Source organism: Bos grunniens, chromosome 11, assembly GCF_055505025.1.
Source record: "Bos grunniens cultivar Pamir isolate PY7600 chromosome 11, Bosgru_T2T1.0, whole genome shotgun sequence".
Taxonomy (NCBI): Eukaryota; Metazoa; Chordata; class Mammalia; order Artiodactyla; family Bovidae; genus Bos; species Bos grunniens.
The window spans coordinates 36,537,788-36,770,091 of record NC_141175.1 but is presented as its reverse complement, the minus strand read 5'-3'; the positions used below and the strand labels follow the sequence as shown (position 1 = coordinate 36,770,091).

At 46.3% G+C, this 232,304-nt stretch overlaps 1 protein-coding gene and 1 long non-coding RNA gene across 5 annotated transcripts; one reads left to right on the top strand and one right to left on the bottom strand.

Annotated features, from left to right (window-relative positions):
- Positions 1-89,493: 89,493 nt before the first annotated feature.
- On the bottom strand, positions 89,494-222,174 carry PLB1 (phospholipase B1). 4 transcript variants are annotated; one of them, XM_086326125.1, is made up of 59 exons: positions 222,007-222,174; positions 214,766-214,951; positions 193,967-194,028; positions 192,631-192,712; positions 191,410-191,459; positions 187,599-187,639; positions 186,971-187,014; positions 183,541-183,631; positions 183,128-183,179; positions 181,170-181,256; positions 172,318-172,380; positions 171,496-171,575; positions 170,502-170,577; positions 169,453-169,557; positions 168,335-168,391; positions 162,982-163,053; positions 162,114-162,188; positions 159,833-159,896; positions 153,296-153,354; positions 151,441-151,514; positions 149,732-149,775; positions 147,576-147,684; positions 146,228-146,279; positions 145,822-145,902; positions 144,598-144,663; positions 144,169-144,269; positions 142,071-142,152; positions 139,077-139,181; positions 138,868-138,963; positions 138,568-138,639; positions 137,462-137,500; positions 136,827-136,887; positions 135,947-136,005; positions 134,935-135,008; positions 129,760-129,803; positions 129,195-129,303; positions 127,617-127,668; positions 127,152-127,232; positions 126,529-126,594; positions 125,480-125,580; positions 124,483-124,564; positions 123,715-123,819; positions 122,603-122,698; positions 121,980-122,051; positions 115,770-115,835; positions 112,115-112,175; positions 111,506-111,564; positions 109,845-109,912; positions 109,558-109,601; positions 109,242-109,341; positions 105,066-105,117; positions 103,802-103,882; positions 102,244-102,309; positions 101,622-101,716; positions 100,352-100,433; positions 99,392-99,490; positions 98,608-98,703; positions 91,420-91,494; positions 89,494-89,884 (listed from the first exon to the last, which is right to left on the bottom strand). In XM_086326125.1, exons 2-59 carry the CDS (start codon positions 214,818-214,820, stop codon positions 89,681-89,683), a joined length of 4,386 nt encoding a protein of 1,461 aa, XP_086182251.1. In that variant the 5' UTR covers positions 214,821-214,951; positions 222,007-222,174; the 3' UTR covers positions 89,494-89,680. The 4 variants fall into 4 exon arrangements, with proteins under 4 accessions (XP_086182251.1, XP_086182252.1, XP_086182253.1 ...); XM_086326126.1 differs by lacking the exons at positions 181,170-181,256; positions 183,128-183,179; positions 183,541-183,631; ... (5 more) ...; positions 214,766-214,951; positions 222,007-222,174 and adding an exon at positions 173,331-173,499; XM_086326127.1 differs by lacking the exons at positions 181,170-181,256; positions 183,128-183,179; positions 183,541-183,631; ... (5 more) ...; positions 214,766-214,951; positions 222,007-222,174 and adding an exon at positions 172,701-172,836.
- LOC147362926 (uncharacterized) lies at positions 92,147-98,898 on the top strand. Its single transcript, XR_015136609.1, has 5 exons — positions 92,147-92,325; positions 92,707-92,798; positions 96,828-96,941; positions 98,111-98,330; positions 98,621-98,898. It is a non-coding gene; the product is annotated as an uncharacterized LOC147362926 (long non-coding RNA).
- Positions 222,175-232,304: the final 10,130 nt, after the last annotated feature.

Genomic DNA, 232,304 nt, shown 5'->3' with positions numbered 1-232,304 from the left:
TGGGTTAGTTGGAGTCTATCCTGAGACAAAGTTCTAGAGCAGAGTGATTGTTGGCCCTGTACTACATAGCAGAGAATAGACCAGAATTTATCCTGCTGTGACAGGCTGGCTCTGTGGAAATAAGGGCTGACCTAAGCTCTGTTCCTTCTCCCAAGTTCAACAGTAATACAGCTCATATGACTTCCTGAGGGGATGTTGAACAAGGGAAAGATGAGAGGCCAGGAGTGATGGTGTTGCTGGATCCCTGCAGAGGAGCCATGGCTGCTTTAGACCATGGGTTGACACATTTCTTTTCTGTGAATGGCCTGATAATAAATAAGATTTTGCTAGCCATAAAGATAGTCAGACACTTGATGTGAAGAGCCGACTCATTGGATCCTGATGCTGGGAAAGATTGAGGACAGGAGAAGAGGGTGTCAGAGGCTAAAATGCTTGGGTAGCATCACAAACTCAATAGACAGAGTTTGAACAACTCCAGGAGATAGTGAAGGATAGGGAAGCCTGGTGTGCTGCAGTACATGGCGTCTCAAAGAGTCGGACATGATTTAGTGACTGAACAGCAACAAAGCCATAAAGATAGGCAGGTCCGAGAGAGGAACAAGGATTTCAGGGGCCAGACAAGAGCTATTGCCTCTTAGAACACTAGGGAGAACAAGGATTTTTAGAACTAAAGTGGAGAGGGAGGCAGGGCAAGGTGAGACTTTTAGAGAAAGCTAAGGAGAAAAATGCCTTTGGCCAGGAATGAGATGAACTCAGGTAACTGGTAGAGAGTACCAAATTCAAAGGCTCTCTGAGACTTTTCATGAGGGTCTCCAAGCTACACCCTCACCCACTGTGGGTCTGTAACTGCCTGGCTCTGCTGGGCCCTGTCAGCATTCTACTATCCCTTGAGTAAAGGGATATATGCCCTTGGAGTTTGGATAACACACCTCAAAATGCATCCCAGGAAATGAATGGCATCATTCTGAAACTGCATCCTCCAGCTACAACTGAATGTCTGCTTCTTTGAGAGGGAAATGAGGCTTACTGAATGAACCCAATTCAATCAACTCTGCCGTTTGTTTTGGGGATTAAGTACAGTAGACAGTCGAAGTACATATATTTTTTCTATGATAGCTTTTTCAATATATATTTCATTCTTTGAGATTTCACTTAAATTTTTTATTTATTTGAATTCAAAATATAGAGATGAACAGATTAGTCTATTGACCAGAAGGCAAACTAGGATCACAGAACATCTGGGGAGCTGGTGACAGAAATGTAAAGGAAACTTGGCCTCCAGGTTCTAATCTGCTATTATCACTTTCTCCAGCAGTCATTCTTCTCAGATGCAGCAGTGGACAGGGATGGGCAGAGGGGTGCTGTGTGGTTTGAAAAAGCTCTTATCCCTCCTTACTCCCATTTGAAATTCACTGATTTACAATTCATCTCATTTTACCTTGGGTCTTCTTGAAAACTCCTCAAGAAAGCAAAACAAAATGTGAGTTTTACAACTCAAGCTGGAAGATGGTTCTACTTGTTTAGAAGTGGCCAGCAGAAGGGCTACAAAGAACAGAATGATTCCTGAATCAGCAAACCCTATGCACTTGCATGATGCAAACCAAGAAACTGAGACTGTGACCAGCCTCAGGCACTGGCAAGAAGCTGCCCAACAAATCACAGGATAGAACCAATTTGAGGCCTCTCTTTTCCGAAATAGAAGACAGGAGTTAAGTCTCAGACTTGTATTCATTTAAAAAGGATCAAAGACAAGTAAAGTCTTTAAAGTTTGAGTCTGTGGAAAGTAACTTGAGTAAGATGACAAAGATTTACTCCACCAAATCAGGCTGAAGGGGTACTGCACTCTCAAAACAGCCCTCTTTGGATAAAAAGTAACTGTGGGGTTTTAGGCAGGTTAATAACATAAGGAAAACATTAAGAGAAGCTTGGAAGAGGCTGTAAGACCAATTTTGATGTCAGCACTGGAGAAGGTCTGTTAAATGCCTCAGCTGAAATAATAAGAAACCTAGAATCATATACATATAAACCAACTAGAATCATATACATTTTATAGTTTGAATGGACCCTAGAGGAGTTATCCAGATGAAGTAAATGATTCCCTCCTCTGGACTCAAAATCTGTAGGTTGGGCTAGACCATACTCACGCCTCTAGCAGAGAATACATATCACACAGTATTCCCATTATCTGAATCCTCTAGATTGGGCTTTTTGACCCCAAAGACTGTAGTCTTTATCTTTGAATTCCTAACATTCAGCACAGTGTCTGACAATAAGGGTCCAGTGATGCTTGTTAAACCAACCGGAATAAGCTAGAACATAAGTCCTAGGGCAACAGAGGGAAAAAATATTGAGAGGAAAACTGTCTCTGATCTCCCAGAACATGGCAGAGCAAAATTTCCCTCAAAACCGGTGAACACTCCAAGTCACAGGTAAGCATTTGCTAGACTGCCCAGAGGTATCACTTCGATCATTGCTATTAACAATATGGCTTGCTTATTTTTGTCTTATTGGAGTATTAGAATGAGTTCACTCACAATTAAGTTCCTTGCTTTAATTACAGTAGAAATAAAAACTAGGCAGACAAGTGGCTTTGATTCAAGTATTTCAGAAATGTTTTCCTTTTGAAGTCTGAAGTATTAAGGGTAGATGAAAACAGCATCTGGTTTGAAGTTAAAAGTACAGGTTATCTCATGGAAAAAGATTAAATGTAATTCTGTGTATCTTATGACTATAATGGTTCATCAGATTTAGTAACTGTTGGGAAACAATCATATCTTTTCTGTATCTTAATTATTTGGTTCTTTTCTCTGAAAAGACTAAAAATATTGTGAACCCTTAATTTCAGTGGCACAAAGAATTGTGCATTGCATATTTATAAGCCAGCCACAGGACAAAAGAAAGCAATAAAGAATTAAACATTACATTCTCTTAAGGGATATTTTTTTCCAGTATTACATAAATATCTTTGTGCTTATCCATTTTCCTCTTGAAACCAAGTAACCCTTTGACATTTCAAAATGAAATAACTATACACACACATTTATATAGAGGCTAGGATGACTTTGTTCTTTAGAACTAAGTGTAATTAACCACACATGGCATACTATTCATTTGTCCTATGACCTGTGTAATTTAATTTCATGTTCTGAAAATATATGCTTCTAAATTTAGCCAAGAAAATGAGGGGATGTCATGGTTGCTTTGCTGGCTATACATTACAGGGGATTGTACCTAGAAGAATTTTCAAATGTGGGTGTTTAAAAAATGTATGTTGTTTGTCTGCTTGGGCATGTAAAGTGAAAGTGAAAGTTGCTCAGTCGTGTCTGACTCTATGCAGTCCATGGAATTCTCCAGGCCAGAATACTGGAGTGGGTAGCCTTTCCCTTCTCTAGGGGATCTTCCCAACCCAGGGATCGAACCCAGGTCTCCCACACTGCAGGCAGATTCTTTACCAGCTGAGTGACAAGGGGAACCCAAGAATACTGGAGTGGGTAGCCTATCCCTTCTCCAGGGGATCTTTTGGACCCAGGAATCGAACCGTGGTCTCCTGCATTGCAGGCAGATTCTTTACCAACTGAGCTATGATGGAACAGTTTAATAAAGGAATTTGGATGAGCTAGTGACATTTTGTAAGAGTGACAAAAGACATAAGTAATCCATAAATCATTCATTTATTTTGCAACATTTTCTTGATTTCAGCAAAATTACTATGTTCTTGTTTTAAAAATAAAAAAATAGAGCCATATTTTATTTGTTTGTTTATTTATTTAGGTCATGTTGCATGGCTTGCGAGATCTTAGTTCCCTTACCAGGGATTAAACCCAGGCCTAGGGCAGTGAAAACTCAGAATCCTAACCTTTAGACCACCAGGGAATTCCCGATTATGTTCTTAAAGATTTTCATGTAATTTGTGTTCAACTGACAGTAATAACAAATTAAAAATAAAGTGCAATCTCATTCAAAATGTTCAAAATTTGAGTACATGTTATCAAAATGTAATTTAAAATGAATGTACATTTTAAATTATAATTACTTAGAATATTTTCAAAAAGTGACTGCTTTAAACTATTTGTATTATCTGTTAAAATTAAAGTCAAAATGTGAAAATAATACATGAATACACCATTTTAAATAAAATTATTTAAATATAGTTGGACTTTTAAATTTAACTGAATATTTTATTAAATCTTAATAAATATATTTATAAATTTAAATGATTGCAATCTTTGTGTTTAATATCCATCTGCTGCTGCTGCTGCTAAGTCGCTTCAGTTGTGTCCGACTCTGTGCGACCCCAGAGATGGCAGCCCACCAGGCTCCCCTATCCCTGGGATTCTCCAGGCAAGAACACTGGAGTGGGTTGCCATTTCCTTCTCCAATGCATGAAAGTGAAAAGTGAAAGTGAAGTCGCTCAGTCATGTCCGACTCTATCGACCCCATGGACTGCAGCCTTCCAGGCTCCTCCGTCCATACCCATCTAGTTATCAATATAAAGAATCAGTATTATGTTTAATGCAGCTACTTCTACATATTTACATTTTTAAAGTAATATGAATGGTTTGCTTCTGTGAAATATTTTAAGTCACCTGTACAATTGTTACAAGTGTCATATAATTCTCAAGTACCTCCAGGACTATGAGACGGAACACAAAGAGGAGAAAGAAAAGGGATTCTCAGCACCCCTGGATAATGATACTTCATTATACAAGAATCTATTGCATTCATATTCTGAAAAGAAGGGTTTGACAACTTAATTCGTCTTTTCTTAGAGCTTCTGACACTCAAATCTTCCCAAAGTAGTTTTTATTTCTAATATGGGCAGCGCAACAACACACAAACTTTTTATTCAGAAGACAGAGAGGAAAAGAGGTACAGAACCGGTCCATGAGTTCAGGATAGTGTTATCTCAAGGAGAAATGTTTAGCATCGTGGGTTGCGCTGAGCCAGCATGAAGTGATGGATCTTGGGGAGTCGGGGACAGAGGCCTTTCCTCATTAGTGTGTGTGTGGGTGTGTGCACGTGCGTGTGTGCTAAACACTGGGTGCAGCTCAGAGTGCTCTGTTGTTTGGGTATCAGGGGAAAACTCAGAATAAATCATCTTAAAAACACCTCTGGTGTCAGAATTCAGAAGTACATATTTATATGATAGAGATCTTGCTTTAATTCAGTTCAGTTCAGTTGCTCAGTCGTGTCCGACTCTTTACGACCCCATGAACCGCAGCACGCCAGGCCTCCCTGTCCATCACCAACTCCCGGAGTCCACCCAAACCCATGTCCATCGAGTTGGTGATGCCATCCAACCATCTCATCCTCTGTCGTCCCCTTCTCCTTCCGTCAATCTTTCCCAGTATCAGGTTCTTTTCAAATGAGTCAGGTTTTCAAATGAGGTGGCCAAAGTATTGGAGTTTCAGCTTCAACATCAGTCCTTCCAGTGAACACCCAGGACTGATCTCCTTTAGAATGGACTGGTTGGATCTCCTTGCAGTCCAAGGGACTCTCAAGAGTCTTCTCCAACACCACAGTTCAAAAGCATCAATTCTTCGGCACTCAGCTTTCTTTATAGTCCAACTCTCACATCCATACATGACCACTGGAAAAACCATAGCCTTGACTAGACAGACCTTTATTGTCAAAGTAATGTCTCTGCTGTTTAATATGCTGTCTAGGTCGGTCATAACTTTCCTTCCAAGGAGTAAGTGTCTTTTAATTTCATGGCTGCAATCACCATCTGTAGTGATTTTGGAGCCCAGAAAAATAAAGTCTGACACTGTTTCCACTGTTTCCCCATCTATTTCCCATGAGGTGATGGGACTGGATGCCATGATCTTAATTTTCTGAATGTTGAGCTTTAAGCCAACTTTTTCACTCTCCACTTTCACTTTCATCAAGAGGCTCTTTATTTCTTCTTCACTTTCTGCCATAAGGGTGGTGTCATCTGCATATCTGAGGTTATTGATATTTCTCCCAGCAATCTTGATTCCAGCTTGTGCTTCTTCCAATCCAGTGTTTCTCATGATGTACTCTGCATATAAGTTAAATAAGCAGGGTGACAATATACAGCCTTGACGAACTCCTTTTCCTATTTGGAACCAGTCTGTTGTTCCATGTCCAGTTCTAACTGTTGCTTCCTGACCTGCATACAGGTTTCTCAAGAGGCAGGTCAGGTGGTCTGGTATTTCCATCTATTTCAGAATTTTCTACAGTTTATTGTGATCCACACAGTCAAAGGCTTTGGCATAATCAATAAAGCAGAAATAGATTTTTTTTCTGGAACTGTCTCGCTTTTTCGATGATCCAGTGGATGTTGGCAATTTGATCTCTGGTTCCTCTGCCTTTTCTAAAACCAGCTTGAACATCTGGAAGTTCACAGTTCACATATTGTTGAAGCCTGGCTTGGAGAATTATGAGCATTATTTTACTAGCGTGTGAGATGAGTACAATTGTGCGGTCGTTTGAGCATTCTTTGGCATTGCCTTTCTTTGGGATTGGAATGAAAACTGACCTTTTCCAGTCCTGTGGCCACTGCTGAGTTTTCCAAATTTGCTGGCATATTGAGTGCAGCACTTTCACAGCATCATCTTTCAGGATTTGAAATAGCTCAACTGGAATTCCATCACCTCCACTAGCTTTGTTTGTAGTGATGCTTCCTAAGGCCCACTTGACTTCACATTCCAGGATGTCTGGCTCTAGGTGAGTGATCACACCATTGTGATTATCTGGTGAAGATCTATTTTGTACAGTTTTTCTGTGTATTCTTACCACTTCCTCTTAATATCTTCTGCTTCTGTTAGGTCCCTATCATTTTTGTTCTTTACTGAGCCCATCTTTGCATGAAATGTTCCCTTGGTATCTCTAATTTTCTTGAAGAGATTTCTAGTCTTTCCCATTCTGCTGTTTCCCTGTATTTCTTTGCTCTGATCTGAGGAAGGCTTTCTTATCTTTCCTTGCTATTCTTTGTAACTGTGCATTCAAATGGGTATATCTTTCCTTTTCTCCTTTACTTTTCGCTTCCCTTCTTTTCACAGCTATTTGTAAGACCTCCTCAGACAGCCATTTTGCTTTTTTGCATTTCTTTTCCTTGGGGACAGTCTTTCATTAAGTTTGTATGTATGTGTGTGTGTGCGCACACGTGCTAAACACTAGGTGCAGCTCAGAGTGCTCTGTTGTTTGGGTCTCAGGGGAAAACTCAGAATGAGTCATCTTAAAAACACCTCTGGTGTCAGAATTCAGAAGTACATATTTACATGATAAAGATCCTGCTTTAATTAGCAAATTACAAATAATATTTATGCTAAAAATCTACTTCCCATTGTGCTGTGAGAATAGTTCTTTTTTCTTTTTCTTTTATACCCTCTTCCCCTTCTTTCTTTCCTTCTCTCTTGATCCTCTCTTTCTATCTCTCCCACTGCCCCCTATGTATTGACAGTGAAATCTAAACTGGTCTGGGATACATCAATCAATTTGCATTTTGAACTTGGTGACAGCATTCTGTTTTGTTTTGTTTTTTTTAGCAGTCTTATTGAGATATTAATATAATCCACATACTATACATTTTTATCATTGTGTACTTGTCAATTTTTAAAAATTTATCAATTTCTTTCTTTAATGTCAGGTGATTTTTTAAATTAAAGTATAAAGCTTGCTCCTTGGAAGAAAAGCTATGATCAACCTGGACAGAGTATTAAAATGCAGAGACATTACTTTGCTGACAAAGATCTATATAGTCAAAGCTATGGTTTTTCCAATAGTCATGTACGGATGTGAGAGTTGGACCATAAAGAAGGCTGAGCACGAACTGATGCTTTTGAACTGTGGCACTGGAGAAGGCTCTTGAGAATCCCTTGGACAGCAAAGAGATCGTACCAGTCAATCCTAAAGGAAATCAACCCTGAGTATTCATTGGAAGGACTGACGCTGAAGCTCCTATACTTTGGCACCTGATGCAAATAGCCAATTCACTGGAAAAGACCCTGATGCTGGGAAAGATTGAAGGCAGTTTAAGGATGACAGAGGAAGAGATGGTTGGATGGCATGACTGACTCAATGGACATGAGTTTGAGCAAATTCTGGGAGATGGTGAAGGACAGGGAAGCCTGGTGAGCTACAGTCCATGTGGTCACAAAGAGTTAGTCATGACTTAGTGACTAAACAACAACAACAACAATAGTTAATTTACAATGTTGTGTTAGCTGTGAGGGTTTTTTTGTTTGTTTATTTGCATAGTTGCTCAACCATCATCACAATCAGCTTTAGAGTATTTTCATTATTCCAAAAGGAAACTGTGTAGCCATTAGCAGTCACTTCCTATTTCCTGCCCAACTCCTCTCTCTCTATTCTTCACCCTTCCTTCTCGTCCCCAGACCTAGACAACCACTAATCAACTTATGTCTTCTGTCTCTATGGATGAGCCTATTCTGGACATTTCACATAGCTGGCATCCTATAATATGTGGTCTTTCATGACTGGCTTCTTTCACTTACAGTGTTTTCAAGGTTCACCGACATTGTAACATGTATCAAGACTTCATTCCCTTTTGCTGCTGGATAACATCCCATTATATGTATATACCACACTTTATTTAGCCATTCATCAGTTGATGGGCATTTCAATTGTTTCCAATGTATATTTGAGTTGTTTTCAGTTATTATGAATAATACTGCTATGAAAACTCATGTACAAGTTTTTGTGTGGACTTATGTTTTCGTTTCTCTTAAGTATATACCTAGGAATGAAATTGCTGAGTCATATGACAACTCTATGTTCAACATTTTGAGGAATTGCCAGACTGTTTTCCAAAGAGGCTATACCATCTTACATTCCCACTGAGGTAGGAGACAGATGGGCCTCTCGGTCGGACAGCTGATGTTTGTCAAGTGGAGTAAAACTGAAGTTTCGTTTTCCCCAGACACTCCAAGGACAAAGTTAATGGCAGGAGCTGAGCTCAGCTGAAGTAAAGAGATGAGATGACCACACCCGAGGTCAAAGAACACTTCCCAGTCTGTACATGTGCAGGAAGGCTCCTTGGGGGTCAAAAAGGTAGGGAGTACCACCCCATAGTAAGTGTGGACATACTGCCACAGGCCTCTGCAGTGGGAGCCATCTTAGCAAAAAGTAGCACATGCATGTTGGGAAGGATTCCAGGACCACTCAGGTGTGAAAAGAGAAGTGAGATAATTGGCGAAAGGTAAACAAATACCCAGAAGAACTGTCTTATATAAATAATTTAACTGCCTCTTTACTGTGTTCCTCCTCATTAGAGAGGACGCCCATGCCCTTTCTCTCGGGGTGTGTTTTTCTGCCTTGCTTCTGTCTTAAATAAACTGTTTTCTCGGTATATGCTCCCATTTCTTGTGCTCTATCTCTAATAAGAAACTTTGTACCTGCTTTTACTCATTGGAAAAGACCCTGATGCTGGGAAAGATTGAGGACAGAAGGAGAATAGGGCAACAGAGGATGAGATTGTTGGATGGCATCACTGATTCAATGGACATGAACTTGGGGCAAACTCCTGGAGATAGTGAGGAACAGGAAGGCCTGGTGTGATGCAGTCGAAGGGGTTGCAGAGAGTCGGACATGACTTAGCAACGGAACAACAACACCTGTTTTAACAGTTTTTCCCTCCTTGAAACATTCTTGCTTTCAAACAGGGGCAAGGACCAGGGCCACTTTGCTTCTAGCTTCTAGCCCCTGGTAGTCTAGCGACTAGGATTCTTGGTTTTCCATACAGGCTACGCAGGTTCAAGTCCTGGGCAGGGAACCAAGATCTCTGTTCAGGACCGCCCACTGCTATTTCTCTGAGATCACCACCAGTAATACATGAAGGTTCTGGTTTCTACACAATCCTCATCAACATTCATTAGGGTCTATCTTTTTTGTTATAACCATCGTAGTGAGTGGTAAGTGGTGTCTCATTGGGATTTTGCTTTGTATTTCCCTAATGGCTAATGAAGCTGATATTTCTTTTTAATCGACTTCCTGAACAGAAAGAAAACAAAAATCTTTGTGAACACCCTCACTCAGTGCTGCACTCATGGTGTGAAGATAGAAACCAAATAATAGAACAAAAGTGTTGGAAGGGACCTTGACCCAGGGCAGGCTCCTGCTTGCAACCCAGCCCACCTGCAGTTCATCTACTGTCAGAAAGTTCTGATCTTTAGCATCTTTAGTGAGATCTTTTTTTTTTTTTTTTCCAGGAAACTTTTTTCCTGAAAATTTTAGTTCCTGGTCCTAGCTTTGCTCTCTGAAGACAGGTAAGCTCTCTCTTTACCCCAGGGTCCTTCTCCTTCCCTGACTCAACCCATCTACGTATTTTTAAAGACAAGCTTTGGCAGTCCACTAAGTTGTTGCCTTTTCCTTTTCTCTTTTGTGTTAATGAACGCAGCCCGAGGCTGGTGTGCAGGTGTGGCCACTCTTTCAGTCTCAACAACTCAGCAGAGATCCTGATGGAAAGCCTCTAAATCAGAAAGGGGCAGACCAAAATCTGGGCAGAGGGGATATACGTAGCTTGAAGAAACATTCTGAAATTACCTTGGTTTGTTTTTGGTTACTATTTCTCCTTTGAAGTTTCAAATAGCTTTGAGAGGTAATGTGTGACATTTGGGCTTCCACTGTGTCTCGGCAGATAAAGAACACTCCTGCCAACGCAGGAGATATAAGACACGTACATTCCATCCTGGGGTCTGGAAGATCCCCTGGGGGAGGACATGGCAACCGACTCCTGTGTTCTTCCCTGGAAAATCCCACGGACAGAGAAGTCTGGTGGCTACGGTTCATGGGGTCCCAAAGAATCGGACATGACTTACCAACTGAGCACACACCCACACTTGTGACTTCCATGTTTTACTGAAGGGGAACACAGGTTAAAAGGCACTGAGGATGCAGTCTGAAAGAATGAACTGGTCCTCCTGCCTTCTGTATAAAAAAAGGTATTGAGATGGCTAAAAAGCTCATTTGAGTTTTTCCATAAGAAGTTATACAAAAACCTGAACAAAATTTTTGGCCAGTCCAATATTTGTGCTCCTTTCCCTCAACCTGGCACACGAGGAAAAGGCACCTGTGATGGCTGCACGAGTGTGTGACTATATGTGTGACTCAGATAAGTATACAGGTAAGTACACCTATCTGTGTGTTGGCTCCAGGCCGTTGGTCCCCCAGGTGTTTAGGTCTCTCTCTTGAGACTGCTTTTAATCCGACTCTGGAACTCTGTGAGCAGAATGTCCTAAGCTAATTTCCCTTGCTTCATATTTCTAACCCCCATTCTTCCTCATTCAAACTGATACATTTTCTCTGGAAGACACTGTGCCCCCCTTCTCCCTTTCTTAGAGAGTCCTCATCTTTCTCTTGTTCTTTGCCACCACCTTGGGAGACCGGACTGCTGCACTGGCCTCCCCTCTCTGCTCCTCAGGCTCTAGTCTTTCTACTCTGCCATCGCCAACAGCTATCACACTGCTTTTCTGGAAGCACAGGATCCCCCACCCCGACCTCCAACTCCATAGCTCGGAATGAAATTAGAAGCCACCCTTTAGAATCTGAACTTCTCACTTTGAGCAGAGGGTGTGTCTTTCTCTCTTGACATGGCTCTAGTCCAGTGACCTAGCAGCTACAAGTGCCCTTCATGGGTGGGTGACTGAATCCCAGGAATAGCTCATGGAATTCCTTCATTTTCCTGGAATGCATGGAACTGATGCTCCTCTCAAAGCGGTTTTTTCTGGGTCTGGTCCCTCTGGCTGGAAACCTCTTCCAAGTGTGCTCCCCTGAGTTCACTCCTTTTCATGATTCAGATGTCAGCTGAGAGAGCACTTCCTCTGCGCTACCTTCCCTGGCGGCCCCCTAAGGGAACTTGGTAACAGAAAGGATTTTTTTCCGCTTTGTTCATTGTGGTATTTCCAGCACCCAGAACAGTGCTGGCAGACAGCAGGTGCTTGATAAACACTTGCTAAATTAATGAAATAAAGCAGCCTCTACATAAAGTACTAGGTTGCAAAAGTTCTCCCATTATGTGTTGGGCAAGAAAGAAACTGAGGAATGAACAAAGAAAGGAGGAATCAATAAGAGAAGAGAGGGACAGAGCTCCTTGAAGGGCAGAGGACAAACCTGGATAGCTGGAGAGAAAATAGAGCACAGAGTTCAAGGCCTGCCCTTCACTTTCTCTGATATGGAGAATGCTTTCTGCTATGATTAAAGGAAAAACAAGATTTACCTTGCAGAAAAGGACATTTTAGAAGAAATCAGGAAAAGAAATAATCCTTTCTCACATCCCTCTTGCCTCCTCCTCTGATTTTCCAGTTTTCATCACCAAAGTTAAAAATGGGTATATATGTATATTTGGAAGTGTTAATCACTCAGTCATGTCTGATTCTTTTGTGAAACCATGGACTGTGGCCCGCCTGGCTTCTCTGTCCGTGGAATTCTCCAGGCAACAGGGTAGCCATTAAAGGGTAGCCAAACTGGAATGGGTACCATTTCTGTCCTTTATCAAGCCCATCTTTGCATGAAATGTTCCCTTGGTATCTCTAATTTTCTTGAAGAGATCTCTAGTCTTTCCCGTTCTGTTGTTTTCCTCTATTTCTTTGCATTGATCGCTGAAGAAGGCTTTCTTATCTCTTCTTGCTATTCTTTGGAACTCTGCATTCAGATGCTTATATCTTTCCTTTTCTCCTTTGCTTTTTGCTTCTCATGCTAGTAAAGTAATGCTCATAATTCTCCAAGCCAGGCTTCAGCAATACATGAATCATGAACTTCCAGATGTTCAAGCTGGTTTTAGAAAAGGCAGAGGAAGCAGAGATCAAATTGCCAACATCTGCTGGATCATGGAAAAAGGAAGAGAGTTCCAAAAAAGCATCTATTTCTGCTTTATTGACTATGCCAAAGCCTTTGACTGTGTGGATCACAATAAACTGTGGAAAATTCTGAAAGAGATGGGAATACCAGACCACATGACCTGCCTCTTGAGAAACCTATATGCAGATCAGGAAGCAACAGTTAGAACTGGACATGGAACAACAGACTGATTCCAAATAGGAAAAGAAGTACATCAAGGCTGTATATTGTCACCCTGCTCATTTAACTTATATGCAGAGTACATCATGAGAAATGCTGGGCTGGAAGACGCACAAGCTGGAATCAAGATTGCTGGGAGAAATACCAATAACCTCAGATATGCAGATGACACCGCCCTTATGGCAGAAAGTGAAGAGGAACTAAAAAGCCTCTTGATGAAAGTGAAAGTGGAGAGTGAAAAAGTTGGCTTAAAGCTCAACATTCAGAAAACGAAGATCATGGTATCTGGTCCCATCACTTCATGGGAAATAGATGGGGAAACAGTGGAAACAGTGTCAGACTATTTTTTGGGGCTCTAAAATCACTACAGATGGTGACTGCAGCCATGAAATTAAAAGATGCTTACTCCTTGGAAGGAAAGTTATGACCAACCTAGATAGCATATTCAGAGAAGGCATGGCACCCCACTCCAGTACTCCTGCCTGGAAAATCCCATGGATGTCCAAAAGACTGTCTATACATCTGTGTCTCTTTTGCTGTCTCACATACAGGGTTGTTGTTACCATCTTTCTAAATTCCATATATGTGTGTTAGTATACTGTATTGGTGCTTTTCTTTCTGGCTTACTTCACTCTGTATAATCAGCTCCAGTTTCATCCACCTCATTAGAACTGATTCAAATATATTTTTTTTAATGGCTGAGTAATACTCCATTGTGTATATGTACCACAGCTTTCTTATCCATTCATCTGCTGATGGACATCTAGGTTGCTTCCATGTCCTGGCTATTATAAACAGTGCTGTGATGAACATTGGGGTACATGTGTCTCTTTCAATTCTGGTTTCCTTGGTGTGTATGCTTGGGGCTGGTGCACTGGGACGACCCAGAGGGATGGTACAGGGAGGGAGGAGGGAGGGGGGTTCGGGATGGGGAACACGTGTATACCTGTGGCGGATTCATGTTCAGTTCAGTTCGGTCACTCAGTCGTATCTGACTCTTTGCGACCCCATGAATCGCAGCACGCCAGGCTTCCCTGTCCATCACCAACTCCCGGAGTTCACTCATGTATGGCAAAACCAATACAATATTGTAGAGTAATTAACTTCCAATTAAAATAAATATATTTATATTAAAAAACCTATATACAAGGAATAAATAGAGCTTAAGAAAAATAAATAGTGATGATAGATAGATGCCATTTTAAGAAATGGCTAACTTCATTTAACTATCTCTTTCTGTAATACCAAATTCTTATTTTGAAAATCCTTTGACAATATTTTTGTTTTAAATGTTTTCCTTAAAAATCTTATGTGTGTATTTCTGTTTACTCAAATTGTTTTCTTTGTCCTTAAAAAAAAAAAAAAATCCCATGGACGGAGGAGCCTGGAAGGCTGCAGTTCATGGGGTTGCTAGGAGTCGGACACGACTGAGCAACTTCACTTTCGCTTTTCACTTTCATGCGCTGGAGAAGGAAATGGCAACCCACTTCGGTGTTCTTGCCTGGAGGATCACAGGGATGGGGGAGCCTGGTGGGCTGCCATCTATGGGGTCACACAGAGTCGGACACGACTGAAGTGACTTAGCAGCAGCAGATAACATATTAAAAAGCAGAGACATTACTTTGCCAACAAAGGTCCGTCTAGTCAAGGCTATGGTTTTTCCAGTGGTTATGTATGGATGTGAGAGTTGGACTGTGAAGAAAGCTGAATGCTGAAGAATTGATGCTTTTGAACTGTGGTGTTGGAGAAAATCTTGAGAGTCCCTTGGACTGCAAGGAGATCCAACCAGTCCATTCTAAAGGTCAGTCCTGGGTGTTCATTGGAAGGACTGATGCTAAAGCTGAAACTCCAGTACATTGGCCACCTCATGTGAAGAGATGACTCATTGGAAAAGACTCTGATGCTGGGAGGGATTGAGGGCAGGAGAAGGGGATGAGGATGAGATGGCTGGGTGGCATCACCAACTCGATGGACATGAGTTTGAGTGAACTCCGTGAGTTGGTGATGGACAGGGAGGCCTGGCGTGCTGCGGTTCATGGGGTCGCAAAGAGTCGGACACGACTGAGAGACTGAACTGAACTGATACTGGAATGCGTAGCCATTCTCTTCTCAAGGGGATCTTCCCGACCCAGGGACTTAGCCCATGTCTCCCGCATTGCAGTCAGATTCTTTACTGAGCCAGATAAGCACCAATTCCTACCACATATTAGATAATTTCTTCCTTTAAAGTATCAGCAAAAAATGGGGTCTGAATTCAAAGGCCACAAATTATCTAAATCATCTGAAATTTTAAAAAGCAATTCCTTGTCAAGTGTGCCTTACTTAGTGAAACTTTTGGGCTGCTCTTTGAGGTGTTTTCCTTGCGATTGACTGACAATATATAAAGAAACTGACAATAAATAAAAGATGATCCTAGCTCAGAACCCCGTTGTGCAACTATCCTGGATCTTTTTTGTCAGACTGGATCTTCTGCTTCCTTTGGCAACTGAGATCAGAGGGATGCATTAGGTCATGACATTAATATGAAATTGTTTCCACACTTGTTTTTCTTTCTCCTTTCTTACCCTCTTTTTTACATGTAGCAAGTCAGGTTGTAATTTTGAAAGCGAGGAACCAAGGAGGCCTGCTGGCACTCTGAGGCTGAGCAATGCTGCTGGTTTTGTTTGGACCTTTCCATGACAGCCAGAGGGTATCAGCCACACGATGGTTTAAGATGTGTCATCATCTGGGATGAAAATGACATCACCAGAGCGAATTACTCTGGGATTTTGCAAATCTGCAGTGCAGGACTTGCCAGAGAAAATGAAACCATAACTCTTTCAGTCCTCTCGCCCCTGTGTAAGTAAATATTCTTTTTCTAGTGGCTTTGGTTTTATGCTGAAGAGGAACTTGGTCTAGTTCTTCCTGGTACATAAAAGTGTAAAAGAAACAAAGATATCATCAGTGTAATTATCCAGTGCGTTAGACCTCCATACGATGCTACATTTTCTTACCTCTCTGGATTTTGGTGCCTTACCTTTCCTCTCTCTGGCATGTTCTTCTCCCTGCCCTCTCCCCTTGTCTCTCTGGTGAACTCCTACTTATCCTTTAAGAACATTTCCAATGATTCCTCCTAGGTCAACTTTAAGTACATATGCATTTAGAGTTGTTACACCTACCTGATGAATTAACATCACAATGTAGTGACTCACTTTATCCCTAATAATACTTTTTTGTTTTAAACTCATTTGTCTGGTATAATAACCACATTACCTTTTTTTTCTTTTTTTGGTGAGTATTTGACAGCTCTATATTCTTTCATGCTTTTTTCTGTCCTTTTGGATCCTTACAGTTTAATAAGTCTCTTCTAAAATATATTTGGATTTATAATATTTTTCAATCTAATACTTTCTCTAGTATAGGTCAGTTTAGTCCATTCACATTTAGTGGTTACTGACATGTTTGGATTTATTTCTATCATCTCATTCTGTGCTTCCTATGTGTACTGCTTTTTCTCTCCCACTTTTTCTAATGTTAAACGTTGTGATTCTTCCTTTTTCATAAACATGTTTCCTGGGCTACTTATATATGATTGAACCAGCAGGTTTCTGTTTTGTTACTTTGAGTTTCTTCTAGGTAGGCAAATGAGAGAATTCTAGAGGATATTTGTAATTACTCATCAGAAAATAAAAATAGCTAAGAGGAGATATGGTAAAGAACTTTATTTCTTAAAAATTCGCACTGGGTACTAAAGCAGTTTAGCAGCCAATTAGCTAGTTTTCAAAATGATGAGTCAACATGGTGTGCAATGCTGGCTAGAGAAAGGTGGAGTCTATGTAAGGTAAATGCTTCCAATCTGAGGATGGTACCTAAGGGGCAAGTCCTTGTGAATTTGGCATCCCTATATTACCATGTGCTGTGTGACCACATAAGGAGGCAAGCCTCTTATGATCTGTCTCTGTTCGATCAACTGTAAAACTGTCATTCATTCAGTGTGTCATAATCATATTTGGCCTCTCTTGACTAGAAATCAGTCATAACCAATGAAGAGCTCCTGTCCTGAATCCTTACTCCAAGGGCTAGGGGATCCTGAAAGGCTGATAAAGAACTGAGATTGTATTTTCTTATACCAACATGATTCTTTGTAACCGATATGTACCATTGAACTCAGTACTATTAACGATGGGTGAAATAAGGCCTTTAGAACCTATCTGAGATCCTAAACTCTTTAAACGATATGTTTCCTTGACATATATATATATATATATATATTTTTTTTTTTTTTTTTTTACTACATACATCTTGTGGTATCTTAGTTCCCTAAACAGAGTCTGAACCTGGCCCCCTTGCCATGGAAGTGCAGAGTCCTAACCTGTGGACTGCCAGGGAAGTCCCCTACTAAAGTTTATATTTTTAGTGTAGGGAAAGGAAAAAAAACTCTGCACACCACCCAAAGCATAGAAACTGTCGAGCGCTTAACTTTTTCTAAACTGGATATCAGCTGGGATAGCCCATCAGCAGTTGCTTGCAAAGATCAATACTGGCTCCTTACTGACCACCAATGGATGGGGACTGTGAATTAGGTTTGGTTCAGTAGCCACCCCATGCCCTAGCTGTAGATCTGGATGCCTCGTTATTCCTTGGAGAGTCTTCCTCAGAGGAGAGAAAGCCATCTTCCTTCTCAGAGCTTTCTGGAAATTTCTGAGTATTGCCTACAAGGGGTCTCTGTGCCTACATTACCATACCCTAAATTGGCCTGGCTTTAAGCAGTTCTCCAGACTCTCTGCAGGATCCCTGTCTATCCTCCTGTCACTCTTGTCTCTGGCATTTCACTACCCTGGGCAAGGGTCTCCCATCAGTCAGCTACCAGGAATGTACCATGAGTCTACTATTTACTGCTCAGAATTCCTCTAGGTTCTGTGACGGTTCAGGGAAAAAAAAAAAAAAAAGAATCTCTTCTCTTAAGTCATATACAAACCAGTTTCGGAAGCAATATATCTGAGATGATAAAACACAGGAGTCAAGTCAAACAGGCCTGATCTGCATCCCAGGTCTACCGTTTCTTAGGTGTGTATCTTGGGCCTCAGTTTTTTCATTTGTAAAATGATGATGATAAAAGTAGCTATTTCATATGGTTGTCATGAGTTGTGTGGCAAAAAGAAATCACCTGGCAATGCCTGCACATATTAAGTACTCAATAAATGTTAGCTATCATTATTATTAATCGTTATTCAGAAAGTCCAAGATGGAGTATAGGCTAGTCTGGGCTGTGTAGGAACCTCATAGCGCTTTCTGCAATGCCCTCCTTAGTCTTCTCAGACCTGGGTGAGGAAGTAGTGCGTTGTGAGTCACGGAAATGGATGGGGATAAACTGGCAGGAGAAGGGCTTGGGGGGCAGATTGAAGAGCTGCAGTTGGCATTCTGGCCCAGGCAGTCTGCCTATCTCGGCTCAGTTCACCACTGGGCTCTTTGCTGGGCTTGGAAACCAAAGAATTGGAACTTCCTTTGCCTTTGAAGAATTTTCTAGCTCAGTGGGGATTCAAGACATAACACAAGATGCAGCTTTAATGTAATGAAGCAGAATCTGAATTAACAAGAACAAAATGATATGGTAAAAATTCCTCAAAGAAATGCTTATTAATAAGTCTAAATGCTAGACTCTGGATAAAATGTTCTGACTGTGTTAATACCACGCACAGCTCTATGGCATCACAGCAGAGAGGCTCTTTTCTTACCCCCAGCATCAGGACCCTGCCTCTCTCTCCCCTCCGTTGATTTTTCTGCCCAGACAAACTGTGATCCGGACCAGCCAGTGAAACGTAATTCTGAGTTCTACCCACAGCCTCCGTGATTTTGGATGAAAGGCCAGGGTGATTTCCTAGGGGAGCCCCATGCTTGTTTTCATGTTTTAAAGCAGGGCCTGGTAGAGTGATGAATGGTGAAAGCTCTCTTTTTAAAAGAGCGAGGTTGACTCTAGGTGACTCTGACCGGGCTTTTGCAGAGGATGGTGTTTACTTTGCAGGCTAATGACAGGGCTGACTTTCTGGGAGTGTTGCAATGAAAGAAATTCAGAGGCCTCCATGGACTTCCTCCTAGCAGAGGCTGCCCCGGCCGGCATCTCAAGGCAGTTTTATTGAACTTGGGATTTGGATGCGAGACACAGCTTTTGTCAGAAAATTTTTAATCAAATGTCTGTGTGGCTTTGCCCTCTGGATAAATGTGTGTGTTCAGCAGCAAGCACATCTCAGTCTTTGACTTGATTATGCAACTGTGAGGAGAAAAGCAAAAGCAGAGCAAAACAAAAAAACATGGTTGTGATTCTATAACTTTAAAATATCATTATGGAATTTGAAAGCACCATAGAAATCAACTGCAGACGTGAGAAACTGAAGCCCAGGGAAGGCAAGTGCTTTGTCTACGCTCACATAGAAAATGAGTGTCAAAGCTAAGACTGAAACTAGGTTTTCTGCTTTGGTCCTGTTCTCTTTTCATTATCCTACTTCTGTGGACAATAATGGGCAAGTTTTTTCACCCTTCCAATCATCTCTTCTCTTTACCCAAAAATCCCATAAAGAACCAAAATAATGCAGGAAGTCCTAATTCACTTCCAAAAGCAGTTTGTTGTCTGTTGGCCATCTTGTGTGGCTTGCTGGTTCAATTAAGTTGTTCAGCATTTCATAGGAGGGCGTGCAAATTACCACTGATTCTAAATAAATCAATTCAGATATTCAGGATTTATGAATATGAAGAATCTTGCTTTCTATCTCATTGTATTTCTTCCCTGGCTTTCTTTTCTCTACCTGCCTTCATTAAGATTTTTTTTTTTTTAATGACTTGGGATAAAAAATCTGCTGAAATCTTTAATATTTTCTTTCCTATTTTTTGTATGATCATTGTTGTAATGATCAATGCTGCAACAATTTATATTTTGCAGGTTTTGGGGTATATTAATTACACCCTATAATTTTCTCAATTTTTCTAATGAGAAGGGGGAGGAGGGTGGATTGGACTAGGTAGAGAGACTTTTGAAAATGTGGGCAGGGTGTTTGTGAATGTCTGGGCAGTGGAATACTTCTCAGCACGGTGGGTGTTTTGAACTCTCTGGAAACTAATAAGCAAGCTCCACACATACACTTGATGGAAGTCCTCCAGACTTGGGACAACAGAGAAACCTTTCAGAAGTCTGAACTGCATCCAAGTCAAATTATAGCCTGTGTGCTAGTGTGAGCAGGAGGCAAAATGGATCAGAGGAAGTAACACTGGTCCAGGACCCCCCGAAAACCCAGGGCTTGGGGTTGGCTCTACCACTGGTGGTAGCTTTCTTGTCTGTGGAAGGGGTTACTAGTGGCTCCTACCTCCTGCAGTTGCTTTGATGACGAAAATAAATTGATGTATGGAAAGTGCTGAACACAATGCCTGGCCCATAATAAGCTCTTGTTATTTTTTAAAATTTCTGTTTATTTGTTTATTCGTCTGGGCTGGATCTTAGTTGCCACATATAGGCTTAGTTGCAGCATGAGGGATCTAGTTCCCTGACCAGGGATGGAACCTGGGCCCCCTGCATTGGTAATACGGAATCTTAACCACAACAACAACTTCTGGGAGCCTCAGACCTGAGAGCCTGCGCCCCATCTCCCTAGACTGGGCCCAGGTGGGCCACAATGAATAGGACCCAGTCCCTGGCGAGTTTACATCTTACTGGCAGAGGCAGACATATTCAAAGTGCTCTATTCATACAGCTCATATCTATATGGGTCTAAGAATAGTTGTTCTACCTGGAGCCAGAGGGTGGTGGATCTAGAAACTTTCCAAGGGACAATTTGAAGTGAGTCTTCAAGTTTAAGGAGTTTTCTAGGCAAAGGTGGGCAAAGTCTGGGTGAGTGATAAGGAGACATGTGAGGTTAGGGACACTAGCTGTGTCTTTGCAGGTTTCCTAATTCCACCTTCCTGTGAGGCATGCGGCTTCTTCTTCACATCTGAACAAGCGGCTGAGCATCGCCAGGGTTTACCTTAGAGTGACAATGCAAGACTGAACTCCGAATCTGGAGTTAGAACATGTGAGCACGAGTCACGGCTTTGCCTTGCCCAGCTGTTTGCCCACCTTTCACTTTGCCTTGTCCGCAAGCGACCTTGTCCTCTGTGACCTTAGGCAAACCATGAAGGCCCTCTGAGCCTGAGGGCCCCGTATGTAACTTGAGGGTGTTAACATCTTCCTCAGAGGATGATTTTTAGGATTAAGTAAAATAATGTTGGGAAAATGGTCTAAAAATCTACATGCTCAAATAAATGCTATTTTCCTCCTTCCTGAGAGGTAAGGCAGCTTAGTCTGATAGACCATCACTGGGGTAAAGTTTCTTCCTGCTCGGGGTGGCACAACAAAGCTACCTATTACCTTTACAGGTATTAAAGGCATCCCATCTCACTAGAAATTAGACTTGTTTTCTCAAATCTATTTTCTTCCTCATTCTTCCCTCCCCATATACTCATAAGTAAACATGCAGAAGGATTCAGTTTGATCCTTTCACACACACATTTGTGCCTCTCAACTTGGCCCATTTGAGGTTCCATGCCACTAAAAATAAGGGATCTCTCAGTCATGGTGGTCCTAATAAATGCACATTCCAGACCCCAAGGGTCTACCATCACTCTCCTTCATCCTGACTTCCTGGAAACAGAGCCAGCACCCTCCACCATGGCTCCCGTGACCACTCCCATCATGCTTCTGACAGTCCATTTTCCAGAGCAACACCATTCTAAGGTCTGTAGGAGCTTCCTGTTGAGAATTGTTAACATTATGGATCTGGGGCAAGAGAGAGCCTAGGTTCAGGTCCGGGCTCTGCCTTTTATCCTCGAAGTTGCAGAGTCTTCTTCTACATGTGCAATACTGATAGTTTCGATCTCATAGAGATGTTCTGAGCAGGAAAGAAGATACTTGTAAATTACTTAGCACCGTGCAGAATTACTATTTACTGGTTTGAAAGGGAAGGGTTAGGAATAAAAAGAAGTAAACCTTATTTAACAAGCTAGCAGAGGAAATGGTGGAATCAGCATTTCCAAACTCTCCCAAGATTTTCAGTGATTGGGATACTGGGGCAAATCCACAGTAAACAGTGATTTGATAAGAAGGCTGCTGATAAAAGAGCCACTCCCCAGACCTGTCTTTGTCAGAGAGCTTGAAGTTCCTAGAGAGCCTTTGTCTCTTGACAGACATTAAGTTTCTAGGATTTCTCTGATGAAATAGAGAGGTAATGCGTTAAATTATTAACAATTTTTGCTCAAAATATTTAACACCACATTGGGACTTAAGGAATGAACCACAGGACAGGTAAATTTTGACAGGGAAAGTGGAGTTGAATGTAGTTATGTGCTTAGTCGCTCAGTTGTGTCCAACTCTTTGTGACTCCATGGACTGTACCCCACTAGGCTCCTCTGTCCATGGAATTTCCCAGGCAAGAATACTGGAGTCGGTAGCCATTCCCTTCTCCAAAGGATCTCCCTGACCCAGCGATCGAACCCAGGTCTCCCACATTGCAGGTGGATTCTTTACTGTCTGAGCCACCAGGGAAGCTCTTAAAAGACATGTCCACATCCTAGAAACTGTGAGTGTGACTTTATTTGGAAAAAGCATCCCTGCAAATGTAATCAAGTTAAGGATTTAGAGATGAGATCATCAGGATTATCTTGGTGAGCCTCAATTCAAGGCCAAGCATCCCTATAAGAGACACAGAGGAAGACAGCCCTGTGAAGATGGAGCTGTGCCTGCCTCCACCAGTAGGATGTGAACTCACCAGGGACTGGGTCCTGTTCATTGAACTCACCAGCTGGGCCCAGTTTAGGGAGGTTGGACACAGGCTCTCAGGCCTGAGGCTCCCAGTACCATCCACCAATACGCTGAACCTAAGCAGTGCAATCAGCTAGGCCTTGGTCTCTTCCTTCCCCAGGCCAGGTGTTCAATACGTTTTCCATTAACACACTCCTGCCCAGACGCTGGTGCTGAGCTCTACTCTGGCCTCACTGAGGTCACCCTGCCTGTTGCCATGTGGTCTGCACCAGCCTCCCCCACGTCCCTGCTCTGCCCTGCTTTGACTTGTCTCTGCCCTGGTGACAGCTCTGCTGCTGGCCCTGCCACCTACTCCAGGGATGGACTGTAGTCTGCCAGGTTCCTCTATCCACGGGATTCTCCAGGCAAGAATACTGGAGTAGGTTGCTATTCCCTTCTGTAGGGGATCTTCCCAACCCAGGGATCAAACCCAGGTCTCCTGCATTGCAGGCAGATTCTTTACCATCTGAGCCACCCAGGGAAGTCACTCCAGGGAGGGGCAACCTGGAATCTTGTCCAAATCACTGATGCCCTAGGCCCTGTGTGGGCAAAATAGAAGCCCCTCAAAGCTTTGGATCCTAATCCCTAGAACCTGCAAGTGTTACCTTGTAAGAGAAAAAGGGTGGGGGTGGTCTTGGCAGATGTGATTTAATGAAGGATCTTGAGTTGACAAGATTATCCTGGCTTATCCAAGTGGAACCTAATGGTATTGTAAGTGCCCCTATAAGAGAGCAGCAGAGAGAAATTTTATACACACACAGACACACACAGACACAGACATACAGACACAGAAAGTCATGTAAAACCAAAGGCAAAGCTTAGAGCAATGCAGCCATAAAACAAGTAATGTCGACAGCCCCCAGACGCTGGAAGAGCCAGGAACAGATTTTCCCCTAGAGTTTCTGGAAGGAGTGTGGTCCTGCTGACTCTTTGATTTTGGCCAATTGATACCAGTTTTGGACTTTTGGCCTCCAGAACCATGTGATAATAACTTTCTGCTGTTTTAAGCCACCAACTTGGTCAGAATTCTTTATGGTAATCACAGGGAACTAAGGAAGCCGAAGTGGAAGGTCTGAGGTGTGTCCCATTGAAGATGCTGTCTACCAGTGCTCTAAGGCAGGTAGAGAAAGGCCCATTTCAGGTGCGGTGCCTTCCATCTGGTCGACCTCCCAGTCTTTCTCATCTTGCTCACTCATTGGCTTCTGCTGATTTGGTCAATGGCCAGGATTTATGTAGTTCTTATTGTGGGTTTGCTGAACTCTGCTCCAGGCTCTGAGCACAGGGCAGTGTCCAAGGTAGGGGAGGGTCCCTCCCCTCAGAGTGTTCCAGTCCTGCTCTGGTGGAAATGCACCAGCCCTCAGCCTGGGTCTTCGCCTCTGTTCTTGCTGTCACTCACTCTTGGATTTAGCAGTGGGATCACAGAGTTCTGACCTTAACCTGTTCTCCTACTTGTTTGCACCTTTGGCTATTTCCTGGTCTCTGCTCTCTACTCCTTTCATGTTTCAGGGTTGGCATTTGGCTCCTGCTGTGTGCCTGGCACTTTTGGGTCATCTGATGCTGACTGTTCCATTTATTCAGCACCCATGGTGGATCCATCCACAATTTGTGATTCTATTTTCTGACCTGGTCTCTTAACTTCCAGCTTTGTCTCCTGAGCATAACTTCACATTTGTTCTTAAATCTAACCACTGCCTTTGATCTCCTGGCTCTGATCCCAAATTAGAAAGATGTTGGTGATTTGCAGTTATCCACCTGCCCCACCTACCTGGATCTAGGACAGTGGAGGCACCCAGAGCAGGTTAAAGAAGGCCGTAGCGAATTGGACAAGATTTTGTTATTGCAACCTTCAGATGAATACCAGCCATACCAGCTGACAGTTTAATTGTCATGGGGCTTCCAAAGGAGGAAACAGTTGGCTGGCTTCTTTCTAATACATTGGAGCGTGGGCCAGGTTGGTAATTCTACTTTGCAGACTGTAAATAATCTCTTTGTTCAAAGCAATCTGTTTATTTTGGTGTGTCTTAATGATCAGCATGCACAGCTTTCCACAATTTTCTCTTCAGTTCACTTTCTACTCTTTCTTCTCTTTTCTAGGAAAGGAGAGAAAAAGTAAAAAAGGAGTGTTTGAAAAGTCTTAAAAAATTTTTTTGGGGGGGACTTCCCTGGTTGCCAGTGGTTAAGAATCTGCCTTCCAATGCAGGGGACAGGGGTTTGAGCCCTGGCTGGGGCAACTAAGATCCCTCATGCCAAGGGGCAACTAAGCTCGCTTGTCGCAACTATTGAGCCCTCATGCTCTGGAGCCTGTGCTCCACAACAAGGGAGCTGCATGCTGCAATGAAGACTTAGCACAACCAGAAAATGAAAAAAAGAACAAAACACCTCATTTTTTAAAAAATTGAAATATAGTTGATATTCAATGTTTTAGTTTCAAGTGTGTAGCAAAGTGATTCAGTTTTATATATACATACATACACACACATATATTTATTCCTTTTCAGAGTCTTTTCAATTATAGGTTATTTATTACAAGATATGAGTATAGTTCCCTGTGGTATACCATAGGTCCTTGTTGGTTATCTGTTTTATATATAGTGGCCAACTCTTTGCAATCCCATGGACTGTAGCCCACCAGGTTCCTCTGTCCATGGAATTTTCCAGGCAAGAATATTGCAGTGGGTTGCCATTTCCTTCTCCAATATATAATAGGGTGTATATTTTAATCTCAAACTTCTAACAAATTCCTCCTTGAAAAGCCTTTAAACAAAGAGGATGTGTATCGGAGGTTTTTAATCACCAAATGTACATCCACATGGTGTGGATGAACCTGAGTGGATCTCTCTGTTTACTTCTCTACAGCGTTGTGGAGCAAATGAGTGGGGATGTGGGGGAAGAAGAGAGAAAGGAACCGACTTCTACTGAGTGCCTCTAAGAACTAGGAACTGGGTGGGTACTTTGCAGATATTATCTCATTTAAGGCTCACAACAATCCCCAGAATTAGGCACTATAATATTATCTCACTTTATAGATGAGGAAATTGAGACAGAAAGCTCAAAGGACTTGCCTAAGGTCATGAAGTTGGGGTTCAGAGCTAGAACTTGAACCTGCATACTGAGGTCGGTACCTGATACAAATGGAATAATAATAATGAAATACGTTTTTAGAAATCGGCTAGGAATGGAACTAAAATATGTCCAAAACACTCGAGGCATGTTACCTCTTTGCTAGCACAAGGGCTGACATGAGCTTTAGAAACCTTGAATTTTGTTCTTAATGGAGACTTTAGTCTAAAAGTGTAAGTATAAAAGGATAAAAGTATAAAAGGAACTGCAGTTGTAGCTGGAGGTTGCCGCCTGCAAGTCTGCTTTTTCAGAAGATCTTGCATTAATTAACATTCCCAGAGCTCTTTAAGATACAAAGATAAGAGCTGTCATAGGTGTGACATACTGATCCCAAAGCAAGGAAACATTCCAGAAACACTGCAAGGGCCTGAATGATGCATAGGTGAGTCCCAACCACCTGCATGGTATAGGGAAGGCCCTACACTTTGGAGACGCACCAAACTGAAATTCTGCAGGGAGATTTCAGTGTTTGGCAGAAGGTTCTCATTGTCATTAAAATATAAATGCTGGGAACTTCCTGGTGGTTTCCAGTTGTTAAAATTCTGTGCTTCTAATCCTGGGGGCCTCGGTTCAATCCCTAACTGGGGAACTAAGATCCCACATGCCTTGCAGAGTGGCAAAAAATAATAATAATAAAATAAAAAAATATAAATGCTCTTGCGGACTTCCCTGGTGGCACAGTGCATAAGAATCCACCTGCCACCTGCCAATGCAGGGACATGGGTTTGATCCCTGGTCTGGCAGGATTCCACATGCCTTGGAGCAACTAAAACCTGGGTGCCACGACTACTGAGCCCACATGCCTAGAGCCCGTGCTCTGAAACAAGAGAAGCCAGCCAGTGAGAAGCCCATGCACTGCAACAAAGAGTAGCCCCTGCTGCTTGAAACTAGAGGAAGCCCACACAGCAACAAGGACCCAGCACAGCCAAATATATATGTGTGTGTGTGTGAGTTGCTCAGTTGTGTCTGACTCTTTGCGACCCCATGGACTGTAGCCTGCCCGGCTTCTCTGTTCATGGGATTTTCTAGGCAGGAGTACTGGAGTGGGTTGCCATTGCTTTTATATATATATATGTATACATATATATATATGCACACACATATATATGTGTGTGCGTATATATATACATATTCTTTAGAGTATTAATGATTGTCTATCGCTTTTACATGAATGGGAAGGAATTTCAGATTCTTTCCAGAGATCAGTTTTGGTTAGAGGAAGAGAAAACCTAGGGAACCTAGGGACACTTGGTACCAGGGGCTGGAAAGAGAGGGTGCATACAAAGTCAGAGAAATCAAAGACCAGCTTTACCCAATCCCATATTTGGCTTGGAATGGGTCCTTGGAATGAAACAGTATTTCAGTTCTCCAGCTAAAAGCCTAGGTGCTGGCACTAACTGCAAACAGGGACTAGAAACTTAGAAGTAGGTAGAAACTAAAGGGAAAGAAAATAGCAAAGAGTGAGCAAAGGTATCTCAAAAATTGAGGTAAAAATGACTTCCCAGGGTGGACAGGAAACCAGGAAACAGCAGTGAGTGATCCACAGGCAATGGGAAGAAGCAGCAGAATTTCATGCTTTTTGATTTTTGATGACAGTCTTGTCATCAGAAGTAAATGCTCTGTGTTGTCCTCTTCACCTTGATGGCCTCACTGTCCTTACAACACCCCTGGCATGGTGGTTTTATTATTTGATGTGGGGACATCTGGAAATTAGAGAAGGAGGGAGGTAGGATGTGATTGACCTTTAAGAGTACTTTGTCTCCGAGTGACTATTATAAACACAAAGATGGGGGGCTTCCCTGGTGGCTCAGTGGTAGAGAATCTGCCTACCAATGCAGGAGACGTGGGTTCAATCCCCGATCTAGGAAGACCCTGCATACTTAAGAGCAACTAAGCCTGTGTGCCAAAACCGCTGAGGCTGTGCTCTTGAGCCTGGGAACTCCAACTGCAGAGCCCATGTGCCGCAACTACTGAAGCCTATGCGCCCTAGAGTCCGTTCACTGCAACAGGAGAAGCCACCGAAATGAGAAGCCCGCACATCGCCACTAGAGAGTAGCCTGCATAGCAACAAAGACCCAACACAGCCAAAAATAAGTACATAAATAATAATAAAACACCCCTGATAAACACAAAGCTGATGTGTGCTGGGCCTGGATGGGGAAACAAAGTCTCAGGAATGTGCAGGCCACACACAGTATGACCAGACCCCATGAGGAGCCCCTACAAGACCCCAGGCCTTGTTGCTTCACGTTTGAATTCCAGGGGAAAATACATCAATTTAAGACATTGGAAAGTAAACTGAGCCTCCACTCTCTCCGCCCCCATCCTCTGAATTTTAAGAAGCTACAGGTGATAGTAGTTAAATCATTGGATGATTAAACTGACTTTTTCTTTTTTGAAAGCCTCTTTGATTGCACAGGGCAAACCTGCAAGAGGAGAGATGCAGAAACACCCATACCTCCATGGCCTAAAAACAGGTTAGAAGACAGACGGAAGCTTGTGACCCTACATAACGAAATAGCGCTGTGCTCACTGGCCCCGAGCCCTGCACGCCGCAGCCATGCTGAGTAGCTGATGAGATGAGCACCCAGCTTGAACGTCAGACGCCCCAAGGCCCTGCAGCCTCGTCTGCCTGCTGTGCTGCTGCCATTTGCACCCTGTGGGTCCTTCCTGGAGGTGGAGCGACCCCTTCCCCTCCTCTGGGCCTGGAGGAGGGAGCAACCTGACTGATGACACCCCCCTCCCCCAAAGCTCCTTTTAGAGTGGGCTGTAGCTTAGCAACCTGCACCCCTGACAACTGATTTACTGGAGAAAAGCTTGACTTTCTCCAAGCAGGTTTTCTTTTTCTTTCTTTCTCTTTTCTTTTCCTTCTTTTCAAACAATCAGACCTTGACTATGACGAGGTCCTTGTGGATTTCTCCGGGAGATGCTGGTTTTACCGTGCCTGGCTTGCTTGGACTCCTGCATGGACACCAGCTTTCTCCCCAGTCTTCTAGCTTCAGGTCTGACCCCAGTCCCTCCTCCATGTTGTAGCCAGATTAGTCTTTCTAGAGTTCAGTTCTCATAGGCTTCCTCTCTTGTTTAAAATCCTTTGATAGCTCCCAAGAGAAGTATGCCTACAAGGCCACTCAGCAATGAGCCCTGCCTAGTAAATGTTACCCATCCTTTGTCACGCCATCACATCCTCTGGACTGGATTTTAATTTTTTCTTGCTTCCAGATCCTTGAATCTGCTGTTTCCTCTGCTTGGAAAGCCTTGCTTCTTCTTACTTACTTGTGAAATGTTCTTCGAGAATCAGCTTAAACATTAGCATCTCTGTGAACCTTCCCTGACCAGTTCCCAGGCAGAACTGACCACCCCTGTCTTTGCTTCAGAGGGTTATGGATGGAATTGCCCCTTGACTGTGAACTCCTGGAGGGCAGGGAGTAGTTCTCATCCCCCAACATGTGGCCAGTGCCCAGCACAGTGCCTGACACATAGGTGGTGAGCCACATGTCACCAAATGTGTGAGTGAGGGATACTGGAAAGAAGGAAGAGAGATGGAGGCAGAATAGGAGGAAGGCAGGGAGGGAAGGAGAAAGGAAGGAAGATGTGATGGAAACAAGTGAGTTCGAACATCCAGAAGGCAAGACCCAAGGGTGTGGGGAAATGGAGCCCAGATGATGTCTGGCCTCCAGACATCAGAGACCTTTGGGACCCAAACTTATGGATCAAAGGCAAAGCCAAGTGGGCCTCCGGAGGCCTGGCACAGGCACACGGCAGGGGAACATGCAAAGGCAAACCAGTCGAGCCCGTTAACGTCCAGATCTCTTGCTTGCTCTGAATCACAGGGAGGCTGACGCCAGAGGGTTCGTGTCAGTAGTTTCTGACCAGGTTGTTGGTGGGAAGCTGGGCCGTTGTTGGCAGTGACTCTTTTGGGGTCTTGGGTACCTGCCAGATGGCCTGCTACTATTCTGGTTTCTGGCAGGTCCCTGGGCTCAGGTAATGCTACCTCTCTCTTTCCTCGTCCCGCTGGTCCTTGGGGGTGATAGTTGCTTCCAACTGCTCAGGGTTGCCTCATCATCCCCTGATAGACTTACCAGCTCCTCTGTCACTCCTGCAACTAATTTCGTGCTTAAATAGATCCCTATTGTGGTAAGTATTTAGTGCTTTCTGTTTTTTGGTTGGACCCTGACTAGTTGAGTTTTGTGACCCCACTGCAGGGAGTGAGGTCACTGATGTGCACCTTGGCGGAGGTAGTGTACTCCTGTCTTTTTCTGGTTTATGATGGGGTAAGGTGCATGGTGTATATGTTTAGTCCGGATGGGTGGGAGGTTGGGTCCATTTTTTGGTCTCCAGACCACAATGATGCTCACTTTGAGCTCCGAGGGCCCCCTGTGCACAGTCTCCCTCCAGGAAATCCATGCAGCCCCCTGACTGCCAGCCCCCTGTCCCTGGTGCCCCTAGGCTCTCACTCCTGAATTCCAACTGGAAAAGTAGCATGAAAGAGGATGTCAGGCAAGCAAGGAAAGAGAGATTGTGAGGCATGAAGAAGGGAGGAAAAGAAAGGGAAAAGATGGGGAAGAGAGAGAATGGAACAGGTGTATCCATGTTTATCGTGTGCCTGCACATAGTAGGGCTCAAGTGATACTTGTCGAATGAATGAAAGATGAGAGGAAGGAGAAGGAGAAGGTGGGGAGCATGGGTAGCACTAGCAAAGAACAAGGCAGGACTTCCCCATTCCCACTGCATCCCCTGCTTCAGGGCTGCTGAACAGCTCCCCCGGTACGGCAGCTTCCTGGCTGGTTTCCTCCAATCTACCTGACCACTGCTTCAGGGACTTTCCCAAAATCTCACGCTTGAGCCAATGCTATAGCGGCTCCTGGAAGTGTAGAGATTAAATTCTGTTGTGTGCTTCTGAGTATCAGCTTCTACCTCTTGCTTTCAACCTGGACTCTTCACGTTGTTCTCAATCCTGGAACACCGTGGAGATCATTTACTTAAAAACGATCGGCTTCTTCCCTATCTATCTTTGTCCTTTTAAGGCCTGGGATTCTAAGCTGATTTGAGACAGGCCTGGGGAACATAAAGTTAGGTAGCTGAACTCAGATCTGGCCCTTAACCCCCATCTCCTGTTCTCTCTCCCTCCTATAAATCCCCTCTGTCTCTTGGAGAGTCTGGGATGGTGATCCCACTTTAGCAGCTGGGAGGACGCCACGATGGTTCTTCTTCTCTGGGCTCCTGAGAGAGAATGGGCAGGGGGAGGGGCCAGGCTCTTGGTGCACCAACCAGCCCAGCTTCCCCCCACCCCCCAAGGCAGGGTGTGTTCATGCTCAGAGAGGTCCCACTGTGCCTGTGGCTGAGTTGTGCATGCCAGAGCAGATGGAGGGACTGGCCCTGGGTGAGTGAGAAGGAGACAAAAGAACAAGTCAGATGGTGTTCACCCCACAGTGCAGCGGCCTGAGGCTGCCTGGGAAGCCAGGCTGGGACTTGAAGATTCTTTGGCTAACTTTGCCAGGAAAACAAGATGACACCTAGTTCAACCGCACCACTCAGATGCAATGCAGTTAACATTTGGCATGGCACCGGTGGGTTTGATTTGCACACACCTGGGTGTGATTCTCTGTTGCTTGCCAGCTCTGCAGGCAAAGTCCTTCATCTCTCATTTTCCTCATCTGTAAAGTGAAATAATATATACCTTTTTTTTTTTTGTAGTCGCTCAGTTGTGTCCAACTCTTGGTGACCCCATGGGCTGTAGCCCACCAAGCTCCTCCTGGAATTCTCCAGGCAGGAATATTGGGGTGGGTTGCCATTCCCTTCTACAGGGGATCTTCCCAACCCAGGGATCAAACCCAGGTCTCCTGCACTAAAGGCAGATTCTATACCATTTGAGTCACCAGGGCAACTCCCATACTTTTCTTACAAAGTTCCAAGTATTTTGCATCTGATAAGTCTTCAGTAAAAGGATGCTATTATTATTACTGCTATTTATTCATTTAAAAATTATTTGAGACCTCCTGGGGCTAAATTCTGTGCTTGGCATTGAGGCTAAACATTGAGGCAGAGAGAAGAGGAAAAGCTTGTCAGTACTTTAGGAAGCTGGCAGTCTAGAGCAGGGTGAGCAAACTATGGCCCTTGGGTCAATTCTGGCCTTGTGCCTGTTTTGTAAATAAAGCTTACTTACTTCCAAGTCCATTCAGTTACATATTATCTGTGATGACTTTCTGGCTACAGTCATGGAATCAGGTCATTGCAACCACACAACCCACAAAGTCCAAGGTAATAATCATCAAGACTTTTACAGAAAAAGTCTGCTGACCCTTGGTCTAGAGAGGAAGGTGGATGTATAATCAGGATGAAGCCATTTGCAGGAGAATGTAAATCATCTAAACTGACCTAGCAAAAAGAATCCTGACTTGAGTGGTCATTAGGATTTTAAGCCAGTCCTTGAAGGCTGAGAAGGAAATTGAGCCCTAGAGCCTGGGAGTGGGGAGGGGTGGGAAAAGGCAGGTCAAGAGGACGATGGGGGCTTCAAAGGAGAGAGTGTATATGAGGACGGAAGAGACTAGAAACAAAACGGCTAGTCCAAATTAAATGGCTAGGCCACTTCGGAATCAGAGCTTAAACCTGGTTCAGTGCCTTGTATGATTTACATTATTTTACATTTAGATAGCGTTTCGTTGTTTCAACATGCATTAACACATACAGTCTTATTTAATCCTCACAACTATGTTATGAAGTAGGTATTCCTAGTCTGATTTTATAGATAAGGGACACTAAAAAGAGCAAGAATCACTCAGCCAAGAAGTAGCATTGCTGGGTCTTGAGTGCAGAGAAGGGGCCTATGATTGTAGCACGGTCAGAACTCCATCACAGGAATATGTCCTGGTTACCTGGTGCATGATGTAAGTAACAGGCAAGATAACCTTAGGCTTGCACACATGGAGGTTATTCAAAATTCAGGATGTCTTTAGTGAATATCTGTAGTGTATATGCACAGAATTAGGTGCTAAGGGAAGAGCCTAGGGAAGTTTAAGATGAGACTATGCTGACCTCTGGGGCCATGGGTTCGGTTGAGGACATAACCCTCCAAGTTCCCTAATGGTTTGAGGCCGTTCACGTTAAGTGACCAATGTGGGGTGCTGACAAGAAGGGCACATGAATTAGAGGCTATATCAGAAAGGCTCCATAGAGGGTGTGGGGCTGGAGCTGGGGACTGGCTGCTTTTACGTTGTTGTTTAGTTGCTAAGTCGTGTCTGACTCTTTTGCGACCCCATGGACTATAGCCTGCCAGGCGCCTCTGTCCATGGGATTTCCCAGGCAAGAATACTGGAGTGGATTGCCATTTCCTTCTCTAGGGAATCTTGCCAACCCAAGGATTGAACTCACGTCTCTTGCGTTACAGGTGGATTCTTTACCACTGAGCCAATTGGAAAGCCCCTATTCTATGCCAAGGATTAATTCAGGTGGCCATCTCTTCACATTACAAAATCCTCATATTTATAAAACCACAGAACCTCAGAGCTGGAAGGGACTCGAACTCTCCCTAACAATTTACAAATGGGAAAACTGAGTCCCTAAGAAAGGACCAAGCTGCCTTTTAAGTACTGATATGGACTTCAAATGAATGTTTTCTCATGAAATTTGAGGATCTCTTTCTAGAGCACTGTTTTGTCCCCTTCCTCTGAATTAATCCCTCAGACTTCAGGATTTCCTTTTCAGATCAACTCTAAAGGGTGCTCGTGGAATGATTACTTCCCAAGCCCCAGTGGATGTGTGACACTCTTCTCCCTCTCCTCTCCCTGCCCACCCCACCCCCACCCCCCCATTTAAAATATCTTCTTGCTTCCTTCAGGATAAAGACCAAGCCTTAGGCTGCTGAGGATAATGGATAGGAGGGTGAGACACGGCATCAAACCTTCTCTACCACTTGACACTGTAATATCACCATCCTATGATGGACAAATTATGTAATCATACTGTGCCTTCGTTTCCTCATCTGTAAAATGGCCATAGTCGTAGTAATTACTTCAGAAGTTTGTAAAGAGTAAGCAAGATATTTCATGAACAAACATAGATTAGTGTCTGCTATCCAGTGGGTGCTCAAAAAGAGTTAGCTAAGTAAGTTATTGACATTGTACAGGAGACAGGGATCAAGACCTTCCCCATGGAAAAGAAATGCAAAAAAGCAAAATGGCTGTCTGGGGAGGCCTTACAAATAGCTGTGAAAAGAAGAGAAGCGAAAAGCAAAGGAGAAAAGGAAAGATATAAGCATCTGAATGCAGAGTTCCAAAGAATAGCAAGAAGAGATAAGAAAGCCTTCTTCAGCAATCAATGCAAAGAAATAGAGGAAAACAACAGAATGGGAAAGACTAGAGATCTCTTCAAGAAAATCAGAGATACCAAGGGAACATTTCATGCAAAGATGGGCTCGATAAAGGACAGAAATGGTATGGACCTAACAGAAGCAGAAGATATTAAGAAGAGGTGGCAAGAATACACAGAAGAACTGTACAAAAAAGACCTTCACGACCCAGATAATCATGATGGTGTGATCACTGACCTAGAGCCAGACATCCTGGAATGTGAAGCCAAGTGGGCCTTAGGAAGCATCACTAAGAGCAAAGCTAGTGGAGGTGATGGATCCTGAAAGATGATGCTGTGAAAGTGCTGCACTCAATATGCCAGCAAATTTGGAAAACTCAGCAGTGACCACAGGACTGGAAAAGGCCAGTTTTCATTCCAATCCCAAAGAAAGGCAATGCCAAAGAATGCTTAAACTACCGCACAATTGCATTCATCTCACACGCTAGTAAAGTAATGCTCAAAATTCTCCAAGCCAGGCTTCAGCAATACGTGAACCGTGAACTTCCTGATGTTCAAGCTGGTTTTAGAAAAGGCAGAGGAACCAGACATCAAATTGCCAACATCCACTGGATCATGGAAAAAGCAAGAGAGTTCCAGAAAAACATCTATTTCTGCTTTACTGACTATGCCAAAGCCTTTGACTGTGTGGATCACAATAAACTGTGGAAAATTCTGAAAGAGATGGGAATACCAGACCACCTCATCTGCCTCTTGAGGAATTTGTATGCAGGTTGGGAAGCAACAGTTAGAACTGAACATGGAACAACAGACTGGTTCCAAATAGGAAAAGGAGTACATCAAGGCTGTATATTGTCACCCTGCTTATTTAACTTATATGCAGAGTACATCATGAGAAACGCTGGACTGGAAGAAACACAAGCTGGAATCAAGATTGCCGGGAGAAATATCAATAACCTCAGATATGCAGATGACACCACCCTTATGGCAGAAAGTGAAGAGGAACTAAAAAGCCTCTTGATGAAAGTGAAAGTGGAGAGTGAAAAAGTTGGCTTAAAGCTCAACATTCAGAAAACAAAATCAGGGCATCCGGTCCTATCACTTCATGGGAAATAGATGGGGAAACAGTGGAAACAGTGTCAGACTTTATTTTTGGGGGCTCCAAAATCACTGCAGATGGTGACAGCAGCCATGAAATTAAAAGACGCTTACTCCTTGGAAGAAAAGTTATGACCAGCCTAGATAGCATATTCAAAAGCAGAGACATTACTTTGCCAACAAAGGTCCATCTAGTCAAGGCTATGGTTTTTCCTGTGGTCATGTATGGATGTGAGAGTTGGACTGTGAAGAAGGCTGATCACCGAAGAATTGATGCTTTTGAACTGTGGTGTTGGAGAAGACTCTTGAGAGTCCCTTGGACTACAAGGAGATCTAACCAGTCCATTCTGAAGGAGATCAGCCCTGGGATTTCTTTGGAAGGAATGATGCTAAAGCTGAAACTCCAGTACTTTGGCCAGCTCATGCGAAGAGTTGACTCATTGGAAAAGACTCTAATGTTGGGAGGGATTGTGGGCAGGAGGAGAAGGGGACGATAGAGGATGAGATGGCTGGATGGCATCACTGACTCGATGGACAGGAGTCTGAGTGAACTCCGGGAGTTGGTGATGGACATGGAGGCCTGGTGTGCTGCAATTCATGGGGTCTCAAAGAGTCGGACACAACTGAGCGACTGAACTGAACTGAAGTTATTGCTATTAGCATGGTATTTTTCTGCCCCTGCAGTTGAACTCCAGCCCACTTTTCCAACCTGTCCTCCCCAAACAAGTCTCCTTACTGTCTCTTATAAGCCAAGTGGGCTTCCCTGGTGGCTCACATAAGCCAAGTGCCATTTTGGCTCTCGAATCCTCTTTCCTGTTCCCCATTCTCTTCCCTGCATTAACCTCACATTCTTCTAGTTATCTAAGTCTGCCTGTTTTACTAGATGCCTTTGAAGCTCCAGCCTCTGGTCACTTCTCCTTTCTCAGGAGTCCAGCAGCACTCAGTCTGGACCTCTCCCTTGCTGTCCTGCTGCTGTTATCCCTCTGTATGTCCATATCCAACCATTCCCAGGGGGCAAGTTCAGGGTCCACCTAGGACTTCACATCAGATTTTGCACGTGGAAGGCAGATAGGCACTCATTCAATTCTTCGTTTATGGAACGCCTATTCCCTGGTGGCTCAGATAGTAAAGAATCTTCCTGCAGTGCAGGAGACCTGGGTTAAATCTCTGGGTTGAGAAGATCCCCTGGAGGAGGGCATGGCAACCCACTCCAGTATTCTTGACTGGAGAATTCCCATGGACAGAGAGGAGCCTGGTGACTCCTCTGAGTGACTAAGCAGAATATGATATAAAGAGACCTTTGCTCAACATTAGGGGTTCAGGATTGATGAGCCCCATCTCCAGCCTCACCATGTAGTGGGAGGCAGACTCACAGCCAAGTGCTGAACTCTAGAATGGGAGTGGGGCAACACCTCACAGGAGCCTGTTAGGAGAGGGAGCGTGGTTAGTATGTTTGAGTGGGATGACAAACAAGGATGAAGGAGCTAAAGAGGGTGAGTCCCAAATCATTACAGCAGAAGAGTGAGTGCCTGTAGGCACTGAGGGACAAGAGGCGTTACACCCGATCCTGGACTTTGCAACTTGAACAAGAGATGGCATTTGTCTGAAAGTTCCCGAGGCTGGTGGGGGCTTCTATGAACAGGGAACAGTGTGTGGACTCAGGACCAGGCTGAAGGAGGGTCTGTTACTCCGTCTTGGTGAAGGAGGGAACCCAAGCCTGAGGCTGGGACATAGCAAGAAGACTGATAACCAGGGAAGGTCCATCGGTGCCTGGTGCTAGAGGATTGGCCTGAAAAAAGGAAGGGTGACCACAGCAAGGTGGGGGTGGGAGGGGGAAAGAGACGTGGGTGAGGGAAAGGGAAGATTAGGGGTAAATTCTGAGAGTTCCCATCTCTGTGAGTGACTGAGCATTTTGGGGCCAGAGTAGGGTTTTGAAGGCCCTACCTGCATTTGGAGGTAGTGTTGGCAGAAGTCCAGGAGGAGGGTAGAGTTTGCACTTGGGGATTTAAATTTGCAAAGATTTTAAGTGCATGTACAAGCACCAATGCTCAGAGGGCTATGGGACATAGGAACTTGAGGTCTGGAGTTTTCAGGTCAACAACTTCGAAGAGATCATAGGAGCTGTAGCACTGGGCCCATCCTCTGAGGGAGACACCATCAAGGAGGGAAGAGGGCTGGAGACCACAGGGACTGAGGAGCTGCAGGAAGAGAAGTCAGAATAATCAGAGAGGCAGGATGAGAACCAGAGGTGGTGCCTCACATGAAAGCTGGGAGAGATGAAGCTTCCTTGATTCTGGGGTAGGCTTCTTTCCTGTGGAAAATTCTGAGTGAAAAGTCAGTTTTGAAAGAATGCACAGAAAGGCTTTCTAGTCAGTTCTCTTTTGGTGCGTATATACAATGGAATATTACTCAGCCATAAAAAGAATGAAGTAATGTCATCTGCAGCTACATGGATGCAACTAGAAATTATCATACTAAGTGAAGTAAGTCTGATAGAGAAAGACAAGTATCATATGATATTGCTTATATACGGAATCTAAAAAAATGATATAAATGAACTTATTTACAAAACAAAAATAGCGTCACAGATGTAGAAAAACAAACTTATGGTTACCAGAGCAGAAAGAAGTAATAAATTGGGAGATTGGGGTTGACATATACATACTACTATACAGAAAATAGGTAACTAATAGATAACACAAGGATCTCCACCGAATACTCTGTAATGACCTATATGGCAAAAGAATCTAAAAAAGAGTGGAGATATATATATATGTATAACTGATTCACTTTGTTGTACAGCAGAAACTAATACAACTTTGTAAATCAATTCTATTCCAACAAAAATTAAAGCAAAAAAATTCCAAATGCTACACCAAGATTTTCAAGGAGAGGAGGAGTGGGAAGGGCCCATTAGGACCTCATAGCAATTTGGTTGTATGTGAATGAATGCCAAAGCCGAACAACAAAGGATCTCCCCAGCGGGCTTCCAGTGGCCCTGACCATCGCCTTGTAAGGGCGGGGCAGGCATGGCTCATGCAGGGGAGCAGGGGCAGCAGACATCATGGAGAGGCTAGGAGCACAGAGAGCTCCTTTGCCGCAAGGGCTCTGGGGAAGGGAGAAGGAGGGGATAGGAGCTGCCAAGTTAATGAAGTAAGAGAGGCCCGTCCTGGCTGGACTGAGACACGTGACACCAGGCAGGTATGACATGCAGGGGCGTTTCAGGAGTGGGGTTAGGGCAGGCAGGAAGTGGGGGTTGGGGGAACAGAGAAGCCTCTGTGAGGGAAAGGGCATTTGAGGTCACCCTGAGGGAGGGGGCAGGATTTCAACAGGTGGAGGCAGGGGAAGCTGTTCTAGGTGGCCTGAGCAGCCTGAGTACTGGGGAGAGGCTGGAAGGGTCCCTGCTGTCGATGCCGGGGGTGGGGTTTGGGATGCTGGGCTGAGTTGCTGACACAGGAGCTTGGCAGTAAGAACGTAACCTCCCGGAGGTTTAGGGCAGGGGACAGACAATATGGACATGGGTTACTGGCTTCAGAGAGTTCAGAATGGAAATCACACCTGCCATAGGTTGATGTAGGGAGTGCCTGGTGTCCAGAGGACCTTCTAGAAGGCTCTTCTGCAGTCTAGTGGAAGCCTGAGTTTTTTCATTTTCCTCTTGGGGACCTGGAGCCACCTCACCACCCTCCTTGCTGTGCTGACCCTCACTAGCCTTGCGAGACAGGGCTTCTGATAAGGTGGCCAGGTTACATAGGCCAGTTCAGCGGGTGCGTCACAGATAAGTGGAGATCCTCTCTCACAGACTGACCTTATCCAGTCCCTTTGGGTGCGGGGAGGGAGGATCAAATAGCTGCCCTGGCTTTTCCCTTTCCTGTCAGACCCCTGTGTTAAAACTCGGGGTTTTGAGCTCTGGATAGTCTAGGAGGGTCATGCTTTTTCCAGATTAGTAGTAGCAAGTAGTGTTAGTCCCTCAGTCGTGTCCAACTCTTTGTGACCCAGGGACTGTAGCCCTCCAGGCTCCTCTGTCCATAGGATTGTCCAGGCAAGAATACTAGAGTGGGTTGCCATTTCCTCCTTCAGGGAATCTTTCTGACTGAACTCGAGTCTCCTGTGTCTTCTGCATTGCAGGCAGATTCTCTACCATCTGAGCCACCAGGGAAACCCAGATTACTTGTTCCTTTTTTTCACCACTATATATTTACTCTCTTGTATCAAGAGTTACATCTTTTCTAACTTTGTATATCTCACACCATGCTTTGCACACAGTAGGCATGCAACATTCTTGCCCAACTCAAAACCAACTAAACAAATTCTTCCCACTCCCCCAGGAATGACTCAGTCCTGCCCCTGAGGTGCTTAGAGAGATCCCCGCCCTGATTACCTGGCACTGCAAGATCTCATAAAGAGGAGACTGGAGAATCACCAAATATAAACATTCCCTTGGCATCAGCGTTTTCAGTGGATAGAGGAAGAATTGTTCTCCCATGCGGAGTTTTGCAAAGGGATGTAAAGGGTTAATTAAATCCCTGCCCACGGGACTTGGCCATATAAAGGCATTCCACCCAGAAGGAATGTGGGATTTGTGCTGGGAAGCAGGTTTCTCTCTAGGCTCAGGGGCCTGGAGTGCTTGTGCCAGAGCCAGCATCTGGGGCTGCATTGCCAACACTGGAGACATCAGTCCCCGGGGCCACCAAGCCTGATGTAGAGCATGTGGCTTCCTTGGCCTGGCCCCATGGCCACAGTGGAGATGCCCACAGGAGTCCAAACAGCAATGGCTCCTGCCTGGGGAAGACTCATAATGACCATCAGTAGCTGCATTTACTGGGCGCTCACTGTGATCAGGTTCTCTGCCAAGACCCCTCTGTCTCTGACCTCGTGTCCACCCCTCAGCCTGGGAGCTGATGTCTCTTCAGGATGCATGGCCGTGGCATCCACCTGGAATGCTAGACTTTGTGGCCTCTTACTGGCACTGGACCGTTTTGTGTGTTAGTTTTGCCCTTGGGTGAATCCCCAGTACCAGGTGCTGGTATTAGGTACTAGTACCAGGCACATAGCAGGCGCTCAAGAATGAATGAAGTTAATTGTCTCGCCTTTACTGTAATTCGAGTGTGAAGGAAACAACTCACCACCTTCTCCCCTCAATTCCTCTGGCGCTGCAAAGGGTGGTGTTATTATCCCTGGGTTGACTGGGTGGAAATATGAATACTTGCCTTTTCTCTCTTCTTGATTGATCAGTGTTTACCTGCTGTAAGATCACGCTCAAATACATGTTAGACTGTGAAGCCTTACTATATCTACTCTTGGATCTTCCTCCATATATATGTGTATGTATGTAGATAATTACCTGTGCTGTGCACTGTGCTTGGTTGCTCAGCCATGCTCAACTCTTTGCAACCCCATGGACTTTAGCCCACCAGGCTCCTCTGTCCATAGGAATTCTCTAGGCAAGAATACTGGAGTGGTTTGTCATGCCCTCCTCCAAGGGATCATCCTCATCCAGGGATCAAACCCATGTCTTATGTTTCCTGCTTTGGCAGGTGGGTTCTTTACCACTAGCGCCACCTAGGAAGCCCCTTCCCATCTTTGAAAGTGAAAGTGAAAGTTGCTCAGTCACATCCGACTCTTTATGACCCCATGGACTATATGGTCCTTGAAATTCTCCAGGCCAGAATACTGGAGTGGGTAGACATTCCCTTCTCCAGGGGACCTTCCCAACCCAGGGCTCGAATCCAGGTCTCTTGTATTGCAGGCGGACTCTTTACCAGCTGAGCCACCAGGGAAGCCCAAGAATACGAGTGCATAGCCTATCCCTTCTTCAGCAGATCATCCTGACTCAGGAATTGAACCACGGTCTCCTGCATTGCAAGCGGATTCTTTACCAGCTGAGCTACCAGGGAAGGATTTTTTCCCCCTCATCTTTGGGGCCCATAAATTTACCTTTAGGAGGCCAGATGGGGCTACAGGTGTAGACAGAAATGTTGGGGGAAACACAAGATAAGGAAATTGGGGGGCAAGAGAAGGGGAGGATGAGAGACTGTCAGCGCCCTGCAGGGGAGCCCTGGGGAGGTCACCAGACCACAGAGGGGATGGCCACGTGGTGAGCTTTGGTCTACTACGCCTTGGCCTGCCTCACAGAACTTCCTAGGGCCAGCGTGGCAGAGAACAGGGGAGTGAGTTCCCTGCCCTGAGCACGGCACCCCTCTGGAGTTGGGGACAGTGGACAGTGAGGGCTACCCACACGGGGCATGATGACTGAGGCCCTGAAGGGTCAGCCAACCCCAGACCACCTCAGCATGAGATGCCCCTTTGGCACTTGGCAAACCCCAACCCCACCCTGCCCCCACCCTACCCCCGCCACTAGAACTTGCACACACTTCAGAGAAAAGGGAAGAAAAATCACAAAATGACAGAACGTAGTTTCTGCTTCCCCAGTGGAAGGGAACTTGGTGTAGAAATTAAATTGTTACAGAGGAAGATACGATGGTTAAGTACCAGACCCTGCAGCTAGGTTGCGTAGGTTCAAATCCTGGCTAGCTGTGTGATCAGAGTCAAGCCATTCCACTTTACTTCTCTGTTTTGCCCCAGTCTTTTTTAAAACAACTATCTGTTTAATTTCTAAAATCGATGGCCCCTACAATATGTGCTATGCTGTGCTTATTCGCTCAGTAGTGTCGGACTCTTTGCGACCCCATCAACTGCTGCCCACCAGGCTCCTCTGTCCATGGAGATTCTCCAGGCAAGAATACTAGAGTGGGTTCCTCCTTCAGGGGATCTTTCCAACCCAGGGATCGAACCTAGTTCTCCTGCATTGCAGGCAGATTCTTCACCATCTGAGGCACCAGGAGAGCCCTCTACAATGATGGTTTATATTAAATATCATTTATAAGACAGACTTGGGGGACTTCCCTGGTGGTCCAGTGATTAAGACTCCACGCTTCCACTGCAGGGGACCTGGGTTCCATCCCTAGTTAGGGAACCAAAATCCCACATGTCACACGGCACAGCAAAGAAAAAAAAGGAAAGGAAGAAAAAAAAAAGACCAAGGTTCCAGTCCTGGCGCAGCACTACCTCTGGGACAGTCATTGAACACTTTTGACTCGGTTTTTTCATAAAAATCCCCATGACTTCAACAGGATGCCATGAAGATCCCAGGAGACGTGTAATCTTCCTTTAGTGGTGCCCTAATATGGAATCAATTTCTAAATTCTCATGCATTTTATAAATACCATTGATTATCAGCACAATCCCTATGACTTGTAAGTCAATTATAAATAACTTGAGGCAAATACTGATTGAAGTTCTGCTGAGAAATGGATATGCCACACCTTTGTCCCATCCTGCCCCAACCTATGCAGGGCCCCATCACAGGGGACACCTCAGTAGATATCTACTATCAATGAGGATTTTAAAAGAATAGATGGAATTTTATTTACAAAGAATCTGAAAACAAGGTTCAGTTCAGAAGGTCAGGAGACATGAGATGGTCAGGGATTGCTTGACAGGGAACCATAGAACTTAGTTTTTTTTTTCTTTTAATTGAAATATAGTTGCTGCAGTTCAGTCGCTCAGTCGTGTCTGACTCTTTGCAGCCCTGTGGACTGCAGCACCCCAGGATTCCCTGTCCATCACCAACTCCCGGAGTTCACTCAAACTCATGTCCATTGAATTGGTGATGCCATCCAACCATCTCATCCTCTGTTGTCTCCTTCTCCTCCCACCTTCAATCTTTCCCAGAATCAGGGTCCTTTCCAATGAGTCAGTTCTTCGCATCAGGTAGCCAAAGTATTGGAGTTTCAGCTTCAACATCAGTCCTTCCAATTAATATTTAGGACTGATTTCCTTTAGGATGGACTGGTTGAATCTCCTTACAGTCCAAGGGACTCTCAAGAGTCTTCTCCAACACCACAGTTCAAAAGCATCAATTCTTCAGCACTCAGCTTTCTTTATAGTCCAACTCTCACATCCATACATGACTACTGGAAAAACCATAGCTTTGACTAGATGGACCTTTTTTGGCAAAGTAATGTCTCTGCTTTTGAATATGCTATCTAGGTTGGTCTAAACTTTTCTACCAAGGAGCAAGTGTCTTTTAATTTCATGGCTGTAGTCACCATCTGCAATGATTTTGGAACCCCCCAAAATAGTCTGTCACTGTTTCCACTGTTTCCCCACCTATTTGCCATGAAGTGATGGGACCAGATGCCATGATCTTAGTTTTTTTAATGTTGAGTTTTAAGCCAACTTTTTCACTCTCCTCTTTCACTTTCATCAAGAGGCTTTTTAGTTCCTCTTCACTTTCTGCCATAAAGGTGGTGTCATCTGCATGAAAGTGAAGTTGCTCAGTCATGTCCGACTCTTTGTGACGCTATGGACTGTAGCCTACAAGGCTCCTCTGTCCATGGGATTTTCCAGGCAATAGTACTGGAGTGGATTTCCATTTCCTTCTCCAGGTGATCTTCCCAACCCAGGGATCCATCTTCCCAACCCTGGGTCTCCTGCATTGTATACAGACACTTTACTGTCTGAGCCACCAGGGTGTCATCTGCATATCTGAGGTTATTGATATTTCTCCTGGCAATCTTGATTCCAGCTTGTGCTTCATCCAGCCCAGCGTGTCTCATGATGTGCTCTGCATATAAGTTAAATAAGCAGGGTGACAATATACAGCCTTGACATACTCCTTTTCCTATTTGGAACCATTCTGTTGTTCCATGTCCAGTTCCAACTGTTGCTTCCTGACCTGCATAGATTTCTCAGGAGGCAGGTCAGGTGGTCTGGTATTTCCATCTCTTGAAGAACTTTCCACAGTTTATTGTGATCCACACAGTCAAAGGCTTTGGCACAGTCAATAAAGCAGAAGTAAATGTTTATTGCTGCACAATATTATATAAGTTATACGTGTATAATATAGTGATTCACAATTTTTAAAAGTTATAGTTATCATAAGATATTGGCTATATTCCCCTGTTGTATAATATATCCTTGTAGTTTATTTTATTTATTTTTGGCCACACTGCATGGGATGCAGGATCTCACCTCCCCAACCAAGGAACAAACTCTTGCTCCCTGCAGTGGAAGCCCGGATTCTTAACCACTGGCTCACTAGGGAAGTCCCTGTAGTTTATTTTATGCCTAATAGTTTGTACCTCTTACTCTTCTACTCCTACGGTGTGCCTACCCGCTTCCTTCTCCCTCCTGGTAAACACTAGTTGGTAGAACTTGGAGTTCTTGATGTTGTTGTTTTGTCTTATTGTTTTGTTTCGGGCACGCTTCACAGCATGTGGGCTCTTAGTTCCCTGCCCAGAGATCAAACCCGAGTGCCCTGCACTGGAAGCACAGAGAGAACTTACTTGACTTGGCTTTACTCTGTGATCAGCCTTCGAGGAAGGTTGCACAGCCAGGCATGCTTGAGCTGGAGCAGTGGTCCCAGGAATAGATCCACCTGGATCCTGGGGGCTTCCTGACTCTGGCCTCACTTCCTGAGTACTCTCAGCAGAAGCACACTCTTAGACAGAAGTCTACATGTCAGCTCCACCCTGGATAAATGTCATGATCTTGCTTGAGCTACCCAGTGAGTCTTCTTGCATCACACTGCCTTCAACTACAAACCATGTTAGAGGGGGTCTGTTGGGTTAAATTGGACCATGTATGCACTGCCCTCTGTACGGTGCTTGGCACAGAAGACATGCTTCCAACATTAGTTTTCATCTCCATCCCTTCCTTTCTTGGGGAGCTGCCCTAGTAGGAAAAACCTAAAAGTAGGCAGTGGGAGCTTCCCTCCTGCCATGGAAAAGATAACACACTCTGAGATATTTGCACCTGACGAGGGCAAGTTTCCCTAGATGTACAGCTGCTTAAGAGGTATGGAAAGCTGTCACCCTCCTCTGGGGTCAGAGAAGGTCGGGCTCACGTTCAAGAAGAGGTGTATTGTGTTCAGAAGACATTATACACTCCATCAATAATTGATAAGGCCCGGGTGTGCGGTGTGCTTGGCTGACCGACTCTGCTGTGTGACTACCAGCTGTCCTGCACCTGATGTGACAGGCCAGAGAGCGATGTCCTCGGGGAATAAGGGGCCCACTGTCCTTCAGGGAAGACAGCAGGGCTGACCGGCTCAAAACTGGCTTCTGTCTTTTTCTTGCTCTCCCATTTGAAAGGATAATAATACTAGTATCTGACAATTGCTGACTGCTTATCCTCTATGCCAGGCACGTAACAGGTGCTATCTCTTAGTCCTCTGAAGGCTCATTTTACAGTTGAGAACACTGAGGCCTGGAGAATGAAGATACTCGCTCAAGGTCAAATAGTCGTGACCTGAGGAGGGCCAGCTAACCAAGGAGAATAAGTACATGAGTCAACTTGACCACAAGAACTGGGGTATTCAGGCAGAGGTGTTTCACAAGCTAGAGAATCTTAGGGAAAGAGAAGAACGATGGGAAACCTTGTTGCCAAACATCTGCAGACCTGCCTCAAGTCTTAGCACAAGAATCCTGGAACTGACTTTAATGTCTCTTCTGATTTTAGCTTCCCTCCTTCCACTGCTGTTCTCTTTGCCTGCCCCAGACACCTCCCTTTAAGAGCAAATAGAGGAACTTCCCCAGTGGTCCAGTGGTTAAGAATGTGCTTCCAGTGTAGGGGGTATGGGTGTGATCCCTGGTCAGGGAAATAAGATCCCATTATGCCTTGTGGCACCATTAAAAAGTAAAAAAAAAAAAAAGACAAATAGAATGACCCAGGAACTTTCAATTGCTTTTGTGAGTATGAAATTGTGTCTGCACTACAGTCCTAAACAGCTCGCTGTCCACCTGTAGACTAGGCAGGAGGCACCCATTCCCCCCAGGTCTGTTTCATAGTATCCTCTCTGCTAGCCCCTCATGGTTGCTGCTGTAGGTGTACTGTGGGTTTGTTTGAATCTTAGGTTCCCTCCTGGATGCTCTTAGAATTGCATCATTTTTAGTTCCGTCTCTGAAAGTCGTTGGGATGTTTGACCTGGACTGCTGCTGCTGCTGCTGCTGCTAAGTCACTTCAGTCGTGTCCCACTCTGTGCGACCCCATAGATGGCAGCCCTGGGATCCTCCAGGCAAGAATACTGGAGCGGGTTGCCATTTCCTTCTCCAATGCATGAAAGGGAAAAGGGAAAGTGAAATCGCTCAGTCATGTGCGACTCTTAGCGACCTCATGGACTGCAGCCTACCAGACTCCTCTGTTCATAGGATTTTCCAGGCAAGAGTACTGGAGTGGGTTGACCTGGGCACAGCTCCATAAATTTGTCTGGTTGTGAAGTGGGTGTGCAGTGAGGGAATAATGGATTAAATAAGACCATGTACACAAAAGCACTCACCTGGCCCATGATAGGTATTCTACATGTGTTACTGGAATTTACTCTGGAGAGGATGCATAGGATTTGACGTCTGCAAAGGCACTGAAAAATTCTTGGTTCAAACCATAAATGAAGAAATTGGGTCCAGAGAGTTGAAGGGGATTGCCCAAAGTCATGGGGAGTGATCTGGGTGAGCACTGAGTTCCTGGATTCAGAGTTTACATAATAATAATGCCCTTAGATACCCTCTCTTACCCTGGACCCTGGACTTTACAGGACCCCCACTATGACCCTCTTTCAGCTGTGCCTCTCTCTATGGGTAAGGAGTACCCATAGATGAGTACCCATAGATGGGTAAGGAGTCTGTAGGACCAAGGAAATGTGACTGTCTTGAGCCCATTTACCTCTTCTATAACCTTCTCTGGCTACCTAAAGATTCTCTATGGTACCTAGAATTTGCTGCCTAAATGATCCCGAGCCTGTTTCCAGCCCTCTTCATGTCTCTTTCCCAGGTTTTTTCCTACCAAAGGCAGAGGTCACAGCCAATATGGCCAGTCTATACAAAAGGTGGCATATGGGAGGCTGATAGTGGGGTGTGTAGAGGGAGCTTGTGTATACGGGCTAGGATATGGGCAGGTGATGGGGGATGGGAAGAAAGGTCCGTGAGCCCAGGTCTGAGCATTTGGGGGTAAATTCTACATTGGTAGCTGAATTCTGAGGAGGAAAAGAGTTCTAAATGTGAAACTGGCTTTCTGAGTCAATGTGGACATGTATTCATTAGGATAGGATGGTGTGCGTGTATGCTAAGTGGCTTTAGTAGTGTCAGACTCTATGCGACCCTGTGAACTGCAGCCTTCGAGGCTCCTCTGTCCATGGGATTCTCCAGGCAGAAAACTAGAGTGTGTTTCTGTGCCCTCCTCCAGGGGATCTTCCCAACCCAGGGATTAAACCTGAGTCTCTTATGTCTATCTGAATTGGCAGGCAGGTTCTTTACCACTAGCGCTATCTGGGAAGCCCTGGTTAGGATGGTATAACATTTATTTATTTGTTAGGTTGATCTGTAACCTTTAAATATTGGACCTACATAAATGGAGATCTACATAAATGGGGCTCTATTTGTATTCTTGTGCTGGGCCCCACAAATTTTAGGGGTGGGCTTCTTCATAGTGATCTATTATGAGAGCCCCAAGGGGAAGCCTGATAAAAAAGAAAATTCATTGCTCTCTGAGATAACTGGGGGAACATAGCTGAGTGCTTCTCCTAACGCTCTGTGGATGTTCAAACATATCAAAAAGCACAGACAACAGTATGAGAAATGTGAATGGGATGTAAACAAGGGCTAGAAGAATCAACTGCATTATTGTATTAATATAATATCCATTTGTGAAAAGAGGTGATTCTTTGGCCTTTGGATCAATTTTGCATCAATATTGAAGGAATCTTCCCTGGTGGTATAGTAGATAAGAATCCACCTGCCATTTCAGGGGACACAGGTTCGATCCCAGGTCCAGGAAGAGTCTACATGCCGCAAAGCACAAAACCCATGTGTCACAACTACTGAGCCGGTGCTCTGGAGCCCGGGAGCCACAACTACTGAAGCCTGCATGGTCTAGGGCCCGAGAGCCACAACTACTGAGCCCGCGGGCCGCAACTACTGAAGCCTGTGCGCCTAGAAGCTGTGCCCCACGACAAGAAAAGCCACTGCAATGGGAGTAGCCCCAGGCTTGACGCAACTAGAGAAAGCAATGCAGAGCCAGCATAGCCAAAAATAAATTAATAAATAAATGTCTTGAAGTGTTTATGTCTAGGCCTTCTCCCATACCAGCAGGGTCTTTGATAATAAGTAGCCTTTACTTCCCATTCCTCAAAACTGGAGCTTTGGGGGCAGGTGTGCAATTTGCCCTGGATAGTCCTTTTTCTTTTCCTTTTCTCCATGGATAAGTTTCTCGACTCCAAAGTGAGGAAAGATGGACTCCATGGGGAGGGGTTGGAATGAAGACCAAAGCAAAAACCCTTTGCTGTGGCCCTTCTGCTTGCCTAGAAAGCTGCTGGACATGCCTATGAGGTGAGTGTGCCCTTGGCTGCGAGGCTGCACTGCCAAGGTTCATAGGGAGCTACACCCTGTGCTTTTATGCTGCCCTCCCTGAAGGAAAACGTTCTTCCCTTCCCACAATGGCACAATCCACCGTCTCTCTTTATTGTCTTGCCCAGAGTCCAGTTCCCAGAACTCCCTGGAGGACTGGCACGCCCCAGACAATAAGGTGTCTCATCTGGAGAGAAAGGAGGGGCAGGGAGTCACCAGAATCCTTGTGGATGCAGTGACCTTGGAGTGGTCTTGACTGTTTCTTCCTGTTGGATTGAGGCTACCTAGCTGTGCTCAAGGTCTACCATGTTGCCAAAATGAGGAGAGGGGGTGAAGACGCTCTAGCACGCACTTTGGCCGAAGGCTAAGGGCTCGCCTGAGAGGTCAGAGGGTGGAGTCCTGGGACCCCTCATGTAATATCACGCACTGTGGTTATTCCCCCACGGCCCAACCTGGAAGCACTGATCTTCAGCAAGAGTCTGAGGTCAGCCAAGTTTCTGATGGTCAAGCTACCCCCCATATCCTAGGGTGCCATGTTGCCCTGCTCACTCCTCCCACGGTGGCCCACGTCTACCAGCTCTCAGGGCCAACACTAGGTTTCCTGGGTGGGTCTCATTATACAACCCTCTCCTACCATACCCTCCAGGACTAAGGTTTACACACACACACACACACAGAATTCACCAGTTGGCATTTTATTTCTCCAGAGTTCTGTTTACTAAAGGGAGGCAGTGGAAGAGTGACTCACATTTCAGGGGAATGTTTGTTCATTTAAACCCTGATCACTTGTTTCCTAACCTCCAGCGGAGGGATGAGCTGGTGCATATGGCAGGCTGTCCATGAGAATTAGAGAAAAACGTCCCTCCCTCTGGGCAGGCTCAGGCCCTGCCAGGTGGAATTGAGGTTGGATTCTAGTCCCTACTTGCCCTTTGCCTGGACACCCTTGGGCTCTGAGCTCTCTCTCAACTGAATATGCTTCGTGGGAGTGAATCTGATGGGAAAGGCTCTAGGCTAGGGAGGAGGGGAAAGTTTTGGACGCAGATTGAGTCTCATACTTGCCCACAAACTGTCTTGTGTAGTGTCTGTCTCGTCCATCTACTCTCATGCTGGAGCCGATGCCGTAGCCTGGATCCGCCTTGCTGGGTGCTCAGCCAGGTTAATTACTAAGAGTTCCTGCTAACTGCCTGACTCTCCCGGGAGTACCAACGCCCAGCATGTGATGGCCTTTCTAGTGAACTACACTTTTAGAAACAACGATTTTATTTGATCAAGGGATGACTTTGGGAAATAGGCAGGGCCAAAGATTATACCCATTTTATAGATGAGAAAACTGAGACTCAAAAAAGGTGACTATTGCAGCCACCCAGCTCATAAATGGCAACGTTGGAATCAAGATCCACCAGTTTTACAGGTTCGACAGCTATGCCACGTTGCCTTTCACCAGACAGACTCACAAAGTCCAGCCTTCATCTTAATTTCCAGAATGTACAAATCTTTAAGGAGTCCTCTGTGCCTCCAAACTGTGGACTCTTTGCCTCACACATTCTTCATTCTTTCCCACCAGCCATTTGACAGGATTCTCCTAACAATACACCTGTTTTAGCACTTAATGTTTTGGTGAGGACTTTCTCCACAGTCTCGTGAGGCTGTCAGAGTGGGCATTCTGTCCATTAGAGACGAGCAAATGGAGACCCAAAGAGTGTGAATGAATTGCTGACTTGCACGCCCGGTTCAGGACCAGGATCCAGGTCTTCTCATATTTAAGGCTACAGGCTTTCAGCTTTGTCATGCAGCCTCTTTCCCAGAGGGCTTAGGGAGCATAAGCAACTGCCTACAGGAAATATGCTTCACCTTCTTCACAGACACGGCGTTCCAGAACCAAACTCCATGGAAACGGAACACAGAGGGTGTGTACGGGTGTCTCCTCTAGACCCACTCCAGTTCTCATTAGTAGCTGATGAGCCACCCTGAATTTTCATGGTGGGTCAATCCTGGCCCGTGTCCTCTTCAAAACCAGAAAAATTGAATCACAGAATATCAGAAAATAAACCAGAGTCTTCTTCTAGTTGAATACCTTAATTTTACAGATGAGGAAAAAATTTTCTTTCATTTTTCAGATTTATTGAGGTATAAGTTACAAAATGGTAAGATATGTAATGTTACAATGTGATGATTTGAAACACGTGTACATTGTGAAAGGCTTCCTCCGCTCTGCCCTGTCTAGTTAACACACCCTTGTCTTAGCAAGTTTGAATTACACAAATACAGTGTTATCAACTACCATACAGTGTTATCAGCTACCATCACCATGTTTCATAGAGTACAGCCTCAGACTGTACTCATCTTGTAACTAAAAGTTTATACAATTTTACCAACTTCTCCCTATTTCTACCCCCCTCCCCCCAGCCCCTGACAACCATTTTTCTACTCCCTGTTTCTATGACTTTGATCTTTTTTAAAAATGTTTTTTATTTTTAAGATTCTACATGTAAGTGATACCATGCAGTATTTGTCTTTCTCCGTCTGGCTTATTTCACATAGCATAATTTCCTCCAGTTTTATCCAACATTGTTGTAAGTGATAGAATTTCCTTCTCTTTTAAGGCTGAATAATATTCCATTGTATTTTTATATCACATTTTCTTGATGCATTCATACATCAATGGACATTATGTTGTTTAAATTCCTTGATTATTGTGAATATTACTGCCATGAACATGAAAATACAGATATCTCTTAGAGATAATAGTTTCATTTCCTTTGTATATATACCCAGAAGTGGGATTGCTGGATCATATGGTAGTTCTATTTTTAATTTCTTGAGGAACAGCCATACTATTTTCTGTTGTGGCTGTACCAGTTTACATTTCCACTAACAGTGTTCAGGTGTTTTCTCTACATCCTAGCCAGTATTATTGTCTTTTTGATAACAGCCATCCTAACAGGTGTGGCATGATTGTGTTTTTTTTTTTTTTTTTTCTGATTTGCATTTTCCTGATGACTAGTGATGTTGAGTGTGTTTTCATGTACCTGTTGGCCATTTATATGTCTTCTTTGGGGAAACAATGTCTAATCAGATCATTTTTATTTGTTATTATTATTATTTTTTTTTGCTGAGTTATATGAGTTACTTATATATTTTGGATATTAATCCCTTATCAGATATGTGGCTGTGAATATTTTCTCCTATTCCATAGGTTGCCTTTTTATTTTGTGATGGCTTCCTGTAGATATTCTGTGCTCATGGACTGAAAGGATCAGTAGTGGTAAAATATCCATACTATCCAAAGCAATCTACAGATTCAATGCAGCCTCTATAGAAATTCCACTGGGGGGAGGGATGGGAGGGAGGCTCAAGAGGGAGGATATATATGTATACTTATGGCATTCACCTTGCTGTACAGCAGAAACCAGCACAACATTGTACAGCAATTATCCTCCAAGTAAAAATAAACAATAAAAAGAAATTCCAATGCACTTTTCCTATAAGTAGAAAAAAATAATTTTAAAATCTATGCAAACACAAAACCCCCAAATAGTCAAAGCAGTCTTGAGAAAAGGGGAGCAAAGTTGGAGGCATCACACTTCCTGATTTCAAGCTATATTACAAAACTATAGTAATCAAAACAGTGTGGTTCAGTTCAGTTCAGTTCAGTCGCTCAGTCGTGTCCAACTCTTTGCGACCCCATGAATCGCAGCACGCCAGGCCTCCCTGTCCATCACCAACTCCCAGAGTTCACTCACACTCACGTCCATCGAGTCAGTGATGCCATCCAGCCATCTCATCCTCTGTCATCCCCTTCTCCTCCTGCCCCCAATCCCTCCCAGCATCAGGGTCTTTTCCAATGAGTCAACTCTTCGCATGAGGTGGCCAAAGTACTGGGGTTTCAGCTTTAGCTGAAAGAAATCCTTCCAAAGAAATCCTAGGGCTGATCCCCTTCAGAATGGACTGGTTGGATCTCCTTGCAGTCCAAGGGACTCTCAAGAGTCTTCTCCAACACCACAGTTCAAAAGCATCAATTCTTCGGCGCTCAGCTTTCTTCACAGTCCAGCTCTCACATCCATACATGACCACTGGTAAAACCATAGCCTTGACTAGATGGACCTTTGTTGGCAAAGTAATGTCTCTGCTTTTCAATATGGTATCTAGGTTGGTCATCACTTTTCTTCCAAGGAGTAAGCGTCTTTTAATTTCATGGCTGCAGTCACCATCTGCAATGTGGTACTAGAATAAAAATAGGTACATAGACCAGTATAGACAGCCTAGAAGGATAACCATGTATATATGATCAATTAATTTTCAACAAAGGGGCCAAGAATACACAATGCAAAAAGGATAGTCTCTGAAATAAATGGGGAAACATGGACTACCATATGCAAAAGAATGAAATTGGACCATTATCTTCCACCATATACAAAAATCAACTCAAAATGAATGAAAGACTTGAACACAAGAACTGAAACTGTAAAACTCTAGGAAGAAAATTCAGAGAAATCAAGCTCCTTGGCATTATCCTTGGCAATGATTTTTAAAGTTTGACACCAAAAGCAAAGGCAACAAAAGCAAAAATAGACAAGCAGGACTACATCAAATTTAAAAGCTTCTGCTCAGTACAGATAAGGAAAGAGTTTAAAGCTATGATACAGGCTAAATGACTTGCTCAAGGCCACCAACCTAGTTTTGGGTATAGGGAATATTTCACAGTCTCATGTTGAGTTAGCCTGGTTTCTGCCTATGGAGGTCCATTATCTGGAGACTGGGCTCTGGGAAAGGTGAATGGCTGTTGTCATTTAAACCCTCTGCTCTATTCTGGACAGCCAGGAGGGTGACAGGGACATTAAATAGAAGATTGGCACCTTATTCCTTGCTCTTAATCTGAAATCTGGGCTCCTTTGGCTTCACCTCATTGCCTATAACCTGGAAGTAAAACCTTTCTACCTCTGCACTGACTGTGAGGACTCTCTGGGTCCTGGGCTTGTGCTCCAACCCTTGCAAATCCCTCTTTTCTCTGGGATCAGTTGCTCCCTCCACACATACTTACTGAGCATGTATTTCATGCCAGGCTCTGTGCCAGCCTGGTGATACCCAATAAGTAAGACAGACGTAGCTTCAGTCCTCGGTCCAGCAGAATCCTGTTTAAAATAATTAATTCTATAATTAATCCTGAGAATTTCCTGGAATCAGCATTCATACTTTGATTGGGCTCTTAGGTGGCCCCACCCACCTATTTTGGATCCTGAGCTGCCTTTCCTAGCTGCTGGGTCTGGACAATTTTCCCTGCTTGTTTCCTGATGCCCATCTTAGACCCCAAACCTTGACTTATAGGTATCTACAGAGATGACTGGGCTTCCCTAGTGGCTCAGAAGGTAAAGAATCTGTCTGCAATGCAGGAGACCTGGGTTCGAGCTCCGGCTCAGGAAGATTCCCTGGAGAAGGAAATGGCAACACACTTCACTATTCTTGCCTGGAGAATTCCATGGACAGAGGAGCCTGGTGAACTACAGTATCTGGGGTTGAAAAGAGCCAGACATGACTGGGCAACTAAGCACACACACACAGATGACCACACCTCCGTATTCTCCTGCCTGGCTTGAACACCTAAATGGATCACTGTGCCAGATATGGATAGGATGCTGAACATGGCAGAAGGGAGCCTGTTTCCAGGAAAGGATGCTGGCTCCTGTTCTCTGCTCTCTGACCAGGGCTATACATGTTTTCTCTGTTCACCTGGAAGTGCTGAGCATTAGCCTTGGCTCTCTTACCCAGATTCTGTCTTATGTGTGTCTGGCCTTTGATCTCCTGTCAGTCTCTGCCCTTGACTTTGATGTTTGGGTTCCTGGTTACCACACACATCTCCTTCCTCAATGAACTGACCCCTGAACTGTAACTGCTGACATGACAAATTCTTGCCACCATGCCCACCAGCTTGACCCACCTTCTAGTGCCTGACCCACTTCATCCGAGACAGCCAATGGCCTGGAGCTGACCCATCACGTTTAACAGGTCTTCAATAAATAATTGTGAATTGAATCAACTCCAGAGTGGTTCAGAAATTCCAGGTACTTCTAAAAAGGAATCCAGGAGAGCTGGCTGTCATCTAATGGTATGTTCCAAGTTAAGACTTTTCTTTCATCCCTGTGCTTCTCTGTGTCCAGAAGTTTAAAAGAAAGCATAGAGAGTCCCACAAAGGTGTGAGTCAGGATGAGACAAGAGGCTGCTCTCCATATAGGACTTTTATTCTCCAGCATAGTTGGCAGCCTCAAGCCCAGCCTTCTAGGTGGCCTGGACAGGGCCCCTGATAGTGGAGGTGAGGGAAACAATTGTTGCCTGTTACTGGCAGATCTAATGAGCCTTTTCTTCCCTCTATGCTTCTGCATAACAGGTCTGCCCACACAGAAAACAGAATCAAAGCTGGCCTGTGAGGTGCTTTATTTTTCTTGAATGCCTCTGTAGATGTTTGCATGGGCTGTTTCTCCTGATTAGAAACCTTTGTTGGCATTCACGAACTTTCTTCACATTCATGTGAGGTAGATGCAGAGAAAACTTTGCTTGGGCACCAAAGCTTAAATCCCTGTAAAGCTAGTGACCAGGTCCCTTCCAAGGGACAGCCCAGTGGCAAAGATTTCTGCCATCAGGCTCAACTCAGGGTCCATGTCACTAACTTGCAGCACAAGCTGGTTTCCACTGAGAGTGAGCTTAGAACTTTTCCGTTTGTCTCTTAATGATCTCACCCCCAGGATGAGAGAGAGATTTTGCTTTCTCTCTGAAATAGTGGTTGAGCCTTGATATCCCGACAGGCCTCCCCTAAGATGTCTCCAGTGGTCTCCATCTCCCAGTATTCACACTCTAGGTTACTCTCCTCTCTTTGAATGAGGGCTGGACTTACTGACCTGTTTTAAGAACAGAATAGAGCAAAAGGATGGGATGTCACTTCTGAGATTAGGTTATGAAAAGACTATGGTTTCTGTATTAGAAATGTAGCCACACTTTCCTCCCATCTTCGTCTCCCCTCTCCTCCCCTCCTCTCCTCATCCCTTCTGTCCATCCTTCTCTCTTGCATCACTCACACTGGAGAAAGCAAACAGCCATGTTGTGGGCAACGCTATGGAAATGGCCACGTGGTGCGATGAGGAACTGAGACTCTCAGGCCAACAACTGGAAGAGCAGAAGCTTGCCAACGTCCCCACGAGAAAGCTCTTAAGTGGATCCTTCAGCTCCAGCCAACAGCTTCACTGCAGGTTTACGGGAGACCCTGAGCCAGAACCACTCAGCTGAGCCTTTCCTGGCTTCCTGACTCACATAACTGTGAGATGATAAATATCTGTTGTTTTAAGCTGCTGAATTTTGGAGTAGTTGATTATGCAGTTATAGATAAATAATATATATCCCCACGTAGGAGTTCTGAATACACGGCTTTCCTTTCTTCACTAGTGATCATTTATAACCTTTGTGCCATCTACCTTCTGTCCCCACCAAGGCTTCTGCTGGCCCATTAGGCACCTGTGCCATTTAAGAAAAGGGACCCTGAAATTCCCTGGCTGTCCAGTGGTTAGGACTTGGTGCTTTCACTGCCATGGGCCCCGGTTTGATTCCTGGCTGGGGAGCAAAGATCCTGCAAGCCTTGCTTGTGGCACGGTCAACTAAACAGCGGGGAGTGGGACCCATTCCTTGAGATACTTTTCTCCCTTTGGGTGGAGAATTGTCATGAATATCTACTCTGTGAGGACTAGGAGGGGAGGGTGCCTTGCAGATGGGCTGCCTTGGTGCAGTCCACAATCCATACCATGGCAGGTACCTTCTGCTGAAAATTTCCTTTCCAGTGTCATCAAAACTGATGACCTTTCCTTAGTTCTCTTTTTCTTTGCTCTCTCGGTTTCATGTGACATTGTAAACCACCCCCTCCTCTTTGCAACTTGTTATGCTGAATTGGTAGCCAAGGACGGGGAAGCCTGGAGTGCTGCAATCCACGGGGTCGCCAAGAGTCCCACACGAGTGAGTGAACAACAATGTTGAACTGAAGGAGACAGGATGGAGCCGGAATAAGGATACAAGTGGTATATTACTACAAAATTGATTGGCTATTCCAATAGCCCCAAGTTCCAGCACAGCTGTTCACAAAGGCAGACCTTCACAGTAATCTACCCCAGACGTTGCCTGGAGGCCTCCTGCTCTCATTCTCAAGGTGACCTCTGGTTCCAGCTTCCTGTCTGCAAAGAGTTCTTGTTCTCTGCTCTGGCCGTAGGCCTTTCCCTTTATTGCTACCCTGGTGTTTGTACCAACAGGGAATTCATCCTTTGTTCCTTACTTTTTACCGAAACTTTCCTACTTGAATAAAGTTTGAGGAGACAGAAGGAGTGTGTTTTCATTACTGAGTTGCACACAATAGATTATGAGGAGCCTCTATTTTCAGAAGTCCTTTGGTGACTCCGTATTCCTGCGGGTCCCCACTCTGTACTCCCATCCCCTCACCGATGCAGCCCTGTTTAACTTTCTCCCTCTTAAGTTTGTCTCCTGCTAGCCTGTGCCTCTGGTCACACCTGCCGCCTGAAAGCAAAGGTACTATCTTGTGGGAGGACAGTTTCTGCCCTAAGCGGAATTCTGTTACCAGCCCTTAAGGGTTTTTCAGTTTTTCTCCCATTGGTCTCAGTTAATTCTTACAGCGATCACAGATAGATCAAGTGTTAAAGGTCACCTCTCCTGACTGACTCAAATTGGAGGGACAGTAAAGACACTTTTCTAGAATCCTCTTCTCTCTGAGACCATTTTTCTCCCTCTTCCTAGGCATTTCCCCCAGCATGCTGCTGGCGCATTTTACCCTGCTTTTCTGGGCTTCTCAGCACGTGTGCGTGCATGTTCAGTCGCTTCAGTTGTGTCCGACTTTTTGTGACCACACGGATTGTAGTAGACCTCCAGGTGCTTCTGTCCATGGGATTCTCCAGGCAATAATACTGGAGTGGGTTGCCATGCCCTCCTCCAGGGGATCTTCCTGACCCAAGGATCGAACCCACATCTCCTGCGTCTCCTGCATTGCAGGTGGACTCTCTACCCAGTGAGCCACCTAGGAAGCCCAGGTTTCTCTAACATGGCTCAGAAACTGACTTTTGATAGGATGGATTCTCCATTGTACTTCATGCAGGCAGCCCTTTGACTTTGGAAATAATTACAATGGAATGGGTGCCTGGGTTGCCCTTCATGCAAGCCCAGTCTTGCTGTACATGACATTTTCTTTGATCAGCTTTGAAATATCCAGTTTAGATTGGCACCACCAGCAGTTTCAGTCTTGCCTGCAATGCTTACTCAGACTCTTTTGTTACCAAACAATTTGGTTAGACTTTTCTGAACAGCCTCTCTCTCTCTTCCCCTGGCATTGCCACTTTCCAAAATTTCTGAATCATGTCACAAATTCTCTACCTCTTTGACTTTTGTGATGCAAAGCCTTTCCTCCATCTCCTTCCATCTCTCAGACCAACTATCTCTCTTTAGATCAGCTTCCTTCTTCTGTTCCTCAACGGTGAGCACTTTTATCTCACTTTTCTAGGAAACTTCATCTACTCTTGGGGTTGGACTATTACTTTTAAAAGTCAATAGATATTTCCTTTATTTATTTATATATATCTTTATATTTACAATCCTGACCATTTTAGGTGAGCAGTTCAGTGATATTACATATGTGCTCAGTTGCTCAGTCGTGTCTGACTCTTCACAACCCCATGGACTGTAGCCCACCAGGCTCCTCTGTCCATGGAATTTTTCAGGCAAGAATACTGAAGCGGTTTGCCATTTCCTTCTCCAGGGGATCTTCCTGATCCAGGGATTGAACCCAAGTCTCCTGCATTAGCAGTCAGATTCTTTACTACTGAGCCACCAGGGTAGCTCAGTTCAGCAGTGTTACGTATATTCATATTGTACAGCCATCACCACCATCTGTCTTCAGAAGTCTTTCCACCTTGTAAAACTGAAACTCTGTCCCCTTTAAATATGGACTCCCAATTCTCACCTTCCCTGCTTCTGCTACTGCTGCTAAGTCGATTCAGTCGTGTCCGACTCTGTGCGACCCCATAGACGGCAGCCCACCAGGCCCCTCCGTCCATGGGATTTTCCAGGCAAGAACGCTGGAGCGGGTTGCCATTTCCTTCTCCAATGCATGAAAGTGAAAAGTGAAAGTGAAGTCGCTCAGTCATGTCCGACTCCTAGCGACCCCATGACTGCAGCCCACCAGGCCCCTCCGTCCATGGGATTTTCCAGGCAAGAGTACTGGAGTGGGGTGCCATTGCCTTCTCTGCTCACCTTCCCAACCCCTGGCAACCACCATGCTACTTTGTGTCTCTATGAATTTGATTACTTTTGGTGCTTTATACAAGTGGAATCATATGGTATTTGTCCTTTTGTGACAGGCTTATCTCACTTAGCACAATGTTTTTAAAGTTCATCTGTGGTGCAGTATGTCAGCTCTTTTATACAAGGAATTCTTAAAGCTCAGTCCTTAGTTCTCTTTGAAGATTTGCATCTACAACCCCAGCTGCCTTTTGGACTCTTTAACATGGAATCATTAGTCACCTCAAAGACCACAAGTCTAAAACCATGCTCGCCTACTGTCCATTCAAATTAGAATTCCTCATTTCTATCAACAGAAATAAATTTCCATAGTCTCTTTATATCTTGGGTCATTTCTTTATCTTCTCCCTTTATCTCTCCCTTTATCTTTCCACCTCAAGTTGCTCCACAGCTTATAAACTATCTGTAGCTTATTATTGCCTATAGAATGAAGTCAAAAGTTCTCAGGCCACTAATTCAACCCAGCTTTGAATTAGTTGGGATTAAGCTCAGCTGCATGTATCAGAAAGCCCCAAATGATAGTGGCTTTAAAATGAGATAGTTTATTTACTCTGTCTCATGTGAATGAATTTTGGAGATAGGCAGCCCAGGACTGGTACACAAAACTGTTAGGGAACCAGACCCCTTCTAGTTCAGTGCTCTATCATCTCAAAGACATCTCTGTCCTCATGGTTTTAAGTTGCAGCTGGAGTTCCAACCATCATATCTGCATTCTAGGCAACAGGATGAAGGAAGGGGTATGGGAAAAGGGCACATGCTAATTGTCTGTTTCCTAGAAGTATCCTCATACCATTTGTAATTATATCTCATTGGCTGGAACTTAGTTACATTATCAAATCTAGTTGCTGGGAGAATGAAAATTATAATCTTTATTTGGGTGACTGCATAGCGTACTAAAAACTGGAAGTGTTGTTACCAAGGAAGAAGGAAGCCTAAATATTAGGTAGGAATATTGGGCCTCACCTCTGTTTCGGAGTGCCCTCTGCATTCCCTGGTATCAGCATGTCTCACTGGAATGGATTATTTGACACTTGCTATCACTCCCGCTAGGCTGAGAGCTCTTTAAGGCTGAGAATCTTGTCTGCTTCATTTTTGGGCTCTGGTATTTGGTGCAGTGCTTGCTAAGGAGGAGGGGCTCAACAAGTGCTTGACGAATAAACAGATACCACCGGCAAAAATATATAAGAGGGAGGGGCCGGGAAAGTGTCCCAAAACAGGGAAGAAACTGCTTTGGGATAAATAATCCTCTCTTAAGAAAAAATAACAACAATACTAATGAAAATAAATAATGTCCTACAGCAGCATTATGCATTTGCCATGACCTTATGAATTAGATCCTAAGAAAAATAACAATAATAATGAAAATAAATAATGTCCTACAACATCATTATGCATTTGCCATGACCTTATGAGTTAGACAAGACATTTTTTCCCCTGGACAGAAGAAATAAGTTGTTCAGTGATGTAGAGATGCTGCTTGAGGTCACACATCAGTTAGTGCTTCAGTTAGGACTCAGCAGGTCTGAGCCTGCATTCCTTCACCCCTAGCCCAGCCGTCTCTTCCCTAGAAGGGGGAGGCCAGAAAGACTGCTGAATCATCTACCTCTCTGCACCAGCTCCACATTCCTTTGCTTTGTAAATAAATGAAATCCTGGAGACCAGCTTCAGAAGGCAGCAGCACCTCCAGGCGAGCCCAAAGAGGAACCTCAAAGCCTGCCTTTTGAAGGCAGGGCCACCCCACCAGGCCTGTCTGGCCTCTGTCCATTGCCAGCCTTGTAAATTCATGGGAGGCCTGGACCTGTAATCTGCAGCTGCCTGGACTTCAGTAAAAGTTTATCTCGGGGCCCATCCCACACACTGTGCTATTAAAGTGCCATAAAGGTCTCATTTAATTGTTGACTGCCCCCAAACAGGAACCCAAGGACAACATTAGAGCCAGGCCTCGCTCAGGGAGAAGGAAGTCTTATACTCAACAGGAAAGTAGGGCTGTTGACGTGTTTTTCTGTCTAGTTCCATCATGGGCTCAGGACAAGTTTTGCAAGATAGTGAAGCCCCTAGTTGGGGCTTCCCTGGTGGCACAGTGGTAAAGAATCCACCTGCGAATGGAGGAGACGTGGGTTCGATCCCTGGGTCAGGAAGATCCCCTGGAGGAGGGAATGTCAACCCGATCCAGTATTCTTGCTTGGAGAATCCCATGGACAGAGGAGCCTGGTGGGCTACTGTCCACGGGTTTGCAAGAGTCAGAAACAACTGAAGTGACTGAGCACATACTCGCATGGACGAAGCCTTTGCTGGGCCTTCGACTGGTTCAGAGGACACTCAGGCTTCCTCTAACTCGGTGGTTGGCTCTCCAAAGGTGGTCCTGGGACCAGCAGCATCAGGATCACCTGGGAGTTGTTAGAAAGGCAAATTCTCGGACTCCCTCAGGCTAACTGAATTAGCAGCAATCTGAATTTTAGATGATTCCGAGAAACACTGCTCTCGTAGGCGCTCAGGTGAGAGGTGATAAGGGTTGGATGCAAGAGGTGACAGGCTCTCTGGGCTACAGTGAGAGTGGTGGGCAGGCTAGTGAGGTGTGTCCTGGCCTGTTTGGGGTGTTGGCTTTGAAGAGCCACTAAGGTGTCTGTTGAGTACATGCTGCTTCCTGGGAAGAGGAGGTCCATCCTGAAGGAACCTTGGCAGCCAGAGATAACAGGTAAGGGAACCGGCGGGACTCCGTTGCGAAGGAGGATGGGCAGCCACTGGGACAGGCAGGCCCGGTTAGGGACGCCAGGCCCTAATGTGCGGGCCAGGCCAGAGCAATGCTGGCTTCGGCCACTTTCACTTGTGCTCTTGGGTACCGGCCAAAGATTCTAGGCTGCCTGGTTGTTAGTGAGTTATTGATTTCTGCCCTATTACTTGGCAGTAACCTTCATAGCTGCCTTGCATGAGCAAACACTGTCAGTGAGCAATTTGCATTCTCCACATTTCACAGTGTGCCTGGCACTTCCCACACTTCTCGTCACCCATCCTCCTCCAGCTCCTTGCCCTGGTGAAGTGTGGGGCATCACTTCCCTTGGAAGGGGTGCAGTTGGCTGTTGCACCACGAGCACTGTCTCTGGGCTTTCGGGTTTCTGTTTCACATCTCTACCTGCCGGTGCTCTGTCATTCCAGGGACGGGAAGATGAATGGGATATCAATATTACATGCGGTCAGGGACTGGCATGCCCGAGTTAGATGTGTCATGTTAAAATCAATAAATCATCTTATGAAACGTTGTTGGTAAAAATCAATTGTCCCAGAGCTGTAATTAAATCCCACAACTCCATGTTTGCTGGCAGGCAGTGAGCGTTCCAGCCTCCATGTTTTGCCCATTGATGCTAAATAATGCACCAGTCCTCGCAGGCACATCACCATTACTGTTTGCACCTGTGAAGGTCGTGGCTCAGGTGGGCAGGGCTGGAAGGAATTCGGAGATCTTAGCGGTAGGGGTGGAGAGGAAGTTGGCACTCATTTGTGGAGCTGGATTCTGAGAGAGGTGGCCAAAACCTTACTGTGTCCACATCAGTAACTAGTTTTGACATACAATGGGGCTTGCTAGAGCCCAAGTGTGGGACACAGAAAGGGGAGTCTCTTGGTCATGGGGAGAAGGAAGCAAGAGTTGGGGGGTAGCCACCTAAAAACCCATCAGGTTTGGAGCTGGGTGAGGCGGGGCAAGGTCTCATAGCAGGGACCAGCTGAGGAGGCGGGTGCTCCAGGCCTAAAAGCAGAGCTACCCAAGAACTCAGTGGTGACTGGATGGTTAGAGAAGAGAAGGTAAGTGGACATGTGGGTGTCTGTTGCAACAGATGTGCGCCTGGAAAGGTGATGTCAGTGTCCTGGCTGGGGGCTGAGAGGGCTGGATGCCTGCCGGGATTGGCTTCAGATCAGGAAAGGTGTGGGGGCAGGGGGAGGCGGGGCTGTCAATGCCTGAGCCCAGATTCCATTGCTGGGAAACGACGTGGGGTATTATCAGTTAGATAGTTTCCAAGGAGGTCATGGATTTTCCGAGCTTTAATGACAAGTCTGCCTTCACTCATGCGCCCCCCACCTCCCCACACTGTCCTCCCTGGGGGAGGCTTCTGGGGGGAACCAAGAGGGTTGCAGAGGAAAGCACTTTGGAATCGGGCCAAACAGCTCTGAACTCTGGTTTTAATCTGGGAATTTCAAGGAAATTTCTCTTCATCCTGCTGAGGTTCAGTTTTTTCATCTCTAAAATGGGTTTCTCATGCCTACCTCACAAATGGTGCAGTCGTGAGGGTGAAGGAGGTCACGAGGGTGAAGTACCCTGCTCCCCCGTCCCAGCCTGCATCCCATACAGGGGACTTGAACCCCTTGTGTTTTGCAAATCCGAGTGAGTACCTTGCATAAACACAGTTTAACTCGTCTGCATCAGTTTTGCTGTAAACAGGAGGTTGGGGAGACAGAGTCTATTTCCTTCCCTTGGAAAGCCAGAGGCAACATTCTTTCTTTCCTAAGATGGAATCTATGCTGGATATTCTATCCTAGAGATCGTGTTCGGTCCTCTGGGCATGGAGTCACACAATATCCATCACAATTACAGGGAAGGCTGGGGTCTGGGCCTCACCCACAATGTGGATTGTGGACACAGAGTCTATCTAGCTCTGGTTGCATGTTGGTGAGAGAGCCAGGGTGGAGTGTGGCCTCGGGCACTTGGACAGTCCATCTGCTCTGTGCCACCACTTTGGAACAACCCGATACTTCATTCTCTGCAGGAATGAATTTCTCTTCAAACAGCCCTGCTTATTCTGTGTTCCACCTGTGCCTCCTGTTTCCCCTTGAGTTTGAGCTGTATTTGCTGCTATTAGTCAAAACAGAGTGGTTCCTTGGCCCTTTAAAATGTCATTGAGAGGCGAGGCCTCCTGGCATATCTGAGCCTTACAGCTGCATCTAATCTTCCTGGAGTGGGTGGCTGAGGCACCCCAGCATCCTGGCGCCTGTGGGCGGGTGATTGGCTTGCCCCAACCATGCATTTGAGCTGAAGAGCCTTCAAAAGGAAGAGTCACATTACAAAATATAAATGTTCCTAAGTGCTGTGCGTCAGGGGTTCGTGACGTGTGTGTGTGTCATCCTGGCTTAAAACAAACTCTGGAGAGCCATTGGGTCCCCAGCTGTTTTTGCTACACAGATTGGTAAAGTGCAATATGGAGATTTTTGGAAGATGTAGGGAGGAAAATCACATGAAAGGAAACCTTTAGGGGGACAATTATGGAGGAGGAGAAAGAAGAGAAGAGGAGGGGACAAAGCAAAGGGGAGGAGAGAGAAGGCTGGGGGAGGAGAGGCGATCAGCTGGAATTGAGCAATTCGGTTCTGTGTGTGTATAGTATGCCCCTACTGTATGCCAGGTACTGAGGCCAGCACCTGCACTCGTAAACACGCCCTGTGCTCTGCTGTCCACAGCAAGGTGAATTGTCCACATGGGAATACGTTCCAGTGAGTGTCCAGAGCTCTGGATGTCTCCCAGAATGAAGCCAGGGAAGCCTCTGCCCTGGAGGACTGGCTTTGACCATGGCCTTGGTTTCCATTCCTTTAGAAGACGTCACTACGACCTCTTCAGTACTATGCTGGTGCTGTTTCCCACCCTATCTCCAGAGTCTGGTAAACGCTTGGTACCAGGTAGATGCATACGGGGTATCTCTTGCATTAACAGGAATGAATATTTAATTGAATACTGTGAAAAAGGACACCAGAGACTGAGGAAGGACTTAAGTCCAGACATAGCTCACTAAATGAGCACTTCTGAAATTTTTTTTGAGTCTTGTATTGCTGTCTTTGAAGATGCAGCAAGGAGTCTGGAGCCAAGGAATACAGGTAGCCTCTATAAGCTGCAAAATGCAAAGAAGTAGATTCTCCATGCATCACCCCGCCCCTAGCCTCCAGCTGACACCCCCTAAAAAAATCACTCAGTCCAGAATCTAGTTTAAATGTTGATTCAGTAGGTCCAGGTGGTGCCTGAGACTCTGCACTTCTAACACTCCTAAATGACGCTGATCCTCTTGGTCCTTGGGCCACACTTGGAGCAGAGGTATTCATCCTTCCTAAAAGCTGGCCAGTCACCTACTGATTTGATCTAACATCCCCACCTGGGCTTCACTGAGAGGTGGTTAGAAAGGCTGAAGTCTTCTTCACCAGAAAGCAGAAGACGGTAGGTTGGAATTCGAAAAGAATGTAGTTCCCAGCCTTGTCTGCCACTTCCTGAGCCCTGTGGTCTAGCGCCAGGACCAGGCAGAAAGAGAAGGCAAGCATTTCCCCTCTTCACACTGCTGGCCCCCAGGAACATCCCTACAGTGGAGAGGTTTGTGTCCTCAGCCTCATCAAGCACCCCTTGTGACCAAAGCCTTCCTGGATTCCAGGGATGTAGTCACTAGGATCCCATGGTCATATTAGGGGTCTTGGCTGAGTTCTAGGATCTTTGAGGCTCTCTTTCTAGACTGGACATTGTGAAAGTGAAGTCGCTCAGTTGTGTCTGACTCTTTGTGACCCCAAGGACTGTAGCCTACCAGGCTCCTCTGTACATGGAATTTTCCAGGCAAGAGTAGTGGAGTGGGTTGCCATTTCCTTCACCAGGGGATCTTCCAGACTCGGGGATTGAACCTGGGTCTCCCACAGGTGGCAGATGCTTTACCATCTGAGCCACTACTTCTGGAGATTTTGCACATACCCAGTTCTCCTCTGGAATCCAATCCAGCTGTGCACAACAGCCATCACTTCTGTTCCCACCAACACTTCACTTCTACCACTGCCACTTCTGCTTCTGCCTCTCCAACACCAACTCCATCATCTCCTCCTCCTCTGCCTCTAGCTTGTACTCATGTAGAGCTCTGGTAGTTTCATGGTGTTGTCATTCAACCTATGTGGTAGGCACTATTACCTGTATTAAAAAAAAAGGATAAGGGTGAAAGAAACTATACTCTATGTCTGAGGTCTCAGAGCTGGTAAGTGTCAGGTGCTTAGTCGTTCAGTCTTGTCTGACTCTCTGCGACCCCATGGACTGTAGCCCACCAGGCTCTTCTGTCCATGGGATTTTCCAGGCCAAGATTACTGGAGTGGGTTGTCATTTCCTTCTCCAAGTGGCAGGGTTGGAATGCAAATCCATGTCCCCTGATTCCAGACCAAGTGTCATCACTCCCTGTTTCATTGTCTCCTCTAAGGGGTCACAGGTGCCTCTTCTCCTGGAGTCTCATCAGTGAGCCTGTGGTTTTATCCTCGCAGGGAGGGCCTGCTCCATGGAGAGGGGCACATTTATTCTCCTCTGGGGCATGGTGCTTATCCAGCCAGAGCAGGAACTCAAATCTCCCCGAGTCCAGTGACCAATCCCATTTGTTTATGGCCATGCTTCTGTGTCAAAGCAGCAGGCTGAACGGTCACTTCACTGAAGCTTTGAATTCAATGAGGTGGACATGGGGAAATGGTCAGCAAGTCACTATCACTTCACAACTGCTTATAAAGCCAACCTTTGAGGGGAAAAAAAAGGCAATAGCCCCCTTCGCCTTGCTCCCATCCTGAGCCTATGATGTGGGCAGAAAGATGCTAAATTGTAAAACACTGGTAATAACACCTTCCATTGTTATGGCAATGGTCACTTCCAATTAGCCCATGAGACTTTTATTCATCTTATTCCTCCTGACGCCTTCTTTTAAAGTAGACAGGACAGGTGTTATTATTTTCATCTTATAGATGGGACAACTGAGGCTCAAAGAGGTTAATAGACTTGCTCAAGGTCTCAGCTCTAGGTCTAAAATTCAAATTGTCTGTCCCCAGTTCTGGTGCTTTTTGGGTCACTTGCTGTGGATACACAGTGTCGCCAGCCAACAGAGTATCTTTGGGGGGGGCAGTCCACCCAAGTCCTGGCAGATTTACTACCAGTAACTGTCATTCCTTATTTTATTACCCCCAAATACAACTCTTTAGAAAAACACCTGAGAATTACCCAAAGTGCTCTGGGAGCTGAGTTGGCATCTGAATAACAGGACCTGAAACACCCAGAGGAGGGGCAGGAATGCTTCTGGAGGGAAGGGCACAGGTACAGAACTGAGCAGGTCCAAGGTCATGCCAGGAGATAGCTGATGTGGAGAGCAGCAGGCAGGGTGCACCACCCAGCAAGCCAGGCTCTGATCTGAAAGAGCTGGGGCAGGAGGCAGGTCAAGCCGAGAGTCTAGGTTTTCAGAACCCAGGCCCAGAATTCTGAAGAAGAATTGTCAGTGATTCATGTCTGGCAACAAACAGTCTGGAAAAAAGAAAGTGTCTACGCAAGAGACCAAGAATACCAAGACAGACACTATCTAGGGTTGCATTAGGCAGAGGCTGTTTTTAGACTTCCTGTCCAAGACAGAGCTGGGTGTAAGTGCTTAGGTTGGTCTGAATCCACTGTGGAAGGCAAGCTGGCCAGTGGACTGCGGTGAGAGAAGCAGGAGATGGAGTGGAAGAATGTCTGCCAGTTTTTGGTAGAGCTGTTTCCCAAGCTGACGGTCTGCAGAACACCGTTCCCTAGGATGCTTCTGAGTGTGTCAAGACAGCAGGGTCTGTGCTCAGTAAAGATGGGAAATACTGGATCAAAGGAAGCTACACAGGTTCCTGTGTTACAGGAGTCCTCAGAACCTTTAATATGCAAATATGCAATGTGAATTTTTAGGTGAGAGCTATAGAAAGCAGAGTTTTCCAAACTTTTTTTTTTTTAATAGTCTTTTTTGTTTTTCCCTTGGCACATGTGTTAACATCTCCTGGAACACTGGGGAACTCAGTCCAACCCATGCTCAGCTGGGCCAGTGGCACACCCCTGCAATGCTTTCTGCTTCCATATTGGGGCTCCGGCCTTCTGCCTCCTCCTGAGTGTGCTGTAGGAAGGGTGGTTAGGGTTAGAAACCTGAACAAAACAGAATTGTGATTTTAAGATTAGCCTACCCTTTCATCTCGAATTCAGCATGTTTCCTTCCAGTCCTTTTTTTTTTTTCCCAGTGCCTTTTTAAAGCTTGGTTATCACAGTCTAACACGTTTAAAGCTAGTGTTTGGGGTCTCATGCACTGGCGTTGGCAGCCTGTCTCAATCAATGTGCCAAACTATACTGAAATTCAGAAGAAAAGATCTGCAAAGCCTAGGGACTCTAGCCTTTCTCTACTTACCAGGACAGAAGCTGCCCACCTTCTTTACCCAAGTGAGCAGGACCCAGAGGGACAGAGTGGAGTAGGGTGCAGTCAGTCCTTGTTTCTTTGGATCAGGCCGAGTTCTATGTGTAACCATAGCCATTTGGGCTGAAACCAGCAATGCTTCCTGACTTTTCTTCATGGGATCTATTCCCCTGCTGCTCCTCCTGCTCTGGCCTCAGCCCCTCTGTATTGGAAAGTCCCAGTGAGCTTCCCTGGTAACAGTAGGCAAAGAATCTGCCTGCAGTACAGGAGACTCCAGTTTGATTCCTGGGTCGGGAAGATCCCCTGGAGAAGGGATAGGCTACCCACTCCAGTATTCTTGGGCTTCCCTGATGGCTCAGCTGGTAAAGAATCCGCCTGCAATGTGGGAGACCTGGGTTCAATCCCTGGGTTGGGAAGATCCCCTGGAGAAGGGAACGGCTACCTCTCCAGTATTCTGGCCTGGAGAATTCCATGGACTGTGTAGTCCATGGGGTCACAAAGAGTCAGGCACGACTGAGCAACTTTCACTTTACTTCAATAGTCACTGATCTTCTACAGTGGTTCTCAGACTTGGATGTTCATCAGAATTATCTGGAAGGCTTTTGAAAACACAGATTGCTGCCCCCACCCCCCACTCCGAGAATTTTTGATGGGATAGAACCTGAGAGTTTGCATTTCTTGTATGTTCCCATGTGGTACTGATGCTATTTTTCAGAGGACCACCTTTTGAGAACTGTTATCTGCAGTTTCCAGACCTGTGTATCAGAGTCAACTGGGTAGCTTGTTTACATGGCGATTCCTGGAGCTCACCAGCCCTACTGAGTTGAGATTGCCAAGGGTCAATATCTCCTTTGCCCCTCTCTGGTCTGGCCTCCGGTGGCCAGTTTCCCTCTCTCTGGTGCCAATAGGAAATACCAGGTTACTGGCCCCTCTGCAGTTATCTTCCTCAATTGCCCGTTGGCACAGAAATCCACCATCTCCAGTGTGGCTAGAAGAGTTGATGAGGATTTGTATTGCCATTTGATTAAAGAAGGTGCCTATCTGGATATGATTTTTTTTTCTCTCTCTAGTGGAAGTAAAACTATCATTTGCATAGCACTTACAATTTGTCGAATATTGATCTTCAACAATAATACGATGTTGTAAAGAATCATAAGCTCCATTTTAAGCCCTTCTGAGTCTGTGCCTCAGAAGGTTTAAGAAATTGGCTAATGACTCCAAGTCCCATTATTTTCCTATTATCCAGTGCTGGAGAGAAAGATCTAGAATGGTGTCTTTACACCTGATTTTGAGGATAGTCTCCTCCCCTTTCTACCTGGGGGCAGTTGTGGAGGCAAACCCAATACCTCTGTCTGACCACTGTGGTGAGCTCATGGCATAAGGCTGCACTTTATTTCAGGTAATTTTTATACAAAAACATCTTGATAGAGCTCTGAAATTAGAACCTCAGACAAACCAGTCTTCAGAATTGATACTGAGTAAATGCAGTGTGAATGTAATTAGAGGTGCTAAACGTCTGAACACATAGTTTTCATTTTCACTTGCCACATAAAATTTCATTGTATGAAATTAGAATAAATATTATTCTAATATTATATTATATATTATTATAATATAATTCTAATATTATATTATCTAATATTCTAATATTTCATAATATAAATATTATGAAATTAGAATAAAATATTATTCTCATTTTAAAAATGAGACCCAATGAGACCAATGATTTATTCAAGGTTATAGGGGTAGCAAGTGGCAGAACTAGAATCTAAAGTTTGTCTGACTTTAAAACTGTGTTCTTGAAATTAAAATGATGAATAATAACTACCGTTGGTGAGGATGTGGAAAAAATGGAACCCTTATATGCTACTGATGGGCATGAAAAATAGTGCTACCACTTTGAAAAGAAGTTTGACAGTTTCTTCTAAAGTTAAACCCACCCTTATCATGTGACCCAGCAGTCATCTAGCATGATAGATATTTACCCGATAGAAATGAAACATACACAAAGACTTGTAGTTTTGTTCACAGTAATCTACCAAACCAGAAACTACCAAAATATCCAATAACAGGTGAATGGGATAAATAGTGGTATATCCACACAGAAAAATACTACTTAGAAATAAAAAATAATAACAGCATGGATGACCTGAGGAAAAACATAAGCCAGATATCAAAGAATGTATTCTCTATGATTACATTTACATGACATTTCTGGAAAAGGTAAAGTAAATCTATGTGGTACAAATGCTTGGGGGCTTCCCAGGGGGCACTAGTGGTAAAGAACCCAACTACCAACATAGGAGACATAAAGAGATGCGGGTTCAATGCCTGGGTAGGAAGATCCCCTGGAGGAGGGTATGCCTATCCATTGCAGTATTGTTGCCTGGAGAATCCCTTGGACAGAGGAGCTTGGCGGGCTTCAGTCCATAGGGTCACAAAGTCAGACATGACTGAAACAACTTAAAACGCACAAGTGCCTGAGTTAGGGTTTAAAACCCTGTTTTTTAATCTTCATTTTACAACTGAGAAAATGAGGCTCAGCAAGGTAAAATGGCTTGTCCAGGACACAGTGCCAGCAGGCTATCCTTCTTGATGTTAGCCTGCCCTACTTGACCTCACTCTTTGCTGGCTCCCTCCTCTGTTTGGAAGAGTGTCAGCTTACTTTGCTCAGAATTGAAGCCTGGGTTTATTGCTTCCCTCTGCACATCACTTGCACTTTTCTGCCCCTGTTCTACATCTTAAATCTCATTTCTTTTCTTTTCTTTTCCTGCCTCTACTGTTCTCTCTTCAGTTTCTTAATGGTCCTCTGTTTCAAATGCTCTCTCTGTTTTCAGTGTCTACACTCGTATCTCACTGTTGGGGTGGGAGCTTTCTGCCAAGGTGTGATTCTCAAACAAACATTTTCTTTGGTGAGAAATTAATTATCTACCCCTCCTAAGGTTGACAGATTTAAGATGGCAGGATGCCCAGTTAAATTTGAATTTCAGATAATGAATTTTTTTCAGTGTTAGTATGTCCCAAATATTGTTTAGGACACCCTTATACTAAAACACTATTGCTTATCTGAAATTCAAATTTAACCGAGTGTCTTTTATGTTACCTGGTAATTCTAGCCCCTGTTGATATGCCATCATTTTGTTAAGAAGGGACAGGTTTTTGACAGGTCTTCCAAGAACACAGTCTCTCTGGGGAACAAAATAAGACTGGCCCTTCAGGATTCCTCCATCCATGTATCTACCACCCAGGCTCATTTTGTTTAAGCCCTGATCCCAAAGTGTCTATGCAGTTCTCCCTTCCTTCCCTTCCTTTCTGTTCAGTCCTCCCCCTCTTTAGCTTTGGATGCCTTGCTTGTCTCTGACTTACCCACTCATGTTGTCCTTGCCTTGTTGTGGATCCACGTTCTCTAGCCATCCCCTCCTTTGTCTCTTTTCAGTACCAACTTGCATTTGCTCCTGTTCAATCTAGCCAGGCTTGGGGCACTGTACGCCATGGTAAAGCCACAGTATATTCAAGACATCAGTGCATTGCAGACCTCAACTGGGGTCATAGTAAAAACACTAGGAGAACTTCCATCCATTTCTGTCCATTACATGTGAGTTATACAAGTAAACTCATTTATTGCCAGGGTTGAAACTGGGCTGGCCTCTGATTCACTAGGCTGTTTCAAGTGGTTGCCGGATAGAAGGGCTTAGAAATATAACCTCAGCTGACAAAGGGCAAAAATGACCTATATTTAGTTTATGTCAATAAAATTCAGATGATTGTTTCGGGAAAGAAACAAGGAAATCTTATATGAAGCTACCTGGTGAGACATTTTATGGAGACGTTGTAGGCGCAAAACACATATACACCATTTGGTCTGTGGGAAATTAAATGAGAAGCTATCTGTGGGAGCAGTTGGTTGGTTTATGGTTACAGTCTTTAAATTTTTTGCAGATTTATTGAGGTATAATCGACAAAAACTGCAAAGTATTTTAAGAGATATATTTTAAGTATTTTATTTGATATACATGTGCATTTTGAAAGGATTCCCCCGTGGTGTTAACACTGTCACCTCACATAGTTACCACTTTGTGTGTGTGTGTGAGAATATTTAAGTTCTACTTGCTTAGCAAATTTCAAGTATGCAATACAGTCTTATGACCTGTAGTCACTATCCTACATATTAGCTCATCAGCCCTTTTCCATTTTATAGCTGAAAGTGTTATAACCTTTTGCCAACTTCTCCTGATTTTGGCAATCACTTTTCAACTCTCTGTTGCTATAGTTTGACGTTATTTAAAAAAACTTTTTTTTCCAAGAGTCTCTATATAAGTGATGCCATGCAGTATTTGCCTTTGTCTGACTTATTTTACTGATCCTTAGCATAATATCTCCCCAATTTCATCTGTGTTGTTGCAAATGACAGGATATTCTTTTAAGGCTGAATAATATTCGCTATGTGTGTATATATACATATATATACATATATATAAATATCATATTTTCTTGATCCATTCACCCATCAATCAGCACTTAAGCTGTTTCCATACTGTGGCTACTATGAGTAATGTTTCAGTAAATACAGGAGTACAGATATCTCTTTGAGATTGTGGTTTCATTTCCTTTGGATATGTATTCACCTTGGGAATGTTGGATAATATGGTAGTTCTATTTCTAATTTATTAAAGAACCTCCAAAATGTTTTCCACAGTGGTTGTACCAGTTTATATTTCCACCAACCATGTACAAGGGTTCCCTTTTCTCCATTTTCTAGCCAGCACTTATTATCTGTTGTCTTTTTGATAATATCCATCCTAACATGTAAAAAGTTATGACCAACCTAGACAGCTTATTAAAAAGCAGAGACAGTACTCTGCCAAAAAAGGTCCATCTAGTCAAAGCTATGGTTTTTCCAGTAGTCATGTATGGATGTGAGAGTTGGACTATAAAGAAAGCTGAATGTCGAAGAATCTATGCTTTTGAACTGCAGTGTTGGAGAAGACTCTTGAGAGTCCCTTCGACAGCAAGGAGATCCAACCAGTCCATCCTAAAGGAAATCAGTCGTGAACATTCCTCAGAAGGACTAATGCTAAAGCTGAAGCTCCAGTACTTTGGCCACCTGATGCGAAGTACTGACTCATTGGAAAAGACGCTGATGCTGGGAAAGATTCAAAGTGGGAGGAGAGGGGGACAACAGAGGATGAGATGGTTGGATGGCATCACCGACTCAATCGACATGAGTTTGAGTAAACTCCAGAAATTGGTGATGGACAGGGAGGCCGGGCGTGCTACAGTCCATGGGGTCGCAAAGAGTCGGACATGACTGAGCAACTGAACTGAACTGGACAAATGTAAAGTGACATCTTGTAGTTTTTAAATATTTATTAAAAAAATTCTATTGGAGTATAGTTGATTTATAATATTGTGTTAGTTTCAGATGTACAGCAAAGTATTTGAGTTATACATATTCATAAATTCATTCTGTTTCAGATTGTTTGCCCACATAGGTTATTTAGAATATTGAGTAGAGTTCCCTATGCTACACAGTAGGTCCTTGTTGGTTATCTGTTTTACATATAGTAGTGTGTGTATGTTAATCCCACACTCCTAATTTATCTCCTATACCATGTTTCCCCTTTGGTAACCATAGGTTTGTTTTTGATATCTGTGAATCTGCTTCTGTTTTGTAAATAACTTCATTTGTATCATTTTTTAAAATTAGGTTCCACACATGAATGATATCGTATGGTATTTGTCTTCCTCTGACTTGTTTCACTTAGTATGATAATCTGTAGTTCCATCCATGTTGCTGCAATTGGCATTATTTCATTCTGTGGCTGGGTGATATTCCTTTTTATATATGTATCTGCCTTTATCTGTTCCTCTGTCAACGGACATTTAGGTTGCTTCTATAGCTTGGCTATTGTAAATAGTGCTGCAACGAACACTGGGGGAACATGTACCTTTTAAAAAATGATTTGTCTGTTTTTGGCTGTGCCGGGCCTTTGTTGCTGCGCAGGCTTTCCTCTAGTTGCAGACGGTGGGGTTGCTCTCCAGTTGTGGTGCCTGGGCTCTCATGCAGTGGCTCCCCGGTTGCAGAGCATGGGCTCCCGGGTGCGCTGGCTTCAGTAGTGGTGGCGCGTGTGCTTAGCTGCTCTGCAGCATGTGCGATCTTCCCGGATCAGGAATTAAACCTGCGTCTCCTGCACTGGCAGGGGATTCTTCACCACTGAACCACAAAGAAGTCCCACATATATCTTTTTGGATTACAGTTTTCTCCAGATATATGCTCAGGAATGGGTTCCTGGATCATACGGTAGTTCTATTTTTAGTTTTTTAAGGAACGTTTATATAGTTCTCCATAGTTGTTGCACCCATTTACGTTCCCCCCAGCAGTGTAGGAGAATTCCCTTTTCTACATACTCTCTCCAGTATTTATTGCTTGTAGACTTTTGATGATGGCCATTCCGACCAGTGTGAGGTAATACTTCATTGTAGTTTTGATTTGCATTATCTCTGATAATTAGTGATCTTGAGCATCTTTTCATGTGCTTTCTGGCCATCTATATGTCTTCTTTGGAGAAATGTCTGTTTAGATCTTCTGCCTTTTTTTATTGGATTGTTTGTTTTTATGATAAAGAGCTGCACAAGATATTTGTATATTTTGGAGATTAACCCCTTTTCAGTTGCTTCACTTGCAAATATTTTCTCCTATTTTGTGAGTTGTCTTTTCATTGTATTTATGATTTCCTTTGTTTTGCAAAAGCTTTTAAGTTTAATTATGTGCCATTTATTTTTGCTTTTAGTTTCATTACTCTAGGAGGTAGATTAAAAAAGGTATTGCTACAATTTCTGTCAAAGAGTGTTCTGCCCATGTTTTCCTTTAAGAATTTTATCAGATCTTTTCTTCTCTTTAGGTCTTTGATCCATTTGAGTTTATTTTTGTGTTTGGTGTTAGAGAATATTCTAATTTCATTCTTTTGTGTGTAGCTGTCCAGTTTTCCCAGCACTACTTATTGAAGAGTCTGTCTTTTCTCCAATGTATATTCTTGCCTCCTTTGCCATAGACAAACTTATCATAGGTGCATGGGTCTATTTCTGGGCTTTCTATTCTGTTCCATTGATCTATATTTCTGTTTTTGTGTCAGTATCATACTATTTTGATTACTGTAGCTTTGCAGTATTGTCTGAAGTCAGGAAACCTGATTTCTCCAGCTCTGTTTTTCTTTCTCAAGATTGCTTTGGGTTTATACGCAGTATAATTAAGCTGTTCATATGCAGGCAAGGTAATAAGTGAACTCAGAGCTTAGACAGGGAGTAGTAGTGCTGGCAGTTAGAAGTTGGAAAAAGTGTCAAGGAGAAGGTGCGGCATGAAGTTGCATCTGGGTGACTGAAAAATGTTGAGTTCCAGGGATTGGAGGAGATGCACTCCTTCTTCTTCCAGAGCCCCTCCTCAGTGTGGGAGGCACTTAGAAGGGGGCCAGGGTAGGCAATGGAGAAGGCAATGGCACCCCACTCCAGTCCTCTTGCCTGGAAAATCCCATGGACGGAGGAGCCTGGTGGGCTGCAGTCCGTGGGGTCGCTAAGAGTCAGACACGACTGAGCAACTTCACTTTCACTTTTATGTATTGGAGAAGGAAATGGCACCCCACTCCAGTGTTCTTGCCTGGAGAATCCCAGGGATGGGGGAGCCTGGTGGGCTGCCGTCTATGGGGTCGCACAGAGTAGGACACGACTGAAGCGACTTAGCAGCAGTAGCAGCAGCAAAGAAATGAACTTGGACATGATATGCACCAAAATCTCATTCAGTCACCAGGGGCAGCTGTGCAGCCTCCCAGGCCTCCATCATAGATGCCACAGCACATTACATCATTCACTTGGCTGGTGCGCAGAGTGTGTGATTTACGGTAGAGTCAGAGAAAGAGGCAATGTGCTTCAGTGGAAAGAGCATAAGTTGTTGTTTTTTTTAAAAAATCTATTGAAGTGTGACGTAAATGATACAATGCACCCATTTTCAGTGTATCTAATAAGTTTTGACAAATGTATCTCCACCACAATCAAGATATAAAGCAGTCCCATTACCCAAAATTACCTCCCTCATGCCCTCTTGCACTCACTGCCCCAGCCCAGGGAGTCCACGTATCTGCTTTCTATCATTATAGATCTATTTTACCTTTTCTAGAATTTCGTATAAACAGAATTTCACACAGAGTATATGCAAGTGTTAGTTGCTCATTTGTGTCCAACTCTTTGTGACCCCGTGGGCTGTAGCCCACCAGGGTCCGCAGTCCAGGGGATTCTCCAGGCGAGAATACTGGAGTGGGTTGCCATTTCCTTCTCCAGGGGATCTTCCTGACCCAGGGACTGAACTCCAGTCTCTTGCACTGCAGGCAGATTCTTTACCATCTGAGCCACCAGGGAAGTCCCACAGAGTGCTTCCTACATATCTGGCTTCTTTTTGAGATCCACCCATGTTGTGAGGCTTGGTGGTTTTCACTGCTGAGTAGTATTCAGTTGTATGGGTATACTGCAATTTGTTCATTCCATTTTCCTGTCATTAGTTTGAGCTTCCAGTGCTGGACTTTTATGAACAAAACTGCTGTCAACATTTTTGTTCAACTTTTTGTATAGATGTATATTTCTTTTCTTTGGGGCAAACACAGGAATATGTTACTGAGTCATATGGTAAGGGTACATTTTAACCTTAGGAGAAACTTCCAAACTGTTTTCCAAGGTGATCGTATGATTTTGCATGCCCATCAGCAGTGTATGGGGATTCCAATTCTTCCACAGCCTCACCAACACTTGTTAGTGTTTAAAATTTCAACAACACAGGTTTTGTAGCTAGACAGATTTCAAATTCTAGTTCTGTTACTTGCTAACCTCTTTTTTAAAAAAATATTTATTTTTGTTGTGCCGGGTGTTCATTGCTGTGCGGGCTTTCTCCTGTTGCAGCAAGCAGGGAGACGTTTCTCTAGTTTTGGTGCACGAGCTTCTCATTGCGGTGGCTTCTCTTGTTGCAGAGCACAGGCTCTAGGGCAGAAGGGCTTCATTAGTTGTGGCACACGGGCGCAGTTGTTTTTGGTTCTGGGCTCTAGAGCACAGCCTCAGTAGTTGTGGTACATGGGCTTAGTCATTCCGAGGCATGTGGGATCTTCTCAGACCAGGAATTGGACCCGTGTCTCCTGCACTGGCAGGTGGATTCTTTACCACTGAGCCGCCAGGGAAACCTACTTGCTAACCTCTTAACTGTGGATGAGTTATTGGTTCTTATCAAGGTCCAGCTTCCAGTCTCATTTTAAAAATGAGAATCATACCTTCCTCATGAAGTTGTTGTAAGGATACAGTGTTAAAGGTAAAGCACCTGGCTTGGACCACGTGATTTATGTAAAACTTGGGAGCCAGGAAAAGAAGAGGGATACAAGTTTGAGAGAGGGGAAGAGTTAGACTTTTTAATAACAATATAGGCTTAACATTGAAAAAATAATGAGCACTGTAATTTCAAGTTTGAATCTAAGCATAATTTAGGTAAATATCAGGAATGCTAAGATAGAAACATAATCATAATCACTTGCTGATACATTCTATCTTAGAAACCAACCACACAGTTATTTTCTAAAGTAAATAATGTATTCTCAATTTTTTTCCTTAAATTTTTTTCTATTAGTTTTTGTTCTCAATTTTTAATATGCACCCGAACAATTCAGGGTGGAGGTAAAGCAGTGGGGTGATAGAGTAATGCAAAACAAATTTAGTTGGAGAGTTTGTTGAAATACAAATTGCTCTCTGTATACATCCTGGAAACTCTGATTCTGAAGATCTGGGATGGAGCCCAGTAGTCTGCATTTTTTAAATTTTTCCAGGTGATTCTGATATCAGTGAAAGAAGCTGACCTTCCTAGTGTCTTATCTGTGGGTTGACCCTGGCGTTCTCATGCAAGTGTCACAAGTATGAGTGGTTTCCCAGGGGTGGCAATGTGAACCCAACACAGAGGGATTGAAAGTGGTCCTTTGCTCGATCGTCTACTTCCAGTGTGGTGTGATGACTGTCCTCCCAGGTCATGGAGTTAGAAAGTAATAGAACCAGAGCTGAAAGCTGTCTGACAGCAAGCTGTCAGACCAATTAAAGCCACAAGAAAAATGGCGGAGCTGACAGCCCTGAGAGTAAGGGCTTTTCAAAGCCACATTGTGAAAGAAAAACAATGATCTAAGCAGACCTGACGAGGAGATAAAAAAACCCTCCAAAAACAATACAAAAAATGACAACCACATGCCCCGAAATATTGACATTGAAATTATCAAGAAGTCAAGAAGTCTATATAGACTATGAATTTATAAGCACCTCTTCCTAGTAATAATAACCCCCTCCCTAAGTGCATTATGGTGCATTCAGATTTAAGCTAATGAAATGAAGTCATATGGATTCACAAGACATTTAAAAACTAAGCATTTGATAACATGTCAGCAAACCACTACACTTTTTAAAAGTGATGTTTGAAATCATAGGGTTCTGAATTCAACACCTTATAAAATTCACTAAACTTACCAGTAAATGTTTAGAGGGTTTTTTTTTTCTTTTTTTAGTTTTCTTACTAGCAAACAGCCGCATGCCATAATGACTAAAATAAAACAAGAGAAACCACACAATGCAAAAAGAATAGGTACATGCTTGTCTGAGCTCACTGTTGAAAGATGCACAAAAAATATTGCCAAGTGTTTGAACAAGTTATGAAGCATTGGGCACCTGGATAAAATATAGATTAAAAACCCAATATGTCTTAGCCTATGGTATTTGTTGAATCACTTCAGTTATGAAATATACACACAGTTGCTCTTTCTCTTTCTATGTGTACCATTAAAAAAAATAAAAATGTACCAGTGAAGATATATACTCAACAGAAAATTACTTTTTAATAAAACCAATACTTTGGAAAAATTGTGGAAATGTCTTCACTAATAGAGTAACTGCATTAACTAGAATAAAAGACTCCTGGTTAAGAGTACAAATACAGCACCATCAATGAAATGCTTTCACTGTATCATTTGCTGGCAAACTGTCGCAGCAAAGCCAAAAGCGTACAGGAAGAGATAGGATATTATCAATGTGGTTATTGTTTCTAGAGCCAGATTTTTAAGTGTCATAGAATCCTTATAACATTTTGTAAGGAGATGGGGAGTCACCATGTAAATATTTTGGCAATGTGCTTATAAAAGCCACCAAGACTAAACATGAATTATGCATTTTTAAAGTCAATAGACGACTGTTTCAAACTTGCTGACCTTTTCTATGATGACAACTGGCTGTTGATAATATGTCACCTAGCATATATTAAAAAAAAAAAAAAAACAACCTCACTTCATGGAAATGGAGAGGAAGTAATTGCTTCCAGAAAGTAAGTTGTAGAGTGTGATATGCAAAGGTACTCTTTAAAACAAAATTAGGGAGACTTCCCTGGTGACCTAGTGGTTAAGAATCTACCTGCCAATGCAGGGGACACAGGTTCCATCCCTGATCTGGGAACTAAGATCCCACATACTTTGGGCAACGAAGCCTGTGTGTCACAACTACTGAGCCTGAGCCCTAGAGCCCGTAAGCTGCAAGTACTAAGGCCGTGGGCCACAACTACTGAAGCCCACATGCCCTAGAGCCTGTGTCTGCCACAAGAGAAGCTGCCTCAGAGAAAAGCACTGTGCAACTAGAGAGTAGCCCTCACTTGTCGTAACTAGAGAAAGCCCACACACAGCAACGAAGACCCAGAGCAGCCAAAAGCAAAATAATAACAACAAAAAAGGCACAGGGAGGGTTTGGGAAGGAGAGGATTGGGAGTTCGGGATTAACAGATGCAAACTATTGTATAGATAATGAATAAACAACAAGGTCCTGCTGTGTAGCACAGGGAACTGCATTCAACAGCCTGTGATAAGCCATAATGGAAAGGAATATGAAAAAGAATCACTTTGCTATACACAGAAATTAACACATTGGGCTTCCCTCATCGCTCAGTCAGTAAAGCATCTGCCTGCAATGCAGGAGACCTGGGTTTGATTCCTGGGTTGGGAAGATCCCCTGGAGAAGGGAACGGCTACCCACTCCAGAATTTTTGCCTGGAGAATCCCCTGGACAGAGGACCTGGTGGGCTATAGTCCTTGGGGTCACAAGAGTAGGACACTTAGTGACTAAAACCACCAAATCAACTATAATTCAATAAACTAAACTTTTAAAAGTCAATAAAATGACAACAAAGGCGGTGTTGGGAGTTGACTTTGAAAGTAGATGTTTGGAAGCATTGCTACTATCATGCGATTGTGCTTCTGGCAATCATGTACTTCCTCCGTAAATTCTTATGTCTGTGTACATTAAAGAAATCTAGGAAGCAAACTTCAAACTTCAAAACTTGAAAATGACTCCAACTGTGGAGTATAAGCCCATTTATGAAAAATGGGACACTTTTCAATTAGTTTGCTAAAAAATAAAAAGATTAACTTTAGGAAAAAGAGTATTTCATGAGTGACATTTAACAAAAATCTTTACACGATTGAATGAGAATCATGACTTAGCACAACCAACCAGGTACATCTTCTGTTTGGAACTATCCATCTTGGTGAGGAATCTTTTTTCAGCCATGACCACGTTTTTGCTTTTGAAAAATCCTGCCTGGATATATTTGTCTTTATGCCAAAACACTTGTAAAATATATAATTTTTTTTTATGGAAGAAGGTACCCATGAAAACAAAGTGTCTAAGGATCATGGAAGTCACAGTGCAGTCCTGCACACAGTCCTGGGCCCTGGAAGGTGGTGACCATTGTACCCCCAGCCCTGCCCAGAGCATAACCAGTATTAGTGGGGACTGAGGCAAGAAATGTTTAACATCTTCTGTGCACCAAGCTCTGGGAAGCAAATGAAAGCAACAGGGTGTCCTGTTCTGCCTGGGAAGAGGCGACGTGCACACAGGAAACCAAGAGCGGGACTAGCAGTCCTACTGTGGGCAGTTCTTCCTTCTGTCTCTGCTTATTTTTGAGCCATGACTACCTTTGAAGACAAGTTTAGAAAGAAAATTAACCTAAAACCAGACCTTTGCATAGTCAAATCACAAAGCTCTCAATCAAGATTTTATTTTATTTTTTGGCTGCATCGTGCAGCTTGTGGAATCTTAGTTCCCTGACCAGGGATTGAGCCCATGCCATAGGCAGCGAAAGTATGGAGTCCTAACCCCTGGACTACTAGGGAATTTCCCTAAGATTTTGAAAGTAGTGACATATATTCAATCAAAATGCTCTCTTCCTCCCAAATCTTAACTACCTTGTTCTTTACAAATGTCTATTTTTATGTGTTTTGTAACTGATATATTAATATATATATCTGTCTCCTGGTATATATGTAGGAGACAGAAGAAATTTGGGTTCGATCCCAGGGTCGGGAAGATCCCCTATTGGAGGGCATGGTAACCCACTCCAGCATTCTTGCTGTGGACAGAGGAGCTTAGTGGGCTAATACAACTTACAAATAAACATCTCTCCATTGTGGTTCATGTGCTAATATTTTTTGCAGGTACATAATTGAAAGAGTGTGGCAATGCCTTCAGCAGACTGTAAATACCTTGGAGGTGACCTATCTTCCTTGCTGAGGTTTACTGATGGCCCACACAGGACACACGATTATGAGCTTCAGTTCCATAGGCTGGCTGGCTGGCTGAATGAAAACTATCAGTAAAAGTGTTTCTATCATGGGAACAACATAAATATCAACTCAGGGGGGAAAGGACTGAATACATAAATAAGCATTTGGCAGAGGGACAAAAACAATCAAATATGAAGCCTGAGGTGCATCCTATGAAAAACACTTACTAGTAGCTAAATTCATGTAGTGCTTACTCCATGCCAGGAGTGTTCTGGGCTTAACACTCAGACCCTCTTGAATTTTCACAACGGCCTTGTGATATGCGCCAGCACAGGGCTTGCTGTCACAGGCCCCTGTGCCACCTTCTAGAAGGTGAACTATTCTGGGGACCAATTCTGAGAACTATTTCCTTGTCTGCTCAGGGTATTTCAGACCCAAAGAGATCCCGATCATGTGCCTTCCTGTGTAAAACGAGTTACAGAGACAGAGCTGCAAGAGAAAGGTTGAAATGGAGCCTCCATGTATAATGACGTTATCATTGATTTCCTGGGCACAGGAGATATGCTCTGAGTGATTTTTCCAGCAAGTGGAAAAAACCAACCTGCCCTGCAGGCCTCCTTGTGGACAGGGCATCCTCAATTCTACTCCAGGGCCCGGCACTTCCTCTCTAGGGGGTTGATGCCCTTTGGCCGCCTCTGTTCCTCTGCCCACAAATGGGGAACAGGGGTTCAGGGAGTTCCTGTCTGGCTTTTGAGAAATCAGAGCACTAAGTGGTCTAAGGCAGGGCTAGCTTTTTCACTTCTAAACCTAGGCAGGTATAGAAATGGACTAAAAGCAGACTTTCTTCCACGACAGAGTCCCCTGATGGAGTGGGCAGAGGAAACAGCTGCCTCCCAGGTGATGTGGGGACCAGGAGGTGTGAGCGTGCCCTCCTTTGCATCCTAGACCCTGAGATATTCCCCAAGTCAGAGGAACTGAGATGATAACGCTTGGAAGGAGGCTGTCCTGTCAACCTCTTTCATATCCTTTTCGGATATCAGCAAAGACAGACAATTCAAATTAAATTAACTGATGCTCAGAAAGGAACCGTCAGAGGCACTTGCAGCCACCCTGTTCACCTCTGAGTGGGAGACCCTGGCTGCTGCCTTGGTTGTTCTATCCAGAGGAGAGGCCTCTTCCACTCTTCCCCTTCCAGGGGAGGCTGAGTTTTTGCTGGGAGACCAATCATTTTATTCTTAGGTTGAGAACCCAAGTGGACAATGCAGAGTGGCTGAGGGTAGGGAGAGCAGAGCTCGTGGACACGCTATCAGCCCAGTTTGTACACAGGAGATGAGAAAAATGACAGCTGCCATTGATCAAACTCCTCCTCTGCCAGCCCCTTTTCATACATTTGCTTCATTTAATCTGCTAATAGCCTTTTAAGGTAGACGTTATCCATGCTTTATTGCAGTTGAAGAAAGAAGGTCAGTCCTAATAATTCAGGATGGGAATCATTTTGTACTCCTGTCTGCTCCCCAGCTCCCCTCCACCCAGAGCCCGCAGGTGCTCGAGACTTTATTTGATCATGAAGAATGGAATTCAAGCGACTGAAACACCACCCAGGTGAATGTATTCAGGAGAAGCCTCTGCTTTCTCCTGCTCCTCTCACTGTCCTCACTTCCTGCTCACCCAGCACGGGGTGACAGTGTTCTGATGGCAGCAGGCTTGTTGCTAGATGGGACAGCCATGGCCCAGTAGGGGTGGGCCCTGGGCCTCCAGGAAGGCACACGTTCCCTTGGCCCTTGGTGTGTCACAGTGCCAGCTGCCAAACAGAGGCACAAGCTTCTAGTGACACGTCTTATGGATTTCGCATAGAGCACAGCGGGTACACATTTGAGTGGCCTCCTGTTGCTGAAGCCTGGTGAGTCCTGGCTGCCATCCAGCAATGCCATGCGGCTCAGGTGTGCTTTGTCGCTCAGTCGTGGTCTGACTCTTGCAACCCCATGGACTGTAGCCCACCAGGCTCCTCTGTCCATGGGATTTCCCAGGCAAGAGTACTGGAGTGGGTTGCCGTTTCCTACTCCAGGTGATCTTCCTGACCCAGGGATCGAACCTGCGTCTCTTGCTTCTCTGCATTGGCAAACAGATTCTTTACCTCTGCGCCACCGGGGAAGCCCATGCTTGCTCAGGAGCCAGCCTCAAACTGATCTGCTGCAGGGAGGCAGATTCCCTGCCAGCTGGATGTGGGATCTCTTTTTCTTTGCCCAGGTCAACTTTGACTTGTATTTATTTCACCCAGGTGACTTTGGAATGAGCACTCGCAACTTCTGTAGGTGGCACTCAGGAAAAAACCCCCTCCAACTGGTCATTGAACAAATAAGCAGTTTAATTTAGCTTGGTTCTTTTATAAAAACATCTTCCTCCTTCCTTCTTTTAACTTAAAAAATATGAAGTACACATACAGAAAAAGTCTGAAGTGTATATACATTCAATTATAAGAACAGTAATCAAGCAAGATCTTGTGAAACTACCACCCACGTTTAGAAATTGCCATTCCAGTATCTTAGAAGCCTTCTGTAGATCCTTCCTCAATTGCCAGCCCCTCCTTCTCTCAAAAGTAACATTACTGATTTTTCTGATAGTTGTTACACTGATTTCCTTGACGACTACTACTACCTAACAGAGGTCCCTTGTGGCTCAGATGGTAAAGCATCTGCCTACAATGCAGGAGACTCGGGTTCCATCCCTGGGTCCGGAAGTTCCCCTGGAGAAGGAAATGGCAGCCCACTCCAGTATTCTTGCCTGGAAAATCCCATGGACGGAGGAGCCTGGTAGGTTACAGTCCATGGGGTCGCAAAGAGTCGGACACGACTGAGCGACTTCACTGTCACTACCTAATCCCATGTTTAAATGGAGCCGTATTTCACGTGTTCTTTGCCATACTTTCTTTTTGCTCAGTTATATGTGAGTCACCCAAGCTGATGAATGTAACTGTAGTTATTTCCACTGATGCATAAATACTTAGATTAATATACCATAGGTTATTTTCCCAGTCCATTATTGATGGATATTCATCTCATTTCTGGCTTTATTGTTTTTATGAACAACACTGCCACAAATATTCTTGTGCACATCTCCCCAAAGAGACACATTTGCAAATGATCATTTGAGAACCATCACCTACGGATGGAATTAATGGATCATTGCTTTCCACTTGTTTAACCCTACTAGGTTTTCATAATATATCCTATTGTTTTATATATTTTCTCATAATTAAAAAAGTTTTCCCCTTATGAATTTTAAAAAGTATTTTCAAAAAGTTAAAAAAAATTCTCAATATAGGATGAACATATGTCTAGACTTTCGGTTCAGTTCAGTCAGTCATGTCTGACTCTTTGTGACCCCAAGGACTGCATGGACTGCAGCACACCAGGCTTCCCTGTCCATCACCAACTCCCGGAGCTTGCTCAACCTCATGTCCGCCGAGTCAGTGATGCCATCCCACCGTCTAGACTTTAACTCAGTTATTAACGAGGGAATCATTATGATGGTCAAGTTTGGTTTAAATGAGAATTTGAGGAAGGAGATTTACATTGTTAGTTGGCCAAAGAAATGCTGAAATATGTTTCTAATAGAAAACTGGTTAATGTTCTACAGGGTGATAAAATCATAACCTTGATTTTATCTTTTTTATCAGTCAGAAATATGTTAACATTAACATAATTTCAGAGTATCTGGGCTCTAATCAAATAGAAAGGTCAAACACAAGTGTATTTTAGATAACAATATTTCTTGAGCGAGCTTGTTCAGCAGTGACATTAAAGGACATGTGGTCACTCTTGCCTGCCTTCTAAGTTTGGGATATTTTTTTCTTAACAATACAGCAATTTGCTTCCAAGTTTGTGGTGAGGATCAAATGAAAGCATATAAAAACACTTTGTAAACTGTAAGGTACCAAATATATCTTCCTTATTATGGTTGTTTCACCAAATCCCCATTGAATAATCTATTGGCTTTGATATGGATATGAGAAGGGAGTACATTATTGAATATCTACTTTTTAAACTATTGCTTTCATCTAATTTAATTCTAACAAAAAGACTGAAAAAACAGTGAATCTGCTTCAGTTTCTCTGTCTATAAGATTGGGATAACTGTAGTACCTTTCTCATTGGGCTGTTGTGAGAATTAATGAGTAATATAGACTATTAAAAACAGTACTTGATACGCAGTAAATACACCAGACGTTGGTTTATTGAATTTCTAATCTGTTATTTGAACAAATCTAATGAAGATTATTTTAATAACAATATATTTTATTTTTAGAATTTCCATTTGGTTCTTAGTTTTTTAATAAATCTGCCCTTATTAAAAAATACTACCTTTTTCTTGTCTCATGTTTTAAGTGCCTTTTGTCTTTAATCTTCTGAAATCTACTTGTCTGTAGTCTGTCTTCAGTACTGTTACATAAAATGGGGCTCTAATCCTATCATATGTTTCCTGTCATATATTGGGTCTACTAATTCTCACTGGGATTGTCTCTTCATTTTTTTCCCCTAATTAAAAGACTTGCTAGCTGCTACAACCCCATTGTAGTTAATTTTTCTTTCCTTTTTTTGGCTGCTCTGTGTCTGCGTGTGTTGCCACGTGCAGGCTGTCTCCAGTTGAGGTGAGTGGGGGCTGCTCTTGTGATGCGCGAGCTCCGCATTGCAGTGGCTTCTTTTGTAGAGCATGGGCTTTAAGCATGTGGGCTTCAGTAGCTGTGGTGTAGTTGTCCTGCGGCGTGTGGAATATTCCCAGACCAGGGATTGAACCCGTCCCCTACATTGACAGGCAGCTTCTTATCCACTGTACCACCAGATGAGTCCTATAGTAAAATTTTAAAAGCTTACTAGCTAGAGATGGCTGAATTCTTCAGACCCATTGGAAGCACAAAAACTTACGGTGCCATCATAGCCTTGTGATGCTAATATGTATCCCTGTTTTTCTAGATCACATTTGATCTTATATCACATTTATTTGCAGTTCAGGCCAATTTTCAGCTAGAATCATCTATTTTGTATTTTGGGGTTATTCTTCTACTCTGGAAACCAGTATTTATTTTGATGAATGTTCCATTATGGAATGAAACCATAACTCTGGGTCAATTAACACTTTCTGAGTCTTGAGTTTCTCTTCTGTTTAAAAAAAAAGGGGAGGGGGAAGCGGGGGGATGATCAAAGGCATATGGAAGCTTAATTGTGCACCATTTGTCTGTTGTAGTGTAAACATTGTATGTCAACTTTTATTGGCATTATTTTTCTTGTACCAATCTTTTCCCAGTAGCATTCAGTCCCAAATCAAATACTGCCTGATACTATAACTATTATAACAATATAATCATATTAATTCCTTGTCCTTGCCATAGTGTCCCCTCTAATCTCATGCTGGCTCAAACATCCTCATTTTCTGGAAAACATCTTTCTTGTTGTCCTATATACACACCATACTCATTCATCTCTCTACTTAAATGGAGTTTTCCAGTCTCCATGACCCCATTCTTTTCAGCCTCTAACCAAAGCATCTCTTCATCCTTCAGAACTCAAATTTCCATGTTCTTTATGAAGGCTTTTGACCACGTGTAATCCACATTAATCTTTTCTGATGCTGGGTTCAATTCCTGGGTTGGGAAGATCCCCTGGAGAAGGAAATGGCAACCCACTCCAGTGTTCTTGCCTGGGAAATTCCATGGACCGAGGAGCCTGGCAGGCTTCAGTCCACGAGGTTGTAAAGAGTCAGACATGACTGAGGGACTAACGCTTTTCTTTCAACCTTTTTTGAATGAAAAAGCCTCCATGGAAAGTATCATGGAGTGTTGCTTTCTTAGGATTTGGTGACTTTGCTCCTGGTGTGGCCATGGTTGTCTTCCTAACTAGACTGAACATTTTCCTGGGGGAAAAGGGAATGTTCCAGTGTATATATACTACCACCAGGTTCAAGTAAGTGCTCTCATGTATTTTTAAATTTCGGCTTTTTAGCATAGATTTGGTGGGAATGTGGGTGGGTTTGTAGTTGAGTCCCTCCAGAGGGGGTTTCCTTTTATTTCTCCAAACTGTTCCTTGGTTCCCCATGTGGGACCACATCTTTCATAAATTTTTCAGACTGGGGGCTCCTGGATTACTCAGGTAGTATAAATTTCAATCCCAATCCAAGTGAGGGTAGACTTGTGAGTTTCATGGTTCTTTGAAGTAGGAACTACTGAAATGGAAACTTAGGAAATCAAAAACAAATTGAATTATTCAACCTCATGGGTTGTCTTGGTGGTTATGCTGTGTTAAGCCAAGAACACAAGCTGGGATGTGGTCGTTCTTTAGGGTGTGTGATTATTTAGTCATTGTTTTTTGTCCACAGGAAGAAGTGGGGGCAGGTATGCCATTTCCTCTTGTTCAGAAGCAGAAATTGAAACTAGAAAACTGGGACTGGGAGGTCCTCTGGAGAGACTATTCATTTTTGCCAAAGAGAAATAAGATGATGAACCTCTGTGAGTGAAAGGCAAGTAGTCTTCATCCACACATTACTCCCAAGTCCCCAAACCCATCTCTGAACCTAAGTCCCCAGTAATCTAGACCCAAGCTCAACTCTTCATAGAAGAGCAAATGACCCACCTTCATGTGTGCAGTGTTTTAGAGGAACAGAAAACTTTTATACAGCTTCTGTTTTTTTAAGCAAGACTGGGAGATAGGCAAAATAAATACTCTTATTTCCATTTTTCCATTGTATAGATGAAATGTCTGAGAAACTGGAACTCAGGTTGGTAATGGGGTTTGATGAAAGCCACACATTCAGATGATATATCATATTCTTTGAAATCTCAGGCTTTGGGATCAGAAAGATATGTTGATCCTGATTTAATGGACTTTTGCTTGTTTTTTATGGACGTGAAGTTCCCATGACATATCATTAGCCATTTTAAAATGAGCAATTCAGTGGCATTCAGTGGATTGACAATGTTGTGAAATCACTAGCTCTGTCTTCAGAGTTTTTTATTATCCCCTCCCTAGGTTTTTGTGCCGAATAAAAGAGCTTATCTGTGTAAGAATTCAGCTGAGGGGCTTGTCCCTGGTAGGGGCTGAATGAAGGGAGGCTGTGTTAACAGACTCTGTCTAGCTCTCTCATAAACTTGGTACTGTAGAAAGAGGGATTCTTTCCTAAATGTAGCACCTCAAGAAAGTTTGAGGATATATGAAGTGTTCGTATCCCAATCCTTTTGTAAAATGACATTTCAAAGTTGCTGTCTTCTGGGAAACCTTTCCCAAGGAACTCCTATTCTCAAGAGCAGACACATTAACCCACAGCTGCCCCAGGACTGAGTCACACAGTCACAGAGCATCTTATCTTCTGAAAAGAGTGCATCTCTGGGCCAGGACATGCGCAACCTTGGAGGCACTGCAGTGTTCTACCTTGCCCTGAGCACAGAAATGTGCATAATAGATATGTGTTGGATTGTACCCAGTGGTGGCCGGCAATGGTGACTGGCATTTCCCCCACATTTGAAATAGGGTTTTGGTGATGGAAGACAGGCTTGTAGGGTGACAGTCTGGGCTTGGCTGGCCATCCCTTGGGCAGTTCTGGTTGAGATGAAAGTTTCTAGTTCCCACACCTGCAGCATGCAAGAGGTGAAAGGTGAGTGCTTCAAGCAGGCAAACTCAAGAATAGAACAGCTTTGGCCTTTATTTAAATGCACCAATTCCAGGAGGGTAGGTCCCAGGCCCCAGGAAGCCACGACTATCCATTTGGCCTCCTGTGCCCCAGCTTTGGAGCGGCCTCTGTAGTGGGCAAACGGGGGCCGATGTGGAGGGCTGGGAAGTTCAGGATGAGAGCCCGTACAAGGCTGGCAGGCCTAGAAGCTCATGGTGTTCAGACTTAGGGGAGAGTTTTCCTTCTGGTGGCCTCTTAGGGCTCTCCAGGTCATCACCGCACCGACACCAACCACCAGGCCACCTCCTGCCGCCACTGGCATGGCCCAGGAGAGCACTGAGGGTTCTGTGTCAGCCTGGTCTTGGAGCAGCTGACTGTTCCTCAGGGTGCGGAGATAGGGGTTCTCCTGTGGAGGAGGAGAGAGTTCTGGGTCAGGGGCTGGAAAATCATCCATCTGAGGCTTCTGTGGTCTCTATCCCAGTGATGGAGCAATGGCCTTGTTTCCACAGCCCATCTCTTATTTGTAAAGCTTCTTCATCCACACTCAGCCCAAGCCCCTTGGATGAGGAGGGGTATCCAAAGTGGATACACTTTTGGTTTGGTTTTTGGTTTCTCACCAGCACCTCCTTTCTTGTCAACTCAGTTTTGAATGATCAGGAACTGATAGGTGACCCATGGAAGGGAGACCTGGGGTGCTGGCAGAGTCCCCACCTCTGTTTCCTCTAGGCTGCCACTGGACAGCTACTCCCCTCCTCCCTTCCCAGGGGTGCCTGTGAATGGGAAGGTTGGGGTGCACGGACAGCTGGTTCTGCAGTGGACTAAGCACCCCAAATGCAAAGGGCCTGCCTCCCTGGATCCATTCTGTTCCCCCAGTGAAGGCTGATGGCATGCTGGCATGTGCTGGGAGCTCGGAGAGTGCCTGAGGGTTGAGATGTGATGTCGTTCGTGGTCCAGTTGGGAGATGAGAGGTGTTTAGAAATAATCACATCACCACGGGGCCTGGGTCAGGGCTTGTGAGAGGTATGCAGAGAAAAGACACCAACACTGGGATGCATCTGGGGTGGGAGTGTAGAGGAGATAGGGTGAACAACAGCAGAGAAGGGGCAACACCTGGGCCTTGTAGGATATGAACATTTTCCACAGCGGAAATGGGGGATGACCCTCCAAGGGGAGCAGATGGCCGAAGTGGAAGCACAGACAGGGGCCATTGTGGGTCTTGTTTGGGAAGTGGCTCCATTTTCCAGGAGCGGAGTCGTGTATCTAAGGTGATACAGGGAGGTGGGCCTCCGGTCTAGACTTTCTTCGGTGGGACATGGGGACCAGGGAAAGGTTTCAAGCAGTCTTGACAAGATTGGAATTCCTTCCAAGTATGCCACTCTGTGTCTGGCAATGATTACAGAATGGGCAGAGAAGGCAGACAAGAGCCAGGGAGGCAAGGTGGGGGGCTTTGTCAGTGGTCTGGGGGAGGGTGTCTGGGCCTGGACACTGGGAGTGCTAGAAAGCCAGAAAGAGATGCAGGTACCCAGCACAGACATGATGTCTTATTTCTCTGCCTTGCAGCCCCCAGTATCAGGAGCATGCCTGGCGTGGGAGGGCTCCTTGGTACACGTTTAAGGCAGAGGATGCCTCAGACCCTCTGGGATTGTGGTGGGTAATGAGGGTCTGGCCAGTGTTTGTTCATCTGCCTCCCCTGGGCCTCTTCCTGCTTCGGTGAGCCTGTGCTTTCTCCCTTGCCTCACTCCCGGCTCCCTCCTCATTTCTCAGGAGGACCTGAGGAATGTCAGGGGCAGCCAGGGGAGGTGAGATTTGAGAAGGGTGGCCATGAATGACCGTGTCCAATGGTAGAGCCTCCCAGGGGACTTTGGTGCCTCTGGGTGGCCAGGGCCCCCCTCCCCCAGGTCAGACTCCTGTTGCATACCAGAGAGGAGGGACCTTACTCACAGCAGAGGGGCACTTGAGCTTGGTTCGGCTGTAGGTGAAGTTGTTGGAGGTGGTCTTATGGCCCAAGGGTTCTAGCTGAAGAGAGAAAAGGAAACCTTGATTTCCTCCAAGGCTGAGCCCCAACCGCTGTTGGAGGGAAGAGTATCTCACACCAGGTTCGTCCCTTTTTCTGAAACCAGCAAAGGCGCAAGACCCACGGCCGACACTTGCCACCCTGAGGCCAGAGCTGGACCTGACTTATGACTCAGAGATTGGCAAATCAGAGTCCATCAGAGCAGAGGGACCCTGAGACTATATCTGGGATTTACTGTGAAGGACACTGAGACCTAGGGGAGTCTGATTCATTCAGAGGCCTCAGCAAATGATGAGTCAGGGTTTGGGGGGCACAGGGCTCAGGACCTCCATCTCCTGTATCCCTGGGAGTGGCTGTGAATGCAGATACTTTGCATTTTCAACTTTACAAAATGGTGATGAGCATATTTCCCAACTTCTCGAAGTGTCTGGGGATAATCAATTTCAAGAACACTTTGAAAATGCACTGGTTACCATGACATCATTACTATGCTTGACTTGTTGATCCTTAAGAAATTGGAGCTTTCTTGCTTGAGCTACTTTTGTGTTTTTTGTATAGATGAAAAGGTTTACTTGAAACCTCCTGGGGAGCAATTATGGCTCATGTTTAGCTTAATGCATTTGATCCTGGGACCTCTGAGAATGAGCTGGAGGCTGCTGTAACCTCCTCCCCAGCTTCTTTAGCCAGTACCCTGCCCTGTGACACGTGGCCTGCACCAAGGAGATGGATCCCTGGCACTCACCTGTCCAGACTCCATCCTGAACGTCTGGCCTCCACCCATCCCGTGATCTGCTCCCTGCCTGTCCCTGACCTCATCAGCTCCTGACACCCAGGTACTGCCCAGGAGGGAAGTGAAAGTCCACTGTGCCAGCTAATGACCACACCTGGCCCAGGACCTTGCTTTTTGGTGTCTTAAAGCCTTTTTGTACCTGTTTGTTAGTAACAATTAGAGGAGAACGAGGTGCTCTGATCCTGGGAGAGATGCTGCTGTGAATGGACAGAGCACAGTGGGCTCATGGGCTGGGGTCCTGGCTCTGCTAATACTGCTGTGTGGGGCTAGGCGGGCTCCAGAACTACCCCAGGGTTAGGGGTGGGGCATTAAACTGTGACTGGACAACTCCACATCTGGTGTTGTGAGCATCAAATGAGAAGATGAAACACGTGTGAGCGGGAGGTGGCTTACATAGGTAACAGCATTATTTCTATTGTAACAGAACCACCTAGAGACAGAACAGATGCCACAGATCAGGTTGGCTGACTCCCAGTGATATTCCAGGAACCCAGGAACTAACTGGTGTAGAGGAAGGTAATAATCATATGGTTTTGATGATTGTATCTGTTTCTACTGATTCCTTCAGCTTGGTACACAATCTACTCTATCCTCTATCTCCCAGGTTGAAGTCCCTCCCACCTCTCCACCAGCTGCCTTCACCTTTTTTTTTTTTTTGGACTGCCTTCACTCTTATTCCCCATAGTTCTAGAAGAGTTGTTTTTAGCCCCTGTTGCACTTTCCAACAAAGGAACATCTAGTCAAAGCTTTGGTTTTTCTAGTAGTCTTGTATGGATGTGAGAGTTGGACTATAAAGAAAGCTGAGCACCGAAGAATTGATGCTTTTGAACTGTGGTTTTGGAGCAGACTCTTGAGAGTCCCCTGGACTGCAAGGAGATCCAACCAGTCCATCCTAAAGGAAATCAATCCTGAATATTCATTGGAAGGACTGATGCTGAAGCTTAAACTCCAATACTTTGGCCATCTGATGTGAAGAACTGACTCATTGGAAAAGACCCTGATGCTGGGAATGATTGAAGGTGGGAGAAGGGGATGACAGAGGATGAGATGGTTGGATAACATCACGGACTCAATGGATATGAGTTTGAGTAAGCTCCAGGAGTTGGTGATAGACAGGGAAGCCTAGTGTGCTGCAGTCCATGGGGTCGCAAAGAGTCAGACATGACTGAGCGACTGAACTGAACTGCACTTCCTACTCTCCCATTCTCTCTGTCTCTATCACTTGACTCAAGCTCTGGTCAAGGTCACCAGTGATCTGGATTCAGCACTCACTTTCTTTTTTGTCTTGCTTGACTTTTCAGCAGAATTTGTCAAAGTTGATGCTTCCTTTTCAAAACAATTGTCTTGGATCCCAAGACACAGCACTGTTATTTCCCTGCCCCCTCCTCCTCCTGTCCTTCTCATCTGTTGCTAGACCAAAAGTTGGAAGAAAGCGCCAGGGTTTGGTGGTTGGCCCTATGCTTTTTTTCACCTAATCTTTCTCTAGTTGCTCTCAGTCAATCCTGTGGCCTTGAATGGCACTTCTAGGCTAATCATCCCCACATTCTCTCCGCACCCACCCCGCCAAATCTCCATTGCTGACTCCCTGGACTCCAGAATCATACATTTAACACCTTACCTGATTCCTTCAGGTGGACTTCTGGAAGGCAGCTCACACTGACCATATCTAAAATAAGAACTTTTGATTTTCCCCTACCAACTGTATTTCTCTCTATGCACCTCAACTGTCCACCCAGATTCCTTGACCCCAAACTGAAGAGTCATCCCTTATTCCTCTTCTACCTCATCCACCAGCCAGTACAAACCACATCCCAGATCCAGCGACTTCCCCTCTCCACTGCCATCCCCTGGTCTCTGCCACCTTCACCTTCCACCTGGACTTTCAGCAGCTTGCTAATGGTCGAGTTCCTCTCTTGCTTCCCTCCTAGCTGTCTCTATGCAGTAGCCAGAGGGCAAACCAGGTCACATGGCTCCCCTGTCGAAAGCCATCCAAGGACCCAGCCCTTGCTCTTGTCCACCTCTCTGACCTTGCTCCCTTCCCTCCAGCCACACTGGCCTTTACACGCCTCACACACTTCAAGCTCATTCCTGACTCCTGGCCCACACAGGTCCAGTTTCCTCTGCCTGGAACACCCCGGCCTGAGACTTCAGTTTGCCTGGCAGCCTCTTGACATTCAGTTCTCAGTTCACATGTCACTCTCCAGTGAGGCCTCCCTCTCCCCATCATTTCTCTCTGTCCCAGCACTCTGCTTTAATTTTTTAAAAGCCCTGAATGTGGTCACAAACTACCTTGTTGATTATTTTTTTAAATCTCTTTTCCCCACTAGACTGGAAGCTCTCCAAGAGCAGGGCATCTCTTTTCCCCAGCACCTGGGGCAGCCCCTATGGCATCGTGGTGCTCAGGAAATAGTGGCCTAGTGGGTGGATGGATGAACTGGAGTCACAGAGACCTGGAGCCCACAGGAAGGGGAGTTGTATTTGCTAGAACCCACCTTTCCTAAGGACAGACACTGTGGATACAACAGTGTGGATACAGACACTGTGGATACAACACTGTAGATACAGACACTGTAGCAAAAGACAGGACTGAGACAGTGTGTGTACCAGGGGGCCAGGGTGATGGTGGGGGCTCTAGCCTGCTCTGGGGACTTGGAGAAGGCTTCTTGTTGAAGCTGGCACCTGAGTGCCAGTGCCAGTGTTGAGGTGGGTCAGAGCTAGTCAGGGGAAGGAGGTAGAAAGGGCAGCCAGAGAGAAGGGGATGAGCAAAGGCAAACACACAGAGGCAGGAGCCAGCATGGGTGGTGCAGGAAACTTCACTCTTTGCTGGATTGCCAAGTGCAGATCACTTGGTAGGAGTGGCTGCTGGAGAGGTTAACTGGGGCCAAGACCCGGAAGGCCTGGCATGCCGGGCTAAGGAGCCTGGCTTTTCTTCCCCAGGGAGGGGCCAGCCTTGGACATTTGAGAGCAGGGGTGTGATTTGGTCATATTTCATTTATGGAGAGCATATGGTTGCCCTGTGGAGAGGAGATCTAAAGCAGTAATTCACAAACCCTATGCAATGATCACCTCGGGAGCATCTAAAAAGTATTGAATCTAGGTGCTACCCCAGACAAAGTCAGAATTCCTAGGGATCAGGCCCAGGCACTGTTTTCTTTCTAATTGAAGCTAACATACATATAGAAACAAATATAAAAAATGAATCACTGATAAATTATAACAAAATGAACATACCCGCATAGTCAGCATCCAGGTAGGAAACAGAATATGATCAACACTCAAAAGCTCCCTCCAGCTCTCTCCATGTCCCAATAAGACCATGTATATATTTGCTTGTTTTTGAAGTTTATATGTATAGTTGTATGTTGTTAAAGTTTTAGTCTCATTGCTGTGAGGTTATTTTATTGCATGAATGTGCTGTTTGTTTACCCATCCTGGTAGACATTTGGGGGGTTTCCTGTTTGGTGGTCATGAATAGTGGTGCTATGAAAATTCTTGTCCATCTTTTGGACAAGAAATGTGTGTATACCTTTCTGTTGGGGATATACGTAGGAGTAGAATTGTTGGGTTATAGGGAATACGTGTGTTCAGCTTTAGTAGACATACAAAGTGGTTGTAGGTATTCATTATTTTTAAGAGCCCCCAAATAACTGTAATACACAGCCAGAGCTGTTTTAATGGCTGTAAGCCTTGGAGATAGGGACGTCAATTAGGAGGCTAGCATTGTTTTCTGTTTAGTGGTAGGGGAGATGCCCAGGGAGATGTCAGTGTTAGAAGAGAGTAAGATTTCCACAGAAGAGGGAGCAGGCAGCAGTGGAGGAATAGTTATCAGAAAAGAGGCGACGAGACTGTTCGTAAGAAGACAAAAGAAAATGGAAGAGAAAAACATGCCCTAGTGCTGTTGGAGTTTCTGGCTTTGCAAAAGTCTCTGAAAAAGGAGGCAAAAACTGTTCCTAGAGGAGGGGCATGAGATGGAACAGTTTCAAGAGTGTCTTTTGCCACAGTGGGGCACCCGGGGTATCAGCCAAGGCCTGCAGACACTATGTCATAGGCCTCTAATTATGAGACATGAATTCACCGGTTACACATGTGCTTATCAGGCTGGTGCTGTAGCCAGGATGCCTGGTGATTAGACCTGAGTTCTAATCCTTGTTCTGCCACTTGCTGTTTGACCCCTCGCAAATTGTTCCATGTCTCTGTATTTTAGTTACAGGACATTCTGGCTCGATGACCTACCTCTAAGATCCTCTCCAGCCCTATTGGTTTGTCACTTATTTTATGTCACTTTAGGGGTGAAATTCCAGGAAGAAGATGACCTGAGAAGTTGGCATGATGCTATAGGTTTATATCTGAGATACTTTTGGAGGAAAACACTGGACTATGTAATTATTCCCACAAATCATATAGCACAGGATAACATATAGTTTTAGGTTTGTTTTGCTTTGTGTTTGCTGCTGTTTTTCAAATTTGGGGTATGGCTGGGGAGCTATGAACAGTCTTGTAGTAGCAATAATATGGCTCCATGCAGCATTTACCTTTCATTTTCAGATCTAAATCCCTTCCACTTGCTTTTATGAAACAGAAGCATTTAATGGGAAGACCTACTGAGCTGCTTTGGAAGAGAAAGGCCAGAACTACATTAAATCATGCAGAATGAAACAGGTGGGTCCTGTAATGCTCAAGTCATCACTATGGCCATCGGTCCCAGGAGACTCAGAGGGTCCTGGCACTGAGAAGTCTCCAAATACCCCCAGGTAGGAAAACCATACCCTGACGGGGACACTGGGAGGGCAAGGCTAAGGGCTTAGCATTCCCGCCCCTCCTTGGAATCCATGGATTCCCCCAGGGTTGCAGGGGGAGAAAGGAAACCATGCAGAGATATCCAGCCTTTACTGGGGTGGGGGCGGGGGCGGGGGGTGGTTAAAAGCATGAATTTGAATGACTCAGTCACTGAAAGACAACTGGACTGCAAAGCAAAAAATCATCAAGAGAAACATAACTGCTCCCAGGGATTATATTGTTTTAACTTTGATTTTAAAAAACCACTGCGGAAGTAGGGTTGGGAGCAAACTCAAAGTGTTGTAATTGCAATTCCCGGTCCTGGACGGACAGAGATGACGGAAGTTCCAGGAGTGGGCAGACTGTGATGTCAACAGGAGGAAAACACCAGGAAAACACAAGCAGAGGGAGGTTGAGCCTGCAATTAAGTAGGCCAAGGAGAAAACCTCCTTACATGCTGTTCTGAGAGGAGGAGGTGGTGTAGCTAAGGAGAAAGTCAATATTGTGAGTCAGCCGAGGAAGATACTGGCCACGCTGGTGGAGCTGACAGGTGTGGGAATACTTGCACAGCGGTGCCTGGCAGAGTCACAGTGGGCCTGAAGCTGCAGTGAAAGGAGCAGGCGTGTGGATGGTTTAGTCACCATGGGAGAAAGGAGAGAACATGCAGGTTGGGGTGGGGATTGGGTTACCGCTGAGCCTAGATCAAAAGAAGCCAGTGGACTGGAAAGGCATTTCATTTGCTCTGCACAAGAGGATACAGCGCTCAGGGTTACTTGTCAAGCTCTGTGCAAACATAGCTGACTGTCCAGTCATGAGTGGCCAGCTGTAAAGGGTAGAGCAAGGCACAGGGCTGTGGCCCCTGGGCTGTACCTTCATTTCGTAAGGTCTCCTTTTCTCCCCACCAGAAAGGACTAGGTGGCAGCCTGGGAAAACTGGTTGAGTGGCTCTTTTTAGTGTTTAAACAAATAGTAGTAGGGAGTGTGGGGATTATTGTGCTGGGTGCGGCACACACATTATCTCTAAGACCTGTGTCACTGCTGCTGTTTTTGTAGATACTGATATGGATGGCCAGTGTGTACATAGTTGCTCAGTCATGTCCGACGCTTTGTGACCTCATGGACTGTAGCCTGCCAAGCTCCTCTGTCCATGGAATTTTCTGAGCAAGAATACTAGACTGGGTTGCCATTTCCTACTTCAGGGGATCTTCCTGACCCAGGGATCGAACCCGTGTCTCGTGTTGGCATGCGGATTCTTTACCACCCACACTACCTGGTAAGCCCACAAATGGCCAGAGTGGGCTCAACGGCCCAAGATCACACAGTAAAGGGTCGATGCTGGTATTTTCATCTAGTCTATCTGATGACAAAGTTATACCCCAACAGCGCTGGGAAATTACAGAAAGAATAGAATCTGTCAGGACAAATACGTGAGCTGCCATATTGAACTCTGGGGAGAAAGGAGACATATCAACCAATAAGTTTTTCTTTGTGGGAAAGAGCGTCCTCGGGGGTACCCTTGACCCGAGCCCACTCAACCCTTAGGTACTGACCATGTTATTCCAGAGAGCGATGGCCATCTCTGCGTGCCCACGTTCTGAGAAGTGGAAACAGTCCTCGGAGAAGAAGGTGAGGTCAGCGCCCCCTCTCTGTGACCAAAGGAAGGGGATTATCTTCCTGAGATGAGAGCACTGCTACCTGCCCAACCCCTCTGCCCCAGGCAGTGGCACCCTGGGCATTCTACCTTCCATCCTTTCATTTCTGCTGCCAATTGGATCAGATATTGATGGAGAAACTACCTAGTTTTGGAATTTTTATTTTTTAAAAAATTTGTAGCAACCAAATTGTTTGTTGTGGCTAAGTTGTGTCTGACTCGTCTGGGACCCCATGGGTTGTAGCCCACTAGGGCCCTCTGCGCATGGGATTTCCCAGGCAAGAATACTGGAGTGGGCTGCCATTTCCTCCTTCAGGGGTTCTTTCTAACCCAGGGACTGAACCCAGGTCTCCCGGATTCATAGCCACCTACAATCCATCCCTTTTCCTTCAGCATCCCTGCCCTAATAGTTGAAAAGAATGTTTTGGGGAAGCTTTCATTTTATTCCAACCTGGCAAATATCAGGGCCATACCTGGGGAGCTCGGTCACTGTTAATTTTCACATTTTCTTTCCAACTACATCTAAGTTCAAGTAATACTCAAAAGGGGGGAAGGAGCAAAAGCAGAAACAGCAGCTCCTTGGGAGCACTCCTGGAGAAAGATCGTCCAAAAAAGCCCATGTGGAAAAGGAAATACATTCCCCAAGATAACGGCCACTATACATGTGCCTCCCAGCTGCTCACCTTGTTCAGGGGGACAAGAGTGTTTTGGAAGAAAGGCTGTACGACCACGGCGAAGTCCTCACGCTGCAGGTACTGGTAGGAGAGTGTTGACAGGGCACTCTAGGGATGGGGAGGGAGGCTGCTCAGTCCCACAGCGAGGCTGGACAGATGGACTGTCCTTGAGGCCTCCGGTGGGTCATGTCAGGGCCAGGAGACCCAGAGGAGCTGCTCTACTGCCCAAGCATCCACCTAGACTGCACCAGGCACAGACACCAACCTGCTCTCACTGCATGAAGAAGTGGATTAGAGCGTGGGACTCCAGTCCAAATGGGGAACTTTTCAACACCAGCTCCTCAAAATGCCTTAGACCTCAGCATGAGTATCCACAGTCTTGGCATTGCTTAAGTGCCCAAAGGTGGACTGTAAAAGATAGACTACCTGTGCTCACCCTCAAGGAGCTAGTTATCCATCTGTGAGATGTAAAAGTCAAAATCATGTATGGCTTTAGGGTCAGTGAAGTGCTGACTGAAGTTGCCAGCAGGGAGCTTAGTCAAGGGAAGCTTCTCAGAAAGGTAAGAAGACAAAGTTCTGAGCGTGACAGGGATGTGCTGCAGAAAGGCCCAGGCGGGCAGGTCCAGGGAGGGGACAGCAAGAGCAGAGACAGACGTGAGAAAGTAAAGAGGGAGGGAGCCCAAGAGCAGTAAACACAGCCCCTCTCCCCTCTGAGTGGGGTTGGGGTGGGGGGGGTGAAGGGGTGATGCCTCCTCTGAGAGTTGAGAGGAGGGGTTTCTTCCAGCTTCCCTTCTGAGTTCTCACTGCCCTCCCCTGATGTTGGTTTACCTGGACACACATTTCAGGGGCTGTGATCTGCCTTTAGGAAGTGGCCTTGCTCGAAGCAGAACCCTGCCAAACACCCGATTTCCCAATCCTTGCTTCGGAAGTAAAGAGGAGGGTGGGGAGGGAAAAGGGGCACAGGGTCACCTGGAAGTTCCAGTTCACCGTCTTCAATTCTTGCATCTCCGGCAAGTTCTCCTGGGAGCCTTGTAGGCAGGTGCAGTTGCTCCTGTGTGGTGAGGAGTCCTGAGGCTCAGGGCCCCTCAGAGGCTACTCCAACCCCCTTCCATACACACAGGTGCCCCCACAACACAGACTTGCTGCCTCTTGGGCCCGGGTCAGAGAAGCATGACTCAGAGACATGCGATCCAGCAGGTGCTTATTAGGAGAGAAGGCAGAAGGGCTGGCAACAGTGCCTGGGGCTCCTGCGGACAGGCTGTCCATTTCCTTGGCCACCTATTTCCTTCCCTAGCCTGTGGCTCCTGGAGTTTCTCCAGAGGGGCTGGAGTTTTGGGAAGACTCCCAAGTGGCCCAGCCTTTCTTCCTCATGTTCCTGAGGCCTCCCTTCCCTACCTTCAGCTGCTGAGGACTCTCCTGCAGGAAGACGCTCTTGGGCGGCACTGGCTGCTCCAGGCAGGGACCAGGTTCCAGGCAAGATTGGAACCAGCTGGTCACCTTCCCAGCAAATCCATTTGACTCCAGATAAGGCTTCTTAGCCACCCTGTAGAATCTCCTCCCCCATAAAAACCGTCACAGGAACTCTGGGCAACCTTCTGGCCTTAAAGAGGGCAACTTCCTGCAGGGTCAGGGATGAGCTTTAACAAATTCCAGGCCAACAGAGATTCTTACAGGACATCACTTAGCTCTAAGCCTGGCTTTCAAGGCCAGTCCTAAGAAGCACATTATAGCTACTATTTCCTGAGCGCCTGCCCAAGGGGGACCATGCACTTTACATGTGTTTCCCCTAGATGTCACCTCTACTTCCCTGGGAGATTTTTACATGTGAGTAACAGGCCCAGAGAGGTGGTGTGGTTTGTACAAGGTTCCACAGCTTCTAAACGGCAGCGCCAGGACGTGAGGCCCAGTAGAGCTGTTTCGAAAGCTTGTTGCCTCGTGCCACCTCTCAAACAGGGAACAACTCGCTGAAGTTGGGGTTTGGCACCACAGAAATTCTGGAGCCCTCACAGATCATTTCCAGAAAGGCAAAGTGAGGTCCAGAGAACTGAAGCAACTTGCATACAGTAGGCATTCAATAAGGTAGCAACACTTTAGAATGGTTTTCCAAGCCCCTGGCTAATTGTTGATGTTTGCCCCTTGGACAGGATTGTCCAGCTCTGCCAGTCTCGGTCTCACCCGCTGGTATCTGAGCCCTATTTCCCTAGATGCCCTTGCCTCAGGACCATGTCCGTCTACTTACTGGGCTGGCAGTGGCATGACACATTTTCCATCTTGACCCTGGTGCAGGTCAGCCAGCTCCATGACCTCTACCACGTTGATGAAAGCCCGTGGAAGCTGTGGAGAGCAGAGGGGGTGGGCTTCAGTAGTCCGCAAGCACTTGGGGAGCAGAGCTTACTGCTGGAAAGAGCTTGGGGGATTGTCTACAGTCTACTCCCCCCTCCCCAATTTTACCAATAAACTGAGGCCGAGAGAGGGAACGTGCCTTATATTATCTTGTGGAATGGTCTTTATTGGCCCTACTTTATAGATTAGGAAACTGAGACACAACTTGCCCAAAGTCACATGGCTAGGAAGCCACAGTGCCTGGCTATAAGTCAGGCCAGCTGGCTCCAGAAGCAGGCTCTTTGGCACCCAACCAAGGCAGTCAGATCCAGTTAGACTCCACCTCACAGAGAAGCTTGGCAGCTGCCTCCCTCCTATCCCATCCATCCGGGTACCTGCTCCTGGGGGACTCTGCAGTGTGTATCTCACTGAACACAAGTCTTCTAGCTGCGCTCAGGGAGCGACCCCTGGTGAGCCAGCAGACAGCCTGGTTGCTGGCAGGAAATAGGACCCGAGAACATGCCGCTGTGCCTCCCTACCTGCTCGTAGAGGATGTCCAGGGCCTGCCGGATGTACTTAACATACTCCTCAGCAGAGCGGGCCTCCTGTGAAGAAGGAAGGGGCTCTGCTCAGCTCCTGGGAGGAGGGGGAGAAGTTGGCCTGATGCCCAGCACAGGAAGGTCCTGTACCAGATGGGAAGCCCAACCCTTGTTGCTGATGGATACAGTCTCTGGTAAGAAGTCACTCCTTGGGGACTTCTCTGGTAGTCAGTGGATGCCAATGCAGGGAATGTGGATTTGATTTCTGGTTGGGGAACTAAGCCCACATGCTGCAACTAGAAAGAAACCCGTGCCCGGCAACTATAGAGCCGGCATGCTGCAACCAGAGAAGCTTGCAATGAAGAGCCTACATACCATGACAAGGACCCAGCAAGGCCGAAAAAAAGAAAAAGAAAAGTCATCCCTTGATGCCTACTAGGTACCATTAATGGCTCCCACACCCCACCTCCATGGTATCTCTAACCCAGATCCTAACAGTGCTGGCCCCCCTGCCACTGCCTCCCCATCATGTTTACCCTTATAACTCAGCTTGCGGGCCTCCTCTCCTGGCCCCTCTCCCAACTGGAGGCTGATTTAGCCCCTTCCAAAAACATGGCCTGAATCCTGGTGGTGGCCCCAAGACATTTGCACAAAACGCTGCTCTTAGGAAAGTAAACCTGACTTTGCATGAAGACAGGTCTTCTGGGGTCACTTCTGGCTCCCTGGACCCCACAGAGTGCAGGGCACAATGACATTTAAAATCCCACGGGGTTGGATCACTTCTGCCTCTAGTCTGGGCAGTGAGGAAGAGAGGTCCCTGTGTGGGGGAGGCTGGTTCTCATCTAGAATTTGGGGACTGTCTCTCTCAGCCACAAGGAATGATAAATGCCTTCTCCCTGCTGCCTGTGACTGTCAAACATTCTAGCACAACCTCTGAGTTATGGCAGCTGCTTTTTTTTTTTTTCCTGGCCAAATAAAATATAGCACATCCTCAACTTAGAACAAGATGAATTCCAAAAGTTATTACCTCCCAAAGTTTGTACGTCTGGATGTATTTCCCCATAGAAACAAGGTTGGGAGTGGGTTGGGTTCACAGGCTGGCTGAAGGTGATGAACACATTTTTGTCCCTGAAGGGCAGTGAGCCATGGATCAGGATTGGTTCAGCTGTATCAACCATATTTATGACATTGTTTCAGCCTCCCCCTGCAACCTCCCCACCCTGAAGAAACACCGAAAAAATGGGCAGAGACTCCAGACAGGTGAGGGGGCTCCCTGGTTATCCACTGGCTACCAGAGAACAGTATTTAAGGGTGCAAGAGAGACCACCTCAGTAGTGCCTGAGAGTGGGGACGTCCAGACACATCTGGAATCAAGGAACCAATGCAGCAGCCACTCAGTAGTGGGGATGGCTGGCGTGTGTGAGCCGGGCTGTCTGGGCAGACTCAGGTGCCTGGGAGGGCTGGCCTGGGTGCCTCCCATGGGGGACATCCCAGCCTGGGTACAGACAGTGGCCTTGGCCATCAGATCCATCTCCCAGGGGGCCAGTCAGGGGCCTACCTCATTGTCACAGTAATGGCACAAGTCGTTACTCCCAATGAAGAGCGTGATCAGCTTCCAGTCTTTCTGTAGGTTGATTTCCTGAGGGGACAGAAGAGCCCACTTAGGCCTTGGTGGGGGGCGGGGGGCACATGCATGTGCTAGACACCCCTTCCCCCCAGTGCCTTTCATCCTCTGCATCACAGTGGAGAGAAGAAGTCAAGTGGAGTTCCCTCGCCCTCACTTTGGTGCTGGGCAAGGGGTGTGTGTGTGTGTGTATGTGTGCGTGTGTGTGTGCGCGCGCGCGCGTGTGCGTGTGTGTGTGTGCGCGCGCGTGTGCGCGTGTGTGTGTGCGTGTATGTGTGTGTGTGTGCGTGTGCGTGTGCTCAGTACAGAGAACTTTTTTCCCTTTGAGATCTTAAGAAAGCTGAAGTCCAGGAGGAGGTGGCTTGTATTAACATACTACTAAAGAGCCGACTCATTGGAAAAGACCTTGATGCTGGGAAAGATTGAGAGCATGAGGAAAAGCAGGCAACAGAGGAGGAGATGGTTGGATGGCATCACTGACTCAATGGACATGAGTTTGAGCAAACTCAGGGAGACAGTGAAGGATAGGGAAGCCTCGTCATGCTGCGGTCCATGGGGTTGCAAAGAGTCGGACACGACTTAGCAACCAAACAACAATAAAATGTGATCCAAAGGCCTTCAAAGGAGCCCAGAGCAAAAGACACATCTAGAAGCAAGAGCCCAGAGCTGCCTGGGTCTAGGGAAGGGGACCAGTTGGACAGAGAGGTGAGGAGGGGGCTTGGAGAGGTTCTAGGGAGCCTGCTTTCCACTCAGCAGCCCCATAGTAGGAGTGCTGCCAGGCAGTGAATTCCAAGGCATAAACCCAGAGCATTGAAAAAAGTGCTGGTGAGGAGGTTTAGAGGGGCCGGGGAAGAGGGAAGGAGGAAGGACTGGAATGGAAGACTATTTTTAGAAGCCAAAGTTTACATAATAGGGTTTGGGAAGCCAGCTCTTGGGTGCAATGGAAAGCTGCCAAAGGCTGAGGCCTGCCACCTCCACCAGCCCTCTGCTCATCTCTCCTCCTGCAGCCGGCCTGGAGAGGAGGGTGCCTGGGGAAGGGGTGCAGCAGAGACGGCGTCTTGGTGGCAAGACCTACTCATCTGGTCCCTCGTAAAGACGAGCCAAGAGATTGAAGTGCAGAGGTGCAAAGGGGGCTCATTTAGGGCCACTCGCACCCACCCTAGTTAAAGACAGAGGGTGGCCAGGGGCCTGTACTCACAGGGCTGGTTTTCATTCGCTCCACGAGGTCCCGGGCCTGGGCTGGCATGTCCCTGGGCAGGGGAAAAGAGGGGAACATTAGAGCTGGTTCACGAGCGAGGGCTCAAGCTGCAGGATTTGGGCCTGGCGAGGAGATGTTTCAGGAAAAAAAAAATTTATATAAAGACCTATTCCTTCAGAAGGTATTGAAAGGCTTTCAATTCTCAAGAAATTTCAACCTATGAACAATCAAAGATTTGCTGTGGGTGTTGGAGCCCCAGTGGATCCTGACCCTGCCAGGGGGCTGACATGCATCTCACCACCCCCTTCTACAGGCCTGGTCCTCTGAGGCCACTTCGGCCGCAGGGATAGTGGTGGTGGTGGGGAGGGGTGGGTTGGCGGGCAGGCAGTGGGGATCTGTTCAACCTTCCCGTCAGGGCCGTTCCCTTATATTTCATCCAGCTCTTTTCATTGCAGGCTGAGCCTGTTCAGTTCTTATTTGGCTGCCTGTCTTAAAAATAACCTTTTGTATATTTGAAAAAAGCCATCACCCCAAATGATCCCTCAGCTTCCTCTTTTCCAAGCTTCATGACTCCTTCAACCTTTACCTCTAAGTCCCAGTTTCTCTTCTTTTAATCCTTCTGTTTTTCTTCTCTATCATTCCTTTGGATTTCCAAACCATTCCCCATCTCCTCACTTTCCCCGCTGGTAACAAAACAGGATGAGGGAGACAAATACCGACAGGGCTAGGCTAGAACTCACTTCACCCCCTAGATGTGTGCCACGAATGCTTCTGGGTTAGAGAGAGGCGTGCCAACGGAACCCTACTCAGCAATCAAGGAGAACGAACTAGTGATACACATAACAACAGGGATGTATGTCAAAATAATTTTGCTGGGTGAAAGATGTTAGACAAGAAGAGAGTACACCGACTTCCCTGGTGGTCCAGCGGCTAAGATTCTGTGCTCCCAATGCAGGGGACCCGGGTTCGATCCCTGGTCAGGAAACTAGATCCTGCATGCCAGAACTAAGAGTTTGTACGCTGCAACTAATGATCCTGCCTGCTGCAATAAAGATCAAAGATCCCACGAGTCACAACCAAGACCTGGTGCAGCCAAATAAGTAAACACATATTTTTTTAAAAAGGGAAAAGAGTACATCATCCATGGCTCTGTTTCTATAAAAGTTTAGAAAATTAAACCGAATCTATAGTGACAAGAAAGCAGGTCAGTGGTTACCTGGGTCCCAGGGAGTGAGTGGGGTAGAGACCGTAAGGGGCAGGAGGGAGGGACTGATTACAAAGCAGCACAGGGAAACTTTTGGAGGTGATGGATACATTCATTATTGATTGAGGTAATGGTTTCATAGGTACATGCATATAACAAACTGATCAGATTGCACCCTTTTAATATGTGCAGTGTGAAAGTCACTCAATTGTGCCCTACTCTCTGTGACCCTATGGACTGTAGCCCATTAGGCTCCTCAATCCATGGGATTTTCCAGGCAAGAATACTGGAGTGGGTTGCCATTTCTTTCTCCAGGGGATCTTCCCGACCCGGGATTGAACCCACGCCTCCTGCATTGCAGGCAGACTCTACTGTCTGAGCCACCAGGGAACTGGTTCAGTGTACTTAACGTCAATTACACCTCAATAAAGCAGTTATTTAAAACAGATATGTATAACAGAAGGGATACAGCAAATGGATGCTTCTATGGAAGAAGTCATAAAAGAAGGAACTGGTGCAGAATGGGTATTTTAAATCTTTGCATGTCCACATGCTGGGCATGTGGCCAAGCATACATGGTACCATTTCTGCCATGTTTCTCATTTATTCACTCAGGACCATATCTCATATGCTATTGCTATCATGGATATGTCAGAAAGTCATAAAGAAAGCCTGGCTTGGTTAGAGGTGACCACAGAAGTCTCTGTAATCTTTTTACAGGTTCGAGATATGAACAGGGGTATCTGTGGGTGATAAGCCCTCCAGAACACTAGCGGACGTCAGGAATGCCCTCTTTTCCCCTCTCCCTAGCCAAGTTCTTCCCACGCTTCAGGCTCAGAGCAAGCCCTACCTACCTCCCCGAGGAGCCTTCTCTCTGGGTTTGTTTACCCACATCTCCTCCATTTCCTTTTTCAGTCTTGGTGTGCAGAGCTATGCTTTGGGAGCTATGGGACCAGGGATCCCCTTCCAGCTCTGCCACCAATTTGCTGTGGAGCTCACCCAAGTTACAGAACCCTGCTAACCTTGAATTTTTTCATCTTTATACAAAGAGGCAGGACTGGATGTTTTCTGGGGTCCCTTCTGGGTCTGTACCTGTCTGTAACTAGACTGCCCAGTTCACATTTTACACTTTTCTGTTTTCTGAGTACAAAATCATTTCAAATCATTCCAAAGTACAAAATCATTTCAGTCTGCAACATTGCCATAAACAACACTCCCCCCTCCCCCCACCGCCCCCCTACTCCCGCCAAATTATTTCCTATTGGTTTAGGCTCCTTAACTAGACAGCAAGCTCTTTGTGGACAGACAGTTCACTTTTTGATTTTTCTGTATCTTTTAGTAACCACCATGGGGCTCAGTCCTTCCCAGGTGCTCAGTGAATTCTTGCTTATTGATTGATAGAAAGTTTGATCTTAAATAAAACTTTGAAACAAAATACCCTAATGATAACCATTTTTTTTTGCATACATATTATAAACTAGGTGGGTTATCGGTCTCATTGAATCTTTGTGACAGCCAAGAGAAGTAGGTACTATTATTACCTCCATTTATAGATGAGGAAACTCAGGTTCAGAGATACCAAGTGACTTGCCCAAGGTCACAGAGCCAGCAATGGCTGGACATAGATAATCTAACTGGAGGTCTCATTATCCTGGTTGCTCTGCTGTGGCATTCATCTCTCTCTTTAGGTGAACTCATCCTTTTCCACACCATGCCGCATGACACAGTGCAGATAAGGAAGGCTCACAGAACGGTGCTCCATTCTTGCTTACTTAAGCTGACTAATGGCTTGCTGTCCTTTCCCCTAACACGGGACCTCTGAGATCCTAACAAGAAGCTGCACGTGTCGGCCACTTCCCCCGCCACTCTTTGTTCTCATGGAGGCACCAAGTAGCAGTGAAATAGAAAAGGCAGTTTAAGAGAAGTGAAGCAAGAAAGGGGAAGGGGGCGCAAATGTCAACAGACTAAAGAACCAATTCCTGGTTAATGAAGCCTGAGCCCTATAATGATATTCCTAAAATCATAATGATCATAATAATAATAATGGCAAACCAGAAACTAGATGTTGATATTACAGCCCCGGGCAGCCCAATTTTTCACAGAAAAATAAGTTCTTCCTGCTTATGACGCTGAGGAACTGACATTGCTTCCTGTGGCTCAGAGACTCAAACCTAGCGAGCGTGGGGCCCTCCTTACCGTGTCTGAAAGGAATGCTGCCTGTAAACAGAGTGAGTCAAGCCGGTTCTGTCTCCCTGGTGATGTGACTGCAGCAACCCTTCTACAAAGCAAAGACCCAGCACACTCTGTGCAGAAAATCAATGAACTCCGTCAGGCATTTCAACTTTAATTATCTGGATTGTTGTCAACCTCAGAAATCCAAGTGAAAACAAACAACTGCCTCGGTGTTTTAGGGGCTCTACCACCTAACTCCCTAGTGTCAAATACAGCCTTTTCAGAGTCCAGGACTAGAGGAGAGAAAGGAAGGGTGGCCCTCTGTGGGGTGTTCCTCTGCTCTGTGTTCCAGGGGTGCCGAGAGTCCCCCACGCATTCGACTCTGGCCTCCCCTGGGTAGGGAGGTCAGCTGAGGTCAGCAGGATGCATCCTGGGCCCCGGCCACCTGCCTGTCGTCCAGACACCCTCAAGTGCTTCCTCCCACTGCCCTGAGAGGTGTTAACAGTGCCGCAGGCAGAGCGAAGGCTCTGATTCAGCCTGGTTCATCCAGGTTTCTCTGGGCATTTGCTCTGATGACCCCGGGCTGTTCAGGAAGCGGTTTAAGCCTCTGGGTCCTCATGCTAATGCCCATCTCAAAGTGGGTGAGGATTTCAGGAGTTAATCCAGGTGTGGAGCAGCTCGGGGCTGGGTAGCAGAAGGATTCTGTCCACAGCCACTAGTGCTGCTCAGACACCACCCTTCTCTCCTCCCCGATCTCTCAGCCTTGCCCTCCTCTGCCTCCAGTACCCCCGTCTACTCACCGAGCCCTGGCCCCTTCTGTGGCTACATTCAGCCCTGCTGTCTCCTCTCGGGTGCCGGTGGAGAAGCCGAGGATGTTGGGGTTGAACTTCTTCAGAATGTCTTTGAAGGGGGAGATGGAAGAGTGCACAGGTGAGAGGGAGATGGATATACAATGTTGGGGCACAGGTGTGGACCGGATGCTCCTGGTCTTTTCAGGGTGGGCTGACTCCCCCTCCTTATAGATAACCTTCTCTTCCCTTGCTCAGGGGAGGGCCCTGGCCACCGCGAGGGGTTGTTATGGCCACAGTGATGGTGCTTCTCTGTGTTGCTACTTACTGGGAAGTGTGGTGTGGGTCCCTAAGTCGCCATCCCCTCCAATGCTGGGGAAGAGAAAGCACATTTGTTAAAATCATCGGTCATCATGTTTCTGAGTCAGAACCAGAGAGGCTGCCCCAGGGCAGGATTCCCATCCCCCTTAGGACTAGCATGAGCATCAGGGCATCCCCTTGCATCCCAGCGTTGGGCCATGGGTACCTGGCCTCATCTCTGACGAGTGATGGAGAAACATACCACCCATGCCTGTATGGGGAGCATCATCAGCAGAGATGAGAGAACACCCTCACCTCCAGGAGAGTCCTCTCCAGGATGTGGGGAGGTCACTGGAGTTGCTGGGTCGGGCTCCTACTGCTGTCTGAAAAAGGCAAAGAGAAGGCTGTAGAGCTGGGCTGGGTCCGGGGCAGGCTGGGGGCACTGGGGAGAGCCCCTCTGGCCCTGGTGTAGCAGCTGGGACCTGGATTTACCTTTTCTGAAAATGGTACCAGTTTTTCTCCAGGCTGCTTAATCTCTGAGTTGTCCTGACTCCCCAACCTTCCACACACCACCAGTAACCAAGTCATGGAAGAAGTAAGATTCTTCCTCCCCAACTTCTCTGGCTTCCAACCCTTTGTGTTCCCTCTGCCATACTCCCTGGTGAGACTCTCATCTCCTCGCCATGGACAGCTCTGGATCCATTTGGCCCCAGCCCCCAGCGTCTCTTCCCTTCTCACTCAGTTTCCCACCTGCTCCTCCAAGCACACCTGCTTCTTTACGCTTCCCCTGACTCTGACCCTTCACCAACATTCTGAGCTCACCACGACCTGGTTCCCTCTTTCCTTTCTTGTTCACCCCCCTTTCCTGTCCACACACACCTTCAAGTCTAAACAAGTTGATCTGAAGCATGAGAGCTTTGGGGCAGCCTATTAACAGCCACTCCATCCCTTTCCAGAATACTAAACTTCCTCCTTTCTAGCCCTTACGTCTCCAGTTCATTCCCTAAGACCTTGGTCAGCTTCTACCTCCTCCATCAAGCTTTACCTAAAGGCCCTATTATTAAAAAAGAGAAATTCCTCTTTGAAACTTACTAAAGTAAGTGAACCAGGGAAATAATACAAGGATTTTTTAGTTAATAATTTACCCCTACTTTAATAACCTTGCCTCCTGCGGCAGGTTCCACATCCCTCCTCACCCCTTACCCACATATACACACCACCAGAGCCGATGAATGGTTAAGAGCCTGATGTGTATCCTTCCACAGCTTTCCCCATGTTTGTATGAAAATTAAGACGCACTCACACACATACAGGGAAGTTGTTTTTCTATAGACATGAATACCTGATTTCAAGAGTCCTATTTGTCACCTATCTGGATAGGTATCTCCTTCAGTGTAAGTTTTTTATTTCCCCAGCTGGACAAGTTTTAAGAGGGTTAAGACCACATCTCATACTTCTTTTCCCTCTGAAAAGCTAGCAGACTGTCTCACACATAGCAATAGCGAAATCTTGGGTTGGCCAATATAATTCCTTTAGTGAAACTATACTATGTGCAGGAATTGGGTCCCTTCTGCCCCCAAGAACACACTTTTGAATGGGGTGGAGGGGAGCTGGGTGGTTTGTGGGTAGACCCACCACCCGAGGAGAGAGTGAGGGAGATGAGTTCCCTAGTGATGCCAGGCAGACTTAGATAAGTACCTTAGCACATACAGATGGAATGCCTGGGAACAGTGGGGAAGAAGGGATGGGATGGCTTCAATCTGGGGCTGGAGGGAAGCCTCATGGGAGGAGGTGGTGTTTGAGCAGGGGTGTGGAAGGGTGGAGGGCAGGGCTTCTAGATTGCCTGCTAATGTCTCGTGGCTGCCTGGCTGTGCTTCAGTGCCGGACACAGGTAGGTTCTCGACAGTGTCAGCTAGATGCTGAACGCAGAGCCAGTGTGGAAGAAGAGTTGATTCCTGGCTCAACTCCGTACTCACCGTCAGCGAGTCACCCAGGGCAGCCACCACTTTGATATCTGCTGGTTGGAGCTCATGGACTAAGGAGACAGGCAAAGAGATGGATGGTTGGTGGAGGTCTTCCTTTTAAACAGTTAACCTGACTAGAAGCCTGAGATTCCATTTTCATCCCATCCATCCCCATTACACTTATTTCCAGCCTAAGGCTTTAGAAAATTTGTCTCTTCCATGCATCCAGAGCCACCAAGGCACTGAAGGTAATGGGCTTGATGGCTCTTAGCCATCCGGAGAGGAGCCCAATTCATTCTTGAGGGGTCCAAGAAAGTTCCAGCTGTGGGGATCATGAGCACAGGCAGAGAGGACCCCCATCCCTGACTCTACCTACCTCACTAGGCAGGGAGGCCTGAGGAGTTGCCATTAGGAATAAGTTGAGATGAGAAGTGTGGTTTGAGGAGTACCTGGGAGCCCAGCAGTGCTGCAGGCCAGCTTGTCATGGGCTGCCCAGGATCAAGGTCTATAGTGCACAGAAATCAGCAAGGCCTGCCCAAGGCTCTAAGATGTGCTTGTAGGTTCTCCCAGCAACCTGACACTTAGCCCTTGACTGAAGGGGGTGATGACGTTTATACTCACCTGACGTGGGGACACTGTTGGAAGGATTCTGCTCCATACACAAGAAGTCACTCCCCCAGTTCTAAATCAACAAAAGCAAACACACAACAGCAGACACTCATGGTGTAGGAAGGTTAGCCCAAGAAGGGTTAGCTACAGAATTCTTCCCCCGCACACAGTTGTTCCCTGAACGTGGTGCCTTGATGAAAACCGGCATAGGCAGCTGAGGGACACTGGCATCCAGGATATAGGTCATTGATTCTTTCATGTTAAATCCAGGGAAGATCCCCTGGAGAAGCAAATGACAACCCCCTCCAGTATTCTTGCCTGAAGAATCCTACGAACAGAGGAGCCTGGTGAGCTACAGTCCATGGGGTCACAAAGAGTCGAACGCTACTGAGCAACTAACACATTCACTTTCACTAATCTAGAATCTATCCTAAGATTCTCTATAGACACCAACATAAACAGAAATGCCTCCTCAACCTTCGTCCAGTGTCCACCAAGAATTCCTTAGCTAAAACTATGTCACTGTAGAGGATCATGTGAGGCAAAGAGCTGTGGCTTGTGGATGGAGTGAAAGGGGAATCGAAGAGGAAAAGGGTGTCTGCCACCTCCCCATGCACAAAACAGTGCTTGGGTCTCGTCCCCAGAAATTCTGACTTTGTCTGGGGCGGCACCTGGATTCGATGCCTTTTAGTTGCTCTCCAGGTGATCATTGCATAGAGACTGCAAACTACTGTCTTAGGTCTCCTTGCCATAGGGCAACCACAGGGCTCCACATGGGTTTAGGTGGTGTTGCTTAACGTGAAACTAATGGACACTAATTACCATGCTAGGACCAAAACAATAATTACAATATTTTTAGGAAGGCAATGTGAAATTTTTACAAATGCAAAGTTTCTAGTTTCTGTATATCATTTCCGAATGTGTGTATGTCTTTTTTGTGTATTTAATAGCCAACCAGTTCCTTGCATGTGTATAAACTAAAGTCTATAACTTGGATTTTTTGTTTTTTTTAGTCGCTGAGTCATGTCCAATTCTTTTGCAATCCCATGGACTGTAGCCCACCAGGCTCTTCTGTCCATAGGATCTCCAAGGCAAAAATACTGGAGTGAGTTGCCATTTCTTTCTCCCGGGGTTCTTCCCTACCCAGGGATCAAACCCATATCTTCTGTATTGGCAGGCAGATTCTTTACCACTAAGCCACCAAGGAAACCCATAACCTGTATACTTTTAGTCACAGTTTCTTGACTCTGAAATACAGAGCACACTTTCCAAGGGCTGGAGGAGGGGATGAGGTAGGAAGCAGAGGGCATAGCATCTGGGAGAGAAACAGACATCCTTTCCTAGTGTCCCAGACACCTGCACATCCCCAGAGGGGCTTGAGGCACAAGCCCGGTGCTGAGTGCATAGTAGGGCTCCACACACATAGGTGTTTTCTGGTTGGCTGATTGTCTAGGTGTGTGGTTGCCAAACCTTTGGAACTTTGTCTCTTTCATCTGATCAGAGGCTGATATGGACACACCTTGTTAAAACACTCCTTTCACAAGGGAGCAACAGGGCAACTTCCTTTACGTATTATTTGCTTAATCTGATGTAAATGAGTATTCCAAGGAACTGCTCAATTAGTCATTTTGATGGAGTCCTCATTCTGTGTGGAGGTTCTATTGAAATCAAGAACATGTTTGTGTGTAGATGACAAATATCCAGAGAAGATGCAATTTAAAATAATTCTACAGCCGTGAGTGCTTTAGAAACATCTCAGAGAAATGATGAGCCAGAGACAAGCCCATCCCCTGCAGGTGAACAGACGCAGGTCGGAACTGGAGCATGTTCGTCTGTCCCAAGGGAAGAACTGCTTAGGGTGCAGAGGCTGCACCCTATGCCAGAGCACCCAGATCACCTGCAGGTCTTGGGAAATGCAGGTCCTGAGTCAGCAGGACTGGGGTGCCACCCAGGACTCTGTATTTCTAACAAGTTCTCAAGTAATGTTGATGTGGCCCGTCTGTGGCTAATTTAAATAGCAAAGTGTTTTAAAAAAATCACTTTCTATGCCTGAGTTTTTCACTCTTCCAGCAACAGAAGCAAAGGCATGTGAGACTAAGATCAAAGACAATGGGCCAGAACCACTTTGTTCATCAGTGTATATCTGGCACTTAGCACAGCACCTGCACCATTTAGGCATCCAATAAATACACACATGTTAGATAAATAAATAAAAGCCTAACTGACAAGATGCAGCTGACATTTCAGTTCTAATGGATTTTGGTCCACGATTGGCCTGAAATAAGCCTCTGTTGGGCTAATGTGAGCCTGAGAGAATTCGGCGACGCTGAACCATGGCATTACCCCAGCCATGAAGCTGATGCGGCCTGTATCTCAGAGCTGAGCATCCGACAGTTCTTCAATATTTTCATGTAAGTTAGTCTCAGTGCTTCAGCTGGCTTATAAAAGGTCTTTCCTCAATCACTTCTGCTACTCCCCCATCCATTTTCCACACTAGTCAGGGAGCTCTTTTAAAAAGGTGAACCAGATGATACCGCTTTCTCCTAGAACCTCCAAGAGCTTCCCACAGCTCTCCACCAAAGTTCAACCTTCTTTCTCAGGGGTTCAGATTCTGTACGATTATGCCCTTGACGACCCCGCTTATCTCATGACCCCAACTCTCCACTTCATTCGCACGCCCATAGCCATGCTGACTTCTTTCTCCCCTCAAATACACCCAACTCAGCCCCAGTTCTGAGCCTCTGCAATCGCTGGTCTTGGTCACAGCTCACCAGAATGTGCTTTCCTTGTCCCATCGCACTTTCTCAAGACTGTCCTTACTCTCTGACATGACTATGCTTCGCTGTCTATCGGGTGCCTCCTTCAGTAGGCTGTAGAGTCCGTAAAAGGGATGGGCTCCATCTGTCTGTTCTACGGCTCTATCTTCCTGAAACAGTGCCCGACACACAGGAGGTGCCCAGTCTGGAATCTCTTAACTCCCGAGGACAGAACAATGTCTGACACTCCTCTGAATCCCTGCTGGCCCCCAGCACAAGACTGGGCAAACCACAGGTGCTCAGCTGACACTGGCGATTGATTCCCTGTCCAGGTGGCCGACAGATGTGGCCTGGACCAAGCCTGTCCCACAAGGCCTGGTGTGGTTCAGGATCTTCCAGGCCATCTTTGCAGCAACTGTCCCTAAAGCCATGGGCCTTAAATCCTCAGAACTAGAATGATTGACCTGAACCAGACAAGCCCTGGAGACCCACCTGCATATACATCAGCTTCCTGGGGGCCCAGCCCCTGGAACTGAGGCTCTTCCTACTCAGCTCCCACCTTACAGGAAATCGATGTGCATTATACTCGCTGCCTCCCCTTCATCCCTTCTTGAAAGGCTGAGCTGCCTGATCAGAAATGATGTCTGTGCAAAGGTCAAAGAAGACTGATCCACAGACACTTCCTCTATCAGTTGCTGACGTCAGGAAAACACTTGAGAACAAGTTAGGACAATCCTGGGACTCTGTGGTTCAGGAGCCTTTGTTTCACATTCCAATATCCAGTAGGTAAGAAGGGTACGTTTCTGCTTAAGCTACTTCTCTGAAATCCGCACCACTCCCCGAGTCGCTGGGGGCGGGGGGTGGAAACGGTTTGTCTCTGAGACAGGCAGATATGTGTCAGGAGTTATTACCTCAATGGCGGGCGTGGTCGGGTATGTGTAGTTACTGTTCCGGGGGGTTCGCAAGAAGGGCTCAATCTAAGAGAGGAAAAGAAACCACAGGGAGAAGTTACCTGACAGCCTGGAAGACTGCTTAGGAAATATTAATACCAACAGTCCTGTCCTCTAGGTTCATTTAACATGATTCTTCTGCATTTGAATAGAAAGAATCATACAGACAGAATTTCATTCATTCCCTAGAGGGTTTTACATAACAGCTTTGACAAGGGGTGCACAATAAAAGGACTAAAAAGGGTTCCATCCACGTTCTTTTCAGGGTTCTGTGCTTTTCTTTTCACCCTGACAATGGAACATCTCCCTAATCATCAGAATGACCTTCTCTCCTTTGTCATTGCTCTGGCAAAAGATTGATATTATAGGGATCTTTTCTTCTCCAAAATATGTTATGATCATCAGTGTATTTTTAACATCTGTTGCTACGATTTTGCCTCCTTTGAGTTATGTCCCTTACCCATTTCCGGTTGGCTTCACAAACGCTGGTTGCATTTTTTTCTCATGAAACAGCCTCTTCATTCCCTGCCCACCTATCTATTTCACCACTGGTTTCATACATGCCCAGTCAAGAATCCAAGTGTATTCCATTGTGGGTGATAAGTTAGTCAAAGAAGGAAGAATGAAGTAGACAGAGGGGTAGCAGGGGAAAGCAGGTAATGAAAAATGTGGAAATGATAGTGAAGCAAGAAAAAGTTTGTAAGACAGAGATCAGCCCAGACAGCCCAGGGCTGTCAACACCTTCACAAGTCGTGTTCAGTGGAGTAGAAGGGCCACAGTCTGAAAATCTGGGAATAATATGGGCGTAAGTAGGAAGAACCAGAATGTTGGAGGAGATGTCATTGGATATCTGTTCCAGGGGTTGAAAGCCTATTGCCCATCTGCTTTATTTTGGCCTGAAAGGTGTTTAAAAAGGAGAAGGAGAGAAGACGACAACCCTGAATGCTGCCACAAGAAGCGTGTACCCTTCAGTTCTGCCCTGCCACTGTCTCTTGTCCATCCCACCCACACAGTCATGTTCTAGCCTGGCACTGCATCTGAGTTTTCAACCCTGAGTGATCCCGCTTTACAGGTGAGGGGCAACTGAGGTGCAGAGGGGAGCAGGGGCCTGCCCCAAGTGCACTGAGGGCAGAGCTGGGCCTGATCCATCAGGCCTCCTGACCAGCAATGCCCTCATTCCACGGCTCACACCGGGGTCAGGCCTGCAAAAGACCTGCTGGCCAGACAGAGGGATGAGGAGGTGGTCTTAGCGGTTAGCTTGGAGGAAGAAATCTACCTCAGCACAGACCTTGCCCCCTGGGGCATGCCACGCCTCTCCTTTGGTCTGAGTCCAGGCCCCTGAAACACGGGCCAGAGGAGCACTCAGGGTCAAGGGCAGGAAGTGTGCCCTGGACCATCTGTGACAGTGCAAGGTGAGAGAGACCTTACAGAGGCATGTCACCACGGTTAACCAGACTTGTCTCCGGCCAAGGCTACTCAGTGTCCCCTGTCCCCTGAGATTCCCTAGCAGCTGAGGGCACGTAGCATCCTATAAACAGCTGACTCACCTTTGTAAAACCCCATGTGTTCAGAGCTCTGTTCTAGGTGCTGGATGAAGGGAGGATCCAGAGGCATACAATTCAGTGAGGCAGAAAACATGACAAGTATTGGGTAGCGAAGCATCAAAGAACAGTGTGTCTAGCAAGTGCAGTAATTGCCGAGGAAGGACTGCAGGATCTGGGGACGTGTGGTCCTTAAAGATGAGACTCGGTGGGAGGTAGGTCACTCCTCATTATTCTCCCCCCACTTCCCAAGACCCTGATTGGGCACAGGGCCTGGGAGCCGGAGCTTTTCTCAGATTAGCTAGCATAAGAGGAACCGGAGGGCAGACTCCACCTGCCCTTCTGCATGTGCTGAAAGTCAAGCCGGGGAGTTTATTTCATCACAGGACCCAAGGGTAGAGGGAAGGGCCAGAGGGGAGAGACTGAACTAAGAGGTCAGAGGTCAGGGAGACACTGGAATGTGGAGGGAAGTGAGGCTGGAGAAGGAACAATGAGAACAGGTCCAGGACAGGGCCAGGCAAGTGGCCGAGTGCCTGGGGCCTGTTTTATTGATCGTCAGCTGCGTTGTGCATGCGTGAGTCAGACTGGGTGAAAGGCCTGGAGCTCAGCAGAGGGAAAGGGAGTCCACTTAGTCTGCTGGCTCTCCTAGGCTAGGCTGGTAATGCCAGTAAGCAGAAAGCGAAGCCCGCTGAATGCCAGCACAAGGAACTGTTCTCCTTGGTTCAGCTGGGAAAAGATGGTGCAGCCTGCCTGGGGGCAGAGCCTGGTCAGCCACTGATGTGAGTCAGCGACATGAGTCAGTGGCTACTGGAAAAGGGCATGTGCATCCTGGCAGTGTTTACAGGTGTAAACTTCCACAGTGAAGGAAAGCTGGTGTTCTTCTGTTCTGTGCTGCTCGGACCAAACCAGATGTGTATAGTCAGGGCCAGGCACCAACTTAAGTGGGGTCACATTCCAAGGACTCATACCTACTATATGAGGCAGGGTTTGGGATACTTGTCTGCCATAAATGGTTGAGGAAATTGAGAAGATCCAGGGAAGGGTGGTAGTGGTAAAGAGGAGGAGGACATAGGAGTACCCACTGACATTTCTATCCCATCCCATCATCCCATCCCAAACATGACCTACTAGGCTGATTCCACAACCTGTTAATGGATAGCCACTTGGCTGTTAGTAATGCACTGCCTTGAGAGAGTGGAGGTTTAAGCAGGGCCCATAAGCCTCTGCTTGCTTTGGGAGGATGTGGTACATGCATGCTAAGTCACTTCAGTTGTGTCCAACTGTGTGACCCTATGGACTGTAGCCCTCCAGGCTCCTCTGTCCATGGGATTCTCCTGGCAAGAATACTGGAGTGGGTTGCCATGCCCTCCTCCAGGGGATCTGCCCAACCCAGGGATTGAATCCACATCTCTTATGTCTCCTGCATTGGCAGGGGGTTCTTTACCACTAGTGCCACATGGGAAGCCTGGGAGGATGTGGTAGAATAACTCAAGTATACGAGAGATCGCATCAGCAGGGCTCCAAAGCCCTCCCCACTGAGATTCTAAAGTTATAAAATTCTCTGTTGCTTTATGACGGAAAGAAGTAGGTAAGAATTTTAACACCCACAGTGACAAGGGCCTGAACTGGGCTGGTGGAAGTGGGAAGAGGAAGGCCTAGGAAGGATTCTATCAGGTGAGGGGCCTGACGTTTCACACCTGCAGAACTGTGACCACCACGACAATATGGACAGACAGAGGAAGTCTTCAGGATTAGGGAGTTTGGGAAGACATTGATTTTGGTCCTATTTTGACATTCTTACTCAAAAATTATTTTCTAAATGAATGTTGAGTTTGAGATGATGGGTTCAGGGCAGATTTGGGAGATCTGGAAGTCCAAAGCATTCAAAAGAGAATAGCCCTGCATATGTAATGCTAAAATAGAAATATCACTAAACAATAAAGTATAAGAGAATCCAACAAAGTTCAGTTTTTCTCATGAGGAAAGACTGAATGATGAAATATCACTTGAAATTATTTCTGTTTGTCTCACTATGTCTTTCTATTTTGTTGGTACCCTGACCAAATATTTAATCTGTCTTCTGGGTAAACTTTATAACCAAGGGAGAAAGACCTCTGAAGGGTTAGAAATATAGCTCAAGTTTGGAGAAAAAAATAAGAAATGAAGATGTAGGTTGGGAGATCCTAGGCAAGGAAATTTAACAGGAAACCCTGGAAATGGACAAATCTCAGAGTGAGGATTGTGTAGAGAAAGAGAAAAGAGGGCTGAGTTGGAGAATGTCCACATTTTTGAGGCTGGAAGAAGGGAAGAGGGGGTCATTAAAGGAGATGGGACAGGGCAGAAAGTAGAAAAGCAGAGCAGTCAAGGTGGTTTTCCATCCACGAATGCAGGGAGGAATAAATTCATGGAGGAGGTGGTTAACTCTGACAAATGCTTTTCAAGGGCAAGAAAAATAAGAGCTGAAAAAGGACTCTGCCCGTCTTTGAGCCCATTTCTTCAAAGCCTGAGGAGGGGCCACAGGCAGCTGCCCTGGGTTAGGGAAGGAGTGGGCAGAGAGGTGATGAGGGGCAGCAAGGGGACCACAGTCACGGTTCACAGAGCAAGTAAGCTAAAGTTGCCCGTAAAATCACATGTCCAACCTGAAAGTCTAACAGAAATCCACAGAGCGCAGTTAAGCGCCGGACCTGGCTGGGCAGAATGCACTTGCCCTAGACTGGAGCTGGGGGAGGAGCAGGCAGGAAGTTGAGAAAGAAGCTCCCCGGTGCTTGCATCTGTCTCAGCCCCTCCTCCCCGCTGGGTCCTGCCTGTTGCCTCTATGTTTAGACTCAGCTAGGATTAAAATATGTGCTGCCTGGCCCCTGTCAGCTCACACTGAGATGCTGGTGGACTTTTATATAGCTCCATGGCACACTGCAGGGAGCAGATGGGACCTGAGGAGTGCAGGATTCCACAGTGCCTGGTGCCTTGAAGTTGGGCCGGCCAACAGATGGATCTTTTGGAATGGGCTCCGGGGTTGCCTGGCAACCGCTTCTCCCAGGCGGGGCTTCTACGGTTCCAGGAGGCTGGATTTGCTCTCCTCTGCTCACCGACAGCTCAGTCAGGCTGGTCCAGGAGGAGGAGCGGAGCCCACCTCAGGAGTGGCCTGAGATTCTGGCTGAGGCAGTAGCCTTTTGGGGCTCCTTGCCTCGTCTGCGGCCTTGAGGCCAGTGGTGACAGAGCTCTACCCGACCCAGAGCCTAGGCTTCAACCTGGTATATAGTAGATATTTGTGAGAAAGAAAGAGAGCAAAGGATGGCTCCCTGGACTAGGTTGTTATTACTTTCACTATTAAATAGAAGGAGAATTGGCAGATTGGAGAGGGTTTCCCATGGCTGATGTTCAGTACGGCCATATGGTTGTTAAAATATTGAAACATCACCCCCCCATATGGTTTATAGCCACCACTCTGAGTCCCCAAATGCCTCTACTACCCAGGTTGCCTGGCCCTACCCCTAGAATGCTCTGGACAAGCTCAGGATCTAGCAATTTAAGCGTTTACACGTGATACAGAAGGGCCCTTAGGCCTCTGCCCCACCCCTTCAGCCTGCATCTGACCATCTGGACCAGAGGCATCTACGCTACACTGATTGTTACATCATTTCACGGTCATCTTTGCCCTGAGCCCTGGACCCAGCATCTGAGCCCTCTACTATCACCGCCTCTACTTCTGCATCCCTTCAACCCTCCCGCCTGGTGAGGCTAATGGTACCCAAGGCTGAGCCTGGGTCCGAGACTGGTGTGGGGAAGGCAGCAGACAGGCAAGGGTGCCCACTGCCTCTAGACCCCTGGCAGACACAAGGGGGAGATGTAGGTCCTCTCTCTGTTCAGTCGGGAGGCTGGGAGAAGGTGACGTAGTCAGACCCAGGTGGGAAACCCGGCCTCCCAGACTGGGTCAGGCTGTCTTTCTTTCATTGCTGTTGAGGGCTCTCTGGCCTCAACCTTATTTGGTTAAAAAGCCTTAAGACAGAGGCTTGAAGAGGGAGCTGAAGGCAAATGGCATGTGTACCTGCCCCATTCCTAGGCCTGAAATCAGGTCTAACAACCACTTACATCTTCCTCCTTAAAATGAGCCCAGGCCAGCCTCACTCCAACTATCTCAAAGCCGGTCCTGCCTGTCCCTTCCCCAGGTGGCTCTAGGGCTTTCCTCTTTGACCAATTTCCTGCCAGATACTCCCGATCCAGATTCCACGAGACTAACTGCAACTTCTGAGCTCAGCTGGCTTCATACTAGGCCACCAACCTGCAGGTGGACCTTCCCACTGGCCCCACGTGTCTCTGCTGAAATGCTCGGTCTGGCTACCTCTGGCTTAATTCCCCTCCTGAAGAATCCACATTGTTACCCTGCTCCTCTCCCTCTGCTGGGCTCAGGCCTCCTCTCCCACCTGCTTCTCCCAAAGACAGAGGTGCTTCTGCACCCTCTTCTCCCCTCTCCATTCTCCTCTACTCCCCTCCATCCTCTGAATCCATCTGCTCCCAGGCAAGGGGCAAGATGGGTGACAGAGAAGTGCTGGTGTCGGGGGTCAGGGGTTGGGGGCGGTGTAAAGGGAGATGGGCAGGGCCTGAGCTCTGGGTTTCTGGAGAGCAGCATTACCTGAGCAGGGCAGGAGAGGGGTATGTATGCTGTCAGATCCAGGGTATCTGTTTTCCTTCCCAGTGGTTCAAGCTGATGGGGGAGAAAAAGAGAGCTGTGAGTGTATTAATTTGTCTCCGCTGAAGTGAACATTCCCTGGCAGGGCATCCTGCAGTGGGGGAACGCTCAGAACTTGATTTCAGGGAGGCTGGCTTCTCCTCCTGGCTCTGCCGTCACCAGCTGTGGGATACTGGGCAAGTCTCTCAGCTTCTGTAGGATTCAGCTTCCTTGTAAACTTATAAGTCTTGCAGGGCTGTTGAGAAGCTTAAATGAGATAAACATGGCTTAAACTGCCTAGCAGAGTTGTTGGCACATAGAAAATACTGAATAAACATGAGGGTTCTGCCTTGTATTCATGTAAAGAGTCCTGCATCAGTTCAAAGCCTGTCAGAGAGGATGTGGTTGATCCAGGAATCTTAAGGACTCTGTATTTTTCATTCTACATCGATTTCTACAGAGGCGCCAGTCGCTCTCCTCCACACTTGGCTTGCAAAGGGAGGCCAAGAACAAGCTCCATTCTGGAGGGGCTGGTGCTTTGCTCTAGACTAGAACCCCAGAGAATCAGGAAACCCCACTCATCTTACCATGTTGACCCAAAGGGCCCTGGAGAGCTGGGAGTGGAATTTCTGACTTGGGTTGAGGCAGTCTGGGGCGAAGAAAGACACATCTGGGCGCCCATCCTGAAGGAGAGAAATAGACATCCTTAAGATCCTGTTGGTGCCGAGGGTGGAGAGTGGGGCTCACTGGCAGGCCTGCCCTCTGGAGTGGACTTCTCAACAACCCACATCCCTGGGGGGCGCTCCCAGCCTGCGGCTTCCTAAGGGCCTGCTCACCTCGAGAGAGGGCTCAGAGTAGTCCCACAGATCAACAACTTTGAGTGACCCCAAGCCCCCAACCTGCTTTCTGGATCTCACAATTCCCATTATTTAATTTAAAAAGTGCTATATATATTTTTAGGCGCATTTATGCAACCCATGCCATGGATGAGGGAATAAGATCCTAGTCCCTGAGGAAGTCTTAGCCAGCCAGCTGGGAACAGCTATTTCCCAACTCTTGACCAGTTGGTCCCAGTGAGCTTGATGGGGAGAATAGGGCTTCAGGCCTGGGCAAAGTCTCGGTGCTTAAAGCTTCTTCTGGTAGGCCAGGCCCTTGGGATGGAGGCCCAGGTGGACAGACCCAAGTGTCCACCCTGGCCCATTCACAGAGCCCTTCTGCTCAGAATGGAAGAGTCAGGTGGAGAGCAGAGCCAGGGAGAGAAACAACAGCCACAGTGCTGGGGATGGGGCCGAAAGTGAACAGTCTGGAGTCGGACGTGTTCAAAATTCACCTCTGTCCCTTATTTCTTGCATGCTTTTAGGAAGGATTCTTCATGTCTCTGAGCCTCTCTTACACGGGGATGATAAAGCTCACCTCAGAAGGTAATTGTGAAGATTTTACCTATGGTATGCACAGTGCCTGGCATGTAGTAGGTACTTAGTAAAATGGAGGCTGCAAAGAGCAGTCATGAGAACATCAAACATTGGGCTGCCTCTTGAATACAGTTCTGATGTTCAAGGAGGCTGCAGCCACCAGAGCAGCAGCTAGAGAGCTGCCTGGGTCCGCCCCATTTGTTCCCAGTCTGTGGAAGCACTTGGCGTTTCCACTTTAAATTTCCTCCTCCTTGTGGGAGCCCTGTCAGGGAGGGCAGGGAGCCTACCGCCAGGACAGGGAGCCGGATGTTGTAGAAGAAGGGCTGCAGAACCACAGAGAAGTCCTCCCGCGTCTCGTACCGACCGGACTCCACCAGCTCACGCATGCTGCTCTGGGGACACACCCGTGGGCATCTTCAGCACAGGCCTGGGAGCTCCAGGTACCCGTTAGCGCAAGGCTGGGGGTGATGGGCAGTGACTTTGTGCCCATCTCCCTCAACAGGTGTGCTAACTCAGTTCTTCTCTTGAGAACACAAACATACTTGATGACAAATCTCTTCCCAGAGAACTGGAAATGGGTTGTGCCTCCTTTTGGTCCTGGTTATAAGTGGACTGCAAGTTCTGAAGGGCCAGCAGGAAGTCCCAAAAGGAACAGCAATCTAGGAGAGGTCTCCAGAGGGCCGCTAGGCTTGGGACCTGCAACACCCTCATTGGCTCGTGGCCTGCCTGTTGGAGTGGTGGGGGGTTGCGGGGGCAGCTGGGCATCTGGGGGACAGGGGAGGGAAAGGCAGTCCCATGGGACAACCAGGGCTATTCCCCTTGTCAGGCCAAGGGTTGGGGCTGAGCCAGCAAGACAGCTCAGCCATGAGGACTTTGTCACCTAGGTTCCTTTGTGAATCTGCCTTGGGTGCCTGAGCTACCTAAGCCAGGAAGTTGCCTGGATGGTGATGTTGCCTCTCAAACTCTGAATAGCTCTTCCGTTCCCATGAGCCTCCCCAGGGGGACTCTGGGCTGGTGTGCTGATTGAGGCGGAGGAGAGACCTTCTTGGTCTTACCTGGTAGGCTCGGGTGATGGACTCCAACTTGGCCAGCTCTTGGGAGCTCTCCCGCGGGGTCAGAACACAATTGCACAAAATGCTGCAAAAAGAGGGGAGACAGAAGGACCCAGAGCCAAAGCTGCGGTCAGGGTGGAGGTGGGGGAGTGGCTCGCAGGAGGCTCTGCTACACATGCTCAGGGGCAGGTTTCAAGCCTGACCCAGGGAGGCACAAGGGGAGGATATATGGATGGGCACCCTCTCACGTTAACAAAGTACTAAGTGTTGGACCACGGGCCCTGGGCCTTCAACAAATTACACTGAACAAATGCATTGAGGCAATGAGAAGCCCATGTTTAGTGTTTAAAAATAAGTACAAACGCATGCTTTGGCGAGCCTCTGTTGCTCAGGTCCCCAGACACCTCTGGAATTCACACTAGTGTCCTGCTGTGTTCCTTTTTGTTTTATGATGAATTATTTCACACTCATAAAATCTACCGGATGTTAAAAAAGATCTCTCTACTCAAAACAGAACCTGGTGCAGAGTAAGACTTTAAAAAGCATTTGTTAGGTGAATAAATGGATGTGTAATACAGGAGGAACAAAAAACACACACCTGTGTCCTTCTCACTCCACTTAAGAAACAAAACACTCCCAACTGGAAGCTCTGCGTGTCGCTCCCCAGGTCACTTCTTCCCCGCGAAGGTAAGTGAGCTCTGCTTTTGTTATGGTTTCACCGTGTGTGGACACATCTGTATGTCACTCCTTCTCACAGGCTGGGCTGCACTGTCTCTCAAACACTAGCGTGTGGCCCAGCCCTGACCTCTGCCCAGCAACTTCCCCTATCATAGAGGTTCAGTGGTACCCTGAGGTCAGGGAAGTGGGAGCCCTGACTTCGAACTCCCAGAAGGAGGTGGTCCTGGCACAGACCCCTTTATAGATGCACACGGACAGATCAAGTCCCAGAGACCCGGAGGAGTTCCCACCATGTGAACCAGATCAGCAAGCACCCGCCTACCTGGCCTGATGCACAGGACACTTGTCGGGGTTCCCCAGGAACACCTGCCTCATGATACTGGGACTCATGAAGTCCACAAGGTTGACCAGCGCCCGGGGTACCTATGTGCGAGGCTCTGGATGAGAGAGGGCCTGGGAAGCTTCTTTCACCAGCTGCCTTAGGACCCTGAGAAGTGGGACCAGGCTCCGGGGTCCCTGAGTGGGGTTCTGGGAGGTGTCAGCACAAGGTGAGCACCTAGAGCCCTGCAGTATGTGCCACCCACATGGGCAGCAGTGTGAATGGGCCTCCTAGAGTGGGCCAACATGGCAGTCTTGGGTCTAAATGCTGAGGGTTCAGCTCATAATGAATCTGCCTTCAATGTAGGAGACCTGGGTTTGATTCCTGGGTTGGGAAGATCCCCTGGAGAAGGAAATAGCAACCCTCTCTAGCATTCTTGCCTGGGAAATCCCATGGACAGAGGAGCCTGGCGGGCTATAGTCCACGGGTTGCAAAAGAGTCAAATATGACTTAGCTCTGTTCAGCTATCAGTTAGCTTTCAATTTGGTGAGGTAGCCCCGTTTGCCAGGACATAAGCCCTTAATGGGCTCCCTCTAGCCTGGCCTGGACTAACTCTGCTGAGCAGGCTCAGGGTTGTGGCAAACCCAGAGAAGCATCTGGCTCTCTGAGCGCCTCTCCCAGGCAGCCAGAAAGTCTTGTCCATGCCAGGGGATAGGGAGAGAACATGTTGAGTGCAGGACCAGAAAGGGGCCTGCTGTAGACACTCCTGCCACTCAGGGTGCAGTGCCCAGCCTGTGAACCACCCAGCTGCCACCACCAGAGAACGTTCCCAGTACTGGTGAGGGGATGCTTAGTGCACACACTGCTTTGCCCTTCAAGCCTGAGACCCTTGGAACTGGTCCCAAATAGCATGAGGCTTCCTTGGGGGTACCCCCAAACTATAGAAAGGGCAGGAGCCCATGTCCTTGTCTAGCTCCTTGGGAAGGGGGTGTTTTACTCTCTTCTCCCCACCATGCTTGAGCAGTGTCAAGTTTGTGGGAGCCCGCACCCACCTCTCTATGTAGGATGTCCAAGGCATTGCGGAGATGGTCAAAAAAGTTGTCTGCAGAATAAAGATTCTGGAAGAGACAGGAGAGAGAAGAGAAGCTGGTTAGGGAGACAGGGCAGCAGGCAAAACTGGGTTCTCCCCCAGGCCCCCAGCTCCAGCCCCAAGGATTCGTTCTCCCTTGGCCTCCAACTGTGACCAGCTCATGATGTCAGAATCTGAGATGAACAGCTGGGTACTCGCTGGGACAGACAGAAGACTGCAACCTTCAGCTGAAGCTTTACTTCAGGAGTAGGACGTGTCAAGTCCCACTTCTAACTGCTTGGGGTTTACTGTTTCTTCTCTTTCTTTCAGGAATTGTAAGAGAGGGGACCAGAAGCCCTGTATATGTGCCACTTGCTGACTCACACTATATGGGACAGGGAGGTGGGGCCAGAAATTTGAGGGGCCAGGGAAAGAAGTGTGTGTGTGTACATGTGCATGTGTGTGAATTGTGTGTGCATGCACACACACACACAGGTATCCTTGGACAATCCTGAGGTTAATTCTAGGGACTGTTCTCAAAGAGGATCTCTAGGGCCCACAGGTCAAAGTCAAGAGCAATGAGTAGGCCTGACCCGCCCCCATTACCGAGTCCGTGCAGTAGTCACATAAATCACTGCCTCCAATCAGCACCGTGATGACCTTCCAGTCCTCATGGAAATTTACTCTCTGTACAGAGGCAGGAAAACGCTTGATGATTTCCAACAAACCAAAAAACAACACAGCTCTAGGAAATCCATTCAAACCTCTAAAACTTCCTTGCCCTTTTGAAATAACAGGATCAGAACCTCAGAGCTGACAGCACTTCAAAGATTTATTTATAGACCACAGATTCTTAGCATCAGGAAGGACTTTCAGGGTCACTGTGATCAGCGACAAACCTCTCTCTGGTTGACGTAATCTCCTCCAGGCAGCCTTCGACAGAGGCTGCCCTCTGCCACTTGAATGCCTCTAGGGACCAAGGGCTCACTGTTTTCATGGCCAACAATTCCATTTGGGGATTTTACTGGGCTAGCAAGCTAGTATTTAAAGATAATCATAAATCTGACTTACATGGTCGGATTTCATCTTCTGTATCAGAGTCTGGACTTGGCTTACAAGTTCCCTGAGGAGGAGAGGAAATCAGTCCCATTGAGGAAGAGCCCCTAAATCTTTCATCCTAAAAGGCCTGAATTGGAGGCTTCCATGGCATTCACCCCACCCCTGACCCCCCACCGTCAACATGAACTGGCAGAGACCCTGAGGCTCAGGGACAAGAAGCTACTTGCCTCTTCTGGAGAAGTTATTACAACAAATAACCCTTCACAAAACTATAGCTGTGTGTTTGTCCCAGGCCTCTACAGTCAAGGGTACTGCCAATTATATTTGTTACGCATGGTTTCCTTTCTAGGACTCCACGTGCAAAGTGTCTTTAATGATTCCATGCAGGAAACTGTTCATCTCCTTTAAAGGACTGGTATAGACTCTGAAATTAGATCTAGGAAAGTTGTTCCATGCTTCCTCTTTTACCTTGGCTGCCAGGAAGCTGAGCATTTGATGCTCAAGCACAATAGTTAAAAGTCTCATATTGACACAGCTGCTTCTTCCCCTCCTCCCCCCACCAGTGGCTGTGATTTTTCTTAGGTATGTGTTAGTTGTGTCATTTTTGGTAATGGCACAACTTAGTTAAATGCTTCTCTTAGAAAGAGGTCATAGCAACCCACTCCAGTATTCTTGCCTGAAGAACCCCATGGACAGGGAGCCTGGCAGGCTACAGTCCATAGGGTTGCAAAGAGTCAGAGGACATGACTGAAGTGACTGAGTGCACACGCATAGAAAGAGGTGGGGTAGTAAACTTACACCCTACACATACCTGGGTTTGTAATTCACGGAAAGACTAGCTCTCAGGCACCCTCAGCTCCTCACTAGTTTTGGCCCCTGTTTTAGTGTGAGATGGAGCCACAGACCAGAGGTCTCCGGGCACCTGGCGGTGGGTCCATGTGTACCACCATTTTGGCTGTTTCTATCACCAAGAAGGGTCTTCCCAGGCTGGGCCAGGAGTGAGGAGACCTAGGTGGCTGAAGCCTCTAGGAATGGGGTGTGGGAGGAGGGGTCTCCTTGGAGGTCAGCCTGGGGGGCTGAGTGGTTGGCGCCAGATGCCTCTAGCTTCTCAACTGCATTTCCTGCAGCCCCACAATGGGCCTAAGGACAGGACATGACTTGCCACTCCTCTAAGCAGCTCCTCTAAGCAGCCTCTAACATGGAGACTCTGTATTGCCTATCCATTTGGTTGACACTCCCTGATCCATGAGGGGAACTGCCACTTATGAGGCACTGGAAAGAATACCATTATGCCATGGTAAGTTTTAAAAATTGGATATGGTGGGTCAGGTAGCTGGAAGATTAGAACATGCTTCCCAGGAAAGCAAGACCAAGTTCAGGCTCTAGGATCATGGTCTCTGTCCAAGATCCAGCCATCCAGCCTCCCTGCAGTCCCAGAGGCAGCCAGCGAAGAGAATGGCCAAGAGACTCTCCAATCATTGCTGTAAATAAAGGCCCCCTGTGTATACACAGGTCAGAATTACAGCCTTGAAGGGAATGATGTGCCTCCCACTCCCTACCCAGCAGCTCCCTCACCCCAAAAATGCCTACTCAGCCTTAGCTCCAGGAACAGCTTGATTGAGGAATGCATTTGTCTCATTGGCATCTCCTGTGCCCACCGCATAGCCTGTGAGATTCCCATTAAACTTCCGAAGGATATCTGGAAGAGAAGAGGGTACACGGGACACAGAGAGCTTTTAGGATGGGAAGTGGAGTATGCCCCAGAAAGAAGTTGAGGCCTCAGATGACTTGATGACAGGCTGAGCCAGGGCAGCAAGAGCCTCTCAGCTTTTCTTTTCTTTCTTTATATTTTGCAGTGCAGCCATACTCTCTGGCTCATCTATCTTCATATCCTTTGGGCTGGGTGAAGAGATCTGAGGCTCAGGGTGTTTGGTAACTTGGCCCAGGTCACCTGGCCAGCATATAGAAGGGCCAGGGTTTTAACCTAGTTTTTTCCAGCCCCTTCAATGGCCTGTCCACAGGTCTCTCCTCTCATTTCAATGGCAGTCCATAAGGAAGATGTCATTTCTCTCTTTCTTAGCTGAGAGGCACTTTCAGGAAGCCTGGGCATCAGAGGGACCCAGTGGACAGACTCAAGACACTGGTTGTTACTTACTTGGTAAGGTGGTCACATTCTCCAGGGAGCTGTCCCCTCCTGAACTGTAGAAAGTGAGCAAGTCAGTGAGAGAGACTGAATCAATGTACAGGCTTTCTAGAAAAGTGCCCCCATCTTTTAAAGACACCCACACCATCAGCATCTGTCATGTCCCAGAGCCACCTCTTTGTGTTTGAGGGATTCTGAAAAAAAAGTGAATTCCCCAAGAGGCTGGCTCCTCCAAATCCAGGATTTGAAGGTGAAATCTGAGGGCTTTTTTTTTTTCTTCTGCAAATCAGGAGGGCGCATACTTAGCTGATTCTATACTATGCACGCAGCCATGCTCTACATTAGTTATCTCATATCTCCAAACAAGCTTGGGATGTAGATGAATTATCTCCATTTTACAGAGTAGGAAGCTGAGGCACACAGGGGTTAATCAACTTTCTATGGAAACTTAAAACCATAAAGGTAACTAAAAACCAGCTTGAACTGGAAACCTTTAGAAAATGGATAGGCTCTTCTCTGCCCAGTGGACAGGTAAATTCCACTGGAAAGTTCAGGGGATGGCCTCTCACTGCCTTTCAACACCTGATCTAATTTCATATAATCTAGTTTTATGGCCCTCAAATCTAACTTCAAGACACACTCAAAGTTTCAGTTTCTTTCATGCATTTAAACTGAACACATGTGGGAGGCAAGGGGAGAAGTATTTCTGTTTTAATGAAGTCCACTGTTCAGATGTACTATATTTACTGTTATTTTTCTTCTGTGACTCCCTCCTCCATCCCAGTATATTATTCCAGGCTAAGAGGTTTCAGAGAATACAGTGTTAGCATTCAGCCCACCAGTGTAGACTTTCGAAGGACGGGCCATGAATCAAAGTTATGGCTGTTCTTCATTCAAGAGAAGGCTTGGAGTGAAATTGACTATTTTATACTAGGGTGGGGTTAAGGGCTTAAATCAAAGGGTCAAGATCCTCAAAAGGTGGAGAGAAAAAGCAGCCAGGTAAACTCTACCCTTCTATTCTCACTCAGGTATCTCTCCCCCCACTCCCATCCAGTGTGAACTGAACTTGGCCTTTGGTTGGGCACTGCTTTTAAAGCTTCTGATCCTTTCCCAACTCTGCATGAAGCTACTACTTTAGCTGCTTCCTGAGCCTTCCTTCTTTGGACCAAAAGCACTTCATCACAACATTTTTCACTTGGCAGGAAATGACAAAGATTTATACCTCCTCCCATCACTGTCTTCTAACCCTGCCTCCCTTCCTCCTTCTAGAAACATATAAAAGCTAAAAAATTATAAACACAGAAACATATATAAATGCATACACATCAAGTACATTCTATTGCAATTTCTTATGTAAAACTATCTTTGTTCTACAAAGTGTGGTAGCTGATTAAGACAATAGGCTACAGAAATCTCTCAGAACCCATTTCCAGGAGAAAAGAGAGAATTATACAAATAAATAAGGAGAAACAAAAATATGAAAACCCTCGTTTTGATCAGAACTATGGGAAACATGAAAGAAAACAGACCCACATGAAACAGCTAGTTTAGACAAGACCCTTCAGATGAATGGAGTTCATATTACACCATGAGCTCAAAGGATGGGCTTTGTTCCAGAGTCACTCACAGTATGCAGAGAAATGCAAAACTGATGCTTGATAACATTTATCAAAGGAGTTTCAATAATGTGAGGCTGAACTCCTAATTAATAAGAAAAGGAAATGCTTTTTGTGATAAATAAATTTTATTTGGGTCCTTTGAATGAGCAATCAAGCCAACATTTCAACTGAAGGAAAGGCAATTCTCTAAAGACCTCCAGATTTGGCACACTAGTAAGCTAGCCAGAGCTGGGGCCTTTCACTGCTGTGTGATTCTTACAGGCCAAGGGGCCTTGGAAATGTTCACAGCCCAACCTCTTCCTGAAAGGCCTGCTCATAGCTACCCACCTACCAAGAACTCTTCTCTCTAGTCTGACTCCATGAGGTCCACTCCCTCCACTTTGTTTCCTTGGAGAAGAGGCTCAAATCGCATTCTTAGTTTACCTGGAATCATTAATTTCCTATTTCCTATCCAGAAGCTTTAATGGCTTCAGAAAATTGCTTTTTCTCAGCTTGGTCTACTACATGGACATTTCCCAGGAGATGCTACCAGGTACTCTGAACAAACAAAGTGTTCTGGGATTAAGGGAAATATTGGATTAAACAGACACAATTTAAATAGATTTCTTCATTGTCGGGCTTCTCAGAGCCTTTAATGTGCTTATATGCATGTGAATTTCCCAGAGGAAGGATATAGTAGGAAAAATTTCCCCCAAAACACAAAGATCAGGGCTAGTGTTCTATGGAACACACTTTGGGAAACATTACATGTTTTATGAAGAGTCAAAGTATCTCTTAGACTCTGACCAAGAAACTCTACTTTTAACACATGTGGGTTTGGGGGCAGGTCTCTGAAACACTTAGAATAAAGGGTTTAAAGGGACAGGAGCCATTGAATATATGAGGCCTTGAAAACAGAACCAGAAGATTAAAACATCAGGCCTTACTAGACCTCACTCATAGGAAGAAACATCGATGGCTGGATTTTTTCACTGCTGTAGAGAGAAACGTTCAGCGGAAGATGGCCTGTCTGTATCTGAATCCTGGGAATCTGCGCAGTAACTGTGAAGTTAGGTAGGTCACCTCGCTCCCCTGACCACACCAGGGGTAGCTCACCTGTCAACTGCTGGCTGGCTTGTTTATCTTATTATCTGTTTTCCCACACGAGGATGCAACAACACTGCCTCCTCCTTTAGCTCAGACCAAGTAAAGCTGCCCCTACCTCGTGTTTTTTCGACTATAATACCCTCCACTCTCCTGCTCCTCCCCCTCTGGTTTGTCTTTCTCCTGCAGCCCCAGTAACACTTGGGACCCAGTGGGTAAGACGCAACCTTGATGAGGTACCATTTCACACCAGTCAGAATGGCTGCGATCCAAAAGTCTACAAATAATAAATGCTGGAGAGAATGTGGAGAAAAGGGAACCCTCTTACACTGTTGGTGGGAATGCAAACTAGTACAGCCACTATGGAGAACAGTGTGGAGATTCCTTAAAAAACTGGAAATAGAACTGCCTTATGATCCAGCAATCCCACTGCTGGGCATACACACTGAGGAAACCAGAAGGGAAAGAGACACGTGTACCCCAGTGTTCATCGCAGCACTGTTTATAATAGCCAGGACATGGAAGCAACCTAGATGTCCATCAGCAGATGAATGGATAAGAAAGCTGTGGTACCTATACACAATGGAGTATTACTCAGCCATTAAAAAGAATTCATTTGAATCAGTTCTAATGAGGTGGATGAAACTGGAGCCTATTATACAGAGTGAAGTAAGCCAGAAGGAAAAACACCAATACAGTATACTAACACATATATATGGAATTTAGAAAGATAATAACAATAACCCTGTGTACGAGACAGCAAAAGAGACACTGATGTATAGAACAGTCTTATGGACTCTGTGGGAGAGGGTGAGGGTGGGAAGATTTGGGAGAATGGCATTGAAACATGTAAAATATCATGTATGAAACGAGATGCCAGTCCAGGTTCGATGCACGATACTGGATGCTTGGGGCTAGTGCACTGGGACGACCCAGAGGGATGGTATGGGGAGGGAGGAGGGAGGAGGGTTCAGGATGGGGAACACATGTATACCTGTGATGGATTCATTTTGATATTTGGCAGAACTAATACAATTATGTAAAGTTTAAAAATAAAATAAAATTAAAAAAAAAAAACAAATGAGGGAATTGAGATTAGAAAAAGAACTAGGGAATATCAGTTATACCTATTATGTGAAAGTTGGGTGATGTATATACAGGTGTTTATCATGTTGTTTTGTATTTTTTTCTGAAGGGTTGAAATATTTTACAATAAAATCAATGAGACTAAAAAAAAAAAAAAACAAAAAAGGAGGCAACCTTGACTTTGTTCCTCAGAGACCCCCCGCCAGAAGGGGGCTGAAGGTGTATGGGACCTCACGCACTGGGAGGCCTGTAGCTCAGCTCTCGCTAGGTGATGTCCCCACACTACCCACACCTGCGTCCTCTCTGTGGGTGGCTCCTGGCTGAGTGAGGATGCCCCTCACCCAGGAAAAACCTCCTCTCAGGACGGTCCTCAGGGCCGGCAGAGGGCTGCCACAGCCTGCATGAGCGCACACTGCTCCCTCTCGCTTCCTTGAAAGAAACATTTCATCTGATTCTCTCTGCAGGAAAGGGAGGGCCGGCCCTGGGCTACCCCACTTTTCATCAGCGCTCTGCCCTCTAGTGGCAGAGTCCTGAGCTCGTCACCAATGACTTCGAAGGGCTCAGAAACATGAACTTTATTAGGAAAGAAAGAAACAAGAATACTCATGTGCAGCCACTTTCCTGACATGCCTTAAGCTTTCCTACTTCCTGTCTGGAATACTCTTCTCGCCTACCAAACTGCTAACATGGCAAGGTCTAACGGGGTACCACCTTCTCTGGGAAGCCCTCCTCTCCCACCTGGCAGGGTTGAGTATCCCCTTTTATATTCCTGTAGCATCAGGCACTTGCCAACTGAGCATAACGCTTAGCCTGCGCTTCCCATACCACCCTCCCTCACTACCCCATTATGCAGGCACAAGGAAGGGGCCCTGGAATGCCTATTGGTTGGGGTTTTTGACTCGGCTGATTCCATCTGAAGTGGGTACCTCATTTCAGAACTTTCTGTACAGATGTATGCATATACATAAAGGCAGAGGTGTGGCTACACAATGTGAATAAACAACACGAATAAACACAGACAGACAGTAAACAAGAAACATAGGAACAACCACATGGGCACATATACATGCAAACAGGCAGGTGAAGACTCAGAGATCTGGCGCTTTCCTGGTGCATTTCATGTCGAATTTGTTGACCCAGAAGTCTGATAAGAACCTCAGTTTGCTTCTTCTGCACAATTAAAAGAAAAGAGTTATCAAAGAAAAATACCCTCTCCACTCATCAAATTGTTCCATTTTTCCAGAAATAAGATAGGTTTTCCTTCTGAAAGCCCCCTCCAGACCTGGTCCTTGCTCTTCGGTATTTACACATGTTACAGGAGACACATCCCGACTCGATCTCTGGGGGTGGGGGGAAGCGGTAAGCATTGGGGTGGGAGGGGGTCACAGGTTAACATTACCTATACGAAAGCCCCCGGTACTGAGTGGTGACATCAGAAAGGTCATTCGGTTTGGAGCCAATTCCATTGCCGGCCTTTGAAAACATATCCAAATATCAAAATCCACGGGAAAATCAGAAAGTCAGAGAAAAGGGAGGCTGCGGATGTGCAGGGCTTCCCAAGGTGTTCCCTGTGTGTGCGCTGTGGCATGAGCAGAGGATCACCCCAGGGGATCAGAATTCCTGGGCTGGCTGTTTTTCCTTCCCCAGATCTTAGCTGCCTCCTTACAGACCTGAGCCCATGCCCCGCTTATCTCACAGGATAGTTTTTATGACCAAATTGGATCATAATTGCAAAATCAGTTTTGAAGCCTTTAAAGTGCTTTACGAACGTGAGATTCAATACCATTAGCAGCATTCTGCTCCTAAGTTCTTGATGTGCATGAAGAAAGAACCTACGGATCTGCAGTGGACAGATTTCTCATGCATTTCACAGTTCTCTTTCCCTTGGAGACATTCTGTAAGGCAATCTCATGGCTTCAGAAGTGCTGCCAGAAAGTGGTGCTCTGGAATGATACCATGGCCCTATTTCTTGGAACTTAAGAGCGTAACTTTTACCACAGCTACAGAGTCTTTCCTGCTTTGCGGCGGATGCAAAGAGGAAACAGATGTGAGGGTTGGAGCTTCTTGTAAAGTATAATCCAAGGGAAAAGCGCCCTCACAGGAGGTTTAGAAGATTTTTTGAGTCAAAATGACATTATTTTTTGGAGTAGTTCAAAATGTGATGTCAAGTGTTCATAACCTCTGCTGCCTGAGACAGTTCAGCTCACTCCTGAAGAATTCCCACTTACACACCTGACTGAGAACACGACTGCAAAATCAAACCCTCGTCCTGCTCTCAGCCTGATGGAGTCAGGACAGAGGGGCGGGAGAGCGCAGAGGCCAGGAGTGCAGGCCTTGGAGGTAGAAGAACGGGGACCTGGAGCTGACACAGTCACCCTCACCCTGCAAGGATGGGGCCCAAGAGTCCTTACGGTCAGAGAATCCCCCAGAGCGGCCACAACTTGGATGTCTGCAGGTCTCAGGGTGTGCACTGGAGAGATAGACAGACAAACACTTGAGTCTGTGGGGAGGAAGCTACCGTCAGAGTCCAGTGCTACTTGCTTTCAGACCAGGCGCATGACCCACGTGCGAGTTTGGGCTGTGCAAGACTGAGCATCTGTGGTGCCGTGGAGGCAGAGGGCAGGGGAAACAGCTTCCCCATCAGAGACACAACCAATCAACTTGGACCTATGGGAAGGGAGAGGTGTTGAGAGGGTGGGAGGAAGAAGGGGAGGGCAGGATGCTTGGGCACCATGGGATCCCAGCACTTTGGTGCCAGCAGTCACATGGGATACTAGTTGTGACCGGAGTGCATGACCAGATGGGCACTGGCCCATGGAGAGGCGGTCACAGTCTGATGCATGGCCCCTTTAGAGCTGGGTTCTGGATTTCCAAGAGTCTGAGGAATAATCATGTTGGGTCTTTTCCTGCCCCCAGTTCTCTTTTGAAGACTCCTGAGAACTTGCCAGGCGGCAGCAGTGCCTGCAGAGCCTGGGGCCACAGGGTGACCCACAGAGCTGACTCTCTGTGGTGACTCCCTGGTGGGCACCGTACACCCCGGTTCTGGGCCTTGGTGAGGTCACACCCCAGGCTGGGCCACTGAGGGCGGTTTTCCTGTGCTCCCCCAACATGTGCTCCCATTAGTGGGAGGAACAGGGGGGACCCTGGCTGCTCTGGGTCCTGCTGGGTCAGACTCTGCTATAGAAGAGGGGGACTTCTCCTAGGTGGCCACCCAGACAGGAAGCAAGCACTGGCCATTAACTGAGTTCTTATAGAGGGGCCCAGGGTCCTGGTGTGCCACCAGGGGCTCACCTGAGGTGGGTGGTGAGGCAGAAGGGGCTCTGTCACTGCACAGCAGCTGGCTCCCGTGATCCTAGGGATGCAGAATAGATCCTAGGGTTGCCAGGGGCCAGAGAAGCTGGCTGGGCATCGGACTCACTCAAGAGCTTTAATGAATGCAGATTCCTGGGCCCCACCCTGGGGAGGGCCTAGCGGGACATTTGAAGAAGGTGCCCCAGGTGATTCTGAGCGTCAGGCCAGGCTCCACCTGTGAACGTAGCTCTGATCCTCCCACACCACCCCTACCATCCAATGCCAAAATCAACATCAACAAGATGATCCCAGCCCACTGCAAACATATCCTCCCCATCCCCTCCCCCCCCACTTCTGCAGCAGATTTATAAGGGAATGGTTCTCTTCACTTATGTCTAAAGAGGCTGAGAGTTGACTGGCTGGCCCCCCTGTCTGAACTGTTATCAATAGTGCATACTTTGCCCACCCCACTGTCTGAAGGTGTAGGTAAATGGACTTTATAGAAGAGTGTGAATACCCTCCGACTGTCCATCAGGAATGCTCACCCACATTCCCATTGCCTTGCAGGACTGGTGCCTGCTAGGGGCTGCCCACTGCACTGGCGGCTGAGCTGAAAGGAAGCAACAAGTACATACCTGCACGAGGTTCTTGTAGGTGCTCAGAAACGGCTGGGCCTGTGAGAAGAGGGGGCGAACCACCAGAGCAAGTCAACTTGCCTCCTGCTCTGCTCCCACGTGCAGAAATACCTTCCAGGTTCCCAAGTCCCTGCCCTCCAGGGTGACTGCTGGGTCCCCTCCCAGGATGCACCCAGCCTTCTTTGCAACCCCCTTAAATGACCGCAATAAACCCTGCAGGGCTCCCAGGAACAAGTACCTCTGCACTTTGCCTCTTACCCAGCTGGCCGGGGTGGCTAGGTCACCTCTCTTTCTCCACCTTGCCCCTTTCTAACAGAGTCCCACTGTCTACTAATACAAGCCCAGGTCCCGAACTCCTAGCCCCCTTTCCCACCTCTCCCACTCCTGTCCTGCAGTAGCCTAGGTGCCTCACACCCAGACAAGAAAAGCCAAGTGCTTTGAGGTTCCACCCTCTGAAGCCCCCTACCCAGCAGGTTTCTGTCCCAGACCTGGGACCCCTCTGGGAATCCAGAGGAAGGAACTGATAGGCGTGAGGGAGCAGCTGCAAAGGTCTGAGAAGCTTTCTGACAATTTGCAAGTGAACAGGGAGATCTACTTTGTGTTCCTGCTGAATGTCTGCTTTCTTATCTCTGGCTTCCAGTGGACCTCCCCACTCTCACCCTCGTCTCCATCCTAGAAGATATTATTCCAGGTCTCAGGCCCTCACTCTTTCATCCTGCCATGGGGACTACATGGAGAGGTTCCATCTTGCCCTTAATGTCCTCCCAGCCTCAGCTTCAACATAAGGGCTGGATGGTACTACCACTCTCCTCCTCCCAGCTGGAAAGAGGCCTGGGTGCAGACTTGTGCCAGGGCTTATGGGGACAGGGAGAGACAGAGGTGAAATCTAGGGCCTCCTGGGCACTGGCTGTCACCCCTCACAGTCCAATCAGATGGGGCATTGTGGATGGTTAACTGCAGTATGGATTGGATGGGTAGGGGAAGAGAGCTGGGGGTGTGGATGTGAAACTGGGATGAAAGGAACGGAGAAACCTAAATGAAAGGTTCAAAAGGCTGCAAAAGAGTCTTCAGGTAGACCCCTGGCAAGGCTATGCTCTTCACTCTACCTGGTCTGGACATGTGATATTGATCTTGTCTTCAAAATTATGCTGTCTTGTCTTCTGGCCGACAGGTTGCAACTAAACCAAGAAGCAGGAAGATGGGGAGTGATAAACAGGTGGTAAGACTGGAAAAGTCGGGAGGCAGGGCTGGGGAAGGGAGGGTGGGACAGAGGGGTTTGGGTTTATCATCAGTGCTGTGTGGGGAATCTCACAGCCTGAGTGATGGGTCTCTGAAGTCCTCTGAACACTTTCCGGAATCTTTTATTATCAGAGGAATCATAATTTTCCCTGTCTTGGTCATCTTACCATGTTGTTCCACAGGGCACTGGCTGCATGGGCATGAGCCTTGCTACTGAAGTGGAAACAGTCAGGAGCAAAGTAAGAGTTGTCAGGCAACCCCTCCTGGTCATAGGATAGAATAGAGTGGCCGTATCATAGGAATGTCAGATAACACCAGTGATGTTCAGAAAGAGCTGGGCACTACCTGTAGCTCCCACTTATCCATGAGGCTTTACCGGGGTCATGGGCATGTCCACTTTTTCGAGGAACGGCTGCACGACCACTGTAAAATCTTCCCTGGTGTCGTAACGCCCACTCTCAACCAGTTGGTGAGTCCCCTCCTGCAGGAGGAAGGGAGTCAGTAGTCAGGGGGCTCTCTGCACCTGTCTGGTCTTTGTGTGGAATCTTTCTCCACCAGAGAATTCAACACAATCTGACCTTTGCATGAAATCAATCTGCAGTAAAATCCCTACTGATCAGGAGCCAGCTAGTTATGTTTCAGATCAGCCTTTATCTCAGGCCCTGCCCCCAACCTCTGCTGCCATTCCATCTATTTGACCCAGGCTGGGAAAAACGAAAAACCCAAGTTCATCAGTTTGAGCCTCTTTTAAAGATTCTGATTAAAGATTAGGGTGGAGATCGAGTGAGTACAAATTTGATTTAATGACTTTGGGTGATTATCCTTACATTTATTTATGTTATACACTGGTTCAGGAAATCAAAGGTGAATTAACAACCACATTTAATGCCCATCTGTATCATTCATGCAAGCAGTGTCTGTGAGCACGAGTGTTCCTTTCCATGCACCCTTGAAGTGCTCAGATCTATCTAGGAGGTAGCAGAGCTGTTACTCTCATAGCTTACACCTAGACTCAGTTCCAGAAGGACCAGTTACCCTAGCTCTGGCTCCCACTTCTGCCACACTCTGCCATTTCAGTGCTTGCTCGGTTTCCATCATTTGGAGCCAGGACCCGGTCTGGAGGGGGAAGTCAGGCTTCCACACCCAGAACATTAGTGCAGTTACTTCAGAAGACACCAGGACACCTTCTGTTTTCCACGGTCTGCCAGAGAGCCCCCAGGCTGGGAATACATCAGTTCTGACCTCCTGGGGGAGACTCTTTCTGTTACAGACAGAGCCTTGAGGCAGGCAGAAGGTACGATACCACTAACTAGCTGTGTGACTTTCAGCAAGCTGCTTTCCCTCTCTGGACCTCTATTTCCTCACCTGTAAGTGGAGGATGTTCACTGAGGCCTGGACCATCCCTTAAATTCTTTTAAATGCTGCTAGGGCCTCTGTGAATCAGCCACAATGGCTCACAGTGGAGACCCCCGCCCCCACCACCGCAACTTTTCAGAAATGGTGTAAGTAGTGTGGAGAAGGCCTGGCACATGGTGGTAATAATTAACAGCAATGCTCATCTTCAAGGAGAGGGGAACAGGAAGTAGAAAGTCAGAGGATTGAGAGAGAGGACATGATGGCCTCATGGGGCTGAGCTGTGAGCTCGTCTGGGATGCTACAGCAGGGTCTCAGTGGTCACCAAGAGCAGACCTGGGAATAGTTGGCTAATCTAGAGAGGTTGCGAAGGCCATTTTAGGGAACAGTTCCCCTTTGGTTCTCTGAACCTACTCTACCATGTGAAGAAGAGCCCACCTTGCAATGTAGGTGAGAAGCCCAGATGCTGTTTCTCCCAACGTCCCTCACACACGCCCATGGGTCCCCCAGTAGATGTGTGGGGGCTCCTGCCTCAGGCTTCGGTTTGGAAACTAGAGATTGAAAGATGGAGGAACAGCACAGAATCCATTTTGCTGAGGGTGCATCTAGTTTCTAGAAACAGCAGCAATAGTGGCGTCTATGGTGACTCCATCAAACCAGTTGTTTGGCCTGATTTTATTCTTATGGCATGGCCCCAGAATTCCATGACTCTTCAATTTCTGGTGCCTTGGCCTCTGACCTTAGCTCTTCCATATAGTCTGCTTAAAAAATACATCTGGGGCTTCCCTGGTGACTCAGTGGTAAAGAATCCACCTGCTCATGCAGGAGGCACAGGTTTCATTCCAGGAAGATCCCACATGATGAGGGATAACTAAGCCCATAGGCCACAATTATTGAGCGGGTGCTCTAGAGCCTGGGAACCACGCAATTGAGCCCATATGCCGCATCTACTGAAGCCCGAGTGCCTAGAGCCCAAGCTCCATAACAAAAGAAGCCACGGCAAGAAGAAGCCAGAGCATCTCAACTAGAGAGTAGCCCCCACCCTCCGCAACTAGAGGAAATCCTGTGCAGCAACAAAGACCCTGCACAGCCAACAATAAATCAAGTTATAGAAAATAATACATCTGATATAATAATAAACAATAAACCAACCAGAATTGCATAAGCACTTATGCTCTGCACTCAAACCCTGCCTGCAAAAGGACTGCTTTCAGAGCCATAAGCCTGGCTGCCTTCCCTCACCTCGTGAGGGCCATGACTTCCTCAGCAGAGACAAAGGAACGGGCCCCTAGTCACCCAAGGGGCCTGGCAATGGCCTCGAAGAATGATACACAGGTCACTGCCCTGAGCCCAGACACCACTCGTGGACAAGACTGCTCTGAAAGAGGTTGCCAGGAGGGGTTCTGCTCCAAGGAGTCCATGGGCTTGAAGGATTGATCCACCCTGGAAGCTCTCTGCCTCCCACCCAGCCTGGAAGAGCTGGAAGGTGACCATTGTTCTCAAGTGACTGGGTGATTATTTGGGACAAAACTCAAGAGAGTCCATTGTTCTGCTCGAAGATTTGATGGAGAAAAGCCTCAAAGGGACAGCCCGCAGGATGCTGGGAGAGCATCAGCTTTCTTTCTCCCTGTGCACCCCAGTAACACCTAATAACACCTGCTCCCCCCAGGAAGGGAGGGCAGATGGAGTACGTGTTGTTGCACTGAATCCTCCAGATTCTCTTGGGTGGCAAGGGTTCCTGCCCCAGGAGTCAGAACTCATACCCATTCTCCATAGACAATTGGAAATATTTATTTTGGTGTAAGGCCAGGAACTGAGATTTGGTCATGTGTGTTGAGTGACTTGGCTCTGTAACTTGATTCAAATAAATGGAATCTGCTGCCTTGGAGGGAGGGGGCAGTCTTTATATCTGCAAACTGGTCAGTGGTAATGTCACATGCAGTTGAAGTTGAAATAATCTAAGTGTCTGTTCCTTTTCTAACCAGAACCATGAACCACACAGCAGTTCCCAGCTTACCTGATACTTCTTATTCACTTCGACGAGGGAGGCAAGTTCTGTTGCATTATCATCATACTTCAAGACACAGGGACACAGATTCCTGAAGACCAAACCACAGAGGTGCTCACCCACCAGAACCACCGTCTGAGAGCACGACACAGGAACACTGGCTTGAGATTCAGAATATATTTAACTCAGAGGTACCAGATGCCTGTGCATCTGGAGGAGGAGGAGGGCGGGGGGTGGGCGGCTCTGGCTGGCTAACCTGTCAACTGCATCAGCTGAAACCTAAGAAAATTTCCCAGATCTGGATTTGCTCATGAAAATGAAATAGTTATATCTTCTGACGTCTGTAAGGAGTGACATCTTTATGGAGCCAAGTTACCCGATGAATGTCTGAGAATAGTGTAGTAGAGATAAGGCATGCCTCCTTCTAAATAATAGTAACAACAATAATAACACATACTGAAAGTTCACTGTGCTGAGAGTTTTATGAGTATTAACTTGCTGAATCCTCTTAGCTATTCTAGAAGCTGTCTTTTCATTGCCCCCATTTTATAGATGAGCAAACTAAGGTTCCGCATGGATTAGCAGTTTCTCAAGTTCATGTGGATGCTAAGTGTGGGAGCCAGGACTTGAACTCAAGTTTCTCTGGTTTAAACCTGAGCTCTCAACCCCTGTTCAAGCTGCTTCTGCCCTGACTAACCATCTCACAAATTCGGGCTTGTGGTCCATAGGCAGGAGGCAATAATAGTGAGGATGGCTCAGTGCAGACTCAGCACCGCCAAGGAAAGCACAGCCACTGAGACAGGACAGCGCACAGGTGGCAGAATGCAGTGACCCTGAGCCTTCCTAATCCCGCTGTCAGCAACTTGGCCATTCCAGGTCAGACAAATAACAACTCTGAACCTTCAGCTTTAATCGTCTGGAAACCTTGTAGTGATGGGCAGCCAGAGACTTTTAGGTGAGGTGCTCTGAAATGGAATGAAAATGCTGAACTCTCCCTGTCCCCTCCCCCGCCCCATGTGGCCCAGTGACTGGAGAAAGTGGGAGCCAGGGATGAGTCAGCAGCCAAAAATAGCCCGCCTGACACCAGCTGCGCTAATAGGCATGTGTCACCCGGCAGCCGTCCTCCCACTGTTCACAGCATCCCCGGGCCTTCCCCAGGGGACCCATGCAGTCTAGGCCCCCTGGGGGCGCTTTGGCATGCATCCTCAGGGAACAGCCAAGATACCCCTTCATTTCCAAGAGCAGATCCGGACCTTGTGAATTATTCATTCAGTCATTTAGCAAACAGCCACGGAGCCCTGACTCTGCGCTGGCAGTGACTCAGACAGAGTTCAGGGCTGAGCGGGCAGAGGCACCTCGGGGTCATTACCATGTGATGTGCTTAGGCCTACGGTGGAGGCCTGTATAGAGCTTGGGGAGGGAAGAAGGGGGGTGGGGGGCACAGCCACCGTGATCTGGGCTAACAGCCCAGAGGAGACCTTGCAGGCAGGAACGGCTCACGCTTGGGGCAGAAGGACGTCTTACTCCCTAGGGTCACATGTAACATTAGCAGGGGAGCCATCTTCGGCTTTGGAGGCTGGGGATGAAGGCGGCCTCTCAGGGCGAGGGTTCTTTGTCCTCTACCATGCTGATTCTGACCTGACCACCCTCTCTCCTAGAAGGTGACCACAGCCCTGCCTTTGTGAATGTGCAGCCTGGAGCACCCATGCTGAACAGAGGCTCATCTGTCCGGGAGCTGGGCCTCTGGGAGGGAGCAGGGAGGTTCTGGACACTGAGAAAGATGTGGCCCTAGTGAGCCCACAGAGGCTCGCCCGTCCCTCATGCTTTACTCTTCCCTGGAGGACTGAACAGTGTCCTGAGCTGTCGTGGCAAAAGAAGTACATTGGGTGGCAAATACATGTCCTCTGAGGGTATAGGAGCCTGGACTGGGTTGGGGGGGGGCAGGCACAATGCCCTGGGGATCTCCTCCAAGAGGCCTTGTCAGGTTTGACCAGGGGGTCTCAGCACTCCTCACACTCCTGCCGTTGGCTTTTCTCACCAGCCAGAGTCACTCTCTGCTAAGGGTCCCATAGGCCCTTTGGGAACAGGTGGAGAACATCCAACTCACCGGAGGATCAGCCTCGGGCAGCTGACGTTCTTATCCTGGTACAGCTTCCTCAGGTTGATGATCTCCAGCACCTTGACAAGGTTCACAAAGGCCCGAGGCACCTGAGCAAAGGCAAGATCGTCCCCAAGAGGATCAGGGCTGGGCAGCGCCAGCCTCTCCCCCAGGTCTGGGGCCCGTGCCTCCTGCTGGGTGTCAGGTCTGTGGCCTTTCACCTGGGCCCACCCACATCCATCATCCCTGGCTCCGCCTTTCTGCTGCTCGCTGTTAACACACGTGTGCTCAGGCTGCTGGGCCCAGGAGTGACAGCATGGCCGGCGCTGGTCTCCAGGGGAAGGGAGCCACGTAGGAGGGTCTCAGCAGGAAGCCAGACGCCCAGGGAGGAGGCCCGGGGCTGAGCGGCTCAGAGGACACGTGCGCCACCCTTCGTACCTCAGCGTGGAGGATGTCCAGAGCCTGCCCAATGTTGTCCACGAAGTTCTGCGGAGAGAAGCGGACCTGCAGGGAGAGGCGACGTCTCTAAGCCCAGTCACCACCCAGTCTCTCTGTAACCAGGACTGAGTCCTCTCCTGGGTTCCCTCTTCCCTGCCTTTCAGTCTGAATGGGCAACATTGAAGCACAGGCTGTCTTTTGGGACCCCAACCTCCACCCTAACCTCACAGTCCTCAAGGTTGTTAAGGCTGTGACCCTCAGGGAAACACCCTTTCTTCTGCTATGGAAAGCTCTGGACCCACTTCGTGTCAACTAGAGGTAGGGCCTTAGCTAAAGCACATCACACCTCTGAACTGGGATGCTGGAGCAGGGGGCCTCTAAGATCTCCTGCAGCTTGAACATCCTAGTGGCTGATCATTTCTGGAGTTGCCCGTGCCTGGGAACCCACAGCTCAACCATATTACTTGAGGAGATAAGGAGAGGGGAAGAGGCTCCTGCCTCCCCTTCCCCAAGGGTAAAACATTTTAAGGCTGATTTCCCCTCATCTTGTGCTTATCAAACTTTTTTAAAGAAAAGCAGTGGAACCCTTTCTCTGAATGAAATTTAGCCAAGAGCCCTGCTCTACCAAATGATCAAAGCTTCAGGGGAAGTGAGGGAGGAACCAATGGCCCCACCTCCTCATCTGTTCCACCCCACAGCCAGCGGCCCTCAGGCCCCACTGTGGGCCCTCTGCAACACAGCTTGGAAATCCCAGACTCTGGTGACTTTGATGCCAGGAAAGCAAGCCTTGCGGAGTCTCGGGGGCCAGGGTCACCCTGGGGGCAGGTGCTCTCAAGCCACAGCCAGACCCACCACTTTGCTCTGCTGGTCCCCTTTCTGCCTGACAAAGCTTCTCGTGTTCACAACCCTGACTCTCCTGCTCTCTGTAAAACTCTGATGCCACCCCTACCCCCATGCCAAATCCCATGGCAGTCCTAACCCCAGACTTCTCTTCTGGGTACAGTTCTATCACACCTGATGGTGAGCTGTCTGTGTCCCCCTGCCCTGGAGGTGTGAGCTCCTATGGACAGAGCAGTGTTTCAGGGTCTGCTTGGTCCCCAGCACATTGCCCAGGCTGGATCCATGCCTGACCACTAGCCAAGTCCCAACCCAGCTGCACTGTTCCAGTGACCCAGGGTGGAAATTCTTCCTGGGGGAATCTTGGGTTAGGGCCTGGAGACCTACCGGGTCATCACAGACATCACAGAGGTCATTGCCACCTATAAACAGGGTTATTATCTTCCAGTCTTCCTGAAAATTTATATTCTGAAATGAATAGGAAACAAACAAGTAAATGTCTTGCCCCAGAGCCAAGTCTAGGAAAATACAAAGTACTGAACGCTGCAGGGATGGGTCTGGACACACTGGAGGTCTAGTGGGGACATTATAATTCCTTTCCTTTGGTTTGGGGGTACTGAGGTCACAGGTGCTAAATCATTTTTTTTTTTTTTTAAGGTGGCCTCTCTGGATTCCCGTGTGTCCCCATCCTCCCCCAGAGCCAAAACTCTCCGTCTCCATAATTCCTCCCGCCTCTCCCTGCTCTGGGTATCCTACCTCAAGTAGGCCCAGATGCCACTTTCCCCAGATTTACCACATCATTCTTCATCAGGTCCACCAGCCTCCTGGCCTGAACAGGTAAATCCCTGAGGGCAGACATAAGAAAAAAGTCACGTGACCAGCAGAGCAGGCTAGGTATCAGATTACCTGGATGGACCCTTTGCTCTTCGAGCCTCAGTTTCCTCATCGATTGCTCTGACGCTAGCAGGGTTGCTGCTCTTTCTATGGACTAGAGTGTTGGGATGATTACTTGGCCTCTCTGAGCCTCAGCAGCATCACCAAGGAAACATGGGCATCTGACCCTCTGCTCAATCTCACAGTTACTACACCGGATATATGAGAGATAACAAAGGTACTTTCTAAACTGCACACTGTTGTCTAGCGGGACAGGTTGTTATCGGAACTTGAGATAAAGCCTGTGAGGCACAAAGATGAGAGACCGTGTGGTTGAGAGAATACATTTGTTCAGGCCATTTCATCTCTTGGTGCTACAGTGTCTTCATCTATAATAACAATAATCTGGGATAATAATCCCTAACTCTCCCCTACAACACAGGACATGCTTGGATACATATATTTCTCGCATGGAAGAGCCCTGGGGTCTGGGGGAAAGCAGGGGAGAAATCCAGGGCCATATGAATCACTCTCTTCTTTGGTTACTTCCACACTTTCAACTCAGGCTTCATTCTTAGATGGCCTCCTGATCTAATCATTCTGAGAACTGCCTCTCTTCTATTACCAGTTGACATATACTTGGAAAAAAGCAAGATTAAGGTAATATTAATGTAAGCCTCAAATTTTAAGCCATAAAGTGGTAGTCTTCACTCCTCCCCCACCAAAAGGAAAAGGAAGTCACAGAATTCATGATAAAGCCTGTTAGGTTTTGTATGATCTCTGCTCTGGATAATCTGTCACCTTTCCGGTCCTGAATAAATAATAGTTACGCAGGTGGGGATAGGGGCTCAAGCTCAGGGTGGGGGTGGGGATGGGGGCTCAAGCTCAGGGTGGTGATGAGAGCTGAGAGAATGGTATCAGGAGATCTAGGAACCAAAACATAGGAATCCCTAGGAACTACATGGTAAAGTAAGGTTTGTGATCATTCTAGAAGAAATATGGATGAGGTAAAGTAATTTGCTCAAAGCATGTACCTGGCATCCGAACCAATTGTGACTAGTTCCTGTGGCTGTGGTTAGGGGTGGGTTAGTGGGTTTTTGTGCCCCAGAGCAAGAGACACCCCCCAAGAGAGCCCACTCAGCCATCTTTGACCTTCAGATCCTTCCCCCGGACAAAACTCCCCAGCCTTCAGCCATACACCCTGGTCTAGGCCAAGAGCCCAACCAGGTCCCCAGGGGACCCTTGGGGTTCACCCCCAAGATTCTCACTCAGCTTGGGCTCCCGGCACGGCCTGGTTTAGGTAGGCCCCAGAACTGCTTTCGCTTCCCTTGCCAACAGAGAAGCCCTTCAGGGAAGGGTTGAATTCCCGGAGCATGTCTATAAATACAAGGAAGAGATGTCAGTACCCCAAAGCCATCTTCGAATTCCTTAGATAAGTGCCAAGGGGTGTTGGTGACAAAGCAGAGCCCACCCCCCCTACAAATCTCACCCTTACAGTTCACTCGGCCCCCAAAGAAAACGTCCAGAAGGGCGATGCTGAGCCATGTGGACAGCACACACAGGGGCTTAATAAACTGGTGCTGAATAAGTGCCAGTCTGGCTCAGGTCTAGGGCACTTTGCTTTTTTCCCAAATATATAATCACTTTGCTGAGATAGAATTCGTATAACATAAAATTCACCAAAGTACAACTCAATAGCTTTTAGTACACTCATACAGTTGTGCAACCATACCCCTATAAAGTTTAGAACATTTTCATCACCCCAAAAAGAAACTTGGCATTCACTAGCAGTCATTCCCCATTTCTGCCAGCCCTATCAGTTCATTTCAGTCAGTCAGTCATGTCCGACTCTTTGCAGCACGCCAGGCTTCCCTGTCCTTCACCAACTCCCGGAGCTCACTCAAACTCATTTCCATTGAGTCAGTGATGCCATCCAACCATCTCATCCTCTGTCATCCCCTTTTCCTCCTGCCTTCAGTCTTTCCCAGCATCAGGGTCTTTTCTAATGAGTCTGTTCTTGGCATCAGGTGGCCAAAGTATTGGAGATTCAGCTTCAGCATCAGTCCTTCCCATGAATATTCAGGACTGATTTCCTTTAGGATTGACTGGTTTGATCTCCTTGCAGTCCAAGGGACTCTCAAGAATCTTTTCCAACACTACGGTTCAAAAGCATCAATTCTTCAGCACTCAGCTTTCCAGCCCCATGGCAAACTCTAATCTCCTTTCTGTCTCTAAAGGTTTGTCTACTCTGGACACTCATTTTTCCACAAATCATTTTAGTGGACGACCTTGAATCAGATAGTTTCCAGTCATGTTATTGACCACAACTGCATGGCAATCAGAGAGCCCAGCAAAGCGTTGTGTACGCTAGCCCAGCTCACAGCCCAGTCAATTACATTCACAAACGCAACACCAACCATCTCCTAGCGATAGTGGAGTTTATTCATAGCTCTTTCATGTGGACCTAAAAATAAAGAAGACAAGGGGTACTTGTGCCACAGAACTGTACCTACTTACACTCAACAGGATTTGCAAATAGCAAGAACAGATAGCACATGAAGTCCAACCAGTTCTGCCTATGTAGCAATCAAGCCGTCTTTATCATCAAAGTCTGGGTGACTTAGAGCTGAAACAATTTCTTAACTTCTAAAGATATATTACCAAGGGATAATTACAAGAAAAGCAAACGAGAATGGGATCAATTAAATTCCTCTCGGGGAAAACTGTTAGCCAGAAGATTTTAAGGGAAAATAACACGTATTTTATGTGTGCTTTAAGAACAAGTACTGTGTATGCACTAAGGAGAATGAAAAGATGAATAAGATAAGACCATTGAAAGAATGCAGTCAGGCTTAAACAAATCATTCCAAACAGGTTGTTGATGAAGCAATTTAAGGAAAATGTTGCGCCCCAAATATGGCTGTGTTGCATGGCCTAAACAAGGTAATTTCATCTCTGCTGCTGCCATAGCAGCTTTTCCTAAACCGGACACACAGGAATTCAACGTCTTTGTATGCAGTGGTGCCTAACGCAGTCCAAGCCTAAGTCAACGCCTCCCAAAAAGGTGCTCTGGTCAGAATGACAGGCAAAGCAGAGAGGGGTTTCCTTTCCTTCCTTCTTCAATCACTTCTTAATAATAACTTGCACTAAGAGCTGGATGGAGCATTCTTTCTCTCTTACTCTCTTTCTTCCTCAGACAAATACAATTTCTCTCTTTTTTTTTAAAGACAAAATACGCAAGGCTTTAATTACTCTCAAGAAGCAGAGCGAGGAAACCCTCTTGGGGAAGCAGCGCCCCCTGCCGAACACGGCTGTCTTCTGCAGCCCGGTTCCCTGCTAAGCCCGCGGTCACCGCCAGGAGGAGCTGCCGAAACGCGCAGGGCTGTGGCGGGCCGCCCTGAACCCCGGGGGAGCGCGTACTCACTGGGCAGGGTGATGACGCTGCTGAGGTTCTGGTCGCCGCCCACACTACGTCGTCGTCGTGGGGACAAAAAAGAAAATGAAGGTTAAAACTGCCAGCGACGCTGAAACACCCCAGACACCACCAAGACACACCTTCCTCCTTCTGAGAAACACTCTGGGGGCTTGGGGCTTTCCCTTTCCTCTAGTTCTGTAGAAAAACTGAAAAAATCCAGAACACAGCAACTTTTCTCTACTTGCCCCACAAACCAGAATGTCCAAATAAAAAAACTCGTTTAAGCCGGCGGGGCTGACTTATGTGTTTTTTAAGTTTGATCTTTAACCCCAAGCAAGGGAATTAAGTGGGCCCCTTCATTAAAGAAAAAAAAAAGTTTGCCCTCATGGTTTTCTTCCTGTTTGGCTTGGGGAAAACCCGTCTTTAAAGGGTGTCTTCTAGAGAGCCTTCTCCATCTTCCAAACCACTTCTAAAATTCCAAGGAAATCAAAATTGGATGGGTTTCTAGGCATGAAAATACACAGCATTCCAGAGTTGATTGGATTCCCTGCTTTTCCATATCTCCTCCTTCTCTGCCAAGTACATCTGGGAACATTTCAAAGGTTCTCAAAACGGTTTGGGGTTTAACTCTGCAGAGCATCATCAGGGAGGAGGCCAGGGACTCAGCACTCAGGTCCAAGCTGGTGCCAGAGATGATGGATTGCAGGCTGAGGAAACACCAAACCTGCCCTCTCAGGTTGGCATGAGCCAGACTTTCAAAGGTGAAGCTGGAGTGCTACTCACCACAGTCTGCGGTGCCTGGATTTGATTACAGATGGAGCAGAACCAGCATGCACGAGATATATATACGTGATTAGGAGAGGTGCTGGATTAGGGGTCAGGAGCCATCTACCCTACTTTTTGCTCCTTCATCATCTGACTGTGTGATCTTGGACAGGTTACTTGTCCTCTCTGAGCCATGCTTCCTCGTCTGTTAAATGAAGGCCCTTCAGTAGTGATCCCAGCTACCATTTACACCTTCCTTCTGTCAGGCACTGTGCTAGGCATTTAAATCCTCTCTAAGCCTAGTGACCTGGGCACTTGTGGTAAAGAACCCGCCTGCCAATGCAGGAGACTTAAGAGATGTGGTTTTGGTCCCTGGGTTGGGAGATCCCCTGGAGAAGGGCCTGGCAATTCACTCCAGTATTCTTGTCTGGAGAATCCATGGACAGAGGAGCCTGGTGGGCTACAGTCCATGGGGTCGCACAAAGTCATACATGACTGAGGCGACTTAGCATGCAAGCCTCATGACAATGCTAAGCCAGAATTACTGTCTCTGAATCAAAGATGAGACCAGTTCAGAGAGGCTGAATAACTTGCCCAAGATCACACAGAGCAGGCAGCTGGGACTCAGACACAACTGTGGTTCTGAAGGCTGCTGTGTCCTTCTGAGACTACTGCGTAGAGGGAGAAATGGAAGCTCAATCTTTTCCAACCCAAATGTTTGAGTAGGTTCTCCCCTAAACTCCTCCTGTTCAGGTCCAGACTTGTTTGGAAGAAAATAGTGGTTTGGGAAAGCTGATAAATACCTTCCTTAAATTAAACCTAGAAATTTCTCATGGAAAAGCACCAGGTGACTCATCTCTCTGCTAGAGAACTTGTTTTCTACATGCTCAGGGGGATCCTCCCCTGTCCTGTGACGACAAGGCGTCTCTGGGCCTTGCCACAGCTGTACTCACCTCCAGGACAGACCTCGATACTGAGTCAAGACGTCCAGGACGTTTCCAGGCTTGGACCCGGCCCCGTTACCTGCCTGAAAAGAGAACAACACGGGGGTGATTTTCCTGCCTGCTCACCAGAGGGTCTGTGTTCTTGTCCTGGCCAGGCCAGAATGCCAAGCCCTTTAGAACCCAGGGTCTTGACAGCACGTCTTGATGTGAATCCTGCCTTGTTAGAAATGAGTGCAAGCTCCCGCTGGGAATCCTGGAACCCACCCTGGGAAACCCTGCCCAGACACCAGGCTGGCAAAAGTGCTCTGGAAATTAGACTGCAGTGTGGTTTTCTAAAGGACTCATTTCAGGGCCCCATGTTTCTAAAAGCTGTGAACTATATCATAAAAGGAAGTATATTGTAATCCTTTGATATGAATAGATCTTGCATATGTACAATGTGAAAAATTAAAACGAAATGCCATATACCTACTCCTCAGCTAAAGAAAGAGCAGAGTCTTTTAAAACCACCACGTGACGCACTGCAGGTTCATGTCCCTTGCCCGAAGCCTGTTATTTCTGAGACGAGCTGTTTCAAGGAAGCGGGGGAAGGATGGCCTCCAGGAGAGGTGTCCCTGCCTTTGGGGTAAAGAGTCCTGAGGGGTCATGGAGAAGAGGGCTACGGGACAGAGACAGGATTCTGGCCTCAGAGTCCTGAGAGTTCTGTCCTTATCCAGCACTTACAGGCTCTGTGGCTGTGGTACTCACTTTGCCTCATCCACCTTCACCTTCTTTGTTGGTTTAAGTTTGAGGAGAGAGATACGTCACAGGATTTTGTTGAGGAAACTGAGTGAGATCATATCAATGGGAACAGGCCACAGGCATGAAAGGTCTCAGCTGGTAGTTGGGGGGAAATTCAGCTGGACCCCCTTGACCTTACTGACCCAGAGAACAGAAGCTGGACTCCTCTGTAATGAGCTGCTGTGGGCCAGAAGCAGGGACCCTCACTTCCCACCCCGGCTCTCTAAGGACTTGATTCTGCTTTTTCTGGATCACTCTTTGTGGGGACTGGGAAGTCACCACGGGGCAGTTGCAGACACAGGCTGGATCATCTTTAGTATTTCTGTCTCTTCCACTGACCCTGGTTTTTCATCCCCTCCATTAGTACTAGTTCCTGTTGCATTATCGCGTGGCCCTTGGCATGATCCCTTAGCTTTCCTACAGACAGAACAAAGCATCTGGTCTTTGAAGGGGCCCTACACCGTGAGCAGGAGACCTCAAACTGTTCCACCCCACCACCGACAGGCTGTGTGGTCTGGGCCGGGTCACTTCTATCTCAGGGGGCCCCTCTGGACCCCCCACTTCCTGCTCTCTCTTTCAATCCAACGTTAGGAGAAGAAAGATGAGGTTAGAATGGCAGTGGAAAACTCAACGCCAGTAGGGAATGCTGGATTCCAGGGTGGATAGGGAGGTGGATGGAGAAGGCAATGGCACCCCACTCCAGTACTCTTGCTGGAAAATCCCATGGACGGAGGAGCCTGGTAGGCTGCAGTCCATGGGGTCGCTGAGGGTCGGACACGACTGAGCGACTTCACTTTCACTTTTCACTTTCATGCATTGGAGAAGGAAATGGCAACCCACTCCAGTGTTCTTGCCTGGAGAATCCCAGGGACAGGGGAGCCTGGTGGGCTGCCGTCTATGGGGTCGCACAGAGTCGGACATGACTGAAGCGACTTAGCAGCAGCAGCAACAGCAGCAGCAGCAGGGGGGTGGAGAGGGACTGAGGTTGCATGGATGATGGCAGCTCTAAGGGCTCAAAGTGAGATTCTCCTATTAACCAAGATCTCCTCTTCTCCTGCCCTTCCTTCCACCATCCATAACTCACCGTGAGTGAGTCGCCCAGGGCTCCGATGACCTTGATGTCAGCCAGCTTCAGCCTGTGAACTGAATGCAAAGATGAACAGAAGATGGGCTTCCTGTCTCCTCTGAATCAGGGAAGAATGTTCTAGGAAGACTAACACAAAGTAGGGAAATTCCGTTTGGACAAAGATGCTAAACGCCCATCCTTGTCTTAAAGCCCAGCAGTAGCAGCTGCGGAGCCTGACTGCCAGTCTCCTCCTTGGGGTGCCTGGGCACAGGGTTGGGGAGCTGGAAGGTGGCCCCACTTTCAGAGGGGCAGCTGTTGGTATTGGGTGAACCTGATGCCACAGGTGGACAGTTATCCTCAGGGTGTAAACAGTCCTTGATGACCTGATCTGGGAGTAAGGAAGGGGTTGCAGTGGAGGTGAAACCTATACTTCATCTATGCTAGGATCTGTTGATATTTGGGATAAAATATTTTATTTTATTTTATTTTTATTAGAAAAAATTCAGCTCAGTTTTTCTGAAATGAAAAGGGAAATGCCTTTATACTATTGACTATTTTAAAAAACAGAGGCGAAATCACATGACATAAAATTAACCACTTTAAAGTCAACAATTCCATGGCCTTTAGTACATTTCCAGAGTTGTGCAACCATGACCTCTATCTAGTTCCAAAACATTGTCATCACCCCCAAGGGAGACCTGTACCTACTAAGCCAGTCACTCTTCCCTCCCTCCAGCCTGTGACAGCCACTGTCTGCTTTCTGCCTATGGATTTACCTATTCTGGATATTTCATATAAATAGAATCATACAAAATGCGACCTGTGTGTCTGGCTTCCTCCACTCTGCATGATGTTTTCAAGGCTCCCCATGTTGTAGCAGCTGCGAGCACCTCGTTCTTTTTTATGGCTAATATCCTATTGTGTGGGTATACCACCTTTGGTCTATTCCTTCGTCAAATCACAAGCTCACCTCCTACTCCCCCTTATATCTCCCACTTCCCTGGAGTGCCTCCTCCCATAGTCACCCCGACTTTGACACAGCTCCGTCTTTCCTCAGATGTGCCTTCCATGGTCTCTAGCTGTGTGATGCTGCACTAACTGGTCAATTACCTTTCAGCCTTGGAAGAAGTCTAATGTAGCATTTATAACCAGGGAGTAGCCCACTACTCCAACAGGGAAAGAAACCTTTCATTTCAGTGAGCCACTGCTTAAGATAAATAAACTAAAATCTATCTTCTAGAAGGTTCTCTCAACAGCCCTTCTTTACCAAGTCACTCTATGATGAGGGCGGTGAAACGCAGAAGATGCTTTCAACACCACCTGACAACCTAGAGTCTACTCCACTCATCAGCATGTTGTATGATCACATCTGCATGGGAAGCTGTGCTCACATTCAGCGGAAACAACATTCAAAGGGGTCTCCAGGTCTTGCTCCCTCCATGGAGACATCTTGTCTACCCGACTTCTATGCTGTCCGCCTATGGGAACTGTTGCTCCCACTGAGAATTTGCTCTCATTGGAAAAGTAAAAGTCCCTGCTTCTTTCCTATGACAGCATGCAAACTGAACCATGCATAGCTGTGAATGTGTGTACGCAAAATATAGAGATTAGTGGTCTTCAAATTTGAGCATGCATCAGAATCATCTGGAGAGCTTGTTAAAACACAGATGGCTGGTCCCCACCCTCAGAGTTGCTGATTTTGTAGGTCTCGGGTGGGCCCAAGGCTCTGTGGTTAGAAGAACAATATCAAATCACAAAGCCAGCTGCAGACATTAGCACACATCCACGGGGCTGAGCCTGAGAACTCTGAAATGACCTCTTCTCAAAGAAATCAGGCTCTGGGTAAAAAAGGCAACAAAATGAAAAATAAGACCTCCTCTCCTCAACTCTAGAGGGTTTATTTTAGCTTCTGATGATGATGGCCAATCACCGTATTCTTGTTGCCATAATGTGTAATACAGTGAATTCTGGGAACACTAACTAGTGTGCAAAGGTTAGGGGAAATCTTTGGGGCTGGTAAAATGTGGAGGAGATGAGAGATTTGCTTTGAAAGCACATTACAGTATTCTAAAGGGGTGGCTGAAGCTGTCCATTTCTGCCTCCTAAATTTGTAGCAGGCAGAAAGGAAACACACATACATGTGTGCTCATGTATGTCCACATCTGTGTGTGTACATACATGTATATAGCTTGATATGTATATTGGAAGGAGTGGCTTCCTGTTGGTCATTCTGTAAGAAATGACCTATAAGAGATAATAAACCAAAAGAACCAAATAGAGATGGAAGAAGTTTGACTCATCTGGGATCTTATTAAAATAGAACCCTGCACACACATTTCATTGGTTTGTTATTCTGGAAACCTCGATTTGAATTTTGTTAATATCATCATATATGATAAAGACACAGCCTGGAACCACAGCAAAGCACTTTAGCAATTGCTCTCCTTGGGGAGAGAATTCTTCAGAGATAAGATTAAATTTGTGTGGGCTGATTAGCCTAAACATTATCTGGTACAGATAGTCCATCACCTCGAAAGAAGTTGATAAACATATTGTTAACTCATCAAAATTTTTACAGAAGGGGCCTCTTATCAGAAGGCCATCTAAACTATGATGAAAGATCACGAATTACCAGAAAATGGTTGACTAGAGAACAGAATGGGGAAAGTGCCCACTGAACACAAAAGGAACGGCAGGGAGAAGCTTTGACGCTTGGGAGTTCTTAAACTACCTGGGGCTATAATCTGAAAAACCAACTTTCTCTCAATTGTCAGCTAGAGCTGCCCAACCCTTTGCTCTCAGATTTTAGGGACTTATATCAGGACTTTTGCAGTGGTGGTAAACTGCTGGCCCAGGTTAATCTATGTTTCTGTCTTTGAAGTGCTTTGGCATGAGTTTATATGAAAAAATATGTGACTGGCACATAGGAGCTCAAGAAATGTGTCCAGCTGAATTAAAGGCTAAGAGGCTCTGTATCAGAGACTTTATAGCTCTTGAAGCTCTAAATGATGGAAACTGCAGGGAAGGGAAATACATTCATCCAAGTGTCTTGGGGAGAGTTTGAATTTGTTCAGTAGGTGGGTCCCGCCAAGGGAACAAAGTGAAGTCACTCAGTCGTGTCCGACTCTTTGCTACCCTGTGGACTGTAGCTCACCAGGCTCCTCTGTCCATGGGATTTTCCAGGCAAGAATACTGGCATGGGTTGCCATTTCCTTCTCCAGGGGATCTTCCCAACCCAGTGATCGAACCCAGGTCTCCCACATTGCAGACAGATGCTTTAACCTCTGCACCGCCAGGAGACAGGCAGGCTGTTATTCCCTGTGGGGCATCATGACTTCCTAGTCACAGGCTAGTTAGGTCCCAAGACTCATGAACATGTGGTGACTCTAGAAACAGCTTCAGGATGCACACAGGACAGCTCACCACTGACTCACAGTGAAGCGAAGCCCCTGGTAGTCACAGGGCTGCAGCCTTGGCCTTTTCAATATCAGCGCTGGAATTGCTCGTTTTCAATAAATGACGTCAGGGACTTAGAAATGACTTGTTCTAATTTATACTATTGGTGACAGTGGCATAGAATTAACTTTGTTCTACTTTCAAATGCTATGAATTTTCCCCCTTTGCATGGAATTAGCAGCTTGACTTCAAGATAGCCAACTTCAATAGACAGCCTGTGCCCTCTCTGGCTCCTTATTGCCACTCTTTTGTTTACAAAATGCTACCCCTTTTCTCACTGGGAAAACCTTAAGTCATCCTCAAGGCCCATTGTATTTTTTTTTTTTTAACTTATCCCAATGATCTTATGGACAGGGCCATGAAGTAATACAAAATGATGTAAGTTCTTATGAAGTTATAAAGCCCACAGGAGGTAGCATTCAATAAATTTTATGTACACACTGAAAACCATAGGGGCATGAAGAGTCAGAAATGACTGAGCATGAACACAAGCCACAGCCCACTGACCAGAAGGAGAAAACTAGAAGTGTGCATGCATGCATTCACTTATTCATGCTACCAAATAGCAACGGGCAATAAAAATTACTTACATCAGCTCTACATATCTCATCCCAAACCCCACAGATCAGCAGAAGAGGTTCATCACCTACGGGCTCCAGATGGAGTGATGTGAGGCACCTGGGCGGCCAGGGGCTGTGGCCTGTTGATGAAGGCAGTATCTTATTTTGAAATTATCATTTGTTCATTAGCTGGGTGTACTGGTGGATTGGCTTGAGAGAGACATTAGAAAAGGGGACTACAAAGAAGGTTTTTGAAAATAACTCTGAAGGTAAAACAGTTATTTGGTAAGATAGTTTCAGGGGAAAATTGTCTTAATGGAAGGCAGTTTGGTGCAATGGGTTTTTAGGATCTTTTTCAACCCTGGGAATTTTTGATTTGCTGAAGCAGAAATTCTCTGCAATAAAGATAAGTTCAACAAGCGTTTATCAGGCTCCCACCATGTGCTGAGTCACTGGCGATTTAAAGATAGATGATCTGCTCTTAGAAGTACATATCAGATGCCTTCATCTCAATTAGAAATTGTAAACATGGTCTCCAGAAGGGTGAATGACCTCATCAGAAATGTGACAATTATCGAGGGTGATAATAGCGTGACCCGGTGTAAGTCTTTCTCCTGTCCCAATAGCCACACATGTGATTAAAATGTTCAATCAGATATCAAGTGCAGTAATGAAATGTGTTTTTCATTTTTGTCCAGTTAGCTGTGGCCCTTTTTCGAAATGACGCATTTTAGGTGGGTACTCAGAGGGGCCAACCCAGTATTAGCCCTTGAGTACCACCACCCAGTAGGCCAGTGCCACGTTTTGTTCCCAGGCCTACTTGGTTAGATCAAGGATGCCTGTATCTGTCCATCTGCTTATCCAAACACAGAGCATCTCATATCTCATGGTCTCGAGATTTCTTGTGCTTACATCTTCAAGTGCCAATAAACAGGACCATCTCCAGGGTCAGGGGATAAAGGAGAGGTTCATGTTTCATTTGGCTTTCAGATGTTCAGATATGCTCTAATGGATTGCTTGCTTATCACTGTTGTGATAGGAACATAATCTGGACAGATTGCAAAATCTTTACAGACCATCCTTTTAGAATGATAAGGTTAAAAGAGGACAGATATCATTTCACTGTAGAGAGTATGGCTATTAAAACAAACACCACCCTCCCTCTCCTTATACAAACATACATATGATACACACACATATATGTACAGACACATGTGTATACATACATACGTATGTATATTACATACACATTACATGTATATTACATACATCTTACATATGCGTATATATATTACACACATATGTAATATACATATACACATACATCTTTGAGCTTTTGCTATTGGGGAGCCTGCATATGAAGCTAATAATTTGTTTCTAATAATTTGTTACTAAAATTCTGCTAGCAAACTAACCAACAGGAAGAGGCTGTCACTAATATGGGGAAAAAGCATAAAGATGCTGTGTGTGTTTAAGACTTTTATCACCTATTCCATTCTTCTGCAACTTAGTCAAGAGCCAGTTACACACTGAAGTGTTCCATGAGAAGATTTTTAACTTACTTGCCAGTCACTTGGCTTGATTAGAGTGTATAGAGCTAAGACAGGCCTGAAGGGCAAGCTGACACTTACTTTCTACTAACACTCAGCAAAAGGAGACAACCTGCCCACAAAGATTTGCATACCGTGACATCTCCAAACTTTGCTTTCTATTCTGGAAGGCACGTAGGAGGCATTCAACAATCATCTAATAGATGAGTAAACAAGGGAACAAATCAATGAACACCCAGTCACTCCCCGGGACGCACGAGAACCCACTGCACAGTTGCAGAGATGCTCCTAGGCTGAGGTTGTAAGTCATGTGGGCTACCACATCCTCCGACCCGGGACCTTCCAGGGTCCTGTGCACACAGCTATCACCCCCAGGCTGACTCATGTGGAGGAAAAGGTTCAGCCCTTCGGCAGCCCCTCTTTGGGAAGGTCTCTGCCTAGAATGTTCCGTGAGTCTCACTTTCATGACCCAGCAATAGTCATTTTGAAAATACCAAGAAGTAGTGAAAACGGCACGTGTGTGAGACTCTGTGGTTCCCTGTGCTGTGCGGTGTTTGAGTACACCCCGACACGGCTCTACTTAGAGTGGGGACTTTTTGCTTCCTGCTTAAGGTAGTTCTGCTTTTCACAGAACAAATCTGCCTCATCGAGGAAGGTAGTTCTGCTTTTCACAGAACAAATCTGCCTCATCGAGGCTTCCCAGCGGGAACAATGACATCAGCTCACTCACCCGACACCGGGCCCTTCGCAGAGCATGGCCTAGTACACAGCTAATGCTTGATAAATGCTTTCTGATAATGTTATCACATTTTTGTTAAAGAATAATCAAATACAGGCATGAACTTACAAGTACACACACAGAACTGGATGGCCTTGAAAACCTCTCAGGTGTATCTCAGATTGTGGGGATTGACATCCTAAGGCTACTCTTACTGTGATGGGTTTAGACCTCACATGAGTTTACAAATGACTGGACTTGAGCAGTGTACCTGAGGTGGGAACCGTGTCAGAGGGATCCTTGTCAGAGCACCTGATTTCCACTCCATCTCTCACCTGAAAGGAGACACAAGGAGAAATAATAAGAAATGGTTCTTCCATGTAAGAAACTGGGTGAAAAGTGTGCCTCTACTGGGGAGATACCACTTAATACAGAAACCCGGGCATCTTTTAGGAGTTGTCCCTCTCCTTCAACACTCACACCGAGTGTCCACAAAACCCCTTCCAGCTGCTCCCAGGCCTGCCCCTCTTCTCTAGTCCCACAGCCTAATTTCAGGCTTCATCACTTCTTTCTAAAATATGGCTGTATTCTTCAGCATCGTTGCTGCTGGCCTGTAGGCTTCCTCCTTAGCCTTCTGAATCCATTCAGAGGACTCTTTTTCTCTCAACATAAAAATCACTCCCTTGCCCAAATTCTCAGTGAAATCAGGAATTTTTGTCTGTTTGATTCTTGTGTTTCCAGAGCCTATAACACTGCACAGTAGAAGCTCAGTAAATGCTTGTTGGTTAAATAAGCATGTTTCTACTCTGTACTAACAGCAGTATAGTCCATCCTCCTTGGCATGGCCTAGGAGGCCCTCGACGTTCCAAACCGCCCACCTAGCTCTCTGTCCCCTCCGTGTCTCTGCCCCATGCCCACCTCTGCCCTTTCTTTCCTCTTCCCTCTCCCTGTTTCCCTTCTCCCACCCACCTACCTGGCTGTGCCTTATCACCCCCAAGGCTGAGGTCGTGGGAGCCCTGGGGAAGCCTTCTCGGCTCCCTCCTGTCATGTGCTGTCCAGCTGTGTTCTCAGAATACCCATGGAAACCTCACAGCGCTTGGTACATTGTGCTGCCACTGCTGGCTGACCCCGCTAGACTATTTGTATCTTTATCTCCTATACCTGGTCTTCATCCACCCACTCATTCAGCTGACAGTGACGAGATACCCGCCCTGAGCCCCTGCCCTCACGGAGCCTGCATGCTAGTGGTACATGGCTGGTATTCAGTAAGTGTATCCTGAAGGGCTGTATTGCTCCCTCTTATATAAAACTCATGGCCCGGTAGATACTGTTAAATGTGCATTATACTTTATAACTTATTACCATTTAACACTTCTATGAAGTAGGATGATGACTCTCATCATTTACCAGATTTGAAAAACCAAGGCACAGAGCGGTTGAGTACTTTGCCTGCTGACACAGAGCCAGTAATAGGAAGAGTCTGGATTTGAAGCCAGAGCCCACTCGCTCAACTCACTGAGCCATACTGACTCTTAGATGTATCCTTGTTGCTGCGATGTTAGTGAGAAAGTGTGGGATGAGTTGATAAATCAAGTCTTGCACACTGTTATCTCTGGGGCTTTGCGATGCAGGCCCTGGCCATCAGCTTTGCCTTCACCACTCAGAGCAAACTGCACCCTCTTTTATCCATAGGGAGACAGGGGCGGAGCTAGGACTGAATTCATCTCAACCCACATTGGTCCCCGGTCCTCTGAGAAGGAGGATGACAGCCTTCAAGTGTTTCTTGTGTCCACAGAGGACTGTGGAGTGCCCTATCTAATCTCAACAGGAAGTATTAGAAAAAGACTCATGAGATAAGTCATAAGGAAGACGTGAGTGAGTGTGAGGCGGCCCCTAAGGGGTGGCTGACGGCTGCGGACTTCCATGTTGACTGCTTTCAGATCTCACCCCATTTCCCTGTCTTTTCTTGACTTTCTCTTCAGATTAAGGGCTCGGATGAGTCTAAAAGGACTTGTCAGAGATTTGAGGAGAGTGAAGATTTTTAGGGCTTCCCAGGTGGCGCTAGTGGTAAAGGACCTGCCTGCCAATGCGTGAGACATAAGAGACATGGGTTCGATCCCTGGACTGGGAAGATCCCCTGGAGGAGGAAATGGCAACCCACTTCTGTATTCTTGCCTAGGAAATCCCATGGACAGAGGAGACTGGTGGCCTATGGTCCATAGGGTCACAAAGATTCGGACATGACTGAGCACAATCATATACAAAGATTCTTGCCTCACATCAAAATAGACAGGAAGCTGGCAGCACTGAGCCCCCAGCATACCCAGTGAAGCCACGGGACGCTGGTTGCCAAGATCATTTTAAAGATGGAGTTGGAGGGCAGCCCTGCTTCAAGCACCTAGGGGACACCCACACACGTGTTCCTTCACCCTCTCCAGCCTGCCCCCGGGGGTCCAGGACATAAAGAACCCCTCGGAAGCTTCTAAAGACTCATCAGGCGGCTGCCCCTGGTTCATTTGCATGTTTGTCAATCATAGAACACCTCTCCGTACCTCAGTCTTCACCTGGGGCTTTAGCATCCTGGGCAGATAGTTGCTGTTCCTGTAGGTGAACAGATAGGGATTCTCCTGCAGAGAAAGATAATGTATTGTAACCATGATCCAAGAATCCATATCCTTGAACCATCAGGTCTTATCATCCAGCAATGCCTTTGGCCAGTTTGAAGCATTCATACCATCCTTTAAATGATGAGAAAACCATCCTCTGGCTTTTCTTCTCTGTACTGCCCACTAGTTCCCTGCAGGAGTTCATTAACACTTTGAAATTTCCCATTTGCTACAGTCAGCATCTCTTGCTCTCTATCTGAGGTTCATGCCACCAGACGCAGTAGGTATATTTCCATGAAAAGAGAACTTAAAGTTTCCTGAGAGCCAAGGCCAAGAGAAAAATGTGATGAATTGCATAGTTCTTACAGTCCAGTAACAAAAAACTTACCAATTCATCAAGAAAGCCAAAAATTTGACCAGCATTACGTGATAAGAGGAATTCTACTCATTTACGTTGTCATTTTAAAAATTAATTTATTAATCAACATTAATTCTACACCTACTATACACTGAGCACATATTTAAGACACCCATCTTGGCATCTGGGGCCAGGTGAGCTGTGGCTTTGTTCCTATGCCCTGCATAGGTATGCAAGGGGCCTGAGTTCTATTAAAACAGTTCTCCTGGCCCACAGGTATAAACCTTAGGTATGCCCAGGCCCAGAAGAACAGATCCATGACTCTAATGGGGCTAATGTCTCATCCAGGTGAGACCCACTTTCACAGCAAAGCCCACTTCTTTATGACCCCGCCATTCTTCCCAACTCAGTAGGAGATCCGCCCCCCCACCTCCGCCCCCTCCAGTCCTTGCCTACCTGGGAGGGACATGTCAGAGGCCTTCTCTCTTTTGCACTGAACGGTTCATCTTTCTGTCCTGCTGGTTGCATCTGGAATAGAAGGTAATATTTAGAACAGCAAAGTCTTACACAGGTGGCAGCATCCTAGGGTACCACTGAGAGAAGCTCATTCGCCCTGTGTTTCTCAGAGTGTGACCCTGGGCGGGCAGCATCAGCTGGGAACACATTAGAAATGCCACTTCCCAGCCCCCAGCCCTGGGGTGGGGCCCAGCTCCCTGTGTTTTATCAAGTCCTCCAGGGATTCTGATGTCCGCTCAAGCTGAATTCCACTGCGGGAGAGGAAACACCAATGCCCAGCCCACTGCTCCTATTTCAGGGAGACTGAACACCAGAGAGAACTGAACACCATCTAGTCAAAGCTATGGTTTTTCCAATAGTCAGTTATGGATGTGAGAGTTGAGCCATAAAGAAGGCAGAGCACCAAAGAATCGATGATTTCAAACTGTGATGCTAGAGAAGACTCTTGAGAGTCCCTTCAGCAGCAAGGAGATCAAACCAGTAAATCCTAAAGGAAATCAACCCTGAAGACTCATAGGAAGCACTGATGCTGAAGCTCCAATACTTTGGCCACCTGGTGTGAGGAGCCGACTTATCAGAAAAGACCCTGATGCTGGGAAAGAGTGAGGGAAAGAGGAGAAGGGGGTGACGGAGGATGAGATGATTGGATGGCATCATCAACTCAATGGACATGAGTCTGAGCAAACTCAGGGAGACAGTGAAGGACAGGGAAGCCTGGCATGTTGCAGTCCATGGGGTCGCAGAGTCGGACATGACTGAACGACTGAACAACAACTTGAGTTCCATTGCAGGAGAGGAACCACGGATTCCCAGCCCACTGTTATGACAGGGAAACTGAACACCAGAGAGACTGAACTGACATGAGGACCTGGGTGTCCAGATCAAGTCGAATCACTCTCATGCAGGCTTCCTGACCTTCCAGCAGCTGGTTATTTGTTCTGCTTGACTTCCTGTACCCCGTCCTTGCTGCCCTGCTGCTGCCTGGCTCCCTGATTACATTTCTCTCTGAGAGGAGAATAGGAATGGGAAGGAAAGGCAAATACACGGTGTAAAACAGCAGGGAATGAATGAAACCCTTGGTCACCTGGCAAGCCCCGTGTTCCTACCTGGGACACAGAGGTGCAGGGGCATGGGGCACAGCACGGCCCCACGCTAACAACTAGAGAAAGTGTCTGCATTTCAGGAACAGTGATAGTGGTATCAGCACTGATAGAGACAGCTACTTAAATGATGACTGAAGCCTATCTGACATAGCAAAAAGCGACGTAGCGAAAAGTGTGTGGTGTATCCACAGGGAGAGCAGCGGAGGATCCACTCGGGGAAATTCACTGGAGGGAAGATGAGAAAATGAAGGCAGTTGGAGAATTCAATGGAGGAGGAATTTTAAGCTCCTTCTGTTATTTTAAAATGTTCACGGTACTTTTGTAAGGGACTTCCCAGGTGGCACGAGTGGTAAAGATCTTGACTGCTAATGAAGGTAGATGTAAAAGACATGGGTTTGATCCCTGGGTCGGGAAGATTTTCTGGAAGAGGGTACGGTAACCCACTCCAGTATTCTTTCCTGGAGAATCCCATGGACAGAGAACCTGGCAGGCTACAGTTCAAAGGGTCGCAAAGAGTCAGAGATGACTGAAGCAACTTAGAATGCACACACACACACATATATACCTTTGTAAACACTTAAGAGAAAAATGCAGTGGCTTTGAGAGATCGTAGATTTTCTCTTGCCCGCACTTCTACTACTTGGAAACCTCGTGTTTGCTGCCATCACTGCTGCCCCAAGGGGCTGGGCTCCTAGGGCACCCCAGCCTGCTACTCCCTCCCCAGGGACCCCGATAAGGGACACGAGAGACAGTAGACTGTGGGACGGATTCCCCTGTCTGGCTCAGTCATGGGCTCTGCCATCTTGCAAGAGGCCTTTTAGACTCCTCAGCAGTATCTTATCCTAGCATCTGTGCCCAGTGAACAGGAAAGAACTTTACCCTTCTTGGGATTGGCTTGTCACCCAAACGGACCAGGTCAGATAAAAGGGTGTAATTAACCTTTTGGCAAAGGAGTGGCAACCTTTCACTCAGGGGCTGGAGGAAGAACAGGGCTCCTCAGCTCCTTTCAGTTTTATTCTAATGGTGGACACTTCTAAGTGTGGGAGTCCCAACCATAAGGTTCAGGACTGCTCCGAAAGGAAGTGTTCAGTGGGCCTGGCTTGGTGGCCTGAAGTCAAACTGGCCTGATTTCTCCAATCTTTCAAGAATTTAATCAATGATAGAATCTGGAGAGAAACACTGAGAAAACCACATCATGATTATTTTAGTCAAATGGATATCACAGAGCCTAATTTTTTTAAGGACTCCAAAGGAAGATTCATAGGTTTTCTCAATAAACCCATCTGCATGAATAATCTTGTCCTAAATGTCTCTTTGGAAGGAATGATACTAAAGCTGAAACTCCAGTACTTTGGCCACCTCATGCGAAGAGTTGACTCATTGGAAAAGACCCTGATGCTGGGAGGGATTGGGGGCAGGAGGAGAAGGGGACGACAGAGGATGAGATGGCTGGATGGCATCACTGACTCAATGGATGTGAGTCTGAGTGAACTCCGGGAGTTGGTGATGGACAGGGAGGCCTGGTGTGCTGTGATTCATGGGGTCACAAAGAGTCGGACACGACTGAGTGACTGAACTGAACTGAACTGAACTGAAATGTCTCTTTATCCATCACCTACATCCTTCCTGCTGCCATTAATTCCTTTTACACCTGCTCTGGCCCTCCATCCTCAGGATGGAAAATGACTTGCTCCATCAAAAGGACACTCATGTGTCCCTCCACCCACCACCCCACACTGCACACACATGCACGCACTCCAGGGACACTGATGCTGGTCTCTGCTCTTGGTCGCCCTTCAGTACTTTCATCGCTTGCGTCTCCTGTGCGTTGGCTTCCCTGCCCCCACGATGAACTGGAGTGTGGGAGGTGCAGGGGGATGACCTCAGACATGCTCTTGAGACTCCCACTCCACTGGGAGCCATTCCCCAGCCTTCTTGCTCTGCCCTGAGATTCTAACACTAGCACAGGGCTTGGCATAAGGTGGGGGTCCGTGGCCACTGGATCTGGCAACTGAGCCCCCACAGGTGGGTCTCGTCAACACTACTGTTGTATAAGAATTATCAGAATTTACCGGGGAGGCAGGAAGGGCCTGGGAATGAATTACATCCCAAACACAAATCCTCCTCTGCTTTGTGTCAGGAGCTTAACTTCCATCTGAGTGGTTCATTCAGCTGGGATGGTGCTAGGTGTGTGGGGTTTTCCTTTACCAACTCTCAGAGCTCACACCCATCCTGAGCTCAGCCAGGGGAGCAGACAACGCGTGGTTGGCTCAGCCAGCCCCACTGTTGTGTCCTGGGGCGAGGCCAAGGAGAGAAGCGATAGAATCCGGGCCTCTGTGGTCATAGCAATTCTGCTGGCTCCTCTCTGCTCCCCAAGCAAGAGGGTGGCCCTCTCTCGGGCCTCTGTGGGTCTGCAAATCTGGCCATGATGGACAAAACTGGCTTTGACAACTCTGTGGTCTCGGTGGGGTCCAACACAGCAGAGAGGCACAGAGGTAGAGGAAGGGAGGCTCGTGGTCTCCCCATGTCCCTGAGAGGACACAGGGGAGAACCTAAGGGAGAATGCTCCTGTATTTTCCAAGGCCTTCTGAGGCTGGCCAGGAGAGAAAATGGGGCCCAGAAAGACCACGTGATGCACCTCAAGAAACAACCAAAAGCACAGCTGGACCCGAACCTAGGTTTTCTGGCTTGTTAGCCGGTGCCCTTTCCTGAAACCTGTTACTGCCCTGATTTCTCATAAATAACCCCAGGCCTGCAGGCACTGTCGGTGTGTTCTGGCAGCTGTGCTTGCTCTGGGAGTGAGATGGTGTGATAGCCTGTCATTTCACCCCAGAGGAAGAAGGGCACAGACCTTCCTGGGGATACACTTCTCTCCTAGTGACAGCTCCAGGAAGCGTGAGGCCTCTCGCTGGGAAATGGTTACTGTTTGGGCTGGGCAGGTAACTGCCCACCTAGGAAAGCCATCTCCACCTCAAAGCCCCGGGACACCAACTAGGTCCCAGTCCCTGGTCTTGAATGCGAGACCTTCTGTTCCCCTCTGGGCTCCTGGGGAGGAGAGAGGTTTGGCTGAGCTTAAAGCATCAGCTCTCCTCCCCCAGAGAGAGGACAGGGGAGGGCAGCCTGTGCAGGACCAGTCACTTTCCTTGGCCCTTCACAGGAGATCAGCAGCAAAGTGGTTTTCCGGGGAATATCTCGCCCAGGGGTCAGGCCCACTAAAAAGGGTCCTCATCCAAAGAAATCAAATGCTTCCTCTGAAGGCTGGTGTGACTCCATGGACCCGGGCTGCCTGGGCCGGCCCTGCCCCTCCCTGTCTCATCGGCTACCACACATCCAACTGCAGCTGCTCATGGACTCAGCACAGCACCCCAGTCGTGGAGATGGAGAGAAAAATTTTTCTAATTCAAGGAAGAAGAAAACCACGTTTCTGTCTTGGGAATTCTAAAAATAAGACAGCTTGGATGGGGAAAGAAGTAAATGGCAAAATCAGGTCTCTGTCTGGTGTCCTGGAGAGGCTCAGAGTCTTGACAGAACATTCCATCCATCGACGAATCCCAGACAGCCCTGGGGGAAACTTCAGAGTCTGGAGAAAGCCTGTCCCAGTCAGAGGAGGAAGGGTCACTGTAGGGAGGGAGCCACACGCTCACCATGTGTCGGCTCAGCGGTTTTGCAGAAAGGGAGCTGAGACCCTAGGTTTGCACGCCCGTGAGAGCTTTGAGCCCAGGTCTTCATCACTCTCGAGTCTGCGCTCACCCCAGGCACCACCCTGGGCCCTGGGCACCACATGACAGTCCTTAAGTGTGAAGTGAGGGAAACCCAGACCCACTGGCTACGTGAGCCTGATCCCTAGTGCCTGACTCCCAGTGAAGTCTCCCAGACAGACTCCAGGGAGGTGTCCCTGCCTCCAGGAAGAGCGGAACTGAGGCTTTCCAGGGAGCCCTGCTCACTGTCAGGGCTACAGCCCAGCTTCTGGGAAGAGGAGGGGAAGCTCCCAGGGGTCCCAGCTGGGCCATCACTAGGTGTGGGAGGGACCCCTGGTGGCCCAGAATCACCATCATCCTGGAGTCCTCGTGGTTCCTGCAGCCCCTCCAGCAGCGAGTGGGCAGGCCGGGCGCAGCGGCAGAGTCCTGCCCCTCCTTCCACAGAACAAACCCCAGGTTATCAGTGCAGCTCCGGGACCCCCAGCCACTCACCATGCTGTTCCAGAGAGTCAAGCCGAGAGCGGTGGGATCCTGGAATGGCTGCTCCCCCTGAAAGAGAACCAGAGGAAGAGCCCTGTGTGCCCCGAGGGATGGGATAGCCCTGCCACACACTCTTGAAGCTCTCCCGGCAGAGATGGGGGGCCCCTGATGCACCTCGATCCTTCATGCTTCCCCATTAAGAATGTTGGGAACTTAGAGGACTGCTGTCTGGGGTCAGGGCTGGGAGGTGAGGGCCTGGAGAGGCGGGTTACACGCCTGGCTGCTACTTGTCATCGTGGGGTTGTACACACTGAACTAACGAGCAGAAGGAGCAGGTGGCACAGAAGTGATTCAGGTGTGGTCTGAGTAGGAGGGGGATGGGAACTAATATTCCTCCTCCTCCTCTTTCTAAACCACTATTTAAACATGACAGAAGTCCCGGAGGGACACAGTGACTCCAGGAAACAGAAACCTAGAGCCTGGCGGGAGAACGGCCCCAGATGCATGGTGCTAAAGCCCCAGAGGCATCAGAGACCTTGTGGAGCTGAGCGCGCCTGGACCCACCACAGCGCTTGTGGTCGCGGGCCTCCTGGGGTGAGAGGCATGGGTCCAGTGACCTGGGTGAGGAAGCAACTAGAATCATCCTCCCTTGTAAGGATGGGTGTGGAGGAGCCTGCAGAGAGAGGAGTGTGGCGTGGTGCCTGGAAATTCCACCTTGAATAGTCACCGTGGCTGAGAGATACGGAAGGCTTCCACACCAGGCGCTGTTCGAAGTTCCTCACACCTATTTACTCACCCCTGACAACCACCCTAAAGGAGGGACTACTAACAATGGCCCTAACATCCCAAGTGAGGAACCAAAGCAAAGAAAGTTCAGACAACTTGCCCACGGTCACAGAGGAAGCCCATTCCAGAGCTGGAAGCTGTCTGTGTGAAGTCCATGCTCTTTATCTCCAGGCTGCTCTGACTCTCGGAACCCACCTCACAGGGTCAGCCAGCCCCACGGGGAAATGGGCCCCAGAGTATAAGAGAAAACCGCAGCATTTCCCCTGAGACTGCACGTCCTGGGCTGGGTCTCCTGTGGAGGAGAGGGCGGGGGCAGGAGAGGGTGTGGGCCGGGCCTCACTCACTGAGGTTGGCGGCAGGGCTCTCTCGTAGAAGAAAGGCTGGAAGACGACTGCGAAGGACTCCTGCTCGTTGTACTTGCTGGAGGCCAGGAGACGTTCCCAAGTTTCCTGAAGAAAGGAGTACCGTCAAGGCTCAGCCTGCCCCAACCTCCCATCGTCCCAGCAAGGAGCTCCCAGCAAGTCCCTCACCCCTGCCCCGGTCACAATGACCCACCCATGCTGGTCTGATTTGTATGCTGTTTGGAAGCTCCTCTCATCTCATATTTTGGGGCCCTATGATTGACTAAATTGGGTTTTCATTCTTCTCTGAAGTGCTAGAATCAGGTTATAGCAGAGTTAGACCTGAAATATATTCTCTGAGAGCTCAAGAAGTGTACAGCTGCCAGCACATAGCTAGGGCCCCCATGCTCTCTTCAAGGGCTGAGTTCTGTAGAGGGATATGCTATGACCCCCGTCAGAAACTGTCCCTTCCTGAGTGAGTTAAGTGCCACACAGCTTCACAGATATAATTTTCTTCTTAGATTAAAAATCATCGTGGTAACGTGTATCAGTGGGAGCTGTGCTTTGTGCTGTTTGCTGGTGGGGATGAAGGCTTCTGCTGAGCCACCCACACTGTCATGGGGTCTCTGCTGTAAGCTAGATACACATCTTCAGGGGCTATTGTCCCTGACTATAGTCTGGGGCACAAGCCTAATCTGGGCAAACTAGCTCAGCAGCCACAGTATAAGCGGTAATGATGACCAAACAATCTCGGAGTGATCTCCAAAGTTCTTCAGCGTCTTTAACTGTAGGTACCACCACCACCCTCGCACTTCCATCTACTCTCCCCCCAGAAACCAGTACTGTAGTCCGCACTTTACATCCAGGAAAATCATGTCACCACCCGGAAGTGACCCAAGAGGAGTTGCTGCCTTCGGTTCCTGACTCTCAGTCCTGACTTCAGCAGGTGGGGTCCCACCTCAGCAAGCTGGCACCCTCATTGTTCCTACACCTCTGTTTTTATGACCACCCTCCCCTGTGAGCCAGCAGCCAGTGTCTCAGAGTGGGCTCACCTGGTAAGTCCACTGGGTCACAACATTGCTCAGCCGCGAGGTCTCCCCTGAGCACCTGCAGGGCTGGGCCGTGGGGCTGCAGGTTAAAACAAGCCAGAAGTGAGTGTGGATGCAGTGCTGGGACCATCCAGGCAGCCCCTTGGGGAAAGATGGGGATGCGGGGACTGGGAGCTGCTTAGGGAGCAGGGAAGGGATGAGGTGGGGGTCTCAGAGGGTCCAGGAAAAAGAAGGAAGTAAGGAAAGAAGAAAGGGAGGATGGGAGGGACACACTGGGGAGAAAAAGAGTACATTATGGAGACATCTCCTGATGCCTCCCTCCCTCCCCTAGAGGCCCACCTCCTCTCCTTCCTTCCCCTACTCTAAAACCCTCTCCCTTCTTCCTCTTCAAATGCCCCTTTCCTCTCCTTTCCATCACCACCACCTCCAGCCATCCCTGTCCTGACTTTATCTACGTGAACTTCTTTTCTGGGTTCAGTTCAGTTGCTCAGTCATGTCCGACTCTTTGCAACTCCATGGACTGTAGTACTATCCATCACCAAGGACATCACGAAGGATGTCTTTTCTGGGTACAAGGCCAGAAATCTCAAAATTTAGGTTCAGAAAGTTTAAATTCTCTGAAACATCTCAGAAATATATGGGGATCAAGTTGTATGAAAATAAAATCCACTTAGGCTAAATTGTCTCTCCAATGTCCTGAAGTAACATGTCTTGGCTTCTGGATGTTTTGCCCAAGCTGTTTTGTAAACTCTCAAGTCATTCTGGTGGGAGGAGGGCACCTGGCGCCACGTCAACTAGAGTGACTATTTCATTCCTTAACTCAGGCCCCTCCTGCAGCCCAACTCTGCCCCCACCGGCTGTGTGATCACACACATGTCCCCTAGCCTCTCTCCAACTCCATCCCTTGGATCAGTTAATGCACGTGAAGTGCCTCACACAGTGCCTGGCACATGGCACCAAGCCGCAAATGCTGGTCCCCTTCCACTTCCCTTTTTACCTAAGCAGAGTCTTCTGATGCCAGTGTGAGCCCCTCAGAGCCTCAGAGAGATCGACTAGGTTCACAAATGCTTTGGGGACCTAGGGAGATACAAGGGAAAAGATGAACATTTGCAGAGTCAGGGTCATGGCTCCATGGCCTTTCTGGAACCCTTGGTTTGAGCTTAGTTTGGGGTCCAGTTGAGCACGTTAGGCCTCTCTTTGTTAAATAGGTAGGCCCTTTGGGAGATGGTTGGTTGGGTTTGGTTCAAAGCTTTTAGCCCTGCCGCTGTGCCATCATCCCCCATGGTGGGCAGGGCGCCTCCGCACCACAGTATGGACAGGGCAGCAAGACCTGGTGATAATAGGACTGTAGCCTCTCTTCTTCTCCCAGAGCTCCCCTGGGGTTTCCAAGATATGCAGTGCTCTCACTGGTCACTTAGTGGAGCTCTGAGGGTTCTCAAGGTCCCTCCAGGCCATCATCCCCCTAGACGCAGTCAGAGCCAGTCCTCAGGAAATAGCAGGTCACCAAGAACCCAGGGGAGAACTGGCCTATATCCTTCCTCCTCTCCAGAGGTCCCTCAGGAATATCCTTTGCAAGAGTAAACAGTTCTATATCTGATCCGTTTATCATCAAAAGGGCAAGAAGCCTGGCTCTTCCAATGCCTTCCCTTTCTCTGGGGTCTTGGACTTCTTCTTGGGAGTCTGTTTCCCCTCCCATTGGAGGCCATTTAAAGAAAACCTGAACCCCACCAACCCGCAGAAGGGCAGCTTCTCTTGGCTGCTACAGGCACCTGTGACGGAGTTCTGGGTGCCTGGGCCCACAGAGCTGGGGGAGCCTCACCTCCTGGTGCAAGTAGTCCAGCGTCCTGGTCAGCTGGTCCATGCTGCTCATCACGTGACTTTGCTATGGAAGGAGAAATGTGCTAAATGTGGGTGGGACGAGATGCCCAGGCTCATACTGGCCTGTCTCTTGCTTTCCCCAACCACCTCCACCCACCTCGATGGGCCTGATAGTGACAAAGGCCCTGTCTAGATCCCAGTCTCCCACAGACAGGTGTAGAGTTCCCAGAGCTTCCTAGGTTGTTTTTTTTTTTTTTTTTTTGGTCCATTCTCTGACTTCCCAGACACATCACTCACCACCAGGAAAAGTGTCATGTCAGGGAAGAGCAAGCCCAAATCAAGGCAATTAGAAAGCTGACATTTGGGACAGGAGACCAGACTTACTCCCAAAGGCTGATGGAATCACTTTGACCTGAAAAAAATCAGGTCCAGAGCAGGGACATAATTATGCTTGGATTTAAGGACACGGAAGGTCCTCCAAACTTCTCCATGGCACTCTAAGCAGACCTCCCCCTACCACATCCACCCCAAGAAAAGGACTCCTGCCACTGACTATTTAAAGACACCTCCTGCCCACCCAATTCCTCTTGTGTAATGAAAATAAGCAAATAAGAGCACTTCAAAAAAAAAACAGCCATGGTTTATGTTTTTGGTGTAAAAACAAAACAAAAGTAAACTTTTCAACAAGACAATCTTCTCAGCTGCCTGCAAACCTGACGTCCCCTGAGGCAAAGTGGCTCAGAGGAAGACAAAGCATGCCTTGCAGGCACTGACTCTGGAGACAGCTGTCAATCACTCAGGCTGGGACTGCGTGGAGGGCAGTCTCCCCCATCCTGTGCCTTTGCTTCAGTGCAAGGAGATCCCCTGCTAGCCAGTCCCACCCATGCTGCTGCCATCAGTTCAGTTCAGTTCAGTTCAGTTGCTCAGTCGTGTCTAACTCTTTGCGACCCCATGAATCGCAGCACGCCAGGCCTCCCTGGCCATCACCAACTCCTGGAGTTCTCCCAGACTCACGTCCATTGAGTCAGTGATGCCATCTAGCCATTTCATCCTCTGTCGTCCCCTTCTCCTCCTGCCCACAATCCCTCCCAGCATCAGAGTCTTTTCCAATGAGTCAACTCTTCACATGAGGTGGCCAAAGTACTGGAGTTTCAGCTTTAGCATCATTCCTTCCAAAGAAATCCCAGGGCTGATCTCCTTCAGAATGGACTGGTTGGATCTCCTTGCAGTCCAAGGGACTCTCAAGAGTCTTCTCCAACACCACAGTTCAAAAGCATCAATTCTTTGGCGCTCAGCCTTCTTCACAGTCCAACTCTCACATCCATACATGACCACAGGAAAAACCATAGCCTTGACTAGACGAACCTTTGTTGGCAAAGTAATGTCTTTGCTTTTGAATATGCTATCTAGGTTGGTCATAACTTTCCTTCCAAGGAGTAAGCGTCTTTTAATTTCATGGCTGCAGTCACCATCTGCAGTGATTTTGGAGCCCAGAAAAATAAAGTCTGACACTGTTTCCACTGTTTCCCCATCTATTTCCCATGAAGTGATGGGACTGGATGCCATGATCTTCGTTTTCTGAATGTTGAGCTTTAAGCCAACTTTTTCACTCTCCACTTTCACTTTCATCAAGAAGCTTTTTAGTTCCTCTTCACTTTCTGCCATAAGGGTAGTGTCATCTGCATATCTGAGGTTATTGATATTTTTCCCAGCAATCTTGATTCCAGCTTGTGTTTCTTCCAGTCCAGCGTTTCTCATGATGTACTCTGTATATAAGTTAAATAAACAGGGTGACAATATACAGCCTTGACGTACTCCTTTTCCTATTTGGAACCAGTCTGTTGTTCCATGTCCAGTTCTAGGTGTTGCTTCCTGACCTGCATACAGGTTTCTCAAGAGGCAGATCAGGTGGTCTGGTATTCCCATCTCTTTCAGAATTTTCCACAGTTTATTGTGATCCACACAGTCAAAGGCTTTGGCATAGTCAATAAAGCAGAAGTAGATGTTTTTCTGGAACTCTCTTGCTTTTTCCATGATCCAGCGGATGTTGGCAATTTGATCTCTGGTTCCTCTGCCTTTTCTAAAACCAGCTTGAACATCAGGAAGTTCACGGTTCACATATTGCTGAAGCCTGGCTTGGAGAAGTTTGAGCATTACTTTACTAGCATGTGAGATGAGTGCAATTGTGCGGTAGTTTGAGCATTCTTCGGCATTGCCTTTCTTTGGGATTGGAATGAAAACTGACCTTTTTCAGTCCTGTGGCCACTGCTGAGTTTTCCAAATTTGCTGGCATATTGAGTGCAGCACTTTCACAGCATCATCTTCCAGGATTTGAAATAGCTCAACTGGAATTCCATCACCTCCACTAGCTTTGTTCGTAGTGATGCTTTCTAAGGCCCACTTGACTTCACATTCCAGGATGTCTGGCTCTAGGTCAGTGATCACAGCATCGTGATTATCTGGGTCGTGACGATCTTTTTTGTACAGTTCTTCTGTGTATTCTTGCCATCTCTTCTCAATATCTTCTGCTTCTGCTAGGTCCATACCATTTCTGTCCTTTATCGAGTGCATCTTTGCATGAAATGTTCCCTTGGTATCTCTAATTTTCTTGAAGAGATCTCTAGTCTTTCCCATTCTGTTGTTTTCCTCTGTTTCTTTGCATTTATCGCTGAAGAAGGCTTTCTTATCTCTTCTTGCTGTTCTTTGGAACTCTGCATTCAGATGCTTATATCTTTCCTTTTCTCCTTTGCTTTTCGCTTCTCTTCTTTTCACAGATATTTGTAAGGCCTCCCCAGACAGCCATTTTGCTTTTTCGCATTTCTTTTCCATGAGGATTGTCTTGATTCCTGTCTCCTATACAATGTCACGAACCTCATTCCATAGTTCATCAGGCACTCTATCAGATCTAGGCCCTTAAATCTATTTCTCATTTCCACTGTATAATCATAAGGGATATGATTTAGGTCATACCTGAATGGTCTAGTGGTTTTCCCTACTTTCTTCAATTTAAGTCTGAATTTGGCAATAAGGAGTTCATGATCTGAGCCATAGTCAGCTGCTGCCATAGCCAGCAATAAAGCCTTCTGTCTCATTTTTTTTCTCTCCCTGAGCATGACATTCAGCATCACACTTTCCCTTCTAAAGAGGCATGGGAAGTCTTTCGAGAAACGGCCTCACTTCCCCTCTGGACCATACTCAGGGCATCCCTCTTCCCTTGGGGAGTCCCTGCATGGTTCTCCTTGGACTGCAAACTCTGCTTTAGAAAATTCTTGGTCAAGGTGCCTATTCACTGCTGCAGAGTGAGCTGGGGCCCACCTAGGCTTTCCAAGTGCTGAACGGTTGCCCCTGGGGCACCAACTGTCCCTGTTCTTTAGTGGAAGACAGGATACTCCTATAAAATGTCCCTTGCCTATGATATCACATATGATAAACTTCTCCATAAGTTGAAATCAGGAAAAAGTTTATTTCTTCAAATGCATGTGTGCTAAGTCATTTCAGTTGTGTCCAACTCCTTGCAATCCTAGGGACTGTAGCCCATTAGGCTCCTCTGTCTATGGGATTCTCCAGCAAGAATACTGGAGTGGATTGCCATGAAGATCTCCAGGGGATCTTCCTGACCCAGGGATCGAACCCCACATCTCTTATGTCTCCTGCATTGGCAGGAGGGTTCTTTACCACTAGCGCCACTTGGGAAGCCCTGTTTCTTCAAATGAACTTGCATATTTCCACTGATATCTTTTGCCCCTAGAATCAGAAGAACGCTCTATTATCAAATATGTGCCTGCAACCAGACAACTTTTTCTAACAAATTATTTCCCTGGGATTCATTCCGAGAAGTAAGATTATTTAGCCAAAAGGCACAAACACTTTTAGATTTCCTGAGTCATACTGCCAGTGTGTGCCCTCCAAAATGTTGACATCCATTTCCAAAGAATAAGTGAGTGTATTTTTGAAACCAAGGGTTGTTATCCATTAGATACGTTAAACTGTAACTTGCTTAATAAATAATGAACTTTAATCTGCTTTCACTGATCAAGCTCGCTTTAATTGTTTTTACAATAACTTGTATGTCTTCCAAGCATGATGTAGCTTAAACAATGAGATGTTTGCCCAAGTTGTTTTTCAGGAATTTGGAGTCAGCTGTTCACTGGCTCGAGCTCCAACTGAATAATGGTTGAGACCTCCAAATGGGCATGTGTTGAGTGTTCCATTGGTGACCTTTTGATATCAGAAGACCCTGAACTCCACCTTGAGAACAGGCCGACACAGCCTTTTTCTGAACACGCGTCCCATGAATAAGCAGGTATTAACAGCTTGGTTGCACCTGTGCAGAACTACAATTCCCTCACCTTTTTCTTCTCTCCGGTCACCTTTCTCCCACACTCCCCATGCCTCAGATCACCCTGTCTCTATCCCATAAATGTCCCGAGGTAGATGTGAGAATTGTTCTCCCACCTCCTCGCTTGGCTGCCTGGTGAATAAATCCTATCTCTCTGCAAACCTTGGTGTCCCAGGGCTGCTGTGCATGGGGCAAACAAACTGGATTCAGGAGCAAATTCTTGCAGTGTAAGTCTTCATCTTTTTCCCTTCTCCTCTCTCTTATTCTGATTTTTTTCTTACTCCCTACATTTAGACTTTAACTGGAGAGCAGTAAGTAAGAGTCCAGACCCTAAAATCATCCCTGTGTCACTGCTCTGAGCCAGGTCACCAGCTGCCTCTGAAGCACCTACCTCTGAATAGCTGGACGCACCACAGCAGGCCTGAGGCAGCACTGTCACCATCTAATGAGTGACTCCTCATCATCTTCCTCTTACAACTCTGGTCTTAAGAGCCCCCTAAAAAGCAAATGTGGACCCAGGCCCTTGTCTATTCCCCATGAAAGGAGCCCCAAGGCCTCTTATAGGAGGAAAATTCCAGGCCCTAAGTAGGATCTGAACATATGTTTACAATTTCTCCTTAACAGTAAAATACCTTTATTTCATATGAACTATTTCAGGGAACCTGATGTATGTATGTTGCCAGTAAAGGTAGAACTGCTTTGACGTCAGGTGGAAGCCAGAGCCCACAGTCTCAGAGTACCTCCTGCAACTCCTGAGACTGCAGAACAACCCCTCATGGAGAGGCCACTGGGGATGCAAACTGCTGGGTAAGAGCTTCTCAGATGGTGGTTCTGGGTCAGCTGTGGCCAGAGGCACCACCAGGAAGACTAGGATGTGAGGGGTGGGTCTGTGCTGCAGAAGCAAGACTGGAGGAATGAAGGGAGGAAGCAGCCAACCCAGGCGAAGGAGGCTGAGAGCCAGGCCTATGAGCCACGAGGTCCTTTGGGGGGCAATGGCAGTGGAGGTGGGATTTATTCTAGGCTCAAAAGCCTTGGTGGTCTTGGTGCAAAACACAAATCAAGATAGAAGAAAAAATGCAACGAAGTGGGAATTTAAGTGAATGCTAGTAAACATTGCTGCAGTGAGCTCACTTTACAGAGATTAAGTCACTGGTGTGTAGCCATTTAGAAACCAGAGGTGAGGCACGATTACTTTTGTCGTACGTTTACAGCCAATTAAAAGTGTGAGGTTCTAAGTGTGAACAAACTTAATCCATATGTATCAACACGACTAGATCTTGAGGGAATTTCACACATTGACAAAAAAGAGTCATTAGGTTGGTAACAGTGTTGGGAAGGTTGTAGAGAATGGGTGCGCTCAGACATTGGTGAGAATACGTGATATCGTGATTTATAATACAGAGTATATATTTGGTCTTTGTCCCTTTTTATGGCACAGAGTTTATTAAACCATTGGAATTTCCTAAGTGATGAGAGCATAAAAGTGTGTTTTGCTATGCTAATGAGGTGACTTTTGGACTACACCTAAGGACAGGAGCTGGTTGCCAGGAGAATCGACCCTGTGGCTAGAGAGTTGGAACTTAAGTTTCCTCCCCCACCCAACCCCCTACGTGGGGCTGAAAGTTGAATCAACTGCCATTGGTCAATGACTTAGTCAATCATCATATTATATAATGAAGCCTCCATAAAAGCCCAAAAGGATAAGTTCAGAGAGCTTCCCGGTTGGTGACCACCTGGATGTGCTGGGAGAATGGCCCAGCTGGAGAGGGCATGGAGGGTCCTGGCTCTTTCCCCATACCTTTGCCCAGTGTATCTCTTCCATCTGGCTGATCCTGAGTTATGTCCTTTTATAATAAACCAATAACCCAATAAGTAAAATGTTTCCCTGGATTCTGAGAGCCACTCAAGAAAACTAACTGAACTCAAGGAGGGGCTTGCCAACTTGGACTTGAGACTGGCATCTGAAATGTGGGGTGGGGGGCAGTCTTGGAGGACTGGGCCCTTAGCCTGTGGGATCTGATGCTATCTCTAGGTAGATCGTGTCAGAATTGAGTTGAATTGTAGGACATCCCGCTGGTATCTGAGAACTGCTTATTGGTATGGAAAACCCCCTTACATGCTGGCATTGGTCCCAAGATATTAGACTATAAATGGGTTTGGCTCCTTTGGAGGGCAATTAGGTAGTCCTTAAAGATTTCAAGCGTATGTATCTGATGACCAGCAATTCTCTGTTTAAGAATCTACTCAAGGCACTTCTCTTAAAACTGCCTTGATCATGACCCATGGTGTGAGGTATATTTCACATCACAACCCAGTACATACATATCTATATATAAATGAAACAAAAATAATCACAAGCCAATAAACTCTACATGCAATAAACTCTAGTATTTTATAGTTGATTCTATTCTATTTTTTATAATTTTTGGTTATAATCTTTTAAACTGATTTTTGACCTATTAATATACTTCAATCTACAATTCAAAATACAATTACACTATAATTGAATACAATGAAATATAATCACTGTATTTAGAAAAACATTATGTTCAAGTAAATGAACAAGATTGTTTACAATAGTGAAAAACTAGAAACACCTAAATGGTCACCAATATAGAAATAGCAAAATAAAATCTGGTAAACATACACTAGGGATATTGTTTAGCAATTAAAGGAATAAATTTAATCTATAAGTATCATAATGACTAGGTCTCAAAAATATTTAGTGAAAAAAATTATTCAATAGTAGATACAATATAACACTATTTATATTAAACCTCTCTCATATACACACACATAAAGGAATACTAGGGATTACAGATGTGCAAAATACTTGGGAGAAAAAAGTGAGAGGATCAGAGGTGCTGGCTAAAGAATATTTTAGCTTTAACTGTAATGCTTCATTTTTAAAAGGAGAAAGCATCTGTGCACTACTTGTGTAGTTAGAAATTTAAAAAGTAAATAATACATAAATGGACACAGGAATATATTGTGTACATATTTAAGAATCAATGTAATGTATTGAAGGAATAAATACATGAAATAATGCAAGAATCCATGCAGCAATGCTTGAACCCGAGATAAAATGTATGGAAGAAATCATGAATGAGTGTAAGTGTTAATGAATACATTCAAATATTTAAAAAGTCAAATGCTAGCATGAACAACTCATCATAAATACCATAATATGTGCCTGCATGTAAGAAGAAAGAGTGAAGTTATGCATGAATAGATAACTGATGGATGGATGAATGGATGCATGAGTGGATATACAGAGGAATACAGCAATGCCTAATTGCTTGTTTGAGCATTCAATGCATGAATGTGTAAATTCATGAGTACATGCTGGTTTGCGTGATGGCCTAAGTGGAGGGTGCCAAGAATAAACAGATAATGTAAATTTCACTTGCCTTGGGAGAAGACAGAAGCGAAGTAGAACAAGATTCAAGATCTGCATGCCCAACATCACTAAAGGAAGTGGAGTTTTGATGGTAGGCTGGGATTCGTGGAGCATTTGGAAGAAGGCACGAGTATGTGTTTGGGAGAGGGGCACAGAAAATAAGAGGACAGCACCCAAGAAACTTCACCCTTGCTTGTGCCAGGGCCTGGTGGAGGCCCTGGAAGGTGGCTGAAAGGACAGCGGGTAGGCACTTGAACTGTCGTGAGTGGTGGGGCCATCCTGGAGGCAAGCAGGCTCCTGAAGAATCATCTGTGTGCCGTTAATGTCACCATAGCTAACCCTTTCACCTTCAACTGATCCTAACCTAGACACTCTTCAATAAAGATGTAAGTCACAGTCAGTCACCTACATAAAATATTTTAAAAGTCACATATTTCATGTCCCATTCCTGGGAATGCCAAAGAGCCTTGACAATATAGTCAACCTATATGAACAACTCGACAACTTTCCTTTAAAACTGGAGGTCACAGTAAACTAGTTAAGAGGCAATGCCCAAAGTACAGATCCCGCTTTAACTCCTGATGTCAGCATTTAAATAAAACTGGAGCTACAAGAGGCAAAATGCTCTTGTATCAGAAAGTGAATTTTCCTCAGTTGTAGAATGATCAACTCAGTTTATCTATATTATGGTTTCCTTTTCCTGATAGGATGGTAAGTTAAAAATTCCCCCATAGCTCAGTGGTAAAGAATCCTCTTGCAATGCAGGAGTTGTGGTTTTGATCCCTGGATTGGAAAGATTCCCTGGAGGAGTACATGGCAACCACTCCAGTATTCTTACCTGGAGAATCCCCACGGACAGAGGAGCTTGGTGGCCACAGTCCATGGGGTTGCAAAGAGTCGGACACAACTGAGTGACTAAGCATGCATATATGCATGTCCTTCAATATGGTTCCTTGACCCTTAGATATCTGTCCGTCTGTCTACCTGCCTGCCCTAACTTGGAAATATGTGCCATCAGGCCCAGCCTGCCAGGTGCAGGTCAGTCAGGTTTAGTTCATTCACTCGGCACCCACCCCAGCATCTGCAATCCCTCTGCCTCCCGCCTGCGGTTTACCTGTTGGGTGGAGGAACACAGGTGACACTGGCTAACATTACTGAAGAACACGTTGATGAGCTTCCAATCATTTTGAAAGTCAAGTTGCTGTAAAAAAGAAATAAAGGACGATAGCATGAAAAAGAGATGGCAGGGAATCCTGGTGCCAAAAGAGCTTCTTTCTTTGCATGTCTTTTGATTTCATACAACCCCTCCCAAAACCATATGTATGGGTTTTTTCAAAAGGAGACATATAGAGTAGGCATTTAAAGCTGTAGAACTTTAGAATCCACTAGATCAGAATCCCCAAGATCCGTGGCTCAGACGGTAAAGAATCTGCCTGCAATGCGGGAGACCCGGGTTCAATCCCTGCTCTAGAAGGCAATATGGAAAAATTCATCAAAACTTTTTTAAGAGGCTTACCATTAGATCCAACAATCCATTTCCAAAAATGAGTCTTAAGGAAATGGATGTGTGAAAGACTTAGCTACAATGATGAAGCCTTGTCATAAGAGTCAAAAGTTGGAAACAATATAAATGTCTAAAACAGAGGATTGCTGTGTAAACTATGGAATGCTCATGACATGAAATACCATGCGACTGTTCAAACAGTGCTGGAAAGCATATTGCCATCAGCAGAAATATGATATCAAGAAAAGCGACTGTAAAAAGTATATACATCAAGTAACGGCTATTTTATAAAATGTATAAAAACGTATGTGCTTGGAAAAATTATGGAAGGGAATGTACACCGTCAACAGTAATTATCTCTAGACATCATGTTTAAGGATGCTTTGGGATGGTTTCAGTATTCTTTTGTTTATCTGTGTTTTCTGATCTTCTCTAATGAACATGTGTTACTTGTGGAACAAAAAAACAAACTTCTGTTTTGTAAGAGGCAGCATGGTGCTCTGGAGGAGCATTAGATGTGAATCAGGCACTTTTGATTTTAGCTCTAACTAACTGGCTGTGAACTCAAACAGGTCATAAGACTTTCTGGGGCTTCAGTTTCCTCATCTGTAAAATGACAGGATTTGATTCAAGACCTCTAGCCATTCTCCAGAATGTTATGATCATTCCAGAAATTTGAGAAGTCTGTAGTTTGGAAGAAGCCACTCTTTATAGCATTGCTGCTATATTTGCCCCTCTCCTTGTATATATTGGGATGACCTGGCTTGAACACCCTGACTCTTTAATGAACGCATGGCTGGCTGAGACAGTGGCTTCCCTTGGTTCCAGTGGTTCAGGCTAAGTCCCTCATTAAAAGCTAGCTTGGTAGCAGATCTTGCCTGGATTTGATACTTGTCCATAAGGAGAGCACAAAAGATTAGAGGCAGCTTATTACAAACTCATATATGAGCTTCTGAGTAAAGGGTGTCTACACTGCTAGGAGTGTGGGGACTAGGGCCCCAGGATGCATGTGACAGAAGCCTCCACCCAAGAACTAGAATGCGTGTGATGATTAATAATGACAGGAACAGTCTCTTTAAAGACAATGACAGCTGTGGGCTGGCACTGGGCACTGCCTCTGTGCTAGGCGCACCCAGCACCTCACTGAATCCACCCCAAGCCCTGCGCTGCAGGCCCTCGTATTATTCTCATTTCATAAATGGGAAAACTGAGGCTTAGAGAGGTTAAGTGCCTTACCCAGCATCACACAGCTAATAGGTGGAAATTCAGGATTCATCCTCCAACAGGTGTCCCTCTAGAACCCTAGATTTCAACCACCTCACTGAGCAAGAAGTTATTTAGTTCATCTGCCGACTTCGACGGGACCAAACTGGGGATATGAGAAGAGGTCCTGTGTTCTACTGGCCTCCAGAGGATACCAGGGGCAGGGGTGTTCTTGGAGGGCCCAGGCCACACTGGTTGCCAAGCTCAGGGCATGATGGCTGCAGGGCCTTGGTTGCCTGGTGTCTTTGGTCTGATGGCCTCCCAGCAGATAGAACAGCCCCCAGCAGAGTCAGATGGATTCTTACCTGGTTCTCTTTCATGTTCCTCACCAGGTCTTTGGCCTGAATCCACAAATCTCTGCACAGAGGGAAGGGAGCCAAGAGAAAAGTCAGTTAAACACAACTTTGTCAGGGGCTGAAAGCTTGCCGCCTGCCCCAGCCTACGCACAAGGCTCTGAGCAGGAGGCTGCATTGCACCCCTCCTGAGTCCTGGAAAGCAGACACTGACCTGATTTTTTTATTAGGCCCATCAACAGACTAAAGTTAGCACAGGAGACACATTTCGGCTTTGACTTAACACAGATCTCTCTTTTAAAGACTCTTTGACTCTTCCAGCACCACCACCCTCCCCCCAACCCCACTTGCCATCAAATCCTCCCATCTAGATGCCAAGGACGACAGGTTGCCCAGCCCTGCAGAGAGCCAGAAAAAGAACTTACTCAGCAGCATCATGGTGTACCACTTCCGTCCCAAGAGTGCATATGGGCTTCAGAACAGATGGGCTGAAGTATCTGATGACATCTGAAAGGACTAAAGAGAGAGCTGGTTTGAGGCTGTGTTCCCGGCAGCCGGTGGTCACCTGTAAAGACTGACCCACTCTGGTGAGGTGCCAAGGTCACTGCCCCTGCCCCAAAGCATGACCTGCCTTGGGCTGTGAGGTCCACCTTGTAGCAGGCCCTTAGAAGTGAACAGAGTTGAGAAAAAGGAGCATCAATCGGGTGCCAGGCCAGCCAAGTGCTAAGCCCTGAGGTGTGTGTGTGTGAAGGGAAACCGAGGCTGGGGGAGGCTACACCAGCTACCCGAGGTGGCTGGGATCTGAGCCTGAGCACTCAGATCCCACAGTTCTTCACTGTCCTGCACTGTGTACTTGTTAGGGAAAGTGTGCTGGGATCGGGGACTCGGCAGGCTGCCTCCCTGCCCTCCCTCCTCCTGAGAGTGACAGCAGAGCGGGAAAGCTCCAGGGAGCACACAGAAGATGCGTCCCAGAGCTGACAGCCAGAGGACCGCTAAAAATAGTGCTGTCAGGAGCAGTTAGGCTGTGTCTGCTCCAGAGAGAGGAGAGGGCAGACGGGAGAGTGTCACGGCAGCGAAGTGGTGTCCCCCTCCCTGGCCCCTCTTTCTACCGCCCCCATCCACAAGTGCCTGGGGCTTTTTGGAGCAGAATCCAAAAGACAGATTTAGAGGGGCTGCTTTTGAAGGAAGCTGACACTGTGCAGGTAGCAGAGAGAGAAGGGGCAGGAGAGCGGGAGTTGTCCACTGGGCTTTGTCTGCTTGGGCAGCCCTCTCAGTCACCTGGGGCCACAACTTCTTCATCCTCAACCCAAACTTATGAGCCTCCTTTATGGTGCCCTGACCGGCCTGCGGACAGAGCCCACCCCCAACGCGTGGTGGGAACCCAGAGCTGAAGGTGACAGGGTCAGTGTGGGTGTGTCTGTGTGAGAGTGTGCATGTGTGAGTGGATGGGGGATGGGGCACTTTCTCTTCCGCACATCAGGAGGGTCTTTGAGGATGAATGACAAAACAGCCTGCTGTGACATATTTGAAAGTGAACGGCTCTCCAGGTTAGTGAGTGAGTGAAACTGTCTGACTCTCTGTGACCCCATAGACTACACAGTCCATGGAATTCTCCAGGCCAGAATACTGGAGTGGGTAGCCATTCCCTTCTCCAGGGTATCTTCCCAACCCAGGGATGGAACCCAGGTCTCCCGCATTGCAGGTGGATTCTTTACCAGCTGAGCCACCAGGGAAGACCAAATTAAGGGTGTTTGTAAAACACTGCTTCTTTGTGATCAAACATGGCCTTGGGTCTTTTCACCCAATCTGCCCGTTATTTTATTCTAGGGCTGCTGGCACCTGCTCTGTCCTAGTTATCCCTCTCTGGAGTCAGAACAAAGGACGCAGGCTGTGGGGCTGGGCCACCTGGGTTCCTAGGGACTCTGCCACATACTGACCATGTAACTTTGGGAAGGTCTGTTTACCTCCCTGAGACTCAGTTTTCCCCTCTGCACAATGGCACAATGGCTGTGGTGTGTGAGAGGACACAGCTAGACTGGAAGGGCTCTAAGGTTCTGGGGTTGAAGGACAGATGGGCTGAGCTCGGGCCTCCATGCCCCTGTAGCACTTTCTTCTGGAAGACCAGTTGCTCCTCTGTGGGCTTGACTACCCAATATGGCCTCCTCCCTGGCCCATCCCTCTTAGTTAGACTGGCTTCACTGCCAGCTCCAGGTGAGTCCTGTCCCTAAGGGCACGCAGGTGCACCTGCCCTCACCGCCCTGCCTTCTGCTGCTCCTCTGGCCAGTGGGGCTCCTGGCCATGCTGTACTTAATGGGGGGCTAGCAGGATTTGTTACCAGGTGGGGCAGGGACCCCCAAAATGGAGACAGACTGAGAAATCAGGTAAAGCCATAGCTGTGCTTACGGTTTCAGGATCTAAACTACATCCCATCTTCCTAGACTCCCCCAAATACACCACTTCGTTTCTATTTTCCTACCAGTTAAGGGTAAATAGGGCCAAACCTAGCCTGAGCTGAGACAGTCACCAAGTCACAGGGGCCCACTCCTTCTGAACCCTTGACCCTTTGCAAGAGGACCCCTCCACTGCTTTGGCCACCAATGTCCCCTCACCTGTCAATCAGATCCTGGAGGGCTGGACACCAGGCCTCTGCCTCCCCTGATGGATGGCAAGGGCAGATGGCAGGACCAGTGTCTTATTTATCCCTCACTCTGCAGGGAGCCTCATAATTCCCAGGTCCTTGGTGACATTTATGGGCTGAACTGACAGGGCACCAGTTACCTCACTTGTTATTATGCTCGCTTGAGTGTCAGCTCAGGAGAGCATTTGCATTGCCACCCGAGTCTTTTCACTCTAATTATGGAGTGAAAAGTGGTATTCTTGCTCTTGGCTTCTGAACACCAGCCACAGATGACTATCCGCCAGGCTAATTCAGCTGGCATTAAGGCACTCAGGGGTTTCAGGATGACTTAATCGAGTTGCAAGGAACCTCTGATATTAAGTAAAAAAAAAAAAAAAGAAAGAAACATGCTACATATAACATATTCCTAAGAACATTCATATATAAAAGGCCAAAATGTTAATGGACTTCCCTGGTGGCTCAGACAGTAAAGCATCTGTCTACGATGTGGAAGATCTGGGTTACTGATTATCTGACTCCTTGCGACTCCATGGACTGTAGATGCCAGGCTCCTCTGTCCATGGAATTCTCCAGGTAAGAATATTGGAGTAGGTTGCCATTTCCTCCTCCAGGGGATCTTCCTGACCCAGGGATCAAACCCAGATCTCCTGTATTGCAGGCAGATTCTTTACCATCTGAGCCACCAGGGAACCCCAATGATTATCTCTAGATGGAGGGATTATGGTTAGTTTTCATTCTTCTCATTTCACTTTGCTGAAGCCAATTGATATATCTATTTTGTAAGTAAGGGGAGTTACTACAAAATGAAATGAACTGATAATTGGAGCTGGGTCTTCTCCTGGGTGTGGTGGTGGGGGCAGTGAATGGTGGACAGTTTCCAGACAAAGTGCCGTAAGTCCTGCCTTGGGGTCCTGAGGGAGAAGCCGCCTCGGGATTTGGGCCCAGGCACCCCGACCCCTCTCCTACATCCCTTAACCTTAACCCCGTGTCTCTTAGAGTCTTCTCACTCAGGGACCCTCGGACACATCTCTCATGCCTTCAAGGGACGTGACTCATCACACTCTGGCTCCCTCTCTGTCCTCTCAGAATGCCTCCCCTTTCCTCAGGCCCTGCCACAATGTGGCCAGTAGGGCACATCCTCTTCTTTGACCAAAGGGCTGCTGTGTTGGGAGGGACAGGGACAATCTGGATTCCGGCCATGAAAACACCGAACTCACCAGTCACCACTCCCATGCACGCTTGCGGCTCCTGCTTTTCAGTCCTGCAAGTAGAACAAACATACAAATGTCAGCCTGAGTTTGTCGCCTAGCAATGCTTGCCCTCAACTGCCGTGGTCTCTTTCACAACAGGCTTCGGCTCAGCATTGCTCTGAGTCTGGATTTATCCTTCCTGGAGACAGAGGCACACCTCAGAGGCCAATGGAGCTGCCAAAATGGGGTGAGCAGCTCTGGACCCTCCTCCCCGCCCCTCTAGTCTTGTCCCAAGTTTGAAGGGGACACAGACCGCCACATAGAACGAGCCTGACCCTGGTCCAACTCTGCTTGCATCCCCCAGAGCAGAGCACAGAGGCTGGAGGAAGAGCAAGAACCCCTTACTCAGCCCTTCCCGCTGTCCCTCCCTTATTCACCCCAGGGAGCCAGGGGGATTCCCGCACAGAACGCTGGATGAAGAGGCAGGAGTTTGTGTTCTGGTCTCCACTCTTCTGCCTGCCCCTAAGGAAGCCTGGAGCCGGCGTCTCCTCCCTGGCCCTCAGGTCTCCCCACCAATGAAGCAGGGAGACAACAAGAGCTGATCAACCTGGAGGCTCAGCTCAGCTCTGTTGCTCTGGGGTTCCCGAACAATTACCATTCTTGTTCCTCCAGGTCGTCCGTCCCTGAGTCTGGAGGCTGGAAAAGATATGGGGTATAAGCAGCCCAGCCAGGGAAGGTGGCAGAGCCTGTCCTGGGGAGACCCCAGCTGCCTGCCGTACACCCCCTCCCACCAACAAAAGGGAATCCCTGGATCCAGAAAATGGCCAGACCTGCCTGCATTCGTTTTTCAGGGAGAGAAGAAAGGATGTTAAATTTTCTCCAAAGCTTGCTGGTCCAAACTCAGGGAATAACAGGTGTAAACGTTTTCTTTAGATTAGAAAACTGGGTGGGGGAGCTTAGACTTAAATGTGTCTCTGTAGAATGTTAACGTCCTTCATAGAAACACAATAAGTTGTTTCATTGTGACTTTCCATACTCTAAAATAATTAGATAATCTAATACACAATCTAAAATGTGTCTGGTCTGTCTCCCTTGCCTAGAATGAAAACTCCAGGAGGGCAGGAATTTGCCTCTGTTTTGTTCTTGATTATATTCTTCAGACCTAGAACAGCATCTGATGTGTCATAAGTACTCAGTAAATACTCACTTGATACTATTTTTTGAATGAACAATGTAAGTGTTTGATTGTCCTCTTGGTAAAAGCTGAACCACACAGGACTCAGTTGGAGACTTTCCCTGGTCATAGGGCTGAGGTGAGACCATGAGAATCTTGTCTTTTGTGAGGTCCCAGGGATGCCTGGGGCTTCCCAGATGGTGTTAGTGGTAAAGAACCTGCCTGCCAATGCAGAGGACATAAGAGATGCAGGTTTGATCCTTGGGTTGGGAAGATCCCCTGAAGGAGGAAATGGCAACCCATTCCAGTATTCTTGCCTGGAATATCCCATGGACAGAGGATCCTAGCAGGCACAGTCCATGAGTTCACACAGAGTTGGACATGACTGAGAGACTAAGCACAGAGATGCTTGGAATTGTGCCCAGAACACTGAAAATGTTCAGCACGTATTAGCTGTTGTCAATAGTAGTATTTTCACAGGTTCTGACACAAATTCTCTCTCTCAAAACTCCAGGTGTGGTGATCACAGGTGACGATGTACCCTCACTACCTTACACCCAGCCTGCTGCTGCTTCCCTTTAAAGGGCCTGCCTGTCCTTAAGGACCCGGCTTCAAAGACAGCCAGTCAGTCTGTAAAAATGGGCCACATCTCTGGCTCCCTCTGGGGAGGGCAGGCTGACTCTCCTCTGACTGGGATGGAGTCCTCTCTTCTTTTCAGTGAGAGGGAGCGTGAAAAAGTTTTCTGAGGGAAAGTAACACATTAAACAGAAAACCACATGCAAATACAAGTCAGGTGAAATCCTGAGGGAGGCCTGGCTCTGGGGCTGAGGCAAAGGGGTCAGCCTGTGCCTGGCCAAAGTGGACATGACTGACAGTAGAGGTTTTCCTCAGAAAAGCTGGATGGGGGTGGTGAGGGGAAGGAAGGGAGAGAACGAGAGGAACAAGGTAGAGAGAGTATGGGAGAGCTCAGGGAGAGGTCACAGAGGGGAAGGCTGGAACAAACCCAGCAAACTCCTCTGCCACCATTTTGACAACTGCTGGCCATTTTCCCCCCATGCTCTTCACTGGCTGCATGTTCTGTGGCCCTAGAGACACATAACTGAGACACAAGCCCTGGCTTCAAGGAATTTGATAGAGTGGATTATAACCTCCCCGGCATGGCAAATGTCTGTGACTCTTAGTTAAGAGGGATAAAAGGTCACAGATAGCATACTGCTGCTGCTGCTGCTGCTAAGTCACTTCAGTCATGTCCGACTCTGTGTGACCCCATAGACGGCAGCCCACCAGGCTCCCCCGTCCCTGGGATTCTCCAGGCAAGAACACTGGAGTGGGTTGCCATTTCCTTCTCCAATACATGAAAGTGAAAAGTGAAAGTGTAGTTGCTCGGTCGTGTCCGACTCTTCGCGACCCCATGGACTGCAGCCTACCAGGCTCCTCCATCCATGGGATTTTCCAGGCAAGAGTACTGGAGTGGGGTGCCATTGCCTTCTCCGTAGCATACTGCAGCGTAACCCTATTTAGGTCATACACACTTTCTCTCTCACACACACACCCTATATATTGAAGTGTGTGTGTTTGTATATGGCTGTTAAGACAAGAGAATAGGAGATATGAACGAGATCTTCCATGTTTTAATACTATCTCCATGTGCTTTCATTTTTTCCCTATAATGAATGTCTGTCACAAGTGTTAGTTTGAAAACAATTTTGATGACTCTGATCTTTAACACTCTGTGAGGAAAAGGAAGTCCAGAGCAATTAAACAAACAGGTGCTAGCATCGGTCACAAGGAAGTGCTAGGCCTTGGAGCAAAAGCACCGGCTTTCCACCTTCCTTCTTTCTCATTTCACTATCTTCCATTGTCTTTCCCTATCCTGATGTCTTTCATAAACCAGGCTGAGTTCATGAGAGCTGACTCTCAGGGCAGACAGAGGCAGGCAGCCTCCTACGAACTGTGCTCTTGGGGCTTATCCTGAAGGTTGAGGATAATGATCGGGGGCTGGGAGACCATCATGGACTGAAAGCATCTCCCAGCACCCTGGGGTCCCAGGAGGAGAGAGGGTGAGCTGAGTGACAGCAGGAACTGCGAGGCTGAATAATTCATGAGTCAAAGAACTCTCAGAGCCAGGACCAAAGAGTGGAAACCGCTGATTGGTTTAACTTTAGAAACCTGGCTTGGAGTGGAGAGTTCCCTGCAGGGAATTTCCCTGCCTCAGGAAGGAGAATGCGCGAGTCCTCCAGCCAGTGTCACGCTCTCGGCTCTGGGGACACACAAGCTCGGCAGCGGCAATGTGCTCCTCGGGGCAGAAAATCTCTCTTCTCATTATTCCCACCTCTCCTTTACATCCCTCCCGCTGGGACACCTCCGCCTTCACCCTCATCCATGTGCACGCATGTACACACACCGTCACACTTGCAGGCTTAACCCCACCATCACAAGTAGCAAAGAACAAGGGTGGGAGCCCTGGCTGAAGATTTCACTGGGCCCTGGTCAGTTTTTCTAATGTGAAGTCTTCACCTATGGCCAGTGCTGTGTGCAGGGAAGTAGGACATAGCAAGGAGGCAGCCTGGGCCAGGGGCAGGGGCTGAGGCTGCAGGGGTGCAGAGGGCAGCGGTGACACAGAGGACAGGGGGAAGGAAACAAGGTGGGCAGAGATGGGAGGAAGACATGGAAGGGGAGAGGCGAGGGTGTACTGGTTCAGGTGTGAGGGGTACAGGGCAGAGCTGAGAACACCTGACTAGTGGTCCATGCAGCTGGGACTGCTGGGACTTGAGGGGCAGCAGTGCTAAGACCAGAGCAGTGGGGCTGCGGGAAGCCAGGACTGAAGCCTCCGCTCTTCCTGCTTATCCCTCTCTCCTCTCTCCATCCTTCCCTTATTGCTCCCTTTCTCAGTTCCTGACCACATAAAACAATACCACTTCAAAGTTATTAGCAAAGATGGGTATATTTTTAAAAATTTGCCAAGCAGGTAAGGACATTTTTCTTTTCTATCTCATAAGTAGATAGTTTAAGAGATTGCTTTTAAATTTCTGTGTGATTTTTGGCTTATTTATCAATAGGTTTGATTTACTCATGAGAAAGTTCAAAAGTTTCTTCATCCTAATGTAAAGAGAGTCAGTCACTCAATTTAAAACAACAACATCAATTCAGAACCCTAGATTTTAGGATTTTTCCAGTTCAGAGAATGTTCTCTCTCCCCAGGTGAAACATTCTTCCTGGTTACTAGGAGCTCATTCAAAGAATCCTCAGTCCCAAACCCCACCTCCCACCTCCATCTCCTTGCTATACTCACGTTGCCAATGGCTGCCACAAATTTAATATCAGAAGGTCTCAGAGAGTGAACTGCAAAGACAAGAACCCATGTAAGAAGATCAGATCTACATTTTGCACAGTGTGGGCCCAGGATGCTAAATGGGAGCAGACCCAAGGCCCTCACCCCAAGAATGCCCCAAGGTTGGCCATGGGAGGGGGAATCTGAAGACCAAGAAGTCACTGGAAGCCCTAAACCTGCTCCAAAGAGGCTCAGTCCTCAGTGGAGGCCACACTGCTGACTGGTCTCAGGATCTCCAAGTAGGTGTCCCATGGAAGGTTATTCACGGACCTCCTTTCCTTCTCACCTGGCGCTCTTTCTGCCCCTCACTTCCCTCTATCCCTTGACTCTGCATTTCTCGGCCACCATTAATAAGACAGCAACACAGAAAAATGAAAACCATTTGGGTTCAAAAGGGATCATGTCGGCTTGGAGGCTTGCCAGAGAACAGGGCTGTGAACAGCCCTCATAAATATCAGACACAAGCTGCAGGAAGCCTCCACCACCTACTTGGGTCACTAGCATCCTTAAAATTAAGTTTCCTTAGAAACCACTGATATATTCCTTGGTCATGTTATGGGGGCATTAAGGGTAAGCCTCCTAAAGAAGCCACTTCCTAAGAAGTACGTCGATTTCTTTTTCTAACCACACTTGTTACGTGACAGAATAGTAAGAATACCATGCTTAACTGGAAATCCTGGTAAGCCAGTACAATGCAAACAAAGCCATTAAACACAGTCCACAATGCAGCCATGTAAGACGATAAAGCTGGAGAAGAGGACCAGCTCAACAGCAACATTCATAGCATCCAGGTATTAGATGAACCTAACCCATTATAGGAAAAAATATGTCTAGAGCAGCCACTGCGGCTACATTACAGGATTGGGAAGGTACGTGCATAGCCAAGATCCAACCCACAGCTCCTGTGACGTGGTCCACCCACCTGGAGGTGAGCTCCCAGGGGTCTCCTTCACCCAGGTAAAGCCACCATGGGGCCATGTTGGATTTATCTCTTGAGTGGTGTGTTGGGCTGTGTCCCTCCACAGAAATGACTGAGGATATCAAAAGAGGAGGGACTGAGAACAGGGAGAAGAGGGAAGATGTGAACAGCCAAAGGTGCAAGTAGAGTGGGGCTCAAGCCTCTGCCGGCCACACCAGAGAGAAGACGCTGGCCTTCCTGGCTTATGGCTCAGGGTCACGTACCTGAGTTAGAAGGCACGCTGGATCCTGGAGAAGGCACATTCTCTGGGTTGCAAAAGAATGAAAAACTCTTCAGGCTCTGCCCCTGAAACCAAATGTCAGAAATATCAACTGCCTTGTAAGGGAATGTTACAGGTCCTGAAAACTTGATGTAGAGATGACCATGTGCTTATTCTATGAGGCTCAAAATCCAGAAGCAACAATTGTCCATAGTCATGCTCTTTTAACCCTATATCCAGTTCACTTAGTAAAAGGAGACATATGCCTGTTGAGAACGATTTTAGAGGTGGCAAGTAAGGATGCCTCAGAACAGTAGGGTAGAGAGGGAGGGAGGCAGGATAAAGAATAAAAACCAACTGGTGATAATGAGAAAGTTCTGGAGATAGAAAGTGCTGACAGGTACACAGCAATGTGAATGTACTCAATGTCACTGAACTGTACACTCAAAAATGATCGATTTTATATTATGCATATTTTATCACAATAAAAAGGAAACCATGAAGAGACCCAATATATCTAGACTAAAATTTTTTTAAATCTCTTCTATAGTGTTATATTTTTTGAATTATCTACTTTCCTTCTTTAAATTTGATTGCTTATACAAAAGCGGGTATATGGGGCATTAAGTTATTTAAAGCTGGGAATTGGATAAAGTGGAAATTGGGAGACTCTTGTGTCCCTACTGGAACAGAATGTGTCCTAAGCCCAGAGGGGCTGCTGAAAGCAAGTGTGTGTAGTGGGGGGAGGGCTGGTCCTCAAGACCACTTGGCTGCCTCAGATGCCCATGTACATCCAAAGCAGCCTCCACTTCTGGGAATCAGGTGGAAGACTTTGGGAAAGGAGGTCATATGTATTCTCCCCAGAACCGAGAGTAAAAGGGGAAATATTCCAATGGGGGAAAATGTGCAGTAAATTGGTTGCACATCTGTGACCAGGAGACACAAGTTAATTTCTCATGAATTACTGATTTCAGTAAGAGATAAAGCATTTACTCTCAACTCTTATCTTGTAGATGTTCTGGGAAAACCTCACCCAAATGACTTCGGATAACTCACAGCATCTGCTTCAAGGTTCACAGAGATAACCAGGCTGTTTATAAGTCTTTCTGGGCACTTCTGGGAACTACCTGCTCAGTCTGAAGAGATTTTGAGCCCCAAATTCCAGGAGCTACAGTTATGCTGCCTCCACTCTGCCAGGTAACCTGCCTGTCCCAGGGGAAGCAGCTCACTTAGTCTATACCCCCAAGGCCTCAGGGAAGGGCCTGTCAACTTGTATCAAGACTAGGACTCACCCTTCAGAAGGGAAGTCACTACCTCTCCCATGAAGACAAAGCCCTTACCTCTGGCCACAGCTGCTCTTCCAATGTGTTCTCTCCAGGGGAAGTATGGGCCTGGGTCGTTCCTAAAAGAAAGCAAGAACTGTCCTGGTTATTTATCTGGAATTAACTCCCTGCTCTAGATTCACAGCTTTCGTGCTTTTCCTCTCCACCCTACCTATTTGCCCTGCTCATTAATGTGCCTTGTGTTAGGAAAGTCCAGGTTCCATTCCTCCAACTATCACCTCCATTGTTTGGGACCCTGTACATCCATTAATGCAGCCTCTTAAGGCAGAATCCCTAGGTTGAGAAGCAAAAGTGTCATCTGGGAGGGGTTAGCAATAACCCTATATCTTGCACAGACACATTACTGCAGATTGCTTTGTGGGTTCCTTAGTGAAGGGCAGAACTCTAGGGGAGAGTGATGTTGGACAAATAACCGCTGTTGTTTGGGGATCCGGGATGAATCAGGGAAAGCGGAGGACATTCTGGAACAGTCTGAAGGGTGATGTGAGCTTAAGACAAGAGCTAATAGTGGCATTCCCAATAGCCATGACTGTACATAATAGCTGGACAAGGGCTGTCTTCAGACATCTTACTGAACATGAAATGAAGAGGAAGAAAAGGCAGGTGGAGAGACTGCTAAGACACTGTTCTCGTCCCAGCTTACTTCGTGCCAGTCTTTTAAAACTTGGTTTTTAAAAAATTTTATGTACAATGAGAGATTCACTTTATAAGCCAATGAGTTTCCCCATCAAACCTTTAGCTTTCTAAATACACAAATAAGGGTATAGCACAGTAACAGCACTCTAAATAAAGGAACGAAAACCATCACCCACGGTGACAGCACCCCTATAGCCAAGAGTGGTTTCATGTGCTCACACTCATGTCCACCATCAGGCTCCTGATCAGTCTCACTTTTCATTCAGTTGTAATCAGTGGGGATGCAATCTTGTATCCTACAAGCTCCTTTAATGCTGTAACTTGAACTTTCTTTTTCACACTGATACATAATCTTGATGCTTACTTCAACAGCGTCAAGAAACATTTATGATACTGATATGTAATCAGAGGTCTGGCTCCCTTGCTCCCTCTGGCTTCTCTCCACCCAGCTCTCTGTCCAGGGTGCACATTCCTTGAATGGGCATGCCATGCGAGAACCCCCAGACAGCATCAGACAAGGCCAAAGGGAAGCCTGACTTGGGGAGAGGGGACTTGATTTCTTTTCCACTCCAGCCTTCTTCTGCAGTTTTGCTTCCTGAACCTGAAAAGAATTTATCTGGAGTTTCATGAGGGACAAGAGTGTATTTCCATTTCATGCCTACAGTGCAATCTGGCATTGATTTCCACGTAGGAAGTCATAACAGAAATGTGGGTTGTGTCCTGCCCCCAGATCTCAGTGACCCTTTGGAAATGCCCAGAAGAAATATTTCTGAGCAGAAAGAAACACAGGATGGGAAGGTGCTGAGATGTGGACAAACACAGAGTGCTTGAAAGGGCTGGAGCACAGGGATTATAACCAGAGGGCAAGGTAGATGAGGCTGCACAGACAGATGGCAGCCAGGCTGTGGAGCTGTGAACACCAGGCTACTCCGTAGGCAACAGGAAGCTGTGACAGGTCTTTGAAGAGATGAGCATTAGGGTGTGTTTTAAGATGATCATCATTCTGGGAAGTAGTGGGGTAGATGAATTAGCAGGGGAGAGATTTGAGACCATTTTGGTAATATTCTTTTTAAGCCAGGATAAAAACAAGCATGGAAGTCAATATTTATACGCAGTTTCTAGGTACCCAGCCCTATTCTAAGCACTTACATGAAATAATTCATTTAATCTTCACAATGACTCTGAGATAAATGCTATCCTCCCTACCTTACAGTTAAGAAACAGGCCCAGAAAGGGTAAGTGACATTTTAAAGGTGACACAGTGAACAAATGGTGATGGAAAGATTTGAAAATGGGGAGTCTGGCCCCATGGGCCATGCTCAGAACCAAACTAAGTGTAAGTAACAGCCTAGGATCTAGACCAGGACTCAATCAACTTCTGGTAACGGGCCAGATAGTCAGTCTTTTAGATTTTCCTGACTATACCGTCTCTGTCACAAATACTCAGCTCTGTTTGTACTATGAAAGCTACAATAGATAATATGTAAACAAATTAACTTTATAGAGACAAATTTGAATTTCATATAATTTTCATGTACCATGAAATATCTTTTTATTTTTCTTAACCATTAAAAAAAATGTAAAAACCTTTCTGGATATCAACAAACTGATTTTAAAGTTTATATGGAGAGGCAAAATACCCAGAATAGCCAACAGAATATTGAAGGAGAAGAATAAAGTCAGAGGACTGACGCTGCCCATCTTCGAAAGTTACCGTAAAGCTATAGGGTGATATTGGCAGAACAGACAAAGAGATCCATGGAACAAGAGAGAGTTCCCAGACATAGACCCACAGGGAGTCAACTGCTCTCTGATAAGAGTGCAAAGACAACACAAGGGAGGAAAGACAGCTTTTCAACAAATGCTGGGATAACCAGAAGTTCACATGGAAAAAAAAAATCAATCTAAAAATGTAAATATCATTCTTAGCTCACAGATCATACAAAAAGAGGTAAAGGCTGAATTCGGCCCATGGGCTATTGTTTGAGAACCAGTGTCTGACTTAGACACTACTAAAAAGAGGTCAAAGTGAAATGGGAAGATGACATCTCTAGTGATCAGCAATAGCTCTGAGCCCCAGGCATCCCAGGTGGGAGCCTGGATCTACCTCTAGATTACCAGGCTGGTTGCTGCTGCCTCAGCTCCTCCCTGGGCTTTGCCAGCATCTTCACAAGTAGAGGAATACAGGTCCTGGAGCAACTCTTCCCTGATCCTTGAGAAATGCCCCACTCAGCACGTCTCCTGGTCTTTCAGGCTTCATGCCTGAGGGGGTAGGGAGTAAACTGCTCTTCAAAGAATGTTTTTGGTCTTTGCTGTAAATAGAAGTTCTAATTTAAAAAAGAAAAAAAGATTTTTGTGACCAAGGATATACTTGTACTCTACAGTTCATATATTTTTAAGATTTTTAAAAATTGAGTAATATAAGCAAAAGATCTAGCCCAGTGTCTACTTCACTTCACCAATGAAGTAAAGTTTTACGGAGAGAAGAAGCAGAGTGTAGGGCATGAGGAACTGTTCTAAAAAGGAAAAGATGAAGGACAATATACAAAGTGTGTATTGAGATACATTCAATTTGCTGAAAGCTATTGTTTCATTATCAATCCAGAGACATAACCATACAAAATCTACGGGATAGAGCAAAAACAGTTCTTAGAGAGAAGTTCATAGCTATAGAGACCTTCCTCAAAAACAAGAAAAATCTCAAACAACCTAACCTACCACTTAAAAGAATTCGAAAAAGAATAACAGACAAAACCTAAAGTCAGCAAAAGGAAGGATATAATAAAGACCAGAGAGGAAATAAATAAAATAGAGATTTAAAAAATAGAAAAAAAAAAAAAATCAATAAAACTGAGCTGATCCTTTGAAAGGGTAAACAAGATTGACAAACATCTGTCCAGACTCACCAAGAAGAAAAGAGAACCCAGATAAACAAAATAAGATATGAAAAAGGGGACATAATAACCAATACTGCAGAGATATCAAAAACATAAGGAAACGTTATAATCATATGCCATCAAATTTGACAACCTAGAAGAAATGGACAAGTTTCTAGAAACACACTGCCCACCAAAATTGAATCAATAGATAATTTGAAAAAAAAATTAAAGAAATAGGTAAGTTGAAAGATCACTAGAGGTGAAATAAAATCTATAACTAAAAAAGCTCCCTGCAAACAAAAGTCTAGGACCAGACGGCTTCACAGAAAATTCTACCAAACATACAATGAAGAACTGATACCAATCTTTCTCAAACTCTTCCAAAAAATTGAAGAGGAGGGAGTATTCTCAAAGACATTCTATGAAACCACCATTACCCTGGTACCAAAACCAGACAAAGACACCACCAAGAAAGAAATCTACAGGCCAGTATCTTTGTTGAATATAGATGCAAAAATTCTAAACAAAATATTAGCAAATTGAATTCAGTTCAGTTCAGCCACTCAGTCGTGTCTGACTCTTCGCGACCCCATGAATTGTAGCACGCCAGGCCTCCCTGTCCATCACCAACTCCCGGAGTTTACCCAAACTCATGTCCATCGAGTCAGTGATGCCATCCAGCCATCTCATCCTCTGTCGTCTTCTTCTCCTCCTGCCCCCAATCCCTCCCAGCATCAGGGTCTTTTCAAATGAGTCAATTCTTCGCATGAGGTGGCCAAAGTATTGGAGTTTCAGCTTTAGCATCATTCCTTCCAAAGAAATCTCAGGGCTGATCTCCTTCAGAATGGATTGGTTGGATCTCCTTGCAGTCCAAGGGACTCTCAAGAGTCTTCTCCAACACCACAGTTCAAAAGCATCAATTCTTCGGCGCTCAGCCTTCTTCACAGTCCAACTCTCACATCCATACATGACCACAGGAAAAACCATAGCCTTGACTAGAGGAACCTTTGTTGGCAAAGTAATGTCTTTGCTTTTGAATATGCTGTCTAGGTTGGTCATAACTTTCCTTCCAAGGAGTAAGCGTCTTTTAATTTCATGGCTGCAATCACCATCTGCAGTGATTTTGGAGCCCCCAAAAATAAAGTCTGACACTGTTTCCACTGTTTCCCCATCTATTTGCCATGAAGTGATGGGACCAGATGCCATGATCTTTGTTTCCTGAATGTTGAGCTTTAAGCCAACTTTTTCACTCTCCACTTTCACTTTCATCAACAGGCTTTTTAGTTCCTCTTCACTTTCGGCCATAAGGGTGGTGTCATCTGCATCTCTGAGGTTATTGATATATCTCCCGGCAATCTTGATTCCAGCTGCTTCTTCCAGACCAGTGTTTCTCATGATGTACTCTGCATATAAGTTAAATAAGCAGGGTGACAATATATAGCCTTGACGTACTCCTTTTTCCTATTTGGAACCAGTCTGTTGTTCCATGTCCAGTTCTAGCTGTTGCTTCCTGACCTGCATACAGGTTTCTCAAGAGGCAGGTCAGGTCGTCTGGTATTCCCATCTCTTTCAGAATTTTCTACAGTTTATTGTGATCCACACAGTCAAAGGCTTTGGCATAGTCAATAAAGCAAAAATAGACGTTTTTCTGGAACCTTCTTGCTTTTTCGATGATCCAGCGGATGTTGGCAATTTGATGTCTGGTTCCTTTGCCTTTTCTAAAACCAGCTTGAACATCTGGAAGTTCATGGTTCACGTATTGTTGAAGCCTGGCTTGGAGAATTTTGAGCATTACTTTACTAGCATGTGAGATGAGTGCAACTGTGCAGCAGTTTGAGCATTCTTTGGCATTGCCTTTCTTTGGGATTGGAATGAAAACTGACCTGTTCCAGTTCTGTGGCCACTGCTGTGTTTTCCATATTTGTTGGCATATTGAGTGCAGCACTTTCACAGCATCATCTTTCAGGATTTGAAATAGCTCAACTGGAATTCCATCACCTCCACTAGCTTTGTTTGTAGTGATGCTTTCTAAGGCCCACTTGACTTCACATTCCAGGATGTCTGGCTCTAGGTGAGTGATCGCACCATCGTGATTATCTCGGTCATGAAGATCTTTTTTGTACAGTTCTTCTGTGTATTCTTGCCACCTATTCTTAATATCTTCTGCTTCTGTTAGGTCCATACCATTTCTGTCCTTTATTGAGCCCATCTTTGCATGAAATGTTCCTTTTGTATCTCTAATTTTCTTGAAGAGATCTCTAGTCTTTCCCATTCTGTTGTTTTCCTCTGTTTCTTTGCATTGATCACTGAAGAAGGCTTTCTTATCTCTCCTTGCTATTCTTTGGAACTCTGCATTCAGATGCTTATATCTTTCCTTTTCTCCTTTGCTTTTTGCTTCTCTTCTTTTCACAGCTATTTGTAAGGCCTCTTCAGACAGCCATTTTGCTTTTTTGCATTTCTTTTTCTTGGGGATGCTCTTGATCCCTGTCTCCTGTACAATGTCACGAACTTCCATCCATAGTTCATCAGGCACTCTATCTATCAGATCTAGTCCCTTAAATCTATTTCTCACTTCCACTGGATAATCTTTTTTAGGTAATACTTGAATGGTCTAGTGGTTTTCCCTACTTCAACAACACATTAAAAAGATCACACACCACAACCAAATGGGATTCATCCCAAGTTCACTAGGATGTTTTAATATAGGCAAATCAATCAATGGGATATACCACATAAAAGACAAAAACCTCATGATCATCTCAATAGATGCAGAAGAAGCATTGACAAAATTCAATATCCATTCATGATAAAAACTCTTACCACAAGTGGGTATAAAGGAAACATATCTCAACATAATAAAAGCTATTTACGACAAACCCACAGTCAGTATAATATTCAACAGTGAAAAGCTGAAAGCCTTCCTGCTAAAATCTGGAACAAGACAAGGATGCCCACTCCCACGTCTTCTATTCAACATAGTGGTTGAAGTCCTAGCCATAAAGATCAGACAAGAAAAAGAAATAAAACGTATTCAAATTGTAAGGGAAGAGGTAAAATTGTCATTATATGCAGGTGACATGATTTTATATGTAGAAAACCCTAAAGACTCCACACAAAAACTACTAGACTGATAAATTCTCAAGGCAGCAGGATACAAGATTAACATATGAAAATCAGCTGCACTTCTTTGTACTAACAATGAAATATCGGAGAGACAATGTTAAATAATAAAAAAAACTTTTGTATTGCATTAAAAAATACTTAGGGATAAACTTGACCAAGGAGGTGAAGAAGGAAATGGCAACCCACTCCAGTATTCTTGCCCAGAGAGTTCCATGGGTGGAGGAGCCTGGCAGGCTACAGTCCGTGGGGTCACAAAGAGTTGGACACGACTAACACTGACCAAGGAGGTGAAAGACTTATATGCTGAGAACTATAAAACATTAATAAAGGAAACTGAAAATTATTCAAGTAAATAGAAAGCTGTCCCATGCCCTTGGATTGGGAGAAATAGTATTGTTAAAATGACAATACTACCCAAAACAATCTACAGACTTAATGTGATCCCTATCAAATTACCCATGACATTTTTCACAAATAATCCTAAAATTGACATGGAACTGTAAAAGATCCAGAATTGCCACAATAATCCTGAAGTAAAAGTATAAAGCAGGAGGCATAACCCTCCTTCAGACAATACTATAAAGCTACAATACTCAAAATAATGTGGTATCAGCACAAAAACAGACATATAAATCAATGGAACAGAATAGAGAGCCTAAAAATATACCGAGACACATATAGTCAATTAATCCTTGACAAAGGAGGCAAGAATATATGATGGAAAAATGTCTCTTCGGCAAGTGGTGTTGGAAAAGTCAGACTACTGTATGTAAATTGATGAAGTCAGAGAACACCCTTCTCACCATACACAAAAATAAACTCAAAATGGCTTAAAGATGTAAAGACACGACATAAAGATGTCATAAGACATGACACCACAAAAATCCCAGAAGAGAGCATAGGAAAAACATTCTCTGACATGAATCGTATCAATGTTTTCTTAGGTCAGTTTCCCAAGGCAGTATAGATAAAAATGAACGAAATGGGACCTGAATCAAATTTACAAGCTTTTGCACAGCAAGTTCAGTTCAGTCACTCAATCGTGTCCAACTCTTTGTGACCCCATAGACTGCAGCACACCAGGACTCCCTGTCCATCACCAACTCACGGAGCTTACTCAAACTCATGTCCATTGAGTCAGTGATGCCATCCAACCATCTCATCCTCTGTCGTCCCCCTCTCCTCCCACCTTCAATCTTTCCCAGCATCAGGGTCTTTTCCAATGAGTCAGTTCTTAGAATCAGATGGCCAAAGTATTGGAGTTTCAGCTTCAGCATCAGTCCTTCCAACGAATATTCAGGACTGATTTCCTTTAGGATGGACTGATTGGATCTCTTTGCTGTCCAAGCTGCACAGCAAAGGAAACTATAAAACAAAAAACCAAAAAAGGCAACCTACAGAATGGGACAAAATATTTGCAAATGGTGTGACTGGCAAGGGCTTAATTTCCAAAATATACAAACAACTTGTACAACTCACATAAAATTTAAGTGAAAACAAACTTAAGAATTGGCTGCAAATTTGTGTTCTTTCCCCACCCTACACATAGACCAATAAACAGAGCCTTAGAAACTCAAGGTCTTTGGCCACCACTATCTTTTTCAAAATCATTAATCATGAAAACCTAGGGTGATTCATGGAATGCCAGGTTAAAAAAAGAAAAGAAAGAACTGAGCAAAGACATCAGTGTCTGCCTTCTGTGAAGGAAGCAGTTTAAGTTGAGGCAAGAAACTGAAAAATGAACCAACAATCCTCAGAAAAATAAAGCAGAATGCTAAATTTTATCAGACATGTCTAGTTTTCCATGAAAACTAGCCAATGAAAAACTAGTTCAGAAACCAATGAAAACTGGCTCTGAGTGGGCCCAGATGTTGAGTTTTGCAGGCAAGAGTTTCAAAGTAGCTATTATATATATATTCAAAGAATTAAAGAAAAAATTATTTTTTAAATAAAAAAAAAGATTAGAGACTCAACAAATAGAAGCTATATAAAAAAAGTCCAGAAATGATAATTAAAATAACTGAAAAATTTACTAGATGGTCTCATTAACAGACTTGAGATGGCAGAAGAAAAGAATCTTTAAACTTAAAGATAGATCAATAGAAAGTACCTTTCTGAAAAATACAGAGGAAAAGAGATTGAAGAAAAATGAATAGAGCATCTGAAGTGTGGGGGTATTGTCAAGCATACAAAATAACCAGATAATGAGTCCCAGAAGAGGCAGAGAGAGGGAGGCTGAAAATTAAGAGATTTAGAGATAATGGCTAAAAATTTCTCACATTTGATGAAGAACATTGAGCCACAGATCAAAGAAGCAGGGAAAAAACAAAAGCAAACAAACAAAAAAACCACTTCAGGTAAGAAAAACACAATTTTCCCTGGACACATCAACTGTAATAACTGATGTGTCTAGATGTAGATTAAAGCCAAGGTAAACAAAACTCAACAGAGGAAAAACAACTTTTAATGTATAGGAGACCAACATTATGGTAAACAGCTGACTTATGGGAAATGGTGGAGGCCAGAAGGCAGTGGAATGATGTATTTAAAATGCTAAAAGGAAGAGGAACCCACGTGGAAGCAGGGTAATATAAAAAGAAACAAAGTACACAGAGAGTAAATGTGGAGGTAAATCCAAGATAAAATTGCCTGTATAAAACAGAAGTCAACAAATTATGACCCGTAGATCAAATCTGCCCACAGCTTATTTTTATATGGTTCACTAGACAAGAATGATATTTACATTTTAAAGGGTTATAAAACAAATAAGAACTTGTGGTAGAGACCAGACATAATCCACAAAACCAAATATTTACCATCTGACCCTTTACAGACAAAAAGTTTACCAAACTTGATATAAAAAAAAATTAAAAAGGGGACTTCCCTGGTGGTCCAGTGGCTAAGACTGTGCTCTCAGTGCAGGGGGCCCAGGTTTGATCCCTGGTCAGGGAACTGGATCTCACATGCTTCAACTAAGACCTGGTACAGTCAAATAAATAAACAATTTTAAAAAAAAGAATACAGTGTAGAGTTTAAAATATATGTAACCTGAGCAGATTTGAACGGAGCAAATGGAGCTACACTTGTGTGAGCTTTTCCCTTTATCTGGGAAATGGTTAAATGTTAGTCGTTTAGTCGTGTCGAACTCTTTACAACCCCAAGTACTGATATAGCCCACCAGGCTCCTCTGTTCATGGAATTCTCCAGGCAAGAATACTGGAGGGGTTAGCCATTACCTTCTCCCACATTGCAGGGAGATTTTTTACCGTATGAACCACCAGGGAAGCCCATTCATTTATTTAAATTGGACTTTAATAGGACAGGGATGCATGCTATAATCAAATGCCAAAATAACAAAACTGTATAGTCAGCAAGCTAACACCGAGCAGGATAGCATGGGGCAACTGAAACAATAGAAATATTTAATCTGAAGAAGACAAGAAAGAAGAAAAGAAGATCAAAGAACAGGTAGGACACATTGAAGAATAGTCAGGTATCATTTAAAAACACGCTTGGGAAGACCAGAAATGGGAAGCGTAGGGGCGATATATGAGAACTTCCTTCAGTATCTGAAAGGACTGGAAAGCCAAGGGGGATGGTGTTGCTCCACATGACCCCCAAACCAGGACAGGACCGGTGGAGACAAATTGTCCCTTGGCAGAATAGCCTGGGCTACCTGAATAAGAACGAGCCACTCAGGGCACCTGGTCCAGGCAGAGGCTGAGGACCAAGGTGAGCGTGTGGCACACACATCAGACAGGTGTTAGGAGCTTGGACACCCTTGGTCTGGTCGATCTCTCCAGACCTCCATCTCCTCACTTTTAAGATAAGGTTGATAACAGTTGCCTCATTGAGTTGCTATCAGGATTAAACCCATGGAAACACAAAGTGCAGCATCTGACACATGGTAGAGATTCAGTAACTGTAGCTGTGATTATTCAAATTTCAATATCAGAGAGATGACCAAGCATAGACCATTTTTCAGATCCTTCCGGTCTCAATGTTTTGGGATTTCCTCATATAACTAGAGAATTCACGTTTACCTTGGTGATTTAACTCATGCCTGAAAACTGCTCTGAGGCATCACAAAGAGGCTATTCCTGGAATCAAAGTGTCTAGACTTGAAGACCCAGATGGAAACTCAGGACCCCTCGGACCTGTCCCCATTGACTCTCCGGCCTTCACTCCAGTTCTCTGTTTCCTACCAGGTAAATGGGAAGAAAAATTCTTGCCTTTCTCACATCACCCTTAGGCCTTTTGGGAGAAATCATCAAAGCATTTGTGAATTGCTTGGATGCTAATCATGGAATCCCAAGGGAATTTTCCCATTTGGAAAGCTGCTTTATTCTCAAGCTCATGGATCTATGAAGGGCTTGGAGTTCCCTGGAAAACCACCTGCTTGTGTGAAGAAGGGACCATTGCCTGAGGACCACTGCTTCTCCCTGAGACGCAGGGGTGTAAGAGGAAATGGCTGCCTAAGCCAGGAGGAAAGCAGGGCTTGCCAGAGCCCAGCACACACCATGCGGGGCCTCTTTCTAGGAGCCAGGCCCACTGACTCACCAGCCTGTCGCCTCTTTCAGCTTGTGACCTTCTATGTCTGAAGCCAGCAGGCTCATCCTGCCCAGAGGACCACTTCCATTAGGCCACTCCCCTGCTGAAAAACACTGAATAGTTCCCTCGTCCCAATACAGCAAATCCGAACCCTAGGCTTGTTACATGACCTTGAGCCAGTCACTTAGAGTCACTCTCTAAGGCTTAGTTTTTTGAGCTTTTAAATTTTAATTGAACTATAGTCGATTTACAATGTTATGTTAGCTTCTGGTGTACAGCTAAGTGATTCAGTTATACACACATACACACTTTTTCCTATTCTTTCACAACATGGTTTATTACATGATTTTAATATAGTTTCCCAAGCTTCCCTGGCAGCTCAGATGATAAAGAATCTGCCTGCAATTCAGGAAACCTGGGTTCGATCCCCAGGTTGGGAAGATCCCCTGGAGGAGGAAATGGCAACCGACTCCAGTATTCTTGCCTAGAGAATTCCATGGACAGAGGAGCCTCACAGGCTACAGTCCATGGGGTTGCAAAGAGTCAGACACTAATGAGCAACTAACATTTTTACTTAATGCTATACCGTAGGACCTTGTTATTTATCTATTTTACATATAGGGTTTAGTTTTTTAAAATGTAAAATAACAGATTTGGATTAAATCATTTTAGAAGTCTCTAAGTCTTAAGACACTCTGATACGCTATTGTTCTCATCTAAGGATTTCAAATTTGAAATTTCATTCGAAAAGACCCTGATGCTGGGAAGGATTGGGGGCAGGAGGAGAAGGAGACGACAGAGGATGAGATGGCTGGATGGCATCACTGACTCGATGGACATGAGTTTGAGTAAACTCCGGGGGTTGGTGATGAACAGGGAGTCCTGGTGTGCTACAGTCCATGGGGTCGCAAAGAGTTGGACACGACTGAGACGACTGAACTGAACTGAAGGATTTCAAAAATCGCACTTTACCTAACTTGTCGCCTCCCCCGACACCAACCCTGCACTGCAGTCCGGCAGGCCTGCTCCCTGCTCCTCAAACCCATCACATTGAGCCCTGACTTTGCCTTTGGGTATGCTGTTTCCCCCACTTGGATGCCCTCCCTGTTCCTCTGTCTTTACGTTAATCCCACTCATCCTCAGCACTTAATTGAGTTTCAACTCCCACATGAAACTTCTCCAGCCCACATTCATCTCTCAGTTCTCTGAATCCTGTTGCTTTTATTACATCTACTTGCACCTATTTTGGTGCTTAATTCTTCTCCAGTGATTTTATGCAGATCAGTTCTCTCTCCCCAGAGGCTTCCTTACCTTTGGTTTTTTATTTCCCAACCAGGCTCAGCCCTACTTGGGTTCTTGGAAGGGTGCTCAGACAGTTAACTGACAGTAGCAAAAATGCGACTAGATGAAAATGATGAGTGATGATAAAGTCTTCAATATCTACACGGTGCAGATGACATTCCAGAAAAGTAGGACTCCTGAGCCCCCAGAGAAAATCCCATACCTGTGCCTACTACTCAGGGCAGGAATTTGGAGGCAAGTGTGTGAGTTGAAGCGGGGGTGGGACTAGGTATTCAGGCATCTGCTGTAGAGGAGAGAGTCTGACACCAAAGCTCCAGGGATGGCTCTGCACCAACGAGACAGGCGACTTGAGAAAGTCCCCCTGCCCCTTTCCCATCAATAACTGAAAGGATCTGGTCCAACCAGAACTCCTCCAAGGTTGCTTTCTGTTAATTGGAAAGAGACTATTTCTAGAAGACTGTACTGGTAACCGCCAGGAAGGACTGCAGGCCCTTGTAGAACAAATATTGACTAACTTTACTTGTTCTAATAATAAAAGAGGCATTCCTTTCCTCACAGAATGACTTCACCCAGTTCCCATCTTTGGCTTTGCAGCGACAGGCCTGGCCTGGGTGTGCTACCAAGCCAAGAGCCTTCATTTATTAGTATGACAGTCTCCTGGAGAACTTCTGACCCCTGCCAGGAAAGTGAAATTCTAGAGAAAATTGTATTTTATTAGGCATAGGGCTTCCTTGCCAACTTGCTTTAGCAAATTGCAGTTTTGAGATAGGGATGTCTCCATTTTCTAAATCAAAACTTTTCTAAATTGAAACTTTCAGAACAGGAATCTGTTTTCATATGGGTTTTGTTGAGTCCATTTTAAAGCTTGAACAAAACCTCTGGTTTGGTTCTTTCCTCCGTTGGGCTCTATCGTGATGCAGGAAGATGGTGAAAGGCCTTTTCTGTGGACTCAGAACTGAATTCTGGCTTTGGTGCTTATTAGCTGGATGAACTTGGGCAAGTTATTTAAATTCTGAGTCTCAGTTTTCTCATTTATAAAATGAGGATAATAGTACACCCAGCTTAAAGGGAAGTTGTTACATGTGCAGTGCTTAGCATGGGGCTTGGCTGTTCTACTGAACCTCACACCAAGAATTTATTTTGAAGGGTATACTGGTAGTGCCCCGGGTGCCTGACAGGTAATGTTCATAGTCTCTGAAGACAGGCATCTTCATCCTGGGCCTCAACGAACCTTAGTTTTTCAAGGAGTTAAAGCATCACACACTAAAAAGCAACCAAGCACATAAACAAACAACATATCCAGGAGCAAGTATTAGCAGAAAAAAACAAAGCAGAAAATAGATCAAAAACTTTGAAGACTGAAATTATAGACAAAAATTATAGAACTGCTGTGTTCTTTTAAATAAAAGACAAATTTGAGGACATTTATAGGAACACAACATTTTTAAAAGTGACATTGCAAATTTGATAGAGAACTAAATGTAAATTACATTTGAAAAATGAAACCAATTTTCAAAAATCTGAAAGGAAAAAGATGTTTCCATAGAAGCTGAAAAGACCTTTAACAGCTTTAACATTCATTTCTGATAAATATAAACACACTCAAGAAAACAGAAATTTGTGGATACTTCCTAAATGTGAACACACAAAACATAATTTATGTGTATGTATGTATAATTCCCAAAGCCCATCATCTAACTGAACAAGGAAATTTTGTTTTCTACTAAAGTCAGGAGCAAAATGAGAATTCCCACTATCTCCCTTGTTGTTTAGCACTGTATTGGAGCAGCAGACAATGCAATCAGAAAAGTAAAGTCAGAGAAAGGAAAACTATTGATCATGTGAGAATAACCTTGAAAACTCTAGAGAATCAGTGTTAAAACTAATTCAAACAATAAAATGATTTAGCAAGATATAAAGTATAAAATTAACATAAAAATTAAAAACCTTCATATACCCCAATATATGGCCTGGCTCAGTTAGCAAATATAATGGAAGACATTTATAATAATATAAGATAAAATAGGCTTCTAAATAAGCCTATTTTCCTCCATTTACAAATTTAAGGCAATTTCAATAAAACAGCAATACCTTTCTTTTTTTCTAAAGCTAGGTGAAATTGATTCTAAGATTCATATAGAAAAATAAACATGCAAAAATAGCTATGAAAATCCTAGAAAACAAGAGCAAGGAAGTAGGTAAAGTAGATTGCAAAATAATCACAAATTCTTCCTATCCCTGAATGTATGTCACTTGGCAATATAACGCTGCTGTTCCTCCAGCGAGAGGAGAGGTTAAGTTCTCTACTCCTTAAACCCCAGGGTTGGCCATATGAATTGCTTTGGTCAATGGGACATTATCAAACATGACGCAAGCATGAGACTTGAAAAGTGTTGATACTTTTGGAACTTACCCTTTCATTGCTTTTTGGCACCTGAAAATATATGATTTTTTTTAAAAGACATCTTCCTTTGCAATTAGAGAATTTAACTAAAATACTACTTCTCATCTATGACATTTCAAGAATTCTAAGGCCTGACAATATATTCTATTGTCAAGCTATGGAGAAGTAGGCATTTTCATATATATATATATATATATAGCCAATGGGAATGTAAAATGGTACAATCCCTATGGCTGGGGGAAATTTTGGTAATATCTAACCATTTGTGTACTTATCCTTTGACCCAGAAATCCCAGTTTTAGGAATTTACCCTAAGCTATACCTCCAAAAACATAAAAGAGACACATGTACATGATTGTTCATGACAGCATTACCTAAAATAGCAGAATATTGGAAGCAACCTAATGCTCATGTTGGGAGACTGACTGAATACATGTGGTATACAATGAAATATACTATAGTTGGGAAAAAAGTTAAAAAGATATCTGAACAGATATAATGTAATTTCAGGATACATTGTTAAATGAAAAAAAAAAACAGGATGAAAAAGAAATTTATAATAGTTTATCTTTGTGCAAGAAGAAAAATAATATATGTTTGCAAAGCAAAACATAGAAAGGATATGACAATAATTAAATCTGTTACCTACAGGGACAGGTAGAAATGGGATGGAAAGGCTAGGGATAGGAATGGAAATTCTGAGTATATCTTTTCACATAGCTTTGACTCTTGAACCATGTTAATGTTTTATATATTCAAAAAATAAAGTGAGGGGCTTCCCTGGTGGTTCAGTGGTTAAGATTTTGCCCTCCAATGCAGTGGGTATGGGTTCAATCCCTGATCGGGAGGCTAAGATCCCATGCACCTCATGGCCAAAAAAAGCAAAACAAGACATTAAACAGAAGCAATATTGTAAAAAATTCAATCAAGATTTTAAAAATAGTCCTCATCAAAAAAAAAAAAAAATCTTGAAAAAAAAAAGTAAAATCAACAAGAATGGGAGAAACCCAAACAGAAACAATATTATATGTCAAATAGATAAGCACACAGAGAGAAGAAAAGAGTTACTACAAGTGATTTTGATCAAAATATTTTGATTACATACCCTGAGTGGAACAGAACAGTCTAAGGACAAAAAAACAAAGATTTTGTTTGTGGTGTACTATTGTACTAATTCAAATATTGTAGGATATATATGTACTGTAGGATTCAACAAATGAACAAATGTATCGAGTTTTTGTAAAGCTGGTTTGCACTGCGGGATAAGGAAAATACAAGTCTGGAATAGAACAAGGAGATAAAACCCTAACCTAAGTAAAAGTAGAGATATCTGTATAAACACATCTTTTTAAAGAGAAAACTATGTTTCTGAGCTCTGCGCTGAGAGAGCTTAGACATAATGACACTCCAGCAGCAATGAATACCACTAGCACCTGGATCTAAATAAAATCCCCTATCAATTAACATCTTAAAGGCGTTGCTAACTGCATGGCTGAAATAGGGAAAATAGATTAGTCTGAATAACTTGTTCCATAAAATTAGAAGTGCTTAAAAATTGATGAGGAAACAGAAGTCAGCTTGGAGAGGCTCTCACAGGCCAATAACTTGAGCATCAAAATGAGTAAGCACAAGGCTGGGTTATAACATACTGATTAAAAAAAGAATCCATAAGTCCATTTTATCTTTTATGAAAGATAAATCTAAAAGGATGGGGTATTTTTAGGAGAGAATTTTTTTAAAGAGGAATGCCAACTAACAGTAGAAGAAGAAATGATAGACATTTAAAAATCACCATCCTACACTCACCATGGTAATAATTCAGGCAAAATTTATCAGTGGATGCTAAAACCGTTAGTTATAAGAACAGTCACTTGGTATCTCCCTAAAAATTATAAATCACATGGGGAGGTACCTTTACAAGGGAGAAATCTGGCAGACACCATCTTAACCAAATTATCGAATTTAACATTAATGAAAATATTTGCTAATATCACATGTATCCCTAAATGTTACATATCAAGGACACAACACAATCTATGTTGTATTTCTACCTGAAGAGTTTAGTCTGACTGTAGCAATAAAGAAACAATTTGGAAAAATTCAAACTTCAGTACACAAAACAGCAAGCCTCAATTTTTTAAGAACACAAAATATAAAGTAAAAAGAAAGCAGGGAAAAAAGGCTAAAGAACTATTGTAGATTAAAAGGGATTAAAGAGGCAGGAAAATAAATGCAGTGTGTGGTCTTTGGTAAATCTAACAAGCAATGACTGAAAAAAAATGAACAAAATAATACAAAGCCAATTAACTTATTCACCATATTAGAGTAAATCATGCAATCATCTCAATAAGTGCAAAAAAAGCATTAGCTAAAATTCAACACCCACTCACGATTTTTTTTTTAAACCTCTTAGCGAATTAGGAATAAAATAGAACTTTCTTCATCTCATAAAGAGTACCTACAGAAAAGCCTGTAGCAAACACCACACGTACTGATGAAACATTAAAAACACTTTCCTTTTGAACTTGGAAATAAGACAAGAGTGCCTCCAACCATCAATGCTATGAAAAAATAGTAGTTGGAGGCACCAGCCAGCACAGTAAGGCTAAAGAAAGAAAAGGTATACAGGTTGAAAAAAGAGCAACCAAACTGTCCTCATTAGCAGGATTGCATCTACAGAAAATTCAAAAGAATATAGATAACTTATTAAAATTTTTAAGTTTGTACACGTGAAGTCGCTCAGTTGTGTCCAATTCTTTGCGACTTCATGGATTATAGCCTGCCAGGCTTCTCGTCCATGGAATTTTCCAGGCAAGGATACTGGAATGGATTGCCATTTCCTTCTCCAGGGGATCTTCCCAACCCAGGGATCAAACTGCACTATAGGCAGACTCTTTACTGTCTGAACTACTAGGGAAGCCCAAGAGTTTAATTGGGTACAAAATAAAAATTTATTTCTATATATCAATAACATTTTCAAAATGATAATTCAACATTCCATTTATCCTACACCAAAAGAATCACATAACTAAGAAAAAAAATGAATAAGACATATGCAAGACCTCAGAGAAAACTATGAAGCATTGAGTGACATTAAAGAAGACTCATTATTGTAAAGATATTTATTTTCCCCTAAACTTGATTTGTAGAATTAAAAGCAATTTCTATCAAAAGTCTGACAGGTTTTTTTGGGGGTAGAAATTGACAAATAGTAAAATTTGTATGAAAGTTCAAAGCCAAGTCACTTTTAAAGAAGAAGATAAAATAGACTTGTTTTTCCCAATAATAAAGCTTACTATAAACCTATAGAATTAAGATAATGTGCTCCTGGCACAAAAATAGACAAAGCAGCCAATAAAGCAAAACAGATTTCAAACAGATGCAGGCACTTGTGAATCCTTTATATGTGAACAGAGGTGAGGAAGCAACCAACTGTTCAATGGTGCTGAGACAATCAGACATTGTGTGAGAGGGAAAAAAAAGCCACTAGGGCTTCCCTGGTAGCTCAGCTGGTAAAGAATCCGCCTGCAATGTAGGAGACTCCAGTTCAATTCCTGGGTCAGGAAGATCCCCTGGAGAAGGGAATGGCTACCCACTCCAGTATTCTGGCCTGGAGAATTCCATGAACTGTACAGCCCATGGGGTTAAAAAGAGTCAGTTGGACACATCTGTGCAATTTAAAAAAAAAAGAGGGGATGGTTCTCCTCTTACATTAGTCACAAAAATCAATCCTGGATGTCTTTAAAAAGATCCATGGAAAAAAGCAAATTTATAAAATTTTTAGAAGGATATATAGGATAATATCTTCTTGACCTAGAGACCAGAGAGAAGTTCTTAAAGACAACACAAAAAGCACAAACCAGAAAAGATTAAAAAACTTTAGAAATGGACAGGTAATATACAAACAGACAACAGCCAGACCATAGTTGACAATACAACTTTGACCTACACATCTGCAGTAGACAGGCACGGAAGCCCCACCACCACTCCCGCAGCAATCAGCCTAGGACAGTCAGGACCTGGTGCATGTCTACATTACCCCTACTTTTGTCTCTGCTTCCAACACAGGACGAACCAGAGAAGCCGAGTATGTTTTTCTCGGGCCTGCCTTCCAGTTGGCCACCTGCAGCTACTTTCCCTCTGGCAACTGCCGCCAATCAGAGCACCCCTGAAACCTTCTTTTTGGTCATCAAGCTTTCCCACTCCTCTGCCTGCCTTGAAGGCATCTCTGCCCAATGCAAATGATAGCAGCTGCCTCCTGGCCATAGCAACTTTAGAGTAACTCACTGATGTGCTCAGTCGTGCCTGCCTCTTTGTGACCCCACGGACTTTATCCTGCCAGGCTTCTCTGTCCAGGGGATTTTACAGGTAAGAATACTGGAGTGGGCTGCCATTTCGTTCTCCAGGGAATCTTCCCAACCCAGGGATGGAATCCGCGTCTCTTGGCGTCTCCTGCATTGGCAGGCAGATTCTTAACCGCTGTGCCACCTGGGAAGAAACCTCAGAATGCTAAGTTGCTTCAGTCGTGTCCGACTCTGTGTGACCCCAGAGACGGCAGCCCACCAGGCTCCCCTGTCCCTGGGATTCTCCAGGCAAGAACACTGGAGTGGGTTGCCATTTCCTTCTCCAGTGCATGAAAGTGAAAAGTGAAAGTGAAGTCGCTCAGTCGTGTCTGACTCTTAGCAACCCCATGGACTGCAGCCCACCAGGCTCTTCCGTTCCATGGGATTTTCCAGGCAAGAGTACTGGAGTAGGGTGCCATTGCCTTCTCCAAACCTCAGAAAAAATGCCTCCAATTGTTTTCACTTGGGTGGTCTTTCTCTGGGGTTTCCTGGTGAATTTACTTCCCTCTAAATTTAGAATTTTGCTCTCTTAAAGTCTCTATAAAGAGACTGGAAAAACAAGTGCCCAGAAGATATTTTTGGTTATACCAAACGAACAGCAAGTGCACAGTGCATATTAAAAACTAAAACAAAGTAGGAAAAAGGACAAACATTTGGGAAAAAGATGGGAAACACACAAGAATAGGCACTTCAAAAAAGAGGAATTCAAATGGTCAATAAAGATTCCTAGGCCTCAGGAGTAGTCAGGAAAATGCAGTCTTCCCATACAGGGAGCTGAGCGGGTACCATCTTCCACCACCACACCTACCTCTCACCCCAAAGACTCTGAGAAAGCGGCGACATGTCCTAGGTAATTAGCAGAGGCAGGGCTTGGACGCCAGTGGGCCCTGGCCTCTGTCCCCATCTCCTCCTCTCCGTCAGGGGGCTCCAGGGCTTTCCCACTCCGGGCCCAGGCCTCTCATTTGGAGAGGGTAAAAAAGTCATCTTTAAGGTCTACTTCAGATTTAAGAGATTCTGCCTTTCTAGACAAAGGGAGAAAGGAAGAGCCAGGGGCCAGGAGAAGAGGGGCAGAGGCCCAGTCTTCTAACCATTAGCTCTGAGGAGTCCAGATCCCTGGCTGGGCGACCTCTCATTTCAATCAGGGCCAGTATCCCTTAAAAGCATGGGGCCATCAAATCTGCCTCCCTCTCCCCTTTCAACCAAAAAAACAAGCAAAGCCCATGCGATCATACAAATGGGCTTACCATTAGTGGTAGCAGAGGTATTAATATCTCCATGTTAAGAATCAAGGTCTGAGGAGGTAGAACTTGCCCAAGACCACACAGCACAGAGAAGGAGCAGCCAGGGCCCTACCCCCACTGCTTGTTTCCCCCCAACGGGGCTGCAGCCCGCCTGCACCTTCTCTCCTGTTCCAAGACCCGCCTCTTCCCCACAGCTGTAGGCACTCAAATCTCTGCTTTGCAATCTGCCTGCTCCTCTCCCAAGCTCTGAGCGAAGCGACGTGGGACACCTGCAGGGCCAAGCCATTGGTTGCCCGATGAGCAAAAAGTGGACTTACCTCGCCCCAGAAGCAGTAGCAGCCCCAGGAGGAAAGTGCAGGGCAGCAGCCCCATGCCGGAACCTTCCAGATGTCTGCAGACTAATGGGCTCTCACTCTTCCTGTGGCTTTTATGCTCCTCTGTTGTCTGATAGAGCGCCAGTCATAAATTTTATTGTCTTCACCTTTGAGAGGGGCCGTGGCCAGCTGTAAATGATAAATATTAACATTTAGGCAGAAGACATCTCAAAGTAGATGGGTCAAAGATGGGTGGCACATTCTAGGCAAAGGCACCAGAAGACCAGGACCACATAGCCCCCTTCGAGTGGCCTTCCAGGATGGAGGGCACAGAAATTGCTAGTGTCCGGGCACTAGAAATGGAAGGTGCTGAGCTAGAATCCTGGGTCAGAGCTTGGGGTCATCCTTTAGGTTAGCCCCAGTTTTTCTGCTGTGAGTTATGGAAATGAAAGCCATGAGAGGATTGAAAGTACCTTGTAACATTTGTAAAGCAAACGGCCACCTCCAAAAGTGAGGTCTTTGAGTGTGCAATGCGTTCCCACAGTGTCTCAGGAGCGCCGACGGGCTCCCTGGTTTGCTTGGTGCAGAGAGGTTTTCTCAGACCCCCCACTCCCAGAGCCATGGTGGTCGGGAGTGTGGGGCTGAAGTGCATGCCACACACTTACTGGCTGCATGTTGAACTGACAGATAGATGTAAGCCAAGAGATGAGCCATGGAGCTCATTGGATAGAACCAGAAGCTTCCTTTGGGCAAACGAAGCCAGAATACTGGGCTGGGTCTAGGCAGCTGAGCAGATGGAGCTGGAATTTAAAGCATGGGTGACAAAATAGTCTTGAGGGTGAAGCTGAAATTTTTTCCTGCAAGTATCAAGGAATGGTGGCCCATAGTTAATAAAACAGATGTATTTAAATCATCCTTGCATTATGGCCACCCTAACAGCACCAAGGCTGAGAACCTGGCTCCTGAGATCTAACCAGGAGACTGAGCTGGTTTCTATCATCCAGCCTCAAGTCTTGATCTGCTGACATTTTCCTCAATTGCATAAAATCATAGTTGGGTTGTCTTAAGTATAAAGTGAAGACAGAGTGGGTGGCCCCTTTGTTTCTGACTTCCAGACATTAACATGTCTTCCTTCCTCACCTGCTCAGAATAATGTGGCTTGTGGGTGACCACAGGTTTAGCCATGCCAAAGGCTCAGCCTCTGGGAGACACGAAGGTGTCAGGTCACACCAGGGGTGTGGAGGCACTGATTCAACTTGACCAGCTGGCCGTCCACTGGTCCTGGAGCCTGGCAGAGGGTGGCACACAAGGCAGAGAAGGAAGAAGTAGTAAACCCAAGATGAGTCTGCAAGGGGTCATTTGAGCATAGATACTTCTGAGCATCTGACCCTTGTTCTCTGTTTTATTAACTTATTTTTAGTTTTTGGCCTCATTGCCCAGCATGGGGCATCTTGGTTCCCTGACCAGGGATCAAACCCATGTTCTCTGCAGTGGAAGCATGGAGTCTTAACCACTGGACTGCCCAGGGAAGTCCGTGACACTTGTTGTCTTCACCAATCTGCCCATAAGCTCAATGAGAGACACAAAGCTCCCATTCTATGACAATGTTAGGAGTCCAGGAGTCAGCTCCAGGCCACCATCAGCTTTGAGGAGCATCCCTGAACCTGCTTGGACTGCATGAGTGTTCAGGTCCTCACTCATGCTTAGGTCAGTTGCAGGTGGGGTGGCAAGCATGATGAGAAATGGACAGAAATAGCCCAGAGTCCATGCACCCCCTTCCATCTCTTACTGCTTCTCTGCATGACCATTATGACCCAACTAGAGTGATATGTGTACCAATCTCTCACCCCTTTTCCATGTAGAAAAACTGAGAAGTGATTTAAAACCATCTTGAACCTTTGTGAAGCATTTTTGTATACTGAATTACCTCTTAGATTAAAAAAAAATCTCTGAGTCCTGTCAGTGCATCAGGGAATTCTCATCAGCTGTGTGGTGTTGGGGAAATAACATTTCTTGGGCGCCCTATCCCCCTCTGTGGTGTGCTCTTCACACGTCGTAGTCTAATTAGCACCAATGACCTTTTGTGATCTGTTGCTGCTGCTAAGTCGCTTCAGTCATGTCCGACTCTGTGCGACCCCATAGACGGCAGCCCACCAGGGTCCCCCGTCCCTGGGATTCTCCAGGCAAGAACACTGGAGTGGGTTGCCATTTCCTTCTCCAATGCATGAAAGTGAAAAGTGAAAGTGAAGTTGCTCAGTCGTGTCCGACTCTTAGCATGGACTGTGACCTGTTAGCAGCTGTGAAAACAAGGGGAAAAGGACTTGCCAAACTTATAAACTTATTCTCTGATTTTCGCTACTAAAATATCCTATGAGGACATGTCCTAGAGATTGGAAAAGGTGCTCCATTTCAGATTTTAGCAACATTCAGCAGATGTTCCTTTAGGGAAAGGCACAGCCCTAGGAATTCAAATCTTTCAGGGATGGCAGCCCATGCCTTGGTCAGAAGGCATTTTGGTGACTGAAAAAGCTATGTGCTTGCTGTTAGTTCTTGGTGCTGAAAAAGCTAAGGGCTTCCCTTGTGGCTCAGTTGGTAAAGAATCCACCTGTAATGCGGGAGACCTGGGTTCGATCCCTAGGTTGGGAAGATCCCTTGGAGAAGAGAAAGGATACCCACTCCAGTATTCTGGCTTGGAGAATTCCGTGGACTGAGAGTCCATGGGGCCGAAAAGAGTCTGATAGGACTGAGCAACTTTCACTTTCACTTTGCTGTTGTCCAAGAATCCACAAGGGGGCGCTAGACCAAGCCTCGGCCACAGGGCCTGGGTGGATTAAAGGGGCACTGGCCTTAGAAGAGTATTTTTCAAACTGGAGGGTTATAATCTATTATTACCCCATGAATTTTATTTGGTGGATGATAATCCTATTAAAAAAAACTGAGAAGAATATAATGTAATGGAGTGTATTGTATATAGTAAGGATAAGTAATGTTCTAAGAAACTTTAATTTCAAGTAAACCTGGTGATACAATATTACAATATGCATTTCTAAACATGGATCACAGTAAAAAAGAAAGAAAACCACTACCTCAGAGAGTAGTTGATTGTATCCACAAAGAAATCCCTAAACTTCACAAAAAAGAAAGCTGATTTGTTTTTCCCTCTGGGGAAGGATACAGCTACCCCAAATTCCCATGTGCCAGGAACTAGAAGCCATAGTGGAAAGTGAAAGAGTCAGTCGCTCAGTCACGTGCAACTCTAGGACCCCATGGACTCCTCTGACCGTGGGATTCTTCAGGCAAGAATCCTGTACTGGGTTGCCATTGTCTTCTCCAGAGGATCTTCCTGACCCTGGGATGGAACCCAAGTCTGTTACCTCTCCTACATTGGCAGGTGGGTTCTTTACCACTAGCGCTGCCTGGGAAGCCTGCCATACTTGTGATTAGATCTGGGCCTTGGGAAGAAAGTACAAACCAAGCTTTTAGATGGTTGTGAGCAAGGAGTAAATAAAATTATTCTTTCAACAAAGGAAAATCTAGTCTTTGGCTCCTAGGTACACTCTGGCAATGAGGTGGAAGTGTGTGCCTGTTATTTAGGATAAGTACCCATTGGGGCCTGTTCTAAAAAAGGTCCATAGCTGGAAGAGGAAGGGTACACGTCAGAACTGTGGGAGGGGTGGAACCAGGAGTGTCCATTTCAGAATAATCTGCACAGATGATGTCAGGCCCTGGGAAGTGTCTGCCTCAAGTTCTGGCTTTTCTGAAGCACCTACTGGCCTTCACCATGACAGCCTTGTGTCACTCAGTCCTGCATGGAAATGGTCCCATGATCCTGGTGGGTTTCCTGAGGGAGAGGTTGGGGCTTTCTCTTCCTGCCATCTTAGCATTCCTGGAACCCCTCCCCACAGAGCACCTAGCTCGATGTCTTGCATGTACAAGGCCCTCAACAAATCTTCATTCATTGGTTGGATATTCTCCAAGGGCAAAGCGACAACTGGTCTAACCAAACCTATGTTCTCCTAGCCCTTCCTGGTCACAGAAGTAAAAGGAGGCTTGGATTAGGCATCTCCAGACCTAAATGTTACCCAGACGCGTGTTCCTGTGGATACAAAACACAAGCCTATGTGTACACACACACCGGTAAAACACTGTCCAGTGTGAGTGACTGAGCAGATTTAGTTTGCTTGGGGCAGAGGATTTTCTTACAGTCAATATACTAAAGATAAGAGTTCAGTTAAGAAGTGAATCAGTAAGAGACAAAATGAAAAAGGGCCCAGCAATGGAGGTCTAGGAAAAAAAATATGATTTTCAAGTATCACAGCCTTATTAATAAAAAGAGAAAGAACAAGAGGATAAATCCCAGTAGAATGCACACTTCACTTCATGAGACCTGACCTCTTTGTCCTTTGCTATGTCCCCAGCCGCTGGCACATTGCCTGTTGTAGCAGGTATTCATTCAATGTTGGACAAATACATGAATGAACGAAATAATAAAAAGGAAAGAAACCAAGACTGCTATAAAAAGATCAGCTCAATACTGCAGAATAGAAAAGATGAAGGGAACATACGTTCTGTTTTAGAATAGAACACTGAGAAGAGAGGCATGATGTTCCAATACCGTGTAGCAGGATGGGAAAAATAATGGAGAAGCAATATTGAGGCACTCAGCCCATGGTCTTCCCCCAGGTCATACCATTATTCTCCCACCTTGTGGTTCTCAAGCCTGGCTGCACAAGGGAATCACCTGGAGAGCTTTCTAAGAAAAATACCTGTAGGGGACTTCCCTGGTTGGCCAGTGGTTAAGATCCCATGTTTCCAATGCAGGGAGAGTGGGTTCCAACCCCAGACAGGGAACTAAGATCCCGCATGCTGAGCAGCCAAAAAAAGAAAGAAAGAAAAATACCTTGGCCTTGGCTTTACCCTCGGACATTCTAAATTAAACAGGAACTTGGGCATCAAGTTCAGTGATGGAGTCTAGTGGAGCCAGGCCTGCCTAGTGCCCAGCACTGAGGGATGAAGAGGCTTCATCTCTGCTGTTCTGGATGAACCAAAGGTCCAGGGGATGCGGCTTGATGCCAGAACAAGCTATGGATGCTGACAAAGTCAGACTGACCTGGCAGCCTCTCCAGAGAGGAAACCCACATGAACATATTAGATAAAAGCTCTGGGATTTCCCCCTGAGGTCAGGGAGTAGATGGGACAGGGCCAGATCCTGGTGTCTGGAGATGCCCAGTCCTTGAGTTCCAGGCTGTGTGGGTTACAGTTCACCAGCAGGCCTTTCTTCTTCCTGGTTCCTGATCTGTGAAATTGATGGCATGAATTCCATTCTTACACGCAATACAAAGAAGAGGAGCATGGCAACTGGGGAAACGGTGAGATGAGCTGCCTCCTTCAAGCATACAGAGTACCCCCTTCCACACAGCCCTTTGCACAGAGAAGGGCATCTTCTGACTAGTATTTACAGATGGGGAGCATGAGGCATCCCCAGCATGAACTCTGACATCCTCAAGTCACACACTTGTTGTTCCTCTCTCCTCTCTCTCATCCACCATCTCCAGACGCTGAGCCCCCCAGACCCCCCAGTGCTTCCCAACCTCTACGCCTCCCAGCACATGGAAGATGGTAGTACTTGCACAACACTGAGGGAGCCGATGGGGCAATCTGCAGCCTGAAATGATCAGCCAGGACTGCTCCCAGACCTCTTCCCCGCCTTCCCCTCCACCTTTGCCACACCAAGCAGGGCTGGGCGTCAGGGATTGTCAATGCCTTTCCCCATCTGTACACCATATGCACCTACACCCAGGTGAAGACTTGAGCAGCATTTGCTAAGCACCTACTAGGTGCCAGGAGTCTTCCTAATCCAGCTCATAAATGAATGTTATCTCGTTTAATACCAGTTATATCCATGGGGGTTAAAAGCCACGACTAAAGTCACCCAACCAGTAAGTTGTAAACAGGAGGTTCTGACCCAAGGCTTCTACCTCCATGTCTGTTAGTTTCTCCTTGGCATGACTGAGAGATGAGCCCACTGAAATCCAGGAAGGTTCTTGATGGTGAGTTGGTGGAGGGCAGCCTCTGGCGCATGCACCCAGTTTGGCAGGAGAGTCTGGCAACGTGACCATTCCCTCCTGGGCACTGAGTCTGAGCAGACCACCCAGACTGACTGCCTCACAGCCCAGACCTGGGGCACCCACTAACCTTTAGGGGAGATGCTGTCCTCCATGGCTCCATCTCAGGAGGACCAGCGGACCAAAGAAGGATGCCCTGCTCCATCTCTGCTGGTGACGTACTTTCCCCTGCCAGGGAGGATCCCACCCGGAGGCAGCAAAGCAGCAGGGATTAGGTCAGAACTGGTCAGAGGGCACCTAAACCTTAGCAGCCATCTCGTCAGTCCCCTCCACCCCCACCGTACAGTGGAGAAGAGTGAGGCAAAGAAAGTAGAGGGCCAGGCTGTGACTGTGAGCTAGGGCTTGTAGGCCCTGTTTCAAGTCCAGGGCTCTTTCCCACTCATCTTGCAGGGCTGAGTCACCCCAGAACACTTGCAGCAATGGAAATTTTAGGCCAGTTTTACCAATAAGAAATGAAAACCCAAAGAGGATTAGGAATTTGCCCAGTTGCTCAGCTACTCAGGGTAGAACCCAGGGCACTTGCCCTGTCTACCACAGCCCAGGAATGGCCAAGTTCAAGGCAGAGAGACTCGGCACAGACCTCGCACTAGCAGATACCAACTAAAACCCAGGACCCACACCTCTGGGCTTTCTGGGAAGGGGCTTTCTGTGGAGACAGGCTGGCCAACATAGCCAGTAGGCACTAGAACACAGGAGAAGATCTTCTCTGGAGCTTCTAGACCCAAGGTCCCCAGGGCACAGGTCAGGGAATGCCCTGGGGGAGAGAAGTGGTGGTGAGAATAGTCTGCCCACTGTGGGGTGGGGCTGGGGGGACACACAGACTTGTGCTATGTGGCTAAGCTTTCTCTTATTTGATCCTTTTTGCATCCTTGGAGAGTTATGATCTATCCTTCAAATCTAAAGGATATAACCAAAGTCTCCTGGTCTTTCCTGGGAATCTCACATGCGTAAGGCCATGCTGCGAGGCTCCTGGCTCCCGCAGCCCCAGCCATCATGGCCTGACCCCACATGCCTCCCTGGCCTGTGTTCAGAGCAGACCTCCAGCCAGGAGGGTGTCTCCCAGACCACGGAGCCAGAGCGGGAAGAGAGCCTGTCTACCACCGAATCAGGGCAGCTTACCGGCTGTCAGCGTCTTTGATCCACGCTGCTGATCCAGGAGGGGGCCTCTGGGCCTTTGGCTGTGGGACAGGGGATGGCTGCAGTCTGGCAACACCAGCTTGTTGTGGGGCTGGGCCGTCAGCCACCCACACACACACCGTGCTCAGTGTTAATAGCTTTGGTAATAATGATGATACACGAGTGTGTCCGCTTGGCTGGCTCCCTGTTTGCCTTTGATGAGCATCACCTGGGTTGAGGGCTGTGTGAGTGGCCTGGGAGTGGGTGGGGTCCCTCCCGTCCCAGGGCGCTGATGCAGGGGCCCTGCTGGGCAGATCGGTGGTGAGTTCCAGCCCCCAGGACAGACAGGCCTAGATCAGGCTTAGCTCCAAGGAACTTTGTCACCGCAAACTCTGTTTTCCAGGGAGCACCTGTGTGCCTCTCCTCAGGGCACTGTTGACAGAGGCAGGCCAGCCTGTTCTTATTTCTCTGATTCTAGAAGGACCTTGTTTATAACTGGAGGGTTTATAATTGGTTATAACCCAAACAGAAAGCCTGAGAAAAAGGAATTTTCAAATTCCTGATTTTCTCCGTTCTAAGCCTTGTCCATTTTCATACTGTAACATATCTGAAAACAGACTCTGATAAACCACAGAAAGGTTTAGAAATCTGCCCAAGATCACACAGAATACAGATGATGAGGCCCGGTTTTTAATACTGATTCTTCTGCCCCAAAGGCCTGTCCTCAAAACCCTAGACACAGCACTGCCTTGCTTTTGTTCATTCCAGTTTGTTCCTTCCCTGACTGCTACCCCTCTTCTCAGAAAACAACCCCGATGCTTCAGTTTCCTGGTTTCTTCTCTCCAGCTGTTCTTTTTCAGCTTCCTTTGCCGGCTTCTCAGGATGCTGGCCTGGACCCCACTCTGTCTCTTTCCTTGTCTCCTAAGGTGATCTCACATACACCTCCTCCCCAACTCATGGCTTCATTTAAAATCTATACATTGGTAACTCCCACATTTCAATTCCCAGCCAGTCCTCTCTTCCAACCTTCAAATCCCATGAAGATTCATTGACTCAGCATCTCCACTGTGATGTTTTATGGGACCTCAAACTCAAGAAACTGAGAACTGAACATATGATTTTCCCACATTCATTTGCATTCCTACAGCAAATGGCAACAGTGGTTGTAGACAGACCCAAGAAATATTCTTAAAAACTTTATCTCCTCAGCCCCAATGTATCATTCATTGCTGAGTTCCATTAATTCTGGACCCTAAATCACCTCATGAGTCTCCAGTGTGTGCTAATGATTTAAAGAGAAAACAAGAACTGCCCACCTTGTGATCAAGAGGATTCTCCTTCCTCCCATCACATATTGCCAGGAAACAAAGCAATTCTTCCCCAAATTCAAAGCCAAGTCCCTTGGTCAGAATGCCTTTTTCCCTGTGACCATCACCTCCCTGGATCTTGTACTCCAAGCCCTCTCTACATCCCCTGTCCCCCAGCCCACTGCCCCCAGTGCCAGCCCAGGTGCTCACACCTTACCCGGCACAAGACGGCACACATCTGCCCACAGCTCAGTGACTGGAACCCAGGCACATCATCCCTGAGAGACCTAAGAGCCAACACGTGCTTCCTGAGCTACTTCTGTGTGCCCTGGGAGGCCACAGGGAGCTTAGATTCTAGGCAGCTAGAGAGGGAAACATGAATTCATTTTACAAATGCATGTGAGATAAGAATATGGAAACGTGTGGCCAGGGGATCTTTCCTGGGCTCATTTCAAGACTCTATGATTAGCAGGATCCTGGGAAAAGCCTGGGTGACTGCAATGCGGAGAGAAGGGAGACGGAGGCAGGGGAGATTGGAGGGGCTATTCAAACCTCACAGGCCTCAGTCACACCTGGGCCTTTATCCCAAGAGAGACCAGGAGCCAATGAAGGATTGAAATGGGTAAGTGACAGAATCTACCTAACGTTTTTAAAAGTGGACTGATGGCTGAGTGGACTAGGGACCATAGGGAGCCCAGTCAGGAGGCTGTCAGCCTTTGGGCGGGAGGTGGAGGAGGTCTGAAGCAGGCTGACAGTAGTGGGGATGTAGAGATGCTCAGGAAGTCATACCTACAGATTATGCACAAGAAGGGAGGAAAACTGTCTCCATTTCTGGCCTGTGCACTGGCCCAGACAGTGGTTCACACGCTGAATAGGGACTATGGGGCAGGGAGGAAGGTTTGGAAGAATGCTGAGGGATGACTTCAGAAGTCTTCAGAAGTGTCACTTTGGATACTCAGGAGATGCCAGAAGGGCAGCAGATGAATGGATTGAAAACTCTGCAGAGAATTCTGAACCAGAGTCATGTGGGAGTCAGATGGCCATTCTGGATGTGGGATGAGTCTGCCTACGGACAGAGGATGGAGGGAGAAAAGAGAAAACTCCAAGGACTGCATCCCAATCCTAATCACTAGACTGTCAGTTATTTAAAGATTAGCCAGAGAAAAACTGGCCAGAGAAGTAAAAGGTTTGTGTCAGAGAGAAGCCTGGGGATGGTGCTGAGAAGCCAAGGATCTGAGACCTGGGAAATTGGGTTCTAGCAGAAGGAGTTGTTGCTGGTCTTCATGGTGTGCCTTGAGTCTCAGCGCAGCTCTGTGCCCCTGGGGGAACTATGCCTCCACCTGAGACTTCTGTTTACCAGTCAGTGGAGGAAGAAGTTTGGATCATCAACAAGGTCCCTCCCAGCTGAGCATCACTCCAGAGAAACATCATGATGGAGGCATGCCTCGGCTCCTGCCTGGCCCTACTCCCCACCTGCATCTTACTGCATCCTCTGGGTATGTTTTAGGGTTACATTCCTAGAGGTGCAGGACCTACATGTGAGTGGAAGGGAATTCCCATTCATCTGGCATTCCGTGAGTGCTGGGCCTTCCATGAGTCAAGTTTAGGTATTATGAGGGAGACAGAAAAGATCTAAGATGTGATCCCTACCCTCAATGATCTTATCATCTCTTTGGGGAGCACAGTGAACATACACAAAAATAAAGCCTAGAGACTGTGTAAATTCAAGGAAAGAGCATGTAGGTGGACACCAAACCACCGAGCAGAAAATAAGGGCTGGGTCCCTGTGGGCAAGCTGCTTGGAGTAGGCAAACCTTGACCCAATGAGCACACATCGGAAGAACTTGGGCAAAGGCATAGAGGAGAGCCATGAGCAGACTGATAAAAGGTTGGCTGACAGGTCTGGCAGGGCGGGGATCCCCAGAGATGGGGACATGTGTGCATGGCTGCTTCCGTCTGGGTCCAGGGCACAGACCTTGCTCCAGGGCAGAGCCAGCACCATGGGTCAAATGCCTCATGGGACCTGTGAACACAGGTATCACCCCATAAGGACCTGCCCCCCAAAGAGTGACTTCAGCCCTGACCAAGATACATGAACTCACAGACTCATGGCATGTCACAGCCAGAGCTGTGGCAGAATATTGGAGAACTGACTGTGGCTGTCACCAGACCCTGGCCCTTCCTCATGCCCCCACTCCAGCCAACAGGGGGGGTCCTTTCTCACCTTGACCATTCACAAGCCTTTCCTCCCTCTGCTCACCTGCCTCGTTCCGGGCCTCTTGTTCTCCTCCCCAGGGTGGTGGGTGCTGCTAGGCTCCTTCCTGGTGTCTCCCCACTGCACCTCCAGCCCAAGACAGCAGTGCTCTGGGCTCTCTTCTCCGAGAAGCTCCACTGCCCACACAACAGAAGCAACCTCTTCCATTGTCCCCTCCCCTCAGCCCACATGCCCAGCTGCCCTCCTTCCTCCTCAACCAAGGTTCTTAACAACCCTTCCTTGTTAAGGGTCTTCTCTGCTCAGCCAGGCATATTCCTGCCCAAGGTCACTGTGTTGGAGGAACAGGAGGAACAAGGAGGGACAAAAAGCCCTCAGCCTTCTCTGTCATTACTTCTCTCCATCACTGAGGCTCTTCCCTCCACTAGGGATTCCTCTGGCCCCTGACCGGGGCCCTCAATACCCTCCATGATGAGTCGAAACCTTCCCTTCCTCTCTTGCCCTGAAAGACTCCCTTTGAGCAAACCACACATCACTGGTACCAGGCTGCCTCCACACCTCTTTTCAGGCTGTAACTTCAGCCTGAACTACCTTCCTCCTCTTTCCATCTAACAAATTCCTTCCCCCCTGGATTCATCTCAAACCCCATCTGTCTCATCTGGCAACCAAGCAAATGTACATGACTATGCACTTTAGAGCCAGAGACCTCTGACCTTAATCTCTGCTTGGCCACTTTGAAGCTCTTTGCCCCTGGGCAAGTTACTTCATGTCTCCTGAGCCTGTTTTCCAATCTATAAAAGCAAGCGCTGATCCATCCCTCAGTGAAGCAAGGATGAAAGGAGGCCAGGTGTGCGAGGTGCTCAGGGCAGCACTTGGTTCCTGGCAGAGGCTCAGGAAAGCTTGTTTCCATTCCCCTCCTACCAGCTGTGACTTCACCCTGCTTTGAAGCTCTGGCACATTTGGGGTCTCACCCAAATTGGCCCTCTATTATAGGTGACAGACTTCCCTAAAACGGAAAATGCTTCTGTGCCCCTGCGGGTCCTACACAGAAGGTATTTGTTGAGTGGAAATGAGGATGGACCAGTAAGGACCCAATCTGGGAAGGACAAATACTTCCTGTGGTTGGAGATGCCCCCAAACCAACAGAGGCCAGCGGCTGCCTTTTCATCCCCAAATTACCTCCCCATCTGGTCTTACACCGCATCCCAAGGCACTGGACTACTTTTACCACCTCCCCGTTTCTCCTGTCCCTCCCACACAGTGACCTTGGGCAGGAATAGGCCTCGTTGAGCAGAAAAGACCCCTAACAAGGGCCAAAGGAGAAGCTGTGTCCCCCTACTCCGGGCTCCTGCCTCACCAGCTTGGGCACTCCACATGGCCTCGTGTCTTTACACTGAGCCAATGGAGCACCACACTCGAGGGGTTTCCTTCCCAAGGCCCCTGGTGCTGTCTCCCACCAGGTGACTTCAGACGCAGTCACTTTCAGTAGAAATGTTAGTGTTGATGGTCCCCGCTCCATGAGCTGGAAGCAGGTCCTCGAGGCAGCTCACAGCTGCCCATCTCCTCCCAGCAGTCTTCAAGCTCTGCCTACGGAGATCTATGTGTGCAGGACGGGTCTGCACTGCACTTCCTCACCCCAGCACAACAGGTGTCAACTTACAGACATCCATATAACTCAAGGCAAAGAGAATCTGCCCAGTGTGGCAAAGCAGAGTCTTTCCTTGTTCAACCTCCTTCCTAAAAGCAGAGATATCACTTTGCTGACAAAGGTCCATATAGTCAAAGCTATGGTTTTCCCAGTAGTCATATATGGATGTGACAGTTGAACCATAAAGGAGGCTGAGCACCAAAGAATTGATGCTTTCAAACTGTGGTGTTCAAGAAAACTCTTGAGAGTCCCTTGGACAGCAAGATCAAACAAGTCAATCCTAAAGGAAATCAAACCTGAGTATTCATTGGAAGGACTGGTGCTGAAGTCAAAGCTCCAATATTTTGGCCCCTGATTCAAAGAACTGACTCATTGAGAAAGACCCTGATGCTGGGAAAGACTGAGGGCAAGAGAAGGGGACAACAGAGGATGAGATGGTTGGATGGTATCACTGACTCAATGGACATAAATTTGAGCAAACTCAGGGAGATAGTGAAGGATAGGGAAGCCTGGTTTGCTACAGTTTCTGGGGCTGCAAAGTCGGACACGACTTAACAACTGAACAACAACTGGGTTAAGAGACCAAAACAATCAGATGGACCAGGGGTACCACCCGCACAAAGAGACAGTGTGAGCTCTTGGCCTTAGGGACTGAACCGTAAAGTGGGGGATGGGTTCATCAGCAGACTGGCAGCCCAACCCCCAGCCTAGCAGATTCCCTGGAGCCCCAAGACAAATTTCCATCTGTGCCCCTGAAAAACTACCTTGCCATCCCCTCTGCCCCCCTTGGTGTCCCTTCTCTGGCCAGGCCTGGTGGCATCCTGTGTCTCTCCTGGAACAGCGCTTCACCCCTGTCTTTGACTGTCTTATCATAGACAAAGAGCTCCTGGAGGGATCTGCCTGTCTTTGGCCCCAGTTGCCAGCACATGCTGGCACACAGTAGTTGCTCAGTGAAAATGTATTGACATGAATGAAACCACAAATTAGAATGTAGATTAAAATCTAGAATTTAAACTTCTCCCACTGATGCCAAGAAATAAGATGAAGCCTCCTTTTGACACCCCAAACTCTGTGAATCTCCATTCTCCCTGTCTTCCAGGTCCCAAACCTGCATCATCAGATTCCTTCCTCTTCTTGTCCTTACCACCACAAAGCCCTTCCTGACTACCCAGGTCCCAGAGACCATTCCCCAGGGCAACCTTCAAGCCCTGGTTGCCTGGGCTCTTCACCTGCTATTTGATTTTTCCTATTTTTGGTTCTGAATTTGCAAGCATAATCTGTCTCTCTGTGCAGGATAGCAAATGTCAAAAAGGCAGCAAAGCTATGTTCTCCTTTTTTGCATCCCACAAAGAAGCAATACAGAGTATGACCCAAAGTCAGTAAATTAATAAAATGACTGAGTGAATTGATGACTAGCTTCATTTCCAGGGGAGAAGATTTTCCACACTGTCACACAACTCCATACATAAGTATGGGGCACAAGGACCCTCTCATGTTCTCTCTGGAGCCCCCTTGCGTGTGACACATGCAGGAGTGTTCCACACACTCCCCTCAGGGTGCACAGGACACTCTGGGTCCCCCACACCTTCTGAGAACCCTTTGCTCCCACTCCAGTTACATATGTTTCTTTCATATCCCTGGTGCAGGAAAAAGAGCTCCTTTCTTTCCAGGGCTAAGAGGGGGAGCCCAGTGTCACCTCAGCTTTGGTCCTGACTTGCTGGGAGGCATATAGGGCCTCAGCCCTATATGCCTCACATTTCTGTGTCTATTCCCTTTTCTTACCTGTCCCTTTATTTTTACCATAAAACACATGTTTCAGCCTGGCATATAGTTCTCTGCAAGTCTCTTTTGCTTTCCCTCATGGTTGCAAAATAGCTGCCACATCTCCAAGCATCTCATGTTTATATAACAATGTCCAAAGGCAGGACAGAAACGTGCCTCTTTTGGTGTATGTCTGGTTTTTGTCAGAGGAAATCATTCCCAGAGGTCTCCAGCTGACTCCTCCTCAGGGGCAGAACTGGATCAGTCATTGGCAAGGGAGATGGTATTACCATGTCTGGCCTAGAGCAAGCATGACTCATCTCTTAGGGTTCGTACCACCTTCTTTGAACATATTGTTGATCAATATCTAAGCAAAAGTGGGATTCTACTCACAAGATAAAAAGCAGGAATAGCTGTTGGGAAGGGAGCCAACAATGTCTCCCTCATCACCAAGAGCTCTCAGATCAGAGCAGGCTTCATCAATCGGGAAAACAATAAAACCTGTTCAATGGAGTACCAGGCACTTCATTGTACGTGAAACATGACTTTTGGAAACCTGCACATTTTGAAGCTCATGCAAATTAAAACCAATTCTGCCAGTGTCCGGTAGTAGTTTTTGTTTACTCACTGAAGCCGTAGCTCCATATGGTAGTAGGATTAACAGTTTATCATTCACTTGGCCTGCCAGGTTTCAAATCATGCAATCGGTGAAGAATTTTTAAAACTTTTGGGGACTCTCATTATTTCATGTGTTACGTATAAATAAAGGCTTTATTAATTATTTTACTTTTTAAAATAAAATTATATCTTAAAATTTATTTATATTTTATCCAAATTTTATACTCTGCACAAGATATGATACTATGGCAAAGGTGAGTTAACCAGACCAGCTGTGAGTGGTGGGATCGGGTGAGGGGAAACGGGTTCATTTTTTCAAATCACAGGGAGGATGACATGAAATAAAGGAACTAGTGAACCAACAGCAAGACTTTAGGCAAATGATGCTCTGCCTCAGTTTATCCCATCTGGCCAGCTCACCAGTTGAAAGGCTCCCTTTTGCCCTAAAAATCTATAGCTCTGTGGATCCCATAATGAATAAAAAATTTTAGGAAAACCGATTACATTTTGGCCCTGTCTTGCATGCTTTATACCTGAAAACACACAAAAGCATTTTTATGTTCATTACTTCGAAGTCACGAGGAAGGAGAGATGAGGTCACTCAGGAAGCCAGGGGCCGAGGAAAGCCTGATTCCCAGCCCCACGGAGCAGGTGATGTTGACTAGGTGGCAGTGTTTCCGCCTCTTGCAGGAGGAGAGGGTGGATTCCATTTAAAACCTTCCTCCACCCCATATGGCAGGCTTAATTGCCCTCTCCACCTGCCCAGAAAACACTCGTGTGAGACTCAGGCAAGCTCCCTCGGGCTGCTCAGATAACAGAGCTGTTTTTCCAAGTTTCGCGCTGGCTGCCACGTGGCTCGAAAACTGTCTGGAGAGACTGAAGCAAGAGGAGGGTGGCTCCAGCCTGGAAGTCATCAGGCTCCACTGAGTCCCAGCCTCACCCTCCAAAGCCCTCTGCTCTGCAGATAGAGAACAGAAGTCTAATAGGAGAGCTGAGGTCACACCATTTGGTCTAGCCTGGACATTTTTGCCTCACACCATATTTGGGGGGGAAAAATTGGAACTAGCTGACTTTTTCAAGTGGGATGATTCTATTTTAAAGCTTCATATTTCTGGCTTTTTAGAAAAGGTGGATGATCCTGAAACACAAGGGCCTACATTCCTGCATGGTGATAACTGGCTGGAGCAGGGTAAGTGCTTCCTCCCAAGATCATCACAGCCCCACCGCTGGACCACACTGAGACTCCCTGGGGCAGCCATGGGATGTTTAATTCTTCCTGGGTGGGCCCACTACATGCCTGCAGGCCTCATTCCTTCCAGGACAGCAGCTGGTCATTTCCCCCAGGGGAATGTGCTCTGGAGGGAGGGATGCCATCTCTCCCATTCTTCCATTATTTGTGGGTGCAGGGCTCTCTCTGCTCTGATGTGGGCTATTAATTAATCCTGGGCAGCATAATTAGCCACCAAGGTCTCAGGTCACAGGAGGTGCAAGTCTCTGTTCTCTGCCCTGGTGCCCCACACGGGGAGTGCCTGCGTGTGCAGTCGTGTCCAACTCTGCGACCCCATGGACTGTAGCCCACCAGACTCCTCCGTCCATGGACTGTAGCCCATCAGACTCCTCCACATCTCCTGCGTGTCTCCTGCATTGGCAGGCAGATTCTTAGCCACTGGGGAAGCCTGGGGCTAATTCTGAAGGCTGGTGTTTTCAGAGGAAGTATCAACCTGGCTCAGAGGTTAAAGCGTCTGCTTGCAATGCAGGAGACCTGGGTTCGATCCCTGGGTTGGGAAGATCCCCTGGAGAAGGAAATGGCAACCCACTCCAGTGTTCTTGCCTGGAGAATCCCAGGGACGGAGGAGCCTGGTGGGCTACAATCCATGGGGTCGCAAAGAGTCGGACTCGACTGAGCGACTTCACTTCACTTCATCAACCTGTCAGAGACCCAGCTGCATCGGGAGGACAGTGAACTGGATGGGAAAGCACAGGAAAGCACACTACAGCAAGGACGGACGGAATTGTGGGTGTTTAGCAGAGAAAAGACAAGACTCGGGCAACACAATGCCTTCCTTTGAACACGTGAAGAGCAGCTGTGTGAGAAAAGGGTTAGAGATTAGTTATTACTATTTATAGCACTAACACAACCACTGCTAGTTGCACTGTTGTTCATTTGTCTAGTGAGGTCTGACTCTTCACAACCCCGTGGACTGCCACACACCAGGTTTCTCTGTCCCTCACCATCTCCCAGAGTTTGCCCAAGTTCATGTCCATTGTATCATTGATGCCATCTAGCCATCTCAATTTCTGTCACCCTCTTCTCCTTCTGCCCTCAATTTTTCCCAGCATCAGGGTCTTTCCCAATGAGTCGGCTGTTTGCATCAGGTGACCAAAGTATTGGAGCATCAGCTTCAGCGTCAGTCCTTCCAAAGAGTGTTCAGTGTTGATTTCCTTTGAGAAGGACTGGCTTGATCTCCTTGCAGTCCAAGGGACTCTCAAGAGTCTTCTCCAGCACCACAGTTCGAAAGCATCAATTCTTCGGTGCTCTGCCTTCTTTATGGTCCAGCTCTCACAACCGTTCATGACTACTGGAAAGACCATAGCCTTGACTATACGGACATTTGTCGGCAAAGTGATGTCTTTCCTTTTTAGCATACTGTCTAGGTTTTTCATACTAGTAACAAATATTTATCATTCTGTGCCAGGCACTGTTCCAAGAAGTCTAATTTTGACACAAAAAGTAATAAATGGAAGCATAGGTAGA

What these genes read in the sequence shown, in the direction of transcription:
- PLB1 (XM_086326125.1), bottom strand. Translation starts at nt 214,820, where the DNA reads ATGGGGCTGCTGCCCTGCACTTTCCTCCTGGGGCTGCTACTGCTTCTG. An exon ending in TACCGGGGGCTTTCGTATAG is followed by an intron (nt 129,804 to 134,934) that starts GTAATGTTAACC and finishes CACTTTCTACAG; the next exon opens with TTCAGGAGGGGACAGCTCCC. An exon ending in AGCTCAAGTGCCCCTCTGCT is followed by an intron (nt 89,885 to 91,419) that starts GTGAGTAAGGTC and finishes CCTCCTCCACAG; the next exon opens with GAGAACCCCTATCTCCGCAC.